Below are 288,358 nucleotides of genomic sequence, written 5' to 3'. Positions count from 1 at the left end.
GTTTCCAAGGACCTGGCAGATGTCTGCCAACCAGGCCCACTCTTCTGTAAAGAATTGAGGAGGCTGACTCCCACTGCGCCGCCCATGTTGGAGTTGGTATTCCACTATAGCTCTACGCTGCTCATAGAGCCTGGCCAACATGTGGAGCGTAGAGTTCCACCGTGTGGGCACGTCGCACAGCAGTCGGTGCACTGGCAGATGAAGCCGATGTTGCAGGGTGCGCAGGGTGGCAGCGTCCGTGTGGGACTTGCGGAAATGTGCGCAGAGCCGGCGCACCTTTCCGAGCAGGTCTGACAAGCGTGGGTAGCTTTTCAGAAAGCGCTGAACCACCAAATTAAAGACGTGGGCCAGGCATGGCACGTGCGTGAGGCTGCCGAGCTGCAGAGCCGCCACCAGGTTACGGCCGTTGTCACACATGACCATGCCCAGTTGGAGGCTCAGCGGCGCAAGACAGCGGTCGGTCTGCTCTGTCAGACCCTGCAGCAGTTCGTGGGCCATGTGCCTCTTCTCTCCTAAGCTGAGTAGTTTCAGCACGGCCTGCTGACGCTTGCCCACCGCTGTGCTGCCGTGCCGCATGACACCGACTGCTGGCGACGTGCTGCTGCTGACACATCTTGATTGCGAGACAGAGGTTGCGTAGGAGGTGGAGGGTGGTTTAGTGGAGGAAGCATACACCGCCGCAGATACCACCACCGAGCTGGGGCCTGCAATTCTGGGGGGTGGGTAGGAAGTGAGCGGTCCCAGGCTCTGACTCTGTCCCAGCCTCCACTAAATTCACCCAATGTGCCGTCAGGGAGATATAGTGGCCCTGCCCGCCTGTGCTTGTCCACGTGTCCGTTGTTAAGTGGACCTTGGCAGTAACCGCGTTGGTGAGGGCACGTACAATGTTGCGGGAGACGTGGTCGTGCAGGGCTGGGACGGCACATCGGGAAAAGTAGTGGCGACTGGGAACTGAGTAGCGCGGGGCCGCCGCCGCCATCATACCTTTGAAAGCCTCCGTTTCCACAACCCTATACGGCAGCATCTCCAAGCTGATAAATTTGGCTATGTGCACGTTTAACGCTTGAGCGTGCGGGTGCGTGGTGGCGTACTTGCGCTAGCGACGGCTGGACGGTGCGCTGAGAGACATTGGTGGATGGGGCCGAGGTCAGCGGAGTTGAGGGTGTGGGTGCAGGCCAGGAGACGGTAGTGCCTGTGTCCTGAGAGGGGGGTTGGATCTCAGTGGCAGGTTGGGGCAGAGGGGGAGAGGCAGCGGTGCAAACCGGAGGTGGTGAACGGCCTTCGTCCCACCTTGTGGGGTGCTTGGCCATCATATGTCTGCGCATGCTGGTGGTGGTGAGGCTGGTGGTGGTGGCTCCCCGGCTGATCTTGGCGCGACAAAGGTTGCACACCACTGTTCGTTGGTCGTCTGCACTCTCAGTGAAAAACTGCCAGACCTTTGAGCACCTCGGCCTCTGCAGGGTGGCATGGCGCGAGGGGGCGCTTTGGGAAACAGTTGGTGGATTATTCGGTCTGGCCCTGCCTCTACCCCTGGCCACCGCACTGCCTCTTCCAACCTGCCCTGCTGCTGCACTTGCCTCCCCCTCTGAAGACCTGTCCTCAGTAGGCGTAGCAAACCAGGTGGGGTCAGTCACCTCATCGTCCTGCTGCTCTTCCTCCGAATCCTCTGTGCGCTCCTCCCTCGGACTTACTCCAATTACTACTACCTGAGTGATAGACAACTGTGTTCCATCGTCATCGTCCTCCTCACCCACTGAAAGCTCTTGAGACAGTTGCCGGAAGTCCCCAGCCTCATCCCCCGAACCCCGGGAACTTTCCAAAGGTTGGGCATCGGTCACGACAAACTCCTCCAGTGGGAGAGGATTCGGAACCATTGCTGCCCATTCTGGGCAGGGGCCCGAGAACAGTTCCTGGGAGTCTGCCTGCTCCTCAGAATGTGTCATTGTAATGGAGTGAGGAGGCTGGGAGGAAGGAGGAGCAGCAGCCAGAGGATTCAGAGTTGCAGCAGTGGACGGCGCAGAATTCTGGGTGGTCGATAGATTGCTGGATGCACTTTCTGCCATCCACGACAGGACCTGCTCACACTGCTCATTTTCTAATAAAGGTCTACCGCGTGGACATATTAATTGTGAGATGAATGTGGGGACGCCAGAAACGTGCCTCTCTCCTAATCCTGCAGCAATCGGCTGCGATACACCTGGATCAGGAGCTCGAACAGTTGCGCTAGCGACGTCTGGACGCTGCGCTGAGAGACATTGCTGGATGGGGCCGAGGACAGCAGAGGTGAGGGTGTGGGTGCAGGCCGGTAGGCACTCGTGCCTGTGTCCTGAGAGGGGGGTTGGATCTCAGTGGCAGGTTGGGGCACAGGGGGAGAGGCAGTGGTGCAAACCGGAGGCGGTGAACGGCCTTCGTCCCACCTTGTGGGGTGCTTGGCCATCATATGCCTGCGCATGCTGGTGGTGGTGGCTCCCCAGCTGATCTTGGCGCGACAAAGGTTGCACACCACTGTTCGTCGGTCGTCAGGCGTCTCTGTGAAAAACTGCCACACCTTAGAGCACCTTGGCCTCTGCAGGGTGGCATGGCGTGAGGGGGCGCTTTGGGAAACAGTTGGTGGATTATTCGGTCTGGCCCTGCCTCTACCCCTGGCCACCGCACTGGCTCGGCCTGTGCCCACACCCTGACTTGGGCCTCCGTGTCTTCGCCCGCGTCCACGTCCTCTAGGCCTACCCCTACCCCTCAGCATGCTATATTACCAGTAGTGCAGAAACAGAACGCTGTAATTAAATGTGCCGCTTATTGGCCTGTGGTTGGAGGCTGACTTCGCTTACGGAACGCACAGCAGAGGCAGGAAAGAATTTTGCGCAAGCCTGCTGTAACACTTAGCTGGCTGCGTATGAATTAGGACAACTACCCCCAGCAGAGACGCAGTACAGTCAGGACGGTCACAGGCAGCCCAAATAGATTTTTTTTCCCAAATTTTTTTGGAAAAGCCCACTGCGTATATAGACTGGATATGTCTTTCACTGTCCCTGCCTCACCAGCACTACTGGCCGTGGACTATGTAAAATTACTGCAGACTGTTTCACTCTGGACAGGATGACAGCGGTGATGTAAGAGGCAACGCAGAGGCAGGAAAGAATTTTGCGCAAGCCTGCTGTAACACTTAGCTGGCTGCGTATGAATTAGGACAACTACCCCCAGCAGAGACGCAGTACAGTCAGGACGGTCACAGGCAGCCCAAATAAAAAAAATTTCCCAAATTTTTTTGGAAAAGCCCACTGCGTATATAGACTGGATATGTCTTTCACTGTCCCTGCCTCACCACCACTACTGGCCGTGGACTATGTAAAATTACTGCAGGACGCAATGCTCTGCACGGCCGATATACAAAAAAAAAAAAAAAATGTGCAACACTGCAAAAAGCAGCCTCAACAGTACTGCACACGGTCAGATGTGGCCCTAAGAAGGACCGTTGGGGTTCTTGAAGCCTAAAATCACTCCTAACGCTCTCCCTATAGCAGCTCCGACATCAGCAGCACTTTCCCTGATCTCTGTCAGAATGCATCTGTGGCGAGCCGCGGGAGGGGCCGATTTATATACTCGGGTGACACCTGATCTCCCCAGCCACTCACAGCAGGGGGGTGGTATAGGGCTTGAACATCGCAGGGGGAAGTTGTAATGCCTTCCCTGTCTTTCTATTGGCCAGAAAAGCGCGCTAACGTCTCAGAGATGAAAGTGAAAGTAACTCGAACATCGCGTGGTGCTCGCCTCTAGTAACGAGCATCTCGAACTTGCTAATACTCGAACGAGTATCAAGCTCGGACGAGTACGTTCGCTCATCTCTAATTATGATACATTAACCAGGGTTTGCTGGAATGTAGTCCGAGGTTACCAAGTTCTAAAGAATCTGTAGGTTCCGCTAAATCCCGGTATGTCCTTAGAAAACCAAAAAAACTCTTTGGGAATTTCAGTAACAACTGGTTTATTGGTTAGTAGACATATGAAGACAAAGGTGAAGATGGGGCTGTGGGAGTGCCATGCGTTTCGGAGCTACTATGGCTTCTTTTTCAAGCACAAATCTGATATTGACGGCTGATATTGAACAAGGTAGCAGGCATCCTCACTCCACCATTGCCAGGCCTGATTTACCAGCAGCCGTCAATATCAGACTTGAAAAAGGAGCCATATTAGCTCTGAAACACGTTGCACTTCAACAGCCCCATCTTCACCTTTGTCTGTGTCTTCATATTTCTACTTACCAATAAACCAATTGTTACTGAAACTTCCCAGGATTTTTTCTGGTTTTCTGAGGACCTACTAGGATTTAGAGGAGTCCTATGTGTCCATAGGGCTCCTCTATGAAGTAAGTTATCCTCATCGGTAGTTCTACTATCTTGCATTATCCAAATTGCTAGAGTGCGGGGTCCTTTTCCACTTTGTTTTCCTGTGTTCTCGACTGAGGTCATCTCTACCTGCGAGCTCCCCCCAGACGCTCTCCCTGAGGATTAGGGATTCTGTTTTTTGGATACATCTGACAAGAAGTCTCGGACTGACTGTGTGGACGCCTGTCACTGGACTGGTGTTCCACACCAGGTGAGTCCTTTCCTTTATATCTCCATACACTCACCTATTACTGCGTAGTCACCTTCTCTAGGGGTTCATCGTGATTGGAGCGCTGGTCTGCTGATCTTTTTGTTTGTAATATCAGAAAACTGTCCCTGGATGTTGTATAGGTTCTGGTAGTATTCATGAAAGATCTCTGTGACCATGTTCATCTGCCCCACAGCCGCGTTTAATATGGGGAATGTATGTATGAGATATGCAGGAATATAAGAGTCGAGCCAGTGAGTGACCACACTTGGAATATTCATAAGTAAAACATTTAGAGCATTCCTGGAAGCATAGGTACTTTTGATCCAATAAGGTCTTAAAGGGGTTGTCCCGCGGCAGCAAGTGGGTCTATACACTTCTGTATGGCCATATTAATGCACTTTGTAATGTACATTGTGCATTAATTATGAGCCATACAGAATTTATAAGAAGTTTTTCACTTACCTGCTCCGTTGCTAGCGTCCTCGTTTCCATGGAGCCCGCCTAATTTTCGGCGTCTAATGGCCAAATTAGACGCGCTTGCGCAGTCCGGGTCTTCTTCTTTTATCAATGGGGCCGCTCGTGCAGGATGCCGGCTCCGTGTAGCTCCGCCCCGTCACGTGGCGATTCCAGCCAATCAGGAGGCTGGAATCAGCAATGGACCGCACAGAAGCCCTGCGGTCCATCGAGGGAGAAGATCCCGGCGGCCATCTTCAGCAGGTAAGTAAGAAGTCACCGGAGCGCGGGGATTCAGGTAAGCGCTGTGCGGTGTTCTTTTTTAACCCCTGCATCGGGGTTGTCTCGCGCCGAACAGGGGGGGGGGGGTTGAAAAAAAAAAAAACCAGTTTCGGCGCGGGACAACCCCTTTAAGTTCCTCTCCAGTGAGGAGTCCCTTCAAAATTGATGGTGAACTGGGAAGACGATCATGAGGAATCTCACATGGATGTTACCCTGGGGGAGACATCTACCAGGGCTAGTGTTAAAATTATTAAATCTCAGGGAAGTTGTTGTTGACATACAGAAGTGAGGCGTTGATTGTACAAGCAAATTATCTTTATCTTAATCTTTCTTTTACAGCACTTGTCATCGATATCACCTTAAGACTTCATTAAAAATCTTTTTAACACTAAAATTGATCCTGAACTGGCCAGTTTGTAGGACACATCCAACACGCAGAGTTTGTCTAATGGAGAAGCCACCTTAAAAGTGTGCTCACTTTTTAGTTGGGAGCCATCTTTGATAAAAAATTCCTCTAACTACACACTTCAAGGCCTCCCACTGTACAGGTAGTGGGTGGCATCAGAAGAATGATCATAAATCTGATAAATCTGTAAAGAATGAGTTTCAAGAAGCTCTTGACGGTTTTTTGATTTAACAGACCAAGCAGAAGTTTTGAAATCTATATCTGTAATACAAGTTGTAAGTTGCTGGATATCAGTTTGCTGTGCAGCGATATCAGCTCTACAAGCAGACTCCGAAGAAGACACTTAAAGGGGTTGTCTCACGCCGAAACGGGTTTTTTTTTTCCATAGGCCCCCCGTTCGGCGCAGGACAACCCCAAGGGATGTGTTAAAAAAAATATATATATATTACTTACCCGAATCCCCGCTCTGCGACGTCTTCCTTCTTCTTACTTCTTCCTTCACCAAGATGGCCGCCGGGATCTTCACCCACGATGCACCGCGGGTCTTCTCCCATGGTGCACCGTGGGCTCTGTGCGGTCCATTGCCGATTCCAGCCTCCTGATTGGCTGGAATCGGCACACGTGACGGGGCGGAGCTACGATGACCAGCTCTCCGGCACAAGGGCCCCATTCACCAGGAAGAAGACCGCACAGCACAAGCATGTCTAAAAACGCCAGAAGAAAGCGAAATTAGACGGATCCATGGCGACGGGGACGCTAGCAATGGAGCAGGTAAGTGAATAACTTCTGTATGGCTCATATTTAATGCACGATGTACATTACAAAGTGCATTAATATGGCCATACAGAAGTGTATAACCCCACTTGCTGCCGCGAGACAACCCCTTTAAGCCTCCATATTTTCTCTAGTGGGGATGGCTGTAGATGTTGTTGGATGGTAAGAAGGGCCTCAGTGTCTATGGAACCCTGTGTGGACTACACTGCTGTGATGATATAGAAAGCTGCCAAACAGGGTGCAGGTTGGGGGCTTGAGAACTATATTGAAAGAGAGGGCTGACCTTCAAGTCCCTGTGCTGGTGGTCTGGAATCAGAGTATCATCAAGAGAACAGGTTGACTGAGATAGCCTAAGAAAAAAGTAAAGCAGACATCGAAGGAGCCGGAATGGCTGCTGCAGAGGATGTGATCACAGACTGAAATATAGCCTGAAGGTTCTCTGAGGTCACCAATTGTTGCTTGCCCTATTTACCTCCCATGTCAAGCTAGTTATGTGGGATTCTCAGAAGAATAGTGGTGAAAGTGGTTCAGGAATGGGAGAACAAGGTAGCACGCATCCTCACTCCACCATTGCCAGGCCCCTTCCACCAGGAATATGATTTAATCTCTATTTTTCAAATACACAGTATATTGTCATTTAAAGTTTACTGTGCTATGAACAGGGGCAAAGCAAGAAATTACACTACTTTTTCAATAACTTTGCTTTAGGGTGCCCATACTTGCTGTAGCTCTCCACTGCAAACATATTTGAATCTCTGCTCACTCCATATTGCATGGTCCCGTGTTAAAACTGGGCCAGAAATAGAGGTGTCAGCACCACTAGACCTGTACTGGATCAGTAAGGAGTTCCCTCCTTAGTTAACCAATCTAGTATACGACGATCTTTTTTCAAACGAGCGTGGATACTTTTTTCCTTCACCTTGCTAACTATGGATCACCAAATGGTACCATTCAGGAGTAGAACACTAACACAGAAACCATTGTTGACTCCCGAAAAATGTTAGAGGTTGGAATGCGACAATAGAAAAAGACACTTCTTTTTTCTTTTATGGCTCAGTCAGACGAGTGTTTTTTTTTGCAGGGAATCTTTATGCGCAGCACGGACCTTGCCGATGCACGCATGTCCTATCTTTTGCAGGTGCAAAGATTTTGCGTCTGTAAAAAAGAACATGTGAACACTGCAAAGGGAACCAATGGTTCCAATAAACATGATTTGTTTGTACGCTTATCTGACTTTGGCCTTAAAATGTGGAAAATTTGGTATCAATGTAATCATAATGACCCACAAAATTAATCCAACATATTATTTATATTACATGATGAACACTGTAAAATAAAACACATGCCAGAATGTTGTTAATCTTGTCACTAGAAGAAATAGAATAAAAAGTTATCAAAATGTTATATGTTTCCAAAAATAATATCAATGAAGACTGGAGTTCATACTGCAAAAAAAAACAACACTCACGGATATAAGGCTTTATTCACCAGGGTGTATGCGTTTTTACGTGCACCCGACGCTGTAAAAATGCATGAACGGGCGTTCAAATCTAACATTTGTGTGCCCATTCAGACGGCACAGGCCCAGCGCATATATGCCAAGGCCGCAATGCTGTTGGGCGTGGGGAGGCAGTTTAGCTCTGCTACTCTGTCTCCGCCTTCCCTCCCCTTGCCTGCTTACCTCCTCCCCTCCGGTTGTTTGCAATGGGAGGGGGCCAGACGGGGGCAGAGCTAAGCTCCCCTTCCTACCTTTTGTCCGCAGCCAGCAATGGGAGGGGGCGTAGCGGGGCTACTACACTCCCTCCCACCTCCCTTCTCCGGCCAATGTCATTGGCTCCCATAGTTAGTCTATGCAGCGGCCGACATATTCTGGCCAGAAAAGATAGTTCCAGGACTACGTGTGATCTGATGCATTGGAATCCAATGCATCAAATCATAACGTATATTGACCAGCCGTGAAAACGGCAGCCGATATACGCTTGTGTAAATAAGCCCTAAAACTGCTATTGCTCTGGGAACGCAACAACACAAAAGCAAATCTTTAAAAATAAAAGTGTTTTAGTGTACAAAAATAGTAAAACATAGAAAACGGTATGAACTTGGTATCTCTGGAATCCTGCTGACCCAGAGAATAATGTTATTATATTATTTATTCTGCATGCTGAATGCCCTAAGGGTGGGTTCACACAGGGCGGATTCTCGTCGGAAATCTCGCGGTTTGGCCGCAGCAAAAACCGCGAGATTTCCGCCGGGAGAACCGCTGCGGTTTAAGCCGCGGCGGCTTTGAAGCGGCTCGGCCGCATGCTTTTCCGTTGTGGCCGGCGCTCCCATAGAGGAGAGCACGGCCGCGACGTAAATAAACAAAAAAGGAAAGGTAAACAGACATGCTCAATCTTTTGAAACCGCGGCTGCGGCGGCTGCAGCTGCGGTTTCAACCGGATTTACCGCAGCGGATTAGCGGTCCCGTGTGGACGAGATTTCTGAGAAATCTCATCCACATGGCTGGCTAATCCCGAGATTAGCGTCCGTGGGCGGATATGCTGCGGCAAAATCGCGGCAAATCCGCCCTGTGTGAACCCAGCCTTATTTTCATAATTCCCCTAAAAACATATTTAAAGCTATACAATACATTATATGTACCCGAAATTTATGACATTAAAAAATACAACTTGTCTCTCAAAACACAAGCCCTCCTATGGCCATGTTGATAGGAGAATTAAAAAGGTATGGCTGCAGGAAGGTGACGATGAAAAAAAAATGAAAAATGAGTTGGTCATAAAGGTCCACCAGCCAAAGTGATTTTACCACGATTTTCAATGCAGTTGTAATTTTTATCGCAGCTGTATCAAACACCACGACAAATTAAGATAAAACCCATATAGGACTTTTCAGTCCTGTCTAATGATGGGGTGTGGATTGCACAATCTGAATACATTCTAACATGGAGGGTGCGGGCAGACGAGCGCATAAACGGCGCGTTTTTGCGACCAAACGTATATACATGACCATCTGAGGCAATGGTTTCGAATGTATTCGTTCACATGGGCGATTTTACGGCGCGTAAAAATGGCAATTCGAAAAAAAACGGAACATATGCGACCGAAATACGCGCCAACGCATATTCGATCGCCGAAAAGACCGTTTGCAAAGTAGGAACAAACGAAAATACGCTTTCTAGCTCTGGTCGTGATCGGTGAAAAACGATCGCTCGGGCGATTATACGTTGCGCTCGTGCAAACGTAAATACGCCTACGCTTGTCTGCCCGCACCCTCACACTGCATTAACTGAAGCGCCTTGATCATGATTTTCCACTTCTTTAAAATGTGTGGACGATGATAGACCATTAACCCCTTTAGTGGCACGCCCAGAAAATCTCTCTTCATGATTCTCGGTAACCTTCCTGCAGCTTCTCATCTGCTCATAGACCTCCGATTCCGCAAAAGACAAATGTCAACAAAAAAATGTAAAAGTTATGGCTCTTTCAATGTGGTGATGAAAAAAAGAAGGAAAATACCTTGGTCATTAAGGGGCAGAATAGGCCTGTCACTAAGGCCGGCTTCACACGCATGTAAGTGCAATTGCGCACGCCTTAGCACAAGGCTTTTGCGCTATGAACTAGGCCTTTGCGTGCGTACTGTACTTTTTCTATCTGCAAGGCATGTTCATTCGTGCATGACAAACAAACGCACCGATTGAAATGCCCAGTTAGTTCCAGCAGAATGGCTCTTTTTCCAGCAGAATTTTGCAGTGCTTCACCCATCTCCTTGCGCACACATTTGCACACCCTCAACTGACTTCTATGGGACCTTGGTGCGTCAAAATCCATAAAAATAGAGTATGTTGTTCTCTTTTTTACGCGGCTGAAATGCGCACAGACAATACGCAAATATGAACAAAACCATTGAAATCAATCAGTTCTATTCTTTGCATACTGGGCCCGCAAATACATCTGTGTGAAGCCAGCCTAAGGAGTTGATATTAGAGATCCCTTTTAGTATCAGCATTCTTAATACGTTGCTTGAGTTTGTAGGCTGTGCAGGTTCCTTCAGGTGTATTCCAGGTCTGGTCTTTTATATTTATGACATTCTTTCTCAAGGTTAAGAACAAAAATCAACTTCAAAGTAAAAGGGAAGATAGAAAGACCACGTCCATCCTAGCTGGAGCTCCATGGTTATCGACAGATGATAACATGAAAACTCTATGTTTGCACAACCTCTCAGTCCCTGTCCTACCTGTGACTTGTCCTACATGGCAAATATTTGCATTGGGTCAGAACAAAGTTTATTATTTTAGATTTTCAAAGAAGACAAGTTATAAACTGCACAGTGAAGCGGGTTCCTCCTTATTTGAACACCAACTGGAGGCCAGAATCCTTCTCTGGCTGCATAGCAGAAATTATGAAGCGTATTTTATATCTCCTGCTATTACTATTTTATGCTGAAATAAGAGGATTTGACCTATTCATAGAAGAGTTCCCTGATTCTGCTGTGAGTATTTGACATTACAAGTTATAATCCATTTGCTAGAATTTTATCAGCATAGATCTGCTCATGTAGCTTATCCGTATGAGCATCTTCTTCCAGACATACTTGTATGATTACCATTACCCCAAAATAAAACACAACCTATTTCTGGGTTTTTAACAATTTTATTCAGCTGGTTCAGAGTTTTTTTTTATTGTGGTCTTCTCCCTATGTACCAAATGATAAATGTATCCTTTCAAGAGCAAATTAATCACATCCATGTCTTTGTCTTTTCATAAGTATGTGTGTATATATATTCATGCCTCTTTGGATCTATTTCATTATGCCTGAGGATGAACCCTGAGAGGTATGAAAGGTCGCATTACCATCATGTATTTTTGTTAGTCATTAAAAGGTATCATATCTACAAGATTACTTGGTTTCTCTTGCTGGGAACAATCACAAATGATGAATGTAAAAGACTAATGCTGAATTGTATGGTTGAGGGGGGTTTATCCTGCTTTCCGTAGACCCTGAATAGTAAGCAACATTGTACTGTTGCTGAACATAACACAAATTATGTAGCGGCACAACTCCAAAAAAATTGTGGATCTATGCTTGCTCAAAGATTATAATGGCTCAGACATAGACAAGCAAAGTTATCAAGCCCGCTACTGACTAATTTTTCATCTGTGAAGTGAGGGGATCATGTGTTGAGTACTTCAATGGGACTTCACTTTGTTTCCTCTGCGTTGCTGCATTTTGTACATCTTTTTTACACTATATTATGATTTCCATGACTGTATAGAAGTTATATCTGAAAGCCTAAACCTTACCAAAGACAAGAGATAGCCGTCGGTTGAATAATCATCCAGTTGACAGCTATTACCACTAGCCTCCTATTAGCATGTGCATTAGTCTAGGCCCATGCTATTTCACTACATCAGTGGGGACAGATGATTGCCAAGCACCCCTAGTTCCACTTTTCATGCACATTTTCCATTTACCCTTCAAGCGGAAATATAGAGCTAGGTTTTGAGTGGGTTATGGTGCTTTCACACCCTCCCGAATATTCTGCAAAATGCTGCAGAATATTCCGCTGATAAAATCTGCACCAAAATTTGGATTTTTTTTTGGATCTGACACAAAAATTTATATGTAGAGGGTTATCCATGCTTGGATAGCAACTGGCCTATAAGACCTGGGGATCCTACGACCATCCTGACACAAAATCTGACACCATAAGTAGACAGAACATAGGTGTGATAACTGCTTACTATAAAATATAATCTTTAGTGATGGAATGCACCCATTACCCAATGAATGAAATACTTTTTGCAACGTGTTTAAGGAGAATGTCATCATAAAATTACCTTTTGTAGAAATCAAGTTTTTATGCTAAACATATTTTTAAAGAATTTTTGATGATTTTTTTTTTTTGTCGGTGCCAAAATTTATATTTTAGAAAAATTCTTGTGAGTTTGAATACTCTTGTCTAAATAAGACAAACGTATTTTGGGAGTGATACATGAAGGAGCCTCTGTGCTTCAGAAGCTTGCAATTATAATATTTCTACTTGTCCAGTAGTAAACTATTGATGGTCTATCCTTAGGATAGCACACCAATGGTAGAATGGCAGAGGTCTGCCCCGCAGGACCCCTGCTGACTGGCTGTTCACCGGACCAGTGGTCTCATATACTGAGCTGATTTCTGCAGGAAGCAGAAAGCTCCATTCCCACTGCAGTGGTCAGCCTTGGTATTACAAGCAAAGTTCACATTCACTTCAGTGCCTGTAGTAACTATCCTGTCTGCTTCCTGCAGAAATCAGCCCAGTGTACAGGCACGCTAGCCTGACAAAGAGCTGATTGGTGAGGGTCTGAGGTGACAGGCCCCAGCCGATCTACTATTCATGGGCTATCCTGCGGATAGACCATCAATTCTTTACGACTGGACAACCCCTTTAAAATCACATAGATTTACCTGGCTAACACGGTACCACACTATTTTTCCTGTACATTTAGAAAAATCCTCAAAATCCTGCAGTTTTACCACTAAAAACACCTGACCACTAAGCCTAATAATAGTCTGACACTTCTGTAGAGAAAACTTTTCAGCAGACATCTCATTATTATCACATGCAGGATCACAATGAGAGGTAACACCTTCATAGAAATAAATTAGGATTCACCATTCACAATAGGTGATCTTCACAGCTTATCTGCTCCCCTCCCTGCACAATTACCTCTGTATAGGTCACAGGGCCTGCCTAGAACACTCTCCCATAGAAGTTCATGAGTCAACTCCTTTCCATTGTGCAGGGGTGGATTGGCCATTAAACACTGCGGGAATATTCCCGGTGGGTCCATTGGGTCCTGGTACTGGAAAGGAGCTGAATTTATTTAAATTTATTTGATTAAATGCACTAAAATAAAAAAAAATTATACTCACCTCTGTCACTCCTCCAGCTCTTGGCCTCCGCAGTCCATGCCTACACAGGTTATTCGCCGAGTTCCACATAGAGCGATCATGTGACAAGCCACATCGATCATATGATCGCTCTACTCGGAACTCAGCAAGTAAACAGTGCGGGCTTGGACTGCGGAGGCCAGGAGCGGAAGGAGTGACAGACAAGCATAAATGTTTTTTTTTATTTTGATATATATTAAGGGATTTTTATAGAGTCAATGAGGGGCACCATTACTGAGTGGAAACCTCTCAGGGGCACTATTACTGAGTGGGGGCCTATATGAGACACTGTTACTGAGTGGGGGCCTATATGGGGCATTATTGATGAGTGGAGTTCCATAGGGGAAATATTATTGAGTAGGGGCCTATGAAGGGATTATTACTGAGTGGGGGTCTATGAGGGTCATTATTACTGTGTGAGGTACTTTTACTGTGTTTGGGGCACTAATAGTGGCACTTACTGTGTGGGGCCTACAGAGAGCACAAAAGTGGGGAATACTATTACTATGTGAGCCACCTCGGCTGTCATTATATGTGATCAAGGTCTGGTGGTTTTATTTGTCCCTTATACATTATTATTATTATTGGAAATGTTAGTCCTGGCATAGTGCAGGGGTGTCAAACTGATTTTTACCAAGGGCCACGCCAACCTTGTGGCTGACTTCAAAGGGCCAATTGTAATTACAGGACTGTATAGTAAGGGCTTGTTCACACAAGCATATTTGCACAGTGTATTATGCAGTGAATAGAACCTATTGATTTCAATGTGTTTGTGCACATGGACGTATATTTTCATGCGATGTACGATCATGTGAAAAAGTACTGGTCATTACTTATTTTGGTGCGTAAAACATACAGCAGTAGGCCATTTCTGTGAATGGGTGTATTTACTGCATATTTGTGCACCATTTCAATGTATTTTAGGGGAATATGTCATCATAAAATTACCTTTTGTAGAAATCAAGTTTTTATGCTAAACAAATTTTTAAAGAATTTTTGATTATTTATTTTTTAATGTTGGTGCCACAATTTATATTTTACACAGTCGTTTGTGTTCTTTTTTGTGTGCACAAATACGCAATGTAGTTTGGCACACAAAAACAAGCTGGAGCAGCTGAAAAAAGTGATTTTCAGTCGCGCAAATATACAGCGTAAACAAGCCCTAATAGTGACCCCATAGTGGCAGAAGTAGCAATAGTGGCTCCAGAAGTAATAGTGGCTCTCATAGTGACCCCAAATAGCGGCCCTAGTAGTAATAGTTTCGCCACTAGGGACCCCAGTAGTAATAGTGACCCCCATAGTGGGCCCAGTAGTAAGTGTCCTTTATATAGGTGGCCCCAATAGTTATAGTGACCCTCATAGTGGCCGTAATGGTAATAGTGACCACCATATTGGACCCAGTAGTAATAGTGATCCACATAGTGGGCCCAATAGTAAGCGTCTCTTATATAGATGTTCCCAGTAGTAATAGTGACCCCCCCCCCCATAGTTGCTACAGTGGTAAAAGTGGCCCCCATAGTGGCCTTAGTAGTAATAGTGTCCCTTTTATTGGCTAAAGGAGTAATAAGTGACCCTTTTAGTATTCTCAGTTGTAATAGCCACCACTCTACTGGCCTTGGGCTAGGCAGTATCCCTACATGCATTCCACTCACCAAGCCTGCAGACCCAGTCCGCCGGCAGCAGTCTGTGACCGCTGACCTCTCCCCTTGGCGTCTGTGCTGTGTACAGTTCTGCCCACACTAAGGCCCCCTGCACACTGGCGGAAATTCCGCGTTGGGATTTCCAGCTGAATTTCCGCCCATGCCCGCTGCATTAGACAACGCAATCCTAGGTAGAGATGAGCGAACGTACTCGGATAAGCACTACTCGTCCGAGTAATGTGCCTTATCTGAGTACCGCTGTACTCGTGCTGAAAGATTCGGGACGCGCTGCGGAGCGGGGAGCTGCAGGGGAGAGCGGGGAGGAACGGAGGGGAGATCTTTCTCTCCTTCTCTCCCGCCCGCTCTGCCCCGCTCCCCGCTGCGACTCACCTGTCAGCAGCGGAGCGCCCCGAATCTTTCAGCACGAGTACAGCGGTACTCGGATAAGGCACATTACTCGGATGAGTAGTGCTTATCCGAGTACGTTCGCTCATCTCTAATCCTAGGCAGACAGCCGTGATTTGTCCACGTGAAAACACACACAGAAAACAAATCGCGGCATGTTCTATTTCTGTGCGGGTTTCGCAGAGGCCTAACGCTGAGGGGGGAAGAGGTCTGCCACCGCCACCGAATCAAACTTGCAGGCCCTGTGTTTGACATGTGTAGCATAGTGGGTTTTATTTAGTGACAGTGGACATAATTATAAAGATCATGATAATCACAGCGATATTGCATATTTTTGTTTTTTGGGGGGGAAATTTTAAAAAATATGGTACCGGTAAGAGACGTAACTTGAAGCTCCCGGGCCCCAATGCAAAATCTGTAACAGGGCCCCCAACTATAATGCTTTATTCATAGTACTGGGCTCCCTATATGATGAAGAGAGGCCTTATGGGCCCCCTAAGGCTCCTGGGCCCGGGTGCAACCGCATCCTCTGCATCCTCTATAGTTACGCCCCCTGGCACCAGTTAGTTAGTAGAGTAAAAAGTTAAACAAAATAGTCTTGCAGATATCATACCTCTTAATGGCTAACATTCTTTTTTGTTAATGAAAAAAAGACTACTAGAAGACTACTTTATTTAACCTTTTTTTCTTCAATTTTATAAAATAAAGCAAAAGAATAATTTTTAAAGTGCATTTTTTAAAATAAACTTTATTAATGTTTATTCCGTTATTTATTTAGACCCATGAAGGATGTCACAATATGATCTTTGGTATACTTAGTATAGCAAATAATTATTTCCTGTGCATCTACAACTGCAAAGCAATTCATCAAGCGGTTCCTAAGGAATAGCCTAATGACAGCTGCACCTTCAATTACCAGCGCTGGCCACTGTAAAAGGGTGGAAGCTATCTACTTCTGCTCTGTACACTGTCTTGTGCTGCTGCCAGCAGACACCCAAACAGCTGACCAGCTGGGATCCCAAGCAGTGGACACCAGCTGATCAACTATTGATGACCTATCCTAAGGAAAGATCATCAATAGTATTTACTCAGAAAACCCCTTTAATATGTACCTCCAGTCCCAGAATGTTCTGTGGTTCATAGAAAATTTGCTGCAGCAAGCTATGCACGTGACATAGACTTCTCCCCTCCTACCACCTTTATGGCTGCAGCTGGCTGTTTTTTGTCCCCTGCCTACTTGAGTTCACCCCAGTTGCTGCAGATATGGGCCTATTTATAGCATGGGGCCACTTTGTATTTACTTTTGAAGGTCGCTTAGGGTTTTGAGTCCGCCCCTGTTGTTGTGAGAATGGCCTATGAGTTCTGCTGTGATGAAAATCTGTAAAAGCTGCTCTAAAGCATATCTCTGCAGCAAAGGAACATGGCATCTCCCATAGTTATGTATAGACAATAGACTAAAAAAGATCTACAATCAGAAAATAGAAAAAGTTTAGATAAATGGAAAAAGTTTCACTATCTGGTTTTAATGAGTTAAAATAATTTGTGATACATTCCCTTTAAATCATATATAGTGAGAATTCTATTGAATGTGCAGTAGATGTGTAGCCAGACGTGGTCATATGGAGGGCCATGTACACCAGAGCGCACGAGCTTTACGTCACATCTCTGATAGTAATTTTACCTTTCAGGATCTTGGTGACCTCGTTCCAGAGTTTGAAAGTAACCATGCTGAAAGATTTAAGGTATGGACATGTTTACCAAGAAACATTATTACATGAGAGAGATACATTATAAATCGTTTTGTTATATTTCCTGCTCTTATATGAGAAATACACAGTGAATACTCTCCAGCATCATTCATCTATATTCAGGCCATATGATGGATCAAGTTTGACCTAGAATGAAGTGTCACATAACCTTGTTTGCTTCATGTATTCCCAGAGCTAGAGACTTAGGTTGAAGCTCTTGGGCCCCAATGCAAAACCTGTAACGGGGCCCCCAACTATAATGCTTTATTCATAGTACTGGGCTCCCTATATGGAGAAGAGAGGCCTTATGGGCCCCCTAAGGCTCCTGGGCCTGGGTGCATCTCCATCGCCTATAGTTATGCCCCTGCCAAGAGCTGACGCACATGTACTACAAGGGAAGTGAGATGTTTTGTAACTTTAGTTGTTATATGACATGGCATGTGCTGATAGCTGGTGTCTGTTTATGTAGATAAAGCAACTCACATAAGGGCATGTGATGCCGGGCTTGTACTCATATCTCAGTATACTCAGTTCAGTGTAAGACCGTTTTCACATGGACAATAAAATTGCATGACTTCTGTGCTATAAAATTGCATGATTTTATTATGCGAGAAAATCGCAGATGGCAACGAACAAAACTGTGATTTTCTCATGGCAATATCGCGATTGCCAGTGTGGAGGAGCCCTAAGGGTCACTCATATGTACAGCCAAACTCATGGGCCTGGCCAGGGAGAAAGATGTAAGCAACTAATTTTCAGAAACTATAGATTATTTAGATTGACCATTAATAACCAAGTGACCAATAAGTCAATAACTGACTGCAAAAGATGATTTCGAAAGTGACTTCCATTTTTTAAAGAAATTGAGATAATAGTGGTTATGTACTTTTCATGATGCCTACTGTAGGATTAGCAACATATAGCCAAAATTACTCAAATACTTACATAGCATTTACTAAAAAGATCATGTTTTATTCCAAATGAATTAAAGTGATACCACACACCACCCTACATTGCTTCCCTCATCTCAATCCACCACCCCGCCCGCACCTCCACTCCGCTAACAAAATCAGACTAAGTCCCCCTTTCATTTAAACCTCTCATTCCCACCTCCAAGACTTCTCCAGAGCAGCACCAGTCCTCTGGAATGCGCTACCTAAAACTATCTGGGCAATCCTTGACTCACACAACTTCAGACGTGCTCTAAAAACACACCTCTTCAGGGAGGCATACCATATCCCCTAAACCAAACCCCCTCTGTACTCTACCTGATAACATGCTCTCTGTCCTACTGACTGCAATGCCTACTATTCGCAATCAATCACCCCCCTGCAGTTATACTGATTCGGACACTATTCGGTACAATTTGACTACTGTCTATGTGTATAGCATCCCGCACTCTCCACCTCGCCATATCGTGCACATCTCCAGCCCCTTTACCTCCTGTATCACCCCATTATTTGTAGTATGTAAGCTCGTTGGAGCAGGACTATCAACCCTACTGTTTCCTGCAGTTGATTACTACATGTATCCATGGTTTTGTTTGTTCCCTCCCCCCCCCCCCCCCTCCACACACACACACAAACACTTCTGTAAGCGCTGCGAAATATGTTAGTGCTATATAAATAAAGATTATTACCATCATGTGGAAAATGGCATTTTTTGGATTTAAGTTACTTTGGAAATCACCTCTTCTACTGACAATTGATCTTTGACAGTGAAATGACTTCCAAATTATTACAAATGAGTAAGACAAACATTTAAAAAAATGGAAATGAATGGTTCACAATTATTTTAGTACCATTAATATATTCATTATCCTTATGCAGTCATCTTTAGAAAATCACTGTCCATGGCTACCTATAGCCTCAGTCCTCCGATTACCAGCTACAATGCTGTCTGCCCAGTCATATCACTTAAGCAAAAACTTAAAGGGATTGTTCAAGTTATTAAAGAGTAACCTACCCGCTCCCTACTGCCCAGCTTGTCCCCCCCTCCTGGCTCCGGTCTTATTGCTGATGTCATTTTTAGAAACTACCATCAGTCTGAGCCTTCTCCAAACAAGGTGCTGCAGCCAATGACAGAGCTCAGCAATTATCACTGAGTGCTGTCATTGGCTGCAGTGGCAGGTTTACGGGACATCACATGATGACTGCAGCCTGTAAACAACAACAGAGCAAAGACCAGAGTCGGCGGCAGAGGACAACTGGGGGAGTAGCAAGTATTAGCTGATTTGTTATTTTACACCCTGGGGAACCCCTTGGGCTGCCCTTTCATAATTCGGACAATCCCTTTAACTGGGAGTATAAACAAAAGTTAGAATCTCATTATGCTACTAAACCATATAGAAAACTACTTTCTGCATTCGTACATTCTACAGAAATGGCAACTGGTGTTTTGACTGACAACCTGTTACATTATGTTCCATGGCATTGCACAATATTTTAAATCAAATAACATAAAGTACATTGCCAAAAAACAGAGCAAATAAATAATGGGAAATTTCCTCATCTGACCTCTGTTACTTACTGGATATAATGCCTGTTTTTCTAAAGACAGCCAGTGACATTGGAGAGCTAGGGCTGGATACATGCTTGTGTCATATTAGCTGTATAAGGCTGCTTTCACATCTGTGCTCGGAGTTCCGGTTTCCTATTCCGTTCGAGGAGCAGGAAAGGGGAATCCCCTGGATCGGTCTTATGATGACACCCAACAGCGCCGAACTGACTTCATTGACTATAATAGAGTCTGTTTGGTTTCCACTCAGCTGTTCGCAATTAACCGGAAAAAGAAGCGCTGCATGCAGTGCTTTTTCTTTTGGTATTTTGTGCCAGATCTACGACAGAACCTACGAACCTACAAGGCTCCAGCGCAGATGTGAAAGTGGCCTAAGTCTACTTACAGTTAGTGGCTGCACCGACCTTGAATAATAAACCAAGAAAAACTGAGCTTCCGAATACAGCTATACAGTATAATAAAATTAACCAGGACCTAAAAACAGAATAGCATATTCTTGGTATGCAAGTCAATCATTGGCATCAGGCCAACGTTTTTCACAAAGCAACATCTAATTATGACTTAAACAAATATCATATTAAAACCATTAGTAAATATTAAAATACAAATTAATATACCAGTATAAAATGCGCATACCATAGACAATGAGCCTTAAAAAAATGTGAATTACAAGAACCTTATATTTATAGGTTAAGGAAATTGTACTCTGCATGATGGGTGATACAGTCTACATTGCTGTAATAAAGTACTAAGTAGTCATCTCTGAAAATAAAATGGGTTCTCCAGTTATAAGCAATTGATGGTTTATCCTCAGGATAGGTCATCAATAATAGATCAGTAGTGGTCTGTCGCATGGGAGCCCTGCCAATCGGCAGTTCTCTGTGTTTGTGCACCCAATTGACTTCAGCAGGAGGCATATAGCTCTGCTCTTACATCAGTGGCCAGACTTTGTATTGCAGGCCATTCACTTTAATGGAATTATGGCCTGCAATACCAATCTAGGTCACTATAGTAAGAACGGAGCTGTCTTCTTCCTGTACAAATGAGCTCAGTAAACAAGCACATCGACCTAGAGAACAGCTGATTGGTGTAGATCCCAGGCAACAGACCCTAGTCTATCTACTATTGATGACCTATCCTGAGGATAAGCCATCAATAGTTTGCAACTGGACAACCCCTTTAACATTCTGAAGCTCTTTTGTTCTCTATGAAGACATATGTAAACTGTTAGCTATATAATATATATTTCCTATGTTCTTGTTTTATAGAGATCTACGGATACAGGTGACACGGTATGTGTTTCTGTTGAACCTACAAGGTCAGAGCTAGATTACTAAATGTTGACTGTCTCTTTAACTGCTAGGTCAATGACACAGGCTTTGTAAAGTAATGCAAACTAGAATGGCTAAGGAGGGTGTATTAGAAAATGAATGCTCTTTATTATAGGCATGAGAGCGTTGTATGCTGAGGCAGATTTTGATTGACTAGCTATGATCTTGTTCTCATGTGGAAGAAGTGTTCACTATGGTCACAATTCGTTCTCACAATTTGTGTGCAAGTAGATTGTGACAAAAGCCATTTATATATTTAATACCATAGTACTGTACATGTCATTGGAGCACACGCTTCCACTTTCCTGTCTGTCAGATTACAACTGAACAAGACTTCCTGTAAATTGGAAACTTTTTGTGTAACTAGAATGCATCCATTTATCATGTAATAGTGGAGAATGCTCGCATTGGCATTATAATTCATCATAACAACTTTTCCATTGAAAGTTATGTATCAAAAGTCCACATTTGTGTAACATGTGCCCACCACTCCTACCAGGTGCCCTCCCAGGATTCAATCTCTCTGTACAGCTATAAGGTGAAATCCTCAATCACTTCGCATTTTGTCAATACCATGATACAAAGCAAAGTGGAAAACAATGCTAAACACCCCCAGAGCCTCTCATTTGATATCCAGATACCCAAAGGAGCACTCATCAACAACTTCACCATGTAAGTGTCATTTCAGTCTGTTCTGCATCCTCAGGATACATCTAGAATGATGTACTGCATGAATGTCAATTGTTTTGTTTCCCTATTTGACAATTGTATCGGTTTACACGAATTTGTGACCCCCTATTCCTAAATTATATTATAATTATTTTATAAAATATCTTATTTTCTTGTAGGAATGTCAATGGCATCACATTTAGTGGTTCGATAAGAGAAAAGTCAGAGGCTAGAAACATGTACTCCCAAGCAAGAGCCAGGGGCAAATCAGCTGGACTATTGAGGTCTGAAGCGCATTAATATACAGTCTCATATATTACTGTCACTAACAAAATGATCTTATTTAGACAACAGTTTATTTTACAATACCTGGTCTAAGTTATCCTTATTGTACATGCTACGTGACCCCTGAGAAGGCACAAGAACAGAGTGTTGGCGGGTTTGACTGACTATTATCTTGCTTAAAGCAATAACTTAATAAATCTTGTTATTTGTATAGCACCAACTTATTCTGCAGCACTTTTAGGTAATTTTTTATTTATTTATTACCCCCCACCAAGCTGGGTACTTATTTTACCAACTGCAGAAGGCTGAGTCAACCTTGAGCTGGCTACCTGAACCATGCAGGGATTGAACTCACAACCTTCAGGTCATGAGCGAGAGCTTAGGACTGCATTTATGCTGCCTTAACACTCAGTGCTACACAAGACTCTAGGTTCTTAAGCACTTTAATTACAGATTTCGTCAGGGGGATCAGTTTAGAATGTTATACTACTTTGTTTCTACTTTTACTATGGGTGCTTTCACTAAACCATTGTAGACTGGCATCAAACTCTATAAGCATGCAGCTGAGGAAGGACAATTTCTATATTAACTGTTTCCTATATACGATAAATCACTTATTTTGCTGCACAGAACTAATTCCCTAGAGATGGAAAACTTCAAAGCTGATTTAAGTGTTCCAGGAGGAACTAAAGTTCAGTTTGAACTCCATTACCAAGAAGTCCTCCAGAGGAAACTGGGTACCTATGAACACATTCTCCATCTCCAGCCAGGCCGTTTGGCTAAACATTTTGAGGTGAGAAGTTGAGAATATCCAAGAAGAGAAAATCTCAAGCACTGAAATAGCTACATATGATTGTTGAGGTGTTTACTGTAATGTTAATCTTATGTTCCCAGGTGGACATCCATATCTTGGAGCCTGAAGGAATCAGTGTCCTCAATGTGGTTAACCCAGTTGCAAAACAATTTGCTAACCTCATCGTTGTTGATCAGGGAGACCAGAAGGTAAAAAGATGTGTGAAGACATAGTTTAAGGACTACAGGGTCTAAAAATCAGATTCCCCTGACTTGTCATAGGCCACATTCAAAGTTACAATAGAAGCCCAACGCTGAAAGAACCTCGCATATAATACACATGGTAGTGTGGGCCAAATGCCCACTGAAGGTTGTAACCAGCATATCTGCTGCCGATACTGAATCCAGTGACACTTGTATGGAAAATAATTAACTGCTGCCAGGCTTTTTATGCTGATTTGTAAAATATCCAAAGCAAAAACCATTCTGCTAAATGACAATACCCTTTAAATAGATGTGGAATAGATGGGGCATCACCACGTGTGTTCATTTACTATTACTATTTCAATAGCTTTTACCCTTCCAACCATTTTCTCTAGATGTATTGCCAAATAATTTCTTCAAATTTTTTTTTTACGTATACACCTCTCACAGAAGACATTACATGCAATATGCTGTAAGGAATAGATAACTGATAGGAATGTATATAGAAAATACAATTTAATTTTTCATTACTCTTCTGCATTTTGGTTTGTAATTTACCATTTATCTTTTCCTCAGGCTCATATCTCTTTCAAGCCAACTGTGGATCAGCAGCGTGAGTGCCCTACCTGTGCTACAACAGCAGTGGATGGAAAACTGAGTATCAAGTATGATGTCAAGAGGGAGAAGTCCAGTCAGCTCCAGGTAAGATAAAAAAATAATCAAATTTATATTGGCTGGATATATTATTTCACTGATATATGGACCCAACCACATAGAGCAGTAATAACTGCAAAACAGTAAGATTCATTACCTGTCTATCAGAAAGATGTTGTACATTATGGTGCATACATTGTTCATTAGTAGTCTTTTATTAAGCAGTCCTATATTTGCTGCACTGAAATGCAGCATTTGCCCTCAGACGTTTCTTTTCTATATCCTTAAAGGGGTTGTCCCGCGCCGAAACGGTTTTTTTTTTTTTTTCAAACCCCCTCCCCCCCCCCCCCCCCCCCCGTTCGGCGCGAGACAACCCCGATGCAGGGGTTAAAAAAGAACACCGGACAGCGCTTACCTGAATCCCCGTGCTCCGGTGACTTCTTACTTACCCGGTGAAGATGTCCGCCGGCATCTTCTCCCTCCGTGGACCGCAGGGCTTCTGTGCGGTCCATTGCCGATTCCAGCCTCCTGATTGGCTGGAATCGGCACGTGATGGGGCGGAGCTACACGGAGCTACACGGAGCCCCATTGAGAAGATAAGAAGACCCGGACTGCGCAAGCGCGTCTAATTTGGCCATTAGACGGCGAAAATTAGACGGCAACCATGGAGACGAGGATACTAGCAACGGAGCAGGTAAGTGAAAAACTTTTGATAACTTCTGTATGGCTCATAATTAATGCACAATGTACATTACAAAGTGCATTAATATGGCCATACAGAAGTGTATAACCCCACTTGCTGCCGCGGGACAACCCCTTTAACATTTACTGTAATGATTTTCAACTACAACTTTCAACGACATTGTCTTATATTATGAAGTTAGTTTTATAAAAGAACACTTATTATTACTATACTTATTTATTGTATACTAAGCATATAAATCATAGTTCAGACTTATCTGCAGGCAGCGACAGTTTGATTTTCCATGTGCCTATTTATGCTGGACAAGAGAACATTGAACGTGATGAAACTGTATGGGGAAAACAAAAAAGGAAAAAACTGTTGCTTAGGGAAAATGTATTGATAGCATGAAACCAGAGAAATACCACTATTCACAATGGAGGGGTAACTGATAAACCAGTAAAGGCCCCTCCAACAGGGGCCTAACTATACTGGGTGCAGAGGATATGGTCGCACCCGGGCCCAGGAGCTTTAGGGGGCGCATAAGGCCTCTTTTCTCCATATAGGGAGCTTAATACTATTAATAAAACATTATAATTAGGGGCCCTGCTACACATTTTGCATTGGGGCCCAGGAGCTTTAACTTACGCCTCTGCCCTCCAAGGTTGCGATGCGCAGAATACACTGTCCCTACAGACCCATTTACACAGGACGAGTGTCAGGCAAATAAATGCCCAACATTCGTCCCTGCATGTACTCGCTCCAGTTGTGTTAAACAGGAGCGAGTATTGCTGGATCGCTCACAGAGTGGCTGGCAGGGAGGCGGGGCAGCTGGAGGAGAGGTCTTTCCTTGCTCTCCTCCACCCCTCTCCATTCACTGTAAGCAGCGGTCGTTCAGTACTGAACGGCTGCTGTTTACACAGAACGATCGTCGTTCAGGATTTTAAGCAGTCATTCAGTTTCTGCATGCTTTTACATGGGATGATCATTGTTCAAAACCCAGCGGGAGCACAGGGTTTTGAATGATCAGTACGTTAATCGCCCTGTGTAAGTCAGCCTTTAGACAGTTCTTATAGTGAAAGCCCAAGGCTGAATCATCCTGGAGAACAGGTTTCAAGATAGATACATTTTAATTACACATAAACGAGGCCCTATTTTGGACTTCTGGTGACTGTGATAGGAGTATGGGAAGAGTTAGTAGAGGGACCCGCAAAGGTCCTTTTACACACAAAGATAATCTTTCCAATTGCCGAAAGATTTAGCGATATATTTGCATAAATTGTTAATGGCTTTAATGGTCATTAACACTTTATCATTTTCATTTGCATGTAAAAGGACCTGTAGGAGTTTTTTGCAGTGTAAACACTGCTAGTGTAAACATGCCATGGGGAGAACATCCTGCAGTCTATTGAAAGATGACCGAAATGGAGTAAAATCCATCATTCAAATGAAAAGTGCACAATGCCCGTGTTTAGATGTAACGATTGTCGCTCATTTTTGGCTGTTTGGATGAATTTTGAACAATAAGTATTGCGTGTAAAAGGGCCTTTGCACTCATTTCTGGTATATCCTGTGGATATGCCCAAATGCTTAAGATGGGAATACTTCTCTTGAACTGTACAGAAATGTCAACAGGAATTTCAGCTGTGGATTAAGCTACTTAACACACAAGGGACACAAAACGCCAGCAGCATCCTTTTGAACCTATAATGATGATGGTATTACAATGCCTCCATGAAAATAAATTGTATTTGGGCTCTGTTATCTAGGGCTGAGTTGCGTTCAGTTGGGGATCTGGTATTTTTGTTTATAAGAATAGTGTAATCTGCATTGATATTCATGCTTTTAAAAATGCAAGATGAAAGCTTGACAACCCCATTGTAAATCAGTGCGATTCATCAGGATTTTCTGAAATCCATTTGAAACGCAACGACATAAATTTTGGAAAACTATTTTATTTTAATTTACTCTTAACCCTTTGCAATCCAATTTTAGGTTCAGGGTTTCCTAGGGGGTTCTCTCTTTTGGCCATTATACAACGGTGCCATCTGCTGGCTATAGCCAGTACTGCAGTATGGGACATGCTGGAGAGGCCCCCCAACAACAGAGCAGCCAGTAATATACAGTAAGAATACCCTGCCGGACATCTTCCGACAGCGGAGCTTTGCAGCCTTCAATCAGAATGTCTTCAGACGTCAGACAGTGGATTGGAAAGGGTTAACATGGCATGACGATAAATATGAAATGAATATCTCTATATTCATGTAATAGAATTGTTTTGTGCATTTCAGGTGTTTAATGGATACTTCCTCCATTTCTTTGCTCCAGAAAATCAGCCCCCACTTCCGAAGAATATTTTATTTGTTATTGATGCGAGTGGTTCTATGTGGGGTATTAAAATGAGACAGGTAAGAATCAACATGACATCGTTGTATAGTTTATTATGCAAGTATGGGGAATGGAGCAGCTTATGATGGGTTCTCCTTTGCTTTCATTGTATGCATGTATGTTTTTGAAGCAAATGTGCCATTAGAATGATCTATCGTATAATCAGGTTCTTATGTTGAAGGGGTTATCCAACCTTGTAAAATTGATGGCCTATCCTCAGGATAGGCCATCAATATGTGCTTATAGTCTGTTTCACAAAGTGTATCACTCTGACATTTGTGGGTGGGGATTGGCCACGTGTCCTCTCCTTGCCATTCCTCCAGTCAACAAAGACGGTCATGTGATGTTTGCCAAAGGTGGCCAGCCCCCCCAACCATAAACGGCGATGTGATACACTCGATGCTGACGCTATTGACTACATTCTCTTCAGGAGACAGACTATAGTGGGGGTCCGCTGCCTGCAATCCCCGCTGATAAGCTAATTGAAGGGGCTAAGATGCTTGCATGAATGCTGTAGCCTAATCAACACTTACACCTGAGCATGATCATGCTTGTACTGCAGAATGCTGTATTACTAATAGCGGCCATCCTGAGTCCTATAAGCTTGTCCTATTTATTTCAGTGGGATAAGCCTGTAGTAGTCAGAACAGCTGCTATAATACGGTGTTCTGAGTACAGATGTAAACATTGAAGAGGCTGCAGCAATCACAAGAGTGCCATTGCCCCTTCAATCAGCTAATCGATGGGGTTCCATGATCAGATCTGATGGCCTATCCTGAGGGTAAGCCATCAATTTTTAAAGGGAAGCTGTCATCAACTCTAAGCGTCATAAACTAAGTTAGGGTGCTTATAGTTAAGTGGTGTGGAGTCCGAGGAGCCTCTTTTCATACTCACCTGGTCCTGCAGTGTCACCCAGCAGAGTGCGCACACCAGCTTGACTTTTTTCAGAAGGCTGTGTGTGTGCATTCCCTTTCATCTCTATGACAGTGTGCGTCTACAGCCTTCTGAAAAGAGTGCATATAGCTGTGTATGTGCTGACTTTGCCAGGGAACAACGAAGGAACAGGGGACTTGGTGAGTCTCCCCTGAATCCACATCACCTAAACTATTAGCACCATAACTGAGTGTATGATACTTTCAGTTGATGACAGGTTCCCTTTAAAGATTAGATAACCCCTTTAAGGCTCCTTTGCTCCAGTGATTGTTAAGGTTCTGTGAAATAAGACTCCAAACAATCAAATAATGATGGCATACTCTAGTGATATTGGATTATGTATTGATATTTTTTCATGGTGGGAAACTTCTTTAAAGGAGTTTCCAGACCTCTAAATTTATTGAAATCAGGGTGGTACAAAAACATTAAATAACACATATTCACCTCACCCCATCGTCCTCCATTACTCCCATTCAGATGATGCCTGGTCCTCCAGTGCTCTTCACCCTGAGCAGATTTCAAAGAATATACATGTTTTCCTGAGAACAAATGACAACCATACATTAATTATACAGAAATAATATACCAAAAAACAACTGAGTACATCACAACGGTTCACACAGCACTGACGTCAGATAACTGAGAAATTTCACACATCCCAAATCATCATTTTTCTTTCAGACAATTGAAGCAATGAAATCTATCTTAGATGATCTCCGTACTGATGATCAGTTTGGCATTGTTGACTTCAACCATAACATTCGATGCTGGAAAGATGAACTTGTTCATGCGACACCTATTGAAAAGGAAGGTGCCAAGAGATATGTACAGAATGTACAGCCTACTGGAGGTACACAATAACAACATTTCTTTCATAATACTCAATAAGGTTTATTGGTAGCAGGCAGATTCCAGTGAAATTGTTCTGGAATAATCTTAACAACAGCTACTTCAAAGTATAACCTTAAAATGGAAGGAGTATATACATTTTTATACAGGGAAGCTTGAAAGGGTTGCACCACAATTGCAAGTTATTACCTATCCACAACATAAGGGATATCTTGCTGATCGTTCGGTCTCACCGCTGAGACCCACACCGATCTAGAGAAAGGAGGTGCCATGTTTCCCATCTTTCGCACTGTGGAGTTACTGCACTCCGCACAATGAGGAAGAAACTGAATGGAGCACTGGTCGCTTCAATCACATTCAAGGGGACTGTGGAGATACCTGAGCGAGTCCTGTGGATAAGGCATAACTTGCAATTGTGGTACAACCATTTTAAAAGGGTTTTCTGGGGAAAAAATATCGATGACCTATCCTTAGAATAGATCATCAGTAGAGAATTGGCAGGGGACCACCACTCGGAGCACCTGCCAAGCAGCTGATGAGAGGCTGGTATGGATAGCTGGATGCTCATAAAGCCATCCGTAGGGCAGTGGCCCAGTTTGGTATAGCAGCTATCTTCCATTGAAGTGAATGCCAAATACTAACCCCCACTGATCAGCTATTGATGATCTATCCCCTTTAAAATTAACTGTAAATTAACTGTAAAATTAACTATCCCTTTTTGAAAATGGCAGTGTAAAAACCCATGCCCTTTCAATTTAAACCAAAATAATTTTAAGTATTGGCTTATATTCAAAAATGATGGACATATCAGATACGCTGGCTAGTTTCATTGTCTGTGATGGTGCCAAAAAGGGCAGCAGGAATCAGTCCAAATATATATTAATGAGGATGGGGCACCTGGGATAATCACCTGGTCTTGAAGATGCCTGCAACATCTCCCGGACCATCTGAGAGAGTTGGTAAGTATGTGATAATACAACAAGATCTAGCATAAAGTAACAGCAGACAGGTACATTGATATTCACTGTATATATGCAAATTGGACATGGTGATGCCTAATTTATATATTTCACTTTTGTTTTACTACTTTTAAAAAATTAAAAAATAACCTCTTTAATTTGACTTATTCTGAGACCCATAACATTTTCTTTTACATACCCTTTAAATAGATGTGAAATAGATGGGGCATCACCACATGTATTCACCTTCACATCACCACATGTATTCATTTACTATTACTATTTCAATAGCTTTTACTCTTCCAACAATAGATGGGCCTATGAGGACTTGTTTTTGGCAGAGCAATCTTAAGTTTCAATTACTACTCTTTAGGGCTTACACGCAACTTTTTGATCACTGTATATCCAAATTTATTTTGAAGGTGGGGGGACCAAAAAAATGCAATTCTGGCATTGTGTATTTTTGTTTTGTGACAGTCTTCACTGTTCGCTGGGATATATACAGCAATATTTCAATAGGTTGGATGTTTACAGATGTGACAATACCAATTATGTCTTGTTTTTTTATAGCCTTAATTTTTTACGTGAAAAATGAGAATGTTTTTTATTCTTTTTTTAATATTTAAAAATGTTTAATGAAACTTAGTTTTACATTTAAAGATCCATTTACACACAACGATTATTGCTCAAAAGCCATCTTTTGGCGCGATAATCGTTGTGTGTAACTGCAGTGACATCGTGCAGTTTTCGTTAAGCCGTCGCTCATCGTTGTCTTTCAGCATGCTGAAAGATACCGATGAGCCTTATTAGGGATTCACAGCGGGATACAGCAGATACTATTTTTTCAGCTGTATCCCGCTCCCTGATCACTGGCTGGGTATGAAGAACAGAGCGGTCCAGCTCTGTTCTCCATACCTCGCACGGAGCACTCAGCTGTATAACAGCCGGGCGCTCCATGCAGAAAACAGCTGAATGCAGAAGACAAGCGGGGACACCCCGCTTATCTTCTGCACCTTCCGCTCCGATCACTCGGCTGTATAACAGCCTGGTGCTCGGAGCGGGGAACAGCTGGATGCAGAACACAAGTGGGGGACACCCCGCTTGTCTTCTGCCTCCTACGCTTGCAGCGCAAGGTGATCCCTAGCTCCCATCCCGCCTCCTCCCCTTGCAGAGAGGGGCAGCATATACATGGACCAGGCGTGAAAACCCTACCGATATACGCTTGTCTGAATAAGCCCTTAGACAGATCCGCTCTAATGCTTTTTGTCTTTTCATTGTACTTCACTTTTAGAGAACTGGATTTAAAATATTGAGTTATCCCACATAATATGTTCTGTCTGACTGATAAAAGCAAGTTCATTCAATCACTTGTAACAAATCTGATTTAATCATATACAGGTACAAACATCAATGAAGCACTTCTCAGAGCAATCTTCATACTCAAAGAAGCTAATGACAGAAAAATGCTGGATCCAAACTCTGTTTCATTGATTGTACTCGTCTCAGATGGAGATCCCACTGTGGGTGAGTTCAACAACTGTGGCTAGTTATACTAAAGTCTCTGTGCAATATGACGGTACTAATATTGTGCTATTGTTGGAGTAACCTGTGATGTTTATTGAATTATGTTAATAATGATAATGTGTGGTTGATCTGAGGTTAAGCAAAAAAAAAAGTAGATAATAGATGCATAGGGCTCGTGTCTATCAGTGCTTCTTATTGCCTATTATATTGCATGCAATTAACTCCATTAAGGATACAATTACACAAGTGCCGTTAATACTCATGTAATAGTGTTAATTGCCAGGTCAGCCTGGCAATTGTATTGAAAATGCGAGCACTAATTCAGCCACTAGCACTCATATAATAGCATCCTAATGGTTCCCATGGCTCACAATCATTGGTAGATTGGCACACAAGAGAAGGAATTTAGGAAGGTTCTCCTTCACTTGTGTTCAATTATCACTTAGAAGGCAAGGGCCCATGTGCTTTTCTTATGGATGGGGATTTGATTTAATTTATTGTTCTTCCAGGTGAATTGAAACTGTCTAAAATTCTAAAGAATGTAAAGACAAATAACGGTGATGAGTTTTCGGTGAATTCCCTTGGCATTGGGTTTGATGTGGACTATGATTTCTTAGAAAGACTGTCCCAGGAGAACCATGGGTTGGCTCAGAGGATTTATGGAAACCAGGATACAGCTGCCCAAATGAAGGTTTTTACTTCTTAAGCGAATACTTACCTTTTCAGCCATGCTGCTATATTGATAACATTTGCAAGACTCTAAGCTGTTTAGTTTTAATAACATAAGAATGATTTATTTCAAGATAATGTAACTCTCCTCAAGGGAAAATTCCTCTGAGAATGGTTTCACATGCAGGTTTTTGTGGCAGTTTTTGTAGTGTGTTTTCATGCAATTTTTCAAGCAATAGCCAGAAGCGGATTCAAAAGTTATGGGAAATATAAAGGAAGGACTTATACTTTCCCTTCCTGCTGGATCCAATTGTGGCATTGGCTAAAAAAAACTGCATAAAAAAAATTATTGAAAAATGCAGCTCTAGGAAAAAAAAATGTGTGTGAAACCACTTTAAGGCCTCTTTCACACGGGCGTTGCGATTTTTGGCCGCCATCATTGCGGCCTAAAATCACATAATTGGGAGAAAGCTGCGACCAAGTAATGGCTAAATCTCTCATTTTCTCACCTGTTCACATGGCTGGTCTGCAGCGTATATACGTCGCAGCCTGGAATTCCGTGGGCCAGGTAGAGAGACCTTAGTGCTGTTAAAGTCTCTACCCCTAACCTTGCTGGCTGATAGTGGCAATAGAAGCTCTCATAGAAGCCTATGGGAGCTGCTGACAAGGGGAAAGGGAGAGACTTTAGTGGCGTTTGCCAAGCTAAAATCCTTTCCCCTCCCTCCTAGTCTATGGGAGCCACCGCCAAAGGGAGGCGGAGGGACTTTAGCAATGCGAGCCACTGCTAAATTCCCTCCCCCTTCCCTTTTCTGATGACTTCCATAGGAGTCTATGGGAACGGATAAAAGCAGCCAACCGGTATGCTCACCATATGTGCTATCTTTTTCGGCCGGCCAATTTTATGTACCGAAAAATCGCTCATCCGAACAGATGCATTGGAGTCCAATGCTTCAGATAGTCGCGATTTTCGGCCGGTGTTTTATTGCGGCAAAATAGCCGTGATAAAATGCTCGTGTGAAATAGGCATAAAGGTAACAGGCCAGTTTCACATGAGCGGATTAGGAACCTTTCATAAGGTTGGAATTTTCGGCATTTCACATCACAAGCTGCAATTCATTCTGAATCAAAATCCACACTGCTTTGTACGGACTTTGTTACAGAATTCCGCAGCAGCCCGACAGAAATATTCTACCTGTGTGAAAGGGCCCCTATAGCCGCATTCTTGTATCCATAATACAAGTCGTGTCCAGGCCCCAACTACAAGGTTTACTGACCTGAAGTTCACCATCAAAGCAATCTATGAGAGTGACAGTTTGGCTCAGTAAACCCTGCTGTTACCATGCAGGGCGGCGCTGATTCCCGCGGCCGGCGCGCGCCGCTTCGAGCTCGGCTTCGGCGTCCCGGAGCTGTGCTGTCAGGGATCTCCCGGCGGCGTGGAGCAGCCAGCGTGCTGCGGCGTGGGCGTGTCCGCCCGTAGGGTGCCGCCCGCTCTCATCCACCTCCCTTATGCAACAGTGGGAGAGTCGGCTCCTCCCACTCTCTGCCCGGGGGCGGAGGCTTTTAGTTAAAAGACTGGCAGTGACCTGAACTCACTGCCAGTTATTGGTTCTGCTAGCCTCTAGTCAGGTCTACTCTAGTCTGTCCTAGTTGCTTGTCAGTTTCCTTTCGTTTGCCTGTGAGCTTCACCTCCAGCCTTGATTCACCTAGTAGTTTTGTTGGTCTGTTACACCTGCCTCTTCTGTCGGCACTCTGTCCCCTGTTAGTAGTTCCATCCAGGTAGTCGCCAGGTCCCTAGCCAGCGCAGGGACTGCCGCCCAGTTGTCCGCCTGGGGTTAGCCAGGGCCGAGGCAAGTAGGCAGGGACAGTGGGGTGCAGGAGATCAGGGCACCCCAACTGGCGCTCGGGGGGCAGAGTGCCGTAACATAATAACTGGCCCTTTAAAACCGTTTTTGTCATGGAGGCGATCAGTTCCCTCGCGAACCAGCTGCAGGCCCTGGTGCCTGTGATCCAGGATTTATCCGCCCGCATGATGGCCCAGGAGCAGCGGGGGGTGTCGCAGGGGTTGGACGCCTCAACCAGCCCCGAACCCAAGTGCCCTCTTCCCGAGGTGTTTTCTGGGGAGAGGAACAAGTTTTTTGTTTTCCGACAGGCGTGTCGCCTGTTTTTTCGCATGCGTCCCCGTTCTTCCGGGTCGGAGGCTCAGAGGGTCGGGCTGATAATGTCCCTGCTGCGGGGCTCGGCACAGACATGGGCTTTCTCCATCCCCGAGGGTTCCTCCTGCCTGCAGTCCGTGGACTCCTTTTTTCAGGAACTCGGGGGTATCTTCGACGAACCGGACCGAGCGGGGTTGGCGGTTTCACGGTTGTTGGCGCTGCGGCAGGGGTTGTCGTGTGTGGAGGATTATTGCTCCAACTTCAGACGCTATGCGGGGGATACGACATGGAACGATAGCGCGCTGAAGGACGTTTTTCTGCAGAGCCTCTCGGACGCAGTTAAAGACCTGTTAATTTCCCATCCCGTTCCCGGGTCCTTAAGGGAGGCTATGGAGCTAGCGGTGAGAGCAGATAGGAGGCTCAGGTCTAGGAAGCAGGACAGGCAGACCCGTAGAGTCAGGGAGGTCAGTGGCCCTGGTCCCTCCTCCTCCTTACCAGTCTCTGCGCCCGAGCCGATGGAGGTGGACCCGCTGGACCCCAAAGAGCGACGCCGGATCCGTTTGTTGCATCGTCTCTGCCTCTACTGCGGGAAAGCTGGACATCGGGTGATAACCTGCCCACTGAGGTCTCAACGCCCGCAGCCGGAACCGGCGGAAAACTCCGAGTCCTAGGCGATTGCAGGGAGGATCGCCTAGGACTTCAGGTACTTCCTAAACTTTTGGTACCGTGTCATGTTAGATTCTGGGATTTTTCCCGATCAGGGCGGGCGTTTATTGATTCCGGAGCAGCCGCTAACTTGATAAGTCTGGGTTTTGTCCGTTCTCTGATGGCGGAATTTGTGGCGTTGAAGACGCCAATTCATTTTACCAGCATTGATGCCACCCCTCTCTCTACAGGCTTGGTACGATGGAGGACCCCAAGATTACAGTTCACGGTGGGGGTCCTCCACTCGGAAGAACTGTCTTTCTTGGTTATGGAAAAAATGTCGGTTGATGTGGTGCTTGGTATGCCCTGGTTGGCACTGCACAACCCCCAATTTGATTGGTCCACCCGGGAATTGACTCATTGGGGGTCATCGTGTCACAATCACCTGTCTACCATAGCTGTGTGCTCCGCAGATACGGTGCTCATTCCGGAGTATTTGTCAGACTTTCAGGATGTGTTCTCCAAACGACGGTCTAAGGCTCTGCCCCCTCATAGGGAGTGGGACTGTGGTATCGACCTGATTCCTGACGGTCCCATCCCTAAGGGAGCCATTTTCAATCTGTCCGGTCGTGAGCACGAAGCCCTCAAATCCTATGTCTCGGAAGCTCTGGCCAACCGACATATCCGGCCGTCCAGGTCCCCTGCCGGGGCAGGTCTCTTCTTTGTAGAGAAGAAGGACGGGACACTAAGGCCTTGTGTGGATTATCGGGCCTTGAATAAAATCACTGTGAAGAACCAGTGCTCCTTGCCCCTAATTCCTGACTTGTTGAATCAGGTGGTAGGGACTCACTGGTTCTCCAAACTGGACTTAAGGGGGGCTTACAATTTAATTCGCATCAGAGAGGGAGATGAATGGAAGACAGCGTTCAACACCCCGTTAGGACATTTTGAATGTCTGGTCATGCCTTTTGGACTCTGTAATGCCCCCGCTGTGTTTCAGGGTTTTATGAACGCGGTCTTCCACGACTTCCTGGGGGTATTTCTGGTCATTTATCTGGACGACATCCTGGTGTACTCACCTGACTGGGATTCACATGTGCGGCACCTGAGGTTAGTCCTGACCCGTTTGCGCGAGTATCAACTTTTTGTCAAATTAGAGAAATGTACATTTGGCTCTAAACAAGTATCCTTCCTTGGTTATGTAATTTCCCCCACAGAGATTCAGATGGAGTCTGATAAAGTAGCAGCAATCTCCCAATGGGTCAGACCCGACAACCTCAAGGCTCTCCAGCGGTTCTTAGGTTTTGCAAATTTCTACCGCAAATTCATTAGAAATTACTCAGTTATTGCTCAACCTCTGACCGACTTGACTAAGAAGGGGGCTGACTTGGGTAAGTGGTCGCCTGCAGCCCTTGAGGCCTTTAGCCGTCTAAAAAAGGCATTCACGACTGCCCCGGTGCTAATACAGCCGGACGCACTACTACCCTTTTTTATTGAGGTAGACGCGTCGGAAGTGGGGACAGGAGCAGTACTGTCGCAGGAAGTCAGTGGGAGGTCTGGCTATAGCCCATGTGCGTTCTTTTCGCGAAAGTTCAATTCAGCAGAGCGCAACTACGACGTGTGTAACCGTGAATTGTTGGCTATCAAATGGGCTCTGGAAGAGTGGCGACACCATCTTGAGGGTGCTAGACACCCAATTACCGTATATACTGATCACAAGAATCTGGTATATCTCGCCAATGCGAAAAGACTCACTGCTCGTCAAGCCAGGTGGGCGTTGTTCTTCGCCAGGTTCAACTTCGTCGTGACATATATCCCTGGAGAGAAGAACGTGAAGGCGGACGCCCTGTCACGGAGTTTCGGGGTACCAGACAGTGGGACCATGACTCCCGAGAATATCTTAGCCCCCGGCGTGGTGGTGGCAGTGTTAGAGTCTAACTTCGTCCCTCAACTACAGGATGCCCAGCAGGACGCTCCGTCAGGGGTGCCGGAGGGCAGATGGTTTGTGCCAGAGACCCTACGCCCTAGAGTCATGGATGAGTCCCACTCGTCGGCTCTCGCCGGGCATCCAGGGTTCCAGGGGACCCTGGAGCTTTGCTCCCGATACTTCTGGTGGCCAGGCATGTCTCAGGAGATCCGCAACTTTGTGAGGGGTTGCTCGGTCTGTGCTCGCAATAAGAGTCGGCGGCGTCCTCCGGAGGGTCCCCTGAGACCACTACCGGTTCCTTCCAGTCCCTGGTCTCACCTATCAGTAGATTTCATCACTGACCTACCAGAATCCCAGAAGTGCACCACTATCTTAGTGGTGGTCGACCGGTTCTCAAAGATGGCACATTTTGTGGCGTTAAAAAAGCTACCCTCGGCAAAAGAATTTGCCACGATTTTTGTAAAGGAAATAATTCGCCTACATGGGGTTCCCCAAAATATTGTATCTGATCGCGGGGTTCAGTTTGTGTCGCAGTTTTGGCGTGCCTTCTGCAGAAACCTGGGAACGTCGCTTTCCTTCTCGTCAGCGTTCCACCCGCAGACTAATGGTCAGACTGAGCGGAAGAACCAAGACTTAGTGCAATATTTACGGTTGTTTGCCAGCGAAAAGGCTTACCAGTGGGCAGAGTTCCTGCCGTTGGCAGAGTTTGCACTAAACAACCGCCTTTGTTCTTCTACCGGGGTGTCTCCATTTTTTAGTGTATACGGTCAGCATCCTCGCTTCCTTACAGCAATCCCTACTCCGTCGCTCTGTCCGGCAGCGGATGACGCCACAGATACGCTTCGGGGAGTATGGAAAGAGGTGCAGAGAAACTTGGAGGCAGCGGGGGCCCGTATGCAGTTGCGCAGTGGGAAGAGTCTGTCTGTGTCTGAACCTTACAGGGTGGGACAGAAGGTATACCTGTCTTCTAAAAATCTCAAATTGCGGGTCCCGTCCTTGAAGCTGGCGCCACGTTACGTGGGGCCGTTTGCCATCACACGTGTGGTGAACCCACTCGCCTACGAGCTGGGGTTGCCAGCCACATGGAGGGTTCACAGGGTATTCCATAAGTCGCTGCTGAAACCTTTTGTCCCTTCGGTGATACCCACCTCCGGTCCCCCTCCGCCCACCCTGGTCCGGGATGAAGTCGAATACGAGGTCCAGGAGATACTGGACTCTCGCCGGTGTCGAGGAATCCTACAATACTTGGTGGCCTGGAAGGGTTTTCCACCAGAAGATCATTCCTGGGTGGCCGCATGTGATGTTCATGCTCCCGTGTTGGTACGGCGGTTCCACCGTCGTTTTCCAGATAAGCCTGGTCGAGTTTCTGGGGGCCCGGAGGTCCCCCGTCAGAGGGGGGGTAATGTTACCATGCAGGGCGGCGCTGATTCCCGCGGCCGGCGCGCGCCGCTTCGAGCTCGGCTTCGGCGTCCCGGAGCTGTGCTGTCAGGGATCTCCCGGCGGCGTGGAGCAGCCAGCGTGCAGCAGCGTGGAGCAGCCAGCGTGCTGCGGCGTGGGCGTGTCCGCCCGTAGGGTGCCGCCCGCTCTCATCCACCTCCCTTATGCAACAGTGGGAGAGTCGGCTCCTCCCACTCTCCGCCCGGGGGCGGAGGCTTTTAGTTAAAAGACTGGCAGTGACCTGAACTCACTGCCAGTTATTGGTTCTGCTAGCCTCTAGTCAGGTCTACTCTAGTCTGTCCTAGTTGCTTGTCAGTTTCCTTTCGTTTGCCTGTGAGCTTCACCTCCAGCCTTGATTCACCTAGTAGTTTTGTTGGTCTGTTACACCTGCCTCTTCTGTCGGCACTCTGTCCCCTGTTAGTAGTTCCATCCAGGTAGTCGCCAGGTCCCTAGCCAGCGCAGGGACTGCCGCCCAGTTGTCCGCCTGGGGTTAGCCAGGGCCGAGGCAAGTAGGCAGGGACAGTGGGGTGCAGGAGATCAGGGCACCCCAACTGGCGCTCGGGGGGCAGAGTGCCGTAACACCTGCAGTTGGCAGGGACACAAGTTCGTATTCCGGCCACAGTCTTGTGTAAAAGTGACCTTACAGAAAATTGACGTTGTCTCAATAATAGTTGATTCTTTTTGTTTTGTAGGAATTTTATAAGAAGGTCTCTACACCTCTTCTCAAGGACATTGATTTTCAGTATCCATTAAATGGAATCTCTGATGTGACAAATAGGCATTTCCACCACTATTTTGGAGGGGATGAACTTGTTGTAGCTGGTAAAGTTGATCCTGAAAAGAAAACGCCAATGGAAAGCTTCATCACTGCAACATCTGCTGTAAGTCTTCCAAGAACTTTACATGATTTCCTAAAGAATACAGATTGATACATTGACAATAATGTGTCTGATACAGAAATATATGTGCACTAGAGTGTATCTTGTCCATAAATGATCCTTTTTAGGCTGCTGTTTCTGTGTATATATCTGTAGACATATTTCATAAGAACCATAAGTAGAATTACTTTGTATTGGATTGTGTAGATGACTACTATTGTCAATACAATTGAAAAAGGTACGGCGACCCATCCTGGACACACATTTGAAAAACGACAAATGTTTGGTATACATCTAAATAGAATACAAAATAAATCTTGTTATTTGTATTGCACCAACTTATTCCAAAGCGCTTTCAAGTAATTATTTTATTTATTACCCCCCCCCCACCAAGCTGGGTACTCATTTTACCGACCTTGGAAGGATGGAAGGCTGAGTCGACCTTCAGGTCATGAGCGAGAGCTTAGAACTGCATTCCTGCTGCCTTAGCATTCTGCGCCACACGAGAGTCTATAATATACATCTGGTCCATAGAAGTCTATGGAGACATCTAGCATAAAGTAGAGGTTGGGAGATTAAATCATGTATACAAATCAGCCTGCATTTATTAGCCTGTATGTATTATTGCATGTTGTATTCATGACTTCCTATAGTGTTTTTAGCATGAACAATGAAGAAATCCAATGAAAATTCTTATTATCGTAACGTTTTGAAATATTTTTCTATTCAGGATGAGGTTGGCCTCCTAATAGAAACAATTGCAGAAGTTGAAGCGCTGAATGAATTCTTTGCCCAGAGCAAGCACGCATTTCCTGATTTCGCCAAGCAATACTGGGCCCAGCTGACCATTAACCAGTTACTCGCTGAGAGGTAAGGGCAATCTAAATATCCCTTTCTTTATTAATGGATCATTTTCCTTTCATTATAATCCAGTCATTATAGAGATGGAAAAGCATATAACAGTGCTCAAGCCAAAATACAATCGCCAGTTCACACTTCCCATTAATTTGTAGCTACAAAGTACAATACAAAGTGAGTGGGATTACAACACACCCCATTCACTTACAGCTAAAAAAAAAAATCCTCAGTGCATTCTACACATCATGCCCTTTCTCTTATGAAAATAGCATGGATTTTCTCAGCAGATTTCATTCATTGCTCTGCAAAGCATGAAACCATGCCTAGTTCCACACCAGCATCGGGATGAAATCTGCCTATAACATATGCAGACTTTGTCATAGATGCAAATTTGCAGGTTGGTTAAACAGCGTATTATGGATGCCATATGTGTATTCAGCATGGGGCTACAGGCCTTGAAAACAGGTTTTTTTTTCATTGTTGTAATGGGTCTAAATTGAAAAAAAGAGTTCCCAAATACTAGAGTGCAGAACAATCCTGTGTAGTCTGATCCTGCAATTTCTAATCTGTTGAATGTATATACTACTCGTAAACAAGTAGTCGATGCATAGAAGGGTGTTTGACTGCAGGATCAGAGTTCACAGAGTGTTTGTAGTCTGTCACCATGGAGATGCATAACTGTGTATTGGAACTGTACACCCAAAATGGTAGGACGTTTTTAGATTTATTATAAAGTTACCTAGTTTTTCAGTTAGGATGCATTTGGATAATTAAAAATGATGGTTGTGAAGGTCAATATGGTGTTTGCGTAATACTGGTACTAAATGTGGCTGCATTACACAAGACTAAAATTTGCCTTCGGCCTCGTTCACATGGGAATTAAAACAGTCAGATCTTTGTTTGCTTTTTTTCAATATGGATTTGACAGTTCAATCTGCAACAGAACTCCAAAGATCAGCCTCGGAGTTCTACTGCACATCTTCATGCAGATCCACACGTGCTGCTAATGACGCAAATCCACATACGGCTACCAGATGCAAAAGTCTCGAGGCAACTGCACTAGGATTTGCATTGTCAATTCTTTTGTTCCACAAAGCCGATTTCATAATCTGCATTTGGAAAAATCTGCAATGTGTGAACTATGGCGCGAATTTCAAAAGAATGCTACAATGGTGTGGCTTTCACTGCAAATTTTTGCATGAAATCAATGCCAAAATCATGGCAAAATTTTAGAAGGCATTACCCTTTAAGATGCACTTACAAGAGGTTTTAGTGTCAGCACCGACATAGGCCTGACATTACATAACATGTAATGGATGAGAAATAAGGAATTAAACAATCAGAAAAAAATTGTCAGTTCTGCAACTAGGGGAGAAATTTACTAAGCCAGGAATTTCCGACATTGGGCTTAGTGTAATTTTCTCCAGCGCATGGGATGCTTAATACATGAAGAGGCATACCCCCTGTTCTTATACAAGAACAGGGGTATTCCTCTTCATGTATTAAGCATAGTATGTGCTGGGCAGGGGCGTAACTATAGAGGTTGCACCCGGGCCCAGGAGCCTTAGGGGGACCATAAGGCCCCTCTTCTCCATATAGGGAGCCCAGTACTATGAATAAAGCATTATAGTTGAGGGCCCTGTTACAGGTTTTGCATTGGGGCCCAGGAGCTTCAAGTTACGCCTCTGGTGCTGGGGATAATTATACTATGCCCGACCAGGCGTACATTTCTGGTATAATTTACACTAGTTTCTGGCATAAATTATACATAAATTTATTGGTCTGGGAGCCACACACCCTCCTGCAAAGCCCCACCCACTTTCCCTGAAAGTTAAGATGCCAATGCAGAAGGCTGAAAAGGTGCAAAGTTTTTCCACAAACAGACTCTTCATCAAATTTTGCTTCTTTTCCACTCCAGAAAATCGGCATAAAGCCTTTATAAATGTCCCCCTATGTGTAATAAGATAATTTTACCAATGGTGATTTCTTATACAGGAACTTGGCTACCACAGCTGAAGCGAAACGCGGCCTAACAAAGAAAATTTTGCAGTTGTCCATCGACCACCATGTTGTGACCCCTTTTACATCCATGCTGATAGAGAGTGAAGATGGAAAGGAGAAAATGTTGGCAGACTCTCCAAATTCACAGAAAGGACCTTGCTGTCAAAGTCAGTACAATGACTTTACTTGAAGTTACTTTACAACAGGATTACATTAGTTACATAGTAATAATAATAATAATAATAATCTTTATTTGTATAGCGCCAACTTATTCCGCAGCGCTTTCAGGCATGGATAAATGCAAAACAATACAACAATTACAATATAAGGTACATTGGGTTAGACACAAATGGGTTGAGGGTGGTACAGGAGGTGCAGGGGGTGGGGAACACAGGCAATAGGAAATATTATGTACAGATCATTTATCAGAAGGCAAACAGGGTGGAGCACCATAGTGAGGGGCAGGGGACTAGGTCAGGAGATTTGGTATGCTTCCCTGAAGAGGTGCGTTTTTAAGGCACGTCTGAAATTTCGTGCATCGGGAATTGTCCGGATGCCTTGGGGTAGAGCATTCCAGAGGATGGGTGCTGCTCTAGTGAAGTCCTGTAGGCGAGCATGAGAGGTTCGTATTACAGGGGTGTTTAGTCTGAGGGTGTTAGCCGATCGGAGTGAGCGCGCTGGGTGGTATACTGACAGTAGGGAGGCGATGTATGGTGGTGCAGCGCCATGCAGAGCTTTGTGAGTGAGGTAGAGGAGTTTAAATTTAGTTCTGCAGTGGATGGGCAGCCAATGCAGCGACTGGCATAATGCAGAGGCGTCTGAATAACGACTGGATAGAAAAATGAGTCTAGCTGCTGCATTTAGTATGGATTGGAGTGGAGCGAGTCTAGTGCGGGGAAGGCCAATGAGTAGCGAGTTGCAGTAGTCAAGCCAGGAGTGGATGAGCGCAACCACGAGCGTCTTTAGCGTGTCCGTGGTTAGGAACGGACGTATTTTAGCAATATTTCTGAGGTGCATGTGGCATGTTTGGGCCAGAGATTGGATATGGGGGGCAAAGGAGAGGTCAGAGTCCAGTGTGACGCCAAGGCATCGGGCATGCCGTCGGGGGGTTATGATGGTGCCAGACACTGGAATGGAGATGTTGAGGGGAGGTCGGTTAGAAGGTGGAAAGACAAGGAGGTCAGTTTTAGAGAGGTTTAGTTTGAGATAAAGGGAGGACATAGTGTTAGAGACAGCAGACAAACAGTCGGTGATATTTTGGAGGAATGGTCCAGAGATTTCACGAGAGGAGGTGTATAGTTGGGTGTCGTCAGCATAGAGATGGTATTGGAGGCCAAATCTGTGGATGGTTTGTCCAATTGGGGCAGTATAGATAGAGAAAAGAAGGGGACCAAGGACCGAGCCCTGGGGTACCCCGACAGCGAGAGGAAGTGGAGCAGAGATAGAACCAGCAAAGGAAACACTGAAAGAGCGGTCAGAGAGGTAGGAGGAGAACCAGGAGAGAGCAGTATCCTTTAGACCAATAGAGTGGAGCATAGTGAGAAGGAGATTATGGTCGACCGTGTCAAATGCAGCAGACAGGTCAAGGAGGATTAGTAGAGAGTAATATCCTCTCGACTTTGCAGTCATCAGGTCATTTGTTACTTTTGTAAGGGCAGTTTCGGTCGAGTGTAGAGAGCGGAAACCAGACTGGAGGGGGTCGAGGAGTGAGTTGTCAGAGAGAAAGCGAGTAAGCCGGGAGTAGACCAGGCGTTCCAGTAATTTGGAGATAAAGGGGAGGTTTGAGACGGGTCGGTAGTTAGCAGCATTAGTCGGGTCCAGGGTTGGTTTTTTAAGCAGAGGGGATATAATGGAGTGTTTGAATGAGGAGGGAAAAGTGCCAGAGGTTAGGGAGAGGTTGCAGATTGTGGTAAGGTGAGTAATGAGAGCTGGGGAAAGGGAGCGGAGGAGGTGAGAGGGGAGAGGGTCGCTGGCGCAGGTGGTAGGGCGGGCAGTGGAAAGGAGCCTGGAGACTTCTTCCTCTGTCGTTGGTTCTAACGTAGATAGTGAGTAGGTGCTGGGTGCAGTGCTGATGAAGCTGGGATCAGGGCTAACCACGCAGCTTTCAGAGATTTCTTTTCGAATGTGGTCAATTTTTTCTTTGAAATAGGCAGCTAGCTCTCCAGCAGTCAGGTCTGTCGCAGGGGCCTGTTCCTTGGGGCTGAGGAGGGAGTGAAAGGTCTCAAAGAGTTGTTTGGGGTTGTGGGATAGTGAGGAGACAAGGGAGGTGAAATAAACTTGTTTGGCATGGTGAAGGGCTAGGTTATACATTTTAAGCATGAATTTGAAGTGGAGGAAGTCTGCTGGCAGCTTTGACTTTCTCCACAGCCGCTCGGCGCACCTAGAGCACCGCCGGATGAAGCGTGTTTGGGACGTGAGCCAGGGTTGCCGTGGTCTGCGTTTGACAGCTCGCGTCACGGGCGGTGCCACTTCATCCAAGGCACGGCTGAGGGTGGTGTGGTAGTATTCGGCTGCCAGGTTAGGGCAGGGGAGGCGAGAGATGGGCGATAGGGAGGACTGAATAGCTTCGGCAAACTGTTTAGTGCGGACAGACTGGAGGTTCCTAGAGGTGCGATAGATAGGAGGGTCAGGAGAGATGCTAGGGTGCCTGATGGAGAAAGAGAGAAGGTTGTGATCCGAGAGTGGAAGTGGGGAGTTAGTAAAGTGAGAAGCAGAGCAGAGACGGAGGAAAACTAAATCGAGAGTGTTACCATCACAGTAACACACCATGTTAGGCTGAATGAAGACAATGTCCAGCTAGTTCAGCCTGTTTCAACATCCCCCCACCCCTTGTTGTTGGTCCAGAGGAAGGCAAAAAAAAAAATCCCAACCCAAAAAATTCCTTCCTGACTCCATAATGGAAATTAAAACAGTCAGATCTTCTCTTGCTTTTTTTTCAATATGGATTTGACATTTCAATCTGCAACAGATCTCCAAAGATCAGCCTCTAAGTTCTACTGCACATCTTCATGCAGATCCGCACATGGATTTAACTGCTGCTAATGACCCAAATCCACATACAGCTACCAGATGCAAAATGATAGACTTTCAGCCTATTTGTAACTGGTTGAAAGTGAAAACGAAACACTTTGATATATAATTGTGACTAAAACAACTGTATCATGTATATTTCTCAGTTTTGAATCTTAACTAATGGAGTATTTCCATTATACACCTTTATGGCATATCCCCCACCCATATCCCACATTGTGATGTGGCCTCTGATCGCTGCATCCAAGTGGAGGAGGAATGTAGAGGTGGCTGCGTACATGAGCAACTCTATCCATTCATTTAGATGGGATGATGGGATTTTGCAATTTCTTTTTTTGGGGGGGGGGGGGTGCTTGTTTTAGCAAAGTTCATGGTACAGTAAAAATGTCGCCATTTTTGACTACCATAGCTTTTTTATTTTTATGCTAGTCGGCTAGTGTGGCAGCTTGTTTTATGTGGGGCAACCTGTACTTTTTATTGGTAGTGTTTTGGGGGTATTTTTCAACATTTTGATAGCCTTTTAGTCAATTTTTTTCTTAAGGATGAGTTGAGCAAAAAAATGCAAATCTGGAATTTTCTGAATGCATTTACTGTACAGAATTAATACTGTATTATTTGAATAGATTGAACTTTTACAGATGCAAAGTAACCAATTTTTTTTATTTTTTGCTGCAATGACTGGGAAAAGGAAGAGGTTTCAACTTGTAAATTTACTATTAATTAAAAACTTTATCAATCTAGTTTTTGCTTTTTTAATCCCCAACTAGCTATTATCTGATCACTTGTACAATATGCTGCAATATTTGAGTATTGCAGCCTATCTTATATCCACAGGCATCTTATCGCTCCTTGCCACAGGCAGGGCTTAATAGTAGAAAATACATGGCAGGCCTGGGGTGGCTTCACAAGACTCCAGGCTGCCAAGGCAATGAAATGGCACCTGGTGATATTATAAGGACAGGCTATTCAGATGAGAGATCTCTCTGTCAGGCCATTTAAATGCCATTGTCAGTATTGCTATCTCCGATCCCAACAGCACGATGTATATAGGAAGGAACAAACATGTAGACCAGGGGTGTCAAACTCATTTTCACCGGGGTCCACATCAGGCTTATGGTGACCTTCAAAGGGCCGATTGTAAGGCCGCCTACAGACGGCCGGGTCGGATCCCGCTGCGAGAATTCTCGCAGCCCCTGCAGGGACCAGCGCGGCACTCACCTGCTCCCGCGGCTCCGGCTCTGTGATGTGCCAGCTGCCGGTGCATGCGCAGAGCGGAGCCAGCGGCCAGGGAGTGACATTTCTGTGGGGGGCTCTGCAAGCCCCGCACAAAAATAGAGCATGCCGCGATTTGTTTTCCGCGCGATATTTCGCATGGACAAATCACGTCAGTCTGCATAGGATTGCGTTTTCTAAGGCAATCCTATGGCAGCTTCCACGGGCGGAAATTCTGCAGGAAATCCCACCGCGGAATTTCCTCCCGTGTGCAGGGGACCTAAGACAGTACAGTAAGGGCCTGTTCACACAAGCGTATTTGTGTACATAATATGCAGTGAATAGAAGCCATTGATTTTAATGAGTTCCTTCACATGATGTATATTTTCACACAGCATGACCTATTTTGTTGCGTACCATGCACCCCAATAGGCCATTGAAGTGAATAAGCCGCGCAAATACGTGGTGAGTGCGCAGGAAACCTAAGTATTCACTGCATATTTGCACACCATTTCAGTGGGCCAATATGCGCTTTTTTGCGTGCCCAAATATACAGGCATAAGCGATTTTCGATTACGCAAATACGCAGCGTATTTGTGGGACCGAAATACAATTACACCCGTGTGAACGAGCCCTAATAGTGAACCTGATAGTGGCCCCAGTTTAAATAACGACCCCTAGAGTGGCCCAATTAGTAATATTAACCCCCTTAGTAGTAATACCCCCATAGCAACATGAACCCCCCCCTAAGTAACAATATTAACCCCCCTCAGTAATAATAAGCCCCCCTCAGTAATAAACCTCCCCTCAGTAATAAGCCCCCCTTTAGTAATAACAAGCCCCCCTCAGTAATAATAAGCCCCCCCCCTCAACCCATATACTTACCTCCTCCTTGCTGTCAGCACTGCTCCCCCTCTGCTCGCGCTGAGCCCGGATGCACACTGACATCAGTATGTAGCCAGGAACGCTTCCTCCCCGAGCCCTCTCCTGCGGAACTGATGAGCAGGGGACTCAGGGGAGGAGGATCCCGGCTGCACACTGATGTCAGTGTGTGCCGGGATCAACGGTAACAGCGCGATTACCAGCGGGGAGCTGCGGCACCCCAGCTGGTAATCGCTGCAGTGGTGAGCGGCGTCGGCACGCCGCAGGCCACATAACATGGAGCAGCAGGCCGGATACGGCCCAGGGGCCTTGTGTTTGACACATGTAATGTAGACAAAAGAGCATACTGCACGCTAACTACAACATTACACTTACACCTAGGGAAAGAGAAAGGGATGGCTGTAATATGGGTTGTTGCTCCTCTGGCATTGTAAGTGCATTGTCATGCTAAAATACAATAATGCCAAGCAGGCTACACTATTGAGATACAAATAGATGATGGAAATTATAATATAGAGAGATAAGAGTGTCAGTGTTTTTCTTTCAAATAATGAATTAAAACATGTTCAATAAAGAAAAACAAAAAATTATTGAGTACACTAAATGGTAATGTTTTATCACTTTCCTCCCATCAGCACTGGCTGTATCTACGAAAGGTACACCTCCACCTCCCCACCCAACAAAGGGAACAAACGATGAGCAGTGCGACATTACATCAGTTACTACTCCTACCGAAGAGGAGGTAAAAGGCTCTGGAATTGTGTCAATTATTCCTAAGGCCGCACAAGCCTCACGCTGCAAAAACACTCAAAATGGATCTCCAAACTGTGGTATGTATGCCTTACCTACATGCATACATGTATTATTATATTGGAAATTGTAGCCTTTGTAGTGAATTCCATCATATTTTAATCCACATCCGATATGGAATGATCACACCTAAAAAAAAGAAAAATGTGTCACAAGTATTTAAAGGCTATGGACACATTCACTAATCTTTTCTTTTAATTCATGTATTTTTGCATAAAAATAATTTTTGTAATTGCAAGCTTTTAAAAATGTTTAACCATTTATTTTCTGCACTTGTAGTGCATTCCAATTCATTGCAAATGCAAGGACTAAGATTCTTGCAAAATCAGTTTATTGGTGGACATTGAACCTAATGACAGGATGGGGGAAATATGCTGCATGCAGTTTACAGCAGGGATGAGATGTGTTACATGTAGTTTACAACAGGGAGATGTGTTACATGTAGTTTACAGCAGGGAAGAAATGTGTTATATGTAGTTTACAGCAGGGAGGAGATGTGTTACATGCATATTACAGTGGGGAGGGGATGTGTTACATGTAGTTTACAGCAGGGAGGAGATGTGTTATATGTAGTTTACAACAGGGAGGAGAGATATTACATGTAGTTTACAGCGGGGAGGAGATTTGTTACATGTAGTTTACAGCAGGGAGGAGATGTGTTACATGCAGTTTACAGCAGGAGGAGAGGTGTTACATGCAGTTTTCATCGGGGATGAGAGGTGTTACATGTAGTTTACAGCAGGAGGAGAGGTGTTACATGTAGTTTACAACAGGTAGGAGATGTGTTACATGTAGTTTACAGCTGGGAGGAGAGGTGTTACATGTAGCCTACAGCAGGGAAGATGTGGAAGGTGATGTGGGAAACATTATCTAATTAGTGGTGACTTAATTAGGGTCCTTTTTCATGGGATGACTGTCACTCACTTCAGTACCTGAGAGATGTCCAAGCAATAAATGCCACAGTGCTAGAAAGCAGCGCTTCACTGTGATGGATGAGCGCCAGCTCCCATCATAGGCTTTATTCCCACGAGCGCATATACGCTTTTTTTGCCCGGGCGAATATACGGTATCTATGTGAAGCATTGGTTTTACAATGCAGCTGTTCACACGGGTGAATATACGGTGCGTAAGTACGCTGGCAGCATGAAAAATAGAACATGTACGCGGCTGACGCAAATACACTCAGCCAAAACATAGTTCTGAAACTATGGGGTTTTTTTTGCCTTCCTCTGGATCAATATTGGGGTTATTAGGCTGAACTGGATGGGCATACGTCTTTTTTCGGCCTCAGGGTATTCACGCCGGCCGATATACGGCGTCTCTCTCTGCAGGGGGAGAAGGCTGGAAGAGGCGGGAGCAGTGATCTGAGCTCCCGCCCCCTCTCTGCCTACTCTCCACCCCCTCTGCACTATTTGCAATGAGAGGAAGTGGGATGGGGGCAGGGCTAAGTTTCAGGAATTAGCTCCGCCCCTGCCCCACCTCTCCTCATTGAAAATAGTGCAGGGGGGTGGAGAGGGGGCAGGAGCTCAGAGCACTGCTCCCGACTCTTCCAGCCTCCTCCCCCTGCAGAGAGAGATGCCGTATATCGGCCGGCATGAATACCCGGCCGATATACGGTCGTCTGAATGCACCCTCATGATGATACTTTGTAATTACTGTAGAAAGAAAATCATGATTAATTAAAATAATAATTATTATTATTATTCCCCACATCTCCATTGCCTTGCTGTAAACTGCAGGTAACACATCTCCTCCCACTGTGCCCAGTGCACTGTATAAGTAATGCACTGTATAAATGAGTAAAGCAAAAGGTATAAATTACATGTGTAACACATCAGCCCCCTCTAGTCATTAGGTTCAGAGTCCAGCAGTCAGCTTTCAATATTTTAAAATACACTCCAAGTGCAGAAAATAGATACATTTGTTTTAGTAACATTGAATTACAAAAATGATCTTTGTACAGAAATACATGGATAAGGAGATTGTCTCGTGAAGACAGCCGCTGTCCATATACACTATTGTTATGGACCAGAAAAGAGAAGCGCTGAGAGGAGGCATCTTATACTACTTTTGTTCTATAAGGATTATGTGGTCTACAATGTCAATGACTTTACTCCTTACAGAAGAGTGTATTGTATGTCAGTAACCTGCTCAGTTTAATATTTTACCATTACTTCTGTCTTATGGCAGTGCAATGCTGTTAATTTTAGTCTGGAACTAAAGAGAATTAGACTAAATGTTTTTTATGCTGTGCAACATGTACCTTTAGTTTTGCAATACAATACTTCACAGCATTAGGTACAATCTATCGTTAATGCTTTTGTATTTGCAGTTGATAATGATCCACATTTCATCATAAACTTGCCAAAGAGTCAAACAGATGTCTGCTTCAACATTGATGCACAGGCTGGAAGTATCCTGAACATGTTGTCAGATCCTGAACTAGGTAAGGGGATTGTAGACTAGCAATAAGATCCCTCAGCTTTACCCCATTCCTCTTAGGGCTTATTCACATGGGCATCAGCGTTTTTACGTTTGCCTGACGGCGATGTAAAAAACGTGTGAGCGGGCGCACAAATCTAACTTATGTGGGCCTGTTCAGACAGCCCTGGCCCGGTACATATACGCCGAGCCAGCAATGCCGTTGGGTGGGAGAGACAGTTTAGCTCTGCCAGCAATGGGAGGGGATGGGAGCTTAGCAACTAGTTCCGGCCCATCCCGCTCCTCCCATAGCAAACAGCCGGAAAGCGGTGGAGAGCAGGAGGGAAGGGGTGGGAGTTTAGTAGTTACGCTGCTAAATTCCCTCCCACCTCCCTTCTCCGGCAGCTACCATAGGCTCCTATAGGAGTCTATGCAGCTGCCGCTGGCATAAAAGCACCCGGCCAAAATGCACTATCTTGGCCGTCCAGGCGCTTTTACGTCGCGGAAATATGCCCATGTGCACTGATGCATTGTAAACCAATGCATCAGAGGGGCGGTGTATATCAGCCGGGCGTGAAAACGCGGCCAATACATGCTCTTGTGAATCCAACCTCAGTGTAATTGTGTGTTGGTAAATGCTTTTGTATGAAAAAAAAGTTATAGAGAGGACACTATTATTGACTAACCAGGAAAATATTTGCAACAGAAGCCCCTCCATGAGGCTGGATTACAAATGAATGACTAATAAAAGGAGCCTAATGAAGCCTTGGTGCTCACGAAGCCTGCAAGCATCAGTTTCCCTTTTAGGCAATAAAGTTATCACATCTAGATTTTATTTATATATATATATATATATATATATATATATACAGAAAGTCATCAATATAATGGTGCATGGTTGAGCAATGCTTATTTATCCACTCATAACTTTACTATGCAGGTTGAATATAACACAATTAAAATACACAAATGTGACGATGGATCTTTTCAGTGAATAATTGTTACTTAAAGCGGGTTGTGCTGAGATACAAAGGCGATCCCCTAGTGGTGACATATGTGTCTGCAGGCACTTTGAGACTCTCACTGTTTAGAAAGTTACACTCTATCCTGTGGCTAGGGGATAACTTTCCATCTTAGCACAACCCCCTTTAAGTATGAGCAGCAACCAACTGAAAAGATCAAACTTAAGCCCCATTTACACCCGCCGATGATCTGTAAAAAAAAGGCTAATCAGCTATCGTTTTAGCGATAATTGGTGCGTGCAAATGTGCGCCCATCGTGCGCTTTTCGGGCACTGCTAGCTGATCCTTCAATTCAGTCCAACCTAAAAATTGTCCTTCACTGTTATCAGAAGTTCTCTACAGGGAGTGCTGATAGCATTGTTTCACCATGGAGAACAAAGGATCTGAGCACAGAGAATAGCTCTCGGGCTATTAACTGCTTTAAGTGAAGGCTTCATTTGCATACTTAATTGGTACTTAAAGGGGTTCTGTCAGAAAAAAACATACTCACCTGTGCCCTTGGGTCCAATCACCAGGAGGCTGCTGCTCTTCTTCTTTCTCTCCGGCAGCTGTCCGAATGCAGGGCAGAAGCTGGCAAAGTGCGAGCTTCCGACCATGCTGGGTGGCAGTACTTGCCGCCCGGGTCAGTAGTCGGCGCATCACAAGTGACGTGTCGCCAACTGATTGGCCTGGCCGCATCTAACTTCTGCCGTCCTCGGAGAGTCAAGGGCGAGTGCGCATGCGTCCCCTTTCCTGGCACGCATGTGCACTCGCATCAACTCGCAGGAGCCGCTGGAGCTGACCCTGTACATGGCAGGTTAACAGCGGAGGGAGAACAACAATGGGATTAGGTGAGTTATTCTTTTTCTTCACTCTTTTCTTTTTACAGGTTTAACTCTACAGGGATGCAGGGCAGGATGCAGATGGGTATACATTTTTTTATTTTACAGACAGAACCCCTTTAAGTAGCTGAGTAGCTACTTAATACTTTATGTAAAATGATCGCTCAAAGCTGTCATTCAAACTGTCATTTGAGCGATCATCTGCTGGTGTAAATGGGCCTTTACAAGATATCACTGAAAAAGGCCATACTTAAAGTGGTTTTACACAGGCAGAAAATCTGCCCTGCTAATGAGAACTGATTGACAATCAGCATGTCCGCACTTGCTCCTTTTGTCTATACAGGCAGATTACCTGCAGTGTGGGGATGAATGGTTGTTCTTATCACTCGTGCCATTACAGCCATCATTGGTCACTTCCAATTATTTTCTTAAAGAGTTGTCCAGGTGTGGAACAATTTTTTAAACATGAGTACAATGTATAATAATAATTAAAATAATAAAATTAGTTGTTCTCACCCATTTGTTCCCCACCAATCCCACATTGCAGGTTCGGTGGTCCTCCCAGTCTTTGTTTTCTAAAGGCCTACCACCTGTCCGCTGCAGCCTCTGATTGGCGTAATTCTCCTGGCATCATGGCTCCCAGTAGCTGAGCTGTAATGTCTGGAGAATAGCATGCATCCACTGCGGACTTTGATTGGCTGAGGCTGTCAAGTGGTAGCCATTTGTAAACAAAGTCCAGGAGGACCACGGGAGCTGCAGTTTTGGATCACTGGGGAACAAACAGGTGAGTAAGGCTGCTTTTATTGTTTTATCACACTTGCACGCATGTTTAAATAAATCATTCCACACCTGAACAGCCCCTTTAATTACCATAGCAACATTCTGCATTCAAAAGCCCCGGTATAAGACCAAGGCTAAATTACTCCCTATGCGTCATATTTCTGGAACACTCTCAATGTAAAATAGTGAGAGTGGAAGGATGGGATGAAATGACTGATGGAAGTTACACCTGAGTTTTTGAGTTTTAACTGCAGTAAAGGATTATATTTCAACAGTAACAATAGTAGAAAAGTACTCAGAAAATGTCATACTGGAATTCACAGTGACTAGATTTGTTTTCTTTTACTATAGGTATTACAATTAATGGGAAAATTGTAACAGCGAAGAAAGCCAAAGACGGCAAGCTAAATACCTACTTTGGTACATTTGGCTTGTATTTCCAACAGCTGGCAATAAAGATTGAAATAAGCACTGAGAAAATTACATTGAAAGATTCATCTTACACTCGAGTAATGAAGTGGTCAGAGTCCAGCTCTTTGACATATAATGGGTGGGTGCAATCATTCCATGTGGACTGAAAACTCCAAATAATTCCTTTTGTGTTCTTGTAGCGCTGCCAGTGGTTAGGTTTTACAGAATCACTGCACAATAAAACGTCTACAAGCACACAACAGGTACATAGTGCAATCATACAGATCGCTCTTTAGAAAAATAAAAAAGGCTGTCGTTCCTAAATCCTGCAGGATGCCCAGACGAGGAGTAAGTTGAAAAGTAAAAATCCATAACAGATTTCACCGTAAATTGTCAGAGACATCACGTGTACTCCCTGTACTCCATCCCATGTATTACATTTGTGCTGCAGGTTTCACTCAGCTCACCAAAGCCCCGTTTAGACATAACGATTATCGCTTAAAATTCGCTCATAAGCCGTCTTTTAAGCAATAATCTTTGTGTTTAAATCTGCCCATCTTTCAGTTTTCTGCCGAAGGATGGTTTTCAGTTCTGCTTGGACAGCTTATCAGCTGATAAGCAGAACCGCATGCTGTGCTCTGCCAGCGGAGATCTGATAACTGCTGCTAACATTGTTACAGCTGTTCTCAATTCTCACCCTTGCAGGCAGAACAGCTGATTAGCGTGACCGCACACTGTGTCTGCTGTCCATGGTGCTGAATTCTCCAAGGGGAGCCTGTGGAAAACGATCGCTGAACTTTCAATCTTTTGAAAGATATCTGTGTGTGTAAATGGACCTTAACAGGTTAATCCATAGTGAAAAACATTAGCATAAATTGACATGCTGAAGTTTTAAATCCATCCCACGGGAGAATTTCCATGCACTTTCCACATGGATATTTTCCACATCACGTGGATGAGATATTTTAAAATACAGTTTACTGCTTCTATATGATGCTGTGGATTTTCTACTTACAAATCTAGATGGAAAACGTACGGCATATCTGCTACATGTGAAGATACCCTAAGAGAAAGCACTTTCTTTCCCATGGAGATCTACAAGGTCCAACTATCCTTTAGATAATGGGAAAGGAGCTCAAAAGAGTTGCAGGGCCCAGATAAAAAGACATGAAGCACAAATACAACATGGAAAAATAATTTCAAACAGCATTTCACCACTTCGAATTGACAAAATTCCTAAGTGAAGACATTGCATCATAAAAAATAAGTGAAGGCAACAATTGGAATCTGCTGTGGTATTCCAGCTCCTGCTCAATCAATACTCCAGAGATACAACAGTAGCATGGCCTTCATAAAACACTGATTTTTATGTGACTCAAATGCCATTTTCATTAGTTCATGGTACCCCCCTCCGAAATTTGGAAACGTAAAATTAAAATAAAATAGACAGAAATCTTGATGCTTTGAGATGTCTGTGTTTATTGAACGAATAAAGAACGAACAAAAACATCTCTTGGAAATAACTTCAAATTATAGACTCCTCAAAGCTTCTGCCCAGCCTTGCATACTCTTTCTGACGTGGTGGATCAACTTCTAGGTTTTTTGGTCAAGATATATTTCCATTCTTGGTGGAAATCCTCCCAGAGATGTTTCTGACTAGTAATTTGCTGTTTGAAACGTGGTGTTTCTAAAGGATATTGTATCTAATAGTCAATATTTGCCACCTGGCTTTAGTATTTAATGCCATATAATGTATATTGCAAATATGTTTCCATCAAAAGAACAGAACAGATAAACTGTACTTATTACTTCTTACTTCTAACTAGTTTGGTCATTTGTTGAATATTATGGATGACCATCATTTCTTGTTTTCCACTCATAATGGCTTTCTTGGTTTACAGGCTTGCTGTATCAGTGAAGAAGGAAAGCAATATCACAATCACTTTGGATAATAATTTGTCATTCCTAATTATTCTGCATCGTGTTTGGAAGAATCACCCTATCAATGTAGACTTCCTTGGGTTATACTTTCCTTCTAGTGACACATTCTCTGATACAACACATGGGCTGATAGGTAAATTATCATGGCATAAGTGTTAACCAACTGGTAAAGCATGTTTTGTCTCTGATGAGCATTAATGAAGTTAAAACAATATGTGATGAGAAATGGGTTTAGACAGTTAGAAGTAGGTTACAGGTAGGTAAAGTGGACTCCCATATAAAGTAGGCCAACAAGAAGTAACGTGGCATTATGTCATCTGAAATGGTCTTTGCCATCTCAGTTTCTCTTTTTGGTTTCCATGCAGACTGCATATATCATTACCTGTAATCTACCAACATTCTATGACAGAAATCTATTTATGGGTAGACAATACATATTAAGGACTCTTTCACATGAGCGTTGTTTTGACTCTGAGTAGGTGCATAAAAAAATTTTTTTTTTTTTAAATCGCATCTAAAAGAACCCATGGCTTCATATGGGTCCTTTCAGATGAACGATTTTTTGATGTTCCGAAAAAAAACTGTGTGTCAAAAGATAGGACAATAGGCATGTTTTTTTTACACCAAGATTTCTCTTTGTCAAAAGATAGGACATGTCCAATCGTTTGATGGTACAGTGCCAGCAGCTCCCATAGACTCCTAGGGGGAGCGGCATACTCGCTAATAGCATGTTCGTTCACCTGATTTAACACGCAGGTAGCTGTGCTGTTTTAGTGCGGCTTTAGCATGGCTATCTGAGTGTTAAAACGACACTTGTGTGAAAGAGCCCTAAATGTGTTTTTATGTCTTTATCTAGGCCAATTTATGAAGGAACCTGAAGTCAATGTCTATGATCTACGACCTGGAACTGATCCTGAGAAACCAATTGCTACAATGAATGTTAAAGGAAAACAGCTGACTGTAACAAGGTTTGTATGCAAAAAATGTATAATTAAGCCTGAAGTAAAGGCAAACACTAGCATAAATAGTATATATTATGATTCCAGACTGTAATTCTTTATAAGAAAGAACCCCATGCAAACACTATGTAACCCAGATAAATATCACTATCAGTCTATGAGAGCCCCATTCTCCTTTCCTTCTACATTGTGCTTAGAGCAGTTGTCATTTTTGTAGCCCTTTGACCATTGTATAGGGACAAAACTGTACATGGTAGACATAACATGACCTGCACAAACACAAGAAAATTGCTCTTTAATTTCCTAATCTGAGCGAGACATTTTAGGCATTAACCACTTGGTATTTAGACCTACATGGTATCACTCCACTCCAATTCTTTTAAAATAAAGCCCTGAGATCATTCGGCTGATATTAGCTGTAGTATTTTATGCCCTCGGGGCTCCTGAATGTTTCACTCCAGAGAGTACACCTTAGCTGGAATTTTGAGATGGATTATTGAAAGATCTTTCTATTGGTCACAAGACCAAATAATTCCTACAATTTTCCATGTGTGCACTTTAATTCAGTCAGACGACCGTTCTTTGAACGCATTTAGTTGCGTGAAAAAAAACGCATCCGTCAAAAATTTGTGTGACCAAAGCAGCCGTTGCATTGTAAAATTCGCACTGCTGTGCGTTGACACGATGGCAAAATTCACACATAAAGTGCGATGCCATCGCTATCCGCTGCTTCGGCTGTGACGACTGTAGCAAGGGATTCCTTGGATGTGAAACTCCTGGATGCTGTCACATCCAGGGGTTTCACATTATGGTCAATGGGGCCAGAGGGAACAGTGCCGACCTCATTAAGAACATATAGAGAAGATCACGATCCTCTTCATCTCTGAGGGGAGTCCCCTTATCACTGGACACTGTGACAGCACTGTCACAGTGTTCAGTGACAAGAGGACTCCCCGTGGGGATAAAGAATTCCCCTGCCACAGCTGTCACACAACAGCGCGATGTTCTCCCATTGCTTTCAATGGGGCCGGCGCTTCTGTAGCCCCATTGAAATCAATGGGATGATGGTAAGCCCTGCAGGGATTTTCAGAGAAGGGCTTTAAATATAAGCCCTTCTCTGAAAATCATCCTTAGCTGTAGAAAAAGAGGAAAAAAAAAAAGTTAACTCGTCTAGAATCGCTGACCGACTCTTCGCTCTGTCCCTGGCAGTGTACTTCTGGTGGCCGGGGATTGAAATTCCCCGCCTCCAGAAAGTGCTGCCACTGATTGGCTGAGTGCAGGGACCAATCACAGGCAGCGCTAAGCTGTCATTCATTCATTCAAAAAACGATCGTCTGACTGAGCCCTAAAGGCAACACTTCAGCAATTTTTTTTATATATGCCAGGCAATAAGTGATTACTTGTATTTTTTTTTTTTCAAATATCTGTTTTCATTTTTTCTGTAATTGTTCCATGTGAGCCACTTCCATTGCTCTCCTTGTGTAAACACTCAGCAGCCTGACTTCTCTGGTCTTGTGGACCAGCCTCCTGCAATAGGGAGGGGGGGTAAGACAATTAGATCAAACTTATCTGTTTACATCATGGATATGCTGTGGAATTTGGGCTGTGGATTTCACAGTGAAATACTGCAGCAATCTACAGTATGTTGTAATTGAATAGGTGTTTATATTGGAAAAAAATTATGCATTAAAAAGAGAGAGATGGCAGATATGTTGCAAAAATAGCACAATTTTCACTATGAAATTCATTCAGTGCAGCACACATTAATTATGGGGTGGATCTTCTTTACGATGTGTGCACATACTCTTAGGCCCAATGTCCATGGTCAGATTTGATTTGCGGAATCCGCATTGGAGATCTGCTAATCAATCCACCCATAGAGATACGGATTTAATTTGCGGAACCTTTGGTCCGGAAAACAAATCCTAGCATGATCTATTTTGCTGCGGATCCTGCACTGACAGCTTCCATTAAAGGTAACGAAAGCCATCAGATCCCCGGCACACCCATAGATGACACTGTGGACTTGCTGTGGATCTGCGGGAAAGCAGGAGATTTAAAAAATAAAATACTGCGCATATCCGACAGTGAGCCTTGAGGACCGTGCACAGTACAGCGAACCCGGAAGAGCAGGGATCCGCGAGGACGCTGCTGCCGAGGAATGCACGTAAGCAGGGCTTGCTGGCCGTGTGCAGTACTGGATTCCCTGCACGGAATCCGCGTGTACCATCGACATGAGTCCTAACTGTGACTGTTAGAGGACATGGCCTGAACTACCATTAAGCTAAACTTGGACACAAGAAAGTGTGCAAAAACACCAAAAAATACACAAAGATAAAGTTTATTAAATAGACAAGCTAAAAACACTTAAACATACCAGAAGCCAAAACACAAGGGGGTGTCATATAATGTCAACTTCTACCCTTCCAATGTGGTAGATAAAACATAAAACCAATAAATGGCAGAAAGGTTCACCTACAACCTAGAAAGCAGTTGGTAATATTTGAAAAGCCCCTAAACAGTAATGTGATCTATACAAATAGCTGAATCAAACATAATGCATCTATATGAGGGCATCTCCCCCAAAGTACTGGAGCTGCATGTCTACAGAGGGGCGTAGGGAAGCTCACGTATATCGCCACTTCCAGTGGCTTAGTCAGGACCGTCACTCAGTTAAATCAATCTTTGCTCTAAGTTATTTCAACATGATACTTACTGCTTTCTAGGTTGCAGGTTTATTGTTGCCTTTCTGCCATTTATTGGTTTTATGCTACTGCATGCCAACATTGTGTATTGGACTACATGAGAGGATCGGACACTCCGTTGCGTTTTGGCTTCTGGCAGGTTTTTAACTTGGCTGTTTAATAAAGTTTCCTCTCTGTGTGTATATTTTGGTTTGTTTGCACACTTTCTTTCTTGTGTCTACGTGTTTATACATCTCACATTCATCTCTATGCAATGCTGCGCGGAGAAGCAGTCAGGCTGCTGGCACGTGCCGACTTCATGGGAGCATAGCATTAGAACGGCACACCAAGCGAGTATGAAACACCTCCCTGTTCCCTCAGATCTGATCCCCACAATGTAGTTTATGAGGCTCAAAAGTGATGAATGTCTCTTTAAGATCTTAAATTAGTAATCTAAACTACATGAAAAAGGGCATCCTCAGAAGACGCACGAAGGAGGATGATCAGAATAACTTGTCCTAATCTAAGATTATTTGACTTATTTTTCCTATGCAGAGGTGTGCAGAAAGAGTACCACTACAACAGAACTGAAGGAACTAAAGTGACCTGCTGGTTCGTACACAACAGTGGAAAGGGCTTCATCGCTGGGCATTACAAAGACTACATAGTACCTCAGCTGTACAGCTTCTTAAAACGCCTCTGAAGAATCTTACGAATAAGAGATGTCAGAAATCGTGCTAATAAGTAATATGTGAAGAGTTTTCATTTATAGATACATTCTATTTTATGTGTTGAGAAACAAATATAAGTAGCAGGATATCAGTACTGAATGACAATGTTATACTCTCTGTTGTAAAAAGCATGTGATGGATGTAAAATATAGGATGTGTTATCCATCAGGTAGATGGTGGACTGTTCACTCGTTTTCTCCTGTGGCTAACAGTGGAAGCTCCATATGTCACGGCCAAGGTAAGAGACGATCAGTGGGTTTGCAAATATGTATTCAACTTGGCACTGAAGAGGAATTCAACCTACCAAGTAGCAAAATAAAATGTTAAATAATTAAAACAGTTTTGGAACTCTTCCATGTAACATAAGTGTTGTGGTATTCTTGACGCTTTTATATGCACGCAATTTCTTTAGTTGTTAAACATGCAATATAAAGATGAACTCATTAAAAGGGTTTTCCAGCTCTTAAAAATTGCTGAGGCATCCACAGGAGAGGCAAAGGAAGACCCAGCCACCAAATAACACGACGGCTGGATACTGTAAAGCTGATACTGGCATGGATATCAACCAACTGAAAGAAGTTGTAAACCGAAAAACATGAAGGGAGCTTGCCTTTAGGATCGCGAACAAGTAAAATGCTAACAACCACCACCACAGGAGAGGTCATCATTAACTAATCAACGTGGATCCGCTACCCAGGACCTCGATCGATCAGCTGCTCGCCAGGCAGCTCTTGCTGTGCTGGAAGCAAATAACTCCATACATTGTGCAGCGGCCAGGCATGGCCTTGCAGGCAGAGCTGAAATGGGAAGCGCCCGCAGGCCACCTTCACACATGCAAAAATCGTTGTAGGTATTCTACAATGGAATATCTGCAGAAATTCCACTCAAAAACAGTCACCAAATGGTGCGGTCTTGGGTGTGTTGAATTTCACTTGAATTTCAAGGGTTAAATTCGGCAGCATAAATAGACATGCTGTGGATTTAGAGCTCAGTTAAAAAAAAAAAACTAACAAAAAAAACAGATTTGTTGTGGAAAATTTTCACACACTGTGAAGGCAACTTCTGAAATATCCACCATGTGGCTTGCACTGTAAATGCTACAGAATGTCCGCAGCATTTACTGCCCATGTGGATGGGCCCAATGACCTTGGAGGTCCCTTCCAACTCTTTCATGATTCTTCAGGCATTGTATAGCTATGGGTGGTTTTACATCTGCGTTCGGGATTCCACTTTTCTGCTCCGTTCGGGGAGCAAGAAAGAGGAATCCCTGAGGCCTACCGGTTCCGTCCAGCACAGCAGTGGCCGGACCCTTTGACTATAATAGGGTCAGTCACTTTTCCTCCCAGCTGCCCGGCTTTTGGACAAAAGAAAAAGCACTGCATACAGCACTTTTTCTTCTGATACATATAGCCAGATCTGTGATGAAACCTCCGGCTGAAAGTGATATTTGTCCAACATCTGTTTGAAGACTTCCATGGAAGGAGAACTCACCACTTCCCATGGTAACCTGTTCCACTCATTGATCACCCTCACTGTCTCCTTCCTTAGAGTTTCATGCCATTGCTTCTAGTCTTTCCTTGTGCAAATGAGAATAGGGCTGATCCCTCTGCACTGTGACAGCCCTTCAGATATTTGTAGACAGCTATTAAGTCTCCTCTCAGCCTTCTTTTTTGCAAGCTAAACATTCCCAGATCCTTTAACCATTCTCCATAGGACATGATTTGCAGACCACTCACCATACCAGTAGCTCTTCTCTCAACCTGTTCCAGTTTATCGAGATATTTTTTTAAATAGAGGTGCCCAGAACTAGACACTGTATTCCAGATTAGGTCTGACTAAAGGGTAAAAAAAAAAACCTCCCCGGTTCGATCTGCCTTTTTTCTGGCAGCACTGTGAATTATGCTGGAGATACTCGCTCCTGTTTAACGACAAGGAACGAGCATCACTGGGATGAGTGTCAGAAGAGCAGAGGGGGATAATTACATCACGTGATCTAGACTATCTTAATACATCCCAGAATTGTGTTTGCCTTTTTTTGCTGCTGCATCACATTGTTCATTCATGTTCAGTCTATAATGTATTCTGTATGTGCTTTTTCAATTTTCTTGGATAAATGTAGGACTTCCCTGTTAAATGCCATTTTGCTAGTCTCCACCCACTGTTCATACTGGTCTAGATCTTTTTAAATCCTCTCTCTTCTCAAGTGTTAGCTATCCCTCTTAGGTCAGGCTCACAAGTGCATATTTGAATTGTGTATTACGCACGTGATGTACACGCTTATAATACACAGTACATCATGGCAATTCAAATACACTGATCTCTCTTAAACTAGCGTTTTTATCTACTCTGTGTAATACATAAGTTAAAAAAAACAAAACAAAAAAAACCAAAAACATTAGATTAGTCTGGCACTGTTTTAAAAACCTAAGTTTGGCCTTCTCAACGTCATTTTTTACCAATTCACCATTTGCATCCTAAAAACATCCTATAGCATTTTAACTTTTCTTTTGACTAGAGATGAGCGAACGTACTCGGATAGGCACTACTCGTCCGAGTAATGTGCCTTATCCGAGTACCGCTGTGTTCGTGCTCAAAGATTCGGGACGCGCTGCGGAGCGGGGAGCTGCAGGGGAGAGCGGGGAGGAACGGAGGGGAGATCTTTCTCTCCTTCTCTCCCGCCCGCTCTGCCCTGCTCCCCGCTGCGACTCACCTGTCAGCAGCGGAGCGCCCCGAATCTTTCAGCACGAGTACAGCGGTACTCGGATAAGGCACATTACTCGGACGAGTAGTGCCTATCCGAGTACGTTCGCTCATCTCTACTTTTGACATAACCCCCACCCCCTAAATCCTTTTTTATTGCTTTTGGCTACTCCTGCAAGCCTTAATTCATGATCAGCTTAAACTATTCTGGCTTTTGCCCTTCAGTTTGTGCAAACTGCATTATATTCATCTTTAGATATTCCCCCCAATTTCCATTTGCTGAACATATTTTTCTTCCTTTTTAGCATGAAAAAAAGGATTTAACATTTATAGTTTTTTAAAATTAGTATGTTTATGCTTAAATAAAGTATAGGAACAGGTTTCTCATTTTGTTTTGAATATTTTGATACATAATATGTATGGTTTTGCATTAGAGCATGCATACAGCTGTTTTGGTTGAAGTCGACTTTGGGTTAATTCTTTTTTTTTGTATATATCCTATCATCCCATTTGCCTTGGAAGCAGCTGCCTGACACTGGTTGCTCCTGTTAAGCTTACAGTTAACTAAAATCCCCAAGTCCTTTTCCATGTCAGTGTTACCCAGTGGGTTCCTATTTAGCATATAACTAACTATCTATCTTTCATGTTATAAAATTTAACGACAGATATGACCTTTCCCAAAGTGTCTCACAGGTGGAAGTTCCCATTCTCCCGCAACTGTAAAAATTATGACAGATTTCAGAGGATACGGCATAATAGTTTTGGATCTTGCAGCAGATTTCACCTACTCTATTTTGAGAGGTAAAATTTGCTGTAGATACAATGGACTTGCAGACTTTTAACCTCAAACTCTAAACTAAAGTTTGCCAAGTCCAGACAATGTAACAGAAAGAAAAAAAAAACTAAAGTTAACAAAAAATGAAATACATTAGACAAGCGTATATGTAAAAATAACTTTAATATCTGGATATAGCAACAAATATACTGCAACAAGAAGACATAGAAATTATTAAAGTAGGAAGATTCCAGCTCCAGCTAGCAGACCCTCTTCCCCAGCAAGTTCTCTATAAACATATATGATTCATGAAAACCCTGACACAGTAGAGTTTTGTATCTTTCTGGCAGATAATACATATCAATCATGCCACCTTGGAAAAATCCTCATATGGCAGGCTGTCCACCTTTCTGCCCTTCAGTGGGCCCTGTAGATAGAGAACATAGGAGATGAAACTAACTTTCACAACTCTAGGTCAAAGCCTTTAAACAAAATCAACAGCCTTCATCTAACAAGTTTTTACGTGTCTAAAGCCGGCTTCACATGGGCATAGTCACACATGCAATACGCAGAGAATCAACCACACTGATTTCAATGGGTTCATTCACATTTCCTTATTTTGCATGTTGATTCCTGGCATGCAAAAAAAATTAAAACATGCTTAGAACATATCTGTCTATTTGCACACTAAAGGTTCCAATAGAAGTCAATGGAGGTGTATAAATGTAAGGAGATGCGTTAAATAGTGCATAAATTTCGCTGGGAAAACAGCACATCAATTGTTTGGTTTTTTTGCCGCGCGCAGATGAACTTGAAAAAGTACAGCAGAATGCGCCAATACGTCAGCAAAAAAAGCCTTGCTCAGTGCACAAATAAGTAGCGCTGAGGCATGAGCAATTGTGCTTGCACTCGTGTGCAGCGGCCTTAACAGATATGTGATAGCACAATCTTTACACAGTGAAGGAAGCCCAATATTACTACTTAGTACTTTTAACCCTTTCCAATGCAATTTTGTATCCTGGTTTTCTTAGGGGGCTTACTCTTTTTCTGCCGTTATACAACAGCGCTATATGCTGGCTAAAGCCAGTACTGCATGAGCTGACACGTTGAATAGGCTCCGACAGCAGAGAGGCTGGCAATATATAGTAAGAGAACCCCGACGGATGTCTTCCAACATCAGAGCTGTACAGCCTTAAATCATAATGTCTTCAGAGGTCAGACAGTGGATTGGAAAGGGTTAAAAGAACTTGCCAGCAAGTTTATAGATACATTTACCAATACTGCAATCTTCGTGTTCACTTACAGAGTCGATGATTATTGTAGCAGAAAAGCTTTTTTCCTTTATACTCTCTAGGACGCCAACATTTCCTTTGTATCCCCCATTTAAAATTAGAACTTGTTTCCCTAGAAGAGAAGGACAAACAAAAACCCCATAACTATTAGATAAGGATTTTGAAAACCTCCAAAATAGAAGATAGCAGGCTGCAGTTCATGGATCAGTCTGGTGTAGCTGCTCAGCAGGGAGTTGCTATATTTCTATTCACCATCTCTATACATCAAATGTATGGAAAGATTTCCCTAAGTTATAATGTGCACCAAATACCACTACTGATCCAGATGCTGCCATATATGGTTTATGAAGAAGCCGACTAAGTTGGTGTACGCACGGGCAGCAAGTACGCAGGTTTACCTGGAGCAGGGATAACAGTTTCTAGATGGGTCTGATCCAACTTCAGTTTGTCTCCAGAGTCAACAAGCTTCACTACTGCTGTGTATCTATCAATCACCTCCTGAAGAGAAAGGATTGCATGAATTGGTGTGGGCATTTATCCCAGTAAACTGTGAACTACAATAGTGGACAAGTAGGAGAGAGCTAAAGCGTCCTTCACACACATATCAAACACTTACAGGGGTTTTACAGCATAAAAAAAAAAAAAAAAAGTTAGATAGCGGTATAAATTAGAAAAATAAATCTCGTGTCTCCAATTGCCGCCCGCGTCAAGCACCGCTGCTCTAATCTGGAAGTGACTGCAGCGCTCATGTCCCGTTCATCATTCACATGACGGCTCAGCCAATCACTGGACTTAATGGTCACATGATGTTAATGCACAGATGCCCGCTGAGGCCAGTGATTGGTTAAGCAGTCACACAAGCAATGAATAGCATATAAGAAGTGAAGTCACTTCTGGAATAGGACCTGTGGTGCTGGACAGGACAGGTCATCCAAAAGGACAGTATGACTTTTTTTTTTTCTATTTTACACTATTATCTGTCATTTATGTTGAAACCGCTCTTTAAACTTCCTTCAGACAGTCTTTTTGGTGGTATTTTGGGGATTAAAGAAAAAACAAAAGTTAAAAAAAAAAAAAATTCAATGGATGATGCTTGTGCTTTTTTGCTGGCTTCGTTTTTTTTTTTTCCCCCTCTTTCTTTCTTTTCTTCCTACAGGGAAGCCGATGCAAAAATGGCAGGGAAAATAAGTAAAACATACCACCAGACCCAAAACAAGCTGTGGTTTTGAAAGAAATCCCAGGAACCCATAAAACCCAGCAAAAAAGACAAAAAAAAAATCACTACAAAAACAAAAGGTTTGTAGGGCATTTCATATTTCACTACTGACCTACATCAAACGCCTAAACGCAGTTTTGCCACGAAAATAGCAACTGTGTCTAAAGTGACAAAACATGGCTTTTTAAATACAGATCAAGGGGGAGAAAGGGGGAAGAGAAGGTCACTGCCCCAGCCCTTACACATTGATTTACACCAGAAACTGAGGTAGGATTATAGAATGACTGGCTTCTCAAACGCTGCTCTCAATATATCCCCGCACGTTTGCAAACAGCCCTTAAGGGGTTTTCTGGCACATTAATACTGATGTCCTTTCCTTAAGCTACGTCATCAATATAAGATGACATGCTGATCAGCTATTTGGAGGAGCTGGGGCATAACCCTGTTCTCAATACCCTTTAATAGTGACTGATGCAACCATCAGTCACAGCCTTTCTGGAGCTCGGTCTCATTCAAGCACATGGGATTAAGCTGCAATACCAGGCAAAGCCACTATACAGTGTACAATGAAATGGATGCAGCACTCTGTGCAGCTCAATTCAATCAACGTTTGGTGGGGGCTACCGGGAATCAGACTCCCACCAATCTGATATGGATGACCCATACTAAAGGACAGACCATGAATATCATAGTCGCAGAAAACACCAATAAGATGCACATGTGCCACCGCACCGTGTAATGAGCAGCGCTTACCTTTACCACAGCTTTTTTCTTATAGTATTTTTCCCCCAACTTTTTTGTTACAATTTTCACAACAATGTCCTAAAAAAAAGGAAAATAAATATATATAAGTATTACAAAATATTGCCATGTGTTATGTGCGCGATACTCCCTGGTGACGTACATAATTTACAGACCACAGTGACATTCTTTGTTGGGAGCGTCAGTCGCATATTCTGTCATATTAGAGAAGAAAAGTGACGTATACAGCAGACACCATGACAGAACCCCAACAGACCCCATTATAAGTCAACGGGGCCATTGCACTGTGTTGGTGTCAATCCTGTGACTGAAGACATGTCTGAAAGTGTCACTCAGTAATGTGGCACAAAGCATGTCTGACAGCTTTCTTCTGGAAACTATTTTTAATAGTAAATAAGCTTCCTTCTTTTTTTCCTTTTCATAGAACTACACGCAACTATCAGTGACTTAGGCGGGCTCACACAGCCGTATACGTAAATGAAGTAGCAGCATACCTTGTGAGGTAAAAAAAAAACAAACACAACACCAACTCTATTTGTTTCATGCAGGAGAAACAGACAACGACTTGATAAAGACCTGGAAGGGTTGAAACGTTGTCTGTTTCTCCTGCATGGAACGAATAAAGAGTTGGTGTTTATTTTACCGCACCATGTATGCTGCCGCTTCATTTATGGATATTCAGGATTTCGTTTGAGCTTTGGGTTCATAGCTTATACAGTGGCTGTTGCATTCGTTCCACCTCCCATTGCTGGGTAAAACGTCTTTTGTGTGCTGCTGGATTACTTTGTTTTTCTCATCGTGGGGGGAAGAAGGGGGCACATGGGACCCCCCCGAACATCGGGCATTTAAGGGGTTAATAGCGCTGATCAGTCGCACAGCTGATTGCAGCTGTTACCGCTGGGTATCAGCTGTAATAAACAGCCAGCGCCTGTGCTGTTTAAAGAGGTGTCGCCCTGCGATCTCCCTTCATACATACCCCGACCCCGCAGGACATAACTGTACGTCCTATAGCAAGAAGGGGTTAAATACTCTAGTTACCACAAGTGTTTAAAGTCATGATGTATTGTGTAAGTCACTGGCAATGTAAAGCTTAAATCTGAATGACTAGATAGTGACTATTCTGCGTACCTGCTGCAACCAATGCTCTGTTCGCTCAGTTTTCTTCTTCTTCTCTTCCATCTATTCACATAGAAGAAATTTGTTATATGACCAAATCAGTTCCTATTCACCAAATAATAAATAAATTATATATATATATATATATATATATATATATATAGGATATTCATATATAAATGTTTGTCAGCTGAGGGAGCCAGCACAGTCAATGAAGTACTGGTCCACACTTACATTAGCTAACTTCAGCTTAACAGATAGATGTTTCATTATAATTAACCCTTTCCAATCCACTGTCTGACGTCTAAAGACATTCTGATTGAAAGCTGTACAGCTCCGATGTCGGAAGACGTCCAACAGGGTATTCTTACTGTATATTACTGGCCGCTCTGTTGTTGGGGGCCTCTCCAGCATATCACATACCGTAGAATTGGCTCTAGCCAGCAGATGGCGCCATTGTATAATGGCAGAGAGAGAAAACCCCCTAGGAAACCCAGAATTCAAAATTGGATTGCAAAGGGTTAAGAGGGAAGGATAGATCTGAGAAGTTATAAATAGGCAAGCCTCACCTCCATTATTTCATCAAGTGCAGATTTCTTCTTCTTCTCTTTGACTTGACTCGGAGTCGGATCTTTCCTTTTTACCGTCCCAGACACTGCAGCGGATTTCAGCACGTTGGATGCTACTGAGCTACTGCTGGAAGACAAAGACTGATGGAAGTCCACTATTATCCACATCCACAAAATCAAGTTTCATATGGAGGTCAGAAGAAAAATCTCACCTGGGCTTGGAAGAAGATGGTCCTGATGTACTGGCGCCTTTGCCCAAACTGAACACCACTTGGAAAGTATAAAAATAATATAGAACATTAAACATTGTCAAATATCAAAAGTGCAGATCACAAAGCGTCAGCTTAGGATACCGGAGCAGCGAGCCACTAGCCGAAAACATCAGAAGTGGAGTGGAGTTATGGAGCACTTGGTTTATGTGGTTATACCCAAATGTCTATAATAGGAAAACTCATTTAAGTGGTTATGCAGACTGATCTAGAATTTTTGGGAATTGCTTTGATCACATTATATTACATGAAAGTGTGGGGAAACGTACCTTTCGCTTCCTCATTTTCTCTGCTAAATTCTGTGTACAGAGGAGTCTCCTGGAAATGCAAACAAGTTAGTTTATAACATGACAAACCAAAGCGTTCATTCAATGACAAAAGGAGGAAAGCCGCCTCCTTAAAGACACTTCTTTATTAAAAATAAATAAAAATCTATAAAATTACAAAGGGTAGGTATCATGTAACACCATGTCTACGCACAGATGCATTTCGAAAGCGATCTTCTTTCATGATCACAGCTTCATCCAATGACCTCCACAGGTCTAGACTCTAATAGCCCTATCGCGGACTTCTCGCTCAGCGCTTCACTTTCTACAAGTCAGCGATCCAGAAATTGTTTGTATGCTGACAAAGTCAGCGATAGCAAATAGTGAACGAATAGTAAACAATGTTATTGCATTTACACTGCATGAATATCGCTCAATTTCGTTCATTTGAATGATAATCGTGCAGTGTAAATGAACCATAATGCAGACTACTTCAATCGTAAACAAAAGTTAGCACGGACTTAAAGGTGTTTCTCCATTGAAGTGACCCTCCCGTCCAGATACATACATGGCTACACTAGCTTCTCTGACTACCTGATACACACTGTGTGTTAGTATACATCATTATTCTAAGCCAGTACACACCTGCTGTGATTGACTAATGCTGCCCAAGGCAGCATTGGCCAGCCACACCAGCATGTAGTGCCTTATGGGTCATTTGCAAAGAACGATTATTTGCTCAAAATTCGTTTAAACACACACATTTGAGTGATAATCATGCAGGGTAAAGGCAAAACTGGTCAGCATAAAAACTACCGCTAGATCGCACCCACCCAGCGCTTTACTAGAAGTGATCCAGCGGTGAAGTCTGTCATTCTAAATGCTCTGCACGAGCGTAGACTGCCTTAGCGGTGACGTCAGCACACGTGCAGTCAGTTAGCCAGCGGTCGTCCCGTGACTACTCATACATACTAATGCACAAGCAGTTCGGCCATCTTTGTTTCTGGACAGGAGGGTTGCTTTAAGGAAATGTATCCCCTATCCACAGAGCAGAACAGGAGATAGCTGTCTGATTGCAGTAGATCCAACAACTAAGAACGCCAGCAAAGCTAAGACTTACACAACCGAATGCCAAACAAGAATAGAGTGGTGGTGGGCATGCTCGACTGCTCCTCCATTCACTTCTTTGGAACGGAGGGAGTTTGCAAACTCCATTTACATGAGGCACTCGGGTGCGCTGATTTCGGGATAGCAGGGGAAAACACCTTAAATAACATTTTAGTGTAGGGATTCCACATAGCTTAGAATGCTGAAAAGGATTCAACATCTAATGTTAGACAGAACTTACAAGACATTAAATGGCACCAATCACCCCAAGTTTTCCTGAGGGAGAGGCACTCTATAATCACTGTTCACCCCAGCCAAAAGATGAGGACCCTGAACAGAGATCCCCTCTATTGTCAAAGGAGTTACCCATTAGGTTTTCTAAAGTGGACAACCCTTTTATGACTGCGATCGCCTCCATAAATGTAAGCATATGAAAAAAATAGCTTTATTGGTAGAAGTATACCTCTTCTTTTTCATTCTTGCCCCTTTTGACTTGCTCTTCGATAAATTTAGCAGTCCTCTCTTCATCATCAAGATCTTGTTTTTTCTTTTTCTCTAGCTCTTGCTGTCTCTTGATGGTTTCTGGGTCCCGGTCTATGTATTGAATGTACCAGCCTTTGGGGGTTTCATCCACTTTACATACACCTATGGGGATAGAAGAAAAAAATATGTAGGTTAGTGAGATTCAGCAAAAACAATGCAATAAGTTCAAGATGCAGATATCAGATCAAACCAAAGTAGTGAAAGGTAATTTAGAAACAAAAAAACAAATATATACTATGTTAAAAAGGGTTATTCCCACCTCATCAAGTGATGGCATATTACTAAGATATGGCATTATTTAATGATCAGTGGGAGTCTGACTTCTGGGACCCCTACCTGTCATGAGAGTGAAGGGGAAACAGCACTGCAGAAGTCCTGTAGCCACTTTGCACCCAGTCACCCAACTGTACAGAGAACTACAGCAAACTGCACTGCCTTGCTCTGCCACTTGGCAGGGCAACGCAATGCAGGGGAACACAGTACAGAGGACGCAGCGCTCCCCTTTATGGCTACAAAGCAGCTGCTGACTAGAACATAAAATGGGGAGCCAACTTTGGACAATACTTTCTCACATGGACACCCACCTCCTGCAATCAGCTTACCAGGGGACCTTCCATGTGAGAAGAGCTTCTCCAGTTACTACTGGGCAAAAGAGCAGGCTAGCAGGAGAAATTAAGCATTACTACACACCGAGTGTTGAAATAAATAGCACAGACATGCCGTATTTTTGTATCTTCACGCCACCAGGAAGTCCTAGTGGAGCCAAGATTGATAGGCTGCACATCTGGTTGGCATGTAGGACCTGGAAGGCCACTAAGGATTCCCAGCTGCGGAGCACAAGCGTGGACTGCCGAAGTATTAGGAGTGTTGAGCAGCCATCATGGAACACAGAGGCAGCGGTCGCAACGCAGCTGCCAGCCGTAATGCAGCAGAGTGGTGGCGGCCGGCTGTCCTGATGGCGGACCACATGCACGGCCAGCGGCAAGATTGGGAGTGGTGAGCGCCCGTCAGGGAGCACAGAGGCTGCAGCGGCGGACGGCTGTCCACATGCGCGGCCAGATCACAGTGAGCAGCCGTAAGGGAGCACGGTGGCTGCCAGGACACATCACTGAGCTGGCGGCCGCCCGGGAGCCTGGGACGCCTGCTCCGCTGAGAGTGCTGCCTGCAGCGTGTATATGGATTACTGCTTGGGCTGCAGCCTTAGGCTGAGAGTTACTTGTCTTCTTAGCCTTACATTATTAGAGGTTAATGCTGCCATGTTACAGTGGTAACATGGCATTTACAGCTCACAATGTGAGGCCAAGAAGTAAGCCTCAGCCTAAGCCAGCAGCTCAGGCAGTAATTAATGCACAGTGTGCAGCTAGGACCTTCCAGTCTTGACCGTTTCGGGAGCTGGGGGGTGTGAGAGGGGCGTTCCTCCTGTCACATCCCTAGCTTACGGTGGCATCAAGATACAACAATACCCAGACATTCTGGTTCCTCCTAACAAAAAGTCGCTGGCTAATAGATAGAGGTCCTGAATAGGAAACTCCCTTCAACGATATCCATATGTACTAATAACCCACTCTACTGCATGCAGTACCGAGGCAACAGAACATGTCACATCCCGGTATCAAAGCCTTGTCGTTCGCAGTTGTTTAAGCTGACTTTTCAGTCAATTTATAAAACCCTGTTGACTTCTCATTCCGTGTAAATGTTCCCCGCTCAGTGCTTCCCACAAGATGAGGGTGAAGCGCTAAACGAGCAGCGGACGGAAAGCCCGCGAGCCGCCGGCAGGACTTTCAGTTTGAATACTCTGCACGAATGCTGACGACCCTAGCGAGGACATCAGCACTCGTGCAGTCACAGACTGTCGGACATGTAAAAGGGTCTTTAGAAGCATCAAAAACTAAGGAAAAAAATATAGCAATTACTTTCCCCAGACAAAAAGGTAAATCCTCTAACAAAAAAGTAAAATGCAATAAAGATAAATTTGCAAGGCTATACTATCATGAAGATAAGTCATTATGGAGAAGACTCAGAATGTACAACCATTCTATATGGCCAGCACCATAGAAAACATCCCCTGCAGCATCCAAGTGTATTATGTGAGGTTCTTATATATCTGCGGTGCAGCGATTAAAGAAATGCAATTTTGGAAAACAGTGGTGATTATAATACTGCTCAGACCTGAATGAGGGAAAAAAAGTGAATTACCTTCTCTGCCCAGCCACTTTGTAAAGTCTGTTAGTGTCTCCCATTGTGTGGCATTCATGTGGACGTGTTCTCGGTGACTGATGTACTCATTGTATACAATGTTATTGTGCACACGCTTTGTCCCTAGAAAGAAAAAGATAGTAAGCAAGTAGAAAGCGCGTACCTGGCCTAATAGAGATAACAGGAGGGTGGAGCAATCAACAAGTAATCACTAGTTACATTGTTACTATGAAAGATTTAACTAAAAAGTTGGCACAGTGGTGCTAGGCCACTGGGTTCCATCACACATCTGGCACTAAATACCAGAAGAAATAGCGCTGCATGCAGCACATCTTCTTTCAGTAAAATGCCGGACAGCCTAGCAGAAACCAAATGTACCCCAGTTATAGTCAATAGGGTCAGTTCGGCGCTGTTCAGTTCCAGTACGTGATGGATTCGTTCGGCCAGGGATTTCCTTTTCAGGCTCCCATAACGGAGGAGAATAGAAACCCGACGCAGATGTGATGGCAGCCTTAGGGTACATTTACACAGGCCAACAGTTACCTGAGTAATCGCTCAAAAGAATGATCACGGGTGACTGTCATCCCGCGTAAACAGAGGACCCGGCAGGGCAAAGGAACGAGAGTCACTTGGTTTTCAGTTTACCTAGAAACCAAGCGACTGTCGGCCCACATAAACAGGCAGTGGTTCACTTATAAATGGCTGCCCGTTTACTCTGAATGGAGGTGGGCGGCTGGAAGAGATCACCTGTGTGCTCCGCCTCCATTCAGTGAGCGGTAACAGTTGGGACGGCTTAAGCATCCAAAACTCATTGTGTAAAAATACCCTTAGGTTGGTCTCACACAACCGGGTTTGAATTGCGGAATTCGCAAATGCCTTGGACTATCCCCGGCCATCTGCAAACATTCAAACAATAGGACATTCGCATGTCGACACTTGCGGAAATAAAGTAGCAGCATGCTCCATTTTAGTGCGGATTCCACACGGACAGTTTCCGTTGAAGTCCATAATTGATATTGTGGATAGGTCGCAGGTACACGCTATATTGCCTAGCGACGGCACAGGAGAAAGATATATTTTAAAAAATGAATTAATCTATACTGCACATGGCCATCCGCAATACAGGATTTACCAGCTATGCATGGTCGCCGGACAGGGACAGGTCCGGAATCCACTCTGGACTCCTGCATGTGGAATGCATTTTTGAGACCAGCTTTAGAGTGCATTCACATGGGCGAGAGCAGGAGTCATGCCCAACATTCACGGGCACGATTCACATTGCTCAGCACACAGACACTATGTCCACGTGGTGCGCGGCGTGCAAGAGACTGCACATCTGCATGTTCTATTGGTGTGCGAGTCTAGCATAAAAATAAAATATGCTGCAATTTTTTTCCCCATCTCACAGAATCACTGCAAAAAAAAACAAAAAACACCCATGTAACTAGACCCATTGACACAAAAACGGTTTCCATTTTCATGCTAGTTTTGTTAGACACGCAACGCTCAAAAGTCATATGATTTGTATCGCCTGTGTGAATGCACCCTTAAGCTACCTACACACGGGCGAGCACAATATCACGGACCAATATCGCGCTCATGAACAAGGCGCTTTTCTGTCAAATCCCCTCCAATGACATCTGTGAGGTTGTGATCCTCTGGCGTGGCCGTCAGCCGGATCGGAGGTTCATCAAGTGTTTCCCATTGTTTTCGATGGGAAACCTTGTATCATACGCTGGAGACCAGATGAACTACGGGCAGATTAGACGCATGCGCTACGAGTATTTCCTGGTATATACACCAAACAATATAATTACATGTTAACAGAAACTGAGGAAGTGCATCAAACTCCGTTCCTTCTCACCAAAGCGTCTTCTTAGAAGTTCCAAAAATTCATTCCGGAATTCTCTGAAAAGCAAGAAAATAATAATTAGAACCCAGTAAGTTTAAAAGTGGAAAAATGCTGTCTTTTAGAGATTTCAGAAATGTACATCTACACGACTATAGTGACAAACATCACAACAGAAACCAGAAGTTACCAGGGGCTCCAAGTTAGGAGCTCCGGGCCTGGAATATCTCTAACTTATTGGTACCAAATAAGTATCCCCACCGATGGGCTAAACATAACCTGCTGGTACGACCCCGCGACCGCTTCTCTTGTCCACATCAAAGATGATTTTGCTTCCTTAGGCTATCTACACACGGCTGAGCGAATTTACGGCCTGACATTGCGCTGGTGAACATGTGATTTGCTCGAGTATGTGAGGCGTTTTTGCCTGAAAAATGCTTTGCATCTGTGAAGTTCCGATCTGATCTCATGAGGTTCACATGCAATAGAGGTTCAGAAGTGTTTCCCATTTATTTCAACCTTGCATCGCACTCGCATGCACATCGGACAGCATGTGAGAGTCATGTGATGCATTGAGGCTACGATGCATTCCGAGGAACGCGATAAGATAAAGCATGCGGTGCGGGAAAATATCGCTCATGTGTAAGACTCCATCCAAAAAAAAAGGGGGGGGGGTTCATATTCGTGAGATTTGTGCATCTCACAATGCAAAAGTCTACCGTGAGTTTTACAGCTGTGTGAAGGCGGCTTTGGGAGTCCTTCACACTAGCGAGAGCGATATCGGGACGCAATTCACAGCCTGATGTTGCACTCACAATTCTTCTGAAAACTCATGGATGCGAAGTGTTTTTACATGGAAACAGCCTCGCATCCCTGCGGGGGTTCATTTCATCCCCGCCACGGCTGTCACAACCGCATCAGGAGATCGCGATGTTCTCCCATTGAATTTAACGGGGCTGGCACTGCTGCCGCCAGCCCCATTGGAAACCCTTAGATGCAACAGCCTCGCATCCCTGCAGGGCTGAAGGAATCCCCCACCGCAGCTGGAGATCGTGATGTTGCCTCATTGAAAACAAAGGGCAATATCGCAAAAAGCAAGAACATGCTTCCATTTTTTTTCACGCAGCATTGCAGGAGCGAAAACATCGTAAATGAGAATGAAACCATTGGTTTTATAATCATGCATTTTCAGTCACTCTCGCAGCGCAAGAAAAACTGCCTGATTTTCTCAGCAGTGTGAGGGCGCCCTTTGGCTGGTATTGCACAGCAGAGTTTCTTCCCTGCAATACCCTGATTGCAGCCGGCAACCGGATGTCTCGGTTCAGGGATCACGAGGAGTCCAGGTGTCAATACTGGTTTCATACAGGCGACATCGCCACAAGAAAAAAATAAAAATAAAATCGCAGCAAAACTGCGTCTTTGTTCCCGAGATTTGAGTGCCAGCGATGCTTTTTCTCGCAAAAACATCCCTGATGCTTGCGATTTTCTCGTCCGATTTTGTATTGCGAAAGTCAATGGGATTTTCTAATGTTAAAGATGCATTGTACGAAAATCGTATGTTCATGCGTTGCGAGGCAACAAAAAGGAGGCTCCAGAGCAAATGTGAAATTTAAAAAAAAACCTGAAAAAAGGCAATTTGCTGAAAGATAGAGCATGCCACAATTTTCTTTCTCTCGCAAAATCGCATGAGTGAAAACATCACAAATGTGAAGGAAACCATTGAAAAGCATTGGTTTCATAATTCTGCATTTTTACTCACTTTCGCATCATGCGATTATAGCGTCTGTGTGAAACCAGCAACAGTTCATGTCTAAATGCTGCTGGTTAAAGGGGTTGTCTCGCGGCAGCAAGTGGGGTTATACACTTCTGTATGGCCATATTAATGCACTTTGTAATATACATCGTGCATTAAATATGAGCCATACATAAGTTATTCACTTACCTGCTCCGTTGCTAGCGTCCCCGTCTCCATGGCTCCGTCTAATTTCGCTGGCTTCTTGCTTTTTTAGACGCGCTTGCACTGTGCGGTCTTCTGCCTGGTGAATGGGGCCGCTCGTGCCGGAGAGCTGGTCACCGCATCGTCATTGTAGCTCCGCCCCGTCACGTGTGCCGATTCCAGCCAATCAGGAGGCTGGAATCAGCAATGGAACGCACAGAGCCCATGGTGCACCATGGGAGAAGACCCGCGGTGCACCATGGGAGAAAACCGCAGTGCATCCCTGGGAAAGGACCGGCGGCCATCTTAGGGAGAAGATTTTTTAAACTCTTTATTTCGTCGGATCGGTGAGTAGCAAGTGGTTTAAGAACCGCTTTAATTTGCTATTTTATGCCAGGGGGGTGACAGGGGGAATGGGGTAAGGTAAAATTTTGAGGTTTGCCGCGAGACAACCCCTTTAATTAATTTTCCCATGTTTTGGCAAATATTCAGTTACCCTGGAACTAGAATGGTAAAAAAAAACTTTAGGAAATCTGCTCCATGACCGGGGGTCCCGTGGAATAATTGTGGTATAGACATGCTGGTTTATTGACCCCCCCTGCATATAGTCTTTGTACGGAGCAGATATATAGCCTCAGTAAGTGGCACGTGTGTGGATGTTAATGGAAATCTTGTCTACAGTCCCTGAAATCTCAACCCCGGGACCACCTTTTCTTCTACTAGAAATATTAAACATCTGCCTGTGTAAACGGTGTAAAGGTGTTGCCTGCTAACCGGCCAACCCCTCTCCAATAGGACCCCTTGTATCAATATAATGAACTGAACTATACTTACCTGCCCTCCGGCATCTAGCATTGCAGCCCCTGTGTTTGTTGTGACAGATGAGGTCACATGAAATCCGGGGACCGGCACCCAATGAGAGGCTGCAGCATCACCACTCACATTCTGCCAGGAGTTCAGGAACATGACACTACAGTCTATCATTGGCTGCAGTGGTCACCTGATTTCCTGTGATATCATCTGACACAGCAAACACTGGGATCACAGCAGGACTGCAGTGCCAGATCCCAGAGAACGGGTAAGTATAGTTCAGTTTATTATATTAACACAGGGGCCCCTATTGAAATGAGGTTGGCCAGTAACCGGACACCCCTTTTAAATTTTTGGAAGAACATTGAATAACCATGTTGTCTTCTTCCTGACAGGCCTTCTTTAGCTGCCCTGCTAGGCTATATACAGATAGCAAACATGGTCTGTCAGCTCCTTAATCAGCTTGCAGCAGAACTGGTGGCATTAGGACCTTAGAGGTGCATCACACATGAACAGTCATTCATCTCCAAGGGCAACCCTTGCCCATATTGCTGATTAGACCCAACTTTCAGCCTCTGTCTAGGGGGATCGGCAATGTGAAACGGGGCTGAACAAAGTAGGCAACCACTTTAAGCTGCATCGGAGGATACACAGCGCTATTGTTGGCGCTTCATATGGCCAGATTACGAAAAATACACGGCAAGTGATTTACAAAGAGGACTTCTATAATTCCTCACTGGCCCCGATAGAAGGTAACAAGTATCTAGAAGTTCTACTCACTCAGAAAAGTAATCCATGAACTGCTGGGGGTTCTCGGACGCGAGCAGCAGCTGCCTCTGGTGGGACTCCGACATGCAGTGGCATTTGAAGCCATTCTTGAAGAAAGAAAAAATAACACGCCGATTGGTAAAACTGCGGCAGATACAGGTGCTTGTTAAAGGCGTTGTGCAACAACTGCAAGTTATCCTCTATGAATTGGATAGGGGATAACTTGCTGATCGGTGGGGGTCTCACCACTTAAACTCCCACTGATCTTGATCTCCTGTCACTGTGGGGGTCACTTCTGCCCCGCAGTGATATCACTGTGAATGGAGTCCTGGCCGAGCGTGTGTAGTCAGCACTCCATTCATCTCAATTGGGCTCATGGAAACAGCCAAGAGACTCCCGCTGAGCGATCCCTACAGTGAATGGAGTGTTAGAGTGCTTGCCCCACCAGCACTCCATTCTCCTCCTCACTGCAGGGGGACAGTGAAGACGACGCAGGGCGCTGGCAAATAGGGGATAACTTGCAACTGTGGTGCAACTTCTTTAAGGCATGCTTGCATAGAGACTCATGGGGTGGTACTGATAAATTTGCAATGCAGTGAAAACTGCGCCAACATGTGGCTGTGGTGGTTTTTAAAGAGAAGCGGTCATCAACTATAAGAACAACAAGCATAGGGCTCCTGCCCACGGATGGATATTTGCGCTGCAGCAAATTGCGCCGATAGAATTCTTCTTCCTGCACACTTGAGGGAGCCAGGCTTTCCGCAAGCGGAGGAAAAAGAATCGCTGCTGATACATCGTTTCACAGAAGCCGCGTGGACGGCTTCCGCTAAAGTAAATGGAAGCCATCCTATCTGCAGCCCTTCCGCAGTCACATTGCAGAAAGGTCGCAGATTTTTTTCTGAACTACTGCTTTTCCTGCATCAACGTCTAGCAGTAGTTCAAAAAAAAAAATCAGTACTGCGCATGTCCAGCCTCTCGCTGTGCGGACCATACACTCGCCAGTGTACAGGGGGCCCAAGTCAGGGTGCTTATAGTTTAGGTGACGAGGAGTTCGGGGAGCCTGTCTGCATACTTACCTGGCGGTAAGTATGAAAGATCAGTGGTGAAGCTCATCGTGCAGTTTAAACAGCGGCTGTTCCATAGCGAACGGCCGCTGTGCTATCTCAATGGAGGGGGGCGAGAGGAGAGAAGCCTCCTGCACTGCCCGGCCCCACTGCTGGTTGCTCTGTGTGCAGGAGCATGGGTGTGAGGAGACACACGGACGAGCGTTGGGCATCTTTTGCCCGACACTTGTCCTGTGTAAATGGGCCTTTAGACCTGGGATTCATACGCCAGGCTAATTAAGGCTTGTGCCAGCATGAGTGCAACAGATCTCCTAATGATCCTTGTGCACTGACTGAGTCTACATGAGAACGGTTAGCAGGCGTGACCGGCTGGTGATGTCATCACCTGCTCATTCCTGTTCGGTCACCCGCTGTGGACAGGCAGATTCATCGTTGACTCGTCCACTCCTTCGGTGTTTCACACTAGCGAACGTGAAAGACTGAACAATCCGTGTTTAAAGGGAACGACAAGCGAACGAGCCAATGATGGTTTTTATGCCAGCTTAAAACAGAACGACAAATGAGAAGCGCGCGATCCTCGCTTCTTGCTCCCATCCTCGCTTCTTGCTCCCATCCTCGCTTCTTGCTCCGTCGTTGGCTCGTGATTATACTGAATGATTTTCATTCACTTGACTTTTTGAATGCTAATTATTCAGTCTAAATACAGCATAAGAGATGTAGGCTTCTTAAAGGGGCAGTACCACGATAGCCGTACCGGCAAGCCACGGGACAGCTGACTAAAGTCTACTTGTTGGGAGCCTATTCCTGTACGGAGGTGGATGCAGGGCCGGGAGCCCGTGTGCGGCCATCACCACATGTAGCCCGACGTCCCTGTCGTGGGATCAGTTGTACCACCCATCCTGCGGGTAGGTGATCAGCCTCAGTACAACCCCTGTGGTACGCTGGTCACATCTGCAGGCACCTCCACGTACCAGAGCGCCAGCCTCACATGTGGCAGCTAAATATATGCCGCTTTCTGGTGTCAATTATAGAAAGTCTGATGGCCACACCCCTAATGCTAAGCCACACCCACTTCAAATGGAAGTGCCATAGTAAACCCGCAACAACAAAACAATTTTGGCAACTCCAACCAAATGATTTGTTTTTGAGATCAGAGCTCTGGCGCCAGAGGGGCCATATATCCCCGGCACGTACAACACACGGGCCATATACATCCAGCTGCCGGCACACAGGACACCGGGGAGGGTATGGTCTAATTGGCAGCACGGTGGGGGGCACAGAGCCCACCGCACCATGCTCTGCCACTGTGTGACGTTAGTTGTAAAGCACTGCGGCGGGCGGACGAGGACTAACGGAGTAGGGTGCCCCCCAGCGGCTGCGCTCACCTCGTCCCGGCACTGCTTCTGGCACATCTGGCAGTACCATCGCAGCTTCTGCAGCCCCTTGGACTTGATACGGTTAGCGATCGCCTTCGGTGTAAGGAAATCTGCCTTCCCCATACCGCTCCCGGGAACACCGAGCGTAGACTGCGATCAACACGTCAGCGCATGCGCCAGGGCTTCGTCACTTCCGTGGAGGCTCCAGCGGCCTTGTCCGCCATCTTTGTAATGGGCACTCGAAAGCCAAAACGTTAGTAGTATGTGGGCGGTGACCGCGGAAGGCTCGTCGTCTACTCTGTGTGAATGAGAGCAGTGGATAGCCGCTGTATATTGCCGGCTTGTGCAGCAGAATAGTGCGTGGCTTACATCAGTAGGGTGGGCGACCTGAGGGCGGGTGCCCTTCTGCAGTGGTGTGTTGGCACTAAGGACCAGCTCTGTCACCTTCTTCATGGTGACCGGTATTTGCCCCTTTAAGACAAGGCTGTATGTGTATTCACGGCCCGAAATATACTGCTACAAGCCATTAAAATATCAGAGCAAACGGATAAATTTTTGCGAAAAACTGACCCCTTGAAGGGAGGCTCTAGTACCCTGTTGTGCCTCCTCTAGGGCTGCCTGCGCACGGGCGGGTTGGACCCTGCATGCAGGATTCCCACAGCTGAGTTCGACCTCGTGCCCGTCCGGTGACCCCTGCTCACCTGTTTGGCGTCTTCTCTGCTGCTGATGTGCCATCCGGCGCACGTGTGCAGTACAGAGGACGCCGCACCATCGCTATGGCGATGACGCGGCTGCTGCGACCATTCTGTACTGATGATTGCAGAATGGCCGCAGAACAGACAGCTTCCATTGACGTCAATGAAAGCTGGCCGTGTATAGCCCGCACAAAATCGCAGCATGCTGCAATTTCTCCCCCGCGAGGGGAAATCTCAATTGATTTCTGCTTGTGAGCTGGAAATTGTGTTTTGCCATAGCATGCTACGGGCTGGATTTTCTGCAGAATCTGGAGGCGGAATCCTGCCCCAGATTTCGCAATGCAAATCTGCCTGTGTGCAGGAGGCCTAGCTTGGATACAAGATGTGATACAGGCGGGCATGGAGGCCCTAGTACCCTGTTGGGCTGCCTCTAGCTTGGATACAAGATGTGATACAGGCGGGCATGGAGGCCCTAGTACCCTGTTGTACTGCCTCCAGCTTGGATACAAGATGTGATACAGGCTGGCATGGAGGCTCTAGTACCCTGTTGTACCACCTCTAGCTTGGATACAAGATGTGATACGGGCGGGCATGGAGACTCTAGTACCCTGTTGTACCGCCTCTAGCTTGGATGCAAGATGTGATATGGGCGCGCATGGAGGCCTACAGGTTCTGTATGGTATCCTGCGGCATATCAGTCCACATTTGCTGTAACTGAGCCCCTAGATCGTGCAAAGTCATAGGCTGTTGATGTTGGCGTCCCAGATGGTCCCATACATGTTCTATTGGTGATAAATCTGGTGATCGGCAGCCACAGAAGAATAGTAATGTTGTGGAGACTTTCCTGTAACACCCTTGTGTGCGGCTAAGCGTTATCCTGCTGGGAAATGCCTCTTGGAAGCCGTCATGGGAGGAAAACGCGTGGCTGCAGGATGTCCTGAACATATCGCTGAGCTGTCATTGTCCCTCGTACCACTACTGGGGGTGACCAACTGTCGTATGTGATGTCCCTCTAGACCATCACACCAGCAGTGGGGGCAGTGTGCCGCTCCACAGTAAAGGCAGGATTGAGGTGCTCACCCCTAGGTATCCAGGCATGAACATGGTCATCATCAGTGCCCAAACTAAACCTAGATTCGTCACTAGAGACAACTCCCAAATAGGACAATTGCACCACAGACTTGAAATAGGATGAACACAACAAGTTGTTTTATTTCATTCGGTGATGGAGGTTCCACATATTGACTAAAATCTAGCAACATTTCGGACAACAGCGTTCATGATCAAGCTACAAATAAAACCTAATAAAAACATGTCGGTGAATTACATATAGTCACCAGCTGATATACCCGGTTTCCGCCAAGTTAATTTAGTACAGATGTTTATGTGTTGTTCGCAGGGACAATCTTATGAAGTCGTGGTTATGTCAGAGGAACCGAGAAATAAAATATGTTTACCATTTTGCATAGTTCTTTGCATTACCCAGGAAACCCCACGTGGAGGTAACCATGAGACTACGGTGAGAGCGCCAATGACGAGGCCTCATTATATCAGATCACTCAATTGTTCCTATTCTAATGTGGATTCACACTGAAACTGAATACTTTATCATGTGGTTTTATGCTGTACTCCAGAGTCATGGGTCTCATTTTCATACAGTGAAGCTCTAATCATGAAAGGGCAGGTGGCCATTCGTTGTGTGGCTTGTTTAGCTCATTTTTTATTCTTGCTTAGTTATCTTTTCTTTCCAGACTGCAGTTCCTCCTAGTCTTCCCCTCTGATTTGGATACTTCTCCTTCAGGGTTCAGCTCCCCCTTTCTGACTTTGTCTCTCCACTTTTCTGGATTTTGTTCTTCTTGTTTTTCTCCTTTTCCCTGACAGCTTTTCTTTTTTCTTTGTCCTTCTTTCTGGCTGCTTTTCTTCTTCCCCCTACTTGCTCCAGCTCTTTATTCTCTCCTCCTGTCTTGCTTTGGCTCCTCCTCTATTGCTCCTCCCTAGCTCCAGTTCCTCCTTTTGTTCCCCTTTCTAGCTCTGGCTTCTTTTTTTTCTGCACTTTTCTGCCTCCAGCTCCAGTATTCTCTTATTTCTTGCTGACTCCTCCTCTTTCTTTCTAGCTCCGGCTTCTGTTCTCTGGCTCCTTCTCCTCTCCTTTCTGGATTTAACAATTTTCAGAGTCCACATAACAATATAGTTTGGAAAGCGTACAGCATGAAGTAGTATTCTTCCTTAGGTTACGTGTACATATTCCACTGTCATTTCTTGCTGTCAGATCCGCTGAGTTGCACAATATCTTGCAATACATAGCCATAATCATTACATCGTAACAGTTAAATATCCTGAAAATGATAACAATACTAATACTGAGACACTGGCCATTTTATCTGTCACATGCAGTGTTGAAGCGCCCTACATGTTACACATAGAGGTAACAAGAGGAGGAAGACGTTAATCAATGTCAGTGGCCAATAAGACAGTGAGCGGAGAAGGGACATAATAGAAAGGACCAATAGAGTAACCGATAGGCAAAGGACAGAGATTAGTTTATCTGGTAGAGGAGCTCAGGTAGATTGGGCAGGAGACAGTGAGATGTGCTGACCAATATAGTAATGTATTAATTAATAGACAGAGGACAGACGTGTCCAAACTTCCATCGGTACCCACCTATTGAAGAGTAAAGCATAATATCATGGGAAATCCTATTTGTACTGGGCAGATTGTGGAAAGGAGGTGGGCAATGGGGAAAGCCCGTAGAGATCTGAAAAAATAAATCTAAAAATGTACATCATGTCTAGAGTGAAAACATATTGCTATCCCTGGACAATAGTGTGCTTATTTCTAATTAATAATTATAACTCATGCTGATGCCTTGTAGTTCACCTTGTAAGGGTGGTTTAACACCTGTGTCTGGGGTTCCACTTTCCGGCTCAATTCGGGAAGCAGGAAAAGGGAAATCCTTATGACGGAACAAAAAAAATCGCCAAATGGATCCAATTGACGATAATGGGGTCAGTTCACTTTTTCGCTCAGCTGCCGGCTTTCAGCTGGAAGAAAACCCTGCATGCCGCAAATTTTTTCCGGTATTTTGTGCCAGATCTGTGGTGGAACTCCCAACCGGAGGTTCCAATGCAGATGTGAAACCACTCTGAGCCTACGTAATTCAGCAGGGGTATGGATATACAAATGAGGACACCATATAGGGGGAGTAGGCTGCATCTTTTACAATGCTGAATTCGTTAAACCATTTTCCTTTGTAACAATATCAGTTACCTCCGATGCCTGGAGCGCATGCTTCAGTCCAGATCAAGGCATAAAGGCTCACATGCTGGAAGCAGGGTATAAAATGGTACACAAATGTGGCAATGCAGCTAAGCGTATAGGGGTGGTGTGGCCTATAGTATCCAAGTTGAAGCTACTGCACTGATACAGCCCAGCATGGGGAGGGGCGTGGCCTAGTGGACAGCCGTATCAATGTAGGAGCTGCCCCGCACATTATTATCAGGGCAAACTGACAATGCAGCACCATATAGGTTTAACAATGCAACAACCATATAGGTTTACCTGCTTTGTGATGGGCCGTTAAACATAAATCTGGGAAATCAAAGACAGCCATTGAAACAGTCGGTCCAAATTCGTGGTTTACAATAAAATCCTATATATGATGAAAAGAGAAGCGGCCTATATGGTATTGATGATTAACATGTTCAATAGTTAATGTTATGTCAATAAATCAATACAATAGCTATTGTTACTGATTATGGTTATACCGAGGGAAAGAGTCAGAGGATTGGGGCAGAATGTGGACGGGAGGGGGGAGGGGATGGGCGAAGAAGGAAAGATGGGAGGACGAGGGAATGGAGAGGAGGGGGGGCAAAAAATAGGAGGGGGGAGGGGGAAATTACCATCCCACCATCAGATAATAAAGTTGATCTCTATAAGAGTCCACCCACTCCAGAAAACAGCCCAACTACAGATCATAAATAGAATAAAGTAACAAATTATTAGAAAACTCCTGTGGTTGAAGCCAACAACAGAGAATACAGCGCACCCTAAGAAGTACACATACGTATCTTTAACAGAACAAGTACTCTGTTCAGGCCTCTAGGGTGTAATGAAGGCGCCTTGATTGACTTCACCGCCCCCTCCTTGAGTACTCCTGTCTGTTAGCCCTTCTTCTCAACAAGGGGACCTAGTAGATTATTTGTAACCGGGTAATACTGTGTCCCAGTTGTAAGAAGTGCTGGGATACCGTTAATTCAGTATTTTTATTTCGAATAGTGGACTTGTGTTTTGAAATGCGCTCTTTTATTTTTGGGGTAGTTTTTCCAATATAAGCAAGTCGACAAGGGTACTTGATTAAAGATACCACAAAGTCCATGTCACAGGTAAAGTGGCCTTTGATGTAATGTTTACGGACGGTTCTAGGGTGGGTAAAGAAATTCCCCTTCAGGCTGTGGTTGCACTGTGATCAATTGAGGCATGGCAAGGTTCTTCCTCTTGATATCTCTACGTGTATCATCTAAACCTTTCAACACTGTATGTGACAGATGGTATTGTATTGGGGTGAAAGGGGTTTTCCTGGTCTAAAAAAAGTTAAAAGGGCTTAAAATCAATTAAAGTTGAATATTCAGTTATTCCGGCCACTCCCTGTCCAGTTCTGCAGCCCCAGTGCTCGCCACATGGAACCTGGAAGAAGCGACAGGCAGTCACGTGGCGGTCACTGTGCACGTGATCGCTCAGCCCCTCACAGGCTTCAGTAGCCATAGATGAATCACCGCTGAAGAGTGCGAGTGGCTGAGTGGTCACGTTCACAATGACCGGCAGACACCAGGGCTGTAGCGCTGGACTCGAAGCAGCTGGGATAGATGAGTATTACATTTTTATTGATTTTAACCCTTTCCAATCCACTGTCTGACATCTAAAGACATTCTGATTGAAGGCTGTACAGGTCCAATGTCAGAAGACGTCTAGCAGGGTATTCTTACTGTATATTACTGGCCGCTCTGTTGTCAGGGGCCTCTTCAGCATGTCCTATACTGCAGTACTGGCTCTAGCCAGCAGATGGCGCCATTGTATAATAGCAGAAAGAGAAAGCCCCCTAGGAAACCCTGAATCCAAAATTGGATTGCAAAGGGTTAAGCCCTTTTAATTTTTTCTTTAAGTCCCAGAAAACCCCTTTAATGCTGACATCCCCCCGTTTGTAAAACACTATTTATGGTCTCCAATATCTCTACATTAAAGAGAACCTCTGAAGAGCACTCTAAACAGAGCTAAAGTGCTGTCTGGGAGGTGATGGGAAGCTGTATTTTTGATACTCACCCACTTCCTCTTTCCTGTGAAGAAGTCTGCAAACAGTCTGAAAATCTGACTCTTTTCAGACCGCCATGTGTGCGCTATCCCATAGACTTCTAGTCAAATTTTCAGACAGCGCACAGACTTCACCTGATTACAGTGCGAGACCCGGGTGAGTATAAAAACTCCATCCCCAGCTCCATGTGACTTCCATAAAGTTAGTTTATGGTGCTGTTTGGTGGTGGTGTTCCTTTAACAAGATCACAGAAGCGAAGGGGGTATCAGTCTCTGCCACTATGAAATGTACGGCACTGCATCTGGTAAGCAGGCTGTGGTGCTCACATGAGCCATGCAATGTCTTCATATTACTGATTGGCAGGGGTCCTAAGCTGCGGACCCCCATCGATCAGATATTGATAGCTTGTCCTAAGAATAGGTCCTTTATATTAGAGTCCCATTAAACTTTTTAAGGGGGGGGCAACCATTTATATTGTTAATTCTGTCAGTGGGAGGGGATCTCACAAAATCTAATATAAAAAAGCCTACAGCCTTTTTCTTGCACCACACTTGCATTGGATAACAGCGATCACGTGACCAGGTACTGCTCACCGCGGCCCTCGGTCACTGCTTCAGGCTCTCGGTGACCTTTGGTAGCCAGGAGCATGGAAATTTTAAAATTTCCCAGCCCCTCTACAGCTTCATGAGGGGAGCTGAAACTTTAGCTTTTTTTTACATGATCGCCGTTATGCACAGAGGCCAGAGAAATTTAAAATCCCCCTGCTCCCGAGTAGCAAAGGTAGCCGAGAGCAAGGAGAGGTCACTGGGCAGACCTATTAATGCCGGCATAGATTCTATCACCAGCCTATCTTGACAAACAGCTTCAAAAGTATGTTAAAGAATTACCCTCCTTTCTTAAAGACACAGGTCACCTATTAGAACTCATTGGGGGATCAAATGGCATCCCACCTACCTTTCGTGTTCATTGACGTTGAATCCTTATATTCCAGTATCCCCCACAATAAAGGAGTTCCAGCTATAGAATACCATAGATCTGTCCTAATGCCACCTCCACAGATCCAATTCATTACCGAATCTATATTATTCATACTTGAAATTAATTATTTTACCTTTAATAAAAAATATTATAAGCAGAGACAGGGGACTGCAGTGGAGGCCAAATTCACACCTACATATGCTAATCTATACCAAAGGAGCTTTTGAGGAGAATAGGTGCAGAGATAAAAGAATTATTTTTCATAAAAGGTTCATCGACGACATTATAATCATCTGGGATGGAAATAGGGGGGGAACTAATGGAATTTAGCAAAACTTTAAATCAAAAGGAACATAACCTTCGATTCACGCATAACATTGATGACAAGAAACTAGTCTTTTTGGACCTAGAATTAACACATGAGGGAGATAAGATCATCACTACGACCCATTTCAGGAAAGTGGATACAATAGTTACATTAATTTCTTCAGCTGTCATGCACAACATTGGAAACTCAATATTCCTTATGGACAATTCAAAAGAATAAGCCGTAATTGTACAAAAAAAGCAGACTTTGAGAAACGAGTTCTCATCCTAAAAAAGAGATTCTTGGAGAAAAAATATCTGGAAAAAATCATCAATGCAGCTTATGAGAAAATATTAAAAGAAGAAAAAGGAGCATCTAACAGAAGAAGAAAAAAGAAGGGAGAAAGAACTAATTACGGAAAAGGATAAATAAATGCAAACAAACTAGAAAAAACTCTGAAAAAAATAAAAAACCTGGATTAGCTTTTATCACTAAATTTAATAGTCAGACATCTGAGATTCGGAGAATCCTGCAGAAAAATTGGCCGGTCCTAAAAAGTGGCCCCCTCCTTTCAGAAGTCATTGAAGAAAATCCGAAATTAATATTTAGGAGAAATATGACAATACAAAATATCATAGCTCCCTCCAGACTGGAAGAAAGAAGAACAAAAAGAGAAAAACTTGAAGAAACCCACCAAGATAATGGAGAGAGTCATAGATAAATAGGACCAGCAGGCAGAAGACCCGAATCTACATTATTTTTATGTGTGTTACATAAATTGTAAATTATATTAATTCTCCCATTGAGAAACTATATGAGAATCGATGTAGTAAAAATCAGATGTCTATTTATAATGACGGCGTACATTCCGCTGTAGTAAGAGCTAGTTTAATGAATGAAAGGCAATGGAATGCATACTGCGTTCCACCTTGAAAAAACAGTGATGTATGTGGTCACCTGAGCGGGAAGTACTTCCTCCGATGACATGGGTGTGCCCCAACACTGGCGTCTACCACGAGTTGAGGAAATGTGAGTGTATCTTAATTTATCTGTATATATAGATGTATTTTATGTGTTACATGCTTGAGAAAGGCAAGTGTAGATTGCCGAAACGCGTTGCATAAATAAATTAACCCTTTTGAGATACGGGTTTTACGTCTGATCTCTCTGGATTCCGGAGCGCGGGATCTTTTTCTTCCATTGATTAGACATATCCCACCCCATAGTGGGTTGCATTCCCCAGGACGACTCTCCAGGGAGCTGGATTGTGAACCAGAGATATATGTTCAAGGAGATCGTGGATCTAGGTGCTGGTGGATACTCTATCCAGAGAAGTCCACCGGGCACCAGGTGAGTGCACACCTTTTCATTCACCACTTTGTTTTTTGGACCTGTCAAGGAGCTGATTTATTTGTTTCTAGCCATTGGATAACAGCGATCACGTGACCGGGGACCACATACCGTGGCCCCCGGTGACCTCTCCTTGCTCTCAGCTACCTTTGCTATTCGGGAGCAGGGAGATTTTAAATTTCCCAGGCACTCCCGGCCTCTGTGCATACGCCCGACCTTTTACTGGTGGCACGCATGCGCAGAAGCTGGCGGCAGGTCCTTGCAGGACCAGATCGCTGTGGGACATCACGAAGACCGAAGGTGAGTCGTTTCATGTCCCCACACGGATCCAATAACTTTTATGTGATCACCAATATCCATTGGATAACTATGATCGCATGACTAGAGGTCGCACATGACAGCTCCAGGCTATCAACTGTCCGGACCTGGAGAAACAAAGATGGCTACCCCAGCTTCTTGGACTGCCTGATGTAAACTGAGCACTAGTATGCATTATTAGTCTAAGGGTCCTTTTAGACGAGCTGCTTTATCGTTTGAAGAAGTGACATCATCGCTAGTGTGAAAGTAGTGAATTGTAAACTGTTCAAGTAATCACTTAATTTAGGCGATTACTTAATCGTTGGCTCGTGCAGCCTGCTTACACAGGCTCATTCACGAGAATTGTTCAGTCATTCATCTTCGCTGTATAAGCGACTGAACGAGCGCTGCTTAACCGGAACGATCAGTGAACGAGATTATTATGCCTGCAGAAAATGAATGACGAGCCAAAACCAAACGATTATCGGTCGGTCACGTTTAGGCCAAACAATCATCATCCACTTTTGCTCGTTTGCACAATTTTTGGAATGATAATTGGCCCATCTAAAAGCACCTTTAGCGATGACAACAAAAGTCGGCTTCACGTGGGGTAATCTGCTTTAATAACGTTACTTTTAAAACAGGAACATGATTTTAGCTATTACACCTGCTTTACCAGCGCTGGCCAGTAGGAGCAGCACGCAGTGTCTGACTATCAGCTAGTTAGAGAAGCACTTCTGCCCTATTCAGCCATTCCAGCAACCTGATTGGTTGTTTGGTGAATAACGCCAACCCAAACAACCAATCAGGTTGCTGGAATTGTGAATCAGCCAACCCAAACAACCAACCAGGTTGCTGGAATTGCTGAATAGGGCAGAAGTGTGGGAAAAAATTAATTTGCGACCCAGGACGGTTGCTTTAGCCGCAACCAATGGTGAATTCTAACACAGTTCCATTCGGGACTGCGTTGGAAATTCCACATGCAGCGCTGAATCCGTGTGGATCCGCAACTAACCGTGGGCAGAAGTTTAGCTCGGTGTGCGCAGGACCTTCTGGGAGGGATGAGCATACAGCTATCAGCTCCTATTCTACACGTGATCTGGATCACAGATAGGAAATGCCAACATCAGACATGGCGGCTCCAGCACAGATGACACTGCCTGATCTCGCGAGACCGCCGCCCGCTCTTCCCGGCTTAGTATTGGCGCATGCGCGTTCTGTGCTGTGTGACCTTGCCCGTAGTCACCATGTTGTCCCGTAGCAGCGTCCTTCTCTATCAACCGCAATGGTAAGACTACGAGCCGGGGCTCCATGCAGTGTCCCGGTGGGGCGGGGTGTGCCAGCGGTGTCCGGCAGAGGGGCTTTATTCCGTGCATTCCCGGTGTTGCTGAGAAGGCCGCAGCCGGTCCTTGTACTGCAGGAGGGCTGGCTGCACCCGGATATGTCCTGTGCTGTGTGGTTAGACCAGTATCACCCCATAGTGCCCGGGCTGGGTATTACCCGGTGCAGGGTGGCATGGAGAAGAATGTATGAAGATGGTGTCCTGTAGGGCATCTGGTGGCCTTGAGCCCTGGAATTCCTCTCCATAGGACGTATAGCGCTGTGCCCCCCATATATATCCCTGTATAGCTCTGTGCCCCCCATACATATCCCTGTATAGCTCTGTGCCCCCCATACATATCCCTGTATAGCTCTGTGCCCCCCATACATATCCCTGTATAGCTCTGTGCCCCCCATATATATCCCTGTATAGCTCTGTGCCCCCCATATATATCCCTGTATAGCTCTGTGGCCCCCCATACAGATCCCTGTATAGCTCTGTGGCCCCCCATACAGATCCCTGTATAGCTCTGTGGCCCCCCATACAGATCCCTGTATAGCTCTGTGGCCCCCCATACAGATCCCTGTATAGCTCTGTGGCCCCCCATACAGATCCCTGTATAGCTCTGTGGCCCCCCATACAGATCCCTGTATAGCTCTGTGGCCCCCATACAGATCCCTGTATAGCTCTGTGGCCCCCATACAGATCCCTGTATAGCTCTGTGGCCCCCATACAGATCCCTGTATAGCTCTGTGGCCCCCATACAGATCCCTGTATAGCTCTGTGGCCCCCCTCTGTATGCCAGTAGCCGTGTGCCCATTGTATAATATCTGCTTTGTGTTTTAGGGGTCAAGTCAGGAACATGGCAACCCTGAAAGACAGTGAGTATCTTGGGCAAACGTGGGGCATTTGAAGGATCGGCTATATTAGGGGTTAGATAGCACCGCTATATCACCTTCGGAGTGCTACTGTTCCATTGGTGGTTGTCACCTGTTTCCCCTAGCTGAAGTTGGCCTATAGGGGGCGATGGAGCAGAAGTGCTCCGAAGGTGAAAGCGCAGGGACCCCTTAAATGTTAGCCTGCTGCAGAGAGCAGAAGATGAAGGCCCACAGTTCCCAGGGGCAGAGCCCCCCTGCCCACGGTCAGAGACCCTGCAGACCTCTCCACCTCCGGGCTATCTGCACTGTGTGTGGTCTGCACAGCGCGATATGCTTTCCCACGGATCCATGGCCCATCCGGAGTGTCAGCTGCAGGTGTGCCGCGGATTGGACGGCTTCCATTGACTTGAACGGAAGCTGACCGCGTGAGAACCGCACAAACATGGAGCGTACTGCAATCTGTCTTCTGGACCAAAAGGTCCGCAAAACAAATCTGCATGCTTAAATCTGTTTCCGGATGCCCATGTTTCCCAATGGGAGGCTTGATCCTAAAGGGGTTGTCAAATAGTTTGTTTTAATTCCTGTTCCCCATGCATAATAGCTCCTATAATTGCCTCCCGGATCCCCGTGGCAGTCTGCTGGTATACCATGCGGCTGCTGCAGCCAATCACAGGCCTCAGTCCTCGATGGCTGAAGTCTGTCATCGGCCGCAGCAGCCTGTCAATACATTATAAGGGGGGGACCGACGCTGCGGGGATCCAGGGCAGAAGAGTGTACAATCCTCCTTTTTTCCTCCCCCTCCCGCAAGTTCCTGCTGTGTATTAAAATAATCCTAATTTCTGGTTTGACAACCCATTTCACTCCTTCAGATCTGTGTCAGTATAGGTTGTCCCAAAGTCACCTTCATGTGATAACGGGGTCTGCCCTTGGTGATCTGGTGATCTTGGGATCACCTTGACCTGCCATGACTGAGACTCTGAGAGAAGCCCCTGAAGAGTCCCTGCAGGACGTGCCCTGAGCTGGGAGAAGTATCTAATCGCTAGTTCTTGGAAATGTCTTGCCCTTGCATCTTCAGTTCATTCACACAAGGTGGATTTTGGTGCAGACCTGTACAAAAATACCATTTGGTGAGACTTTGACTCCAATCTGCAGCAGTTTTTACCCTTTCTTATTAACCCCTTAGTGACCGGGCTTTTTTGCTTTTTTTCCATTTTTGTTTTTTCCTACTCCCTTTTAAAAAATCGTAGCTCCTTTATTTCTCCATCGAAGTCGCTGTATGAGGGCTTGTTTTTTGCGGGATGAGTTGTATTTTTCAGTGGCACTATTTATTGTACCATATAATTTACTGAAAAACTTTTAAAAAATTCTTAGCGGAGAGAAATGGAAAAAAAAACGACATTCCACCATCTTTCGGTGCGTCCTGTTTCTACAGCGCACAAACTGCAACAAAAACGACCTGATATTTTTATTCTATGCGTCAGTACGATTACTACGATACCAAACTTATATAGTATTGTTTTTGCTGTAGTACTTGTATTTTTTTTTAAGATATTTAATTTTTTTCAATTATTTTCTGCGGTCATTTTGTGCGCGCAATAACTTTTTTTTATTTTTTCGTTGACGTAGTTGAGCAAGGGCTCATTTTTTGCGGGATGTCCTTTAGTTTCCGATAGTATCAATTTGGAATACGTACGACTTTTTGATCGCTTTTTATTGCGTTTTTTCTGGGAGACAGGGTAACTAAAAAAATGCATTTCTGGCGTTCTTTATTTTTTTTTTCGGACGACGTTCACCGTGCAGAAAAAATAATGCATTACTTTGATAGATCGGACTTTTACGGACGCGGCGATACCAAATATGTATTTTTATTTTATGATTTAGATTTTTTAATAATAGATATGGCAAAAGGGGGATGATTTAAACTTCTATAACTTTTTTTTTTTTTTTTTTACAATTTAAAAAACTTGATTGATCTTTTTTTTTTTTACTTTACTTTGAAGTCCCCCTGGGGGACTTTAACATGCGATGCTTTGATCGCTCCTGCAGTATGACGTAATGCTGTAGCATTACGTCATACTGCTTTTTGACAGGCAGTCTTTCAAGCCACCCTGTGTGGATGGCTTGATAGGCAGTCTGCTAAGGCAGCCCTGGGGCCATTCATTAGGCCCCCGGCTGCCATGACACCTGCACTGCTCCCCCGATCTCACCGCAGGGGGGCCGTGCAGGACCCCCAAACAGCGTTCGGGGGATTTAAATGCCGCTGTCAGAATTGACAGCGGCATTTAAAGGGTTAATAGCCGCGAACGGCCGAGCGCGGCTATTGCCCGCGGGTGTCAGCTGTAATAAACAGCTGACGCCCGCGCGGTATGGAGCGAGATAGCGGCGCTACCTCCCTCCATACACGTCCTGCAGCTGCAGGACGTAAAAACACTATGGCCCGGTCGTTAAGGGGTGACGTCTACTGAGGATTTACATTAAAATCTGCACCAAATTTTTTTTTTGCAGATCCGCTGCAAAATCCAGCAGGTGTGAACGCACCCTAAATGACGTTTCTGACATGTCCAGGATAACCTGTATGGGTCCATCTGTAGGTTCCTGGCATGAAGCCCCTGCCGCATTGGTGCTTGTCTGTACCGGCTATTCAGGGGCGCTGAGTGTAATGTAAAGGGCTGGGGGGGAAAAAGGCAGATTTATTAATACAGTTAGACTGGATAAAACCACCTTGGACAGATGTGCCAAATTTAGCATTGGCATGAATGGCCTTATAAGTCTCCTCACCCCTACTAGGTGGTGTTCCTGACCCACATCATAGGCCTCTCACTAGCCAAGCCAGAAACCTACTGTACACTGATGAGGGGCAAACACCCTGAACCAGCTGTCCGTGTATGAAGTCTGGCTTGGCTTTTAATTTCCAATCATTGTTACAAGGCTTGTATAAAGAGTCGTAAATTGACTTGTAGGAATGCTGCCTTCCAATAGGTGGCGCTGCAGAGGTATTGTTCAATCTCCCTTGTATGCAAACTTATCACAGTGGTGCACTGTATGATACGTGTTGGACAGGTATTTTCTTCCTTCAAACGGACGTTTACACAATTGCGCTATGAACAAGGTAGATTTGTGTGCGTATTGGCGCATTTTACTGTACTTGCGCATGCAGGTTCACATGGATGCTCCCCCACCCCCGCCATGATTTAGAAGGTTATTTAGCCTAATGAGGTCCAGATGTGTGTTTTGTTTATTCCACGGAGTTGCGTACATATTGAGCGCACATTTGCGCAACCTCCATAGACTTCTATGGGGATCTTTGTGCACAAAAATGTGTTCTTTTTCTCACGTGCAAAATAGGAAACTGAGAACAAACTCATTGAAACCAATGGGTTCTATTTTCTGTATTGTGTGTGCACAAATCTGTCTTGTCTGAAGAAGCCCTTTCTGTGTCGCTTCTTGTCTGGCCTACTGTATGCCACAATAATGGTAAATGCCAATGATAAGTGTGGCGCATTTTATGACTTAGCCATGCCCACTTTTGTGGCCACTTTTCCAAAACGGTCTAGTAAGGTATAAAAAGTATCTCAAACACATAAATGGCATGTACCCCAAATTTAAGGCAGAATTCTAGTGCCTTTGTACCTAATAAATCCCGGATATGGGGTGTGACATAAAGCCTATAGCGCCTTCTTTCTGGGACTCTAAGGGCTAATATCCAGTGTTTTTCTTTTCACTGTGTGTTGCACAGATGCGTGATACGCAGCGGATGTAGCAATGGAGTGTCATTCCCCCGTGCACACCAGCTTGTGGACACTGCGTCTACATACGGCAGAAAAAATAAATCGCAGCGCGCACTATTTCTCTGCATATGATACGGAGCCCTTTGGAACGCTGCCGCTATGCAGGCCTTGCGAGAGGGCAGCGCTTCGAAACGCATCTCCACTGAACAGAGCGGGAATTTGGAGGAGAAAAAAAATCACGCTGCGGTCAGATTACCGGACATGCGCAGTGCATACTTGGCCCATGTGCGGTCTCTGCCGGCAGAGCGAAAGGGCTGTGTATGTGGGAGACCCGCACGGTTTTTCGCATACACCCGTGGACATCAGCCCTAATTTGGCAGACCCCTGTTGCTATCTGTATCCCTTTCCTTTTTACTGTGACGAGAATGCGACTGGTATGTTCCTTAGTTTCACACTATAAATACATATGCAACATTTTTTAATTAAGGCTCCTTACTCATTGTAGGGATCTGTTCACACGCACATCGTGGCCTCCATTCCTAACAGAAGCCATGATTCCATGGCATCACATGGACCACGTTGATTGTTAATGTGCTCCGTTGGGATTTGGGCAGCAATAATTTTGATGTTGTGTTATTCCTGTTTGTTAAAGGGGTCTTTCAGGCCTTTACAGCTGATGACCTATCCTCTGGATAGGTGATCATGAGTTGATTGACAGGGATCAGCTGATCGGCCCATTGGCAGTGCAGCGGGGCAGGATGGGAGCGCTGCACTTTTATTACACTTCCCGCTCCTCATTATAACCCCTGACTGGGTGTCCTTGAACTGTGGCGGTGGCGGCCTTAGGTAGCGCTATTGACTTTGGCATTGCCAGTGATGTAACTAAACTGTTGTACTCCAGTTACCAGGAGACTGAAGTCCATCAAGAATATCCAGAAGATTACCAAATCCATGAAGATGGTGGCAGCGGCTAAGTACTCCAAAGCTGAGAGAGAGCTGAAGCCAGCTAGGGTATACGGGACCGGAGCTCTGGGTAAGTATATATTAGTTGCATGAATTGCTGTTCCTCTATGTAATGGTAGAACTGATGACTCCCAAAGTTAGAACCTGGGATTTCAGCATTGTGACATGTAAGTTTTTATATGCTGTAGACTAAAATATCTTTTTTTTTTTTTTTTTTTTTTGTGTCATTTAGCATTGTATGAAAAAGCTGACATTAAGGCTCCCGAAGACAAGAAGAAACATCTGATCATTGGCGTGTCCTCTGATCGAGGCCTGTGTGGTGCTATTCATACCTCCGTGGCAAAAGCCATTAAACTCGAAATTTCTACACTTGCAGCCGGTGGAAAGGAGGTTATGGTGATTGGAGTTGGGGACAAGCTGAGAGGCTTACTGCATAGGTTTGTGTGACTGTTGTAGGGCACTAGTGTACTGAGCAATGAAAAGGCACGTCTAGAAAACAGAACACCTCACCAACACGTAAAGCGGGCAGCGGTTTACATCTATTTGTTGTGCTGCGGTGTTCAACACTACTGAAAATGAAGCCATAAATCCATATCCAACGCTTGAGATAAATTAATGTAGCAGCCATAATGTGTAGTTCTAATATGGCACTATAAAACATGGCGGGCTAGTGTGAAGTTAAAGGGGCTCTCCGACAGCCTGTCGCAGACCCATCCTCCATGCTGGGTCGGTGACAGACTGCAGTCAGCCTGTTTACGGGACGGCACTCGCTGCTGCACCTTAGTGGTTGACCACACTGACTTCTTTCATTGCCAAAAATGGTAACTGTGACATATGCAGATGGAATGTGAAAATGTGGCCTTGGGCTACAACGGGGTCCAGAATTGAGGCCATGTGTCCTCCGATGCTACTGAGATCTAGTTGTGGCTCTTTGGTACAGTACAATGCAGGTGACAACCCCATGGAAGAACACCTGCTTGACTTCCAGATCTACGGCATACCATCCTGGCTTTGTCACAGATATTACACATTGTGGTGCAGTAAGGCAAATCTGTATTAAAATCCACAGGACAAGCTGCGGAAAGTACAAATGCAAATTTTGTCCTGCATTTTAACCCCTTAGTGACCGCCCTATAGTGTTTTTACGATATGTAGCTGCAGGACGTGTATGGATGGAGTTTCGCGCGGGTGTCGGCTGTTTCTTACAGCTGACATCCGGCAGCAACAACCCTGACAAGCCGCGCGGCCGATAGGGGCTATTAACCCTTTAAATGCCGCCGTGAGAATGGACAGCGGCATTTATATCCCCTGAATGCTGCCCCCTCCTCCCTCTGGGGTGGCTTGATAGACTGCCTGTCAGATCGCAGTATGATGTAAAGCTATAGTATTACAATCATACTGCAGGAGCGATCAAAGCATCGCATGTTGTGGTCCCCTAGGGGGCTAAAAGAAAATGTAAAAATAAGAACAATAAAGTATTAAAAGTTAAAACCCAAAAAACTTTTGTCTCATTTATAATAAAACAAAAATACGTATTTGGTATCTCTGCATCCGTAAAAGTCCGATCTATCAAAGTAACACATTATTTACCCCACTCGGTGAACGTCGTCCAAAATAAAAAACAAACGCCAGAAATGTTTTGGTTTTTATTTGGTCACCCTGCCTCCAAGAACAAATGTAATAAAAAGCAACTAAAAAGTCATATGTATTCAAAAATAGTACCAAGGGAAACTACAGGATGTCCCGCACAAAATGAGCCCTGGCATAACTATGTTGACGGAAAAATAAAGTAATACAGCAAAAATAAACTACATAAGCTTGGTATCGTAGTAATCGTACTGACCCATAGAATAAAGTTATCATGTCATTTTTGTTGCAGTTTGTGCGCCGTAGAAACAAGACGCATTTAAAGATGGCAGAATGTCACTTTTTTCCCCCCCATTTTTGTCCACTTAGAATTTAAGTACATCATATGGTACGTTAAATAGTACCATTGAAAAATACAACTCGCGCCGCAAAAAACAAGCCCTCATGCAGCGACATCGATGGATAAATAAAGGAGTTACGATTTATTTATTTTTTTAAGTGGGTAGGAAGAAACAAAAAAGCTCTGTCACTAAGAGGTTAATCTCGCCACAGCAGATAAAATTTGGCTCTGTGGGCACCTGGCCTCAGACAGTAATTCTCTTGATACTGACTTCACACAGTGTTTACCCACTTTTTTAGCGCTTTTTGTTTTTCCTGGCTTTTTTTTTTTGGTCCACAAATATACTATGGCCAAATGTTACAGGAAAATCGGGCTTTTGGCATTTTATCAAAAAACTGCACGCTCTTGGTATGTCGTGTTGTCTGGCATTTTCCCATAGGCTTCTGTAGAAAACTTCCAAAATACTTGGACAAAATAAAACACTGCCATTAAAAATGCAGAATAAGCCCTTAGTGCATCAGCTTAGTGGCCACAGGGAAGCCATTGCTATAGATATTCTCCGGCAGACACACAAGTGCTTATTGGGCAGGATAGTTGGCAAGGCAGCCGTGTGATACCCAGGGAGTATTATACGAGACTACAGCCTCTACACTAGACATGCTTGGCAAGGGTCCTGCTCAGTGTGACATCGGACTGTAAAATATGCTGGGACAGCCCCCATTGAAGCTCTGAGTGGGTCACTCTTAAGACCGATTTGACACAGGCATATGCACAATTGTTCATGCCTCAGCGCAGCGTATTTGCGCTATGAGCAATGCTTTTTTTGCACACATATTGGCATATCCTAGTATACTCCTTGCACCTGCAGGATGCAAAAAAGAGGTGAAATCAATGGGCTCTATTCTCAGTATTGCAAATCCGCCCTCAGTCTGAAGGGAGGGGCTCTAATAATATAGGGTTATTAAGGAATTGCTCTACCTGGTGAAACTATTAATATTTAAATAGCGGTTAAAAATGTTAAATTCATACTTTTCTCTTAACGGGAAAGTATCTACATTTTTAAAAAAAAAATTTAAAACCAGATAGTGAAACCTTATTCCACTCTTCTAATCCCGTTTTTGCTTTTTAATTTTTATTATTTTTTCTTTAATTCTATTGTCTGTACATGGCTATGGGGGCAGCCATCTTGCCTGAGCTGCAGTTATCAGCGCATGGAGATGCTTTACCGCAGAACTCATGGGCCATTCACACAATGGACAGGAGGGAACCAATTGACTTCTATAAGAAAGTATTCTAAGCATGCTCTGTAACCTGTGTAAAGGTCATTGTACAGAGAGGTGGATGAGGTGAGCTGTAACCATCATCTGTTGTGAATGATGAATCCTGTGTCACCTGTGAGGAGATGACTGCTGAAAAGTTTTCTCTTCAGAAAAAAAAAGAATCAGACTATTACTAGACTTAGTGGTCAGTGTGAAAACGGTAGGATTTTAATTATTTTTAAAAATGAATTTCTAAGAAAATCAAAGAAATCGGCGTACCTTGCTGTTTACATCAGGGCAAATAAACCTAGATAAAGCCTATCTTGCCTCAAAGAAAATTTTAAGATTTTTACAAAAATGTTCTGGATTGAGACATTAAAAATTTAAAAAAAAACTACTTTCAAAATTTTTTTTAACCTAAAAATCTGATTTGTAGAGTAGTTTGTTTTCTGATCACTCATTCCTTTTAACCCTTTCCAATCCATTTTGAAACTTGATTTTCCTAGGCGGCTTACTCTTTGTCTCCTGTTATATAACGGTGCTATCTGCTGGCTAAAGCCAGTACTGCATGAGGTGACACGTTGGATAGGCTCCGACAGCAGAGAGGCTGGCAATATACAGTAAGAGAACCCAGACGGGCGTCCAACATCGGAGCTGTACAGCCTTAAATCATAATGTCTTTAGAGGTCAGACAGTGGATTGGAAAGGGTTAAAGGATGCCTGCACTTTTGCTTCAGAGCACTTCTGCTCCGTTAGCCCTTTCCGGCTCCTTCCAGCAGCTGCAGACGGGCTGAAGGCTATGCTAAAGATTACATGCTGTACGTTAAATGGGCTCCATTAAAGTGTTGTAATGGCTGTTGTCTTTACTTGTTGTAGGACTCACGGTAGTCACCTCCTTCTGACCTTCAAGGAAGTTGGCAGGAAGCCTCCTACTTTTGGGGATGCATCTCTGATTGCTTCGGAGCTGCTGAACTCGGGCTATGAGTTTGACCTAGGCTCTGTGGTGTTCAATAGATTCAGGTACAGAGGCTATAGACTGAGATCTGCTGTGCTTCATGGGCTCATACTGATCGCTTGTGTTCTTGTAGGTCTGTGATCTCTTACAAGACTGACGAAAAGCCATTTTTTTCTATGGACACTGTTGCAAACTCTGGTAAGTCGTTTTTCTTCTTTTGTGTGGGGCTATGGGTACCAACTCAAATAATAAAACTTGAGGCATGCTGTTTACCAAACTGGTGGATGGCGTAAAATTCTAAAAGAAGCATTACACAGCTTTTAGGTCTGCCGTTGGTATTTGTTTACTGTGCTGCAATGATGTCGCATCTGTCAACATGATGAAGTTGTTGCAGCGCAATAAACAAAGACCAGCGGTGAGTATCAGAGCCACATTGCTGGACAGAGGGGGAGTTTAAAGGGGTTATCTGCCCTCCTTTCCACTGATAATCTATTCCTTGGATAGGTCATTAATAGTTGGATGGGGATCTGCTGCTTGGGAACCCCATCCATCAGCTGATTTTTCGGCCCCCTGTCTAGTGCAGTAAGGTGGATGCCGCCATCAGCGGTCAGTACAAGAAGTGCAGGCGCTGGCTTCATTGCTATTTCCTTCCCAGTCTGCTGATGACAAAGGGCTAGACAATCAGCTGATGAATGGGCGTCCTGAATTGTGGACCCCTGTCCATCAACTACTGATGCCGTGTCCAAAGGAAAGGTCATCAGTAGAAAAGAGGGCGGGCAGCACCTTTAACTGAAACGACATTTGGTGCTTCAATTTCCTAAGCTTTAGGACTCTTTCACATGGGCGACAGCGATATCGCTGCGAAAATGTGTTGCTACAAAGTCACGTGAAATATAAGCCCTCCCCCGAAAATAAACTTTTATCGGTATTAAAAAAATGAATGTCAATCATAATACATCACCTAACAGCCACTGTCCTCTCTGCCACACTTCTCCTGAAGCCTTGGCACTAGTCTTTAGTCTTCTGCCCGTGCTTCCTAGATTGGAGATTCAAAAACCACGCCCCCAGTAAGCGCTGTTTGGTGATGTAGTATTTTTCTTTTTTTTTTAATGCAGATAGGGCTTAGTTTAGGGGAAACAATGGGACTTGCTACTGTAAAAGTTACACTGCAAGAAAACCGCATTTTCAGGCGATGTGATGCAACAGAAAGAAAAGCTCCATAGGGAAACATGGGCTACAAAACATCGCAGATCACAGCAATATTTAGCATCCCGTGATTTTATTTATTTTTTTCTCTCTCGCAATGTAGCAGCTTACAAAACATTGCTAATGTGAAGCAACTCATTGAAAATCATAGGCTTCACATACATGCAATTTTTTATCACTGTCACATTGCAGGAAAATTGAGCGTTGTTTTTTTTTTTGTGTCCCCCATGTGAAACCAGCCTTAAGATAACCTTTTGTTACATATTCCCTCCTTCTGCACAAGAATAAACCAGAATAATTCTTGCTCCTGTTATGGCAGATTTGAGCTGACTGTTTTTATAGACAGTTGAATATGAATGACCACCATGTAATATTACTGCTGAAGGGTAAGTGCGTGGCTGGAGGCGGCTGAAATTGGTCACATTCTGAAAGAGTTTGTTTTTGACGGAGATGGCAATGTTTTTAACTTTCTATGATTATTTTCAGTTTATTTACTTATGTATTACACAGATGTGACTTTTTATATTTTATTTTTCTCTTTCCTCTAGAGAGCATCACTATCTATGATGACATTGATGCAGATGTGCTGAGAAATTACCAGGAGTTCACTCTAGCGAATATCATCTACTTGACATTGAAAGAGTCCACCACCAGTGAGCAGAGCGCCAGAATGACTGCTATGGACAACGCTAGCAAGAATGCTTGTAAGTCATCGGCTTTTTACATTATGGGAAGATAAACTGCAGAGCTGAAAAAAATTGGTGTGGTTTATGTCCCACTTATGAGTATGGATGGTGTGTGTTAGTGCCGAGGATGTAACCTGCTTTTACCACATTGTTTCCATGCACATTTTTCAGTTGCTTAAGAAATCACATAGGCGTATGCTGTCTGCGTATTATGCAGTGCGTAGCAAGTACACAACATGCACATTCACTGTGTATTTTATGCGCCCGTAGACTAGATTGACGCATATTACGCACGAAAATAAAACATGCTGCGCTTTTCACATGCTTAAAAAAAAAAAGCGCTGTGCATGGCCCAATATAAATCAGTGGACTTTTAGCACTGCGTATTGCATACGCAAAAAATACATGCGCAATACACAGCCTGAATACACTCTAGTGACTGGAGCCCTAAAGCAAGTTGTTTTTTTTTTCCATCTTTCTGTAGCTGAGATAATTGACAAATTGACATTGACTTTCAACCGTACCCGTCAAGCCGTCATCACCAAGGAACTTATTGAGATCATCTCCGGTGCTGCCGCTCTGTAAGTATATGATGCGAATTTCCAAAAGACCGATTCATTGCCTGACATTTAAAGGGGTTCTGTCATTAGAAAACACAAATTCTATACTCACCTATTCCTCCCCCGTCAGTCTTCTTGCCGTATCTTCTCCTGGCTTCTCCAGTCCCCCGAGTCACGTCACCGCAAGCCGGACGATTCTTCTTCCTGTGACGAAGCGTCCGTTTTCTGCAGTCTCCTTTTTGCAAGTCAGTGTAGGTTACGTCACTAGTGACGTAGAGTTGATAGTCTAGCAGGAAGTGCCGAGCTACTGCAGAGACTGTACATGCGCACTCTCTCTCTGCAATAGTATATGAACTCTCGCGCCGAGACAGAGTGCATGCGCAGTCTTGGCCATCGATCGGCATTCCTTCCTAGGCAGTAAACGTTACGTCACTTATGACGTAACATGAACTGACCTGCAGGAAGAAGAAAGAACTCTCCGTAACATAACAAGAAGAGGATTCGGATGGCTTGTGGTGAGGTGACTTGGGGGAATTGGAGAAGATAGGTGAGTAGAAGATGCGGTCAGAAGACTGACGGGGGAGGAATAGGTGAGTATTGTTTGTTTTTTCTAAATGACAAAACTGCTTTTGAAGAGGGGTGAGGGGGGAGTTTTTATAATATTTGGTACAAGGCTTAGATTTCCCACAATGATAGCTTGTGTTGCATGATGCGTTTTATTATTAGCGTGTAGTAGAGTGTACGTAGATTGTAGGCTTTTAGCATTTGTTTGCACCTTTTGTAGGTTTGTAGTGAGTGGCTGAATGAATGCTGTAGTCTGCATCTCACTAACCAGAACAGCTTACTTCCATCGTTTTTTGATTTTTGCATGGTGTGGCTTAACTTGCATGTTTTGTTTCTAACGCTCTTACCAGGCAGTGAAATGCATGCAGCATAAAACGTTTGTCAGGTAATGTTATCATAATATGGAGTAAATTCCAGTGGATTAATGAAAGGGGTTATCCAGGAAAGCAAAACTTTTTGAAAGCAGGGTCAGTGCTGTAAAAGACCACCTACCTATTGGTGGGGTTATCACTGGCTTTCTACATCCAGAAATGGGTAAGAGTGGAGGACTGGACACCAGCAGAATGGGAGCAGCAGGGGACTTGGGTGAGATATGTTGGCTTTTAGGTTTTTACAAAACCCAGTTCTGCTTTCAAAAATGTTTGCTTCTCCAGATAACCCCTTTAACACCAACATAAGAGTGGGGGTGGGATTGGGGGGGGGGGGGGGGGAATCATTCATTCTGTTCTTTATTACTTTAAAGGTAATCTGTCTCCTACTTTTAGCCCTACAAGCTAAACTTATGGGATAAAAGTGGGTCCCCCGCTGAGTCCGGGGTTGTAAATGTTATGCTTATTTTCCCTGTTCCCCGGGATGTCAGCTTTGGAAGTAATTTGAGTGCTGCTGTTAAGCAGTCCGGGTGTTTTAATTTTATAATGGGTGGATTACCTAGGGGCGTCACTCAATGCACTGAGCGGCGGCTCCCAGCGCGGACACTGGGAGAACAAAGGGAAAGGTAAGTATAACACTTAAATTCCTGGATTCAGCAGGTCACCTGCTTTTAGTCAATAAGTTTAGCTTATAGGGATAAATGTAGGTGACAGTCTCTCTAAAAAAAAAAGAAAAAAATAAGTCTCCAGAGAAAAACCTTTGCGATGGAAAGGTTTGAGTATGCGTTTCCTGTTTTCCTTTGGTTGCAATTCTTGCCCATTTGTTACAGTAGTGCATGTTTTGAGGAGACGTGTGTGTGTGTGTGTGTGTGTGTGTGTGTGTGTGTGTGTGTGTGTGTGTGTATTGCATCACCTGCTCCATTCCCGGTTTGATACTGAAAAAAGGCATAACATTTCTGTGAACTGTTGTAAAGGTTTGGTAAATTACACTTAAGTTTTTTTAATTAGTTTTTTTTTTTTTTTATCGCCACTTAAAAATGTTAACATTTTTTCATTACAATATATGGTACCATTAAGAAATAAAACGTTTTGAACTTGGGAACAAAAAACACAAAATGATGAATCTTGGGTCTTGAAGGGGTAAAATCATCACCCTCATGTACTGTATTGTGAATTGCCACACGTGAATTGCTGCTGAAAATCTATGGCAAAATCCATTGTCTTGGTGTGGATCTATAGCAGAATTCGCCTTTTCAATTGAAAAGGCAAAATGTGTTGTCGATGTGTTCCAAAGTCCGCTGTGTGTGAATGCGCCATTATAAGACGACATTCACATGGTAGTATTTTGCATCAGTATGTGTAAGCTAAGACCTAGTGGAAAGCTTTCCATTATAGCTTTCTCCTAACGGAGGTGTTCTGCCACGGGAATTCCCCTTTCCTCCTTTTCTTAACGCATGTGTGAAATCACCCTTAGGGCAGTTTTACACGAACAGATTCCTATTGCAGAATCTGCAGTTGGCGTCTACAGCAAATCGCATGCACTGAAAGGTATGTAAAATCGCTTTTTCCTCCACATTTATGGAAACGAATTGTGTATTCCACGAGCGGAAGAAAAATCGCAGCATGCTCTATTTTGCTGTGGACGACCTCCATTTATTGGAGGCCGTCTGACCCGCAGCCCCTCCGCAGTTGACATTGCGGATCGGCTGTGGGCACCCACGTCATCACCAAGCAATAGTGCAGGAAATACAAACATGAATAAGGAAAAAAAAAATCTGTACTGCAGATGACCGATGGGGGGTGTCTGCGGTCATTTGGAATACAGAGTTTGCAGGTACGCGGGATCGCAGGCTGATTCTGCTGTGGGTTCCAGCATGCGGGATCCAGCTCTCCCGTGTGCTGCCGGCCTTATTCTGCTGAAGAATATAATTCAGACTTAACTAAATCTTCCTTTTTCTCTTTCAGCTAATGTACCACCAGCTTGCCGCTTGTCCGGATCTCAAGGGATTGGTTTATTTGTGAAGAAAATCCATATTTGTAAATTATATTACAATAAACTGCTTACGTGGAATTATTGTATTGCCGTTCAGCAATTGTTTTATTTCATCCAGCGCTATCTTGCCATTTGTTATAGCATAAAACATTTGACATATATTCACACAGGCTGAAGTCATACATGCATTTTTGGTGTGCCTTTTTAAAGTTAAAGGGGTTGTCCCGCGAAAGCAAGTGGGGTTATACACTTCTGTATGGCCATATAAATGCACTTTGTAATATACATCGTGCATTAAATATTGGCCATACAGAAGTTATATACTTACCCCCCCCCCCCCCCCCCCCCCCCCGGTGTTGGCGTCCCCGTCTCCATGGCGCAGTCTGCCTTTCTGTCCCGTTAAATGGGGCCTCTCCGGCGTGCTCGCGCCACACAGGTCTTCTGCGCATGCGCAGACCAGCTCTCTGGTGCGAGCACGCCGGAGCGGCCCCATTCAATGGGAGAGAAGAGCAGACTGCGCAAGCGCGTCTAATCGAGGGAGAAGATGGCTTCGGTCGGCGCCATGGAAACGGGGATGCCAATACCGGAGGGGGTAAGTGTATAACTTCTGTATGGCTCATATTTAATGCACGATGTATATTACAAAGTGCATTAATATGGCCATACAGAAGTGCTGAACCCCACTTGCTTTCGCGGTACAACCCCTTTAAAGCCAGAAGTGGATTTAAAAGGAATGAGGAGATATGATGGAAGGACATCTATTGCATCATAAACTGTAGGTGTGATTCCAGCCTCAGGGTGGCTTCACTGTACACACAATATATTAAGATGGTAAGAGAATGTGTTGCCATGAACTGCTATAATGTGTGGATAACTGAGGGGGCTTATTCTAAGTGTCGTCATGTCTGAACTCCTTTTATACCGCCCCCTTCCTGGCAGTGAGAGAGTCCCCTGGCACATAATGCATCCCACAACTCTGAAGTACAGTAGGTCTCCCAGATGCCTTATTATACAGACACAAGCCCTTTCCTGGCATTGTGGAAGTTCAGACATAACTTGCATATTTGGAATCTGTGGCAGATGTACCGTATTTTCCGGCGTATAAGACGACCCCCAACTGTCGACTTATATGCTGGGAATACGGTGTAGAAAAAAATCAATACTCTCCTCCCGCGGCGCTGCTGCAGGCTGTCGCTCCCTCCTCCACGCCGACAGAGCATTGCTTTCTGGATGCTGAGCTTGAATGCCCCGCCTCCGAAAGCTCATGCTCTGATTGGCTAACTCAGCGCAGCGTTAGCCAATCACAGCCATTCAATGATATACGTTCTTCACACCAGTTTGTTGCATGCTGTGCAAACCAAAACTTATTAACGCTTGCAATCATTTCTGTTTTAGAAACGTGGGACGTGTTAAATTTGATAGGACAGGCCATAGAACTGGAGGTGTACACATCTTACAATCCTCGAGCTTCCAAATCTTTTTCTGGTTTACAGCCTTCTGTGTACAAATGGGTGAGGTAAAGAAGCACTGGACTTGGTGCACCAGGAGGCTTCTAGGGGAATTTCTCTTAAAATAGTGTGTGGATTAGATATAAGTGGGATGTCTGACTGAATTATTTAATTTACAGTTTGTAGGTCTTAAACCAACCAATACTGACCAGGCTTCCCTGGTTTAGCGACTGGGTACAATGGCATATTTACAGGAGATTTTAGAGGAAGTAGGAAGGATCCCCTGGTTCACAAAAGACAATCTTTTTCGTCTATCATTTTAGGACACAGCAAGACCTTGGGTATAGCTGATGCCACTAGGAGGCGACACTAAGAAATAAAAGTTCGTCCCTCAGCTATACCCATCCTTCAGGCACTGAACTAAATCCGTTTTAGCTTGGTGTCCTCAGGAGGCAGACATGTTTAGTGTAGGTCTTCCAGAGCAGACGTTGGATTGTGGAAATACGGGGAGGCAGGTCTCTCACAGAAAAGACTCACAGAAGAAAAGGTGGCATGATCATGCCCTTGTGCGATAAATTGCTGCCCGCCAGCTGCAGGGTTCCCCACCCTGGAGCGACTCCCATCCTCCGTAACAGCGAGTGCAGTGGGGAACACTGCTTGAGACAAAAACCATGCCGAAATGGGACATGGCCGATGACGGATCTCTCAACAGGATTTTCAGGGAAGGGGTGAGTATGCATCGGAGGCGAGTATAATCCTTTTCCCCCCTCTCCTCTCCCCTTGATAGAGAAAGGCTGGTGGGAAAGGGTGAAAGCCTCCCCTACTCCTCCCTTCCACTTTCAGATCGGGAGGCACTTAGCCTGCCAGACATGGGTCTCAGCTCCTTTCTTTGTGGGCATCGCTACCCTTGGGGTCCCCGTTCCGACAGCACTTTAAAAATTAAGCTGCTGCCCCCCCCCTTATAGTCTCCATGACAGTACAGCTGAGCTAGGAGAGGAACACAGAGGGTTAAAGCGCCCCCTCCTTTCCCACCTTCCTTAGTGTTTTTCCTGGAATCCCAGGAAGTGCTTGGGCCTGGAGCTCCTCGCAGAAAAGAGGCATACTTGCGCCAGGACCGGAGTCAGCAGGCGCTATTCTCCTGGGACCTTCACCCAGGACGCTGCAGGCGCGGTTCACCTGGGCTAGATTAACCCCACCGCGGTCCAGGTGGGCTATAAGTGGGGTCTGCTGGCCGCCTCTTTTTGCTGCCGGAATGGTTCCTGTGGGCCTGCGCAGGACAGGTGCCATCCGCATATGATAAATCCCTGTGTAAATTTTGTATCGTTAAAATTATTGAAGAATCGGGATTTATGGACTATATTAAAACCTTGATTAGGGAAGAAGTCCGCTCGTCCTTACCGTCGCAAGAGGCGTGTCCAGCTGCGGCCTCTTCTCAGAGAAGGCAGAGGAGACAAAGCAGTCCTTGTGGGTTCTCTGATTCCGAAAGAAGTTATTTAAATTCAAATTCAGAAGAAAAAGCAGATCCCGCAGAATCTTCTGACGAGGACGACTATAAAATTTTTTGTTTAACCCTGAGGATATTGCGGAGTTAATTAAGGCTATCAGAGCTACATTAAACATGGAGGAGTCTAGAAAGAGATGCACAATACAGGACAAAGTCTTTGGAGGCTTAGGGGAGAGGCACAAGCATACCTTTCCTGTTCATGTTAGCATGCAAAAAATGGAAAGAAGCAGGCCAGATAAAGGCTCATTTTCTTCCAGGGGTAGCAAGAAGTGCTACCGCTTTGCAGAAGAGGTCTGTGCAGACTGGAAAGAAATCCCATGGCTAAAGTGGCCAAACGTATGACTCTGTCCTTTGAGTACGCCACCCAGTTGAGAGACCCGATGGTCAGAAAGGCAGAGAGTCTCCTAAAAAAAGACCTGGGAGGCAGCCTCTAATATATTGAGGCCAGGAGTAGCAGCCACTTGTGTTGCTAGAACACTAAACGTGTGGCTGAACCAGTTAGGGGTGCTCAAAAACATCAATGTTCTTTCCTTCCCTCAACAAAGGCACAGGAATTACGCTGTCTAATCAGGAAACTTCTGAAAAACAAAGCCTACAATACTAGGCCAGCAGTGAAGCTATTGGGGAAACTCATGTTATGCATCCCTGCAGTGGCTTGGGCACAGTCTCGGGCAAGAGTTTTACAAGCAAAAATCTTAGCGTCATGGGATAGGAAACAATCGTCCCTGGACAGAAGGATGCATATAACCAATGCAGTAAGAGTCTCTCTGACCTGGTGGCTCTCAACCCAGAATCTTTCACGAGGCGTTCACTGGTCACAGGACCCAGTGTTATGCATGACAGCGGATGCCAGCGAAACAGGCTGGGGAGCGCATGTAGAAGAACTGTATCTTCAGGGGACCTGGTCTCAGAGGATAAGGCAACAGTCTTTAAATGTGAAGAGAGCTTTTAGCAATCCTGAAGTCCCTTTAGAAAATAGAGGGGGTAGTCCGAGGCAGACCTCTAAAGATCCTATCAGACAACACGATGGCAGCAGCCCACATCCGACGTCGGGGAGGGACAAGATGTGGGGCCCTACAAGAGCATAGCAGAAAAAATCTTCCTGTGGGCAGAGAGAAAGAATTTTCTAAATAGATCTGTCTACAAATCTCAGGACATAGTCATCCCCTCGTTTTGTAGTAACCCTAAAAATGAACAAGAAAAAAGAGTTCCACGGCCTAGATGTTAGAAGGGCGGTACTCCAATATATTAACGCTACAAGCCAGTGGAGACAAGACAATAATCTTTTTTGGCCCAAACAAAGGTAAGAAGGCAGCTAAAAACTCCATAGCTAGTTGAATTAAACTAGCTATCCCAGAAGCCTACGCTGCAATAGATAAGGCAGCTCAGAAAAGTTTTAGAGCTTACTCGAGAGCTCACTCCACATCCTGGGCGGAGAGAGTATCTGCATGAGTAGAACAGATTTGTTGAGCAGCAGTTTGGAAGAAATTACATACCTTTACCAAACACTATAGATTAGATGTCTATTCGGACGAGGATCTGACTTTCTGCCATAGTCCTACCCTAGCAAAATTTAGTTGGTACGTCTCAGATGTGCTGTCGTGGAAAAGGTAGATTATACTTACTGATAACCAGGTTTTTAGGGAGTCTCCACAATAGCACCTGTACAGTCCCCCCTCCTGAAAAAAGGGAAATCTATTTTATTTCTGTTTTGATACAGATTCAGGTAGTTAATTTAGTTGAGGTTCCTACCCCTGGATGTTTCATTATAAATCACTGAGGAAGGTGGGAAAGGAGGGGTGCTTTTAATCCTCTCTGTGTGTTTTTGTCCTATCAGGAGGAGACAATCTCAGGTGTGCCGCAGGCAGAGGGAGGAAGCGCTGCATGTCCGCAGCCGCTTTATGTCTCGCGGACCTCGCTTTTGTCGGCGGCATCACCCGGGCTGTCCTCCCACGGGAGGTGGAGGGACAAAATTTAGGTCCTGACTTTTGGTCTATACTAGGCTGCGCCTCCTGAAAGGCTGGGAATGTGAGCGTGGGAACTCTGGAAGGGGGGCCATTCTAATGGAGGCCTCCACTCACCAACTACTCTTTGGTACCAGGCTTTCGGCCACTCCTTTCCCCGTCCCCTTTCTGTTTCATCACCTGCTCCTGACTCCTCTCGGCTGTGTGATCAGAGCTGGTGCTGCACAGAAGCGCTGCATTGGGATACAGAAACTCCAGCTGAGATCTGCCTGTTGTCCTGGTTTGGGTAAGCTCTGCCTGAGGCATGCTTCCCTTGCGCTGTAACTCTCCTGCAGCTCCCTTGCGGCAATACGACCAAGAGACACTGTGCACAGTATTATGCTAACGCCGTGTCTGACCCCAGACTGGGAGATTGCGGACAGGTCACAGCCAGAGCCACGTTTTACGCCTATGCTCGCTGTAACGTAAAATTTTGCATACGGTCAGTCTGGGCCCTGCAGTGCGGACTGCATTAGCAGGCGCTGGTAGATCCCACTACGGCTTCCCCCTCCCGCCGAACAAGCGGACGAACTGGAATGGGTGCGATCCCTTCGGGCCGGGTGAGGCTCACATGAGATGGACCGTCCCACGAACTCAGGACCAGGTGTCCATGTACACTATAACTAGCTGGGATTGCACGCGTACACTTTACCCTACTGACAAAAACAGTAATAGCTGTAGAGCCTGGAAGGCACTGGCATCAAGGCGCCCTTTACTCCCTTCCAGAGGAGTAGTAATCGGGTACAGTGAGACTCCAGATCACCCATGACTCGCTGATGGCTACAGGTATCCACAACATTATCTTCTCCCAAAGGAGGAGTAATTGTAAGCCGCACGACTCTGTCAGCATCGCATAGATCCAGTTAATCGTGACATCTGTACACTTCTTCATTACCTCCTTTTACAGGAGGAGTAATGGTAGGACTGCGAGTTGCCGTATTCTACATGATTGCTCGCTGATGGCTTCGGTCATCCTCAACATTACCTCCTTCCATAGGAGGAGTAATGGTGAGCTATGTGACTCTCTATAGGTTTAGTCAATTATGACAGCCATCCTCGTCCTCATTATTCCCTTTGTATAGGAGTAATGGTAGGGCGTCAGGCTAGTATTCTGCATTACTGCTGTTTCATGCATACTCTTTCAAGCACGAGTAATAGTGCGACTCTCTACTTCTGGCTTGCACGGAGTCAGGCTATCGTGTCAACCATCATCCATCTCATTACCTCCTCCTAGAGGAGTAATGGGAGGACTGTATTATGCATATTGCTCAAAGATGACTTTTGTCATTCTCCACTTTATCCTTCTTCTCCCATGTAGGAGTGATAGTAGATGCCTACTGTCTGTTTCAGTATCGCACTCTCTAAATGCTGGCTAGTGGCAGCCACCATATTACCCCCCTCGATGTAAGAGTAAGCTGGAAGACTGCTAACTCTCATTATGGATATCGCACAAGTCCAGTAACTCATGCTCTCTCCGCTCTCATACAGGAACTAATGGAGAGACTGTGCTTCAGGTCTCCTATCACATCTACTCTTTCCACTACAGTCTATCACTATATTCTCCCTCTCGTGGGAGGAGAACTTTTAGCAACATGTGACTTTTCGTGTCTCATGCAGAGGTCCAGCACGTAGCCAGTCTTCTTTGGTATGATGCTCTCTCATTGCCCCCATCTGAGGGAGGCATAATGGTAGGCTGAGGGGTAGGTGGGGGGCCTCAATCCCCTCGAACCATGGCTCTGAAAGTCATCCGCCTTAGGTGCCCCTGGAATGGGGGGACAGATGGGATTTTTCTATAATCATATCTCTCGTTGCCCCCGTCTAGTTGGGCACTGTTTGCTGACCCTGGCTGAGGCATTTTCCTCTTTCCTTGAAGGCCTTATGGCAGTGTTCTGCAATACTGTTTCTCTTCTATTTGCTACAGCAAATCTTAGGTCCCTCATTATTTATTCTCTGGGGCAGAATACAGAGATCCCTTTGGGGCTCTAACGACATATTTGATAATCAGCCATCATCGTTGAAGCTGGAGACGCTTTATAGTTACTCTGTCTTCATGCAGCACATCATAGAGCGGTACCCTGCGTTGGTATGAAAGCTCGCTATTATTACATCATGTATTTTTGTTAGCCATTAAAAGGTATCATGTCTACAAGATTACGTCGTTTCTCTTGCTGAGAACAATCACATTTTCCTTCCTAGAGCAGCATTTTTAACCATGCTCTGGAATGGCGTCCGCGGGTAATTATACTTCCATTCTGGGAACTCCGTCTTGTGGCAGTCTGCGTAACTTGAATTTAAATTCCCAGGACTTCAAGTTGTCACTGTCTCCCATAAACCAGGGTTTATGACTAGGTTAGTTCTGTATTTGGATACTAAACAGTATTGGTACTGATCTTATATTGCATATCTCTCTGAGCTAGATTCTAAGGATTCTAGGTCATGTAGTATCTGTTGTCCTATGGAACAAAGCGGCGTTCTATCGTCAGCCAGGCCTCTTATACTGGTATTGTTATCCCGCAGGCTCCTCCCAGTTGGTATTGGCCTAGTAAAGTCTGAACCCATTTTCTATGCAGTGTACCGAGCACCTTGGTGGTCTGCTCCAGTTTAGCTTCTTAAACTAGCCCCTCCATTACACAGTGTATATAATCCATTTCTACCGGTAATGTCTACAGCTAGTTCTATGTGGGAGTACGTATATCAGGTGCTTCCTGTGTTACTTTCCTTTATAAGTACGGGATCAGATGTTTATCCATACAATATTAACACTTGCAGCATAGTGAGTAACTAACCTCTCATTCCCCATTACAAGTTATACCAAAAATTCGGTAAGTTATACCAAAAATTCTATTTTCCCCCAGTCGTCTCCACGACAGCACCAATTGAGATTGCCTCCTCCTGATAGGACAGGAACACACTGAGAGGTAAAAAGCTCCCCCCCTTCCCCACTTTCCTCAGTGTCTTCCTGTCCTGCCAGGAGGCAGGATCTCTGAGAGGAGCTGGTGGAGAAGCCAGCCAGGATTACTTACAGGCGGATCGGAGGGCAGTGGGTCAGCCTGTCCTCCCTTCCAAGCCAGACGACTCCCGGGACACCACATGGGGTGGTAACCCCCGGGCCAGGTTCCTCCCGCGGCGGCCCTTGGGGGGTACAAAGCGGGAGCCTCAGTCCCCCTCGTCCTCCCTGCAGAAGTTAGAGCGTGGTGTTCCAGGAAGCCCTTCGACGGCGGGGGGCGGGGCGATGACATCATCGCGTCTGCATCAGGAGTGCAGGGGGCGGGGCTTAGCACAGGAACGCGAACATTTTTAAAAAATAGGAACCTGAGAGAAGCCAGAACAAACCACTACAGGTCGCAGGGTGTCTGCAGCACCGGTATAGTAATGAGTGCTCCAGCCCCAGAGACAGCTGAAACCTCAGCCTCAGCGGCCGTAAGTAGCCAGTGCGGCAAAAAATACAATGCAAATATCCAGTGTATTGTGTATGGAAAATTGCATATTTACCCGCAAAAATGCTTTTTTTATCCCCCTGACAAATAAGACATTCTCTTCCCCCCCCCCCCCCCCCCCAGAACAATACTCAGAAAATGCGGGATAAAACTGCCAGCTACGTACCAGAGGCCTCTATGCAAGGCATGCGTAGCTAGGCTAGTTAAAGAGGAATCGGGAGGACGTTAGGAAGCTGGTGAAAGAAGAGGTTAGATCAGCCCTAACGTCACAGCTGGCGCCGCCAGCGAAACGCCAGAAAAGGGCGTATGTTCCTGACAAGCCTTCCGACTCCGAGAGTTCTATCGGGTCGGAGCAAGAGGAACAGGCGGCCGAGGAGTCCTCAGATTAGGAGGACTACAAAAAATACTTATTCCATCAGGACGACTTAATGGAATTGATTAAGTCAGTCAGGGCTACACTAAAAATGGAAGAGCCCAGAGAACCACGTACCCTACAAGATGAGATATTTGGGGGACTAGGGGAGAGGCGCAAGCATACCTTCCCTGTCCACAAGAATATCACCAAAATCCAAAAAGAGTGGAGGAAACCAGACGCAGGCTCCTTCTCCACTAGAGGGGTAAAAAGAAGGTACCCATTCGAGGAGGAAGTTTGCGCAAGCTGGGAGGAGGTACCTAATGTAGACGTCCCAGTGGCCAAAGTAGCCAGGAAAACGACCCTGCCCTTTGAGGACGCCGCACAGTTAAAAGATCCCATGGATCGCAAAGCTGAGGGCCTTCTAAAGAAATCATGGGAGGCAGCGGCAAACATACTTAGGCCAGGGATCGCAGCCACTTGTGTGGCGCGAACTCTGGGGGTAGGGCTAGAACAGCTACAGCTACACCTAACCAATAAGATGCCGAGGGAACAGATCCTAAATTCCCTTCTGATCCTGCGTATGGCAACAAATTTCCTAGCAGACGCCGTGGCCGAAACTGTCAAACTCTCGGCGACAGCTGCAGCCCGGTCTAACTCAGCCAGAAGAGTGTTATGGTTGAAATCGTGGTCAGGTGACCTAGCCTCAAAAAATAAGCTATGCGCCCTCCCGTTCTACGGCCAGTTTTTGTTCGGACCAGACCTTGACAAGATTCTAGAGAAGGCGGCCGACAAAAAGAAGGGATTCCCGGAAGAAAAGCCACAGAGAGGGAAGACCTTCTTCCGGGCCCCAAGGCAACAGCCTGAGGCCTACCGAGGCAAGGGCAAGACAGGCCGCTGGAGTTGCCCCAAGGGGGGCAGAGGAAGGAACATCCTCTTTAACCCCCACCAGGGGGAGCCAAAGCAGAGACCCTGACGCCATCCCCGTAGGGGCAAGGCTGGGGGGGGGCTTTGTGGATCAAGGGGCCGCGATTTCCGAAGGCCCATGGATCCCAAAGATCTTACAGCAGGGATACCGGATAGAGCTGGTGTCCCTCCCCAGAAGAAAATTCATTATCACGGGAGGCTCCAAACAACAGTTACACCTACTAAGGCAAAGCGTTGGGGACCTGCAACAACTAAATGCAATATCCCCCGTACCGCAAAACGAGGAAACCCAGGGCCATTATTCCAGGCTCTTCCTAGTAAGGAAACCCTGTGGGAAACAGCGGATGATAGTGAACCTAAAACCTCTGAACACCTGCATCAGATACAGAAAACTCAAGATGGAGTCCATCTCCTCAACGATAAAGTTGATTCCCAAAGGAGCCTACATGGCATCCATCGATTTTAAAGGATGCTTATTTCCACGTACCGATCCACGAGGGGTCCCGGAAATACCTAAGGTTCGCAGTGGATATAGGCAAAGGAATAGAGCACCATCAATTCAGATGCCTGCCCTTCGGGATCTCCTCAGCACCCAGAATCTTCACCAAAATTATGGCAGAGTTAGCCGCCTACCTGAGGAAGAAGTCAGTCCTAATAGTACCCTACCTGGACGATATTTTAATAATAGCAGAGTCCAGAGAACTCCTAACGAAACACCTGAGGATAGTGCTAGAACTTCTCCAATCCTTAGGATGGATCATAAACTGGGAAAAATCCAGCCTAGATCCCGACAAACAGAAAACGTTTCTGGGTATAACGTTCGACTCAGAATCGTAATGCTCCTGCCTACCCGAGGAGAAAATACAAAAAATCCAACGGCTAGTCAAAACCTTTTTACGGAGACGATTATGCACAATTCGGGAAGCCATGTCTCTCCTGGGAAGCTTGACGTCATGCATTCCAGGAGTGGCATGGGGCCAGGCTCACACCAGAGCCCTGCAAGCCTCAGTCCTATCCACGTGGGACAAAAGTCAGTCCTCTCTAGGGACAAGAATGTACATTCCAAGCGCGGTGAAAACATGCCTGCGTTGGTGGACATCCCCAGAGAACCTGCGGAGAGTGGTTCATTGGCTACAAAACCCAGCCACTCACATCACAACGGATGCAAGCGCCTGGGGATGGGGATCGCATGTGGGGAACCAGTTCTTTCAGGGCCCATGGCCTCAAAGGACAAAAGAACAGTCCTCAAATTACAGGGAACTACAGGCCATATGGCAGATCCTACAGCAGTTAGGGAACTCGCTACGGGACCAGCATATAAAGATACTGTCAGACAATATCACCGCGGTCGCCCATATACGACACCAAGGGGGCACAAGATCTCCCGCTCTGCAAAACATCGCACCGAAAATTTTCCACTGGGCAGAGGGCCGGATCCTCTCGATCACGGCAACCCATTTGAAGGGGACGCTAAACCAAAAAGCGGGCTTTCTCAGTAGGAGGCAAATAGACCCAGGAGAATGGTCTCTCTCCCTGAAAGCATTCAGAATCCTGATCAACCAGTGGGGGACCCCACAATTGGACCTGTTCGCAACCAGGGAAAATGCCAAAGTAAGCAATTTCTTCTCCCTCCGGCCAGGAGATCGTCCGACAGCAGTAGACGCCCTAGGCCAAGACTGGGGAGAGGGGCTGGTGTACGCCTTTCCTCCTATACTGTTGATCCCCAGAGTCTTACAACATTTCAGAACCCAGGTATGCACACTAATCCTGGTGACCCCCTTCTGGCCCAAAAGAAGCTGGTTCGGTCTTGTAGCAACATTGAGCGTCCAGGACCCAGTCATCTTTCCTACCTGGACAGATCATCTATCGCAGGGGCCACTGAGCTATCCAAGCCTAGACAAGCTCCACTTAACAGCATGGCTCTTGAGGAATCCTCACTAAAAGAGAAGGGATTCTCAGAGAGAGTAGTAGAAACGTTAATGTCCAGCAGAAAAAAGACTACCCACCTTATCTACCAGAAAGTTTGGAGAAGGTTTTCCTCATGGAGACAGGGAATGGATCGCGGGGATTCTATCCCGGACATCCCTCTGATCTTAGAGTTCTTGCAGGAGGGCCTAGAGATGGGCCTCTCTCCAAGCACCCTGAAGGTCCAGGTCGCAGCCCTTAGCGCCATATGTGACACAAAGTTCGCAGACAACAGATGGGTCAACAGGTTCCTAGCAGCAGCAACTAGATTACGGCCTAGGCCCATAAATCTTTTTCCAGACTGGAACCTTAATTGGGCCCTAAGGGCCATGACAATGGTACCATTCGAGCTGATCGAAGCACTACCCATAAAAATGCTTACTATCAAGACCATTTTCTTAGTAGCCATCACCTCCGTAAGACGGGTTAGCGAGCTGCAGGCCTTGTCCATTCGCCACCCGTTCCTGAAAATCTCGGACACCAAATTAGTATTTAAAACGGACCCGGCGTTTATGCCAAAAGTAGTATCACATTTTCATAGGTCCCAAGACATAATAATCCCCTCATTTTTTAGTAAACCTAAAAACGAGGAAGAAAAAACCCTAAGCTGCCTGGACGTTAGGAGAGCAGTCCTAGGCTACATAGAGGCGACAAGCCACTGGAGGTGGGACGACAACCTGTTCGTCCAGTTCAGTGGCCCAAATAAAGGGAACAAAGCAGCGAAAAGCTCCATAGCCAGGTGGATCCGCCTAGCCATCATAGAGTCCTATAAGGCCCTCGGGAAGGAAATCCCTTTAGCTCTTAAAGCCCATTCTACAAGGGCAGTAGCATCCTCATGGGCCGAACATAGCTAAGCTTCGGTCGAGCAGATATGCAAAGCCGCAGTCTGGAAAAAAACCCACATGTTTGTTAAACACTATAGGGTAAAAGTGCAGCAGGATGAGGACATGGCCTTCGGCCGCAAAGTCCTCTCGGCAGCAATCCCACCCTAGGGAACCTTTAGTTGGTACGTCTCAATTGGTGCTGTTGTGGAGACGACTGGGGGAAAAAATGGATTATACCTACCTGATAATCAGGTTTCCAGGAGTCTCCACGACAGCACTCGTACCTTCCCCCCCTAAATTGATAGAAAAGAAACTATATAATATAATATAATATTTAAAAAAAAACACATATATAATATAATTTTATTTAAAAAAATAAAAACCCTGGTTAAGGGAAAAAATTTAAGTTGAGCTCCTACCCCGGCAATTCGTTAGAATCCACTGAGGAAAGTGGGGAAGGGGGGGGGGAGCTTTTAACCTCTCAGTGTGTTCCTGTCCTATCAGGAGGAGGCAATCTCAATTGGTGCTGTCGTGGAGACTCCTGGAAACCTGATTATCAGGTAGGTATAATCCATTTTTTTTCTCTCACATTATTCATTTGTTTCTGACTAAGAATACTGAAAAACCCTGGGTAGCTTAGCTCCAGGTTTAAGTTTGATAACCACTGGGGCTACGTTCTTGATCAGGCCTATTGGATCACCGTTCTTAGCCCAGACATCCTATGGGACATGTTCAAATTCTGTAGCAATGTCCTGGCCAAGAGGCCTATTGACTGCCATGAGGGGAATCGGACTCTCCAAAGTATTACGATCTTCTGATTCCACAGTCACAATAGGGCCTTCCTCTTTATACTGCATGTCAGCTTTTAATGTCATCAGTGTATCTTTTCCCAGCAAATTGCAAGGAACAACATCACTGATAAATGAAAGAAGTGGTTCAATTTGACCTATAGTTACAGGGGTTTATTCAGTTTCCTTTACTGTAATTGGTTTACCCTCTAATCCTACAACATCAATTAATCTAGTAGTTTTTAAATTTGAGGTTTATGATCTCTTGAGAACATTCACTTCAATAGCAGCGCTAGGAACAGGAGATAACTTGCAATCATGGCACTACATTTTTAACCCTGTCGAGATGCCGTGGTATGACCTGAAGACATGCAAAGCATCTCAGAAATATTGATGAAATAAAATACATTTCCAGGGAAGAATTGTTCAAGATTCCTTCTCAACAATGGAGAAATTTTATTTACAGCTACAGTAAAATAGCTGGTGAAGGTGGTTGCTGCTAAAAGGGAATCTGCAGGTTATTTAATTTTTTTAAATGTAAAGATAAGGGTATTTAAGACTACAAGATTTGTTTTTTAAATATGCTGAACACATTCCAGGTGCCTTTAATAGAAATTGCTCTTGAAAGGCTGCCCTTACCCTATTCATCTATGCAGCTGAGGACCATTGCTAAGGAAAATCTGTCATAGCTGAATACAGCAACTGAAAAGGGGGAACAGCTCCTTCAGTGTGCCTATAATCTGCAATGCTATTCCAGGAACATTTCTGTACATATTAGTTTTGTAGTACTGCTGACTTTCACGGCTGTCTTAACTTTAGGCTTTATTCACACGGGCGATTTTTGCCATGAAAAAAAGCCAGGCAAAATTCGCAACCATCTGAAGCATAGGTTTCCAATGTATTTGTTCAGATGGGCAATTTTTGGGGGAGTTAAACACGGTGCCCATTCCAGCCGGCCACATTTATGCTGACTGGAAAAGATAGGTCTGGATCTATCTTTGGCTGGAATACGGTGGCTGGTCCCATAGACTCCTATGGGAGCTGCTGGAAAAGGGAGGTGGCTCTGCTAAACTCCCTCCCCTTTCCCTTTCTCTTTCTGCACCTTACTGGCTGCTGGCAAAGGGAGGGGGCAAGATAGGGTAGGAGATTAACACACTAGCTCCCGCCTCCTCCCTTTGCCAGCAGCCCTGCGAGAGAGAGAGAGGGAGTTTAGCACAGCTAAACTGTTTCCACGTGCCAGACGGTATTTCGGGCTGCAGTGTATATACTAGGCTACCAAAACGAGAGATGCAGCCACGATTGGTCGCAGCTGCTTCTTGTTCATGAGATTTTCGCCTACGATGTGGCCGAAAAATCGCAGCGCCTGTGTGAAGAAGTCCTTATTTTCTTGTGCTCTCTAATTTTTTTCTGTTACAAGCCGACAGTGGGGATGCTGCAGAGAAGCTATTCAGCTTCTCTTCATAGCATGCCTGCTGCTTGAGTACCTGGTGCACTGTATCAATATCTTAGTGCATTGAGTATAATACTGAAATACATATTTATAGATACTCAATGCAGCCCGAGTCTGAGACAGTGCACTGGTACTAAGGGAACAGGTGCGATATAAAGAGAAGCGGAAAACAGTTACTTGATGAATTCAGTGTGACTGTTCCTGGTCTTATACACAAGGGGAGATGACTGCACATATACTTACAGTTAAGTCAGATGTAAAATCCAGCAAATATACAAATATATATAGATGTGTGTCAGGGAAAGTGCTGCAGAGTACAGGCACACTGGGGAGCAGCCGTCCTCTGTTGTCAGAGGCTGTAATCAGCTCTGAAGATGAAGACAGATTTTCCTTAGTAACAGTCTTCAGCTGCTTAGATGAATAGAATAGGGGCCGCTGGTGAAGGTTTATTATTAAAAGTGCCCAGAATCTGTTAACCTTTAACTATATTATATTCTTTGGTACTTGCCATTTCCTCTGGCCATTCAATGTTATTGGCTAGGAAAAGGTTAATTAAATTGAAAAAAGACAAAATCACATGTATTTTACATTAATAAAATTAAATGACAGTTACACTTTCAAGAAAATGTAAAGAACTTTTGGTGTTTTTTTTTTTTTACATTTTCAATGCCTCATTCTGTATTTAAAATAATATCCTGATAGCTTTCAGTTTTCCCACTGACCAGTAAGGGACCTTTCACACGTGTGGAATATTTGTGCAAGGTGCAGCTAAGGGTATGTGCACACAGTAGAATTCACTGTAGAAAAATTCCATGTGAATTATGCATTGCCTTCTTTAAGGCCACTCACCCCTTACAGGTAGATTCTGGGGCTTCCCGGTAGTGAACAACAAGGTTGTAGGACCAAACGTAATAAACCTGTTTATTTTCTCTATGAGAAAATATGATTTTGTTACACTTTCGGCGTCCTCCTCAGAAGATGAAGAAGAGGCTGGGTATTCCAGTATCTGGAACTCTCTTTCTGATAAAGATACAGACCTAGTTCTTCTGGTCTGACCTCTGGATCTTTTGGGTTGCTGAGAGATCGATTCCTTCAACTCCCTCATGGAAACCTGGACAAACCCTTTGAATCAAATTACGACATCCTGAGGCCGTCACAGATATAGAGTTAAAAAGAATACATTTTATTAGTAATTAATTTAAAAAGTCAAAGCCTACCAACAAAAAAACAGTCACATAGAACATATAGTGACAGGACAAACAGTTAACATAAAAAGGGAGGATCTTATGGGGGGTAAGGGAGGGGGGAGTATATCTACAGTTCCCGTGTAGCCCTCCAGAGGTCCTCAGGAGTCACTTATATAAGATGGTTCACTATCAAGGTAAGTATTTAGTACTTGAGCTGTTATGATTCGCATCCCCTTGAGATGGCGATTGTTTTTTAGTGCGAACCAGACAGCCCTTTTATTTATAAGGACTCGTATGATTTTTAGTATGGTATTCAAATCAGTGTCGTTTGGTGTATTGTTTACACTGTATCATTTCGTGCATTGTTTACACTGTATTCATATTATTTTTGACTCTCATTTGTTTTTGCTCTACGCGTTTCCCTATCGGGATAGCCGATAGTTCGTCAGGAGCTGGGCAACAATACGCCCCTAGAGAAGTAGGAGAGAGTTTTCTATCAGAAATGATCACCAAAACGATGGCTAAAATGTGCCTGTCACTTTTCAATAAAGAGATTCCTAGATTCCTCAAAATTGCCTCATTTATAAATTGCGCTTGGATTCTATCTGTAGAGTGAATCCTACGTATGCTTGAAACCTATAAGGTCCAGAAAGCTATTCAACTGGATCCTATTGCAACTGAATGCCGTATTCGCATTAGATAGTGTAACTCTAAGATAGAGTAAAGTAACTGTGCATCGTGTATTATACACGGCGACGATGCATGTGCAAAATAGCCAGAATTTTGTCCACCTCCAATCGTGTCTCAAGATCCTTGGTGATTTTCGTAGGGTTAACACCAAGAGACCTTGGCTCTTGGAAAAATGACTGTCAGGTTAAACACCTATTAGCCCAGCACAGTGATAGCATGCAGGATATACAGCCCCACTTCAGGCTAAGACCTACTAGTAACTGCCATAATGGCAAAAAGCATTTTAAACTGGCTATAAGGCTTGCATTCAGTAAGGCAGAATTAGCTGTAATAGCTTATAGAGCGAGACAGAAGGTATAGAGCAGGGCAAGAGGAGTGCCAGGAGTGATCTCCAGCAGCACATGCAGCTCTGATGGTGAGCTGTAGGCATCTGAAGTCCATGTGTGTAGGTCTGGGTTATATATCTATAACTCCTCCCAGTGGGTCGTCCTGTCAATTAGCTAGCCAATCCTAGGGGACAGGGTGTGTGTCTATCATTAGTATACACAGGTCTCTTTTAAGCTGGATGGTTACCTTAGTTTATTCCTTCCTAGGTATATACACGTTCTTCTAGGAATGGATCGGGCTATAGATTTCGCCTCCGATCGTCCTAGGAGTACGCACAGGGTGCCGTTCTAGCGACCATCGGGACGGGACTTCCGCGTTCCACAGTGGAACGCAAGCGTGTGACGTCATAACGTCGCGTCCTTCACGTCGCAGCCGGATCAGATGTTACTAGATTCCGGCTTGGGGCGTGACCGTATGACGCTGTGGGTGGAGTCATCGCATCCCGCCCACTCTTTGTTCAAAACTGAATGGCCGTATTTTGGAAGCGCTGTCGTTATGCATAGGGATACAACTATAGAGGGATGTGCTCCAGGGGTGTGTCCTCAAATGTCATATGTTGTGTATGAATATATGACTCACTCATGTTCCACATCACCTGCAGTCTTGTATACAAAGTAATGTATCGCATCGTGCTCCGGAATCTGAGCTGTATTTAGAAGGATGACTTTATTCAAAAATACTTTCGTTGCATATACGAGCACACTATTGAAGAGGCGTGCCTGGGGGCTTATCCTCCAATCATACATAATGTATGTAGATGTAGTCGTTACGCGTAAGGGCACATTATTGGAGGGGCATGCCCGGGGGCTCATCCTCCAGTCATGCATAATATATATAGATGTAGTCCGTCTATTACTACAATACCTATGGTTGTTTTGTTCATGCAAAAGACCTCTTCCTCGTCCAGAGTGGAAGTGTACTACGCATAAGGGCACATTATTGGAGGGCACATCGTTACGCGTACGGGCACATTATTGGAGGGCACATCGTTAAGCGTAAGGGCACATTATTGGAGGAGCATGCCTGGGGGCTCATCCTCCAGTCATGCATAATATATATAGATGTAGTCCGTCTATTATTGCAATACCTATGGTTGTTTTGTTCATGCATAAGACAAGCACCTCTTCCTCGTCCAGAGTGGAAGTGCATTTTATTAATACACAGAGAGGGAGAGAGGTTTGGAGCTTATGAGGCACTTATTGCCCTGATTTATAGGGTATGTCAGCCGAGTAGATAGGATATGTGAAGGCTGATCGTGCATATATACTATCATTCTGTAAATCAGGCCGATTTCGTTATCGCCTCAATTGGCGTCTTTGGAATCGTCTGCTTATTAGCTTTTTAGACCAGGAGGCGGGGAGATTGTATAGTTGAGACTAACCCCAATGGAAGGAAAAAGATGATCCGTATATATTTAGAAAGAAACCACACCTAAAAATAGAGGTGATTGGTTTCTTTAATGATAAGAGATTAATGTCCTACACATAGAAAGAAAATAATTCATTGGTATTTGTTGCTGATGTTGAGATGTAAAGATGCATTAATGATGCAGGTAGATCGTTGAAGAGGGCTCGAGTGAGATCTCTACCATCATGCACATCAGAATGATGACGGTTGCATTTAAATGTGGTAGGGATGGTCCCGATATATCCGATAGATACAAATCAGGATCAAGATTTCATAGTGATTAAAAAAAGAACCGTTTAGTATCACGTCAGTGAAAGTAGCGTCTTGTCCCTAATTCAGGTAGTTTTTGCTCAAATGGGACAGCTTCGCTTGTACATGTATAGAATTTAAAGAAAACAATTAAAATTTAAAGTGGCATTGAGGCCTTTAGGAGTCAGAGTGTCCAGACGAAAAATCCAAGATGCCTCCTTTTGTAGGAGTCTTTTGTCGATATGGCCTCTTCTTATATTCGTGCGTATCATTTCGATCCCTTGGAATCTTATGGCATTTTCATCTCCTCCATGGACTGTCTTAATATGATCTGCTAAGGGGGTTGATTCTCCCCGACAGATATTCCCTATATGGCCTAATATGCGTCTACGAAAATTGTTGCAGCGTCTTGCCGATATAGTTCATCGGGCAGGTACAGGAGGCCATATAGATGATGTTTTTGGACCGACAGTTGATGAAGCATCTGTTGGTATAGGATTTTTTCGTACTGGCACTAACAAATGTATTGCTCTTCAGAGTGAAAGGGCATGCTGCGCAATCATGGGGGCCATAACCAACTGGATTTGTATTTTCATCTTCGAGGGCTTGTAGCATGTCTAGACCAATGAGATCAGAGACTTCCAAGCCCATTTCTTTGGCTCTTTCCCGGTTTTTAATGGCAAAATATTTATGCCAGCGAAGTTTGCGTGTGGACATCTCCCTCTTCACACGCAAACTTCGCTGGCATAAATATTTTGCATCGAGAAGGCATATACTTATGCCAAAGAACAACCAAGGAACACCCTCTTGGTTCCTCGTCAACGTGAGACATCTAATATCTCTCGAATTATCGGGACCTACGATACAGGCAACAAGCACGTAAGAAATATCCTGGGGCACTATTGGGACATTCTCACCAAAGACCCCGATCTGATTGATGTAATTCCACCACGACCAGCAATCACCTTCAGACGGGGCCATAATTTACGAGATCATTTGGTGAAAAGCCATTTGGCACCCCCGGTATCACAATCCAATTGGTTGGGTAGCAGTAAACCCATGGGAACTTTTAAATGCCATGATTGCGCAGCATGCCCTTTCACTCTGAAGAGCAATACATTTGTTAGTGCCAGTACGAAAAAATCCTATACCAACAGATGCTTCATCAACTGTCGGTCCAAAAACATCATCTATATGGCCTCCTGTACCTGCCCGATGAACTATATCGGCAAGACGCTGCAACAATTTTCGTAGACGCATATTAGGCCATATAGGGAATATCTGTCGGGGAGAATCAACCCCCTTAGCAGATCATATTAAGACAGTCCATGGAGGAGATGAAAATGCCATAAGATTCCAAGGGATCGAAATGATACGCACGAATATAAGAAGAGGCCATATCGACAAAAGACTCCTACAAAAGGAGGCATCTTGGATTTTTCGTCTGGACACTCTGACTCCTAAAGGCCTCAATGCCACTTTAAATTTTAATTGTTTTCTTTAAATTCTATACATGTACAAGCGAAGCTGTCCCATTTGAGCAAAAACTACCTGAATTAGGGACAAGACGCTACTTTCACTGACGTGATACTAAACGGTTCTTTTTTTAATCACTATGAAATCTTGATCCTGATTTGTATCTATCGGATATATCGGGACCATCCCTACCACATTTAAATGCAACCGTCATCATTCTGATGTGCATGATGGTAGAGATCTCACTCGAGCCCTCTTCAACGATCTACCTGCATCATTAATGCATCTTTACATCTCAACATCAGCAACAAATACCAATGAATTATTTTCTTTCTATGTGTAGGACATTAATCTCTTATCATTAAAGAAACCAATCACCTCTATTTTTAGGTGTGGTTTCTTTCTAAATATATACGGATCATCTTTTTCCTTCCATTGGGGTTAGTCTCAACTATACAATCTCCCCGCCTCCTGGTCTAAAAAGCTAATAAGCAGACGATTCCAAAGACGCCAATTGAGGCGATAACGAAATCGGCCTGATTTACAGAATGATAGTATATATGCACGATCAGCCTTCACATATCCTATCTACTCGGCTGACATACCCTATAAATCAGGGCAATAAGTGCCTCATAAGCTCCAAACCTCTCTCCCTCTCTGTGTATTAATAAAATGCACTTCCACTCTGGACGAGGAAGAGGTGCTTGTCTTATGCATGAACAAAACAACCATAGGTATTGCAATAATAGACGGACTACATCTATATATATTATGCATGACTGGAGGATGAGCCCCCAGGCATGCTCCTCCAATAATGTGCCCTTACGCTTAACGATGTGCCCTCCAATAATGTGCCCGTACGCGTAACGATGTGCCCTCCAATAATGTGCCCTTATGCGTAGTACACTTCCACTCTGGACGAGGAAGAGGTCTTTTGCATGAACAAAACAACCATAGGTATTGTAGTAATAGACGGACTACATCTATATATATTATGCATGACTGGAGGATGAGCCCCCGGGCATGCCCCTCCAATAATGTGCCCTTACGCGTAACGACTACATCTACATACATTATGTATGATTGGAGGATAAGCCCCCAGGCACGCCTCTTCAATAGTGTGCTCGTATATGCAACGAAAGTATTTTTGAATAAAGTCATCCTTCTAAATACAGCTCAGATTCCGGAGCACGATGCGATACATTACTTTGTATACAAGACTGCAGGTGATGTGGAACATGAGTGAGTCATATATTCATACACAACATATGACATTTGAGGACACACCCCTGGAGCACATCCCTCTATAGTTGTATCCCTATGCATAACGACAGCGCTTCCAAAATACGGCCATTCAGTTTTGAACAAAGAGTGGGCGGGACGCGATGACTCCACCCACAGCGTCATACGGTCACGCCCCAAGCCGGAATCTAGTAACATCTGATCCGGCTGCGACGTGAAGGACGCGACGTTATGACGTCACACGCTTGCGTTCCACTGTGGAACGCGGAAGTCCCGTCCCGATGGTCGCTAGAACGGCACCCTGTGCGTACTCCTAGGACGATCGGAGGCGAAATCTATAGCCCGATCCATTCCTAGAAGAACGTGTATATACCTAGGAAGGAATAAACTAAGGTAACCATCCAGCTTAAAAGAGACCTGTGTATACTAATGATAGACACACACCCTGTCCCCTAGGATTGGCTAGCTAATTGACAGGACGACCCACTGGGAGGAGTTATAGATATATAACCCAGACCTACACACATGGACTTCAGATGCCTACAGCTCACCATCAGAGCTGCAGGTGCTGCTGGAGATCACTCCTGGCACTCCTCTTGCCCTGCTCTATACCTTCTGTCTCGCTCTATAAGCTATTACAGCTAATTCTGCCTTACTGAATGCAAGCCTTATAGCCAGTTTAAAATGCTTTTTGCCATTATGGCAGTTACTAGTAGGTCTTAGCCTGAAGTGGGGCTGTATATCCTGCATGCTATCACTGTGCTGGGCTAATAGGTGTTTAACCTGACAGTCATTTTTCCAAGAGCCAAGGTCTCTTGGTGTTAACCCTACGAAAATCACCAAGGATCTTGAGACACGATTGGAGGTGGACAAAATTCTGGCTATTTTGCACATGCATCGTCGCCGTGTATAATACACGATGCACAGTTACTTTACTCTATCTTAGAGTTACACTATCTAATGCGAATACGGCATTCAGTTGCAATAGGATCCAGTTGAATAGCTTTCTGGACCTTATAGGTTTCAAGCATACGTAGGATTCACTCTACAGATAGAATCCAAGCGCAATTTATAAATGAGGCAATTTTGAGGAATCTAGGAATCTCTTTATTGAAAAGTGACAGGCACATTTTAGCCATCGTTTTGGTGATCATTTCTGATAGAAAACTCTCTCCTACTTCTCTAGGGGCGTATTGTTGCCCAGCTCCTGACGAACTATCGGCTATCCCGATAGGGAAACGCGTAGAGCAAAAACAAATGAGAGTCAAAAATAATATGAATACAGTGTAAACAATGCACGAAATGATACAGTGTAAACAATACACCAAACGACACTGATTTGAATACCATACTAAAAATCATACGAGTCCTTATAAATAAAAGGGCTGTCTGGTTCGCACTAAAAAACAATCGCCATCTCAAGGGGATGCGAATCATAACAGCTCAAGTACTAAATACTTACCTTGATAGTGAACCATCTTATATAAGTGACTCCTGAGGACCTCTGGAGGGCTACACGGGAACTGTAGATATACTCCCCCCTCCCTTACCCCCCATAAGATCCTCCCTTTTTATGTTAACTGTTTGTCCTGTCACTATATGTTCTATGTGACTGTTTTTTTGTTGGTAGGCTTTGACTTTTTAAATTAATTACTAATAAAATTTATTCTTTTTAACTCTATATCTGTGACGGCCTCAACCTATAAAAAATATAGATACTTCATACCACTGTGATTTGTGAAATTACGACATCCTGTATTATAGGTTCATGTAATGGATTTTGGGGGCAACAACTTCAGCAACAATTAAATTCAGAGTCATCGAAAAGCGCACGGTTGCAATCTCCGCACACAAGACGTCTCCTTTTTGATGAAAAGGCATTAACGCCTTAAGTACAAGGGTGTTTTGGTCTCAAAAGACCAGACACTTTTTAGGGATTTTATCCATGTGGTGGTTTTACTGCCTTTTTGTTTTCTTCAGCTACCCAAATTTTTTCACTGACTTAATTTTTTTCATGTTTTTTTGTTTTATTGGGTGTTAAAAAAAAAAAAAAAGATTTTTTAAAACTTATAGTTTTAAAATAAGTATATTTGCACTAAATTAAGTATGGGAATGGGTTCCTCATTTTGTTTCAGATGATTTAATATATAATTTGTATAGATTTGGATTACAGGGCATATACAGTGACGGTTTTCGCAGGCGTTAGCGGTGGGTCATTTTCCTTATTATGCATATTTTTTTTATTTTATTCTGTAATTTTTAAAAACTTTTTTTTGTAACCCTTATTTTTAACATCTATTTTCCCCATGATGTCATGTAAGACCTCTGGAGGTCATTCACATTGTATTATTTATGTATTTTTTTTAATTTCATACTTTTTCATTGTAGCTGGGGTATCAATAGGAGCATCATCCATAGGAGCCCCAGTTACAGGGGAAAACATCCCCCTGTAGTGATAGTAGTCATTGGCAGAGCTGATCAGGGTCTGCTAGGACCCTGCAACTATGCTGTGACAGAAGGCACCCTGATGGTCATGTGATAGCTGGATGGCTTAATAGAAGTAATACTTCCACTTTCACTCAATAGCACATTAAGTGTTATGTAGCCTGGAAAAGAGAAGATAGAAGTGGTTAAAAACTGCTTCTTCCTTCTCTGGGTCCTCAGCTGTGTCTGACAGCCGAAGAGCGGGGGCTTTAATCCTGCACCGTATTTTTGCTATCGGCCAGGATTAAAATCCAGGAACAAGTGCCCTATATTTTTTGCACTTGGTCTTTAAGGGGTTAAGGCCATTTCAGGTCTTTTTCACTAGATCCTGCACTGGACATTGTGAAATGGATAATAAGTCAAATTACTTACTGAAGGAGATCAGAGAACTAAAATAAGGAACACACAGTACATTACTTGCATTTGAGACATTACTAGGCTTTAAAATACGTAAATTCAGACTCCTGGGCTGCTCAGAGAGAAAGTGGGAATGAGAGGCAGCACTGAATAGTACGCTCACTGGAATTACTTAGGATAAACATTTGGATTGGAGAGTAGGTGAGAGTTGGTAGGCAATGTTTACCAAGTCCTCTTAAATAACTGTCTTATTTACAGCACATAAACCCTGACTAATGCAGTAAGACCACCGGAAGAGAGGAACAATGCTCCCACTGCTGAGGGGGAACACAGAGAGTCAGCTGGCTGTAAACAAAAACAGGTTAGTTCAAACAAATGTTTACACTGTGAAAAAGAAACTTGTATACCCAGCATCCTCCAATGGACTGACATCTATCTGTCCGTGCCCACAGGACATAAACACACTGACCAGGTTAGGGGAAGCCAGGTTTATATAGAGCATACAGGAGGCGGAATCTCAATCAATTTAAGGCACATTTAGACACAACGATTATCACTCAAAAATCACTGAAAAGCCATCTTTTGAGCGATAATCGTTGCGTGTAACTGCACTGACATTGTGCAGTTTTCGTTAAGCAGTCGCTAATCATTCTCTTTCAGCGTGCTGAAAGACAACAATCAGCCTTATCAGGGATTCACAGCGGGATACAGCTGAAGACAGGCGGAGTATGAAGAACACAGTGGTCCAGCAGCGCTCCAAGCAGAGAACAGCTGGATGCAGCTGAAGACAGGCGGAGTATGAAGAACACAGTGGTCCAGCAGCGCTCCAAGCAGAGAGCAGCTGGATGCAGCTGGAACGTTTGAGCGATCACATTGCGCTTAAAAGCACAGAACGATTATCGCTCAAAAGACATCTTTTGAGCGATAACGTTGTGTCTCAATGGGCCTTTAGTCAGGTTTACTAATTATACTTATTGATTATTCCATCAACAATTATTAACAATTACCCCATATTGTGCTGCTGGTAGGACGTAAGGGAATTAAAATATTTACCAACAACATTCCAATGATGTTTGTTGTAAAGGATGGCACGGAATATTTAGCCCGGATCCACACTCTTAGGAAAGCTGTCTAAAAGAAAATCTACATTGACCATAGCAACCAATCACAGTGCAGCTTTCATCTTACTTCAGCAGTATAAGGCTGGATTCACACGAACGTATATCGGCTCGGTTTTCACGCCGAGCCAATATACGTCATCCTCATCTGAAGGGGGGGGGGGGAGGATGGAAGAGCCAAGAGCAGGAACTGAGCTCCCGCCCTCTCCCTGCCTCCTCTCCGCTCCTCTGCACTATTTGCAATGGGGAGAGGCAGGACAGGGGTGGGGCTAATTCTTGGAACTTAGCCCCGCCCCGTCCCGCCTCCTTTCATTGCAAATAGTGCAGAGGGGCGGAGAGGGGGTGGAGAGAAGGCAGAGAGGGGGCGGGAGCTCAGTTCCTGCTCCTGACTCTTCCATCCCCCCCCCTGCAGATGAGGATGACGTATATCGGCTCGGCATGAAAACCCGAGCCGATATACGTTCGTGTGAATGCAGCCTTAGACATGAAAGCTGCACCGTGATTGGTTGTTATGGGCAACAAAAACAGATTTACTTTTAGACAACTTCCCTAAGAGTGTGGTTCCAAATTGCTGTTCCGTGGCCATAAACCATAGTGCATTATACATAATCAAACAATATATAAGTTTTTCTGTATTTAGAAAGGCATATGTTTAAACGCATTTTTTTTGTGGAATAGAAAAGCATAGCCCACTATGCGTTTCTGTCCCCCCCCCCCCCCCCCCCAAAAAAAAAGGATGGTAAGATATACTTTTTTGAAACATTAAAGTCAATGGAAAACATATGGAGACATGACTATATGTTCCCATACTTTCAACACATACATTTTTGTAATCATGGGAAAAAAAATGTTGAACTACAAAACCTTTTAAAGAAAAACACGTTTATATAAAAAAACAGATCAAAACATATACTGCACATACAAATTTATGCTTAAAATGCATGTGTTTTTACATGTTTTTTCTATTTGTGTTTCTTGCATAGATGAAATGTACATTAAAGTGTACCAGTGTGGACGAGTCCTAAGAGATATATATATATATACTAGAAGTGAATAGAGTAGCTGCTGCTAACTGCATGGCCACCCGCATAGCCATGCATGGTCAATCGGGTCTGTTTAGCTCCATCCGCTTCTGTCAGAAGATGAATCCGTTCAGCCAGTGGAAACCCCAAGTGCTAATGTGAACGAGCCTTAACACATTCCTCTGAAAACCGGGGGTTCATTTACTTTCTTTCCTTGTACTGTAGATGTTGACTCAACGATCCCAATAAATGACATGACTGGTACAACTGTCGGAGGAGGAGCGGCAAGTCTTTCCCATTGATTTCAATGGGAAACCTCACATCGCACTCGCATGCACATCACGCGGCATGTTTGACTGTCCCAATGAAAACAATGGGCGATGCGTTCCGAGGGACGTGAAAATACAGGACATGCCACTATCTTTTACCTTGCAGCAAAAAAAAAAAAAAAAAATCTCTCATCTGTATGACTCAAAATAATGCCCTTCATGTCCGCATGAGTTTGGTGCATCTTGCAATGCGCAAAACTTCCACAAGATTCATGCTCGTGTGAATGTGGCCTAAGAATGCTTTCACACCTGCATTGGGGGTCCTGGTTTGCGGCTCTGTTCAGGGGAATCCCCTCGGCTGCATTGCTCCATCTCAGGACGGACCCCGTTAAGTATAATGGGGTCTATTTGTTGTCCGCTCAGCTGGACGGCTTTTGGATGTCAGATAAAGCACTGCGTGAGCCGGACCGGCGACCAAACCTCTGAACGGAGGCGCAGATGTGAAACCGGCCTTATTTACTCCAGAGGGGTCTCCACACTCTGTGAGGTAATAATGGCGGCACGCTGCCCGAGAGCGGAAGCATTTGGGGTTGGACATGTCCTCGCCTACTGCTGGTCCAGGAACTACAGCTTCCAGCAAGCAGCCGTCAGGTCATGATGGAGATTGTGGTTCCCCAAACGCTGGCCGGCTCACGTGGTAATATGCTGCGTGTATAATGGTGTCAGCCGTGTATGGCAATTTTTTTTTTTTTACTGGACATGACTGCGTATCCCACGCATGCGGATGCACGGGCTGCCTGGTTTCCTTTCTTTTTACTTCCCGCTCTGTCGCTTAGCGTCATTGTGTATAAACGCCGCAGAAACGCAATGTAACTGTGTATGTGCAGCGGTTATTACATGCCCATAGAGAACAATAGGGCTCTCGCGCGTAATACGCGGTAAAATAGAACATGCTGCGTTTTTACTTGCGTACTATACACAATGAAGAACCGCTAGTGTGAGGGTAAGGGCTCATTCCCTCCAGCGGGATTTCATCGCACATTCCGAGGTGAATGGAGTCGGTGACAGTGATTTTTATTAATCCATTCACATTAGCGTATATTCATTGAGTGTAATACTTGCGTAAAAAAAAAAAAAGAGCGCAGCATTTTGCATTTCACCGTGTATTACGCTTGTACCGCCCTATTGTTCTCTATGGGTAGCGTTATCCACGCTGTCCTTGCATAATATATTCCGTATGTGTGGTGTTGCACACGCAACGCTGCTATGAGACAAAGCATGGACTTTAAAAAGAAACGTCACACTGCAAACGTCCATGTCAGTGAGATACGTTGTTATGCGCAGTGCACAATCGCTACCATATGCGGCAATAACCGGCGCACTGCCGTCTCCCATGGCGATAGAGCTCTGCATGATCCATGCTGTGTTTTACACATACAGTACATTCATAGGAATCAGCCCTGACAGCGGCCATCAATGTTTTTGAATAGCTGTGATGTACTGCGTATTATACTGTGTACATTGCACGTGGAAAACACAATTCTAACACAATACTCCCAGTCCGCTGCAGCGCTTTCCAAGTGGTTGTGCTATTACTGCCCAGGACCTGAGGGACATGTATGTGAGCCGATAAAGGGGCTCCCATACTTTGTGCTGCACCGTAGTCTCCCAGCGTCTGGCATTGTGCCCTGAAGCAAAATGGCGGGCATCAGCTCCTTTGCCGGGTTATAACTCCTCCTCTTTCCTAGGTGCAATGGCTGATGCCAGAACAACAGATTCGTAGCCGGAAGTTGCTGATCGATCAGCTCTGGGATGGATTGGCGAGGAGTGCTGCCTGTGCTAAGCAGCGACAAGAGGGAAGGCCAAGATGGCGACGAGAGTGAGAGCGCGGAAGGGGCCGTGCGGTTAACGGAGAGAAGAGCGGAGAGACTGCGGCGCCTGAGCGGGTGATGGGCGTCGGATAGTCGGGATGTGTGAGAGCTACTCGCGCTCGCTGCTGCGGGTGTCGGTGGCGCAGATCTGCCAAGCGCTGGGATGGGACTCCGTGCAAGTGACCGCCTGCGACCTGCTGACTGATGTCCTGCACAGGTACCTGCAGCAGCTGTGCCGGGGAGCCCGCCGCTACTCCGAGCTATGTGAGTACTGACCGCCGGGAGACAGCTGCTGGAGTCTCCGCACTAGTGGCGGCTGCTGGTTGCTACGGGCAACGCCGCCGCCTGTCGCACTGTAGGACCACAGACTGTAAGCAGAGGGCACATACTTGTGTGTTTTCCTTAAAGTGGGCTTCCAGTGTTACACAAGTGATCTGTTATCTGGATAGATCACCGCTGGCTGGAGAGGGATCCAATGCTGGGGATCCCCACTGATCACCCCACTACTGTCAGGAATGGGATGCACCAGTGTCGCTCCTGGTGTAATTGGTGGGCTTCTTGCACGTCTTGTTCCTCTTGTGGTCAGGATCGTCCGGGCGAGTGGTGCCCAGTGGGCGTTGTGCCTGTTCGGCTGTCTTGGTTGCTTGCAGCTCCTCTCATCCGCTGAGGATGGGTACATGGAGGCTTATAGACTACGGACCAATCAGAACTGTCTGCAAGAAAAACTTTTTGCCCGTAGGAACCAATCACAGGGCAGCTTTTGTTTCACCAGAGTAGTTTCAGAAATGAAAGCAGCGCTCTGATTGGTTGCTACGGGCAACAAAGACATTTTTTTTTCCTTTTTCACAGTTTTGGTAAATGAGGTCCTGCTTGTCAGTTTCCTGCTGCTGAGAGGAGCCGGCAAGGCAGACAGCTAAAGGGGCACAGCGCTGGGTGAGCGCGGCTAACACTGCTGGCATCCTGTGCTAACGGGAGGAAAGTTTTGAAAAAGGTCCAGTTACTTTTTAAGGGAATTTCATGCACAGCTATTCCCTACTAGACTAAAGGTTCCTGTACAGAGGGGTCCGTGGACCACCGTCTGTCCCTGCTGTGCTTCATGGGCCGCCCACACCGGATGCTATTCTGCAGGATCCCCCGGGAATCTTGCCATGTAAATGCCTGCAGCAACTGGAAGCCAAAGGATGTGCCGCTCAGAAGTGCAGCTGTTCACACCCAAGCAATGCCTGCTTACTGCAAGTGTGTGTGTGTGGGGGGGGGGGGGGGGGGGCATTCAAGTGAATGGAGGCCGAGTGGCCAGGATAGTTCTGCCGCCTTCATTTACCGCAAAGAGGAGCTCCTCAAACATTGAGCGCCCCCCGTTTACATGGCCCGATAGTCGCTTGGACTCTAGCTCCGCTAAAAACCGGAGGCTCGCTGTGAGCAAGCAATACTAGCTTCTGTGCAGCAGCATGTGAGCGAGTATGTGCAGGGACGAGGGTCGGGCATCGTTTGCCCAACATGCGTCCCGTCTAAATGGGCCTTTACCCAGATGTAGGACCTTGCATTTCTCCTTGTTAAATACCATTCTGCTTTTCAAGCCCATCCAGATGTTTTTGAATCCTCTCTTCCCTAGTGTTAGCTATCCATCCAGGTTTTGTGTTGTTGACATTTGATCAGTCTCCTCTCAATTCCCTCCTCCAGATCATTTATAAAAATGTTGAACACCACTGGGCCCAGGACAGAGCCTTGTGGTCCCCACTTGACACATTCTTCCACTTGGATGTGCAGCCATGTATGACCACTCTTTGAGTACGATCACTCAACCAGTTGTCAATCCACCTAGCAGTTGCCTTGTCAATCCCATATGTGGTAATTTTTTTAAAATAAGTATGGTATGAGATACTTTGTCAAATGCTTTACTAAGGTCAAGATATACTATATCCACCGCATTTCCCTGATCAACCCAATCGGTGATTCTGTCATAGAAGGAAATTAGATTAGTCTGGCATGACTTGTTTGTTACAAACCCATGCTGGCTCTGGTTAATTACTCCATTTTCATCCAAGTACTTGCATACATGCTGTTTAATAATTTGTTCAAAGGTCTTTCCCGGTATAGAAGTCAGGCTCACAGGCCTGTAGTTTCCTGGATCCACCTTCTTCCCTTTTTTGAAGATGGGGACAAAATTTGGCCGCCTTTAGGCTGCCTGTGGGCGTTGCAAAATCCCGCGGCGGGTCTCCCAACCTTCTTGGACATTTCTGTCCTGAAGTAAATCCAGCCATTGGATCCTACCTAGCCTCTTTCAGAGTTCATTAAAATGTATATACAGTGGTGCTTTGGGTTAAGAGTTTAATTCATTCCGTGACAGAGCTCTTAACCCAAAACACTCGTAAGTCAAATCAATTTTCCCCTATTGAAATGATTGGAAAAACCATTAATCCGGTCCAGATCGCAAGCTCTCCTATTGATTTCTGTGAGGATGCTGCTGAAAGCAATAGACTGCTAGCATCCCCCTGCAGTGATTTTTGGGGAAGGTCTTTAAATATAAGCCCTTCCCTGAAAAATCATCCCTAGCTGTAGTAAATAATAAAAATATTTACTCACCTGTCCACTGCTGCCAGAACTCAGGCATGTGTAGCTGCCGCTTGTTGTCCCTGCACTGCTCTGAAGCTTTTCAGCAGCGGGAATTTCAAATCAATGAATTCGTTAAATTCAATGAATGGCAGAGCGCTGCCTATGATTGGCTGAGTGGTGTCACCAATCACAGGTAGCGCTCAGCTGTCATTCAATGAATGGCTGAGCGCTGCCTGTGATTGACTGAGCGCTCAGCTAATCAGACGATTTTAAATCCCGGGCTGCTGAAAAGCTTCAGAGCAGTGCAGGGAGAACAAGTGACAGCTAGATGCGTCTGAGCCACGGCAGTGGCGGACAGGTGAGTGCATATATATATTTTTTTTTTTTCTGCAGCTTGGGATGATTTTCAGGGAAGAGCTTATATTTAAAGGGCTTCCCTGAAAATCACTCCAGGGGTTGCCTGCATCCCTATTGAAAGCAATGCGGAAGCAGGCTTATAACCCGAGTTTTTGCTATTAAATCAGAGCAAAAATTTGGGAAAGAGCCTGCTCGCAAGCTGAGGCGCTCGCAACCGGAGGTACCACTGTATATTGTATATGACTTTTAATAAATTTTAAAAAATTGTTTCCAGTGGGTGTCTTCTGATACCCACAACTTTTTTTTTTCTTTTGTAATCTTTCTAGATTCACTTGATGCAGCTGTGTGAAGGCATGTTGTGTTTTTCTTATTTTAATGGGGCAAACTGTGGCCTTTACTTCTACTGTTTTTAGATGTATATGACTTAGAAAAAAAAAAAGCTTTTTTTTTTGGGGGGGGGGGGGGGATTAGGGGGTGACAGGTTGACAAAAACCACTTTTATTTTCACCCTAGTCTTAATGCTGTTCACGTAATGCGACTGTACCTATTATTTAATTGATTTTTAATGTCTAATTTTTAAAGAATTGTGTAACAGGAGCGTGGGAATCTGAATGACAAGACTGTCCCATGTAAAAGGTCCATTACATAACGTTGTCCTGACCACCGACTGGGGGGCTTGTTCTTCCAAAACAAAACCCGTCCAGATGTAAACTTCTTATGGGCCATTTACACGGGATGATTATCGCTCGCAATTCGTTTGAGCGATAATCGTACAGTGTAAATGAAAAAGAAAAGCTCACGATTTGTTCGCAAGTCGTTATTACTGACTTTCAGTCGGCATAAAAATTATCGCTGGATCGCGGCCTTCTCGTTCTGTGTAAACATAGAAGGTGAAGCGCTGGGCGAGAAGCCGGCGATCTAGTGGTCTCTCGGTGTGAACGCTCTGCTCGAGTGCTGATTATGTAAGCAGTGACGTCAGCGCTTGTACAGTCGTTTACCCAACCATTGGCCCGTGTAAAAGGGCCATTGCACAGACTTATCTCAGTTTTTGAGTCCTCACAGCAGACGGCACATTTCCTCTGGCCTTGTAAAACACACCCAGTGGAACTTCTCATTAATTAACCCTTTCCAATCCACTGTCTGACATCTAAAGACATTCTGATTGAAAGCTGTACAGCTCCGATGTCGGAAGACGTCCAGCAGGGTATTCTTACTGTTTATTACTGGCCGCTCTGTTGTCGGAGGCCTCTCCAGCATGTCCTATACCGCAGTACTGGCTCTAGCCAGCAGATGGCACAATTGTATAATGGCGGAAAGAGAAAGCCCCCTAGGAACCCTGAATCCAAAATTGGATTGCAAAGGGTTAAGGTCACTCTAACACATGCGTTCCGATAAACGCTGCTGGAAACTGCAGCGTTTTACCATGATGTTGAGCAGCGTTTTTGAACGCATGGTACAGCATTTTGACATCGCTTTTTAACGCACCCTATCCTGATGGGTGATGGGGGTCCGTTACAAATCGCGGAAAAATAGAACAGACAGCTCTCTAAAATTGCGGTGTTAGAAACAAGGCATTGGAGCACAGGTCTGCGAGGCCCCATTGGGAGTGTTGTAACACAATTAGTGCAGCGCACGGGACTCCGTGGTAAAGTGTCCGGTCGAGAGCGGCCTTAGAAGTTGAGCTGCATTGGGGCTCATTCATACAAGCATATTTGTGCAGCTTATTACACGCGCAGTACGCACGATCTTATTCTCTTATGGCTCCAACCGTTAGCCAGTGGACGGCCAAGGTTAATGAAATCCGTAAATTTGAAGAATTGACAAGCTGGGTGTCCAAAACACACAATCAATTTAGATTTCTTTGGCAGCCGTGGTACACTGGATCTTGATTCATGGAAGTTTGCTAAGTTGTTCGATTTGCTAAGTGCGACTTGAATGGTTTAACCTTATATATGCGGCTTCTTATATGCTCGTATTCAATGGATATTGTTTGAGACATAAACTGGCGCTTGGATGTGTCAACTTTTATGATCTGTGGAATTTGCTTAAAGGGCTACTCCCTCACCCTTCCTTACCCTTTCCTCCGAACCTCCTCCTCTCCTTGTACCATAACCGTGCCGCCCGCCCTCCTTCCTGTCAAACCGTTTGATTGGAAAGGTATATGCAGTCTTGCCTTATACTAAGGGTGCATTTACACTGCAATGATGATCGCTCAAAACATGGCCTTTGAGCGATCATTTTGCCTAAACTACTACTTCGTACTAATGCCTATTGGTACCAAGTAGTAGCATGTGAGCTGCCAGGAGCTGTCATCAGGGAACATACCTCCAGCTGTTTCCTGATTACTTTCTCTTTGATCTGCCAGTGGGGCTATCAGCTGTTCTCAGCACTTCCCTCTGACAGATCAAAGTCCTGCTTGTCAGCTGTTCTGCTGAACGGCTGTTTCAAGCAGAATTAAAAACCGTCGTTTGGCAGAAAACTGAAAGATGGGCACAATTAAGGCCCATTTACACGGAGCGATGATTGCTCAAGGATCGCTCAAACGGCAGTTTGAGTGACAGCTTTGAGCGATCATTTTGGATAAACTAATAAGTAGCTACCCAGCTACTTAATAGCAATTTAGTGTACAAATGAAGCCTTAGCTGAATGCAGTTAATAGCTGGAGGGCTATTATCTGCGCTCAGTTCCTTTGTTCTCCAGCGGGAAACAATGCTATCAGCACTACCGTGGAGAACTGCTGATAAAAGTGAAGGACGATTTTTAGGTTGGCCTGAATTTAACGATCAGCTAGCAGTGCACACTTTTTAGCGATTTTAAGCGATTATCGCTCTGTGTAAATGGGCCTTTTTGACAAAATCATTATAATAAAGATGGCTTTTGAGTGGTAATCATATCTAAATGGGCCTTAACTGTAACAGTATCTGAATATCTTTCCATGATATCTGTTTTACTTTCAATAGAAAAAAGAACACTAGCGTATGTTTTTCATGCCATGTTGGATGGCGTCATAAATACATGGCATGTCCTATTTTGGTGTGTATTACGCACCACTATAGGCCATTGAGGAATATATTCTAGAAACATGAAATTTCACTTTGTGTTAATGCAACAATAGATTTGCAATAAAATAGTGTTTGGTAGTTGTATTTCAAAATGAAATACTCAAAGGCCTAACAGTGCTCTCCTGAGAGGGAAATAAGGGCGCAGAACGTGTAATATAGGGGTTTGCTGATCAACGGTTATGACCAATGTGTTGAACAAAGTAGTCTTACCTCTATATTACAGCCTCACATGGGGGGATGATTATCTGTTCAGTCGCATCCGACCGTCGGTCACTCTATGGATCAATGTTCTCCACACATTCCTGTATTTCACCGCTTCTTTCAGTTCGGCGATTGACATATTTGTGGTGACCTTGATTGTATCTAGCCATCTTGTTCTTTGTCGTCCTGATCTTCTCTTTCCATTAGTTTTGCCAAGCATCAATACTGCTTCCAGTGAGTTCGCAGGCATCACGTGTCCAAAAAAAGAGAGCTGCTGTTTGATGATTTTGCCCTCTAGTGATATTTTCTTTTAGACGCGATCTAACACTACCTTGTTCGTTATCATGGCGGTCCAAGATATCCGTAGCATTCTCCTCCAGCATCATAGTTCAAACGCATCAATTTTCCTTCTGTTTTTGCATGGGGTATAATGCACAAAACAGACAAGTAAAAGAAATGAAGAAAAAAAACCTAACTTGTGAGCGTGAGCAAGTCAAAAATGCTCACAAGGTTGATACCAGCAAATGTGAAAGCTTTCACAAGTCAGCTGGTACAAGAGTCAACAAGATCACTGGCCATGCCAGTTTATCACTGGGGCTACTGATAGCAGCCAAACTATGGCACCAGTAGAAGGAAAGCAAGACAAAAAGGGAGGCGACCGAGTCCTGACAGCACAGACACTCCTTACACGATGCTGTGCATCAGAGCTGTGGCGGTAATGCAGGATTACTGCTAGCACGCTGTATTCAGGGGAGCCAGATTGATTGAAAGAGCTCTGGTTTGTCCAGGAGTACAGCAGTTCATTGGTCATATACCAAGACATACACTTTTTTTTGTATAAATTCTTTATTTATGATTTATGGGGTAGGTACAGAACGGAAAAGAGGGGGACGGAAGTAGGGGAGTACAATTTCCAAAATGAGGAAAGAAAAAAGTTCACATAGCATTGTGTACAACTTAAACTGAATAGAAATGACCAGGAAAGAAAGAAGGGGGAACCCAAAAAAGGGAACAATTGTCTAGGAATTTGTATTTTGGCTGCATCCGTGAGGAATGGGATCAGGCGAAGGGGCTATGTTGAGTAGAAAAAGTTTGGGTGTAAGAATAGTTTTGCACCCAAGAATTAGATTTATTATCCTTTTTGTATTCTGCCCCAGAAGGGTTGTCGGGATGGGCATGTGAACCAGTGTGTAGAAATGTACCTTCTGCTTTAAGACCTCACTAACAAATTGGGAAGTTTTTCAGGTCAATTGTATGGAAAAGTTCTGGAGTTTTGTACCATCTGAAGATCATTATATAGTTTAGCTCTTGATATTTTATCAAGATTGAGTTTGAATGTGAGTTACGCAGGATACTATGGACCTCCTCCTGTGAGAAGAAAGCATCCAGGTCCTTCTCCCAACGGGAGATGTATGAGGGATATTCTTTTTTGTGTATGAGTGATTTAGTATATTTTGGAGGTTAACTTTTCCTGAGGCGTTGGTGGAACAGCAGATCATGGTTGGTGCTAAGAAAGTCTGTTTGAAAAAGAAGGATTGAATCTTTTGAGTGGTAATCCTTGTTAAATTGTGACAATCCTAATATGCTTTTAAGGTCTTGTATTGGGATACACGAAGCGTTTTGGAAAGGTTTTGAGGATGGAATGTTAGGGGGTTTAGAATGTTGGAGTAGGTAGTTTTTAAGACACTTCAATGTATTTGAAATTAGATTTAAGAAGGGTGTGAATCCACTTGCATAAAGTATCATTCAAAATTTTTCGTTTATGCCAGACTTTGAAAGAGGTTAACATACTGGCATTGGAGATATCTTTTTGCGAGGGCTCATTGTGTGGAATTGACTAAGTTACTGAGTGGAATTTGGTCCCTAGTGGGTGGAGCTCCAGTTCGGTCAAAAGCTTGTTGTTGAATGTCTTACCTTGACCTATGCGAGCTAGATGGATTCAAAGTTGGGTAGTCCAATCCCCCAGGGATTTCCTGTGTTTGATTAACATTATGTATTTTAGTGTGTCCTTGTTTTGCCAGATAAATCTAGATAGATATTAGGCGTTTTCGTTTTGTGAAGAATTGTTATGGAATGTATATGTGAAGAACGTAAAGCAGGTAAAGGACTTTCGGTAAAATTATCATTTTTATTAAGTTTTTCTGTTTAAGCCAGGAAGTCTGGAGAATCTTCATTTTGTCAAGTAGAGGTGTAAAATTCAATTTTGTAAAGGTCTGATAGTACAAGGGAGGTTTTGTCCCTAGATATGTAATGTGGTAGCAGGTGTTTTTAAACGGGAATATTTTCGATAGTAGGGACCCCGCTGGGACCCCGCTGATTCCTTTGTGTTTAAGTTAAGAAGCTCCTTATTTTGAATAATTTATTTTCAAATTTGAGATTTGGCCGAAGAGGTCGAATTCTCTCAAGAGGAGCTTAAGAGATTGGAGGGGGTTAGAACTAAACAGGGCATCATCTGTAAAGGACGCTGTCTTGTGCTCAACCGACCCAAATTTTAGACCAACAATTTGTTGGTTTTATCTGATTATTTCCAGAAAGACTTGCATCAAGAGAATGAACAGAAGGGGTAGAGAGGGCAGCCCTGTCTTGATCCGTTTTTATTATTAAAGGCTTGGGAGAGATGTCTGTTGATTTTGGCCGAGGGATTTTTTATATAGGGCTATGCTTTTATCAATGAAATTTGTCAGGGAAACTGAATTTTTGTGGAAAAGCCAGTTGACCCGGTTAAGTCTTTTGTGTATCACTTGTAAGGAGAGCTAGGGGCATTTTGGTATAATTGACCTGATATATCAGATTGAGGAGTCTGGTAGTGGTAGTATTGTCTTTAGCTTCCCTATGGGGGGTAAATCTCACCTGTTCCATATTAATAAGGTTTCGGAGAAGGGACATAATTCTAATTGCAAGAATTTTGACATATAGTTTAATTTGTGAGATTGATCTATAGCTGCTCCCTTACTTGGAAATTAGGGAGATGTGAGCGGTAAGATCGTCTTTTTGGAAATTATTTGCAGCATTTATATAGTTGAAGTATTTGTGGAGTCAAAGAGGATTAGGCTGGTGCGGATTATGTAGAGTGGTCCTGAAGCTCTAATCCTGCATGTCCGCTTTCTTGGTTTGTTGGGCGATGCCCCTAGATCTACACCTTTTCAACTTCCACAAAATTAAGGGCCTATTTTTTCCAGGAATATGCAAATATTTGCTTTGCCACCAGGAACACAAGAAATAAAAACAGCAAGAGTAGGGTGGGATTAGCTGGGATAGGCTTATAAAGAAGGGCTATCTGTTTATTGATTGACAGGCAGCAGTTTTTATAGAGGCACATGCTTCAATTGCAATGATTCAAATTTATTATAATTTATTACAATTGGTCGATAAAACATAAACACAAGAGGAATATGCAAGATAAGGAATTTAACATCTAAAATGCCAAACGCAGCGCAGGCGCAATAGAATCATACATGATTCGTTTCTCAGAACACACAAGTACAGTAATGCTAAACAATAAGTTGTTTAAAGAGAATATTTTGAAACATTTGTGAACAGAGCGAAACATGTCATCTCGACCTGCTGGCTAAATGCTACATACCAATCTCCTTCAGCCCTGGCCTTGGTTACTCACTCCAGGCTTTTTGAGTAACTATTTAATATCTATAAATCCTCAAGAAAAAGGACAAATGAATATAATGAAAAGAGGCATACAAAATGGCCATGTATAGGATAGAACACGGAGTCATATTCATTTCACTAACAATTCCCCCTTTTGCGGCTGCTTCAACATGCTATATAGCCCCTCCCCCATACCGTCAGCGACATGACCTCTTCCCTCATCCAAAAACTTGAAGGGAATGTGTTGCCTTACCTAACCAGGAAGATGGAGGTTCCTAGGAGCCATCCATGGTTCTCGGAGTACACCCATGTAGGGTGGTTCCAGCTCATCCCTATGTCCTCTATTCTAACCTTGGGTCTGAGAGTAGAGGATTCATGTCTGCTGCATACTGTAATAAATGATGAAGCATGACGCAACCATTTAATCGAGTCTGAGTTGGATTTCACCTAAACATAATCATACTTTTCCTTTTTAAAAAACCTAAACTACAAATCTGTGTATTAACGGACCCGTGAACCAATTTTTGTATAAATACTAGATTAGGTATGCACTGAAAGCAACAGCTAAGGAATATACACTATACTACAAAGTACGCAGAAAAATAAGCGAAAACCTAAAAATATTAATATAAGCACAAGTTTTTTGAAAAGTTAGTGTCCATTTAAAAAAGGAATCCCAGTTGTACTTGACATTTTTTTGCTTGGAGCTCTTCCAGGAAGTGTTCCATGGCCTTTTGGAGCTAGGTTGGGAAAAGCTGGTCTGTCCCTGAAAGACCAGCAAGGATGCATTACAGACTACAGAGACTAATTGGTTCTTCTATTGGGACTTGATAAGCAGGATCACAGAGGGGCCTATCTGGCATACACTTAGGGCCCGCTTACATGGGACGAGCTGCCAGGCAAACAATGCCCAACAGCGTGTCCCAGTGAAGGTTTGCTCCAGTGCTGTATCGCTGGCATCGCTCACAGCCACCAGCTCCCTGCTGGCCGCAGTGCCCATTGGATTCAATGCATTTCAAGCCACTCAACTGGGATATTGGGCAGCAATTCTTAAAACAGGGCTGTGGCTGTGCAGTTGATTTGGGCAGCCCCATAGATGCAATCTGCACATTATGGGCATGCTTTTCAGAGTCATCCAGTTTATTTAGAGCATGAATCTCATTCTATAGCAATTCCAGGTCTTTGCTATGAGAATCAACTGCAGGACAGCAGTATTGGGTACCAAGTTCTGTTTTTTCCTTGCCTAGGTCTTCGGGGAGCTTGGATAATACATTATAAAGAATGTTTGGTATTGTACCAGTAAAGAGGCCTCTAGACTAGGTGGGGTGATTGAGTGTGCATCGTTGGATCCAGAGAAGCTGCTGCAGACTAAAGTGAAGTCCAGGCCCGAGGGTCAAGAAAAATCATCTAGTACGGAAGGATTTGATGCCATCTTGCTAGTGAACTTTAAAATATAGTTACCTTTTCTGCCAGATTTGCGATTGGAGGTTTAGGCATAGCAAAGGGGGAACTCCAGATATATACAGATTACAACTTTGATAATAAAATAAAGCAAGTCCGACCTGTTGGCGCCCAGAGGATATAGCGGGATTTCTTAGTGCATTATGGCCGCCTGCAGACGGCCAGGTCGGATCCCGCTGCGAGAATTCTCGCAGCGGGATCTGATCGGTGCCCATGCAGTGACCAGTGCGGCTCACCTGCTCCTGCGTCTCCCAGCTCTGCTATGTGCCGGCTGGCGCATGCGCAGAGAGGAGCCGGCGCGTCACTAGGGACGTTTCTGTGCGGGCCTCTGCGAGCCCTGCACAGAAATAGAACATGCCGCATTTTTGTTTCTCGCACGTGTTTTCACACGGACAAATCATGGCTCTGGGCATAGGACTGTATTATCTAATGCAATCCTATGGCAGCGGGCACGGGCGGAAATTCTGCGGGAAATCCCACCGAGATTCCACCCGTCTGCAGGAGGCCTTATAGGGGAGGAGTCAGGAGCATGCTTTTGGTCAGAGCATTCCTTTCGTATAGAGCAGGAGTTGCTTGGCAGATTGCTATTTAGGTTTGTAGGGAAAGAATCAATATAAGGTTGATTTCACACGACCAGTTTTGAATTGTGGATTTTGCTATCGCAGTCTGTGTGAAAGATCGGTGGGCATTGAAAGGCATGTATTTCCGAATTTTCCTTCACACTCACGAGTACAAATTGCGTATTCCGTGAGCAGATGAAAATTCGCAGCAACATGATTCAGCTAACACTACAGAAGATAGAGGATTCAAAAAGTTCTGGACAAGCTTGATCAGTGGGTGGAGACGAACAGAGTGGTATTTAACAAGGAGAAATAGCAGTCCTACATCTGGGCATGAAAATTAAAAAAACATACAAAATGGGAGGTATTGGGCTAAGCAGCAGCACATGTGAAAAAGACTTGGGTATACGAATTGATCACAGACTGAAGATGAGTCAACAATGTGATGCAGCAGCAAAAAGGCAAACGCCATTCTGAGATCTATTAAGAGAAGCATAGAGTCTAGATCACGTGAGGCAATTTTACCCCTCTACTCTTCCTTAGTCAGACCTCATCTGGAATACGGTGTTCAGTTCTGGGCACCCCAATTTAAAAAAGATATAGACAAACTAGAGCAAGTTCAGAGAAGAGTTACCAAGATGGTGAGCGGTCTGCAAATCATGTCCTATGAAAAACGGTTAAAGGATCTGGGAATCCTCAGCTTGCAAAAAAGGAGAGGAGACTTAACAGCTGTCTACAAATATCTGAAGGGCTGTCATACTGTAGAGGGATCAGCCCTATTCTCATTTGTACAAGGAAAAACTAGAAGCAATGGGATGAAACAAAGGGAGGAGACACATATTAGATATTAGAAAAAAAACCTTCTGACGGTGAGGGTGATCAATGAGTGGAACAGGTTACAACGGGAGGTGGTGAGTTCTCCTTCAATGGAAGTCTTCAAACAAAGGCTGGACAAATATCTGTCTGGGATGATTTAGTGATCCTGCACTGAGCAGGGGGTTGGACCCGATGACCCTGGAGGTCCCTTCCAACTCTACCATTCTATGGTTCTATGTATGACTGTACCTGCAGCTGATGGGACCTCCCACTGCACCTCTAAGATCAGAATGTGCAGAGGTTTAAATGAACAGAATACAAGTTAAGGTGCCTTCACATGGGCAAGAGTGATATTGGTCCGAGAAACCTGGACCGATATCATTCTTGTAAAATTGTGATATTCTCTTTGAGTGTGTTGCGATTTGCAGGAAAATTGCGTTGCTGAACATTTGACTTTCATACACGTAAAAAAGAAAAGTCACCTGTATTTTCAATAGGAAAAACTTAATTTCATGTGCGTATGAGTGCAATGTAAAACGAAAAAAGGTTTGGTACAGTGCTAGCCAGTAGAGCAAAGTGTGATTGTTCTCAGTGAGAGAAACCAAGTAATCTTGTAGATATGATACCTTTTAATGGATAACAAAAATGCATGACGTTGCAGCAAGCTTTCGGGGATATCTCGCCCCCTCTATTGCATTCAATAGCTTGACGAAGGGGGCAATATATCCCTGAAAGCTCACTGAGTGCACTGTGACTTATTTTTTTTTCTCACCTATTGCAAACAAATGGGTGAGATTTCTGCGTACTTGCAGAAAAATAGAAAATACTGAACAGCAGTCAAAGAACCAATCACAGCCGTCACGTTGTGAAGGTGGGATTTATGAATTGGCCAATCAATGCTGCGGCTCAGCCAATTCATAGATCCCGCCTCCACAATGCGGCGACTGTGATTGGTTCCGCGACCGCTGCTAAGCCAATCACAGCCAATGTATTGGTTCACAGAGTGCTGCATTGATTGGCTGAGCAGAGCTTGAGATCCAATCAGAGCGATCGCTTCCTAGGGGCAGGATTTATGAATCCCATAACCAGGAAGTGATCATCTGTGGGTGAATGAGGACTGCAGGATGCACGGCAAAGCTGCCGGAGGACCCAGATCGAGCATGCTAGGCAAGTAAAATAAGACTTAGTGCCTCTTTTGGGGCAAAAATTAATATAAGACAGGGTCTTCTTTTCTGGGAAACACGGTAGCTCAGAGTTGCACAACTCCAGTCTTCAAGGCACCCCAACAGGTCATGTTTTCAAGATTTCCTCATCACAGGTGATGTAATTATTGTCGGTGCCACAGGTGTTCTTACTATAGGGTATACTGAAAACATGACCTGTTGGGGGTCCCTGAGGACTGGAGTGTGCACCCCTGAGCTAGATGGTTGCAAGAACAGCCTTTTGATTAATCCACTAGGGGGAGACAAAGTCCATAGTAGCAATTGGGAGTTTGCAGTACAAAAAAAACAAAACACTTGACTGTAGACGGTCTATAAGGAGTCCCTGGTTCTAAGTGTCATACTGTTGATTACAATAATCTGTTCCTTATTTTTAAATGTGCATTGTGTACTAGATTGCTTCTAACCATCGGGACACGTACATTACGGGCTCATGCCCACAGCCGGGTCGGATTCCAGCTGCGAAATCTCACAGCAGAATCTCACAGCAGAATCGGACCCTGTGCCCCGGCGGTCACACCCACGCACCTGTCAGTTGTCTTCTCTATCTGTTGTGCGGGTGTGCCGCCGCACATGCGCAGTGTAGGGAGCCGCGCCGCGATGATGCTGATCCGCTGCGACTCGCAGCGGCACAGACTGCTTTCATTGATGGCAATTGAAGCCATTCGTGTGTGCCTCGTACTAGAATAGGACGTGCTGTGATTTTCCCGCTGCTGTAGGAAATAGCTGGCGCCTGTGATGTATGGAGGGAGATTGCGCCGCAGTCTCCCTTTATACATGTCCTGCCACTGCAGGATGTAAAAAGACGATAGGCCGGTCACTAAGGGGTTAAAGACAGACTGCTCAGTATATTACAGAGGATAAGTGCCCGAGTACTGCAATAATCAACGATAATCATCCTGTGTAAATGGGCTGCCGGAGTGCTAACGAGCTGCTGATGACATCACCAGCGCTTCCGTCAGGCAAACGAGTTCTGAGCCCGTGTAAAAGGACCATAAGACTACACTGGTGGTGCCAGTCAGCCTAATGGGAATGAGCAGGGTGCCATTGGGCCCTAGGATCGGTTTATTATCACAGGCTGCAGCACCAGTAGTCATTCTTGGGGAACCCCTGCAGTTACTCATAATATGAACCCTAAAGCGCACCAATCGTTTATAATCTTCTGACATGTTCTGGTGATTTGTGGGGGTCCGGGTGCTGATGACTAAGCTAATCAGTTGCTGGATCAAAGGGGCAAAACAGCTGAGCAGAGTGCTGTTCCCCTTCAGATATAAATGGGTTTGTTTCGGCTCTCCTTATCAAAAGTGAAGGGGCTCATGGAAAGGCTGTCATTCAGTTTTTAGTTTTATATTCCCAATTATTGGCCATTTATCAGCAGCCTTTGCTCTAAGTATGCCACAACCCTGCAGAGGACTGTGTCCGGGCATAAATGGTATGGGCATTGATCACTGCCCTTGTGTTCTGTGATCGATATTACTCTTGGCATAAATGGCAAGGGTCTTTGATGTCTTTGATCACCACCGTCCGAGTTGGCTTCAGCTGCGTATCACAACAGCTGTCCAGTTCTTGGTCACACAGATATAGTGGCACTGCCCACACAATGGCATGATGAGCATGCTTGGCATGTTGTAGCTACTACCGGTCACTCATGACATGCTTACTTGTCGTCATGCCTTGAATGGGTTAACTCAAGCTTTCATTTTCCCCCACACTAGTGATACTGCATCTCTGCTTCCTGGCGTTTTGAATAATTGCTTGCCAACTCTAATTAGTGCTTCTATTAAATCATTGATTTTGGCTTTTGCCTTCTAGATGGCCGGTCCGACCCACTTCTGGATGACGTAGGACAAGCTTTTAAGCTAATGGGGGTGAATCTCCATGAACTGGAAGACTATATTCATAATATTGAACCCGTCACCTTCCCAAATCAGATCCCGTCCTTTCCTGTTAGCAAGAATAATGTGCTGCAGTTTCCTCCTCCTGGAAGCAAAGATCTTGAAGACCGGAAGGAATACATACCAGACTACTTGCCACTTATTGTGTCTTCACAAGAAGGTATTTTTTTGCTTCCTTACTGTAACGTCTTACAATATTCCTATTGCTATATTACAGACCCGCACATTATACTGACGTACAACTGCTCTTAACATGATTGTTTAATGCGCCATAGATGTCATATGAGATCTGGGACCACCGCTGATTGAAAGGCCCCCATAGCTTGAACGGCTACGGCACTGCTCTGTGATTTGTCACTGGAAATACAAACAATCTTCTTAGAGTGCCCAGCCTTTTTTCTTCCTTTTTCTATCTAAATGTGCGGAATAGGCAATTCTAATCGTTTTTGCTATAGTTTTTATCAGCCTATTCTGTACATTTGTTGTTTAAAAAAAAAAAAAAAAACACCCTTGCTGTGTTGCTAGGTGAATAATTAGTCTCCACCTAGCTGTAGAACAGTAGAGGGCGCTGCTTCCAGATGTCTGCACCTGTTCTCTATAGAACACTACTGTACTGTTGTGTATAATCATGTATGAAGAGTCTCTATTAGACAGTCTCACTGCTCTTACAGTAAAGAACCCCCTTTTATGTTGGTGTAGAAACTTTCTTTCCTCTAAATGTAGAGGGTGCCCCTTGTTACAATCCTGGGTATAAATAGATAAGAGAGATCTCTGTATTGTGCCATGATATATTTATACATAGTTATTAGGCCCCCCGTCAGCTGTCTTTTTGTTTCTAAACTAAATAACCCCAATTCTGGGTATTGTAGTCCGCCCATTCCATGTATTACTTTAGTTGCCCGCCCTTGTACCTGCTCAAGCTCTGATATGTTCTCATTGAGTACCAGTGCCCAAAACCGCACAATATTCCATGTGTGGTCTAACCAGTGATTTGTAAAGAGGAAGAACCATGTTCTCATCATGCGCCCCTAGACCTCTTTTAATGCAAGGGCTCATGAGGAAAAGAGCTGGCATTAGAAGTGATCAGTTTCCATCCCCTGCCAGCTAATAGTGATTTTAGGGGTGAGATGGTTACAGGTGCCCTTTAACCCCTTGAGTGGCACGCCCGGAAAAGTTCCGTGACGAGCTCCACTGCTCATAGCAACATAGCCCGGAAGATTTCCGGGCTATGTATCACTATGGGCGCTGCAGAGCACAATGCCACAAGCTGTGACAGTGTGCTCTGCCTGCACAGTCCCACAGAGAACAAAGCAAGGGCTTTGAAAAAACAGCAGAAGATATTGCCGGCATGTCGGCAATGTCCTGCTTTGTTTACAGGTTGCCATAGAGACCATCGGCTTGTCAGAAGCAAGCCGATGGTCTCTGTGGCAGGGAAAGCTTGCTGCTTGGCTGTCAGAGGACAGCTAGGTACTAGCTCTTACAGCAGAGATCAGAGAAAACCTCCGATCTCTGCTGTGTTAACCCTTTACATGCTGCAGTCTATGTGACTGCAGCATGTAAAGGGCTGTCACTGCAGCATGTAAAGGGCTGTCACCATCGGACCCCTGGAATGTGATCAGGGGTCCTGATGGGTCCCTGTGGAAGTCCCCAAAAGGGACAAAAAAAAAATAAAAATTTTTTAAAAAATTAAAAAAAAAAAAGTTAAAAAATTATTAAAAAAATAAAAAAACACTTGTCTCCCTTTACTTTGTAAAAAATCAAAAATACAATCACACATGTGGTATCCATGTGCGTCGTAATGACCCAGAGAAGGAAGTTAATACATTATTTAACCCCTTAATGACATGGCCCCTTTTTTCTTTTTTCCCCATTTCTTTTTTTCCTCCCCCCTGTTTAAAAAATCACAACTTGTCCCGCAAAAAACAAGCCCTTATATGGCCATGTCAATGGAAAAATGAAAAAGTTATGGCTCTTGAGATGCAACTGCAAAACTAGTTGAAATTCAATGATTAGACCATTTTAAAAAACCTGCCCTGGTGGGCATGACAGGGTGGTAGGAAACCTGCCACTCAAGGGGTTAAAGCATACCTGAATTTTAAAAATCTTTCAAAAACAGCCCTTCATTGGCTGCTTTGCTGTTTTTTGCATTAAGTTTAAAAGCTCTATCAATTAGGTTTTCCATGTAGATTTGACTTTTTTTTTTTTTTTATTATTATTGCTGCCCAGCTTTTTGCTATCCAGTTGCACATGGGGAGGGATGGGTTGTCCTAAGCCTGCCAGTACTACACTGCCCAGAGCTTCCTATCCCACACTTCCCATGCTGCCTTGTATAGCCCTGCAAAGAATCATCTGAATGACTGCACTCTGTTACATATAGTAACTAGCAGTGTTCCCATGTTCATGTTACTATAACAGCTAAATATCTGATAATAGGCAGCGGATTGCAAAGCTGCTGGAAGGGAGACCCCTAGTGGCAGCCACTTTAAACTTGGTTTTCAGTGGTAAAACAACAAAAGAATGCAAGTACAGTAAAACCTCTACTAACGTTGGTAACCCATCTGAAAACAATCGGCTTTACTCAAGGTAATTATTTCCATAGGAATCAATGTAAATCCAATTAATGTATTCTGGACATTCCAAAAATCACACCAAACCACATTTAATGGAGAATAAATATGGTCTTTAATATCAAAAACAATAACAATAATGACAATAAAAGACCACTGTAGAGAATAAATGAACATTTAACATGTTATTGAACATGTTACTGTGTGTTATCTGTGGTGTTACAGAGGACTGCAGGTCACATCTGTTGTACTACAGTACATCGTCTGTCCTCAGTGTGATCACTGTGTTCTCTGTGCTGTTACATAGGACTGCAGGTCACATCTGCTGTACTACGGTACATCATCTGTCCTCCGTGTTATCACTGTGTTCTCTGTGCTGTTACATAGGAATGCATAGGTCCTACGTTTTTAAAGAAAATTTGAATCTGCATTGTCCAACTCTAAGACCAATAAGATTTTTATTTTTCCAGAAACTGAGCTATAGGAGGTCTTGTCTTTTGCAGGGAGAGTTGCAGTTTCTGTTAGTACCATTTTGAGGTACATAAGACTTTTGGATTGCTTTTTATTATGATTTTTTGGGGAGGTGAACAAAAGAAAAATGGCAATTCTGTCATTACCTTTTAAAATGATTTTTTTGCCGTTCACCATGCGAGCTAAATAACTATTTTCATTGTCTGGGTCATTACGAACACAGTAATACCTGTTTTGTGTTTGTTTTTTTTTTCTTCTGGTATGTTATACATTATACATTTATTATGCAGGAAAAAATAGGCTTTAAAAGAAAAAATTGGTTGTTTTTTTTTTCTTTTAAATGAAACTTTAGTGACTGTTTTTAGCACAATTTTGGGGGGTTTTGAACTGGACTTGAAGATTTGGATCTTACTAAGCTTATGACAGCAGACTCTTTGACCCTGAAATGGGGTCTAATAGGCTGAGTTACATGGCAGACATGGAGACCTTTATCAGACTTCTAGCTGCCATGGGAGTCCATTAGTACCCTACAATTAGAACCCTGATCCCCACTCTTAACCCCTTACATTCCGCAAGCCATGTACATTAAAGGGTTGACAGAGGGAGCACACGCTCCGTGCCGTCATCAGCCCTCCATGGAGGGCCAATGGGTTGCCATTGTAACTATATGTCATACACCAATGTATAGGCCTACCATGGCCTGTGATCTTTTATGCAAATGATAATGCATTGCAGTACAGAAGTGCTGCAATGCATTATCATGCTGATCTGAGCTTTTATAGTTCAAGGCCTCTGCAGGGACATAAAAAGTGTTTAAAAACATAAAAGTAATGTAAAAAACTGAGCCAAGATGCTTATTTTGTTCATTATGTACCCCCAAAATGGTACCAATAAAAACTACGACTAGTCACTCACAGAACTCCGTCCATGGAAAAATATAAGTTAATGGACTTGGAATGCAACGATAATTTTATAATACACTATATATATTTTATAATACACTATATATATTTTATAATACACTATATATATTTTATAATACACTATATATATTTTATAATACACTATATATACATGTATTTTATAATACACTATATGTACCCATAAAAATGGTACCAATAAAAGCAACAGTTTGCCATGCAAAAAACAAGCCCCCAAATAGCTATGTTGACTAAAAAAATTCAAAACTAATGGCTTTTTAATATCTTCTGTACATGGGTATTACTTCCTTGTATATCATGCTGTGATCACAATCTCCTCTCCTATTCACAGTTGGATTGTGTCTCTGCACTGTGCAGTATAGTGTCTTTTTCTTCACATTATAAACGTAATCTGATTGTTCTGTTTTCTGTCACATTTCTTTTGTACCGTAGTAGTAGTATTGTATTATCTACATAGAATTTCCACAGGAGCGCCCTCTAGTGTTACTACAACCACATGACTCAATTTTTCTTATGTAAGCTTTGTGTTTGGCAACTTATTCTTGGATAATTTATTTGTTCTTTTTGTCTTTTGTATTTATTTTGAATTTGGCCTTTTTTCTGGCTAATTTTTCACACCTCATTTCACTGTATTAATATTAATGACTACTTAAAGGGACCTGTTTGTTTTCGTATGTATATGTGTTGTTGTAGCTGCACCCCTGCCGCCCCCCCCCCCCCCCAGTCACATGATTGCCGGCGATCATATGAAGCTCAATAAAAAGTAAATAAGTTAAAGATTCAGCTGAAAGTACTCATCCCCATCCTCCGCAATGTCCCGTGGCTGTTGTGGCCTCCTGCTCTCAACGGCGGCTTTTGTGCGTGCGCGCCAGACATCATACGTCGGGCGCGTAATCAGAAGGACGCGTGGCCGGGAAAATATAAAATCTCTCTGGCTCCCATGTGTAGCTGAGAGCAGAGAGATATCACCAGGAGCCGCTGTATGCGGTGCCTGGTCACATGATCACTGCTATCCAATGAATAACAGCGATCATGTAAAGTTAAAAAAAAAAGTTTGTTTCATCTCTCCTCATGGATTATATCTGAGGGTAGATGCAATTATGTACCTAAGGCCCCTAGATTTCCCTGCAGACCTCACCACGGCTTGTGTGCACACTCCTGACGCCAAAATGGTGAACGCATGTCCAAAAGCCGAGGAATGCCAGGATAATTTTTAAATCTCCCTGCTCCTGGCTACCAAACATAGCCAAGAGTCTGAGGATTCCACAGGGGGCCGCAGTATGCGGTCCCTGATCATATGATCACTGTTTTCCAATAGCAAACGGTGATCGCGTAAAAGTAAAAAAAAAAATCTAAACCGTGAGGGGAGGTGAAATTGCTTACCTTAGGCCTCCAGTGATGTCCCCCCAACAGGATCTTTATCTGCCGACCTTGCCCCAACTTCGGCGCATGCACCCATCTGCAAAATGGCAGACACAAGCGCAGAAGATGGGGAGGGCCCGGGAAATTTAAAGTCTCCTTGCTCCTGGCTACTAAAGGTAGCCAAGAGCCTGGAGCAGTGACCGTGGGCTGCAGTGAGCGGTCCCCGGTCATGTGATCGCCGTTATCCGATGGATAATGGCGATTACATAAAAGTTAAAACACAGTTGAAGTTTAATGCTCCTTTCGGTTTGAGCCCTGTTGTGCATCAAGACATAATATTAGAGCCACAGTGGGTATGTTTCTGAACATGGAACAAACGGGGATCCATTTTGGGGTGCAAGTCTTCATGTGTATGCTGTACAAAAAAAAATGTTTTTAAAATGACACATTTGCCAAAAAAATGAAAATCGTGTTTTTTTTCCTTCTGCTTTGCTTATATTCAAAAACTGTGGCATCAAGATACGCAGTGCACCCTTAGATGAATTCATTAAGGGATCTAATTTTTAAAATGGGGTCATTTGTGGGGGTTCTCTATCGTTTTGGCCGCTTAAGGGCTCTACAAGTGGGTAATGGGGCCTAAATCACCTTCAAGCAAAATGACTGTTCTGAAAGCCACCGGCTGCTTCTTTCAGTTTGGGGCCTGTTGTTTATAGAGACATAAGATTAGGGCCACAATGGGTATGTCTCTGAGCACAGGACAAATGGGGGTAGCCATTTTGGGTGCAAATCCTCATTTTCGGGTGCACTGCAGAAAAAAAGTGCCCCTTTGTAAATGACATATTTGCAAAAATATGAAGTTTTATTTTTTTCTCCTCTAAATTGCATTAATTCCTGAAAAGAAACTCTGGGGTCAAAAGACTCCTGACCCCCCTCAGTGAACATATTAAGATGTGTATTTTTTACAATGGGGCCATTTGTGGGGTATCTATCATTCTGACACCTATCAGCCTTTGTAATCTTGGCCTCGTGTAGGAAAACAAAATGTTCCTCAAAATGTTAATCAATGTTAAATTTGCACATCTTCTAAATTGTTAAAAAAAAAACTGAAGTTTTTCAAATGTGCATCCAGAATAAGGTAAACAGATGGAAATATATATCTTAGCAAAAATTTGTACAGCATGTTTGCACATATTTGAGGTTTTGCAGTTGGAATTTGAAATAAATTACAATTCCCCCCCCCCCCCCCCAGTTTTGGCACTTTTAATAAATATACACAAATTCTATTGCCCTATTTTTACCACCTAAATGAAGTACAACATGTGGCAAAAAAACAATATCAGAATTACTGGGACATGCAAAACTTTTACGGTGTTATTCTATGTTAAAGTACACACGTCAGATTTCAAAAATTTGGCCTGGTCATTAAGGCGCAAACAGGCTTGGTCACTAAGGGGTTAAGATTCCCGAACACAAATGACCAGGTTTGTGGCTTGTTGCAGGAAACCTTTAGGCTGGGCTCTCACAGGGCGGTTTTGCCGCAGCAGATCCGCCCGCGGCCGCTAATCTCGGGATTAGTCAGCCATGTGGACGAGATTTCTCAGAAACCACGTCCACACGGGACGGCTAATCTGCAGTAAATCCGGTTGAAACCGCGGCTGTGGCAGCCGCGGTTTCAAAGGAAGCAGCATGTCTGTTTACTTTCGTTTTTGTGTTTATTTACGTCGCGGCCACGCTTTCCTCTGTGGGAGCGCCGGCCGCAACGGAAAAGCATGCGGCCGGGCCGCTTCAAAGCCGCCGCGGCGGTTCTCCCGGCGGAACTCTCGCGGTTTTTGCTGCGGCCAAACCGTGAGATTTCCGACGGGAATCCGCCCTGTGTGAACCCTGCCTTATTGTAGAGTACATTGGTCTGCGGCTGGCATCAGTAAACTGCTCACACAGCTAGGGCAAGTATCAAATGAAACTATGGGAAGACTTTTGTTCTAGAGCGGAATAGTTTTTTCTTTGTGAAGATTCCAAGTGGTCTCTTCCCCTGCCGCCTCTGCACCAGTGGGTGTTCTTGTCAGGAGGGGTTTCTCTTTCCAACCTAATTAGGATCCTGCTACAAGTTGCTGTTTTTCTGACATGAAGTGGCCATTTGTTTGAGTATATGCAGAGTTCTACACAAACAGATCCTTTTCAAACTACTTTTTTTTACTTGCAGCGCTCCTAATGCTTTTCTTCTGACTTCATTGCCAATTGCTCCTGACAGAAGCACTTGGGAATAGTCCCTGAATATAATGGCTTCTGACCAGTGCACACCATGCTGCTAAACTCAGGAAGGGAGAGAAATTCACATCTCATTTCCTGAAGATTCCTCGATGTGCGAGTAGCTGCTATGGGAAGTGTGGTTAGACCTGCTAGGTCAGTGCATCACTCCTTTCCAGCAGACCACTAAGGCTCATGGATCAAAGCCCTAGACTCCTTCCTTTTCATGTTTCCAATTGAAAATGAAAGTTTTTGTTTTCTGGTCTTTTAATGTTTTAATGACATTTGTCTCTGTTCTGTATTCGGAGCAGGGAAATGGAATTAAAGGTTTGGCGTTTTCCTCATTGATTTCAGTAGCTTTAAAAAGGAAAATAAAGCTTCTAGTTCCCTTCCGCTATGTTAGGTCTCCTATTTTGTATTTTTAGATTCCAAACATATTTATTGTGTTTTAAATTAAGAAATGGCAACACCCTGCTTCAGTGACCCCATGCAAGGGCATATAGGCACTTTAGGGAAGTACAAAGTACCCTAGGTTAGTATAACAAACAGAACACGAGTATAAACAAAGAATGCTAGAAACAACCTAACATATTGTACGAGGTAGAGGTTAATGGTCTGTAAGTGTAAGGCCTCATGTCCACGGACGCACATGGTTTCCCTGTGCAGAATCTCGCAACGGATTCCACCCGGTCCGCAGACATTAGGCCAAAAAATACAGTATACTCACCTGTCCAAGTGCTGCGGGGCTCTCCTCTGTGCAGTTCGGATCTTCTTTCTTCTGCACAGCGGATGCGCTCGGGACGGGGGAAAATGACATCCACAGGTATTTAATTACCTGCAGATGCCCAATGATTTCCTATGAGCGCGGATCGCACGCACGGGAGACCCGCTCGGATTTGCAAAAGCAATTTGTGCCATGGACGTGAGGCCTAAGGCCTCACGTCCACGACACTCAGACTTTTCATGTGGATTTCTGCAGCGGATGCACTGCGAGTAATCATTAAATTGTGCTTTTGTTTTTGTTTTTAAATGGCTTGCAGGAGATCGTAGAGTGCGGTTTTTTTTTTGTTTTTTTTTTTTGTTTTCTTTTTTTTTCTTTTTTTCCGGATGTACACACACACACCTACCTCCTTGGATTTAACCTCTTAGTGACAGAGCTTTTTTGCTTTTTTTCCATTTTCGTTTTTTCCTCTTCCCTTTTAAAAAATCGTAGCTCCTTTTATTTACATTGCTGTATGAGGGCCTGTTTTTTGGACGAGTTGTATTTTTCAATGGTACTATTTATTGTACCATATAATGTACTGAAAAACTTTTAAAAATTCTAAGTGGAGAGAAATGGAAAAAAAAAGACATTCCACCATCTTATGGTTCGTCCTGTTTCTACGGCGTACAAACTGCAACAACGGTGACATGATAACTTTATGCTATGGGTCAGTACGATTACTACGATACCAAACTTATAGTGTATTTTTTTTTTCTGTACTACTTGTATTTTTTTAAAAGATATTTAATTTTTAAAAATTATTTTCTGTGTCCATTTTCTGCACACAGTAACTTTTTTTTTAATTTTTCTGTCGACCGTTATGTGAGGGCTCATTTTGTGCGGTACGTCCTGTCGTTTCTGTTGGTACCATTTTCGCATACAATTGACTTTTTGATCGCTTTTTATTACATTTTTTCTCAGATAGGGTGACCAAAAAGTGCATTTCGGGCGTTCTTTGTTTTTTGTTTTGGACCACGTTCACCGTGCGGGGTAAATAATACATTACTTTTGATAGATCGGACTTTTACGGACGCAGCAATACCAAGCACGTATTTTTGGTTTATTTAGATTTTTTTTTTATTGCAAATATGGCAAAAGGGGGGTTTATTAAACTTGTATTACTTTTTTAAAATTTTTATAATTACTAAAACTTTATTGATCTTATTTCTACACTTTCTTTTAGTCCTCCTAGAGGACTACAACCAGCGATGCTTTGATTGCTCCTGCAGTATGACGTAATGCATTACGTCATACTGCTTTTTGACAGGCAGTCTATCAAGCCACCCCACAGGGATGGCTTGATAGGCAGTCTGCTAAGGCAGCCCTGAGGCCTTTCAGAAGGCCCCCGGCTGCCATGACACCTGCATGACTCCCTCCGATCTCACCGTGGGGGGGGGGGGGGGGGCGGCGAACGGGACCCCTGAACATCGTTTAGGGGATTTAAATGCCACTGTCGGAATTGACAGCGGCATTTAAAGGGTTAATAGCCGAGATCCGCTGATTGCGGCTATTGTCTGCAGGTGTCAGGTATAATAAACAGCTGACACCCGTGCTGTATGGAGAGAGAGATAGCGGCGCTATCTCCCTCCATACACGTCCTGCAACAGCAAGATGTAAAAACACTATAGGGCCATCACTAAGGGGTTAACCTTCAAATCCGCAGTGAATCCCCAAATGTACTTACTTTCTAATCCCCCGGGATAAACAGCCACGGGCGGAATGTCCCTGCAGAAAGTCTGCATGGAAATTCTGCAGCAATTATGCCCTGTGTCAGCAGAGCCTAAAGCCCGGTTTAGACGCGATTTTTTTTTTTTTTTTTTGAGTGATAACCATTGTGTGCTTTTTTTTACAACACAAGGTGATCGCTCAAAGGTTGAGCAATCACCTTGCGTTCTGAGTGGAAAATGCAGAAAACAGGCGGGGCCACTTTTCTACTGCATCCAGGTGTTCCCTGCTGGGAGCACCCTGCGGGGGATGAAGAACACAGCTAGCCAGCTGTGTTCTTCACACCCTGCCTGTCTTCAGGGAGCAGGATACAATAGTATCAACTGTATCCCGCTGTGAATCCCTAAATAGGGTTAATGTTGGTCAGCAATCAGCGACGGCTTAATGAAAACTGCACGATGTCAGTGCCGTTAAACACAACGATTATTGCTCAAAAGATGGCTCAGTGATTTTGATTTTTACCTTTTGTTTTGTTTTTTGTTTTTTTTTTTTAGCCAAAATCGTTGTGTCTAAAAGGGCCTTCGGGGTGCAGGTCCCGCTCGTCTCTCGTATCATTGTTCCCAAGGAATTTTTGAAACCCACTCTTTTTAGAGTTTTTTTCTGCAGCGTGTGGATAGGACTTCTTGAAATCTCATTTTTTAGGTTGTTTTCCACATGTAAATCTATGTCAGAGGATATCCAGCGTATACACCATGTGGGACCACAGAAAGCTCCACTCATAGGATCATCAGTTTCTTTGATTGAAGTAAAGCATGTCTGTACGACATGATCTAATTACAGAGCAGTTTCTTGCAGATCGTGCCGGTTTGTTTCTCCAACTGCGGTACAAATTCCTTGAGGCTCCAGGTCTCTAATAAAGTAACAACTGCAGTGAACTAAACTTTTGTGCTTGCAAAGGGCTTTTTATCACTAGTGTTCTACTCTCATAAGAGTCATTACACCAAATGGAGAAATCCAAACTCTTAATATATACGGTATGTTAGACTGAAAGAGGGCAATGTCCATCTAGTTCAGCCTGTTTCCACCCCCCCTTGTTGATCCAGAGGAAGGGAAATGAGTCAAATGCCAATTTACCTCATTTTGGAGGGAAAATTCCTTCTTGACTCCATGATGGCAGTCAGAATAATCCCTGGATCAATGTCTAAAAGTTCCTACCTGACTCCAAGACCCGGATCAACAACCCGCTGGTCACCTAATGTCTATATCCTGTATTATCATAGCGCTCTAGAAAGACATCTAGTCCCCTCTTAAACTCCTCTATGGATTTTCTACAGTCTCACTGCTCTTACAGTAAAGAACCCTTTTCTGTGTTGGCGATGAAACCTGCTTTCTTCTAGACGTAGCGGATGTCCTCTCGTTACTGTCGCAGTCCTGGATATAAACAGATCATGGGAGAGATCCTTGTATTGTCCCCTAATGTATTTATACATAGTTATTTGGTCGACCCTTAACCGTCTCTTTTCTAGGGTAAATAATCCCAATTTGGATAGCCTCTCTGGGTATTCCAGTCCCTTCATTCCGTTTATTAGTTTAGTTGCCCTTCTTTGAACCCCCTCCAGCACTGTGACATCTTTCCTGAGCACCGGTGACCAGAACTGTGCGCAGTATTCCATATGGGGCCTGACAAGTGCTTTATATAGTGGGAGGATAATGTTCTCGTCTCGTGCCACCACTGGCCTCCGCTCCGGTCTCTGTTTTGCCCCAGCAGTAATGTGGGGAGTCTACCCACATGACCGCTGCAGCCAGTAGGAGGCCAGCAGGGACATCATAAGTAACATCCTGTAAATTTGCTTTAGGGCTTTTACGTTGTTGAGTCACATGACTGGTTATGGGGACATCAGTCTGGATGTCACCTGTCAGATGCCACAGCGCCAGACTGCCAAAAACGGTCTGACGCTGTGGTGAGTATTTATTTTTTTTCTTTAACTTTTTTAAGCATGGGGAGCCCAAAACTATATAAAATAAGTACTCAGAAAACCCTTTTAAGAAACGCTGGAAAACGTCTGGCGATAATTAGAATTCAGTGTTTTTACTTTGGCGTGCATGGCTGGGTGAAAGCTGCTGATGCCTCCCATTATTTACTGAAGTGAATTAAGGGAAACCACGAATAGACATTTTTATGTCTACTGTACTTGATCCTTTGTTCCCAACCTGCGCAGACATTGGGCTGTATTTTCAGGAGCGAATGCGATATAGATTTGAGAAAATTAGGCGTAAATTACGCTTGTAAGGCCGGATTCGTACAACTGTATTTGCACGCCCAATAAGCCACAAATGGGACCAATTGATTTTAATGGGGTCGTGCACAAGAGTGTATTTTGCGTGCACAATTTGGTCACACAAAAGAAATTTACGCAGCATGTTCTATTTTCCTGCACATGTGCGCAGGGAAGGAACCTTTAGAAGTCCTTAAACTAATTAACCGTATCAATGGCTGAGAGCAGCTTTGTTTGTTGTTTGAATACACAAAGTACAGTAAAAAAATGCAGTTGTGAGTGCAAATACATGCAATGCACAAAAAATATGGCGCAAATGTGTGGGCAAATACGCCTACATTGGTGTGAATCCAGCCTAAAACAGATTTATTTTTTTTTTCTCTTAAATTGCAATGCATTTTGGGCAATAAAAACGTATAGCTATCTATACATGCAGTGTTTACACGCGGTGTGGGGGAAAAAATCGCATGTGATTCCAATAGTTAAAATGGACTGAAACACGTCGTACTCTCTTGCAAATCACATGCGAGTGTGATGCAGCCTTTTTTGCCTCCCATAGGATGTAACAGGTGATGTTCACCACCCTGCCTCCAGCGGGGTCTCCCAAAAATAGGGTATAGTGCGAGATCAAAAAAATCGCATCATATGTGTAAGTGAAAAGTCGCTTGTGGAAATTTAACCCATTGAAATTTGGTTCTGTTCATGTGTAAATTCTGTATGTTGTTCAGCATGCACAACTTGCACATGAGAATTGCCCATGTAGATACAACCCTTAATAAATCGCGTAAAGGCCATTTTACACACAACGATTATTGCTCAAAATTCGTCCAAACGGCTGAAAATTAGCGATAATCGTTACATGTGAACGCAGGCAGCATATACTTTTCGTTTTGAATGATAGATTTTAGTTCACATAAAATCCACCGTTCAGCCGCTGAAAGACTGAGCAAATAGATTGCATTTGAATGTATTTCCCTCTTCTTTCAAAAGATTGCAGGATGTTCTCCCTGCGGCATGTTTACACTAGCTGGGAGAGATGGAATGTGAAAGCCCCTGTTTAAACACACACTGAGCTCTGCAAACAGCTCCTAGAGGCCCTTTTACATGCAAATGAAGATGATAAAGTGTTAATGGCCAGTAACACTTTATGCAAATAGATTGCTAAATCTTTCAATTGTTTGAAAGTTTATCTTTGCTTGTAAAAGGGCTTTTCCTTCATCTTGTCAGCTGTAAGAGGGTGTTCTTATTTGTCCTTCTTAACACCGTTCTCTTGGAAATGGAAACAGGTTTGTTCTTGGAGAAACCTGCAGCATTTGGATGCATTCACACGTTTGCGGTCAGGTACATTTAAAACTGTATCCGAAAACCAACATGCATGATTTGACTGTCGTGGTTCTCACAAGTGAAATGTAAGCTGTATCCTGTGACAGCTGCAGCAAAAACTGTAGTAAAAATACATGCAGTTTTTCCTAGTTTTGTTGCAGTTTTAACTGCACCTCGCATTTAATTCAATGCGTCGCTTGGTGTTGGGCATCAAATCCTCTATATGTGGCTTCCTGGCTATTGAGGGCAAATACTGCTGCCCTCATTGCTGAAACTTGGCAGTAGGGTCCGAACTGTATGACTATATAACATAAAGGAAGTGATCACACAGGATCCCCTATTCACAATAGGTGATGGTCACAGCTCACCACCTCCCCTCCCTGCACACTGACCTCTGCACAGGTCACTTACCATGTCTAGAATACTCTCCCATAGAAATCAATGGGGTAGCTTTTAACCATTGTGTCTATGGTCAATGTGGCTGCTGTAAAATATGCCTAGTATCTGCATGTACCTGTATTTTCTTCTTCTCTGTAATGTGGATGCTCCGCACGGCTCGCTGCCGGACATATGCACTGCAGATTTTATTTTATTTTTTTTAAACTCCTGCTTTTCCCGAGGAATAGGCTGGCCGTCTGCAATGTCAATTGCAGGCAGGCTCAGGTCTGATGGCTTCCATCCAATTCAAATCAGCCTGTGTGCATTCACCCTTAAGGCTGCATGTCCACGGGCGATGATCCACCAATGATAAAACGCCGGCGGATCATGCTTTGTGGAGCTTTCCATAGTGTTGCTGTGGAAAGTGCAGCGCCGGCGTCCACAAGCGAAGAATCATAGTGATTCTCTGTTCGCGGGTCCAAATCGTGGCATGCCGCCATTCTCCATGGTGGGCGCGGACATGACAGTGCTCCCCTCTCTTCCCCCGCCAGCAGAATGTCACTAGTGATATTCCGCCTCGGCTGTGGACAGGGGGCCTAGGTGTCAATGATCAACCAATGAAGGGGCAAATGCTTGCTTGTTGAACAATTGGCTTGTTTATAAATATGTGGGGTATGTACAGCCAATCGGTGACTGCTTTATGGGGATGAACTACTCCGTTATCCCCAAAAGTCTGAACTTGCGTATTTGATGGCCTGGTAGGTGAGTGTAGATCCCATTGCTTGTTGAGCGGAAGGATCCTTATTCTTCCTAAAACATTTTAACCTTTCTAAAACGTGTGAATAATTTCTGCCAAACATTTATAGAAACTTCATGTCGCAGATCTAAATTTTGGCTTTTTCCAGATAAATAGTTTGTCCATTTCAGCATTGCTTTAGTTTTACTTGGCCCTACTAATTTTGAATAAGTGTAATGTAGTTGTATTTCCACTAGGTGGCATTGTTGTCATGCATAAACACCTCCTGAAACCTAGGGAGTGCTGGTTTAAATTAACATTTAAGGAATCTGAAAGATTGAAAGCACTGGGGGATTAATGACATGCTTTCAGTATGTATAGATGAAATGTATACATACACCAGGAATGGCAATTCAGACAAATATTAATGGAACAGTTAGGCAGATTATTCCTTAGTGTTGTATCGTTGAGTAAATGTTTTCTCTTTCTAAAGCAATTACTGGCGTTAAATTAAATGTGGGATCGTAATGTAAAGAGTTCTGTTACATATTCATCGGCAGTACAAGTTTGTCTCTGCCGTCTGTGATACACAACATCGCCCAGCTATATACTGATACTAGACATTTCAGCCACTGGATTTTTTTTATTTTTTTTTTTCCTTTTGCGCTCAAACTTTGCAGAACTTTGTGATCTGCAAAGTTACTTATGTGCTAAACAATAGATTGAACTACATGAGCCTGGAATATTAGACTGGTGTGTTTTTGTATTTTTGGGGGGGATTATTGTGGCTATTTTTTGTGGAGCCTGTTAAACCTCCTCGAACAATTTAGAGTATTTTGCGATTCATATAATTGATTCCGTGATAGCAAACATGGCTGTGGCGTGCTACACTGTACATGACCCAGCCGCGTACCTTCTTCTACTGCAGTGCAGGGATTGGTGATGGGTCTTATTTTTTCAGGTACGGAGTGTCTTATGCAGTGCACTTCTTAATACTTTACCGTGTTAAGCTCAAATATCTTAAATGCCTATAAAAATGGGATTTTCTTCCGATTTGAAGGGATTACATTTCATTGTGGTGTTTTTACAGATGTTTTCCTTTTTTGCATGTTTCAGCTACTTATCAAGTCCTTTCTTCCTTTTGGAAAGCCCATTTCAGATGAATAATACAAAAATATTTTTGACACTGTTTGCTTCCAGCCTTTGGGGGCTAAAGATGAAATTGTTCTATTTCTGAATGTTAGAGTATGATGCTCAAGATTTATAACATGTACGTAAATGGCAACCGACAACCTGCAGTTTTTAGTTCCCGTTCAATAAGGGTCATGTCAGATCAAAATAATGTTATTTTAATGGCAAAAGGTTTCAACAGAACACATTTATAAATCCTAAGAATAGTGAGCTGTATATAGGAATATATATCATATCAAGCCCGCAAGGCATACCACGTCACTCCTCGCCCAAACTCCGGCACATGACCTCTCAGACTTTCTTTCGTCCTGGATAGTAAAATACAAATGCAATTAATATGATTAGGTGTTCTAGAGATTATCATTGCTACAATGTTTGTATTTTATGTCACTCATGTTATGATAACATGGAGCCATAGTTCTGGTTTGATGAAGGCAGTGGTCCATGGTGGCTGGGATTGCTAGCTTTAGGATCTTAATAAGTCTTATAATAGTTTATTGGTGGGTAATGTGGACCTTGCTCAAGATCTGTAGTGTTTTGATTTCTGATTTTTGGTTTTTAGATTAATATTTTTAATGATTTTATTAGTTTGTGTTCTGCCTTGATGCAATAAAAAAATGGCTTCCCTGTGTTTTCCCAGAACTGTTGATTTGCCCTGTCCATCTAGTTTTCATGTTACATTGTGAAATCGCTTTCCTCCACTACGCCTTATCTGAGGCCACTGATCACAACCGTGGGGCTGATTTATTGCTGTCTTTAATTTCCGACAGCCTAAAACTAGAGCAGGCCGGCAGGAGTTGCTCCAGATTTGTCAGTGGCGCACGCTTTGTGATAAATTTGGTGCATCCTGATAGAGCTGTAGGACATTTTTCTCTTCTTTACACCTTTTCTTGGTTTGCTTCCTGTGTTTTGAAATAAAATTGTGGTGTGCATGGGTCTACTGTATAGGCACTTCTCAAATCTGCATGGTGAGAAGCAAGCCATGTCTAAAATGCATGCTAAACCTGCTGGATGTGTGCTGCACTTTGCTTAGGAAGGCTGGCTGTCCACAAGCGATAGTTCATAGTGTGATCTGCGCCGATAAATCGCACGCGGCTCACGCTTGAAACCCTTTCCATATGATAACTATGGAAAGCGCAGCCCGATGTGAACACTACCGGGAAATCCATTGCGATTTTTTTTCTGCTCGCGTCTAAAAATCGTGGCATGCCTCGATTTTTCGCGATGAATCTATCATAATAAGTTCATCGCGCTGACTTTAAATGATCTCCCGTGGCGGAAATTTGCTCGCGAAAATCCACCCCTCCCGTGGACAGACAGCCTAAATCTGCTCCAAAGTGTTTTTTTGTTTTTTTTTGCTATCTAAAATGACGGAAGGAAAAGTTTCGGAATAAAGTAGTCACATAAGTGTGTTTTGGCATGTAGCAAATTTTGCTCTGCGGGTCTGTGTCAAAATCAGCAGTAGATTTTTACTCTTTTAACCCCTTGAGTGGCAGGTTTCCTACCACCCTGTCGTGCCCACCAGGGTAGGTTTTTTAAAATGGTCTAATCATTGAATTTCAACTAATTTTGCAGTTGCGTCTCAAGAGCCATAACTTTTTCATTTTTCCATTGACATGGCCATATAAGGGCTTGTTTTTTGCGGGACAAGTTGTGATTTTTTAAACAGGGGGGAGGAAAAAAAAAATGGGGAAAAAAGAAAAAAAGAGGCCATGTCATTAAGGGGTTAAATAATGCATTAACTTCCTTCTCTGAGTCATTACTACGCATGGATACCACATGTGTGATTGTATTTTTGATTTTTTACCAAGTAAAGGGAGGCAAGTGTTTTTATTATTTTTTTTTTTCATAATTTTTTTACTTTTTTTTTTTTGTCCCTTTAGGACTTCCACAGGGACCCATCAGGACCCCCTGATCACATTCCGGGGGTCCAATGGTGACAGCCCTTTACATGCTGCAGTCACATAGACTGCAGCATGTAAAGGGTTAACACAGCAGAGATCGGAGGTTTTCTCTGATCTCTGCTATAAGAGCTGGTACCTAGCTGTCCTCTGACAGCCAAGCACTAGCTCTCCCTGCCACAGAGACCATCAGCTTGCTTCTGAGAAGCCGATGGTCTCTATGGCAACCTATAAACAAAGCAGGACTCTGAAGCAGGAGATTGCCGGCAGATCGGCAATATCTTCTGCTGGTTTTTCAAAGCCCTTGCTTTGTTCTCTGTCGGACTGTGCAGGCAGCGCACACTGTCACAGCTTGTGGCATTGTGCTCTGCAGCTCCCATAGTGATACATAGCCCGGAAATCTTCCGGGCTATATCACTATCAGCAGTGGAGCTCGTACCGGAAAATTTCCGGGCGGGCCACTCAAGGGGTTAATTGATTCCATTTCAGTTGATATTGGTGCAGATTTTCTGCTGCCAAAAATCTGCCAAAAATCCGCTATGTGTGAATGCACCCTGTAAATCTTTGTCCTCCAGCTATACCTTTTTTTTAAATATTTTTCTTTTCTTCTAAAGCATTTGTTTAAAGAGATGTGGTGGAATAAAATTTGAGAATGTATAAATCATGTTTTTTCAGTAGTTTCAAGCTGCAGGCCTTAAACCTGAGGCAGCACTACAGGAATTATTCTGATGACCACATGGTTCCTTCTGCTTTTTGTCAAGGGTAATATTGTCATGGACTTTTTTTTCTTCATGGCTGTGAGTAACCAAATGCATGGATTTTGACTTCCTCCCTGTTGTGGATAGTAGCCGTTATGTTGTATGATCGCTGTATTCTGTGATTTGCATCCATACAGTCTCTCCAGTTCTACACAGGGTCAGATAGAAATCGGAATAGGAAATGTCATCAAAGCCTGCCTGTAATGCGGCCACAGGCTGCTAACTGCTGGCAGTCCTCTCGGCATAGAGAAGTAAGATACTAAACTGCTGGGATGGCTGTAATGTACACAAAAGGTCGTCTTATACTTTTTTCTCCTTCTATTTCTCGTGCCGCTGACCATACCTGTTGAGAGGACTGCTCGGTAATGGATGAACCAAAAGTCTCCACACTTATTTGCAGCACAGTCATGCATAAATTGTGTGGCATGTGTCCTATTGAACATCGGGGCCACATGGCGCTTTGACCTGGACCCCGTGAGAAGTATCACACTTGTCCGTTCTCCTTTTGTAGACCTGCAAAACACAAAATACACTTCGCTCAGTAGTTCCTATGACCATTTGGGAGGGCTTGTGCTCCTGCTGTTCTGCTGGCACAGTATATACTCACTGGCCATTATGGGGTGATAACCATAAACCTGCCAATACTTATTGCTTCATCTCATTTCCAATATCATTCACATGCTGCTGCAGCCAGTCGCTGGTTTCAGAAGTAACCACTGAGACCAGTGATTGGCTGCAGCGGTCACGTGAGACATCTTAGCTGCAGGAACTTCTGGGCCCAGATCGATGGGACATTTAAAAGTAGAGTACTGTGGTGTGGGGTTTTTTAATTCTTTTTGGTTTCCTTTTTTTGCCCTTTTTGCTTAAGATTTTTTCTCTTTTATCTGCTGTCTGGCAAATCGTAGAAATCTTTGACAATCCACTAAATGTCTGTAATGGAAAGTCCACCATAGTATATTTTTGTTCTTCTGCACATTCGTTCAGTTTACTTAAATGGGTTACTCTGGCTATTTCTTTTGGGATCCTCAGAATATGTTCTCAATAGTTGATTGGCTTGGGTTTGCTGCTGGGTATCCTGGCCGATCAGCTGTTTGGGCGCCCACTGTCATCACCAAAACATAGGGTATGGCACAGAAGTAGACAGTACCAACCCCAGTGTAGTGGCACGCACTGCTAATTGCTAATTGAAAATCACCGAAAGCTGTGTCTGCAGTTATCCGTGCCGACCACCACACAGAAGTCGGCGCCATCTACTTCTGCTCAGTACCTTTTTGCTTATGTGCAGATGGTGGGTACCCAAACAGCTGATTGGCTAGGACCACAGCCAATCAAGTATTGACAATGTATCCTGAGTGTTCGTCGTCATTGTACTTTCAGGTGACTTTTCAGAGTAAGCTGTTGTATATACATGAGGGATTATACTTGTATGTGGCATTTTTACTAGTTTTTTTCCTTTCTGCAGGTCCCATCTCTAATTTTCAATAATACCTGAGCTGGTAGGGAAGAGACTAGCTGCTATGATGCCTCCGTGCACAAGGAGCACAATCTGCTGTTTTCTTCATACAACTAATTGTTGCACGCACACACACCCCATAACACACATGTAGAAGCGATAGCAGCATGGAGGGCATTATATAGCAGTATAGATGTGTGATTTCATTGGCTGTGGGATAGTAAACGCTCATTATTGGCTGCAACAGCGTTTGTGAGTCTCCCTCCTCTACTCTCCGTAGACTTGTATGGGGAGCATGAAACCACACCTCTTCCAGTTTCTGTATTATCTCTCTTACTAGAGATGGATTTCACATGACAACAGGCAGTGGAGAGTAAATTTAAAAGAAAGGAGACCCCTAGTGGTCAGTGCTTTTAGAGGGATTTTTCATTACTACGGTAAAATGGTGATAACTGGTAAAGGCACAAATCACATTGGCTATCATGGTAACAATTTTTTTCCCCCAAGTGCAGTAACCATATAAATCCATCATTAGTCAGTACTGCTATTTTTATGGACATTCATTTTGTCTAGAAGTCCTTCTCCATCTTGCCATTTCAGATCTGCCACGTTTTCTGTAGGATCATCCTGATATTTGTGGTATAAATTGAGGTATATTAATTCAATGCACAGCAATCCTTTATTAACCATAAGGCCGGCTTCACACGGGCGTATTTGTGCCTACAACATGAAGAAAATAGAATCCATTGGTTCCAATAGGTTCGTTCACATGCACATTTTTTATTTTTTTTTCTGCACATTTCGGTTGCTGCAAAACACCCAGCATGCTATATTTTCCTGCGCAGTTCCGTACCAAAAGTCCCTATAGAAGTCATTAGGACTGCGCATGGAATACGCCAGGAGATGCGTTAAATATATAATTGCATAGGACAAAGGGCACATCTTGAACTCCTTAGACTAAGTAGCCATTTCAATGGCTGCGGGCATCAGTGCTTTTATGTCTTGTGCACGCAAAAAGTACAGTACCGCACACAAAAGAAGCAACATTCATTCCACAGGTGCTCATGTGCGCACAAATACGCATACGCTCGTGTGAAGCCGGCCTATGGCTCTGTCCACATCTGCCTTGTGGGCTCTGTTAGGAACAGAGCAACAATCAACTGACCCCATTGACTTATAATGGGGTCCATTGGATTCCGTCATGGTGTCCGTAGTTTTGGTGCGCCTGCTGCTCTGTTCATCATCCTATGCAACAATATCTGCGATGGACGCTTACACAGATGTGAACACAGAATAAAACTGGAAAGATAAGGATGATTAAAGAGGGCTCTGAAAAGACTGGTTCCACTCGTATTATGTGTTGGTGCAGTGCCTTGCCTCAGCATATGTACTAAGGGTTTGATGTGAGCGGACTCTTTCCTCTGACCGCTCGAGTCTCTGCTTCGCACATCCCAACGTAACTTCTGTTTCTCTCCAAAAGAATTCAAACTCCGAGGGAGTCTAAGTGTTTCCTGATCTTCCCACGGAAAGGGAAGTATTTGCTCAGTCCCCTGTCTGCTCCATGATGGAAGGAAGCAGGATGTTAATAAGAAGTGAGGCAGGAGATCGGCTCACCAGAGGCTTTGGGTATAAAGTAATCCCTACTAGATCGTCGCCACACTGTGTATATATAGCACCAGCTCTACATTATATATATACAACCACAATAAAAAATACTCGCATTTAGGGCCTCGGTAACTTTGGCTTATGTTCCACTTAAAGGGGATTTGTCGCCTGTGGTCGTCTTCTTTTTTTTAACTTGGTGGTTTAATAGACTTCATATTGAAATGTACTTGTTTGAAAAATGTTCGTCTCCTCTTGAACTCTGCTGCATTTTAGTGTACATATATTTGCACTGGGTATCGTGTCATTTGACCTTTACTGGTTGCCCTCTTTTTATACAAGTAATGTGAGCTATGGAGGAAATTGACTAAGCCCGGCATTTCCAATGCTGGGCTTTTAATTTGCACGGTGCACCTAATACATGAAGAGGCACGGGCCTCCTAATATGTTAGGCACACCTTACCATCTCCATGTGCCTACACAGACATGATGGCTGGGTTCAACCTAGCATAAATTCCTAGTTTCTAGTGTACATAAATCCGTCGGTACAGGGCGGCTACGCCACCTCCCAGCAAGTGCCATCCACTTTTTATTTTATTTTTCAAACGTGGCAAGGCGGACGCAAAAGGCCTAGTTTTTGCAAATTATTTTTTGGCTGAAACTTGTGACTTTTTTACGCCTTCTGAAGAGCCAAGTAACCAGCGTACCTAAAATCGGTCATTGATACCAGACTTTTTTGGCTACCTTTTTAGATCGCCATAGAGCCCTAATGAAGATCAAAGTTCAGGTGAACATAACCATGCCGCTCCTGTAATATAGAATTTTCCTAGCTGGCATATTGGCTAATGTGAAGGCCAAATCTGACCATAGATATGGCACAAGTTTTAAAGAGCTGAGCCATAACAGTCTGTATTCCTCTTTTACCACTTAAGGCCGCCTGCACATGGGTGGGTCGGATTCCGCTTGCAGAATCCGGCCCTGGGAGCAGCGGCGTCTACACGTGCCTGCTTTCTTTTCTCCTCCTCTGTACTGCGGATGGTCCACACGGCTCGCCGTCTGACATCCACAGTTCAGATTTCTTTTTAAACTCCTGTTTTTCTGGAATATGCAGCCTTTCCGCAATGTCAAAAGGTCCGCGGATCAGACTAGTACCATTGACTTCGATGGAATGCGCATGCTGCGATTTTTCTATTTTTTTTATTTTTTTTTTCCCCCTCCGTGAGCAGAAACCGCAATTAGTTCTCGCTCGTGCGCAGGAAGAATCACTTTTCCATAGCATGCTTTGGATGGCTTTTGCTGTAAAAACCAGAGGCGGGCGCCCGCTCCAGATTCCGCAACGCAAATTCGCCTGTTTGCAGGCGGCTCAACTTGTTCACTAATATGGGGAGTAAAACGGCATCAAATAAGAAGTTGGTGTTGTAACTGAAGCGCAGCACCGAGGCTCTGGGGTGCAGGGTTTCGCCCATGTAGAGTTATTTGGTAAGTGTTAAGGTCACTCGCTTGTTTTGTGTTTTTAGTTTTGTCTTACAAAGTTATGGACTGTTATGAAATTGATGCAACTGTAGGTAATGTGATTACCGTTAAGGCTCGCCTGAAACTAAACAGGCGTGAAAGGGGCAGCCCTTTAATGTTGGGTTTTCAGCAGATCTTCTCACTTTTGGACAGCGTTGAGGTAGTAACCCCTTGTGGGGGAGCTGTATAATAGGGAGCAGTTGCCTTCGGCACTGGAGGTGAAGTATAGAAATGACGGGAAGAAACCTTGCGTACACTTCAGCTAATACATTAATGAGTCTCTGTAGGGAGTCGGAGGATTGCAGGTAGGGTAAAGTTTCTGCTGCCGAGATTTATTTAAGTGGGAATTGTCCGTGAAATGCATTAACAAGCCTGGCAGGGTTTTTCCTTGGGCCACCAACAGTCTTTTCATAAGTGCCTCAGTGGAGGGAACTTGTGCATGTCGGCTGCCCTACTTGTGAGCACAAGTCACGTCATCTAGTTACTGTGAAGTTGGAAGGTGTACACTATGGCTGTGTTCTGCTACCGGACATCTCTGGACAATGCACTTGCCATTTACATCTTTCTACTAATGAAGCGTCGTATTCTAAAAATACATTTATTACAGTGGTGTTTTTTATTTATTTTGTTTTTTGTTTTTTATGTGGGGTCTTTTGATTACTACTTTTTTTTTTTTTTTGTTATATTTTTAGGTGTACAGTAGGTGCTGATAACTGGTTTATATTATGAGCATATACAGTTGCTCTCTGAATACATTTATGATGTGCCTCCTCTCCCAGAAATGCACCGCAGTTAGTAAGCCACATGTAACATTAGTCTATATTTTATCATTTTTATTTCTTTTTTTGTATTAAGTTTATGTTTTTGATTAGAAGGTCATAAAGTAATGCTGAAATATTGTGCTTTGTTCTGCTCTATGTGGATCTCCCCTTGAATATGTCCTGTGTGCATATTCTTCCATATGAAATCCTTTGAGACCCTCTTGTGGTACATGACACCGCTATCGTTGGCAATAAAAATGAGCTACTGTGCTTACAGCCTTCACATGGCCTGCCCATACAAGTTCTTTCAGTGTGGCTGGGGATTAGGTATCTGACAGACCCTTTGTAGTCTTGCGTACCTTGTGGTGAGATAAATCGGAATGGACAAGAAAATCCAATATGTCTCATCTTGACGATCATTGTGGATTTTATTGCATTCCTTATTGACAAGCGTCCTGGACTAGCTGGCCCTGGGGCTGTAGCCCACTCAGACCATAGTCCTGGGGTGGATCATGGTGGAAGGTTTGGCTTGATGTCGTCCTTTCTGGAGTATACATAAAAAGACGAGTAAAGTCATGCCAAAATTACAATAGTTGTACAACTATCTAAACCGTTTAGCAGTAGACAACCAAATGGTGAGCTCTTCGTGCCTCTGGATGTGTTAGTACAGCCACCCCGGCATGCTTTATCACCGCTTGGCCTGCTGTTGGATCTTCTATTGAATTCTCCCTAGAGATCTTTGAGCTCTGAGGGTGAAACCATTTCATTTATTGCTTGATCCCTCAGGATTGTCAATAATCAGAATAATGAAGAAAAACTGCTTGCATATTCCTAACCTGGTTTACATGCATTGTTTGTGTTGTAGACAGCGCATTATACTGTTACGTAAGAACACTCCAGCTAAATGTCACTTCAGACTGGTGTTTCATTCTGACTCTTTATGCAAGTAGCACATTTTTAGGAATTCTGCTATTTAGCGACTGAAATTTAAAGGTGTATTTCCTTATCTCAGACATATACGGGTATCTCTGTGGATACTTTCCAAAAATTCAATGGTCTTCTATGGAGAAAGGTCAAAACATATTAACAATGATTCAACATTACATTCATTTAGGTAGTCAGAGGGTTATGATGTTGAGCAGAAATACCCAGAATTACATACCAGGGCTCACTGCTTACAGAGAAAAATAAAGGAAAATTCAAGGTTCTGTTCCTTTATTAGATAAACCCCTAATAAAATAAAATAGAATTGGCCTGAATAGACCTGTAACAAGGTGACATTTAGGGTGAGACTAATATGCTTATGCTCACCTAGCCCGCGGCATCGGAGTCCCTCACGCTGGTCTCCGGCTTTGCGGCAGGCTGCAGTCGTTAGTGTTGAAACAGTACACTCTATCTGGTGACGGTGGTTGTGAATACCCCGCATCCAGCAAGCAAGTGCTGTGATTGGATCACGAGTGCCGTTGATGAACCAATCACAGCCATTCAGTGATGTCATTCACTGGCTGTGAATTATCATAAATTGGCAATTCCTCGCCTAGTTCTCCTTCCCACCTCTGCATGTAGGGGAGTTTGTCCTTGGGTGCTATAATTGCCAATTATTTCAGAGCCCCTGGGATCTGTGTTTTAGAAAGGCTTTCAAAGATGGTTAATTCAGCCAGAGTAGGGAAAGTTGTCACTGTATGATTTAAGGTGCATGTACACGCAGTTGATCACTCAAAATTCGTCAGAAACTGACAGTTTTGAGCGATAATGCTGCATAGGTACTAATGGGCTAATCAGCCCTTTAGTACTTCATTTGCATGTGTCTAGAGAACAGCAGGTGGTCTGTTCTCTAAATACATTGTTATTGTCCTCCAGCAGGACAGCAGCTGTTAACAGCTGTTTAAAAAATATTATTAGTGCTGCCCGCGAAGAGCGCCCAGTCCCTCTTATCAGGGACGAGTATTTTATGCAGACCGGACGTCAGCAATGGACGAAAAGTGCATGGTAAGTGCATGTTGGGCAACATTTACACACAACGATTATAACTAGCCATAAAAGATAGCTTTTGAATGAATTTTGAGCGATAATCGTTGCGTGTAAAAGGGCCTCTAGAGTCTTAGGAATCCCACTCTGATAACATTCTGGTCGTATTCAGATCCAAATGCAAAATAATTCCCCTTTTCACTGTCTACAAGCTTGTTGACTGTTTCCAGTAGCAACCAATACAGGCTACATTATCCATGCAATGTATTTGCAAAGGCAAGCACGAATCCCCTCCCTTTCCTCAAGATGTTGGTGGTGGTCTTTAGGTGATCACATAAAAGCAGGTCAAAAGAACAAGGAGTTCCTTAGATATCTGAGGGATGTTGAAACATGGTAGCTTTTCATTTGCTTCATCGTTTGGTGTACATCATTTGGATTAAAACCTAATGTAGCCGTTGACGTTGCTGAGGGTTTTTATCTGAGGGGTTTCAGATTGCACGCTCTCTATTTACACGGGTTCTTCCCCCCCCCATAGTCCTGAGCAGCCCACATGGTGTATTGTTTAGTATAGATATATAATAAGTAAATTATGCCGGCTGTACTTCTGATTTTCCCCTTTTTAGAGGAAGTGCTCCACTCTGAGTTTGAGGTGCTGCTAGGAGTAGCAACAAATATTCCAAAAGTAAGAGGGGCCATAATTGAACTTCATGCTTAAATAAGCCCTAGTATTGTCTTCTCCCCTATTTGAGTCCTTATATCTGCATATATTCTTTGTCGTCCTCCCCTTTGTAGAGTTATAAATGTGAAGACCCCCAAACCTTTGTTCCTGGCGTAGTGGTTCGCACGGTTGATTTGCAGCACTGCTGTCCTGGGTTTACATCTGAGAGGCAACATCTGGAACTTGTATGTTCTTACTGCTCTTGTTTTTATGGGTAGTCCTGCACTTCAAAAATAATGGGGACTTTATTAAAACTGGCATTTTTACAGCAATCTTAAAGGGAAGCTGTCAGCAACTATAAGCACCATAAAATAAGTTACGGTGCTTATAGTTTAAGTGACAGGGTGTCCAGAGCACTGGGTTTCATACTCGCCTGGTCCCTCGTTTCTGTGGTGTCTGTTGGCGCATGCCACAGCTTGGCTCTTTCTGCGTTCGCACCTTCAATAGAGATGGATAGGAGATGCGTGCCGAAAGATTCAAGCTGCTGGCCTGGTGACTTTGCAGGAACGGGGGAGCGGGTGAGTATGTCACAGCTCTCCAGATTCCCTACTAGAGTACTTAGCTGACCGCTTACCTTTTGATTTATTCTTTATTGGAATACAATAACACAAATTTATTAGGAGGTGCATGCCTTTGAATAAATTCAACAGATCCTGGACTTTTCTTGTGTCATAAATTGAAATTTGTATCTGTTAGGGGCAGATGTGAAAGCCCCCAAACATCACAGATCTACATCTGCGAGGGGGTTCTACTCTGCTGCTCCGTTTGTGGACAAGGAAAAGGGAATCCCCATGGCCAACTAGTTCCATCTTGGAATGAAACTGAACAGCGTTGGGCGGACCCTATTTACTATAATGGGGTCTGCCCGCCTTTCATCCGGCTCTTGTACAGAAGGAAAAGCACTGCACGCAGCGCTATTTCTTCCAGTATTTTTTTTAGCCGAATCTGCGCCTGAACCTTCACCCTGATTTACACAAGTTTCTGGCAAAAATAAGTATCTGTCTATCCTACTAAACTTTTGTGACGAGAGGTGTGAAAAGCTGCAAATTATTATGCAACTTTGGTGTGCAACATAATTAGCAGGGGGGGGGGGTTGGGGGGGGGGCAGTTCTACACACAAAGTAGCATAAAGCCTTTAATAAATTTTCCCTTGTCCTATGAGCCCATCCCCAGCCTGCTCGGACTAGTAAGCGGTTACTCGAGAAGAGCGATGCGATGCTCGAGTAACTGCTTTATCCGAGGGTGCTCGCTCCTCTCTAATTGAGACCCATTGAAGGCAGTACTGGGTTTAGTCATGATCATCTCTGAATGGCGTAAGTAATGAGAAATAAATAGAATAAAGACTTTGCCTTTGTTGAAAATTGTGATAAATGGATATTTAGAGTATGGGTCTATAGTTGGCTGAATGCATATTAGGGATCCATACTAAATGAATCCATAACACGGTTGTTTGCAGGAAGCCTGACGGATGCAAGAACTTTGTGATGGCAACTATGAAAGGTTTTTCATACTTCCCAGGTTTTCACTGATCATTGTTGGACAGAATTACAATCTACACTGCTTCCTCTTGCCTTAAAGCGACCTTCCAGACCTGCACACACCAAGATGGCTGGCACAGCTTCTCTGACTCCCTGGTGTGCACTGTGCTCTGGTAGTGCATCGATGGTCTAAGACAGTTCAGGCTCCTCTGATTGGCCAGTGTTCTTCACGTAAGGAATCGGTGTAGTGTCTTAGACTACGGATGTACTACCAATATACACTATGCACAAGATAGAGAAATGGGGCCGCCTTCTTGGTTTGTTTCATGGTCACTTTAAAGGGGTTTTAACCACAAAAACAAGTCTCTCCTATCATTGGTGGAAGTTTGACCACTGGGACCCTCATGATCATGAGAACGGAGCACCAGAGCATCTATGCACCAAAAGGAAGTGTAGTTGCTTCTGGCTCCTTTGTTATTAATCTGGAGCATTTCAGTGTAATTATATTGTTTGTGAGGGGAAGAGGATTGAATGTAATTATACTTCAGGGGGACGTGGTTCACTTCACAACCCTCCAGTAATAGTGCTAATTGCTAGGCTGCACCTAGGAGAATGAATGTGCTAACGGTAGCCACTAGCGCATAAGTAAGAACACCCTTACTGTGAGCACCCTTATTATAACATTTATATGATTTTTTTTATGTCATGTCAACTAAAAATTTTATTTGGCTTTGAAGTTTTTGAACTTTGGATCCATTGGCTCCCAGGTAACTTTTTTTTAGTCTGGGGCACTGACTTTAACACTTAGGAGTAGATCTCTAAAAACTGCCTTAGGCCAGCTGCACACGGGCATATTTGCATTACGGAATCCGGAGTGGGCGTCTGCTTCCAGATTCTACAGTAAATACCGCCCATAACAGGCTATTGAAAAAAAATGCTTTTTTCCTGCACAGAAGCAGAAATGAATTGGGATTTTTATTTCTTTTTTTTATTTTATTTTTTCCCCACTCGTGAAGGAAAAATCGCAGCATGTTCTATTTTTACGCAGATTCCGCTGAAGCCAATAGAAGCCATCCGACCTGTGGTCATTCCACATTTGACATTGTGGAAAAGTCACAAATGACGCGGGAAAAGCAGGGGTTTAAAAAAAATAAATAAATAAATAAAAAATCTGTACTGCTCATGTCGTACAGCTCGCCGTGCGGACTATCCCCAGTGCAGAAAAGACAGATACGCGCAGATGCCGTCTGCGGACTCCGACTTGTTGTGTGCAGCCGCCCTTGATTTAAAAACTTTTTATTGCCCATAGCAACCAATCACGGCGTAGCTTTCATTTTTCAAGAACAATGAGGAATAGAAGCTGAGCTGTGATTGGCGGCTATGGACAAAGAGTTTGTTTTGTCTTTTTAGTTTCATAAATCTCCCCTATGGTCTCTGCCACAAAAGAGGGGCGCACAGGGTGAACTGTTTTTGCATAGGAGGGGAAATGACAGTAAGTGGTACAAGAAAAAATATAAATATTAGTTTTTTTTAAGATTTCAATTATCTGTTCAAAACTGATCAGATCATGTAGAAGCTGTTCAGTCAGAACTTGATTTGGGGGAAAAATGCAGAAAGTGAGCTGTGCTTAGTTGTATAACCACCTGAAAGGCTTGACAACTGGCTTTGAAGGTATGAGTTAGGTGTTTTGTTTAGCTGTTTTTTTTTTCTCTTTTGCCGAGCTGCTTCGAAAATTATTATATGCAAGGCTCGCTGGGCAACATGAAGTTAGGCTGCTCAGTCTTAAACAGAAATGTGCGCTCCTTGTGTAATTCTCCCCTTCCCCTGGGTGGCCTGACCTCTGTTGTGCAGGTCAGTAACCTGTAGAGCTTCTGTCTGCAGACGGCCGCACCACCGCCACTGTTAGCCCAGAGGTATAGTGTTTACTGCACCAAAGGCTGGCCCACTTAGGAAGACTTGCTGTATACATACATAAGCACTTGGCTATGTAACACTCGCCTTGTACTAACTTGTTTTTACTTCTTAATGGTTTAGCCCTATTTTCACCTTGAAAACCTATCAGTAGTTACATGGATTCTCCCAACTTCTGAATGTTCTTCACACTTCAAATGAGCAGCAAAAGTTACAAATCCAGTAGTTTGCTCCCTCTGAGGAATGTGTATTGATATTTTGTATTACTGGAATAAATCGGTGTGTAGTTTGGGATTGTTTATCCTCCTTGCTCAGACATCATGTCTTGACTCGGTATCCCTCTGGCCTCTACTCTTAAGCATCTAGTCGCCCTATGTCGGGAGTCTTCCTTGAATGCACCCAATTACCCTCAGGGGTTTATGCATTGATCTCTCTTTAAACTTCTTTATAAAAACAAAGAAATTAATTATCCCATTAGAATAAAGGGCATGCATCTGTTGGCAAACATTCAATTAACTTTTTAGTGTTTGCCACTTAATGTTGTGTTTGACCAGCCAACCATGGAAAACGATTCTCCTTTGAAACCTGGGCTGCAGATGCACATAGCCGCTGCAGTATTCCCTCCACAGTCTGCTTCTCTGGATCATCAACTTTATTCCCATGGCCTTGCATCTATCGGCAGTTTGTAAAAGGGAAGGGAGTGTCGGGCTTCGAAAGTGATTTCATAGATTAACCCTTACCCATAGTTGACTGACTTGTTTGTAAAATTATAGAATACGCTATTATCGGTCCTGTTTCATCTTTTTATGGACTTGATATTTTGAGGTATTTCATCAAGAATTCAAGACGGTAGAAAATTTAAGAGGTGATCATCTTCTTCACCACCAAATGATAATAGCGGTGGGAATGCTCTACTTCATCAACGTTCTCTCTCTAAATGCATGTCACAATAATTGGGCCTCAGTGGAAGGTAATTTCATTTTTCAGGTGGGAAGTTGCATTAAAGGGGACTGGATGAGGAAAGAAAATCAGGGCATGGTAGAAGAAAATAAAAACCATTACTCACCAGTTGCATGGTCAATGCCACTCTGGTCCAAAAGCCGTTGTAGCAGCCATGTGCTGTTCATTACGCACATGACCATGACCGCTTGCCCAATCGTTGGCTGAAGCGGTGATACTGTCGGGAATGGTACTTGGCTGATAAAGCTAATGATGGGCATTTAAGCGGGGAGTACTGCTTGTTTTTCCTCTTAATTTTTTTGGACTATTTTATTTTTCTCTTTTTCATTTTGTATATCTGCCTGTTACATGGTAGTGCAACATTTATCATTCCACCGGCTTTTAAAAGCCCTTTACTAGAATGCTAACCTTACTGTCATTTCTGTTACACTAGGCCTTACCGGCACTTGTACTTTTTTCGAACTGTTTTTTTTCTTGTTGGTTCTTTAACTGATTTTGAGCAGGTAAAAGCAGAAGAAATGAGGACGATCTAGAGGGCACAAGAGTGATTACTTAGGTAGGAATTCTGGTGGAAAACAGAGAAAATAATCAGTGCCCAGCGCAGAATGCAAAGGTTGGTCTGCTGAATACAAATAAAGCATTGAGCATGCAGTTCTGCCTCAGAGAGCTGGCACGGTTAGTAATGCTGTGATAAATGCACTGATAATTTCCAGCCCAGGAGTGCTATTGCAGACGTTTGAAGAAGGCTAAAAAGTGTCCGGTTAGTAGGAATTGCACTGCTTGGATGGGTTCATCAGAATTGACAATAACCCGTTCTCTGCCAGATAAGAGTGGCAATGCCAAAATTCTAACATAGGTTTATGAATCAAATTGACTTTTCTTTGCTTCCAGAATGTATGGCACCGGCTTCCCGACATATTGTGGAGCAGATTTACTAAACCGTTTAATAATTAGACAGTGCAAACTTGGACTAGACAGTCTTAAAGAGTGCCAGATTTATCACACGGACTGTGCTGGATGATACATTTGGCGGACCTTCAGACTCATTTGATTCCAACTATTAGTAGGCTTAGTTTCCGCCTAATTTAGTGCCAAAACTTTGGCATAAATTTTTTGCAATATGGTGCATTTTGAGCATTCCCACCCTTTTTTTTATTTTTATTTATTTATTTATTTTTTTACAAAATTATGCCACTTACAAAAAAGGGTCTGAGAGGGCAAAACATGTAAGAGTGTTTTCTGGCACAATTTGCATGAGAATGCAAACCCATTTTCACTAGTAAATCTACCCCATTGTGTGGTCATAGAAGTTTTTATTAATAAGGACCTTTTTTGAATTGGAGTTAACGAAGTAGTCAGCTGTATTACAGCATTCAGAGCTGCCCATCAATAGACATGTTACATTTATTTTTCGTCAGATTGCTGACACAAAACTATTTTGCACAATAGGGATATTTACACTCGTTTGTATCCACTGCTTTTGTGTATGATGTGGTAAATTCTGTAAGCCAGCCAGGGCTGTGGAGCCAGTAGGTCAAGCGTCCGCCTGTGGCTGCTGTAGTGAAATGGTTCCCTAGTGGGGTTATTGGGGAGGATTTGCCACGGAATTTACAGTAGCAGCAAAGTGGATGAGATTTTGAGGATCTTGTCCACAGGCTGCGGAAATAACCGGCACAAAACCTGTGCAGAAATTGAAATGAGGTGCGGAGTTCACCTCTGCCCAATGAGGATGCCACACAAGAATACGCCATAAAACCCATAGTAAATGGTGCGAGGTTGGGGGCAGGCAATCCATGGCTGATCTGCTGCGGACATTCCCTTGCAAATCAGCCCCCCGTGTGGCCCAGTCTAAGGCCCTCTTACACAGGACGGTTCTCACTGGGTCGTGGGAATCTGAACGCTAATCAGATTGTGCTGACATTTATACAGAACGAACAAGCGATAACTTGTTCGTGGTTCGACTCGTGCAGGTTTAGTAATCAGATGACGGTCGGCCTGTAGAGACTGGAGCCAGGACTGCCTGTTCACTGTGAATGGAGGCAGGCGCACGGAGCGATCTCCGACCCATTCACTTGACAGATCATCGCTCCTGTGGAAGAGCTGGGATGGCCGTCAGACGCTTCTGCACCCAACAGTCGGCCCATGTGAAAGGGCCCGTTAATAGATTTTTATCTTGTGAAAGCCAGCTACATGGTACTTTTTTGAGTTCCAAACCTACGAAAAAAATATTCAACGTTATGTATGTGATATATATATATTATATCTTATAAAACATAAAATCTGTTTGCATCGTATACAGATCCACAGTTCTGGTCCGATCTGTGGGAAATTTTGCATGAGCGTTCTTGAGCACCTGGCGACGAATACTAGCAGAATAAAAGATCGAAAACTCACCGACTTCCTCTGTAATTTTTGTTGCAACCAATCACAGCTCAGCTTTCAGGTAATATGAAAGCTGCGCTGTGATTGGTTGCTATTTCTCATTCGGCTAAGGTAAAATGAAAGCTGCGCTGTGATCGGTTGCTATGGGCAACACTGATTTTCTTTCGGCCAGCTTCCATAACAGTGCGGCGCTCAGCTCACTTTTTTGGCCCACTTTGTATATTCCAGGCCTGCTAGTCCTAAAATCGCCATACAACGCAGGGTATATCTCTTCGTACGTTCTATATCAGAGTGGTGTATACACACACAGAGATAAGACGTGTGTAATAAATATAGGCTGGCAGCACTCAGGCTTCCGTAACCGCCATAAGGTTAGGCCGAGCTCTTGGGCTACCGTACATCCTGACGAATAAGCCTTGAGCCTGGCACGGTGTTACACGGGCCTCCATGTGTTGCCTTGTTCTCCGTCTGACAGGATTTGCACAGAGCAGTCTCTGAGGCAGGCTATTATAATGTCTATTAATTCGGCAAGTTTAACAAGTTTCCATTTTTCAGTTCTGGCATTTGTGCACATAACCCCTGAGTCACTGGGAACAGGAGGTTGCTGGAGGCGATAACTGCTTCCTAATAATAGCAGAAAAATGTCTTGGCTCCTATGTTTTTTTATAGCTTGTAATATTTGAAAGCTTCATCATCATTTCGCTACATCATCCTATAAGAATTTATTCTCCAATAACTTTTCCTCTTGATTAGCAGGGGTCATTTCAAACATAGTATTAACAAAAGAGAGGTGGGATTTATTATATTGGTGTACGCGGTAGCAGGTTGCCATGGGCAATGCTATAATTTGGATTTTATAAACCAAGAAGACCTTTCCACCTCTCTTTACTAGGTTCAGAATGTTGTTTGTAAAGTTATCAAAGGAATTTAGTAATAAAGTAAATGCTAGTTTTGCTGATCTTGCAGCGCTCAGATAAGCAACCTCCTATAATATTTTATTTTTTACAAGAAAACTGCTTTTCGGACTATTCTTTAATGTAGGAATTCTCATTTGTTTAATATGCGCCTGTCTATTCTGGCCGTCAAGCCTTCTTTATGGTGCCGTGATTAAATTGATTACAAGTTCATAAATGCGCTCATTATTTTTTGCACTGCGTTTCGGATGCCGGGATTCGTGTCCCCTAGTGGAGCAGATGTGGAACTGCGGCCACTATGACTTTTTTCTGGCCTTGGATTTTTATTATAGAGAGTCAAAACTGTAATTGGATGGCTGCCCGTTGGACCCCAAGCACTTTATCTGATAAAGGTTAGTAGGTTCCAGTAATAATTATTTAGGCTTATTGGCTTTCCAGCTCCTGAAATTCGACCTGGTGTGCCAAATGTGAGTGGTGTGTATGGTGGATGCGCGATGCTAGCACGGGGAGCTTCCTGCCACCGGCCATTTAACTGCATGTATTAACCAAGACGAAGAGGAATGTAGCTGTTAGCAAGCGGAACATAAACAGCCGGTAATATACACCAAGGACTTCTGCGCAACCTCCAAGTCAGATGGAGCCGTGATATGCCGTAGTGTTATCCTATGAAGGGCATTAGAGCCCTAGTAAGCACACGGTGTGCCGCCACATGGTGCTCAGTATGACCCCGTATTATAGAGAGAGCTTCCACTAAGAACAATGCCTCGCTGAATGCCATATGCAAGTGATTAGTAGAAAATCTGTGGTAGCCTGGGCTCACACAGCCGTAAGCGTAAAAGGCTGCGGAGCCGGCTGTGACCCGTATACTGCTGTGTATGGCAGCGAAATTGTAGTGCGCATGACCGCGTACTCACACACATTGTCATAGGGAACAATGGGCGCTATCTCGTGTATATACATGGAAAATAGAACATGCTGCATTTTTTTGTGCCATTCCGACACACTAAAGTGATCAGAACTGAGTAAGACAATGTAACTGGTTGAGAGCGAGTTACCACGTATCACACTAGTGTACAGATCGCTCGTAATACGCAGGAAACGTACGGTCGTGTGAGCCCGGCTGTATGCAGAGGTAAATTAAAAGCCCCATAGTTTTGTGGGTGCCAACTCTTAACTGGGTGATGGCAGCTTTAGGCCGGGCCCACACGAGCGTAGGATTCGCAGGCAATCCATTACATTGCCTTACGCAGTTCTGCTCACACTAACGTGTAGGAATTGCGTAATACGCAAGCGCAAAAAGGCCACAGATTCTATTTTTGGCTGCTTTTGTGCAAAAGAGCCTATTCTCTATGGGTGTGTAATCAATGTGACGCACATGAAATTACATTGCGTATGGGTGGCGTGTATATACGCCGTTGCGAAGAGACTGTGCAGGAAATCTACACAAAAAAGCCTGCAGACTGCGCATGACGGCGTGTGTAAGATACGCCGTCATGCACAGTACAATCCCGCTGCCATATGTGGCGATGGGCTGGATCACAGATCATTGGTAAAACGCTGCATGACCCACGCAGCACTTTACACTTACGGCCGTGTGTACCCGGCCTTCAAAGGGCAATTCGCAAGATTGATTGATTTTTATCACTTATCCACAGCATAGGTGATACAAGTTCTGATCGCTGAGGGACCAGCTGCTGAGACCCTCACAAATCCCAATAACAGGCCCATGTCTCTTTCCCACCGCAGTGAGGAGCAGATCGAATGGAGCAGCGGTCTGGCATGTGGGGTACCGCTCCATCAGTCTTCAGTGGGACTTACAGGACTCCATACAATCTTCACGTCACTGCATGGGGTGCAGTGAGCTTGCAGAGAAGAAAAAGGGACATTGCACCTCCGTCCTACAGATTGGTGGGGGTCTTGGCGAGGAGATCCCCCACCAATCAGGCTTTTATCACCTTCTCTTATAGATACCTCTTTTAATACGATTTATGACCTGGGAGATATACATGGCCATATGACTACACTCAGAACGCTTGCTGACACTTGGAGGTACAGGCTGGCCCTATAGAAGTCTGTGGGTTCGCTGCACCTTATCTACTATTTGGAGGTTGTACCGAGCCGGAATAGAGTGCTGTGCATGAGGCCTCGAGGAGCAATAAGGAACCTACAAATACATATGACATACTTGGCAAAACCTATAAGTCATTATGTTATAACTAGAGTGAAATTATAAATATGCAAATTCTTACCTGGTCTCCTTTTCTGGGGTGCATAAATCATATTCTCTTTAGAAAAGCCGTTATCCACCTAATGCTGGGTCAAAAATGAGTGAAAGCAAAACCCTATGTATTCTTCCCAGGTTGCAAGAGAAAGTCTGTGTCTGTACATGCAGATAAGAAACCTGCAGGGACAATAAGCCAATTAAACTATCTTTATTGATTGATTGCCAGGGATCCTCTCCGGAGCATCCATCTTCCAGATGTGCTTAGATGTGTCACCTTCACCCCACTAACCAGCGACAGCCTACAACAGCTTGGCCCCATCTTTCTTCATAGAGCGATACTCTGTCCTGCACAGATGAACCAAAATATTCATCAAAAATTAGCAGATATCTTAATGCAAGCTTTAAACTTTACTACAATTGTAACAACAAAAAGATAATTGACACTATGCAATTAGAAACCTTTAAAGATACAAATTGTGACCTGTAGTAGCAGTACGATGCTGGTCATACTGTTACAGCATCCCAAATACACTTGGTACAATGCTTATAATAGTATACAGAACCCTACAAATATAGAAGAGAAATACAATCTACATATATTCACAATCCGTGTCAGTCCAGCAGGGACACAATGTGTGCCAGGAGGATGCCTCCACAACCAGGGATCAATGAAGTGGCATCAAATGGGCTAGGAGGCCTAAAATATAAAGAGCCGATATAAAACCGTACGTATCATGAGACCTCACACGTATCACCGCATGAAGCTTATCAGTCGTGTTACTATGTCCTTAACCCTTTAGCGTACATTTACGTCCTATGCGGTCGTGTTTTGTATGGAGGGGGGGGGGGGGGGGGAGGCAGAAGCCGATCCTGTCCATAAAATGCAGGTGCCAACTGTTTTCTTAGAGCTGCAACCTGCTGGCAATAGCCAGGATCAGTGTGAGCGCTGATCACAGCTGTTAACCCTTTATGGTCAGTGCATACAGTGGTATTTAAATCCTGTTGACAGTTACTTGTCAAATTGTGCTTATGGCTTGATGGAATGCCTGTCAGATCACCATAATACTATGTCATTTCTTTATAGTGCATGAGTGATCAAATTATCGCAAGTTCAAGTCCTATCCTATGTGGAGACTAATCACTTTACATTTTTGTTTAAGCCGTCGGACATGCGCAGTATAAATTTTTTTAGTTTTTTTTTTTTTGGTACGGCTTTCATTTACTTTGCAGTTCATGTAGAATCCGTTCAGAAATAAAGCATGCCGCAAATTTTTTTTCCCTCCGCGGGCAGAAAAGGGCAACTGATTACTGCTCGAGTAGAGGGAAAAGCGTTTTTCCATAGCATGCTATGGGCTGTATTGGCTGCGGAATCCATAGGCGGAGGCCTTCCCCCTGCATTGCAGAATCTGCCTGTGTGCAGCGGGCCTCAGCGGAGTACTTTATGCGCATGTTTATAGAAAGCAGTTACATTTTTTGTCTCTATTGCCCTACAGCGGTGGTGGTGGAGCTGTAAACTACATTATCTGATGTGAGCACTAGCATACAGTCATTGTCTCAGCAGCTTGATCTACCTTAGTAATGCAGAAGATGCAATATAAACACACTTCCCAACCGTTCGCTGCTTGAGAACAAAATAAAGCTAATCCTTGCAGGTGCCGGGCATAAGGGATCTCTGCAGTAAAGTGGGCCGGCTGGAGGGCTTTTCATTTGGAGGGTCATGTGGATGCTAGATAAAGTTTCAAGGGAGAAGATGCCGTTTCATCATCCTTGGAAGATGCTTATCTCTGAAGGTTGCATATGTGTAGAGTCATGGGGCGGTTCAGATGGCAGATATTGACCTGATTATGATTGTAGTTGCATTCGCTGCATGAAACCCAAGCCTTGTGTTCAGGAACTACTGACTACTGTAAAATTTGTTTTTCCTCTGATTACCTTAATAAGCTTCTGTTCCACTACAGCAGCTACAACATATAAAAGCGGGCTTTCCCCGTTTCTGTAAAGTATCTAGACGCCATTTTGCATTTATGCCAAATCTGGTTTTTGAATGGATCCGAGCGAATCCTGATGGACTTCAGTGACTTATTGGTGTCTTTCATAGCGTGATTGTGGTATTTAGAGCTGCCAGAATAGATATGCCGACTGTGCTGTTTGGTGCTATTCTTGTTGTCAATAATACCTCACAAGTGTGAATGGAGCTTAACACATGATAATTTTACTTTTAACCTCAAAATGACACAGCCTTGCCTGGTATAGAATGATGCAGTAGTGTGTTTTTTAAATTTTTTTTTGTTTCTCGAAGTTTCAAAAGTCGTATAACTTTCTTTTTCTGTTTATGTAGCCATATAAGGGTTTCTTCTTCTGCAATATAAAAAAAAAGAGAAAAAAAAGTTGTCTTAAATAAATAAACATTTTACATACATATATTGTATAACTTTATTATTTTTTTTGGGAAGGGATATAATTGCAAAACACAGCAGTTCTACCATTCTTTTCTTGGGTTTTGTTTTTATTGCCTTCCCCGTGCGGTATAAATATTAAGTATAAACTTTTTTGTTCTGCTAGTCATTATAATTATGAAGATGCCCAAATTATTTTTGTACTTCTGCTCAATAAAAACGATAGCCGGGCTATTAAACATATTAATCTGCCATTTTACTGAAGCACAATTCTGATCTACATCAGAATAAGGAAATCCGTTTTCGCCCATCTCTGGGAGCAGGGCTGATATCTGGGCCTGAAGAAACTGCTGTATGTGGAATCTGGAAACAGTGTATGCTGAGCAGCTGAGAGATGGTGCAGGAATTAAGCACAGCACTGATTGGCTGAGCCTTAGCCAATCAGTGTTAGACTTGTATGCCGCATGGTTTCCCAACTCATCAGCATACAGCGACTAAGCAGCACCGCAGAGGAGAGAAGTAAGAGAAGGTACATGGAAGGTTGTGATGACTGGGAGGAGAGAAGACGGTACATGAGGCTGTAATGACTGAGGGAAGGGGGGACAGTACATCTGCAAGAAAGATGGTTCTTCTTTTAGACCGTTTTCAAAATAGAAAAGAAAATTGAGCCAAGAATGCGAAAAATCTGAGATTTTCATATTAGGTAATATCACATAGATAGATTAGATTAGATAGATCTGTTTTACTGCCTTCTATGTCTTCATTCATAGATCTGTGTGGTGGCTTGTTTTTTGTGGAGTAGTTTTCATTGATAACATTCTGGAGTACAAATTTATCACTTTCTACTTCGTTCTTTTGGGAGGTAGATTAAAAAAAAAAGACAAAATGGCTGTTTTGTGTTTAATTTTTTTCATTTTTAATGATGCTCACCCTGTGTAATAAATTATGCATTCATTTAATGGGACCCGTATTCATGGGTGTAACAGTAACGATTGGAGAAAAAAAAATACAACCAAACCCCAACTCTGGGACTTAAACGCATTGATCCTTTTGATTTCTCATGCAATACTCTGCAATAGTAATGTATTGCCATATGTTTTGTCTGTTACTATAAATCTAACAAGACAGTCTATTGGGCCCTCCTTCAGCAGGGTCCAATAGGTATGTAACCATGGCAAGCTCAGAGGCTGTTGTTGGGCCGTTGGCTGCCATGGCAATCCATTGTCACCCCACAATTACATGACTGGAGGCTGACAGAGGGAGCCCCCTCACCATGTGCAACCACTCAGCATAACAATGGCGTGTAAGGGATTAAAAGGCTGCAGTTATTTCCAACCCTGGCTGTTAGCAGGATGTCAGCTGTCTAATATAGGTGGTGCCCACAAGTGAAGGTACAGGGGCAACTCTACGTAGTTCCACTGACAGTGTTACGGGGTGAGGAGGCCTTAAACAGGAAATCTAAAAACTGTAGAAAGATGAAACCTTTCTCATTGAAAAAAGGGAAAGGGAAGGTAGATATCCAGTATCTGCTGAGCACCATCCCCTGGCAAGCAAGACTGTAGGTGTACATCATCTAGTAATATACGAGCCGGGGCCGCAGAAGAGGTTACAGAGCCTTCCAGGCTCAGAGCATTGCTATGCAGCGTGAACTCCTCTGCACCGGAAATATTTCAGAAAGAAACAAAATCTCCATCAGTCTTAGCAGGAAACGTCCTAGCGCTACTAAACTGTCGAGTAAAAAAAAATACATATTAAATATCACATTGTTTCCTTTGGTATCACAGCCGATCTAGAACTGCGGACTGATTTTCAGTTACAGATGGTGAGCTGTAGCGAATACGTTCTCTTCTAATCTTCTGTGTAGGTTTTAGTTTTTTCTTTGTTTTCCTGTGCTCACATTCTGAGGTTGGATAAATCAGGATTACAAAGCAAAACCTGCATGAAAGCAACTTAAAAGCAGAAGGATGTGTACAAGCCTGAGAGACCGTCAGATGGGAGTTCTCCACATTTGTAGATCTCTCGTCAGATGTTTGCGCTGCTTTACTTCTTTGTGCTTCACCCTCATAGCTGGCCTTTCCTTCCATTCATCACCCCCCTCTTCCTGTGACACTCCTTTCTTCCCTCGGTTACATGGGGGTACATGCAGGCCCTTTTCCTCTCGGAGGAATACATGTCTGCGCTGCCGCCACCCCCTACGCCCCTCATCTTCAGAGTCCAGTCCTAGAGACTAAACAATCTCCCACATCCTCCGCGTCAGACCGAGTAAAAGGCTTGTACATAACACTATGTATAGGGATGGAGTCTCCCTCACTGTAAGCTGTTTATCCTGGCCCTTCCATCCGTCAGGAGCACTTATGTTTATTTACTAAATAGAGCTTTCTAAAGTTTTTCTTTAGTTTGTAAACAATTACTTTTATCTGTGCAGGAATGGGAACCTTTTCAATAATGGTATAAGTAGGAGCTCTAATTTGTGTTTACAGTTCTGTATTGGCTGTCAGGATGTTACATGTACGTATGGAAGTCATTTATGCAAGATGCCTAGAGAAATCCCATTACTAATATATACTGTGATTAGCAGGTTTTTTTTTATCATGATGTCCTCTTTGTGAGGGAGTATAATATTAGTGACATTCTCACCCCGAAAGCCCAAATGTTTACCCTAAAGGGTATACCCAGTATCCCCCCTAAGGGAAATTGAAATATCAGTCCCTACAGTGAATGGGTTCTTTGTATGGTGCTTGTTCACATCTGTATGTTGCTTTCCATTTTTAACTGATTCCTACAAAGAAAAAATAATTGTATATGTTATATAATTTATTTATTTCTATTCACGTAGTAAAATGGAATTAAAACTAAAAAATAAATAAAAACTATGGTTTCCATTTAGTTCAGTTTTTTTTTTTTAATAGACCCGGTATACTAATGGGTCAAAAAACAAATAATTTCTATCCATTTCACTTTTGTTCTTTTTACATCTGCTTTTCAGTATTTTCCCGCTTTTCCATTCTGTGCATGATCATTTAAAAAGGGATTCACTAAATAGAAAACAACAAACCAAACGGAAACCTTTCCATTCCCTTCCATAACGCATTGCCATAACATAAAGATCAGAAAATCCCACTGAATTGGGAAAGAAGTAAAGCTGGACTGTAAGGTCGGTCTCGCATTAGCCTTGACTTGCATCTCTTATTTGAACTGCAGATTCCGTGATCGCTGGGCGATCCGTGGTAAAACATGGGCATTGAAAGCCATTTTTGAATTTTCTTTCACACTCGCGGATATGAACTGCATATTGTGCGAGCAGAAGCAAAATCGCAACATGCTATATTTTAGTATCTGCGTCATCGCTAAGTGACGGCAAGGAAAATACAAACACAAACATTCCCCCCCCCCCCCCTCCCCCAAAATAAAATAAAAATAAACACCCCTGTATTGTGCATGACCAATGGTGAGCGTCCACCGTCATACATATTACAGTAAAGTGCTGTACGCAGGGTCACCAGCCGGGCTCACAGCTGGAATCTGCTACGGACCTCCCACATGCAGAATCCGACCCGCTCGTGTGACCCCGGCCTAAGTTCTGGTCCTCCTCTGGTGGAACAGCAAAATAGAAGGCAAAAATGCTGCCGTGAACAAGCCCTTACACCGGTTAGGTATAGTAAAACATTGCTAGTCTCCAAACAATCGGAATGAAAGCCAGCAAGAAGAAAAAGATGAACAACAGAGCAATAGTTCATGATGAGCCACCTTGGCCTTATGTCTTGTAAATAGTAATCGTAGGGACATTTATGTTTTATATGGGCGTTTCTTCCTGGTGCATGCCTCTTGTGATGGCTGTGCGATAGTGCTCCTCTGCCCATGGGGGAGGAGTGTGTTGGGTTTTTCCACACTGGCATTGAGGTTGGCCTCTTGCCGTGTCCATTGCATGCCCATAAGGCCTCTCTTCTCCATATAGGGAGCCCAGTACTATGAATAAAGCATTATAGTTGGGGGCCCTGTTACAGATTTTGCATTAGAGCCCCCAAGCTTCAAGTTACGCCTCTGGCCAACTGTAGCTTTATGATAGGATGTTGTAGAATAGCCTCTGTAGGTGCGACCGATGTAAGGTGTCCTTATTGGCTGGCACAGAGAACTGAGGCCGAGTACGTTCGGGGTACTGTCTTGTGTAATGTCCTTTCACAGCTACTGTACGAAATGTGTCAGATATCCCCCCCTCGGATGAGACTTTCCTGCCCCTCTTGTGATCTACTTCTGACCTGACTAGTCCGAGTTACACCGGGCCTTAAGGGGCTTGGGTTGACAAGAATAAAATGTTTATAAATATATCAAGGATTGCTGTAATCTGACTTTTCATGTTTGGCTAATCAGTCCTTCTATCCCATGTAGAGACGTGTTTGGCTATATTTTACTTATCAGCGGAGATTTTATTGCATTGGGGAGTGCGCCGTTGCCTTCAAACTCTCATTGTGTTGTGTTTTTTTTTTCTCCTCCTTCTTCTTCAAGTATGTAATATTACCCTAAGCTCCTCTCTTATCAGTCCAGTGATATTACTGATAAATGATTGAACCGTTAGCTGTGTCACCCACAAAGCATCTATCTGATTGAATTGATTTCTTGTGTGGTTCGAGTAATGAAATGGAAAACAGCCCGGCTTTCAACTCTCCCCAGTGGGCTAATTCATTTCCTACAAGAGCAAAGCTTGGCGACATTAAGCGCATGTGTATTTATATTCATCCGAAAGGACTGCTTAACCCCTTCAACACCCATGACAGCATGTCACAATGCCACATTGACCTGTTCACATCATTAAATTGTAATAATAGCTGAAAAGTTTTTATATGGGTCTTCGTTGAGGGCCATAACCCGTTGAGTATGGCCGCGTAATTTCATGATTGCCATCTGTACTTTTCCAAACCTGGTGGCTTGTATTTGGCCACCATCGTGGTGAATTGAACTTGGGCGAAGCGATAAACTTTCCCCTCCCCTTTTGGTTTATCAGGCGGAAATTCTTAAGTAGACCATGCCACTTTAATATTAATCTGAAATATGAGCAGATGAGCGATAAGTGCGGACGCCGCCGCACGTCCTGCTCGTATATTTCAGTATCGCTCATATCTTACATTCTTATGATGCAATTGTGCGTTGTGTACTTTCTTCATTTAGGACAAAAGGGTGAAAGTTTAAATCTGTAATTTTTCCTCTAATAAAAACAAGATCTGGTGAAGCAACCTTGTAGAAAACCCATTTTATTGTGATTCCTATCTGCTTTCATCTTGAAGTAGAAAGTCATTTTCTCAGCCCTCCCTCTGATGTTTACTTAATAATTTTTTTTTTAATATGAAAAATGCGGTGAATGGACGGGTGAGCGCGATCCTGGGTAATTTCCTAATGGTATATTGAGATGGTTTTCACTCCCCTGATGTGGATTTGGTGGGGTGTATTGGGTATAACTTTTCTTTACATCTAATAAGTAGACATCTAAAACAGAAATGGTGGATGGATACTCTACAAAGTGGGTCTAGTAGAAGACCGCCGGATGCCTAAGTCCTTGCAATAGCTTGTTGTGGAAGTCAAATCAGCAAGTCAAGGCAGTGTTACAAATTGTCCTATCCCACCAGTTTGTGTATACAGCTCTGATGCAGACCTATGTGTCTCCATGATTGTATAGTCCGTTTGTTTCCTTCTGTTTCTTACTAATTTACAGACTGTAGTAGTGGGGGGAAAGGAAACCATAATTAAAATTGTGCCCACTTCTGCGCCAAGGCTGTGTTCACACAACATTTTCTGTGTGCGCGAATAATATATATTAAATGCATTTCAATTTAATTTTGCAGTATGCTAAAGTGTGGTTGTGTCCGCCAAAACACGTACACTACACTTTTGTTTACGTGTTTTTTTTACGGGTTTTCTAAAGACTGATATATTGTACAGTCTGCTGCACAATAGAAAATGCTTTAATCCCTCTAGAAAATGTATTTCCTTTTGAAAAACCGAGGAAGATCAACAAAACAAACAACTTTATTTTTCCATGATTCTCCTCTTTAAAAAAAATTAATAAAATACATGTTTTTATGAAAGTATGCACATGTACACCTTTTTTAATGGATGTTTTTTATTTAATGAAAATGTATACTACAAATGCAGTATACCTTTGCAAACCCTTTTACTTAGGGTTGTGTGAACCCAGCCTTAAACATATATGTGTAAAACCCTGCCTGAGCCACGCAGGGGTTCCCCGCTGTGGAGCTGGTTGTGAGCCAGCCTATCGCCGCCTATAGCAACGATATTGTACTGCGCATGGCAGTGTATCTCACGCATGCGGTTATACGCATGCTTCCTATTTTTTGGTTTGTTTGTTTTTTTTATTCCCACTCTGTCCCTATACAACAGTGTCTATCAACGCCACCTACACACAATGTAACTGCATACGGGCTGTGTTGAATTTGCGCCCCTAGAGAACAAAGGGTGCTCTCATGTGTAATATGTGGCAAAATAGAACTTGCTGCGTTCTTTTTTGCGCTCATGTATTACGCAATGCTTACAGAGTAAGACAATGTATTTGCGAGTTACCTAGTGAAGAAAGACGCACCTGACAGCTCTAGCAGTGACTTATCTTGTGGGGGTGGGTCGGGGGATAAAATTCAATGTGCCTGATGCTAGAACCCTCCTCCCCAACACCATCTGGTAGGGGAGGCCCATATACACATACGCCAGTTGTCCTGTCCGGTTGAAATCTGGTGTTTTGGACCACTAAAGTCTAATACATATGGCAGCTTTTACTCTACATACACATGCCAACAACTTTATATGCTGCAAATCCCATTGTAGAACGTGTCACGGTAGTCTTTTCGTCATGCGATACTGGAAGGATGGCTATGGTGTTTAGTTGGCCGGTCCATGTGGCGGTCTTCGGTGATGGCCACGATGTGCTAGCCCTAGTTCGTTCTTGTTTACTGTATAATGACACCGCTATGTTGTACAGTTTTGGCCTTTTTCCTGTGTGTCGGCCTGACCCTTTATATGAACCCTACGTGAATGTAAACACTTTCTGGGGATATTTTGATGCAGACCCAGCAAATCTGGATAGTATTAGTGCGGCAGTGTTTGAGGGAAGCTGGATTCCCTAGATAATTGTCAGAAGCCGTCTCCAACCCCAGAGCTTTCATTTTATTGAAGGTTTTTTTCTAGGGTTCACTGCTAAGGTTTTACTTATCTCTTTCTGAGATAGAACTAGTAAAACACTTAATTAGTTTGAGCTAAATGGGAAAATGCGTGAATGTAACCTTATTTTTCCATCCCTGGAAATCACATTTTAATTTTATTATTGATTTTCTTCACTGAGAAAATACTGATCAACTTCAAGTCTCATTAAACATGATGTCTTTCTATAGTTTTATTGGAGTTTGTTAAGGACGACTGCAACTCGAATGCCACAGTACTTGTTTTTTATGTATGTTTTTATTATGCATGTTATATAAACCCCCCTGATATAACCTGTTGTAATTGCATTGTATGTAGCCTTTCATAAACTAGACATTGTGTGAGCTCCAAAGTTTGCCTGCTATAGACAATGGGATCTAGGTAGTGTGCAAGTATGTCTTCATATAGGCACAGCCCTTCTCAACGAGGGTAGCGGTATAGTTGTAGGTTACGTCTCCTTGGGCAACGGGAACCACTTCCACATGCTTGGCCAGGGTTTTACAAGTGTAAATACACAACTGTATGACTTCTAAGGCCGGCAAGACGTGACCGGATTTGGATTGCGGAATCCGCGATCGTCACCCACGTGGATAATCCGCAGCATTCCGCATCAGTTAACAAAAATAGAACATTTGCGTGTCCCCCTCACACAAGTGGACAGCGATTGTGATTTCCACTCGCAGAAAAAACTATTGCAGCATGTTCTAGTTTTGAAGTCAATGGAAGCCGTCTGATCTGTGGTCCTCCCACAATTGACATTGCGGAAAGGTTGCAGATTTTGCGTCATCGCCTAGAGACGGCGCAGGGAAAAAACAAACCTTTCCAAAAAAAATCTGGGCTGCGCATGTCTGACAGTGGCTCGCCGCAGCCATCTGTGGGACAGATAACGAAGACAAGAAGCAATTACACGCGGACGCCGGCTGCGGTCATGGCCAGATTCTACTGTGGGCTCCTGCATACGGAATCCGAGCCATTCGTGTGCAGCCGGCCTAACACGTGACTCCAAACCACCCACTAGTACCTTTTTCTGTTGTAGCTCTTAACACCAAAAATGAAAGAACGCACGTTTTGTCAAACTGTTGCAGGGAGCTTTGGACGATAGATATTGCCCAATAGGGTTATAACTTTTTTTTACTACCTCTTATTCCTGTATTCTAATTTGATGCACTTTTGCCTTATTAAAATAATTCTTTTTTTTTTTTTGTTTTTTTTGTTTTTTTTTCAGAGATGGTTACCCCAAAAATATCATAGATTCTATATACATCCATATATCCAATGATCTTTTCAGATGAGTTTTTCTGAAAAAATATTGAAAGAATTCTTTGTTTTCAGGCAAAAGTGCATCACATTAGGATACAGGAATATGAACCCCTGCTCCCCCCCCCCCTTCCCCCATCGTTCCTGTTGGGGTGTGATGGCAAGCATCATGCCTCCATATCTGCAGCTTTGTCTTTGCCTCTTGGTTGCTTTCTAAAGTGACGCAACCTAAGGGTGATAAACTCGTACGATGCAAGAGTGGAAACGCAGAATTATGGAACCAATGCTTTTCAAAGGTTTCTTTCCCATGTGCGAGGTTTTCACTCATGCAATGTGATCTATAGTTTTTATTGGGAAACATTTAGTATACCTTGAGTTTTACTTATTTAAGCCCTTGAGTGGCACGCCCGGAAATTTTCCGGGACGAGCTCCACTGCTCATAGCAACATACCCCGGAAGATTTCCGGGCTATGTATCACTATGGGAGCTGCAGAGCACAATGTCACAAGCTGTGACAGTGTGCTCTGCCTGCACAGACCCACATAGAGCAGTGCAGGACTTTGAAAAACCAGCAGAAGATATTGCCGATGTGCCGGCAATCTCCTGCTTTATTTACAGGTTGCCATAGAGACCATTGGCTTGTCAGAAGCAAGCCGATGGTCTCTGTGGCAGGGAGAGCTTGCTGCTTGGCTGTCAGAGGACAGCTAGGTACTAGCTCTTACAGCAGAGATCAGAGAAAACCTCTGATCTCTGCTGTGTTAACCCTTTACATGCTGCAGTCCATGTGACTGCAGCATGTAAAGGGCTGTCACTGCAGCATGTAAAGGGCTGTCACCATCGGACCCCCGGAATGTGATAAAAAAAAAAAAAGTTAAAAAATTATAAAAAAAATAAAAACACTTGACTCCCTTTACTTTGTAAAAAAATCAAAAATACAATCACACATGTGGTATCCATGCGTCGTAATGACCTAGAGAAGGAAGTTAATACATTATTTAACCCCTTAATGACATGGCCCCTTTTTTCTTTTTTCCCCATTTCTTTTTTTCCTCCCCCGTTTAAAAAAATCACAACTTGTCCCGCAAAAAACAAGCTCTTATATGGCCATGTCAATGGAAAAATGAAAAAGTTATGGCTCTTGAGACGCAACTGCAAAATTAGTTGAAATTCAATGATTAGACCATTTTAAAAAACCTGCCCTGGTGGGCACGACAGGGTGGTAGGAAACCCGCCACTCAAGGGGTTAAAGGGAAGGTGTCATCAGAAAATTGCATATTATAAAAATCACATTTGTGTTTTTGCACGTTAAGAAAATCACCAAAAATTATTAAAGAAGGTTTAATCACAATCTAATTATAATAAAAAATTGTAAAATGCTGCATTTTTTTCCCCTGAGCACAGACCCCTTAGTATAAGGTGCTCCCAGCCGCGACAGCAAGCAGATAGTCATAAAGAGAAGTACTACTGCATCTCCAGTGATAACCTCGTACCGGATGTGTTGTATGGTAGTGGTATGGGTAGGTTCACAGGGGGTTGTACAAGACGTGGTCTTGTTCAAGTCGTTACCTTAATTCATTAGTTTGGAGTTTAAGTAATAGAGGATTATGTGCAGTTTGGCATATTGCTGACATAAGTAGGCTACTGAAACTCTGCTTAACTCAATGCACTTTTCCCCTTCTGCCATATGCATGCCAGAGTAATCCATTAACTTGTCTAGATTACAGCCTTGATAAGGCACTTCTATCAAGTTCGGTTTTGTATGAGTGCTCTGGAATCTATGAGGCCAGTTTTCTGCAGGCTGGCAATGCTAAGTAGCTCTATATGTGCGGCGTCCTGACTGCCCATTACAGTGGAAGAAAAACCAGCTCCACCATTCAAGATCTCTGCGGTGTGTGAACACGGCAAAGGCCGGTTAAAATGGTCTTTAGCTGTTTTCAAACTTTTAACCCATTAAGGACCAAGTTCCATAAATATATGGCACTTGGTCCTGGGCTTTAATCCTGGTCAATAGTAAAAATACGGCGCAGGGACCCAGAGGAGACGTGTTTTTAAACCGCTTCTGCTTTCTCTTTACGGGCTACAAAGCGCTCAACAAGCACTACGTAGAGAATGCAGGAAGTGGTAGTAACTGGATGCTCCAGTTGCAGTAGAAAAGTGTGAAATATACAGTGCGAATGTCCCCCAGAGATCTTTTATGATGTCATAGGGGACATAGATGTTAGAAAAAAAGAATATATGTAAAAGTATATGAAAAAAAGAAAGCAACCCAGCGCTGAAGCCAACCTAAACCGTCGCTATATCCACCCTTTACTCAAAGATTATACAGATTGTATATCAAAACATCCGAAACAAAATGGCAAACCCATTCCTGTACATTTATTTTAACATAAATATATAAAAATAAAGAACCCTTTTTGTGTTTTGTTTTTTTTCAATTTGGACACATTACCCAATATAACGCAAAAAAAATTAAATGAAAAAGAATACACCTCTGTGACAAGAAGAAAAAAACGCTGCGAAAATAATTTTGGTTGGCCAAGAACAGAAATAGGGCCATAAAACCACCACATGGGTAGAATCGCTAAAAAGGCCCTGGTCTTTTTAGGATTGAAACACTCAGGTCTTCAAGGGGTTAAAAGGAATCTGTCCATGTTTGAGCGCCTATATAACCTACATTATAGCTGTATTTGATACTCCCCGGGTCCTCTTGCCAGTGCGGTGTCCCCATTACCATGCACACACAAGCATGACTCTCTTTTGCAGATGGCTTAGTGCTTGCAGTCTCCCATTCTTCTCTATGGCACATCGTTCGCTCCTCGCCATCTGAAAAGAGTCACAGGGACACAGCTCTGGAAACGGGGTGCCCTGTGAAGATCAAACACAGCTCCCAGTTTCCTTACCTTTGAGCCCCATAACGTAGTTTATGGAGATCAAATGTGATGACCTTTTCCCCTTGTAAAGACCTTTTAAATTGTATGAAAAGTACTAGATACAGTGGTGCCTATATCTAGAACCATAAACCTAGTCACATCTTTTACCCCGTCAGAAGAGTTTGTCTTACATGACCAAATACTAATTAGGGCTCGTTCACATTGGCGTCTGAGGTTTCCTTCAAAACCTCCATTGCTGATTTTCACTAAGAAACAGGAACAAATGGCACAACATGCAGTGCTATTTTATCCAGTCACATACAGCAAACCAGCATGAATCAGACTGGACAGTATAGTCAACGGGGTTTGTTCAGTCATGTGACAATTCCGATTGGCCAGGGGTTGTAATTATCGTGCTTCCCGAACAGAGCAGGAAAATGGAAACCCCTAGTGCGCTCGTGGCATTCACTATATAGTGCTTATTGAGCAATATATATGTAATGGAAGCTATAAACTGCTCCTGTCCTCTTTTTGGGGACCTGGTCTCTGACAGCTGGGCACCTGACCTGCTCCTACTAAAGTGTTGGAGCCATAAACAGCCATGCCAAAAGACTTGAGGACCTATGCCACCTGCCATCACAACAGTGGGGTCTTCTGGGCGCTGACTAACCTTTTATAACGTAATGTACATAATCACAAGAAGGCCTTCTGTAATAGGGTCACTGTACCGGGTCTAACTACTTCCTTCACTTTTTATCTGTCACATGACCCTCCACCTAAAAAATATCTGCACTTCCTCTGACATCTTGGTCACATTTGCTACTTGATGCATGATGGGAGCGAAGGCACTGTGCTATATGGCTTATGTGCATTTCAGGGTGTGCCAGTTGCTCCGGTCTGTCTGCTTTTTCTATTTAGTTGCAGGACCTGTGAGATGTGGGCGGAGCTATATCACTTGGGGTCCTTTTTTGGGTTTCTGTCATAGCTGCACTCCTCGCCAGTTTTTGTTTTTCTGCCCAGTAATTTGTGCCATATCTGTGGCAGAGGCATCAATGGATCCTAGATATGAATATGGCCTTCCAGTACAGCATTTTGGCTGCATAAAGTGCTGATGTTTTTTGCATTTTTTTTCTTTCCAAGCGAACATTTCAGTGGACCTCCAAAAATACAAAAAGCAATATGTGTGCTGGAGCAAAAGAAAAAAGCCAGATTTCATATTTCTTTTTCATGTTAAACTTTAAAGGGCCACGCTGGAGAAAACACATTTTTTTCAATCCTTGCCCCCCTCCCCTGATTGCCTGTCACACTCTGGAGATCTCGTCTTTGTATCCACTTCCTTGCACTACAGCCCACTCTGATACTTATCAGGCACCATCTTGTGGCTTGGATTTTTCTTTTTTTTTAACTTTCAAACAATCCCATGATGCATCAGCCCAGCATTTTTACCTTTAGGGGGAGGGGCAGTTAATTTATTACCTTCTATAGCCACCGAAATAAACTACAGACCAGAAGTATACAGACAGAAGGATGAGCTGTGGTCTCCTCTATTATAACTGTGTGATTATCAGTGCCTGTATCCTCCTAGTTTTTAAACTGTATTCTCATAGTGAAATCAGGGGTGGAACCTATGCAGAAATGTTGGAAAAATGGGGCATTGGCTTGCAAGTGTCTTGTTGTAGCAGAAAGATTGCTCACAGGTAGTACAATCTGGCATAGGTTAGTAGCTGCGCCATATCCTTTTAAACTACGTTTTCAGTGCAGCATGTGGCACATTTATGAACACACAGCTTACATGTGTACCCTACGACTATGGCCCTCTGCACATGGGCGGACATTCTGCGGCGGCATTTCCAGCAGAATTTCCGCCCGTGCCCACTGCCATAGGATTGCATTAGATAACGCAATCCTATGCACACAGCCGCGATTTGTCCGCATGAAAACACGTGCGGAAAACAAACCGCCACATGTTCTATTTTTGTGCGGGTCTCGCACAGGCACGCACAGAAACTTTAGTAGTGACAGGCCGGCTCTGCTCTGCGCATGCGCTGGCTGTCTGGTAGCCAGCACACAGCGCAGAGAGGAGACGCTGGGAGCGGGCGAGCCACAGGTCTCTGCAGGGACATGGATCCGGATCCTGCTGCAAGAGTTCTCGCAGCGGGATCCAACCCGGCTCTCTGCAGGCGGCCTATGTCTGAAGCTAATGCAGTGAACAAAAAGCTGGATTTGTTGCAGTACTAGTACAATGTGTTGATATTCTGGTTCTCTGTATGGGGGTATTTCACTACCTTCCTCAGTGTGGATCAATGTACATGAGGTGCAGGAACGTTTCCTTCCAGACATCTGTGTTAACACCTATTCCTAGTTGTGATTTCTGCTCTTTTAGGACAAGTGGGCAGGATGCTTTGTTTAGACTCCAGATTGAGCTTGGCTTATCAAGAACTAGTAAAGGCCCATTTACACAAAAGGATAATCGCTGAAAAATCACTCAAATGACAGTTAGTTATGCAAAGATGAGCACTCAAAACTGTCACTCAAAGTAGCTAATTAGCTACTTAAGAGTTAATGCAGGCGGAGCACAACACTGCTGCAATAGCTCAGAGAACAAATCGGGTATTTTGTATCTGCAAACAGCTGCATTGTTCTCTGCGCTTTCAGCGGGTGTCCCGCCAAGAACTGCCAGCAGGATAGCAGCTGAAAAAATACTATCGGCAGCGCCCACTGAGAAAATCGGTGTGCGGCCCTGATAACGGTCATCGTCGATTTTCTAGGTTGCAGTGGTTATTTCTCAAAAGATAAATTTTAAGCAAAGTTTGAGCGATAATCGTTGTCTAAATGGACTGCTTTCTGCTGAGTAGAGGATGCGATGTGTCCAAGTGCAGCATTATCCGAGTGTCCAGCTTCCATGCATTACAAGCAGAGGGCGTCTGAAGGTTGTTTCACTAGGAGAGCTGTATTTCTCGCCATAGCCAGGTATGTTATTTACGATGTTCACCTGGCGCCAGTCCTTGACAATGCCAGAAAGTGACAAATAAACAGAGCCAGGAAAATGTTTTTTCAATGGATAATTTGTACGGCTTTTAATCCTCATGATTAAGTAAGGAAAGTTGTGAGCAGAGGTCCAATCAGTTATTGGCTCGGCACAGCTCTAGCAAACCTATCTTTAAACCTATACATTATATCTATCTTATGAATTCTAATCCTTTTAAAGGGAACCTGTCCGTCCTCTAAGCTGCCCAGGATGAAGATAGACTGCTGAAATCAGCGTGTTAGTCACTATACATTGCTATCACTTATAGCACACGTCGTACACGAGGCCCAAGGGCCGAATCTGGCCCGCCACCTCACTTTATGTGGCCCGCCTGCCATGCAACAAACTAACAAGCATTCAACTCACCCAGCCTGCGGCTCTGGTCCGGCGCCGGCAGTACTAAGTCTGTAACCGCTGATCTTTCCCCTCGTGGGATCGTCGTTGTGTACCGTCCTGTATGCAGCGCAGAGGCTGTGGGGGTGGTCAGCAATCATAGACTCGGCAATGGTTGCTGCTGGATCAGAGCTGTGGGTTGAGGGAGTGGAATGCCCGTAGGGATGCCGTCCAAAGGTCAGTAGAGGGGCTACTATCACTACTGGGACTACTATGGGATCACTTATTACTACTGGGGCCAATGTTGGAGACACTATTACTACCGTGGCTTCAATGGGGGGGGGGGGCACTATTGCTATACGGTCTTAAACTAACATTGGCCCTTTGAAGACAACCATAAGGCCCTCAGTAATAATGAATTTGACACCTGAATTATACCAATCGCGTTTAGTGTGTTTTTTGCAAATCTTACCATTTGAAACTCTATAGGGCTGGACTAGAATGAAGCTCCTTCATATTCACCTATTCCACCCCCCCCCCCCCCCCCTCCTTCCAGATGGTGATTGGCACTCGTACCTGACAGATTACCCTTAAGGCCTCATTCCCATATTGTAATCATCCATTTTATTTTTTCTGTCTGGCATGGAAGTGAAACCCCGCATGAAACTGGTGCCTGGCCTGATCTCTGTTTTCTGTGGGATGGTTTCTGGCATCCACTGTATAGTTTGTTGAGCCGGATAAAAAAAAATAGTTGACCACATTGTGTTTCAGCCAACAGATGCAACACTATTACCCAAAAATGGCATCTGTTTTGTCCAGCTCGGGCTTAAAAATGGCTGCACATAATCAATGTATGTGAACCCAGCCTAAAATGTATAAATTACTTCTATGACCTTCTTCTATTTTTCCCTTATTCTTAATAAATGTAATTGAAAAGCCTGTTTTGTTGTTCTTTGCTGTTTACACGGCAGATAGTTGCTTGGTTTTTAGCTAAGAATGAAGTGACGCAGCCAACAGCTGAGCACCTCCTCACTCAGTGGCTTGTTGGCAGTCGGTTGTATGTAAGACAATTGTCGCCTCAATTTGCTATTTCCAGTGAGAATTCGGACAATAATCGACCGATGTAAAGCTACCTTAATTAAACTTACCGCGCCAACTGTTGTGGTGTTCATGTCTTTTACCGAGTGCGTGAGTATCCACTGTGCTGAACCCTTGGCCCTAACCTGTAGATCCCCTTTAGCATAAATCATCCTCACCAAATGTTACTTATAATCGTAAATAAGATTTTTTCACAACATCAAGAAGGAAGTTTGGGCCATTCCTTCCTGCAAATGTGTTTCAATTGATCAGCAACTTTTCGGGTCATGCCACAGCATCTTCATAGGGTTGAGGCGAATATCCCAAACGTGTGCTGTCGGTGTATTTCATGGACAGCACACAAACCCATTATAGCTAGAGATGAGCATGTATACTCGCTATGGCACCGTACTTGAGTGAGTAGTGCCTTAGCCGAGTATCTCCCCACTCGTCTCTAAAGATTCGGGTCCGGCGGTGAGGAACGGAGGGGAGATCTCTCCCCCCCCCCCCCCCCCCCCGCAACTCACCTGTCACCCGCGCCGGCCCCCCCCGAATCTTTAGAGCCGAGCGGGGAGATACTTGGCCAAGGCACTACTCGCTCGAGTAATGTGTCTTAGCGAGTATACTCGCTCATCTCTAATTATAGCCAATTGGACTGTAAACGCAAGCACTCCATGTGGGGCAAGCAAATCCCAGCATGTCCTACTTTGGTCCATAGCATGGACCAGAATTTTGCATGCACTGTCCACTGCCCATGGGTATTGGGCAGCACACAGACGTGTGTGTGAGCTGTTCGATGCAAGTTGCGTTCAAAAATGTAAGGTGCAACTCTTACGCCTGTGTGAATGAGCTACTAAGGTCAGGGCTCTGACTTGGCTATTCCAAAACACAAATCTTTTTAAACTATGTAGTTGATTTACTTGTGTGCTTTGGTTCATGTCTTGTTGCATCGTTCAACATCTCTTCAGTTGAGGTCATGGACTACTGCCCTTACATTCTCCTGTAAGATGTTTTGATACACCCAAGAATTCATTGTTCCCTCAGTGATTGGAAGGCATCTAGGCCCTTAGGCAGCAAAATAGTCCCAAACGGCAATGTTCCCTCCACCATGCTTTCACAGTTCAGCTGAGGTTTTGGTGTTGCCGTGTATTGTTTAGCTTCATGTGTCTCTAGAACGCATCTCCTGAAAGTTGCTCGCTTCAAGAAAGGTTGTTTAGCGTTACCCATGCGATAATGCAAACAGATTTGTCAGTAAGCAGGCTTTGTGTGCCTTTAGTTAATGGGCAAAGCACCTGTGAAACCCACACTTTCAACCCCATCTTCCTAAAGTAATAAACCTTCACCAATAGCTAAATCGACAACAGGCGTTTCAATTTTCTCATTTCACTGCAAATGTTTACTCAGTGGGGTGATTTACTATTGGAAGTTTGACAACTTTCTCGCGCAAATTGCATCAGAAGGCTGTCAAATATGCTTTGTGCCACAATAACTGTGTGTTAAATGCTTTTGGGCACTTTCTTTGGACTGTCCAACAAAGAAGCATTCCTTTGTATTGTAAGAAGGTGTAGCCTAAATTGTGCCAAACATTTGGTGCAATTTGTCAAAAACTAACCCAACTGAAAAGTGGTTTAAACCCAGACTAGACAGATTTATCATTCACCAGAACTACTGTGATAAATCTAGCACATTTTAAGACTCTATTAGTGAATAAGCCCCAATTTGCTCACTAAGGCTACTCACACTGGCATCTGAAAACACTGTAAAACCCCTCATTTTTACGACTCATTCACCATCGGTTTTTAACGCACATCTTCATTGCAATGGCTGATGACGTGTTTTGAATTGTGCTGAAATGCACTAAAATTGAGCAGGCAGCGTTTGAAAATCGCTGCGTTAGAAACACCCCATTCAGACACTCGTCTGAGAAGCCCTATTGAAATTAATGAAGGCGTTTTGAAACTCCACGCTGAACACTGTAAAACGCTGCCTATGAGAGGGGTCCAGAAGACATGAGCGGCACAACTGTTTAGGGGGGGTTTAGTTAATGTGTCTGATATATAAAATGTGTCCGCTTCTGCTCCAATTTAGGGAGAATTCCAAAAGGGTTCGCTTAGTATTTCTTAGAACTATATACCATCCAGTGGCCTAATGTAGAGGGAAGCATAGTCTGCTGTGGTTTCCAATACAGTATTAGGCCACTCTCACACAGGTGTTTTTTTTCTTTTTTACAGCGTTTAGTGTGTTTTTTTTATCGGCCGCCAAAAACACTGTACCGAGCCTCCATTCATTTCACTGGGGCTTCTCAGATGAGTTTTTTTTTAGCACAGAGCTTATAATGTGCGCTAAAACAAACATATGTTCTGTTTTCAGGTGTAGCAGTGTGTGTTTTTGACGCCCTGCATCACCCATTAAAATGAATGGGGTGCGTTAACAATCCTCACTATGCCATCGGGAAGGAGGGGTGGGGGGAGGGAATGGTGACGTCATCGGCTGCTTTGCCTACATAGTTACTGCACTAAATATGTAGGAAGAACTCAGCATTTTTAAAAAGGCTTGTGTGAGAGTGTCCTTAAAAGAAAAAAATATATATTTAATAAGCCTGTGTCCTTTTGGCTTTTGTGGAGGAATAATTAGATATTTCTAATTACATTTTTCTTAAATAATTAAACAAATAATGAGCTATGTGTCGGCAGTAGAAGATGGAACATGACTGGAGAGGAAAGGGGTCATTTTGTACAATGGCTACAATGATTATAAAATTCTTCATCCACGAGAGCCAAGAGGACAGACTTGTGGTTTCTATACGCAGCGGCCCATGTCTGCTCCCTCCACATGCGCTGGGAAGCTTCACGTCACGTTCACCAAATGTAGTCCTCTGAACACAGTGTGAACATAGCCCTATTGAAAAACAGGGCCAAATTTAAAAAAGTGCCAGCAAAATGGCTTTTAATGTCATATTGAGAACCAAATCGTCAAATTACCGCAACCTCACAAAATGACCCCTTTCCTCTCCGGTCGTGTTCCGTCTCCTGCTGCCGACATAGCTCATTACCTGGCTTTTCTAATAGTAAACTGAGAGCACGATACAATGTCCTAAGCCGGCCATAGACATGTGAGACCCTACCAGCAGTCTTGTTTTATGGGGCTGCGAGACCCTCTTTTGAATGAGGACAGAGCGGTTATTTCGTCCTACCTAAGCCTGGTTTGTGCTTGAGCCAGTCAGAATTCTCATGGGGGCCGGTGTATAGATCTAATACCCTATCAGTTAGAAGCCGTTTTTGGAGCAGAGGAACAAAATTAAAGCAGAAATAAAAGTTTTTGTTCCCTCCACCCCTCCCTGATTCTAAGGGGTTAAAAAACCAAGGCTTTCAGTTTGTTTCCGTTTATGGATATTCTTTTTACTAGAACAAATAGCGCTGCATTAGTTCCGGTTAAAAAAGGAACCTTAAGAGAACAGAAACCATCTGAAAGCATTCTGTTTGGGGGTTTTTGTGTTTTTTAAATCCCATTGAATCAATAGGGGAAAAAAATGAAACCTTTTATTTCTGTTTTAATTCAATTTCTTTGCTCAAAAAATGGAACCTAAATGATAACTGCCAGCGCTAACTGGGGTCTGAATTCACCCTTTAAGAACAACTCTTGCTGAAAGAACCACTAAATCTGACTATGAACTGGTTATCCGACTGCGGACGGGTCTCCTAAGGGATTTGCTGTTGATGGCATATTTTGGTTTTCGTTAACCCTTTCTGCGCTCCGCCAGGCAGCGTTATTCCATCACTGTTCTCATTTAAGTTTATGATTTATAAAACAACTGATGTTTCCGAGACAAAATAATACAACAGAAAGAAAAGTCACATACCAGACTCTTGCCGTGGAGCCAGTCTGTCCGGCCTAAACATGCAGGTATTTTCACAACCTCATGTAATTATCCCAGTCTTTGTCACTTTTTTTTACTCTTTTAACAACATTTGCAAAGTATTTGAAGTGTTATGAGAACAATGATTAAATTACCTTTTTGTTTAATCCTTCCTCCAGTGTTCACTGATAAAGCGTAACCTAGCTGCTCGTTTTTATATGTTTTCATATAACATCTGGTACTAAGGCACATTCACATAGAAGAATGGAATTGCGCTAATTGTTTTAGTGTAAATCTAATGTGCTGCTTTTTTATTTCTTTTTTTACTTTTATTTTTTTTTCTTCGTTTTTGATTCACCAGCAAACTTCGTGCGCACAACATGCGATGCCAATAGCCTATTGATTTCTATTGGGCCACTCTCACTTGAATTTTTTTCGTGCACGTATTACTCGCGCAAAAAAAAATCTCAGCATGCCATATCTTTTGTGCCCAGATGGTGTATAAGGATTGGTGTCACACAACAATTACGCGTTTTATTATGTGCTCACACAAGTCCCGCAGGTAAATGGTTGTGTGTGAGCCCGAACCTAAAGGTGCTTATAATATACATCAGATAGACTGGTTGGTTGGTTGAATGAACAATCACCTGGATAATGCCTAATTTAGACACAACGATAATCATTGTTCGCATTTACACGGTAAGATGATCGCTCAAAATTCGCTCAAGCGGCAGTTTGAGTGACAATTTTGAGCGTTCACTTAACATAAGTGTGTAAATGAAGCCTCATACTGTATGCAGAAGACAAGCGGGGACCGCTATCATCTGCATACAGCTGTTGTCTTCTCGGAGCGCTCCAAGAGGGGTATGCAGAACACAGGCAACCTTGCGGTGATTTTCGGGGAAGGGCTTTAAATATGTATTTTTTACACTTGAATGGGATGATTTTCAGGGAAGGGCTTATATTTAAAGCCCTTCCCGAAAATCACTGCAGGGCCGCTCCGTGCAGGGTATACAGAACACAGCTGGACCGCTGTCGTCTTCGTACTCTGGCTGTGTTCACAGAGCGGGATACCAGCTGAAACAATAGTATCAGCTGTATCCCGCTGAGAACTCAGGGGGCGGTCCTGATAAGACTGGCGCTGAAAAAGAACGATCAGCCACTCGTTAACGAAAACTGCACCATGTTCGTGCAGTTAGACCGAATGATTCTCACTCAAGACTGCTTTGAGCGATTTTTGAGCAAGATTCTTTGGGTCTTAAGAGCTGCTAACATACAATGACTTTCACTTTGCTCATTTGATTAGACCTGTGTAATGTTAGGGCTCATGCCCACAGGCATATGCATAAAACTCTGGGGGTCTCTCAGCAGAGTTTTACCCAATTTGCAAACACACTCTGCCGGCAGAGACCGCGGATGGCCCTGCGCATGCCTGACTGATTGTAGCTTGGATAGGGTTGTAGTTCCTTAGAAAGCCAGGACTACACATTGCTTTGGTCCCATTGCAGTTGCTTACTATTATATAGCGGATATACTTCCTGTAAATTGAAAAAGTTGCCATTCTCCCCATCGCCAAGAATGTTGTGGAATTTGTATGTATATGTGTTTTATCACAACTTGCTGATGAGATGCATCCTATGATCCCCTGTAGCAATCCTCGGAGTCGCACATAGCAAGTCAGTGACCAGAAAATGCTATAAAAAGTAGAAGCTAAATTTTATATAATCTCCTAAAAACAACTTTTTTTTTTTTTTCTACCTTTTTTTTAAGGTTTTTTTTCCTTTCTCTCTCTCTCTCTCTCTCTCTCCAACATTTCCTTTGGTGGAAAGGTCATAAGAAGTTTACACAAACTTTTACCAAATCATAGCTGGTAAGCTTAATTGTTAGCGGTATGTTGTAACATGATCACTGGTTTACATTTATTTAAACACTATGTCCAATACCCTGACAATCCTAATTAAGCCAGCTTTAATTATAACCTGTTGTTACACCGTGCGGTGCCTACCTCACTGACACACATCGACTTGACCTCACCGAGTGCTCAATTAACCCTTTCATTTTCTTAGGGTTTGGAAGGCATATTAGTCATATGGAAACACATGGCATATTTTACAGTTTTCTCTAGGATATGTTTCAACTTCAAAGCATATGGTTACCTTTTTTGAACATATTTTTTTTTCCTACTATGTTTTTGTATAAAATTATATGCAGAAATGAGGAGTGACGTATTGCGCTGGTGGCACATGAACGGATTTGCATTGCAGAATCTGCAGTTGGCATCCACACCGAGGATCCACAGCCAATACAGTTTAGAATTCTGCTATGCTAAATCACTTTTCCTACACACTCGCAGATTTGAATTGTGGAGGAAAAAAATCGCAACATGTTCTACTTTCGTGCGGATTCCGCATGGACGTCTTCCAGTGAAGTCAATGGAAGCTGTCCGACCCCTGTCCCATCCGCAATTGATGTCGCGGGAAAAACAAAGATTTAAAAATAAACTATAGTGCACATGACCGATGGGAAGCCACCGCAGACATCCACAATACAGATAACCAACGGTATATGTGGTCTCCGACCGGGGACAGAGCCGGATTCCACTGTGGGCTCCCAGATGCGGAATCCAGTGAGTTTATGTGCCACCGGCCTTACTGTAAGCTAGGCGGGAGAAGTCAGAGTAGAGCTGCCAATTTAAGGATATGTAGTATAACAGTTATTTTGTAATAAGGGAGGTTTTCACTGTCTCACACTGCCCTGTGCTTAGGACAACATAAATCTGTAGGTTCTGTTCACAGTCATGCATTCAGTATTTACCGTACCATAACTGATGATTCGTATCCCATTGATGTAGGTTAGATCTTCAAACTGTTTAAGTAAAAAAGAAAGTAGTTGTGTTAGAGAAATCAAGATGCTTATCAGACACAATCTTCATTTTTAGATGTATCTCTGCTTTCTCTCCCTGCATGCTATGCTAGAAATCCCATAATGCATTGTGTAACAGGCCCACCTAGAGCAATTACCATCTCTATCTGCTGGGAGGGCAGTGTGATTAATATTGCCCTCTATATTCTCCTATATAATCTAAAGACCATACAGTCAGGGTGAATGAACTGTGATCTCCTTTATTATAACTGTGTGACAGGAGCTGTCTAATCATTATCTGGAACTGCAATATGAGTTTTTGTGACTATTCCCTACTGACTAGTTACATAATGAATGAAAAACATATTTTACCAGAGTAGCCCTTTAAGGATAAAAAATAACTGAAATCTTGCAGTTTTTACACTGATCTCTAAGCCAAATAATAGTCTTAGGCCTCCCTCACACATGAACATAGCAAACGGCAGCACTTTGCCGCGTTTCACTTTAGTTTTCGACCACCGGCTTTTAGCACTCCTCATCATTAATGAAAAGCGCTAAATGCTCAAAAATAGAACAGACACCGCTCAAAAATCGTGGTGCTGAAAAGTGCTGTGTGAGCGGCTCCCAGTGAAAACAATGGGAGCGTTATACCACGGTTAGCGTGGTGCTCAAAGCACTGTGCTAATTGTTTTAAGAAGTGCCTGTGTGAGGGTGGCCATACCATGCTTGGAACGTTTCCCCATAGAAGTCAATGGGTCCACCTGCCCATTATGTCAGTGCTACATATCTCTAAATGCTGCTAGCTGCAGCTCAAGCAAGATGACGGCGCCCATAGTTTTGTATCGAAAATAGAATAAAAAAATGGAAAGAGATTAGAAAAATGCAATATGTTTCACGATTCGATTTTAATTAGTTAAAAAAGATACATAGGTGATACATTCTTTCATTGCTGTGATTTTACTATGACTGCTAGGTGATGCAGTTGTGTCCGGTGCTGACAAAGGGCTGTGGTTTTTCGGGTGTATTACCTGGGTAGAGTACAGCAGGTGGTATTTCAGCACTTCTGGCTGTTGGGTGGCTCTGCCAGCGGTTTACCTTAACTTTAGGTAAAGTGCTAACATGATAGAATTTGTAGGATACATTTTTTTTCATACCTTGTGATTTCTGTGCTGTTAAAAATCAATTCCTTGGTGTTTTCTAAGTACGTTCTGCTTGTCTAATAAGCTTTTGAAAACAATTAGTGCATCTTTCAAACAAAGTAAATTTGATGAAATAATTACACTAGTAATGGTCAGTAATGGAATACGAAGGGTTATCGCAAAGCTAATCCTTAAGTAATGGAATTGGTGTATCTCTGATTTTTCTCCTTGCCATTCCCAGTGTGCAGAGGAACGAGACAAACGGTTATGGGAAATAAGGGGGAGCCACTGGAGGCCAGCGAAGAAAACGAGACCTTATCTGAAGCAATTAATCAAGAAACTCATATTGTGGGACAATTATTCAAAGCTAATTCTAAAATAGCTTTAGAGCCCCAGGTCCTGAGATATTTTTCCAGAATTTTGTCAAGGTCACTGAGAGCAGTGGGGCAAGTTCTGCATTAGAATGAAGGCATCTGTTGAACTAGTTAATAGCCTTATAATCGTGTTTACTGCAAACAAAAGTGACGAAAAGGAGCCTGCAAATATTTGTGTAACAATAGCTATGTGTATGTACGCATTTCTGACGGAATCCAAAAACTCTTTTATAGATGTATTTGTTAAACACAAAATGCTTAAAAAAAGAAATCTAAATCTTAGGCCGCCTGCAGACAAGCGGGTTGGATCCGGCGGCAAGGATTCTCGCCACGGGACCCGACCCAAGCGCCTGCAGGGAGCAGCGCGTACTTACCTGCGCCCGGCGGCCCCGGCTCTTTCATGTGCCGGGCGGCCGGCGCATGCGCAGACCGGAGCCGGCGGCCGGGTGAGTGACGTTTCTGTGAGGGGCTCTGCAAGCCCCACACAGAAGTAGGACATGCAGCGGTTTGTTTGCCGCGCGAGATTTCGCGGGCCAAACCGCGGCCGTCTGCATAGGAGTGCGTATTGTAATGCACTCCTATGCAGACTTATAGTGGCAGAAATCCCACGGGATTTCCGCCCGTGTGCAGGCGGCCTTAGTTGCGACTTGCATGCATTCTTACCTAAAAACAGCATAATCTATATTAAATGTGACAAGCCCCACGCATGATGAACACACCTAAAATACCTATTAAAGCTGGGTGAAAAGTCATTAGGGTGCTGTAGTGGCAACAGTACTAGTTTACCATCCAGAAACCGCAATCTGTTGAATTCTCTTTCACCATTGCCTAGTTGTAAGAGAGGACTACAAGATGACTTACACCAATCAGCCATAATATTAAAACCACGGACCGGTAAAAAGAATAACCATTAGTTATCTTGTTGCAATGGCACCTCTCAAGGGGTGGGATGTATTAGGCAGTGAGTCTAGTGTCAGTTCTTGGAACAGAGGGGTTGGAAAACTAGGCAAGCATAGGGATCTGAGTGACTTAAAAGGCCCATTTACACGCAAAAAATCTTTCAAATGATTGAAAGTTTTAGCAATCTTTTTACATAAAGTGTTAATGGACACTGATGTCCGTTAACACTTTATCATTTTCATTTGCATGTAAATGGGCCTTCGGGAGCTGTTTGCAAAGCCCCAGTGTGTGATACACGCTGGGCTCTGCACACAGCTGCATTGTTCTCATCGGGGCTGCCGGCAGAATACAATGTAATCTCCGGCTCCCATGGAGAACACAGCATGCGGTCTGTTGAGAGATACTTTATCTCTCGGCGGCTGAATCATGGGTTTTCAGTTCACCTTAAAATCATCGCTCAGACGAAAAGTGCCCAATGGCAGCTTTTACATGTAACTTATCGCTCATTTTCTGTTTGAATGAATTTTGAGCAATAATCGTTGCGTGTAAATGGGCCTTTAGTCTTCTGGCCATCACAATTCAAATGATCGGTGTCAGTGCATCTCCAGGGTACCAAGACTTGCAAGGTATTTCCATTGTATGAAGGAGATAGTGCCTACCAGAAGTATTTCAAGGGTGGACAACTGGTAAACCAGTAACAGAGTTTTGGGCACCCAGTGTGTGTGTGGAAAGCAAACGACTACCAATTTGATCAGATATCAAAAGGGTAATGCAGATTGTGAAAGGTTTCAGAGCAGACAGTGGATTAAAGATTGGTCAGAGTGCCAGTATTTACTCCTGTGTACCGCCTTCAGTGGGCATGTGAGCATCCGCTACAGTGTTATACTGTGAGCCAGGTTCTGCTGGGAAACCTTGGGTCCTGGCATTACTGTGGATGTTGCTTCGAGAGTTACCAGCTCCCTAAACATTGCACAGACTAAGTACACCCCTTCATGGGTACTGTATTCCCGAGTGGCAGGATAATGCGCCCTGCCACACTGCAAAAATTGTTCAAGAATGGTTTGAGGAACATGAGGCGTTTCTGTGGTTAGCCTGGCCTTCAAATTCTTCAGATGTCAATTAAATTAAGCCTCTTTTGGATGCACTGACAAAAAGAGAGTTTGCTTCATGGATGCCATACCTCACAACTTACTGGCTTACAGGATTGATGAGATCTGCTGGTAACGTCTTGGTGGCAGATACCACTGGACACCTTTTGAGTCCTTGTGGAATCCATTTGTTATTTCCAGATTTGTATCCCTGTTAAATTATAATCTTAGAAATTCAAAAGCCAAAAATATGTCGGCCAGTTAGACAGAAGGTCCTGTTTACACTAGCTTCATCACAGTGTTGGATCCCCTTGACTATGACGAGGTCCATTGGGATGCCATCAGGCCTCCAGCTATCATTTTTGGAATAGAAAATTCCAGCAATTACTTGAAACCTTCAACAGTGTGTGTGTTAAAGAACCTTCATTTTATTAAAAAAAGAAGCCATTTGAAATGTAGTATATGTAACCCCTCTGTGCAAGCTTCACTCACTGCCTCACTTTATATAGCCTGATTGACATCAGTACTCCACCCATCTAGTAGACTGATTCCTAAAGGCCAATTACATGGGCCGATTATCTGGCGAAATTCATTCAAATGAACGTTTGAGTTGTCCCATGTAGCTGATGCATTAGTCTATGAAAACTATTGCCTGTAGGTACTTATAGTCATTTTTTCAACAAGGAATGTGAAAATCGTACTGAAATAAGACACTAGATTTATGTTTTTGAAGCATTTTCTTGCTGTAGGAGGATCTCTAAACTATCCACCTTTTATAGCATGGGGATCAGGCGATCACCATGTGGCCACTGGCTCTTTAGTGACTCTCCAATCTGCTCATGGAGAGGGCGGTCCTGAGCGGGGAACTGCCCCTCTCTTAGATTGGGTATATGAAAAGGGGTTGTCATTGAAGTTCAAAGTGCAGAAAATATATTTTGGGTTCAGTTCACACTAGCATTTGTTTCCGGTTGGCAGTTCCATAGTGGGAGCCGCTAAACTGAAAGAAAGGTGTAATTAAAAACAGATGCCAGTTACCGCCTGTTTTCCATTGACAGCAAAAATAAACAAATTGTAACTTTTTTTTTTTTTTTTTACTGGAATCAAAAGTGCAGCAGTCTATCAATTTTCTTTCGCCGTTCCATTTTTAAAACTTGAGCAAAAACACAAACGGATTAAAAATGAAGGTCGTCTGTTTCAATGCATGCCTATAGGTGTAAAAACTGAAGCCTTTTCTTTCTGTATGGCTGCTGCCACTACAGAACAGTTAGGTGGAAACATGAAAACCACAGTGTGAACTTGGCCTTTAAGGCGTTCTTTTCATTAAAGGGGTCTTCCACAAAAATACTATTGATGACCTATCCTTATGACCTAAATGCAGTTTCATTATATCTTATATATTTATTTTCTATATTGGCCTCTTCCAGCACGTTGTATGTTACTGTCACTGGTAATAACATAGATGTGGTGATTTATGCGTCCAATTTATTGTATGTGACAGGTAAAGGGAATAGGTTGAGGTGTCCTTATCATAAACTAACATCATAAATAACAAAAGCCTAGCGGTTTTAATACGTTGGTGGTGTCAGCAGCATGTCCCTGTAAACAGCCTGGTCTAGTATGTAGTCATAGAAACTCTTGAGCCGTCCTGTTATCAGGGCACTCTGCAGTTATGTGATACAACATTATTACCATATATATTAGCCCATTTATAATATCAGGTGTCAGTGCTGGCTTGTTGTATACACAGCTAGACCATGCAAACATTTAAATGCATCAGTAAATATGTGCAGGTACCCAGAAGACTAAATTGTTACAATAGATGCATTGATTATTTTGCTGTGGATAAAGTCAAATAAAATCTATATCCAAAATTCGTAACGACAAATGCATTTCAAGAGCAATCACTGTAGCCAAATAAGGCCCTGTTCACATCACATCGGCATGAGCGCTGGAAAAGGCTTGTGACATACATACTAATAAGATCCACGGAGCTCTGACAGAGGCTCAAAGTGATCTTTTGGCATCCATCGGGCCTGTATGCATTGGTGTACTTAATAGCAAAAAAAACCCTATGGAATTACATGGTAAACTTGACTATCCCATAGAGAAGTTTACAGTAAAATACATATACTGCTCAGTATACATTTTTTTTCACAATGGGATCCTATGGGTGACCTATACATTGGGATACATCACAACTTTCCGACACAAGTAGATGCAGGAATCTTTACCTGGCATGTATGTGAACTAGAGGTCAATAGCATGAGGTGAACAGGAGTAAACTATCTTTGTTGCCCTGCTTGTCACCACTAGTTTAAAAATGTTTTGCTTTTTCAAATGGGGTAAATCATAGACTCCACTCTGAAAATGTGTGCATTGTCCGTGTCCTTTTGTGATTTAACTCGAGTTTCCTTTTTTCTTTTTTACAGAAGAAGAGGAGGAGCAAGTACCCACAGATGTTGGGACTTCAGCAGAAGCTATGCAGGTTTCTCTTGAGGAAGGAGAGATGGAAGATGATGAAACTATTAATGATGAGAACTATTTAAGTAAAAGACCACTGGATAGTCCAGAAGTTCTGGAAATGCCTTTTGCGAAACGGCAAAGATTGGCCAATAGTAAAGGAGATATTCTGGATGGAGCATTGGAACCACGAGAGCCACTTAGTTCAATAAATGCTCAAAAGGTTTCCCCTATGCTTTCACCCAGTCACATACAGGACAATTCTGACTCAACTATTTCTTCTTCAGAGCCAATTATGCTTTCTCCAGTTAAACCTCAGACTCCCTCTTCCAAACCATTAGAATCTAAAGCATTTACCTCCAAAACAAAATCAAAAAGTTCACCAGGACAAAAAACGAAATCTCCCAAATCTACACCATTGACTGCAGTTCTAGGGAGTCCAATGCGGTCACCTAAAAGTTCTTTAAAGGATAAGAAGTCTCCTGGACGTGCCAAAAGTCCTAAAAGCCCCAAGAGCCCAAAAGCATCTGCGCCTAGTACCCAGCCAACTGTTAAGTCAGAAACTCCTAGTCGTACACCACTAGCTGCATTAAGCGAAAAGATTGGAAGAGAGAATATACAAGTAAAACAAAATCAAGCATCACAAGACTCTGAAAAACTAAACACTGAAAATCCATGCAAAAAACAATCAGTTGCTGATAATACAATTGAAGATTCAATTGATGCGGTTATTGCTCGAGCTTGTGCTGAACAAGAACCTGATCCATTTGAGTTTTCCTCGGGTTCTGAATCTGAGGGTGATGTCTTTACTAGTCCAAAAAGACTTACAATAGCAGAACCTGCTACTCCTAAGGTTACAGCTGCAAACAGTCTTATTAAATCTTGTAGCACGCCACTACCTGCTTCAGGAGGCACCTCCAGTTCTGATATTTCATGGACAATGGATGACTCTATAAATGAAGTGATTCGAAAAGTCAACCAAGAAACTCCACCAAATCCGGCTGTGAGTCAGCCATGCTTTTCTTCTCCCTCTGCATCTCCCCCTACTCCAGAACCACTTGTCAAAACATTTGAAGAAAAGTCTAAACTATCATCGCCAGTAGAGTTGAAGAAAAAGGCAAAGAAGGAACCGAAAACAAAGATGAAGAAAAAGGACAAAGAAAAACAGAAGGACAAGGATAAAACCAAAGAAAAAAACAAGGACAAAAACAAGGAAAAAGACAAAGATGGAGTCAAAGATTCAAAACTTCAGTGGAAGGACACAATCAAGGACGATGATGGAGAAATACATAGACTTAAGTCAAAAGATTTAAATGACTCTGAACCAAAACCAAAGCAGAAAGAGAACAGCGGGAAGAAAGAAAAAGAAAAGCATAAAGATAAGAAGAAAGACAAAGAAAAGAGTAAGAAGGATAAAGAAAAGAAAGAGAAAGGAAAAGAGAAAAACAAAGAAGAAAAGTTGAAAAGTTCGCAATCCGCTCCGGTTGTATTGCCACCTAAAGACATGTCCCTGCCAATTATAAATACTCCCAATTCAGTTAGACTGCCATCTTTGATGCCTTCCATGTCTCCACTGGTTCCAGAAAAAGTAACTGAAGATCGAGAGAAAACTAAAGAGAAAGACAAGAAAAAGGAGAAGAAAGAGAAGAAGAAAAAGAAAGACAAAGAGAAGGTAAAGGAGAAGGAAAAAGAGAAAAAGGAAAAGGACAAGAAAGACAAAGACAAGGAAAAACACAAGCATGAAAAAGTAAGGTTTTACCAATGTTCCCTCTCTTACATTGACCACACCTTTGTGTTCGTGTCTCCGACCAGACAAAGTAGCTACTTACACATCACTGTTTGGAGGATTGTCGTAATACTGCCATGCCCTAAATGGGCAACTTTTATTGTTCTTTGTATGGGTGACTTGGCCTTTTTAAGATCTAGATTAAGGTGAACAAGACAAATGGAGAAACTCTGTAATAACAGATTAAATTGACAGAGATGGTCAGTAGCCATCAGAATATCACTGTAAAGCTTCCCAGCACAAAGAATGCCCATAATAAGTTAAATTGTACAACGAATAGCTGATAAGTGTTTCCTAAATCCACCTGACTCCTGCAAGTTGGGACTTTGGTTCCCCTTTAAATTTCTAGCATTTTCCCTGGCTTTTTCTGCTCTGCTGGGGTTTTAGGAGCTACATGGAGTTAAAGCTTTATCAGTTGGTGCCCTGAGGTATGTGGCAAAGTAGCTAAATCCTTAAAGATTAGCAAAAAATTCAGCACATGGCAGTAAAGGGTTTATAAGACTACCATTATTAGTTCAGGTGAAAGGAGAGTTGCTTATACATTAAACTGGACAAATCCACTAACAATGTATTTTAAGGCACTTACAAAGGGATGTTGTATTGCAATACTTTGCTTTTATGGCGATTTGGGGAGCTTAAAAGTGAAAACACTCCCGGCCTCAGTTTTCTGTGCTTTCCCTGAAGGCCAGTTGTCCTTTTTAACTCCTAATGTTCAGATTTCACTTCTAGTTTAAAAAGAAAATCACACTGACATGGAAGTGCAGTTTGTGATAAATTAAAATTATAGTGAAGCCAAGCAATGATTGAATCTTAATGAAAATTGAGATAACATTAACACAGCAGCAGCGCTAATGAAAATGTAAATTAGATTTTTGTTTTGTCTAAATGATTACATTGTCTTCCTTTTTAATATCCCATCCACTACCAGAGGGCCAGACTATGCCCTGCTGAGCGAATCGTACAAGCTGTGAAGTGTGCTCCGCCAATGTTCTCCTTGGTACTGCAGTAACCAGTGATATTGGCTCTCCCCAGTATAGTGTACCAGGCAGTCCAAGGCTGCCAATCAACATGTTTTGATCGCTGTAGATCTTACTAAAGGCCCTTTTGCACAGGCCGATTATCGTTAGTAGTTGTTTAAAACCCCGCACTCTCTCAGGGTTTTGATTGATAGTCGTCCCGTGTAAATGGGGCCCTTACTTGAAAAACAGATCAGTGGTCGTCCCGTGTAAATGCACGCAGAGACTGAACGACTGAGCAAAGTCGTTCGGGTTTCAGCATGCTTGAAAACCGAATGACTAGCCGATCAGTACTGAGAACGCTCCGGGTTATGACCGATCCGGTGATACTTGCTCCTGTGTAACAGCACAGGGGCAAGTGTCGGGCACTTTTTGCCCCACGGCTCATCCCATGTAAAAGGCCTTTAAGCTGAAAGGAACCGGTCAATGGTTTTAAATGTACTAGACATTACACAGGCAGACTAGTGAATAACAAGCCTTTACAATTACATGTTTGTAACTGTCCCATTTTTAAGTATACATGAAAAAAAAGATTTTTAAAAGCCACTCGTGCCACGTGTATATACCGCGGTCCAGTCCAGTGGGTAGGCCCAGACTCTGTCATCTTGCCGCAGGTTCACCCATGACTTCACTTTGAAAGGAGGGAAAGGGACAACTTATTCCACAGCACTTTCAGGTAATTTATTATCCCTCTCCCCAGCAAGCTCATTTTACCAACCTCCGAAGAATGGAAGGCTGAGTCAACCTTGAGCTGGCTACCTGAACTAAGCGGGGATTGAACCTGCAACCTTCAGGTCAAGAGCGAAAGCTTTAGGACTGCATACTGCCCTAACACTCTGCGCCACACAAGGCTTCGAACTTCACGCGTGTGCTGGAAGCTCAGCAGACCGACGCATGTGCAGAAAATGTAACCCTGTTTTAGGCAGATTAGTAGTTGCCATCTGCACATATATTTGTAAAGGCCGGTTTTTCACTAGTCTGCCCCTGTAATGTTTAGTATGTTTAAAACTGTGAGCTTAGTAAGATCTACAGCAATCAAAACATGTTGACTGGCAGCATTAGACGGCCTGGTACACCACCAGACATGTATACTAGGGAGAGCCAACACCACTGGTTACTGCAGTGCCAAGGAGAACATTGGCGGAGCACACTTCACAGCTTGAAAGATTCGCTCAGCAGGGCATAGTGTGGCCCTCTGGTATGGCCCTTTTTAAAGCCATAGCAATTAGAGGATATGGCTATTGGCTATAGCAGAGAGTCACTACGGCGACCATGTGTCACATATTTATCCATTTGGGGGTCATGTAACAAGTGATTTTTTTTTTTTTAAACCTAATGGTGCCAATTATTGGTAAGATGCAAGGTCTTATGTGGTTATTGGGTGTCCCATTTTCTAAGATCATTGATTTTAAGATGAATGGAAAATACAGTTAAAGTGGCAGTAGGGTGCACCAAACTATATTGGAGAAATGAGAAGCTTATAGATTTGCTATTATAGTTGATGTTGTAGCATTCACAAGATGAATTAAAGTTGATTTTAAGAAGTTTTGTATTCATAACTTCATGTCTTCTACACAAAATCTTTTGTTTTAGCAGGCCAAAGTGGAGTTGTCTCTTCCTGCTCCATCACCAGTGATTCCCCGTCTGACATTGAGGGTTGGCGCTGGCCAGGATACAATGTAAGTAATAGAAACAGACCCAATAGCACTTCTTATGCTGTCCACACCTACTTTATTTCAGCTTTTGGTAAAGTTTCTGTTCGGCTTCATTATCTTAAGCAGAAAAGAAATTGCCAGAAGTGCCAGATACACAATTCATAGTAATGAGGTCCATCTGGATTCCGGATGCTGCCTAGGATTTAAAGGGTATTCCGGTGATGGGACAGCTCTTCCCAGTTTTTGCCATCCATTGTGGTGTAGTGAGGAATGGAGCCACCAGCAGCAGCTCCATTCCCCTTAATGGTGCAGGCACATGGCGAAGCACTTTTCTCGGCTATCTTACCTGCCCTATTAAAATGAATAAACCGGTGCAGCTCCATTCATTTCACTGTGGAAGACAAATAACCGAGTGCTGTACTCCACTACCTGTCTGCTCCATTTATTTCATTGGATGGATGAAAGCTGAAAAAAAGGTCCCATCGCCAGGATACCCCTTTAATGCCAGAACTGTGCAAGAGGCTCTGAACGAAGCCTGCACCGATGTGAGTGTGGCCATATCTATATTTTTATAATGGTTGCCTTAACTAGTCCATCCCAAGTTAAAATATTAATTTGATGGTAAACATTGTATTGTAATTTGAGGCTGTATTTTGGAACACTAGTAATGGGTCATAAATCCCCAGAATGTCAGCCTGAAGTACGATGAAAGGGAAACTGAGCAAAAATAAGTAATGGAAATAAAGTCTGGGAAGAGCTGTTGGAATAGCAAAAATCGCAGCATCTTCACACAACGTACGGTGAAAATAAGATGGAGTCACCAACATCATACCAATGAAATGAATGCGCTGATTGGTTGGCCCTTCCATTGGTATCTCTGTGGCATTGTAAACTGAATGGAAAAGCTGGTTCAAATTACAAATATTGTAACCCAAGGCCATTATTGCCTGAGGGACAACTGTATTTCCATTTAATAGACCATTAAGCGAAGTTCATCATATGTTTTCTTCCTACACGAATGCAAAGAAAACCTTCTGCTGTCTTCATCCAGTGCAGAATGTTGTGTAAGCTCTCTTCTCGCAGGATTTCCGCTTTTAATAAGCGGCAAGCGCCACATGTGTAACCACTTCAAATAGTGTGGAATTCCCAAGTGGCCCCCCTTTACAGATGTATCTGTTTCACGAGGCCCTCCTGGTGCCATATACCTTTTGGTTCACAAAAGTCTCCAGATTTATGATTTTCTCTAAAACAAGTTGATGAAGCCAACTATCTGATTCCAGCATACACTTTGTGCCATTTAGAGTAGCAGCATTTGCCGACGTACCAATTCTAAGGCTGCCAAATAAGTATTTCAGGGAAATTTACTGGATTCAATTCTAATGCAATTAGACCTCATTTGGTTCCCTAAATAAATAAAAGGTCAGTCTGCAAATTAAGCTTATCTCTGGGCACAGCTTCCATAAATTGTGTTTTAATGTTTTTTAACAGATCTTATCCATAATGGGTTAGGTGGTGTTAGTTCATTTGGACTTAAAATATTTAAGACTGCTTCTTAATGTATTATTTGAACAGTGCATTACAGCATTTTCTCTGCTGTGTTATCAAGTCACTGATCACTAATTGACTTAATGCCACTAGGTGCTTAAGATATGGCATCTACTTGGACACTGATGGACTTCTTGCAGTTCAGCATTCACAGCACTAGTCTGCTTTCCCCACAGATTTGCTGCTTATACTTTTCAGTTTGGCCATGTTCCTATGCCTTGGGTTAATGACTGCAGAGTACCGATTTATCCTATTCCCATAAGGGCCCATTCACACGGTCCTATGCAGATTTTGGTTTATGAATATGCAGCGTATTCACAGGCTGAAACCCTACGTATTCTATGCGTATTTGACATTAGTTGGCTTTTTTGAGGGGGGGGGGCGTACGTGCAATCACTGCATATTTACCTGTATAAATAAATGCAAGCAGGGTCCATTGATTATATGCACAAATATGTTTGTATCATGAGTATTCACTGTGTATTCCCATTGACGTCAATTGGCTATTTCGGTCTAGAACACAAACCAAAATAGACTCCTAGAGCGGTAGAGTTGGAAGGGACCTCCATGGTCATCGGGTCCAACCCCCTGATCAATGCAGGATCATGAGATCATCCCAGACATGTGTTTGTCCAGCCTTTGTTTGAAGACTTTCATTGAAGGAGAACTGTAGGATGAAAATAAAATAAGACATGTAGAGGTTTTTTTGTCTGTTTTTTTTTGCATGACCAAAACAACTAAAAAATGTGCACATGTGAATTAAGCTATTGAAATCAATGGGTTCTATTCACTCAGTATAATGTGCCGAATATGCCCTTGTGCATGAAGCCCAAGTCATCCCCCTTGCTAGCTCAATCAGTAACGCTTTGGTTTTGCACAGGACAACACTGGTTTTAGAGTGCAGCCCCCCAATAAAATGTTTCATCAGTGTAACATGTTTAGTATGAATTCATTTCTTCTCTGTTTTTGTAGCCATTACTGCTCTTTATGGGGCTTTCACCTTTGGCAATGCACTTCCTGCTTCACCGGGGAGAGCAATCCCCCTGTCCATTTTGCATTCCTTCTTTCCTTGCCGTACAAATTTAAAGTGACACACACGAAGGAGACTCTTTGGGTTACCAGGATCGCTCTGTCTGACACTACGTCTTGTCACTTGCAAATTTTCATGAATGTTGCAAGTGGTTTAATTCTTTGGAGGGTACTACAGATGCAACAAATTTTAACATGACTTTTAACTCATTCTAACTTGCTGTATCCCAGTTTATTTACCTTTAAATGACTTTACAATGTGTTGTGATAAGATAACAATAGCTTTTTAATAGCTTAAGATAACTTTTTATGACAAGTTATCACGGACTAGCTATGATCTTCTACATCTGTAAATGTAGGCTGTTGGGGAGCTAAGAGTTTTTTTTACTTTTGTATTTACCCTAGACCTTTGCTCAGTGACTGTGATTTTAACATGCATTGCGGGTGTCACCGTGAAACCTATATAAGTACACCAGTTTCTTTTAAAGAATACCTGCATTTTCACCTTCTAAGCACTTCTGCTCAGTCAGATGTCTTCGGCTCTTTCCCGCAGCTAAAGATGACCCCTCTGTAGCTTGGAAAGAGCTGAAAAGGGCAGACTGAGCAGAAGTCCCCCCTATATATCAGTGGGTTAGGATGACTAAAGTCTAGTAATGGTGGGACCTGATGACTCTCCTGTGTGGGGCAACTCAACTTTCCCTGACAGATGATGTTGGAGGAAAGAAGGGTTGGGGATCCTTTTTTTTTTTTTTCTTTTTTTCCTGGGAGGTAAGCTGCCACCAGAGCTTTTCTGGCTTTGGCTTACCCCCTTTACATACATGAACAATCAGCTGAGCCTTTCATGTGTATGGGGGAGCTGGTGGAAACGGCTGTCGGATGAATGATCATTCGTCTGACACTTGTTGAAGATGTATGGGCAGCTTTAGAGCCCTATATGTGACTGTATGTTATATTATTTGGAATAGGAATGGCAGCGATGAAATGACAGAGGGGGCTCACTTGAAAAAATGTACAGGTTCGGGGGGCTGTTTCTTTTTATCCTTTATTTTATATAGAGGAGGATAAAACTTTCTAGGGGGGGGGGGGGTGTATGGGGTTTATAACCAGATTTATTCTCTTGAAGTTGGTACTTCATGATGGGTTGACATACTTCTTTCACAATGCACTTTGCACATCCAAGAGCTCGTCCTCGTTCTTCACACTAGCCTTGTTCTTCAAATGGCAGCCTCCGCAATCTTTGCATCCAGAAGAAAAGTTTAAGGATCATTACATTGCCCCCTATGGACATGGCCATATTACCCTTGCCCTTCACCTTGGCTCTTTCAGTGTGTTGAGCAAAGATGGGTGGCTTTTTTATTGACTTGTCAAGCTGTTGGGTTGCATTCCAGCCCAAGCATTTCATGACCTAGTCCATTTAATCCACTGTTATGTGGTGGGGAAACAGGTAAAGGAATCCTGCAGAAAATCCCTCCTTCTGCACGTTTTTATGAATAAGGCCAGTGTGTGCAGCATTTAGGGCAGTGTGACCAAATCCTCCCGAAAACGTAATGCTAGCAGCATGGGGCTATTGTGGGACACAGCTGTGGGCGGTGTTGGTTACTCCGCTAGAGATTGCTCATTCAACAGAAGCCCATGAAGGAGAACCAGGAGTGGAATTAATTCAGGAGGAAGAAATGATACTGCGGGAGAAGAATGTGGAAGAGTAAACCACTGTATGGGGAAAGTTAAACAATGGCTTGCTGGCAGTGACTGTCTGTGTTTATTGCTGCGCTAATAGGCCTCCAAATTATTTTACAATGTGGAATTTAGTGGTTTATTACTTAGAAATGAAAACTGTTAACAGCTGGATAGCTGCATTAAGGACCGCCGAGTGACTATATAAAGTCAAGACGGTAGCTATGTACAGTGCATACACAGCAGTGCTATTTAACCCATTGGATCAGGGGCTCTGGCTATAAATCTGAGGCTTTAAGAAGCGAGGAGACGCACGATAAAATGAAAAAGAAATTCTACAAAAGTTCTTATTTCTGCTTTGAATCTTCTGATAAATTTAGTTCGGTGAGAAACGGTCTGCTGCAGGTAGCAATAAGCTGAAGGCATTTTTGTCTTCATTGGATACAAACCCACAGAAGTTATTAATGTAGCCTTCTCCAAAAAGCAAGAGCCACAGGAATTTAAATCTAATTACTGCAAATAAACAGACTGTCTAATAACGGCCACTGTGTATCCTTCCCCGAGATGACAGATCGTAGTCATGTGGTTCTCCCGCAGCCATATTTCATGTGTAAGTGCTGCGGGGAGGAAGGGAAGCGTTAGGTGCGCAGCACATCTGTCTTGTCTTCTTGCAGCCTATAATCAGCAGCAGCATTATTACCATTTATTATACAGGTTAGTAGAAAAGAAATAGACACTTTCAGCATCAACCAAAGGATTACCGATGCATTACAGTATAAGACAGTAGATGTCTTTTAAGTTTTTATGACTAAAGTGCCATTTAGACACAACGGTTCTCGCTCAAAATTCGCTCAGAAGCCATCTTTTGAGCGATAATCTTTGTGTGTAAACGCGTGGCCATCGTGCTCACTCCCGCTAACTCCCGCAACTCACCGCTCTCCCCCGCCGGCACCCGAATCTTTTGAGACGAGTGGGCAGGTACTCGCAAAAGGCAATACTCACTAGACTAGTTTGCCTTAGCGAGTACGCTCGCTCATCTCTAGTTTTGGTTATACAGAATGTTGAAAGCGTTTATTTCTTTTGTAGTTACGCTGTATATTGGTTGATTTACCTGTAATGCTGCACGATGACTTTTCTAGGTAGATATTTTTTGCACATTTCTATAGGAGGAATTAGTCGTTTTCAAGTTAGTCGTCAATTCTAACAGTGGCAATTGCAGTGTGCCTATCAAAGGTTCTACTAATTATTTAAAAAAATAAGTTATCAAAAAAAAACCCCTATTGCCATATTTATAATAGAACTAAATAATAAAACAAAACAAAAAATACATGTTTGGTATCGCTGCATCAGTAAAAGTCCGTTCTATCAAAGTAACGCATTATTCACTGCGTACAGTGAACATCGTCGGAGAAAAAAAAATAGTGCGACAATTGTGCTTTTTTTTGGTCACTCAAGAAAAAATTAAATAAAAAGTGGTCAAAAAGTCATATCAATCTCAAAGTGGTACCAACAGAAACTACACGACATCCCACAAAAATGAGCTGTCACACAACTATGTCTAAGGAAAAATTTAAGTTATAGCGGCAAAAAAATAATTTAAAATTATCTTTTGAAAAAACAATAGTAGTACAGCAAAAAAAAAAACCTATATAAATTTGGTATTGTAGTAATCGTACTGACCCATAGAATAAAGTTGTCGTGTCATTTTTGTTGCAGTTTGTGCGCTGTAGAAACAAGACGCACCGATAGATGTCAGGATTTTGGGGTTTTTCCATTTCACCCCACTTAAAATTTTTTAAAGGGTTTTCAGTATATTATGTGGTATATTAAATAGTACAATTGAAAGATCCAACTCGTTCTGCAAAAATCAAGCCCTCTGACATCTACGTAGATGGATAAATAAAAGCGTTATGATTTTTAAATGGGGGGGGGGGGGGGATGAAAATGTCTTGAGGCGGGGAAGGGCCTAGTCTTTAAGGGGTTAAAGTCTGGCCACATATTTTCGACCAGTGTGTTAGGAATCTAGAAGTAGATTTCTGATGATCTGGGAGAACCTGGAGGTCTATACACTTGGAGTCGTGCTGCATGAAGCCTTCTTGTGTAAACTGTACTTGACACTATTAAGGAAGAGAGCAGGAAGCAGTTTAACTGCTGAGGTTACACTGTTTAGGAATTTGTTTTGCTGCCCGCCAGTTCTTCAATTGAGGAAGGAAGTATTGAATTAGCAAATATTTGTAGTGTCTTTAATGTAAGAAGCTGAAAGACCTAGACACCCCTTCATCTTGTAGATACCTTATCGGCACTAAAGTGGGCCTGTATTAATGTTCAGTGGAGTAGTTCCCACATGGTCTACGTGAAGACTTCAGCATTTCTTCATCTGTGCTGCAGATTTTCAATGCCTCCCAAGTATGTTCAATATCAATTTGATTTCAAAGAGAGACTTTTCTTATTAGCAAGACACTAAATGGTTAATCTTTAATTGTTTCGTTCTTTGGTCGAAAAGGAAGGAGTCTTCACCAACATACGTGTATTCACTGGTTTGCAATCTTCTCCGGTTGTCCATTCCGTCTACCTAGTGTTCATGCAAAAAATAAAAAAACAATTTCTGAGACGAGGGAACACTTTCATGTAAGATGCCACCTTTTCTCCACAGCCGCACATTTCTCAGGAAATTCTGCAATAAGTGAACTGTGTTTCGAAGTTTGGTGTTGTCTGACACCACATAGCTCTGGCCTAATGTGGTCTTCCAGCCTAAAACATTTATCGCCTGCCTACTCAATAGATGATAAATGCTGGATTGGTGGGCATCTGATTGATGGGATCCCTGAGTGCCAGCTCCCCCTAGATGCAAGACCCACCATAGTGTGGTAATCAAGCATTTACCCTAGGGTTTGACTAAAACAGTGGAGTGCAGTGCTTGGGAGGTCCCAGTGGTCAGATCCCCCACCGATACAGCATTTATCCTACAAGGGGATAAATGCTTTGGGATGGAATACCCCTTTAAGCCTTGTGCTATACACAAACCTGCAGCACCATGATCTGTTGTTTGACTCATTTTGGTTTTCTTACCCTTGCTCTCCTCACAGAGTTATCAGTAAAGTGGTATCTGCTCCAGATGCAAAAGCTGCTCCTCCACCATCCTTGCCTAAATCTCCTCCACCTGCCCCGTCTCCAGCTCCCGCACCAGTTATTGTCGTCCCACCTCCAGTGCAGGCACCTCCTGCACCAGCGGCCACATCACCAGCTCCAAATCCAGCTCCCCCGGCCCCTGCATCAAACACTGGCAACTCTAAAACACCATATAGAAGTGTTGTTACAGAGACGGTCAGTACATATGTGGTAAGTGCATTGAGGTTTTTTTCTTATTTTCAGGATATTTAGATGTTAATGGTATTGTCTTAGTTTACCTTCCTTTCCGAATTGTATACATTTTTGCGTCCAGTCATTTTCCTGTCCTTCATTTAATCTTCTGTTCCTCGTATCACGCTAGTCTCCTGCTCAATAATTCTCAGACCTGAGGAATAACATTCTTAAGGGTCAACGTTAATGTCTATTTACTTAAGGCCCATTTACACGCAACGATTGTTGTTTGAACGAACAAACAATAACTTTTTTTCATTAGGAGTAAGAGATCATAGGAGTATTAAAGATAGACCTATAAGTAGGCAGTCTGTTGGGGGGATGGAGGGGGGGGGGGATAGTAACATGCTGGTCTGTGTTAAGTATTTTATTTCACTACATCACTTCAGTTCTGTAGTAAGTGGTTTGGTACATTGGAATATCATACCAATAACAGGGGTTACCATTACAGGGGTATTCCCACCTTTAGGCATTGATAGTATATGCCATAAACCTCTGATAGATGGCGCCCCACCACTGGTGACCCAGGGGTCACCTGACCATTGTCCAGCCTAGTGAGGTTCCACACATGTAGATCAGCTGTTTTCGTAACTCCAATAGAAGTGAACGGTAATCGAGGAATTCTCCAGAAAATGAATGCGAGTGATATTAACAACGGTAGAATGCATGTATGTAATTTTCAGCACTTCTTTGTGATGACTTGTCCATTGCTGCAGCCCAGCCCTATAGTAAGAGCTGTCCTAGCATTCCTCTTTAGTTACAGCACCGGAAATCATAATTAGAACTAGCAGAATGAGTGTTCACTGAATGGACTTGCTTAATTATCCAACTTGAATGGGGCTAGTTTTCTAGGTTTTTGTTTCTCAAGATTTTTAATTCCGAGTGACAGGGATGTCATAAAGTAAATGGAAAGTTACTGAGTAACAACATGTTATACCCCTGATCTTATCAGCAAGCTGAAATGGAGAGTTTGGCTAATAAGTAAAGATGCAATAAAACCTCAAGTATTTACACACTTGTGTGTATGTAATTGCTTGGACTGTTGTCTAGGCCTGACGCTCGGGTCATCTCTGCTCTAGGAGTATGGTAGGTTGCTTTAACCCCTTCCTGACTGGGGGCATACAAGTACACCTTTGACCAGTGTGGGTATATGGAGAGGGTTCAACAGCCGAGCCCAGTTCATACCCAGCGACTGTCAGCTGTTTCAAACAGTTAACAGACACAGGTAAATGGCTGGGATCAGCGCTAGCTGCGTTACTGAAGGATTGCAGTATATTGTACAGGCGACTAAATGATTGCAGGTTCAGGTGGGAGTAAAAAGAAAATGAGTAAAAATGAGTTTGCTAAAAAAATCTTTCAGAATTAAAAAAAATTGAAAGTTCAACACCCCTCTCCCCCTTTAATTACTATTAGATTTTTTTAGAAGTTAACCTGTCACCAGGTTCATGCTGCTCGAAACACAGGCAGAGTGAACCAGGGACAGGCTGCAGCTCTCAACTCAAAAAGGTGAGCGGTAGAGGGCATTTCCCTACTACGTTATCAAGACAGCTAAACTCCCTGCTTGTTTTTAGGGAGAGAACTGTCAGCATTGATGACGAAGACAGGAAAAACCTGCCTTTGTGACTCGAGCTCAGCTCCAAGTTAAACTTTTACATTTTTTTTCTTTTTTTTTCAGGAAAAACGTACATTGACCAGATGGGTATACCTGTCCCAAGTTCATACTGCTCTGGTGACAGGTTCCCATTAAAACACTAACTCACTGCGGAGAACCTACCAAAAATATTAAAAAATAACTTTTATTTGTAGAGTTAAAATGCTGTATGGAACCCACTACCTCAACACAATAATGTGATAAAGAGAGAACCTGCTAATTTTGAAACAGGTTTATGTGAATATAGACTGAAGGGATACGGTTTCCACCCTTTTGTGTTTACACTTATAATACTTTGTAATATAAGACCTCCGATGCCGGTGTGTTGGACCACCACTCGGTTCCCAATCAATATACCTTACTGATATAGATGTATAGTCTATTATTCTAGCCTAGTTTTTATTATGAAAGTCCTTTAGGGAATTGGCAGATATGTTATAACCAGTATCTCATGTAATTGATGTGGTTTATGATTTCACAGTAAACTGGGTAGTATGTCCCCAGTACTTTATTATAATGAGAACTGAGGGTGATTCTAGGTTTGCATGCGATTATGTCCCAATGCTATAGATGTTTTATCGCATTCAGAGCACACTCCTCCCTTGGAAAGTTGTATTACTTAGATGATAATTTCTGTATTCTCACTTGTTGCTGGAAGACTATCTATAAGGCTGAGTTCCCATGGGGCGGATTCCCAATGGAAATCCCGCGGTTTGGCCGCAGCAAAAAAACGCGAGATTTCCGCTGGGAGAACTGCTGCTTCAAAACCCACGGCAGTTTTAAAGCGGCGCAGCCGCTCGCTCTTCCACTGCGGCCGACGCTCCCATAGAGGAGAGCGCAGACGCAGTGGGCGGAAAAAATGAACATGCTGCGGTCTGCAAATTCGCGCCGCAGTGGCGGCTTCTGCCGGCTTAGCCGCAGCGGATTTGCCGTCCCGTGTGGACGAGATTTCTGAGAAATCTCGTCCACGTGGCTGGCTAATCCCGGGATTAGCTGCCGTATGCGGATTTGCCGCGGCGATACTATTGTTTCAGCTGTATCCCGCTCCCTGACGACAGGCTGGGTATGAAGAACAGAGCGGTCCAGCTATGTTCTCCATACCCGCTCTGAGCACTTGGCTGTATAACAGCCGGGTGCTGCGAGTGGGGAACATCTGGATGCAGAAGACAAGCGGGGACACCCGGTTTGAGCGATCACCTAGCGCTGTTAAAGAACACGACGATTATCGCTCGAAAATCGCTCAAAAGAGTTTTTGAGCGATAATTGTTGTGGCTAAATCAGCCTTAATGGTTGGCTCTGAAAGTCTCTGACCAGATCTGTCAGTCTCTAATGAAAATCCACACAGAGGGGACGTGTGTTTTGGGTGACTGTGTAAAGCATGTTTGGTCTGGCATCATGGCCATTCTGCTGTGTAACTAAATGCAAGTGTGCTGTTTAGCCAAAGACTGTCCTGATGAATCAGCAATAGTTACATAGCGCTGAGGAAACGTCCATAGGACAAGAAAATCATTATAAGTCAAGCCACTAGCAGTAACAGCTGCTCATAACAGAACTAAAAACCACAGCTAGTCAGACTCTGAGCCAACCATTAGGCTAACCATGAGTTACACTGGCAGTTAGTCCAGCAGTCAGATGGTCTCAGTGAAATTAGGCAAATAGTCTTCCAGCAACCAGTGAGATTACAGAAATTGTCATCCAAGTAATACAACTATGCCAGGGAGAAGTGTGCTCTGAATGCCAATAAAAAACTGCAAGTCACCCTGCAAAAAAACAAACCTTCTCTTAGCCCAATCAATGACAGAGTAAAAAGTTTAAGGTCTCCGAATATGACAAAAAAGCTATTTTGATTTTAAAGAATTGAATTTCTTAAGTAATAAAGCATAAACTGTGTGTTTTGGTATCGCTGTAATCGTACTGATCCACAAAAGTTAACAAGTCCCTTTTACCAAACTGTTAAAAAATGAAACCTAAAGATCAATGGCACATTTAGCTTTTTTCCTTCCCATTTGCAGATCCGCGATGAATGGGGTAATCAGATATGGATCTGTCCAGGTTGTAATAAACTTGATGACGGCAGTCCAATGGTCGGATGTGATGGATGCGATGAGTGGTATCATTGGTAAGCTAATTCTTAAAGCAAATTATTTAAAGGCTATGGGCACGTTTTGTAAGGCATTTGTTTACTTGAATGCGTGTATATTGGGCTGGAAATCAGTTTTTCAATAGGATTTAATTAAGAATTTAGCACAGTTTGGTTTTGCAGCTTCTATATATTGTCTAGCATACGTTTCAGATATATCAGTATGCTGAACGGACTGCTTAGGGCCCCTTTACACTGAGCGATGATTATTAAGATTCTTGTTGGATAACAGGAATCTGAATGATGATCATCCAGTGTAAATGCCTGCCCAGTCTGAATGATGAACGATAATTAGAGATGAGCGAACGTACTCGGTAAGGGCGATTTTGCAATCGAGCACCACGATTTTCGAGTACTTCACTACTCGGGTGAAAAGTACTCGGGGGCGCTGTGGGTGAGCGGGGGGTTGCAGAGGGGAGTGGGGGGAGAGGGGGAGAGAGAGAGCTCCCACCTGTTCCCTGCTGCTACCCCCCACTCCCCTCTGCAACCCCCCGCCCCACAGCGCCCCCCGAGTACTTTTCACCCGAGTAGTGAAGTACTCGAAAATCGCGGTGCTCGATTGCGAAATCGCCCTTACCGAGTACGTTCGCTCATCTCTAACGATAATCCATAATTTGGATCATGCAGGCAAAAAAAAATATCAAACGTTAATTGGCCTGTGTGAACAGGCAGTCCTTAATTTATCTATATCCTGCTCAGCCTCCATTCATTGTGTGACGATTTCTCTCTTGTAAAAGCAGAAGAGCCATCGTCGCTGAGATGGCTATTGGGTGCTTATGCCCAAAAGTCAACTTGTGTAAAAGTGCCCTTTTAAGCCCCATGACTAACAGATCTGAAGGGAAAGTCAGTCTGCAGCTCCTCTATACAGTGATATATAGAGCTGCAGAAGTCAAACTGTGCAAAGTACTTAATGAAACCCTATTGTGAAAATAATTCTCAGGCCAAAATACATATTGCTAAAAAGATGGCCCCAAAGGTGTTCACAGCTATAATGCATTTTACCTTATAAATCTTGGCATGACATTATTTTTGTTGGGGAGAAACTACCCAGACATTAAAGGTGTTGCCCAAATGACAATATGTGGGGTAGATTCATTCACTAGGAAGATAATATGAATGAACTGTGCAGAGAGATTCTTCAGTAATGGCACTCTACTGACGTACCTGGCATTTAAGCACCATTTTCCAGGTTCTTCTGTAGCTGTCCTCTGCTCTGACTTTAGTGAATATCTCTTTATGTACCGCACACTTTAATTTAGTTAACTTTTTTTTCTCCCGAGCAGTACACTGTGAATCAGGAATTGTTCTCCATATGTGCAAATCTCTCAAGTAAAGAGCTTGTTCAGAATAAAGATACCTGAAAATCTCTTGGTCAGACTTCCCATTAATAAACACAATGCTTATTCTACACCTTTAAATATACTGATAATGGTCTGGAAGCTAAGAAGCTTTGTTTATCTGCGCTGTGCAAAAACGAAGTAATACTGATTGACAGGAAACTTAAACTTGCAGAGATTGACCAGAGATCAGCTGCATCTTATTTTAGCAGTGTGGTTAGTACAGTGTAGCACACCACTAAGCTTCTAGGAATCGTTTAATTGTGTTTTTGTAACTGTATCTACAATGCAGACGTATGTTTGAATGTAGATACAGTATTTTTAGTGTAGATGTAGTCGCAAAATTAAACAATTCTTCTAAGCTTATTAATGTACGGTATTTAGGAGGTAAGGCAGCACAGTATGCTCTATGAAATGCACCGCTGATCTCTAGTCAATCTCTGCAAGTTGGTTTCCTGTCAATTTTTTGTGGAAGAGTTTTTTTAAAATATTTTTCAGAGATGTTACATATATGTGTGAAACCAAGTTATGTATGGTTTGTTTTTACTTCTTATTAATTTGCCTATACAAAGCTTTGCTTGAAAGGTTGTTCAACCTAAGGGCTCAAGCAGACGACCAGGTCGGATCTCACTGCGAGAATTCTCACAACGGGATGCGAGCCGTGACCCGCGGCTCACCTCCTGCGGCGTCTCCTCTTCCACTCTATGTGCCGCCACATGCGGCATCTCCTCTTCCGCCCTGCTGCCCAGCCTCACATGCACAGAGCAGAGCCGGCGCGTCAGTGGTGACGTTTCTGTGCAGGCCTCTGTGAGGCTCGCACAGAAGTAGGACATGCCGCGATTTATTTAACGCACAAGTTTTTACGTGGTCAAATCGCAGCCGTCTGCATAGGATTGCATAAACTAATGCAATCCTATGGCAGTGTGCACAGGCGGAAATTCTGTGGGAAATCCCGCTGCGGAATTTCCGCCCGTGTGCATTCACCCTAATTGTGATCATCCTATATCCCTAGAGTCGTAAAACAGGGTTTCTTGTGTAAAATCGTAAATCTTTGGTGCTTGATACCAATCAAGTAATAATACAAGAATCCATTTAGTTAGAGAGCAAGGACTACCTCACTACACAGCCATAAGCTTCAGTGCTTTTTAATTGCACCTCTTACCTATTTGGTGCTGGGGGCTTTTGGATTTTTTGCATCTCCAGCAGCCAGGGCAATTTTTACTTTTGCCATGTACAGAAAAATATATTACAAAAAAAAAAGCGAAATCTTCATTTCCATATATTTTCTGAAAGTAGACACCTTGCACATTGTAAAAACACCACTCAGTATGTTATATACATAGGCACCTTCATGCAATATTGCATGTATTTGATCCCTTGCTGATTTTGTAAGTTTACCCACTGTCAGACATGAACAGTCTATAATTTTAGAGTAGGTTAATTTTAGCAGTGAGAGATAGAATATCAAAAAAAAAATCCAGAAAATCACATTATCTAAATTAGATTCCTTCTGATATGTGCGCAAACCTCATCAACTACAAAAACATCTGACTGCTGTGCTTAGCAACAAGGGTTTTGCCACCAAGTATTAAGTCTTGTTTTCCAGAGGCATCAAATACTTATTTCTCTGTGCAAAATGCAAATAAATATATATAATTTAGACCATGTGATTTTTATTTTATTTTTTTGGGGGGGGGGGGGGGGGGGATATTCTCTCACTCATAACATTAACCTACCCTAAAAATTATAGACTGTCCATGTCTTTGACTGTGTGCAAACTTACAAAATAAGCAAGGGATCAAATACTTATTTCCTTCACTGTATCTGCTTGTACATCTTCATAAAATCAGCAAAACTGAAAAGGTGAGATCTGGTTTTAATATAGAAATCTTAAAGTATCGACCCGTAAAATATAGGAAATGCACAACTTGAAAAGCAAATGCACCAGTAAACTTTATAATTTCTCAAAAGTACACAACCTGCTGATTGCAGTTTACTTGAAGGATTGTTGACAGCCATATCCACTTTCATGTAACTGTTACAAACAGAAATATATGTATTTTTTTAAATGCATTAACATATATATTTACACCAAAACTCTCAGCAAACTTGCTGTATGTCGGGCTATATTGCAGATAGAGCTTTGATTTTGGTCTTGTTTCAAGGTTATATCTGCATTACATCCTGAGATACGTCCTTGCTTTAAGTGGCTGCATCTTATTCGTCCTTGGCTACTTTGCAGGAATATAGAAGTTAAGAGAAAAGATTATTGGTATAATCTCAAATATATCTAGGTCCCTGAGGGTTACACAACTGTCGTCATGATTTCAGTCTCTTTCCATGATTTTACAGTGTTCCTGTGTGTCTGGACCTTATATTGTCTGAAGGGAAAAGGTCTTCCATAGCATGTTTTAATTTGTCTAAGTTACCTCATAACTAGTGAGATGTTCATTTATTCCTCAAAATGATTATCCGCATTTCCTACATGATGGGTACATTTAAGTTCATTACTAGTACTGCAGCTCAATTATCTTCTTTAGAGTGTCTGCAGCCTTTTTATTGTGTGTATTTTCATTTTTGTATCTCATTTTTTCAATGTTTGCTTTTTTTAGGCCTTGTGTTGGATTAACAGCAGAGCCAGAAGCAGACAAGTGGTATTGTACAAAGTGTGACGGCAAGAAGAAAGATAAAAAGCACAAAAAAAGGAAGCACAAAGCTCACTGAGACTTCCAGGGACTATATCTTGGCTTAAAATTTCTGTGCTTCGTCTAATGGAGGAGCTTACGGCTTTGTCATGCTTACCTTTTGTGGGTTGTACTGTAAAGCAAGCAAGTAGTAAGCCTTAGAATAAAATCTAGAACATCTATGTGACGCTCCACCACCAGACATGGAAAGACAATGTGCTGCAGACTCTCCAGTTTCCACGCCAGTGCTCTTTTTCCTGTATGATAGATGTACTTCGTGTTCACAAGTTGAACTTGTAGCCTCTTTGATAAATCTGTAAAATGTAGTGAATGATTTTAAAAAGACTGAGGGGACTGTACCAATTTCGCTTTCGACATATTTGCTGTACCGGATGAAAATTGTATGAAAAGCGGTTCTATTCCTGTAGCAATATGTGTCAAGTTCATATTTTGTTATAAAAATATATGAATCATCTTTTTCCATTTTGTGTTGTTGTGCTAATATAAATAAATGAGTCTTGCTTTGTGAAATATATATATATATTTTTAAAGAAAAATGTTTCTATTCTATCCACCACTTTCCTAGCCATTCTTTCATTTATATTTGTAATATATTTTAGATTTGTTTTTGGTTTTATTTTTTTTTTACTTTTTTTGGAAACCATATGTCTAACCACCAGTGTACACATACTTGGCATTTATTGGTTTCATAGTCCCTTAGGCTTCTGCACTGAATTGGGTGCAGATCCCCAGTAGAGCAGGAATATATTTCTCTGTAAATCCAAACTATGCGCTTTTGTGTCGGCTTATTTTACATCGCAGCTTAAACAGCATTGCTTATTTGTTGTCTTTCATCTGAAAGTATGTTTTGTATATATTAAAGGTGTGTCTGAAATCTACCGTCTGCGGTAACCTTTATGCTTTAATTGGTCTGTTGTAACAGTTGAAAAACTTCTCACTGGCAGCGTCTAGTTCCCACTAATGTTTATAATGTAGGTGACATTAAAAACCTAGAATCCCCTCAAATCATGTGATTCAGAGTTAAATTCACACAAGGTCCACTCCTTGCAGAGACTTCTGCTACTGAACATCTGTTACATTCATCTGAATGAGGTTGCTTCACATTCCTGCAACGAATCTGCTACTTTTTATGAAAGTTGTACTTTGTAGTAGAAGCTACTAGGGTGAATGACACTGTTGGACTGTGTTCACATCTAGATCTGAGCCTTCAACACAGATTTAAGAAGAAAAAAAATCCACAAATCGTGGTCTGCTACTTTGTTTAGGGCATGATGACTACCTGGTTGACCCCTAATACAGAGCTGAGTTATGGAAATTACAGGTCAAATGTAAATGACGCCTAAGTTAGCTTTATATATGTCAAAAATTCAAGACGAAAATCAATGAAGTGCATAATTTAAAATGTTTTGTATGTATTTTAATTCATGCCTTTTTATGTTTTTAGTTTTTTTTTTCTTCTTTCCAGTGTTGGGGTCAATAATGAAAAAGGGGGGGCGGGGGAAGGGAAATATTGCAGTTTTCACCATTGGTTCATGCTGCCCAGACCTGCTCATACTTTTAGTCTTGTGAACTTAGATTATTTCTACCACAAATCTGCATAATGTATATCAGTCTTCCAGAATAATTGTAATTTCAGATGCTGGATGGAAGAAATGTTGCTATATTAAGAGACCTGCATGTTAAAATTACTTTGGAAGTTCTGTATGAGGACTCATTAAAAGGAGAGTGGAGTTTGGTGCATTTTATGTTTTTAGAAATTTCCTTGCATTTCATTAAAAGATAACTCTCCTTTTTATAATAAAGTGATGTGTTGGGTTGTTTTTATGAATGTTAAACCTCTTAACGAACGCCCATACGCCTTTTTGATGGTGGCCATTAAGGGGTTTTATTCTGATGCGCTTTTGATGGAGGCTGCATCGGAAACTTGGCATTGGCCTCCTGTGCTAGGGAGCTGGGATGCTCTGCTATTGGATGACAGCCTGGCACCTGCTCTAACATCAGGGACAGAAGAAACCATGCATCGCCATTGTTTAACCCTTCTACCTACCTTAGTCTGTCCAGAGTATGTAAAATGCTGACAGAAGGAGCGGGCTCCCTATCTTGCCCAGCGATGTGATTGCGAGGTCCAGATGGGTTGCTTTAGCACCCGAAGGCCCTATCCTGCCAGCTACTGTAGCCTATAAAGCTCAGCCTAGGCTTTCTAATACTCTCTGTATTAAAAGAATGATAAAATATGGTGATATTCAAGTACCCCCCCACCTCCCAAAAGAAAAATAATAATAAAGGCAAATCCCACCTTTTCGGCTCTATTTAACCCAATAAGGACCAAGCACTGTAAATTTATGGCGCTTAGTCCTTGGCTTTTAACCCAGACGATGGTAAAAAATATGACGGGGGGTTTAAAGCCTCTGCTTCTGCAATAAATCAGAAGCCTGTCGCTTTGTCAGCTGTTAGTCACAGCCGATAATGCGGAAGAGGAGGCAGGGAGGGTTTTTTAACCCTTTCTGCCTTCTTCTTTCTATAGTACACAGCACTCAATGAGTGCTATGTGCTAAGAAGTGAAAGTGGAAGTATAAATTCCACTACACGAGCCGGCAATCACGTGACCACCGGGATCCCCTGGCGCAGTGGAGCTACAGGACCGTGGCAGACCCTGATCAGCTCTGCCAGTGACTATTGTCACTACAGGGATGTTTTCTCCTGTAACTGGGGCTCCTATGGATGCCCCAACTACAGTGGGAAAGTGTAAAAAAAAATGTGAATGTCCCCAGAGGTTTAGTATGACATCATTCGAGATATAGATGGTAAAAAAAAAAAAGTAATTGCATAAATAAGTAAAACAAAATTACAGAATAAAATAAGTATATACCGTATATACCGGCGTATAAGACGACTTTTGAACCCCGAAAAATCTGCTCTGCAGTCGGGGGTCGTCTTATGCGCCGGTAATACAAAAAAAAAAAAGTGTAAAAAAAAAAATTTTTATTACTCACCTCCCCCGGCGTCCTGTCGCGCTCCGGCAGGATGTCGCTCGCTCCGGCAGGCTGTCGCTCGCTCCTCGTCCCCGCCGCAGCATAGCTTTCTGAATGCGGGGCTTGAAATCCCCGCTTCCAGAAAGCTAATACACACGCCGGCAGCCATGACAGCATTGAATGGCTGTGATTGGCTAAAGCACACGTGGCTTCAGCCAATCACACTATTCAATGACATCATTGAATGGCTGTGATTGGCTGAAGGCGCACGTGTTAGCAATCACACCCATTCAATGATGTCATTGAATAGTGTGATTGGCTGAAGCCACGTGTGCTTTAGCCAATCACAGCCATTCAATGATGTCATGGCTGCCGGCGTGTGTATTAGCTTTCTGGAAGCGGGGATTTCAAGCCCCGCATTCAGAAAGCTATGCTGCGGCGGGGACGAGGAGCGAGCGACAGCGCCGGAGCGAGCGACATCCTGCCGGAGCGCGACAGGACGCCGGGGGAGGTGAGTAATAACATTTTTTTTTTTTTCTCCACTGAATACCGGCGTATAAGGTGACAGTTGGGGGGTCGTCTTATACGCCCCGTCGCCTTATACGCCGGTATATACGGTACATAAAGAAAATAACCCAAAGCTGACGCCAACCGAAACCATCGCTGTATGCGCCCTGTAATCCAAAACCATACATATTATATATCAAAATGTTCGAAACAAAATAAGGAACCCATTCCCATACTTTATTTTAGCGTCAATATACTAATTAAAAAAAACACTATGTTCAAACATTTTTTTAGCTTTTTACCCTCAATAAAACTAAAAAACGGGGAAAAGTCAGTGGAAAAAAAAATAGCCTTCTGTCACGGGGGGAAAAAAACGCAGCAAAAATAATTTTGGTAGCTGAAGGAAAAAATATAGGGCAGTAAAACCACCACATGGGTAAAATCCCTAAAAAGTATCTGGTCCTTAAGGTACAAAACAGCCTGGTCCTTAAGGGGTTACATCTAAAAAATGTGGTATCGCTACGTTTGTAATAACCCAAAGAAAAAGTTAGTACTGGCCTGTAGAATTAATTTAACCATTTATACTGCTCATTGAACGCCGTTATGGACAAAAAAAAAATGTGCTAGACTTGCACATCTTGTTAATCTTGCCTCTAAATGTTATATGTTCGAAAAAAATATGGATAAATGAAGACTGATAGAGCTCTGTTGATGAAAAAATAAAAATGTTAGGGCTCTTAGAATGCGGCAACACAAAAGGAAATCTTTAAGAGAAAAAAAAGTGTACAAAAATAGCAAAACTTTAAAAAAAAACTATAGAAACTTGCCAGAATTGGATTGACCAGAAAAATGAAATTCCAAAAACCTGAAGCATTTTTTTTCTACTTTTTTCACCAATCCCCCTAAAAAAGTTATACAATACATTATATGTACCCCAAAATTGTCATTAAAAAATACAGCTTGTCCTACAAAAAACACACCCTCATATGGCTCTCAATGGAAAAATTAAAAAGCTATGGCTCCAGTAATGTGACAATGAAAAAAAATAAATTAAAAATTAGTTGGCCATTAAGATGCAAACAGACTTCTTCACTAAGGGGTTAAAATCCAGTATACATTTAATGATTGCGAGTTTTAAGTAAAAGCCCTGTTACACTCATCGGACAAAAATGAGCAATAATTGTTACATGTAAACAGGGGCATCGTGCACTTTGTCAACGATGGATTTTATTTCACATTCCCACTTGAATGTATTTCGCTCATCTTTCAAAAGACTTGCTTTACACTAGCTGCAAGGAGAACAATGTAATCTGCCAGCAGACATGAGGCGAACAATGGAATGCAGGAAACTGTGTGTGTTTAACACTCCCTGGGCTCTGCAAACAGCTCCTAGAGTTCCTTTTACATGCAAATGAAAATGAACGCAAAATCTTTTAGTCGTTTGCGTGTAAAAGGGCCTTTATAGAAAGTGGACTCATTAAATGTGATGTGGTTGTTTACTGAAAATGATGTTCTACAAGTGGACACAATCTGTGATCATTCCTATTCAGTTGTTGCAACAAAAACAGCAAAACTGAAAGGATTTGACTTTTGAATTCTGCTTCCTCAGCCATCTATTCAGTTTTGGGTTTTTTTTTGTTGGGCTTTTCTTTCTCCAGAAAGTTTTTAGCTTGGGCTCTACTGCAAAGGTCCATCGGGGGGTAGAAGGTTGTAAGGAACCTTTCACTTAATTCAAAAGATCTGAACATGACAGGGTGTTGATGTAAAGACTATTTTATTTTTTCCCATGCACTCCTTTTGTCTTAAAAATGTGGTTCAAATCTCCCGTGTGACAATGGCCATGAGGTGAGAATCCTTTGCACTGTTGTTACAGTGATGTAAAAGACTATCTTCATACATACAGAAATGTAAAATTTATTGGGGATGTGAAAGTTGGTCTTGGCACAGTTTTTCTAGTAGAATGAGGTCTCCTAAATGTGTGGCCACATTGGATGCACACCCCTATTATACAGTCCAACTGGATTTGTCATCATAACATAGGATGGCTCTATACAAGCAAAGTGCATTTTTGCACTTAAGTTAAAGGTCATGAAGATACACCCATGGTTTAGTATTGCCCATAAGTGCTGTTGATAGCTCCCTACTTGTCGTAGCTGTGAGGGACCACCTCTTCTGCTTGCTTCATGAGAATTGAGTGATTCCTTGCCAGTTCCTCTTGCTGGTGCTTCTCTAACTATAAAGTTTCTAGAGCTTTATTTACTGCATGAAGTCAACAGAGGCTGAAACATAGATTCATATTTCTGTAGCCATTGTCTTGTATGAGAAAAATACAGCACCATGATAGAAAGTTTGCCCATCAGCCAAATGCAGGAATGGGAGTTGCTCATCTCTAGTCTCAGATAATGCTGTGAGGATGGACTTGACCCTCTCACAAAGAACCAAACTACACTTGAGTCCTTTTAACTAAAAAGTCCTCAGCCTTTTCTACCTTTTTTGAGTCACATTAAAATTTGAACGATGGTTGGGGATACATTTAAGTAAAAATATTAGAGCTTTTGAAGCCAGGGCCATGCAGCGACTTTGGGCACAACACATGTCATGTGCCCAAAGATTGTATTATTGCCTGCTAGATCCCATACCTACACGAGTGCAGTATTGAGGCTCTCAAGGTACCGTAACCCAATCCAAACCTAATGGACTTCTTTTAATTATTGGGTTATAATAGTGCAGCAACTTCCAAGTCACTTATGTTAGTATGCGGTGTAGCAGCGCCCTAATGTGATATCTGGCTGCCCCCAAGTACACTATGTAACCGTAGCTTAATTGTCTAGAAATAAGAAATTGCAAATGTTTGCTGATGAATGTTGCGTTGTGAAATTTAATAACATGCCATCTGAATTGGCATTGGTTGCTGGTTAGGATATGTCAACTGCCAGTACATCTGGTCATAACTCTGAACTCCCATGGCGGGCCACACGTGTGGCTCCGACGCCACTGGTTAGGGTTCACGGGGCTATTAAAATGCCAAGACCCAAACCAAAGTTCAGTGAATATACAATCCTGTAGGTGAATATCACTATGTTGGGGGGAGCCTTGCTATTAAATGGGGGTAATCAAGACTTTCTGTAAGCAGCTGAACTAAAGTCTTTTAAATCCTGCAGAAAAAGCTGTTCTAGTTTATTAAGGGATGTGGCTTCATTTTGCTTGACTTTCATTACAAACAGAAGAGTGGGGAAGTTTTTGTTCCAGCAAGCCATTTCCAGTCTTAAGCCCTGCCGCTTTCCCCGCACTGTAATCTTTTTATGACTCTAACATTCATTATAGACGGGGAAAATATCAGCCAAAAAGTCTCATTTTGACAATTACATGCTATCAAGAGACTTTTGACATTCTTCTAGTCACCTGTATTTTACTGTTACTCTGACATTTCCCCTCATAATTTGAGGGGAAAAGTTGTATTTTCTAATGGCAATATTTTTGGGTACATTTACCGTAATGTTTTTAATAACTTTAATTCATTTTTTGGTTGGTGATTGTGGGAAAAAAAATTCTCTCATTTCGTTTTTTTTGTATTGCATTTTTAAAGCGTTCAGTGTGCAAAATAAATAATGTGATAACATTCTTCTTTGGGTCAGCACGATTCCAGGGACACCAAGTTTATGAAGGTTTTTATTTTTTGTGTGTGTGTTGCTATTTTTGTACACACATACTTTTTTTTTTTTTTTAAAGATTTAGCTTTTGTGTTGCTGCATTCCAAGAGACAGAACATTTTTATTTTTCCATTGACTGAGCTCTAGGGGGCTTGTTTTTTTGTAGGATGAATTCTTGTATTCACTGTTCAGTATAAATATGTTAAATTAAATCTGAATGCTGGTATGATTACAGCAATACCAAATATGTTTCTTGGGGGGAGGGAGGGGGTTGCTACTTTTTACACTTAAAAAAAAAAAAAGGATCGCTTTATTCAAAGACATTCAAACACTTTTCTTTGGCAACTGTTATGTGAGGTTTTTGGGTTTTGTTTCTAGACCGGTTGTACTTGATAATGGTACCATTTGTTGATCCATGCAACGTTTGATCACTCTTATGTTTTTGTAAAGCTAGATGGACAGAATTAGCCATTTTCGCCATGTTTTTTGTTTTTCATGGCGTGCACTGTGCGGGTTAAATGTACTCTTTTCTCTGGTTCCGACATCATGTCTTTTTTTTTTTTAAGTAGTAAAAGGGGAAAAGTGGGGGTTTTAACTTTTTTTTTTTTGTTTTTACATTTTTTTTTTATCCTTTTTTAAAGAAAAATGTTCACACTGGGGGACATGTTGATCAGCATCTTTCATCACTCTTGTATTACACTACTATACTTCAGTACAGAAATTCATTAGAAAGTCTATGAAGTCAGACAGAGGCTGAGCGTCATAGGTCATCGTAGCTGGCAGACCCAGAAGCTTATTGTGGGGATCTGATGAGTGAGTGAGGGAGCCCCTTTCTGCGTGACTGTTACATATTAAAGGCAGACAATTGACCACGGCATGTAAAGAGTTAAATAGCATGAATCTAAGTTCTCTTCGGCCCCTGCTATTAGACCATGTGCCAGGCTGTCATCCGACAGCCGAGCACCTGCTTCCCTGGCATGGGTGACCTGCACTAAGCTTTTTAATGTAGCGTCGTCTTGACGACACAGCAGAACAAAGCCCCATGATGGCCTCCGTCAAAGGACATGTGTGGTTGTAAAGGGGTTTATTATACATGGTTGCCAATGTTTGTGGTGGTATCGGCTGCAAATATAGCTAGATGGTCCATTGGCCTTCCAGTTAAGGGTGCTTCCACATGGGTGAGTTTCATGCGTGAGTTCTCTCTGATTGTGATAGGGACGAAATTGACACATGAAAACATTTATTTGAATCTTTTTATTCATATGAACCGCTTTTCTTTTGGACCGAATGTCTGAGATAGAAAATCTGCTGCATGTCCTGTTTTTGGACAGTTGCTTGAGTCACCAATTATTTCTTATGGCAGGCGAAAAAAAAGACATCGCAATCGCCTGTAAATGCAAGTTTCATACAAGTATGGTGCAATTTTTCTATCTTTACTGTAGACAAAATGTGATGTTTAACGCACATGAAATACGCATATGAAAATCACAATGCAGTAACCAACAGGTTTTTCTTGCAAAACCCGTCGCACTCGCAGGGCAAAATTGCAGGCGTAAGTGATTGTGGTCCGAGTTTCATAGACTGATATATTCGCCATTGTGATAGCACCTTAAGTTGGCCATATACTTGAGATTTTTATCTGTAGATCTGTATTCGGCATATTTTAGTAAGGTCTGTTATTAATCTTGCGTGTATAACCACTGCAGACATCAGATTCAGTGAATCTTGACAAATTTAGTTGGATCTTCTATTGGCTTGTAGATGAATGCGTTGTGTATGGCCAACTTTACACTTGGGCTGGCCATATTTTTTGGATAGCTACCAACTGAATGCTCATTGGGCACTCCTTTACCTATCCATCCTTATCCAACCAAATGTTTGTCATCTCAAAAGGAAGTGAAAAATAAGCCTCTGGCAGCAGGTTCTCATGTGAGAACGAAGAATCAGGCTCATTAAAAACCCAACATGTCTGATCACTCTCTCTGCTTTTGTAACAACCCTATACATATGATTGGTCAGCCTGTCCCATTGAAATTGGTGGGCTTAACCAATGTTCATCTAAAAATCTTAAAGGACAAACTAAATAACTGCCTTGAGGAAAGTATATGGAACATTTTTTTTTTTTTTTACTGGAAAGAATCAAACTGTGACCATTAGGACATGCAGATGTCTGTGTAACTAAAGCTAAAAGGACATCACTGTGTACACACTATGATTTTATGTGCAATCCAACATATTCCAACCACAACTAGCAGAAATTCCTGCATGTAAATTACCTATGCCACTTGTTAAACCTGATTTTTACTACCTTACAATAACAAACACAACTGTGTCTTGGGCACATTTTTTAACCTTAACCCTTTGTAATCCAATTTTAGATTCAGGGTTTCCTAGGGGGTTTTCTCTTTCTGCCATTATACAATAGCGCCATCTGTTGGCTAGAGACAGTACTGTGGTATGTGACATGCTGGAGAGGCCCCCGACAACAGAGCGGCCAGTAATCTACAGTAAGAATACCCTGCCGGACGTCTTCAGACATCGGAGCTGTACAGCCTTCAATCAGCATGTCTTTAGACGTCAGACAGTGAATTCGAAAGGGTTAATACACTGTAATACAATTTTAGAAACCTGACTGATCCCTGCCTCTCACACGGGGAATACTCTCTGCAGTGAGGTATCACAGTCCAGAATAGTCAACTGACCCTACACCTCTCCTGATAGCCGACTGATCAGTGTAATAAGGGAGTCATTTGTGCTCTATTTAGAAATCTTGGTATTAAAATGAAACACTGGAATCATTCACAAGCATTGTAGCAAGTGTGTTGCAAGTTGAATTCTTACAGATTCATAGCCTATCGCTAATCCTTATTACAATAGAATAGTCTGATTATATTAGTTCTACTAATGCTACATGGTCGTTGCATGGAATTCTAGCATTAATATTAGTTAAGAGTAGAGCAGTAATACTGTGTCTCCTCTTGGTTCCATTGACTGCTTGAGTTTTATTTTGTCTTGTCTGGCTCCTCCAGAGATAACACATAGTGCATTACTGTATAAACTAAAACCACCTTTGTGCACCGCTCAATAGGACGATTAAACAAAAGACTCACTCACCAAATAGAGGTATAAAATGAACAGTGACATAGAAACCTCAACCGTCCAAATGATAATGACAGCAGATCAGCGACGGCAAGCTGCTTTGCTATTCAATCCGAACAGTTTTTATGGCTCCACCCTTCAGATGACTGTAGATTTCCATCCAAAAATGGTGGTGTCTCTTTAACTATACAATATGCTTGATAAGAACTTTGGTCTTCATTACATTTTGTGGAAGCAGATATTTTAGCCTTTGTCAGCTTTTCACTTCAGCGAATACTAAAAAAGAAATAGATGAATTGTACTTGATGTCCAAAGAGAATTGCAATGACACACTTTAAGAATTTTTTGATAGATGGGTTAATGTAAAACAATTGTGAGCTGGACCATAAACTACTTTATGATGGTTCTGAAACCCGCTATTTAGTTGGGATATTCCTCATTGCTGTATCAAGAATGTTCATTTTATCCATGGAAATTAGTATGCAGAAATAATATGCTATATACAGTAGTTCATGGGGCTAAAAGGATCTTTATCTTAGGTCTGCTGGACGTATATTGTAGATTATGTGCTGTGGGTTTAGGGCAATACTTGTGGCTAACATGTTGATAACTTTGCAACTGCATACAGACAGTAACATTTTTTGATAGCTCTTACCAAGACTACCATTTAATGTTTGGGGGGGGGGGGTTAATGAATAGAGATGAGCGAACGTGCTCGGCCACGCCCCTTTTTCCCCCGAATACCGCGATTTTCGAGTACTTCCGTACTCGGGCGAAAAAATTCGGGGGGTGCCGTGGGGGAGTGGGGCGTTGCAGCGGGGAGTGGGGGGGAAAGGGAGAGAGAGAGGGCTCCCCCCTGTTCCCCGCTGCTACCCCCCACTCACCCACGGCGCCCCCTGGCGACCCCGAGTATTTTTCACTCGAGTACTGAAGTACTCGAAAATGGCGGTACTCGATCGAGTAATTACTCGAAACGAGTACGTTCGCTCATCTCTATTAATGAACCTAAACTGAAAAAAGTATTGCTGAACTTTGAGGCTTGGCAAATAAAGCAATTTAAGAACTATGGAGAAGCCAGACATAGTGCTCAACCTGAGCTAGTGCAAAGAATAAAACTTGTTGACAGATGCAATGGATCAAGCCTGTTTTTCTGTTGCTAAGAACACTAAGACAGTGACAATTTTACTATAATTGATAGAAATTAAAGTGATACATGTAATGTGGACAGCACCGCCCCCACAAAAAAAAACACATCACTAGGCCAATTAATTAAATCCCTCATTTAATAAAATTTATACAAAAATAAAGCGCGAAGTATCAGGAAAAAAATTTTAATTCTTTTTGTAATTTTACAAAACTGTTACACCTCCGCACTTTCTGTAACGGCTCCATTTTTTTGAAACAAACGGTAATAAAACACGTACATATTTAATAATCTACATTATAGTGAACAGGCATCTACAGGTAGGCAATGGTGGGATTGATAAATCGATTTATTGTAAAAACGATGGAACATAACCTAATGCCAGTTATTTTTCTCTTGTCGCAATGTAAAAAACTAAAAATTGATTTTTTTTCCCTTTTATGTATTTAAAAAAATGTTCAAGTGGTTTTATATGCTGCCATAATGCATAAGGATATGAGTAACTATAATCCCTTTCAAGCATCACTGTGATAAACATTTCTAGGAAAAGAACCTACAACAATTCTTCAACAATACATACGGGTATTTCACAAGCAAACAACCTACACAGATATTTTTGTTACTTTTTAAAAGGGTATTTTTCTATCAGCATTATAATCCAAAAAGTTATAAGTACATACTAGGCCAAATACAAGTATAAAGATACTAGAAAAGTTAGTCCGTCAGGTAGATAGAATTTATTTGTTATGAATTCCCTATCGGTTAAAGTCACTTAAGCCTCTCGAAGAAGCTGCAGATGCAGCAAAATGTGTGTAGGGATGTGTGTATTGACCCGTCCAGGTCTTTGTCATGTCTAATGATATGCCTTATGGATTAATGCTGTATCAATTTGACTATCATCATTTTTACTTGTATTGGTTTACGCGTTTCACTAGCTCTTTATGCTTATTAGAGATGAGCGAGCACCCAAATGCTCGAGTCCAAGTTATTCGAGTCGAGCCTTTCGTAAAATTCAAGAGCTCTACTCGAGTAACGAACCTCTCCCTCCCTCTCTCGCTCTCCCGCTCTCCCTCTCTCTCAAAAATTTGCCAATGACGCGAACTGTGGGGAGGAGCAAAAACTGGGGCAAGTACGCTAATACTCGAACGAGCATCAAGCTCGGCAGAGTATGTTCACTCAACTCTAATGCTTATGTTTACTTAATAATTATTCCGATATACTCTTAGATATTTTTGATGGACATTTGTCTTGGTGGTTTTCTGTCCATCTACCTAGGGCACTAATCTTTCTAGTATCTTTACACAGAGGGGCTGTTTTAGCTCAATGTCTCGTTCTTGGATTTGATCTAGAATATATTTATCACTTTTCTTGGTTAGGTTGATAAACATTTCTATGGCTAAGGGCACATACATTGGTTGTGTCTGGCCATTTTTATGCCAAAGCCGGACACAACTGATAATATTTTTACTGACATCAGTCTGGTGGCCGCAGCTTGAAATAGCCGGACCTAACATTGCATGCAATATTTTTCTGTCTGGTGCAAAGATCATCAGAAGCTATGCACTAGATGTCATGGAGAGTTTGGGATCAGTTTAACGTGAATTTCATTGACATGGGGAACAAAATGAATGGCTGGATATATGGAGTCTCAGCCTATGCAACTGGTTCCAGTTGTTGAAATCATGATCTGAAATCTTCTGCCATCCTATAAAAAAAAACATTACATTTTTCAATGTAGTTGCCTTGTGGTCTTAACACAAAACCTTGTGGCAGACGTTAGAAAACACTTAGGTTTAGATGTAAGCCCACAAAATCAAATAATGTGTACAGGTTAATGCTTGTCATATACCTGCTTCACAATTGAGGAGCAAACAGTTCAGTCGCATAATCGCATGCCTTATTGCGGTGTGAAGCCACCTTATCCAGCTTTTATTTATCTCTTATTTGCAACCATCAGTCAGGAAAAACGTAACAAAGACGCTATTGAGTTTATCTATAGGCAGCTAAACAAACGTATCCTGCTTGTCTGTTATCGTCTTGTTAACAAAACGCTATCAGGATGTTCAAAACATCAGCATTTACTGCACAAGGGCTGTAGTCTTTATCTGAGATGATATATGGGAAGTCCCTCAATTAGTTAGTACAAAGGGCTGTGAATCTCTGCTATATATTCAGGCAATGCCTTCACCCTATGTTTTATTCCTAGACTTTTATTCTCTGTTTCATTTTCTATACATACTAAGCCATGAATGTAATCACATTATGAGTGAAGAATATGTTTCTGTGGAGTTCACCTTTCATGTAACAGTAGCCAAATCAACCAATTTGGTAGGGTTATGTGCATGGGGTTATCTTGACTCTCTACCAACAGCAGAGGGCAGAGGGCACGTTGGACTTTCCGCTGCTTCCTGATTTATATTCCTTTTGTTCTTCTGGCAGGGCTGACAGAGAATGCAATCAGCAGTACCCGGGCAGAACATAGCATGCGGTCCATCTTATCAGCTGTTCTGCTGAATGATGGTTTTCAAGCAGAACTGAAAACCATCGTTTGGCAGAAAACTGACAGATGGGCACATTTACACCCAACGATTATCGCTCAAAAGATGGTATTTGAGCGATAATCGTTGTCTAAATGGGCCTTTACTTCTCTCTCACTAATAAAAATGCCTGGCTGACTGCAGTTATCCTTGACAAAATCATCTGTTTGCTAGGGGTCTCAGAAATGGGGTCTTATCTTGAAATGGGTTATCTCTGAAGAGTCAACCCCTTTAATAGCATGGTAGTAATGCTGCAAAGGGATTTCAAATGAGGCATGAACCCATCTCTTGTGTTATAATTTCCCACATGATTTCCATATCTTTTATATATTTGTCAATGTCTGTTTGTTTGAGCAACACATACAAACTGTACGACCAATTGACATGAAATTTTGTACTCTGTAATCTCGACCTGAAAAAAGATGTTATAGGCTAAAAAAATTCAGAAATTTTGTTGTCTTGGCAAATTTATTTGCATTTCTTTTTGCCTTTGCTTGAATTTTAATGCAGCAACCCCCAAATTAGTTTTCCCCAATGGATTCTACATACTCGAGTTAGTATTCCTGGTTATTTCCAACAAGTAATTCCCACTAGAAGAATCATACTGAGTGGTGAAAATTTGTGTTTCCGGACTGCTTTTTAGCCCAAGTCTAACCCTGGTGGAGCCACCAATCATTTGCCCATTTTGCTTTTCCTAATTCCGCCTTGGATATCCGTGTGAATAGCAGTTTGCAAAAATGATCTGTGCGCAGATAGGAATACATGGAGCAAATTTATGAACACCGGCCCTCATTTATCAAAGCTGTCTAATAGGAAATCAACAAACAGTAAAAAACTGTTTTTGGTGCCCATAGCAACCAATCAGAGCAGCTTTCATTTTACCTCAGCACTAAGAGGATTGAATACTGTTGCCCATAGCAACCAATCACAGTGCAGCTTTTATTTTTACCTCAGCAGAATAACAAGTAAAAGCTAAGCTATGATTGGTTGCTATTGGCAACAAAAAATGCCAAATTTTACTCAAACCGGACCAGAACTGGGGATTTGTACACAACACAAACAAACAGATTTTGTGTTTTAGATATAAGATGTCAAGCAAGTGAAGGACCTGTTTGAGCAGAAGGACAACAGCCGCATTTAAAGTAGCAGCCCCTCGAATCTCTGCAGCGCCGAAGCAAACGAACGCCCAGCTCGAGAATCAGCACACTCGACAAGCCTCCGCTCGACTAGCTGAGACGCAGGAGCAAACTTACATCCGACTCGAGAATCAACGCTAGCGACAAGCGACCGCTCGAATTGTGGAAACTAACTAAGTGAAGAATGTCTGATATTCTTCAGACCGAGAGAGACACTCAATTTTGAGAAGAACAGCTTGGAAATTCTTGGAGGGAGAAGCTTTTAGATACAATGCAAACAAGTTATATAATAAAAATGTTAAATGCAAGGACCATTGAATTTGTTAATACACTAACATAGCATTAATCAACATAGGTGTCCTTCAACTCATTTATACATACATTCTGATATATTTTCTTACTTAAAATGTCATGTTTTTTATTGCAGTTGTTCTGTATCTGGTACCCCGGCTAGTATTTATATATTCATCAAGAGACTATTAAAGGATAGGTAGGTTGCACAAATACTCCAAACCATCCAAACATGTACCATAAGGCTGCATTCAGACGAACGTATATCGGCTCGGTTTTCACGCCGAGCCGATATACGTTGTCCTCGTGTGCAGGAGGGGGAGGATGGAAGAGCCAGGAGCAGGAACTGAGCTCCCGCCCCCTCTCTGCCTGCCCCTCTGCACTATTTACAATGGGGAGAGGTGGGGTGGGGGTGGGGCTAAGTTCTGCAAATTAGCCCCGCCCCTGTCCCGCCTCTCCCCATTGCAAATAGTGCAGAGGGGGCGGGAGCTCAGTTCCTGCTCCTGGCTCTTCCATCCTCCCCCCCCCCTGCACACGAGGACAACGTATATCGGCTCGGCGTGAAAACCGAGCCGATATACGTTCGTCTGAATGCAGCCTTAGGCCGTGATAACCAAGGTTCTTCAAAATCAAGGATCTAGTAGATGGCAAGTGCTTCACTCTGGTTAGGATTCTAATTTCCTGAGGACTTTTCTCTTGAAGTTGAAGATTGCTTTTGCTTGCATCAGAAGCAATGCAGCTGGTCAGTTATTTCCTGTTGCTTATATAATACTAGCATATTTTGCAGGGCTGTGCAGAGATGGGTAATTGCATTACTGCAGCTTGCCGAGATACAACACTAGCTACCTTTATCACCAGTGTTATATGTTCTTGATCTCTATGTAAATCCTGTCTTAAATAAAGAAATCTTGAATAGCTAAAATACTTACCTGGGGACCCAAAATCTATGGGTCCCTTTTCCCTCATGGAGCCTCATGGTTCCTACTCCCTGTTGGAGGAGGAAAGTGAGAATTGATATGCTATTCTTGTTGCTGCTTGAGAAGAGCTACAATGTGCAGCTTGCTGACCACTTTTAAAAAAGAACCACTAGCTGTTACATCTTGTTTTCAATCAAACACAAGAAATGGAAATTTTGAGAGAGAACCCACAGAGAGACACAGATCTTAGAGTCAGGGTACCAAATTTGTGATCAGGGCTGATTAAGACTGGTACAGGCCTTTCCCCAGAGTCTCAGAATGTGTGGCTAACTAAAGGTGCCCATGAACTATAGGTAGTAATCGCTGAACATCTAACTTGTGAAGGGCAGCTCAACAATTCAAAATGTCTACTGATGGGGAAACGAGGATTGGCCATGTTGTATTTTAATATGATCCAGTCCCCTTGCTTTTCCCTAGAGTTAAACAGAGCTGAATGCATCTACATGATACTTATGCCTTTTTCCTTACGGTAATGAGCATGCATGGGTAGCTACGGCATTCCTAGTACTTAGTGGAGCTTGAAAAGGGCCCTCGATCCATATATATATATATATATATATATATATATATATACATATATACACACACACACATATATATATATATATATATATATATTTATATATATATATATATATATATATATATATATATATATACATATATTAGTTTAACTACATAATTACTTCCTCTCATATATGATTAAACTTTCATTTTGAAGGTACACATTTTTTTTTATTTTGGAAGTAAAAGCTTTTCAAACTTCTATGTATTGTTACTGGATCTAGAATCTAGAAGCACTTAAAGGAATAAGGAGGTGTAGGCCACTGGGCAATTGTCTCTTATGTCCTCCCTTATAATCTCAACTCAAAAACAGTGGGCTAAAGATACCACAATGGTATTTACCGAAGAAATGGAAAAATACGATAGCCAAATATCACTCTGGGCATATATATAGATGACATCCTGGTGGTTTGAAATGATCTCTCCTTTGATTGTTTCATGGCAACTTTCAATGGTAATAACTAGAGATGAGCGAGAGTACTCGGAAAAGCACTACTTGCTCGAGTAATTTGCTTTATCCGAGTATCGCTGTGCTCGTCCCTGAAGATTCGGGTGCCGCTGCGGCTGACAGGTGAGTCGCAGCGGGGAGCAGGGGAGAGCGGGCGGGAGAGAGGGAGAGAAAGATCTCCCCTCCGTTCCTCCCCGCTCTCCCCTGCAGCTCCCCGCTCCGTGCCGGCACCCGAATCTTCAGGGACGAGCACAGCGATACTCGGATAAAGCAAATTCCTCGAGCGAGTAGTGCTTTTCCGAGTACGCTCGCTCATCTCTAGTAATAACATCAATATGAAAGTCACCTACAAATATAATGTTATCTGTCCAATTTCTGGATCTGAACATGTGGTTAGACATGGAGGGCAAAATATAAGCTAAAATTTATTATGAAGAAACATTGACTAATAACTTATTACATTGGAATAGCTGGCACCCATCAGCACATGAAAGAGACATACTAACAGCGAGAAGAAACATTTATATATATGTAGGGTCACACATTCAGACTCAAAGATTTAGCCAACGCGGCTATCCATCTTTGTGTTTACGGAAAGCATATAATAAGGCCAAAAAATGGAACAAAATATTTTATCGTTTCCAAAAACTTCAAAAACACATATAAAAGGCCACAACCATCATATGCATTGGTACATATGATGGGTATAAGAATCGAATTTACTAAATATTAAACAAATACTTGCCAATGCTGTAATGCTCAATTACTATGTGAAGGGGGAAGCTATACCTCCCACTCACTGAGCAACTGAACTTGTAGACACTTGACTACTTTCATGTCCATAATAGGAACTTATTGGTGACCTGGGTCAGTATAAGCTAAATAGGTAGGGACTGCTGGCATCCCACTTGATCCACAACTTACTTTAGAGCTTTCACCAATAGGCCTGATTAATTATATGCAACCTGGCACTTTGTAGGAAGGGCAGTTTTGGCTCCTTATACCTGTCCTTATTGATCTGTGGATACATGCAGGCAAAGGTTTGTCGCACCCCTTCCAAACTGTCAACAGTGGTTGATATGGAATTTTAGGATTTACATAGTGTTCTTCGCATATAATGATAAAAGTTATATTTTAAGGACCCACTTTAGGGTTCATTGGCTCTGGCATATGGTATCATACTCCCTTATAATCTGGCCATAGTTATGATGGCTACATGATCCCATTGATTCAACCAATGAGTACATTTTCTGTGTTTTTCCCACATTTTCTTTATCTCAGACAACCCTGAGCAGCTGCATGTTACAAAAATATGATTTATCTATCAGTGTTCAGTAAACAAAAGTATACATAAATTAATCCAAGTTTTCATATAATAAACACTGTAACACATACAACGTAACATTAGTTTATTAATAAGAGAGTCTTAATTTTCACCTTTAGTCCACATTTTTGCTACCTACCATTCAAAAACAATACACGGTCTACACTATGGCCAATGTTCTCAGCATAAAGGATGATCTGTGACATTAAAAACTGCCCTTTTTCTTTTAATTTCAGTAAATTTACTGGAGCTTGGTCGATATGAGATAGTGTTGGTCCCATTAAGAGCCAGGTTATCTCTGTGATCCGATCTAATATATTACATCTGAAAAAACTCACTGTGCAGGGTTGAAGGGAATTCATGAGGCGCTGAAACTGTACTGTTTGGATATGTTGCACGCTGCAGACAGTGTTATCTTTTATAATTGAGTTTAACTTCTTTAAAGGGTTTTTGTACTTTAATATAAACATTTCTCAAGTAACTGAGCACAATATAACACTCACATGTGGTAAGACAAACGGTTAACTCCTTAATTACTGGACAGATGTGTTTCATACTAGCCATTTGGCTTCCGTCACAAACACTTTTTTGGAACATTTTCTTTCGGCTTGTAAAAATTCCATGACTTTCATGCATTTTAAAAGCTTTTTTGGGTGGCTTTTTTCCTCTGATATTTCTGTCATACATTTTTTTTCTAGAAAGTATCCTTTGGAAAAATATCTTATAAAACACTATATCTAGAGCATACGGTGTTTTGAAATAAAAAACTATACTAAAAGTGATAAATACACGCCACAAAAACAAACCAAGTTATGTCAAAATTTTGGAAGAACTTGTGTGTTTTTTGGCATAAAGAATCATAGAATGGTAGAGTTGGAAGGGGCCTCCAGGGTCATCTGGTCCAACCCCCTGCTCAGTGCAGGATTCACTAAATCATCCCAGACAAATATTCATCCAGTCTTTGTTTGAAGACTTCCATTGAAGGAGAACTCACCACCTCCTGTGGTAACCTGTTCCACTCATTGATCACCCTCACTGCCTAATATCTAATCCGTGTCTCCTCCCTTTCAGTTTCATCCCATTGCTTCTAGTCTTTCCTAAAACAAATGAGAATAGAGCTGATCCCTCTGCACTGTGACAGCCCTTCAGATATTTGTAGACAGCTCTTAAATCTCCTTTCAGCTTTCTTTTTTGCAACCTTAACATTTCCAGATCCTTTAACCATTCTTCATAGGACATGATTTGCAGACCACTTACCAACTTGGTAACTCTTCTCTGAACTTGCTCCAGTTTGCCTATGCCTTTTATGAAGTGGGGTGCCCAGAACTGGACACAGTATACCGGATGAGGTATTATGGACATAAAGAGATGTGATTAACATTGTGCGACATTTTATGTATTGGCAACTTTTTTGCATTTTAAATTGGCATCAAAAATTCCCTGAGGATAAATTCCCCCCAATGTTTGTAGTACAAGTCATATTTTCTATTCCCATATTACTAACATCTGGCTACAGTGTATTTTTGAAAAAAAAAAGCATGCAAAAAGAGCAGGAAAAATAATGCAAAAAGCATTGTGTGTGAAACCATCCTTAAGGCGGTCTCAGACATGCGAGTCTGAATTGCGGAATCCGCGATCGTCTCCTGTGCGGACAACCCACAGTGTCTGCACGAATTCAAACAAATAGAGTATTTGCATGGCCACTCACATGAGCGGACAGCAAATGCGATTTCCACTCGCGGAAAAGAAATCGTAGCATGCTCTTTTTTCGTGCGGATTCCGCGCAGACGGCTTCCATTGAAGGATTCAAGAAATATCATCCAAATGCTGTGGAAGAAAGCAGCAGTGTAAATTGACTTCTGTGAATTTAAATTCACACCATGTTAATTTACACTATAGATTGTACACGGATTTGTTGCAGATTTTCCTCATTGAGTTCAAATTGTTGGGGATTTTGCAGCAGATTACTCACGGATTCACAGCAAAATCTGCGGGTAGGGTCACATGTAAAATAATAAAAAAGAAAAGACAGTAAATTTTATAAAAAATTTACTCAACTTTTCCATTTTCTCCCCACTCTTGTACCGAGGACGGCCTGCTCTTCCACTGATCTTTGCATCATGGCATTCCACAATAGTGTGTTATATAAACATGTGACTGCTGTAGCCGATCGCAGGATGTGGTGGTCATATGGTGATGTCCTCACTGGAGACCAGAAAAGACCAGGCAAGCCTGTTTATGGAGAGAAGATGGAGAAGGCAAGTATCCTTTTTTTTAAAGCAATCTGCACTTTAATCCTAAAAGAAGGCTTGTTGAATATAAAAAGAGAGGCACAAATCTATCATGTCCTAATGGAAAATTTAAAATCAGACCCCCACCTACCAGTTGCCACTTCTAATACTTGTCCCTCCTTCAGGCGCCAGGGCCAGGGTTCAACTGCTATTCTACCTCTGATCTGCTATAGCTATACACTTAGTTTAACTCTCATGTGATACCAGTTTCAAAGTGCAGGGCTGCAATGAACAAGGCTGGGGTCAAATAAACCCCATGGCACCACTTAGATCATGCTTTTTAAATGTTGTTTATATACCTGGATATGGATTTTGCTCATTTAGTATAGGAGGGCTTGTTGTGTAGAAACAAGGTACACAAAGTGAAGTACAAGTTCTAGTTTAGTCATTAATTCAAACCCAGTTTATTTTCCATGAATGTATGCTGTTGCTGGGGATGGAGCCGTGGTAAAAGAAGTCAGTAATGGGAATTAGATGGGACACTAAGCAACCGTGCATTTTATCATAGCATGAAATCAGAACCTTCCAAAGGTAACAGTATATTTCACAGATCCTTGTTTTAGAGCTGAAAAAAATAAATAAATTACCAATTAAAACAGCACAAGCTTCAAATATGACTGAACTCGCTTGGGGAAGTTTAAATGTTACCTTAGGCTCCTTGATGAGAAACATGGAAAATGTTAATGAGTTGAAGGTGTGAAATTAGAAATAGTAGCATCAGTACCTTTTCAAATGGAGCGATTGGGTTCCTGTGAAGTTAGCGAGGTCATACATAGGCCATTGGGAGTGGGGTTACCAAATGCCAAGAGTGCCGTATTACCATTAATATGCGATCACTCTACTAGATCTCTGTCTTCTTCTGTAGGAATCCTGGTAAACCCCACATCTGATGCATGGGTCGTGTCTTTGAGAATCTGCTATCTGTTTATCAAAGTTAGTTCATCATGTATCAGTCGTCATGTATCCTATTCATGAACTCGCCAATTCCAAATATTAAAGGGAACCTGTAACAACCTTTATGCTGTCCTCGGTGTGACCGTAGATTCCAGTGGTCTGTCACCTATAGGATAATATACTGTGTTTTTTTCATAACGTACACGTTTATACAGGGGCCCACAGCCAAAGAAGAGTCACACTGGCTGCTAAACCCTCCAGATGGAGACACAATGTTTCATTAAAAAAACATATATCTCTGAATAGAGGGCGCCAGTCCTCACTTCATGCTGCCCAAACCAACGGACTAGTGACAGGTTGCCTTTAAGGATACTGCTCTCTTGGTTTTCCTCCTACCTTCCTGACTGCTCATTCAGTGTATCATTTTCCGGTTCTACTTCTTGTCCTCTTCCCCTTGTTGGGTTTACTCAGAGTTCATTCCTAGGTCCTCTCCTCTTATATCTCTACGCAGCACTTATTGGACAAACTATCAGCAGATTTGGCTATCATTACCATGTATACACTGATGACACCCAACTATACACCTCTTCCCATGACATCACCCCTGCACTACCACAAATCACCAGTGATTGTCTGCCCACTGTCTCTTTCTGTCTGAAACTGAATCTCTCAAGAACTGAACTTCATGTCTTCACTATAAAATAAACAGCAGAATTGCGTTTTTTGGCCACCCCGTCTCTTTAAAAAAAATGTAATAAGAAATGCTCAAAAAGTTGTCCACACCCCAAGGTGGTACCAATAAAAACTACAACTCACCCCCCAAAAAAACAAGCCATCATGCAGACTAATTGAAAAAAAAAGTTATGGGTGTCAGAATATGGAGACAAAGAGTAATTTTTTTAACAAATATTTTTAGGTTTTTAAGTAGTACAATATAAAAAAAACTAATATATATTTGAAATTGACACAACCACACTGCAGAATAAAGTGAAGGTGTTATTTTTACAGCATTGTGAAAGCAGTAAAACTTTCCCCTACCCCCAAAATTTGTAATAATTTTCCAGTACACCATTTTGTACATAAAATGGTGGCAATAAAAATACAATTTGTCTCATACAGCTATGTGTGAAAATAAAGAATGTATGGCTCTTGGAATGCAGATATGAAAATGAAAAGCCCCAAGAAATGAAACCATAATGGATCAGAAACAAACGTAAAGCATTCGGATTTTCTGTTATTTTTTTAATTCATTGAAGTCAATAGGAAAAAAACAGAAACGTTAATTTCCGTTTTAAATTTGTGGCTGTGCGCCAAAAACAGAACAGAGAGACTGAAGGTCCTAACGCAGATGTGAAACTGATAGTTCAGTTTGTAGTGGTAAGGTGTGGGGGAGATCCTTCACTTAAAAATAGTAAAAACTGTAGCAATTTCTGCACGTACCAGGACTGTGGCACATAACGCTTTGCCTAATCAATCTATATTTTACACGTGTTTCCTGATTGTCACAGGGTCACTGCAAAAATGGGAGTGGCCTTTTGACAGCATGGTTTATGTAAAAAGATAGGGTCCCTTCATACTGGCAAAAAAAATCGTGAGATTTTTGCGTGATGTGAGAGCGAGTGAAAATGCAGAATTATGAAACCCATGCTTTTTAATGGTTTCATCCCCATTTGCGTTGTTTACTATCATGCATTGTAGCGAGATTTAAAAATTTCTGCATGGCCTATCTTTCTGCGTCTTACCTCCTTTTTATCACATCACAACGCACGAACTTGCGAATTTCCTGCAATGCGTTTTTAACATTTGAAACTCCTATTTACTTTTCCATGATAAAATCACACAATTGTACCATGGGCTGATGCAATGCATGAACAAAACTGCGATTTTGTCGCGATTTTCTTGTGGCAATATCACGATCACCAATTTTAAGGAACCCTAACAACTACAACACCGCTGGGTGTGCTGGGGGACTCTGACAGTGGGCAAAGATCATAGTGTGGTAATGGAGGCCTGATTGCAATTAGGACCTCTACAGCTACACTACTGACAGTGACAAAGTTTTACCTACATGCACTCATATAGTGGTACATATTCACATAAAGACACGGAATGGTACACATGTATATACACACCCTATTTTACAAACTCAGGCACATACTTTTAGATGTACATATACACAGACGCACACTTTAGACATATACATACACAGACGCACACTTTAGACATATATATATATACACAGATGCTCACTTTAGACATATATATACACAAACGCACACTTTAGACATATACATACACAGACGCACACTTTAGACATATATATATATACACAGATGCTCACTTTAGACATATATATACACAGACGCACACTTTAGACATATACATACACAGGCGCACACTTTAGACATATATATATATATATATACACAGATGCTCACTTTAGACATATATATACACAGACGCACACTTTAGACATATACATACACAGACGCACACTTTAGACATATACATACACAGATGCACACTTTAGACATATATATATACACAGATGCTCACTTTAGACATATACATACACAGGCGCACACTTTAGACATATACATACACAAACGCACACTTTAGACATATATATATACAGACGCACACTTTAGACATATACATACACAGACGCACACTTTAGACATATACATACACAGATGCACACTTTAGACATATATATATACACAGATGCTCACTTTAGACATATACATACACAGGCGCACACTTTAGACATATACATACACAAACGCACACTTTAGACATATATATATACAGACGCACACTTTAGACATATACATACACAAACGCACACTTTAGACATATATATATACAGACGCACACTTTAGACATATACAGTATATATACACAGATGCTCACTTTAGACATATACATACACAGACGCACACTTTAGACATATATATGCACACGCAAGGACACTTTAGCATTTTTATACACAATGCAAACAAATATGTTTATACACCAGACAGAACAATCTGTATACTTACCTGCATCCAATGTGGTCCCAATGGTAGGTATATTGGCTGCTCTCAGTAGCTTCAGTAATAACAGTCCTTTTTGGGGCCCATCCTGCATACCTGAGCCCCTGATGTCTCCCCAGATTTGCTAGCTATGAACAGAGGGCAGGCCAGTGAAAGAGGAGGTCAGCGCTGACCGGGCTCTCATCCTGCAGCTGCTCCTTGCCTCTTCCTCCGTATCGCTCTCCTTGCATCAGAAATAACTTTTTCTGCAGGTTTCTTCCCTCCTCCGTGCGCCATTGTCAGCGTTTATCAGCACTCATCTATTTTTTGTCTGTTCTGCTGAAACAGAACAAGACGATTGAAGTTTGCATACTGACAACAGTACGGAGGGTGAGGGAACTTGCAGACTAAATGATTTATAGCACACACTGTGTTATTGTGGTGAGGGGGGCCTGGGGCCCCCCTGGCTTAGCGGCCAGGTCGCAAGCGCACTCCCTGTGACTCCTATAGCTATGCCACTGTATTAACAGACTTCTGGCCTCTTAGTAAACTTACCATATATTTGCCTGGCTGTCAGAAAAGAAAACCAACGTCAGCGCTGGCATAGATTTGTGCTATAATTTATGGTATTTTCTGAAAAAATGGTGACTATGCTATAGAAATTAAAATGTTGCAAACTTGTCTGCAAAACAACATATTTCAAAATGTGTTGGTTTTTTTACATCAGAAAATGGGTGCAAGTAATCATAATAATAATAATAATAAATCTTTATTTCTATAGCGCCAACTTATTCAGCAGCGCTTGATTACTTCGTGTTTATATTTTTGCCTATTTACAGGGTTTCTTTTTGCTGTTTACCTTTGGTACAGATGCACATGTTGTTACACGGCATCAGATCTCCCTCTTGCAGAGCTTACAGTTGTATCAGTTGGATAGGTTCTCAGCTAGGATCTAATTCCGTGAAAGCAGGCTGAGACTGTATAATTCATGACAAACTATACTAGCAAAATAGAAAAAACCTTTTTATATTTAGAGTAATTAAACTTTATCTACTTAAAAACCCTTCTAGGCAAATGAACATTTTAAACATTAGCAATTTAATTCTTTTTAGGTCCCATAATTCATGTAGTGTTTAGAAGGAGACACTTTGCACTGCACTTTGAGACAACTTGTGCTTATGTGATAGTATGTGATAGTAACTAACAAAAATGTGAAGCAATTTATTTACCTAATAATGTCATTTTTGTGCTGAAAAATCCCTCTGAAGTGCAGGTCACTAGGGGTCTCCCTTGCTTCGAGTTTGCTGTTTACTGCTTTTGTTTTTGTTATCGTTGTTACTAGAGCGGGAACACAAGAACTGAAGGAGGATGTTGACTGTCCATAGAAAAGGGGAGAGCCGAGGGGTGGAGGAGGGAGTGATACACACAAACATGCCTACAGCTAAATAGTTAGTAATTTACAAGTACTGAAATCACATCTACACTGCTCAGTACTGCTATGATGTGCCTCCACGATTATGCTATGCCTGTGTGTGCTGCAGAGATAGAGAATATATTCTGCTCTTGTGAGACCAGCTCAGAGATAAAAAAAAAAAAATCAGATATACAGCCTGCAGTGGTGATAAATATGGGAAGGAAGTTGGAAATAGGGTTGTTCCTCATGTACAGACATGGCTGCTTTTTCTGAAAATTCAGCTGAAAGATCAGGTACGCTTTAAGAATTTGTCCTGAAATTTCCAAGATTTTGATAACAAAGCTTTATACCATGTATATTGAATTGGAAAAAAGGATAAAATTCAGTGAAACACAGCATATCATTACAAAGCGGTATTTAGACACATAACTGCACACTTTAACATATAGCATGACATCGGCTGCAGTGTATTATGTATGTAATATGTTTCACATATCTATTTAAATGAATAATTGCACAAATATTATAAGGTTTTGGTTGTCTGAGTTCTGTGCTGTGCATTTTTACAAACCTCTTGCGAAAAAACAAAGGCTCCCTTCATTTTTAACTTACATTTTTTAAGTTGCCTTGAAATCTTGCCCATGCATTTCCATTAATCCTATTAGCTCCTAGTGTATCTTTCTGGAAACTGCTGATGTAAAACGTTAGAAAGAATTTCAATATGTATTTCAATAGGAGAAAAAAAAACAGAAGATATATGAATGTGTCAGTGTGGAAATGATCAAACACAGAAACGGTGTATTAACTTCAGACTCAGATTAATACAAAGTTCCTGCATTCTTTATCTACCTGCAATACCAAGGTTTCAAGCATGAATTTGTAATGCGTTTTGGTAATGCAGATACAGAAAATATTTTTTGAAATTGAATCCAGAGTGATTAGTCACTGACTATCTGCATTCTGGCTGCTAAATTGTTGACTACAGGTAGCAAAATGATGGCCTATACAAAGAGATTTGTTTGGATTTACGTGTACAGAAGTAGTCTCGATGTTAGTACGAATATGTGGCATCGATTTATTGTATCTTGAAAGTTCTTCACCAGATACGTGTTCTGCTTTTTCACAAACAGCGCCACTGTTGCTTACAGGCTGTGTCTAGTATTGTAGCCCAGCCCAATACAAGTGAACTATCTAGCAAATGTACAGTACATGAGGGTCAATTAAAAGGCAGGATATTTCCAATTATATTAATGATTTTCAATGGAAAAAATATTCATGATGTGGAATTGTGGGTATTACCTGCTTATTAGAAGCCCCAAATAATACACTCATGACATTTCCCACCTTCCAAAAAAGGCACCATACAACATTATTGTCATTTTACCAACATACTGTAATTAAATATTATATACATTGCTACAAAAAGCAAAACATACTATAATACCTATCTGACCATTATACAATACCAAAGTAATACTGTCACACCATTACCACTACTACTCTATAGTGACTGATTAATATGGCTTTTTCTGCATATAGGAAGAACAATACTACCAATGTCACTAGACATATAATACTGCCAAATCATTACTACTACATAGTAACTGAATTTTATTTTCATACTGTTACTATATAAAAACAACACTGTGCAAAGACTAATATCACCACTATACAGTGACTATATAATAGATACTAGCTCTACACAGGCAATCTGCAGACTGTATAAGTGATTACAGTACCATTGTATCCAGTGATCATAGGTGACGTCCATTCTGACTGCAGTTGTGCACTTTTTTGGTCTTTTCTATCCAGCCCAGAGCACTATGATGGCTTCTTCCAGCCACGACTTGTTTCTGCAAGTTTGCAGCACAAGACATTTTTGTCTCCACACTTTTCCAAAAACTTTTACCAAGCTACACAAACCCTTCATCCTACTGCTACCCCTAATTCTGTCTGTTACTGACTTATTTGTCCCTATTACTGTACCAGCTGGATGGTACAGTGTCCCCAAATAGTGTCCTAACTATAAGTATACCCAAATTATGTCACAGACATTATGCAGTAAGTGGCCACATAGTAATGACACCTACAGTAGACCTCCCTTAAAAGTAATAATTCTTCAGTATTTCTTTGCATTTTTTCCCCATAGAGAAGCCTATGGGAAAACATTCGAAAAAACGTCAGACCCAGAGTATGCTGCTATTTAGAACCAGTGTCAAGGACCTAAAAAACCCAGTAAGGGCGGCTTCACACAGGTGAGATTCTTGTGCAAGATTTGTGCGTTGCGAGACGCACAAATCTTGCACAATTATGTACCCCATTCTTTCGAATGGGGTCATACACATGAGCAAAAAAATTGCGGCACGTCCTATCTTTGGGTGTGCCCTCGTTTCGAATCTCCCATTGCTTTCAATGGGGCTGGCGGCAGCATTGCACTACTTGCTAGGTGCACGCGGTCCAATGCAATGCGAGATATCCCCATTGAAAACAATGGGAGACACTCTGTGACTGCTACTTCCCTGAAGTGTAGTTTTACTTCAAAAAATGGCAGTGTCAAAAATTATAGTTTTTATTGCAAAAAATGGCAGTCAAAAATTACAGTTTTTATTGCAAAAAATGGCAGTGTCAAAAATTCCCAAAACACAGTTTTTTTGTGTTTATTTATTTATTTTAAACAAAAGAGTAAGTATAACGTCAGTCTTGTATTTCTCCTTTCTGCCGAATCTACTGGAAAAACTGCATAAAGAACTACCACTACAACCTGTGTGACGCCACCTTTTGGCTACGTTCATGTGATGTTAGTTTTACCCTCATTTTAACATGTGAAATCTTCACTGACAGCCCACAGCAGAAATTGAAATGCTAAAGATTTAAAATCCCCAGTATTTCCGCTATGCAAATTAAGATTATTATTATACGAATGCACTAGAGATGAGCGAACGTGCTTGTTTAGATTAATTACTTGAACAAGTTTGGTTTTTTCGAGTAACTGCCTAATCGAGCGAAAAGATTTAGGGGGCGCCAGGGGTGAGCGGAGGGGAGAGAGAGAGCTCCCCCCTGTTCCCCCCTGCCACCCCCCGCTCCACCTCGCCGCCACCTGCCCCCCGACGCCCCCTGATTCCTTTCACCTGAGTAGGCAATTACTGGAAAAAGTAATTGCTCTAAAGGAGCATGTTCGCTCATCTCTAGAACGCACCCTAAAGTTATGTTCACATGGTAGAATTCACAACAATATTTTCAGCTTAAATTCCGTCTAAAAAAAAAAAAGTCATTATCTGTGGTTTTCAGCTTCAGTTTTGGTACGATCCACACGTGGAATTTACCCTGTCAGTGGGCAAAATCTGCGTGTGGCTTTACAGCATGGAAATTAAAAAGAAGTGGCATATCACTGCAGCAGATTTCTCCATTTAATTTTGAATTCAGTCATGCGGAAATAATGCGGATTTTAGTGCAGTTTTTCCGTAGTGCATTTTCTGTTACGTGCGAATGTGCCCTTAAAGAGCTTTTCCAGTAAAAATGATTTGACTGGAGAATTTGTTTTAGGTGTGGCGTACAAGTGTACTTGTGGATTCTGTAAAAAATGGAGGCTCTGATGTCATTGTAAATATTGGCAAAATGTGTGCAAGAAAAATGAAAGAAGGGATGGAATTTAATCTTGTTTACATTGCCAAAGAATGCATCTAAAGAAAGGGACTGAAAAAAAATGTGCCCCCTATTGTAATATTGTGATATGTACACCATCTCGTATATGCAGCGACCGAATGACTGAAAGAGAGTTGTTCAGTCGTTCAGTTTCTACATGCAGAAAACTGAACAACACGCTGTTCAGTGTATACAGCAGTCGTTCACTTTTGAATGAGTGCCTGCTTTACTGTGAATGGAGACGGGCGGAGGGAGAATGCTCCACAGCCCACCTCTATGCCGGCAGCACTGTGAACGATGCCAGCAATACTCACTCCTGTTATCGTTAGTAGATAAGCCACCCTGGACCCCTTCTGATCACCTGTTTGCCATGCTGGTATGTTTATGCACTAAGCTAGCTAAGATAGCTCTCTTCCCACTGCAGTGGCCAGGTTTGGTATTGCAGGCAAGGTTTGAAGTGAATGGGAGCTGAGCCTGTAATATCAAGTCAGGTTATTGCATTGAGAACGGAGCTGTCTGTATGCTGCAGAAATCAGTTCAGTGCATAAGCACACCAACCCAGTAAACAGCTGATTGGCAGAGGTCTCGGGTGGCAGACCCCCACTTGTCTACTATTGATGAACTTTCCAACAAGCCATCAAAAGTTTATAACTGGACAATCCTTTAATGTCATAGGTCATATACCATGGCAAGACTAAAGGCCCTTTTACATATAACGAGTGTCAGGCAAAATATGCCCGACACTCGTCCCTGTGATGCTCGCTCTGCAGAGGATCAAGTATCACTGGATCACTGACAGCACAGCCAGCAGGGAGACGCGACAGCTGTAGGAGAGTTCTCTACCCGCTCTTCTCCACCCTTCTCCATTCACTGTAGGCAGCAGCTGCTCAGTACTGAACGGCTGCCGTTTATTCTGAACGATTTACGTTCATCTTTTAAGCAGCTTAAAAGATGAACGACTGGATGATTCTTGTCCAGTCATTCAGTTTCAGCATGCTTTTACACGAGACAATTGTTGTTTAAATACCCCAAGAAAGAACGATAAATGTGTGTAAAAGGGACTTAAGAAAAGCATCAAGACATAAGGTAGTTATACTGCATCAACAAGGTCTCTCCCAGGCAAAGATTTCAAAGCAGACTGGAATTTCAAGATGTGTCGCTCAAGATGTTTTGAAGATGCACACAGATTTTGGCTACGTTGAGAACCATAGACACAGTGGTCAGTCAACTAAGTTAGTGTAGCAGATGAGTCAAAATTTGAAAAATTTGTCTGTAACAGAAAGCAGTTTGTTCTCTGAAGAACTGAAGAGCGGCACATTAATGAGTGTCTGCAGGCAACAGTGAAACCTGGTGAAGGCTCCTTGCAAATTTGCTGAATTTCAGCAAATAGTGTCTTGAATGCTGAGAAATACAGGCAGATACTTATTGATTATGGAATACCATCAGGAAGGTGTCTGATTGGCTCCAAATTTATTCAGCAGCATAAAAATGACCCCAAACATACAGCCAATCTTAATAACCCCTTAGTGACCACCCATGTGTGTTTTCACATCCTGGGTGTCTGAGCTTTATTCTATGGGGTCGTGAAACACATTGGCCCTGTAGAATAAAGACTCGAAGTCGGGGAGTGTGAGAGCTCCCGGCTATCGGCTAAAGAATAATGTGGGGATTCTTTTTAGGGAGTCAATTGTTTTCTTTTTTTTTCTGCATAAGTGTGCAATGGGGCCTGGAATTTATTCAGTAGTGCCATAAAAGCTAATGGGTGTTCCCTCCATTATAGGCCTAGCTATGTGTCCTGTAAGCAGAAGGCTACAATGGGGGTATTGCTGAACATAGAAAAACTAGTGCTATAAAACACTGAAAAACTAGTGCTATAAAATTTCTGTGTGTCTCCCCAGTTTTCGCTGCTTGAAACAAAGAAAATTGTAGTGAAAGTGACATATTTGTGAAAAAATTAAATTCTATTTATTTTTCACCTGCTTTATAATCATTTTTGCAAAAGACTGTGGGGTCAGAATACTCAGTACATACCTAAATAAATGAACTAAGGGGTCTAGATTTCAAAATGGTGTCAGTTGTAGGGGGCGTTCTATCATTTTGGCATCTTGATGGCTCTACAAGTAAGCAATGGGCCCTGGAGTTAATGCAGTTGTGCCCTGCAAGCCAAAGGGTGATCTCTCCATTACAGGCCTAGCCATGTGTCCAGTAAGCAGATTGGGGCTACAATGGGTATGTCTCTGAACACAGGAGAAACAGGGCTATCCATTTTGGGGTGTAAGTCTTCATTTAAAAAAAAACAGTTTTTAAAATCACACAATTGCCCAAAAAAATCTAAATCATATTTTTTTTCTTTCTGCTTTGCTTAGATTCATTTAAAACCGAGGGGTCAAAATACGCAGTACACCCCTAGATTAATTCATTAAGGGTTCTAGCTTTCGAAATGCGGTTATTTGTGGGGGTTCTTTATCGTTTTGTCAGCTCAGGGGCTTTACAAGTGTGCAATAGGGCCTAAAACACCTTCAAGCTAAATTTCGGGTTCTGAAAGCCACCAGCTGTTTCTTTAGTTTTGGGCCCTGTTGTGCATACAGACATAAGATTAGGGCAATAATGGTCATGTTTCTGTACACAGAAGAAACAAGGGTATCCATTTTGGGGTGCAAATCCTTATTTTCATGTGCACTATTGAAATAGAAAACTGTCTTTAAAATGACATATTTGCAAATATATGAAATTTTATTTTTTCTCCTCTAAATTGCATTAAGTCTTGAAAAAAGAGTGGGGTCAAAATACTCATGACACTCCTCAGTGAATGCAATAAGGGGTGTAGTTTTTAAAATGTGGTCAATTGTTGGGGTATCTATCATTCTGACATCTATGAGCCTTTGCAATCTTGGCTTGGTGTAGGAAAACAAAATGTTGCTCAAAATGTTAACCCTTTCCAGTCCAATGTCGGGCCTGCCCCGACATCATAATTTCCCTCCACATCTCCGATGTCGGGGCAGGCCCGACACTGCAGTGCAGGAGTGGATCTGCACCCAATCGTCAGACACATCGGGTGCAGATGCACTCCTGCACTGGTCCTCATCGAGGACCCCCGAGGAGAAGGCAATAAGGGTTTTTAACCGTTTCTGCCTTCTCCTTTACACATTACATAGCGCTCAATTAGCGCTATGCAATGCATAGATTCCGGCTGGCGATCATGTGACCGCCGGTGTTACCTGACCCCCGGCGGTCACATGAACACCGAGCCGGGAGCCTGCACCGTGGGGGGACCTGCTTACCTGACCGGCGTCTTCCGCATTCTCCTTCTGTCTCCCGGCCCGGCGATCATGTGACCGCCAGGTGCCACCTGACCCCAGCGGTCACATGATCGCCAAGCCGGGAGGCAGAAGGAGAATGCAGGAGACGCCAGACAGGTAAGCAGGTCCCTCCCTGCACCCTCCTGAACTCTGTCAGTTCAGGAGGGTGCAGAGAAAATGTATTTTTTCTCACCCATTCTCCCCAGCTCCAATTTATTTGGAGCTGGGGAGAATGGGTGAGAAAAAATAAATGAATTGGAAAGGGTTAATAATAATGTTAAATTAGTACATCTCCTAAATGGTTAAAAAAAGTTTTTCAAATGTGCATCCAGAATAAAGTAAACAAAGAGATAAATATATATAATCAGAAATGTATACACTATGTTTGCACATATTTGACATATTGCAGTTTAAATAATTTTTTTTTTTTCCAATTTTGGCACTTTTAATTAATATATATATAAATTCTATCGGTTTATTTTACAACCTAAATGAATTACAATATGTGGTGAAAAAACAATGTCAAAATTACTTGGATATGCAAAATCATTATGGAGTTATTCAATGTTAAAGTGACAACTGTCTGATTTCCAAAATATGTTTTGGTCATTAAGGTGCAAACAGGCTTTGTCACTAAGGGGTTAAGGACTATCTTCAGTGTAAGGAAGAACAAGGAATCCTGGAAGTGATGACATGGCCCCCACAGAGCACTTATCTCAAAACTGTCTGGGATTACATGAAGAGATAGCAGGATTTAGGAAAGCCTACATCCACAGAAGATCTGCGGTTAGTTCCCCAAGATGTTTGGAACAAACTCCCTACCGAGTTCCTCAAAAAACTGTACAAGAGTACCTAGAAGAATTGATGCAGTTTTGAAGGCAAATGGTGCTCATGTCAAATATTAACTCATTTAGATCTCTCCTTTGTTCATCCCCTGTGCACTTTGCGAAATAACAAAAATAAAATATTAACACTCCTACTTTTGAAAGCATTCCTAATCTACAGCATTTTTTCCATAGCTGCTATAAATTTTTTCACGGTAATATAAATATATATATATATTTATTTTTTAATAGAGTAACCGGTTTCCCCACATTCAACAAAGAATCACAGTTTTAATGACTTTAGCAGTCCTAGAATTATTAATCCCCTTCATGACAAGTATATTTAGTACTTAGTAGAGTACTTACCATCTTGTTGTTATGACCTGCTGCAAACGTGACACATAGCCAGACACCAGCTTCTACAGTGTTCTTAAGTACTTTAGTTCAATAATTTTCATGGATTTGCATGCTGCAATCCCACCAATGATTTTCTATGGAGTTCAAGTCAGATGACTGTAATGGCCACTCCAAAATCTCAGTTTGCTCTTGACTGCTGAGAGGTGTGGACATATTCTGGTGTGATCTGTGTTGGTTGCCTCCCACTTCTGGCACCTTGGCTGTCCCTCTTGTGTCCCTGAAATGCCTGTCACGTGTGGAGGGGACACAGTGGGTTGTGGACAAGTCTGCCGATTCTACCACCCATCCTAATGGTCTCGCAGTCCAGAGAGACTGCAAATCTTAGAGTGGCTGAAGTGGAACTGAAGTCTGCTGCTGTTGTTGTGGGTCTTCAGCCTTAGTCAGCTGGAGAAGTTGTGGACTTGCCCTCTGGGGGTAATTTCAAACATATTGTGAAAACAGGTCCTTGTCCAGCAAGTAATGGAAGGGGTATGAATGCATGAATGAATGTGACTATTAGCACCCCTGCTGCTCCTGCTTCTGTAGGGGCTCCCAAAACTCTGGGTGTACCCAATCCTCCAGGAAATTTATCACCTCCTGTACATGCAGATATGGGTTTGGGAAAAAGTCAGAGGATGGGCCAGGATCCAGTGTCATTGCTGGAGGGAGGGGGTAAGCGTTCTTTTTGTTTTAGGGCTCTGGGGATGGTGTTTTGCAACAGCGCCTCCTGGAGGCTTTAAAGAGAGGGGAGGGCTCAATGAATGTTGAGGGTAGAGTTGTGTATTTGACTCTCTGGGTAGAGAGACACAGACTTGGTGCCTTCTGAGAGCAAAGGGGGAAGATAGTATGGTCCCTGCCGAGAACTGAGTAGGAGTTTGTAGGAACGTGGCTTGTCTTCAGTGGAGAGGCGATGATGTGTGCCCCTCAACGGGCAAGGTGGTGGAGCTTCTGTTGAAGATGGGTTTCAGAGTGGATTACATTTATGCCCTGATCCATCTCTACAGAATTTCTGAGTTCGACATCAGCTTGGTTAGCCAAGAGGACCTTGAGCTCTCTTGGGGAAGCTATGAGCTGGTGAAGGATGAGTCCGGAAGGAGATGTTTTGCTGTGCAAGTGGCAACCTGCCAGCATTAAGTCATACATGGCTAGATTTGAGGCCTTTAATTTTTTTGGCCACGTTGAAGCAAAAATTTTGTTTTTGCAAGAGACCAGGAGGTCTGGACCATCCTACAAGCCTCTTGTGGCCAAGCCATATAGCGGTGTGGCTGTCCTTTTTACTGCAGCAGTTGAATGTTGATGGTTTATTGAGTTATAAATAGGTAGGTGCCTGATCCTGGATGTCCTTATAAAGGGACAAGAGCTTTGGCTAGTTAACATCTGCTGTCCCCAAACCAAGCGGAACCGCAAAGATCTCTTCATGGGGATCAAGCCGTATCTTTTTAGCAGCTGTCAGGTGATCTTTGGGGGTGACTTTAACACAGTCATAAGGATTGATAACAGGGGAGGCTCCCTAGATAGGCTGGCTTACGATAGCATCACCCTTAATAGCATAGCCAGTGAAGCTTGCCTGGTGAATGCCCACATCCTACACACCTCAGGCCACTTGGGGTTCATCTATTATAAAGGTAGATGTAGGTTTAGGATAGAAAGATGTTTTTTTAAGGAGGAAGCCATCTCTTCACTTGTGTCTGTTGTTGAGCTGGAATTCTCTGACCACTGTCTGATTTTGTTTTCTATGAATGTTGCACAGACTCCCCTGGATGGGGAGAGACTTATGGAGGCTAAATTCATCATTCCTGGAGGAAGCAGAGATAAAACAGTTCTTTGAGGATTTTCTGAAAAAGCCAGGTACCATTACTGGTTCTTTGAAGCAGTAAGCCAGAGTGGTGAGAAAGTTTCAAGATCAAGGCAGCAGAGTTTTTTTGACAGATTTCTAACCTCATTAGCCTGAGCAGGTACTGTCTGTATCAGGGCCTAAGAAGGAAACTCTAACATCTCGACCTTTAAGGACATTTTAAGTCCCCTCTTGACTGAGGTATTCAATGAGTATCTTTCCTCGGGCACTCCACTGAAGTCAATAAGGAGGTCAGCCTTGATCATCCTGTCAAAGGGTAGAGATTTGAGCCATATTGAGAACTGGCATTCGATAGTGCTTCTCATTAGCAACAGAAAGGTTTCTGGCAAAAGTGCTGTTAAATCAGCTGGTGAAGTTTGCACCTCTCAGGGACCCAGCATTACTCAGTTCCAGGCCACAGCACCTTTAGTGCTGTTCTTAGTGTCCGAGAGGTAGTGGAGCAGAGTAGGGCTTGTCACTGGGAGGGGTACTTGCTGTCCCTGGATCATGTCAATGCATTTGATTAAGTTAACCATGAGTACCTCTGGTCTGTTGTTCTGAGGTATGGCCTGCATGTGGAGATTGTCAATTGGCTCAGGACATTGTATGCAGGAGCTGAGATTTTTCTCCTGGTGAACAGTTGGGTCGGCAGCCCTTTTGAGGTTGGGTCTGATGTCCGTCAGGTCTGTCCTCTGTGCCCCTTGTTGTATGTGTTTGCCATTGATGAGGTAAATAGAAACATCTTGGGTGACGTGGTGAAGGTGTTCTCTCTGGATTATGTGAGTTTGGGAACAAATAAGGCTTCTCTCCTATATAGCTGGGTTTTTTTTTCATTAGAGAAAGTTTTCTTTTATTGCTAGGGTCATTTTAGGGACAGAGTAGAGAAAGTGAGGAACAGTTTTGTTTCTGAGGGTCAGCTTTAGGGACAGATAAGTCTAGGGATAGGATGCTTTAATTATTGGTGCCCACCTTAGTATATCCAGTCCATGTGAAGGGCTGTATGTTACCAGAGGCGTAACTTGAAGCTTCAGGGCCCCAATACAAAACCTGTAACAGGGCCCCTAACTATACTGCTTTATTCATAGTACTGGGCTCCCTATATGGAGAAGAGAGGCCTTATGGGCCCCCTAAGGCTCATGGGCCAGGGTGCAACTGCATCCCTTATAGTTACACTAGTGTGTGTTACACTTGTAGCTTTTTGTTCTAGGTCAAGAGATGACGAAGTATGACAGCAGGCTACTGAACTTAGGCTTTGAGGTATTATGTCTAAGGTATAGAGTTATGGTGTTATAGTGTTTTTGAAAAAGATTGCAAGGGTTGTTGTATTATAGGCATGTATATAGTATTATTGGTGTATGTATTTAGTGTTAGGGGTTATAGATACGTTGGGTAGGGTTTAGTTATGAGGAGGGGATTTTTATTTGTCTTAACCATAGCTTGACACATCCCGGACAAGGAAAAACTAGGCAAGGACTGTTGGTGCGGAGGTGGCCCTCAGGCTTTCATGGGTAGAGTGTGTATATGGTGCAGTATGGCCTGTCGGGAATAGAGACATTTACCATGGACTTGGAATGCAGGCGTGCACTGTATGGGTTTAGTATGGGGTGGAGTGTGGTGGCTTGGGTTTAATAATAGGTAGAGATGAGCGAGTATACTCGCTGAAGGCAATTGCTCGAGCGAGCATTGCCTTTAGCGAGTATCTCCCCCGCTCGAGACTGCAGGTTCGGGTGCTGGCAGCGGCCATGGAGCTGCGGGGGAGAGCGGGGCAGAACGGAGGGGAGATCTCTCTCTCCCTCTCTCCCCCCGCTCCCTCCTGCTGACAGCCGCTACTCACCGCTCCCCCGCGCCGGCACCCGAACCTGCAGTCTTGAGCGGGGGAGATACTCGCTAAAGGCAATGCTCGCTCGAGCAATTGCCTTTAGCGAGTATACTCGCTCATCTCTAATAATAGGAAAAACATAGGATAACAATTATGATTTAATTTTATTTTTAGGTTTGCGTGTTTTATATAAAAAAAAATCTAAAAGCAAGTTAAAAACTCAAAAAAACTGAAAATGAAAAAAGTAATAAAGTATTAGTTAAAGTAATGTTTATCTTGTAACTTTCAGTTAAACAATTTAGGTTTATTATTGTTTATTTTATTTATATACATTTGGAACAAATATAGGTCTCAATTTGGGTCAAACTGGATTTCTAGATTATGATTGTTGTATAAGGGTATAAGTTATTGCCCAATTTTCATATATTTATGTTTTCCTACTTATAAGGATTGGGGTTGTATGTGCTGTGATTAGAGGTGTAACTTGAAGCTCCTGGGCCCCAATGCGAAATCTGTAACAGGGCCCCTACTATAATGCTTTATTTATAGAACTGGGCTTCTTATATGGAGAAAAAAAGAGGACTATGAGCCCTCTGGGGCTTCTGGGCCTGGGTACAACCGCATCCTCTGCATCCCCTACAGTTACGCCCCTGGGTGTGATGATGGTTGTAGGTGGTGCGGTGATGGATTTGAGTCAGTGAGTATAGTACAGTATATGAGTATGTATTAGTCTGGACCTGATGGACCTTTGGTTTTGATTTTGACCGGAAGGAAGGTGAGTTTAGTTGGCTGTTTCAATTTAGTTAGTGTTTAAAATAAGTAATAATTTGTTGTATGGATTTTGCATCATATGCTATGTTTCTGTTCTTGTTATTGATATATTATTTAATTTTATGCTAAAAAGATCTCCAAAATATTTCAGGACTTTTTCTGAAACCAAGTCTTGATGGACGTTGGGTTTTGCTTGGGGTCATTGTCGTTTTGAAAGGTCCAATGACGCCAAAGTTTAATCTTCTTCACAGAAGACATGATATTTTCTCCTAGGATTTCCTGACACTTGATTGAATCCATCTTGCCCTCCACTACTATAGAAAGCAAAGCAGCCAGAGAGTATCCCCATGTCACTGCAATGCTTCACTGAAGGTAGGATGTTCTTTTCATCATGTCAGGGTAATTCTAAGTACAGCACCAATCAGGCCCACCCCACTTGCCCCGCTGCCGGCGGAGAGAAGAAAACACCACACGGAGGTCTGGTATAGTTTCTCACACGGGGACATGGCTGCGCTTCGCCCTTTATTACAGATTACATGAGATCTTATACCCTTTGTCTCATCACCAGCAATGGGTGATGGGCTCATAACCATATATGGGAAGTCCGGATTTCCGGCCTGAGACAGTGAAAATTATGTACATAGTTGAACAGTTGTTATCTTAATACTGGCGCCTCCGGGAAAACAGCCAAGTACGCGTCCTTCGTCCGATTCTTCTTTGCTGTGTTTTAAGATACATTTTGTTCAAGATACATTTTGTCTTCGCCTTGCAAGGCCTTTGGAATATCTGATGTAAGGCGACAGATTAAGTTTTTTCTCATTTGGAATTGAATAGAACTTGCATATAGGTATAAAGCATAAAAAACATATGGCAATATATACATATATCCTCACAAACCCCCCTAAAAAACTTAATATGGAGATCAAGTACCAGACCTTGCACTCTTCCTCGGTCGCCTCTCCCTTGCATCAGGGTTTCTCCACTTGCCCGTAAGTCCCTACTCCTAAAAGGAGGGGATCCCTACCTCACCTCAGAAGGAGGCCATGGATTCCCTGGGCTTTTTTCCGGGCATCCACACCCTCTATCTGTACGAGTTAACACCCCGCAGGGTGTGCCCTCGCCGGAACCTAAGTTCTTCTGCACTATCCCTAGGCAAATGGGAAGTCCACTGACAGTCCATCTTATGAGACCGGGACGGCGCAGTACTAGTCCATCTCTCCATTCTTCTGGTAACGTATCTGGTTGGCATTATCGGAACTGGCTCTTCATCTTTTTCAAACAAGGGAAATTTTGGTCACATTATCCAGTCCCTTACTCATACTCTTTTTCATCAAAGGGATAATACACATACAGAAAATTACATACCCCACCTCTTTCTGCTAAAATCATATCCAGGGCCACTCTAGGGCCATGGATGCAGTGGGCCCTAACTGGTCAGCTAAACCTTGTAAAGCATCTCTGGTGTAGTTTACAAACCTCTGCTGATTGGAATAGATATAATTCATCCAATCTACATTATTATTAACAGTGACAATAGCAAATAAGGACTCAAAACCTGCTTTAACCTGATCTCTAGAATTAAATTAATCTGGCACCCCCCTTGGCACTCCTATTACATCTATGTATACATGTGGATCAAAGTTACCACCTGGAGTGTCAACGTCTCTCTTAGCACAATGCGGTGTTGGATTCTCATCCTCAGTGTACTCTTCATATTGCACATTTGATTGTATTAATTTGTTCTGAAACAGGGGGCTAGTGTACAGTAGTCAAAGGTGTGTTAGAGGAATTGTACCACATTATAGCATGTAAAGGATATGCAGGATCATTAGTTTTTTCAGTGCGAAGTGTGGATCCAAGTGGGCTTTCCTTCAAGCTTGACTGCAGTTGGGGTGGTAAGCAACATCTGGTAGGGACCTTTAAACCGGGTCTCTCTCTCAAACTTTTTCACATAGACCCTGTCACCTGGTTTTAGATTGTGACACTCATCTGTAGGACCTGGGAGAAAAGCAGAGACTACAGAATGCATTATTGACAATTCCTTGGAGAGGCCTATGACAAAATTAACAAGAAAATCATTTCCCAAATTCAGCTACTGTGGCATGTACCCTCCTAAGAAAAAGAAAAACTAATGGGAGACACTCAATTCAAGATTTGCCCATTTTCTTCATTGTCTTTTGTATCTACTTTCCCCCTACTCCGCGGATGGTAGGGTGTGTGAAAAGCCTGGAATATACCCAAAACAGACATGATGTGTTGCATTATTATACCTGTGAAGTTTGTACCTTTGTTTGACTCAATCACTTCCGGTACCCCGTATCTGCAGATTACCTCATTCATGAGCTTCTGTGCGGTTACCTGCTTATTTACTTTGGTAACAGGGTAGGTCTTTCCAACCTGAAAAGAAATAAACAACAACAAGCACATATTCATGCTTCCCAACAGGTGGGAGCTGAGTGTAGCCAATTTGCAATCCCTGAAATGGGCAGAGTGGCCCCGGCAAGTGTTATGTGGCAAATTTACTTCTGCCCTGTTGCTTACGGCAAAGATCATGCAAAATTGGACAAATGATGCAGCAGCTACAGAAAACCAAGGAGCCACCCGTCCTTGTTCAAGCGTTGACATCATTGCTGCTTTGAGAGGTGCGTCTTTCTGTGCGTCAGCTGGGCCATCATGGGGCACAGGGACCGTGGTAGGCAAGTGCTGTTGACTGTTCGCCATATGCCGTCCCATTTTAGTCCATTTGTCTTTTTCTTCCTTGCTGGCTTGTAACTGTAAAGTCCTTAGTATATCAAAGTTCAAAGTTTTTATCAAAGTCCCAATTTTTATCAAAGTCCAAATTTTTATCAAAGTCCAAGTTTTTATCAAAGTCCAAGTGTAGTCAAAGTCCAAAGTTATTGTCAAATTCTTCTTTTCTTCTTTTCTTCCATGGCTTCAGGGCCGCTGCCTTTACTGTGTGGTCTGTGATGGCATTACCTCTTGCTTCTCCGGTGTAGGAATTGGTGTGAGCTTTCCACTTTGTCAGGTAGAAGTAGGGTCTCCATGAGACTGCACCGCTGCATCATTCTTAATTGGTTGTCCTGCTGAGGTAAAAAACTGTCTGGCCTTCCATGTTGGGCCGTAATCATGAGCTATGCCAAATGCATACCGGGAGTCAGTGTAAATGTTTGCCGTCTTACCTTCCTCCACTCTACACGCCTCAGCGAGGGCTTTTAGTTCCGCTTTTTGTACTGCGACATGCGGAGGCATTCTGCTTTTTGGACATCTTGTTGTGTAACCACTGTATATCCAGTGTGGAGTCGTCAATCACCCTGGTACCATCTATAAAAAACAACTGAAAATATGCATTGTTAACAAGGGCTTTCAGTAACTTTTTAAAACTTAAATTTTCTTGTTGCATCAATGCTAGACAATCAGGCTGATATTCTATTTCAAAAAGATCAAAATCTTGTTGCAAAAAATTTAAAAATTTAAAAATGGCTTGCAAAAAATTTAAAAATGGCTGACTTGCAATACCTAGATCACCTATGCCTTCTCCTCCCCCCCTTTGAACCCGGGTACTCAATTGGAAGAAATAGTAGCCAGGTTTAAGTTAGTACAACATTGTAAAAAGATTTGATGGATGCAGATAAGGCCTGTAAAATGTTAGCACCAATAACAGAGACATGCGTTACATCAGGGCACAATAATCTACAAACACCTATTAATATTTGAAATGTGATATTCCTTTAAGCAAATTCATTATTAGTCTGTTCCTGCCTGCAATGTCTTATCAAATTTGAGACAGGAGAAAGAACAAAACAAAAACTTTTACTAGCTGCTCAAGATCCTCACCCCCTCCCTTGTCGAGAAGAGGGATGAAACATTACGTACTATTACATCATCTAGCTCCACCCCTTCGATATTGGCTCCTTGCGTCTTTCTTCACAGCTCATTTCAGCTTAACAGTCTACACGTCCACATCTCAACCAAGCAAAGTCCCATGCATGGGGAGGACTTTTATCCCCAGTCATTACCTGCATCACACATTCCACACAGCCCGAACACGGGTCACTAACTCTCATCCATCCATGCTCTCAAGTTTGCTCCGTCACCCCCTATTGAAGGTGTACCAGTACATGCAGATGCATAGACAAAAAAAAGTTTGACAAACAAACATACATCAGTTGAAAAACATTGAGGTGAGTGCTATAATGTTACAAAGTACATGATTCTATTGAGATGAGATTGTGAATGAGCGCTATTTTTGAGAAATTATGTGAAAAAAATTTGCTGAGTGACTGAGACATTCTATCTTTCTTATTTACTGAAGCTATTATATGCTGTATTAAACACTGAAGTATTTTAGAATGCGTGGGTATTTTTCAGCCCCCCTTGTCTTTCTTTCTCTGTATTTGACCCTGAACAAAAAGTGAAGTCTGAAAGCCCCCACCTTTTCAAAACATCTCTTATCTCTCTACGAATATCAAACACAGACTGAATTGTTTTAGCTTAACTATTGCCTGCATTTGAACTCATAATTAACACATATCCTGGGACCTTGCAACATTCATTTTCAACCCCTGTATAAGTAAGAATATACCTTAGAAATTGCTATATTTCCTGCCTACTAAGACAGTATAATTAATTAAATTCATTTCAAGCCTTCATTCCTTTACAGCAAGCTAAGATATTATCCAGGGTTATTATTGCATTTTCTCTCGCTTCGTTATCTCTTGACCTTGAAAACTAAACACAAGCTCGCAGCTACATGTCAACAAAACCTTCTCTTCTAAAAGCAAGCTCAGTTAACTATTTGCACATACAGTATATACATATATACACACATATATATATCTATTATCTATCTTGTATTATACACCTTTTCTTCTTTCTCTCTGCCAACAAATCACATGCATTGTAACTTTCCTCTCGACTTTGCTTGTTCCTCTTATTTCTCTCCCCTACCTAACTGCCAATATAACCTTCAATAGACACTCTCCTGACGCCCTCTTGATCACTTACTGTACTTTTCAACATTTCACTTACGGATACTTTCTTAAACAAATAATGTGTACATACTTAACTTTCTCTGACTGTCTCTCTCTCCTCCTCCTCCAGCACTTTCTAGCAAACCTTGACCTTTCAAGGCGCCTCTTGGTCCTAAAGACCTCATCCCAGACACCATGCTGTAATCTACCGTGTGGGTCGATGTCACACATTTTCATTAGAGTTTTCTTACAGTTTACAAAGTCATCCGCACGGCGGCGGCCCATAAGGGGCTCTGTCTTCTTTAATAAGATCTTACGCATATTAGAACAACAACAACAATAATAATAACACACTCCATAGAGTGCATCCTTCTGACCCGAATTGTCAGCCCCTTATATATGGCAAAACAACCGAAGGCATCTTCTTCTATGGAACCAGTCCCAAAGAGTGCATCCCTCTCCTCAGCTAAACCATCAACAACTAAACTAAACTAAAACCGAGGGTCTCTTCTTCTATGGGACCTGTCCCACAGAGTGCTTCCCTCTCCTTAGCTAAACCATTAACAACTAAAACAACCGAGGGTTCCTTCTTCTGTGAGACCAAATGAAAAGTAAGAGAAAAAAAAATCCTGCAGATACAACAAACAATCAAACAATCTCCACTATCGTTAAAACACTACGGACTTCAAAGTACAAATAAACTACAGACTAGTTTCTGGGTGACCGATTGGTGCGCATATCACGGTCAGTGGTCCATGACGGCAAACCCGAAGCCCACACGAGTTACCGTGTAGAACTCTTAACCCAACCCGTCCGGTCACAAACCACAGATAGTCAGTCCCGCTGCAAGACTCTCAGCGTAAAACACAACATAAATATATGCTGGTCTTACCTGGAGTTCTGTGAGTTGATCAGGCTCGGTTTGCAGCAGGACGGCTTCTCCGTGGCGTGGATCCAGGTGGAATGCGTTGTAAGCTCCGGTGTTTTACCGCCCCACGTTCGGGCGCCAAATTGTCAGGGTAATTCTAAGTACAGCACCAATCAGGCCCACCCCACTTGCCCCGCTGCCGGCAGAGAGAAGAAAACACCACACGGAGGTCTGGTATAGTTTCTCACACGGGGACATGGCTGCGCTTCGCCCTTTATTACAGATTACATGAGATCTTATACCCTTTGTCTCATCACCAGCAATGGGTGATGGGCTCATAACCATATATGGGAAGTCCGGATTTCTGGCCTGAGACAGTGAAAATTATGTACATAGTTGAACAGTTGTTATCTTAATACTGGCGCCTCCGGGAAAACAGCCAAGTACGCGTACTTCGTCCGATTCTTCTTTGCTGTGTTTTAAGATACATTTTGTTCAAAATACATTTTGTCTTCGCCTTGCAAGGCCTTTGGAATATCTGATGTAAGGCGACAGATTAAGTTTTTTCTCATTTGGAATTGAATAGAACTTGCATATAGGTATAAAGCATAAAAAACATATGGCAATATATACATATATCCTCACAATCATATGCTTAATTTTTCATCCTCCAGATATATCATTGATCCACAGGCCTGAAAAGTTCAAGTTTTGTTTCCGGGCTTCACAGAACAGGGTCCTAAAAATTCTCTGGCTTATTCATATGGTTTTGAGCATATGGGACCTAACTTTGCTTGTGTCTTTAGGTCAGTAGAGGTGCATGTTTTGGAGTATGGGCATGAAGACCTTCAGTGCTTAGTATGTGCCTTACTGTGCTTGCCGCCAACAAAAAAATGTTGCTGCAGATCTTTTGGAGTCACATGAGGGTTTTTGACTACTGCATAAGACATGAGTGGGCAATATAGCCAGTGTTTCTTTAACTTTGAACTTGTGAATTATGCTTTCAACTGTGTATCTCGGAACATTCAGTGCTTTTACTATCTTTTTAATTCTTTTTCCTTATTTGTGCAAGGCAATGATCTCTTCGCTAAACTTTTTGGACTTCTCTGTTGACTTAATCATATTTCTAACATGCAATCAAATATCACAGTCAGCACAGACCTAGCCTGTCCAGGTACTTGATATGTTTTATCTAAAGCACACCTGATGCAAGTAATGAATCCCTTGATTAATTGCATCAGGTGTACTTGAGACAGCACCTGATTTCCAAATGTGTGCTCTTATGAGGGGTTCGATTCATGGAGTTGAATAATTCTGATACTACAGTAGTAATTAAAAGTGGCATTTTGTGTTGAATTTGGAGAAACCACCTGTTATATTAGTTGTATTGAGTTAATTAAATTGTTCTTGTTTGATTGGTCTTTTGCTAACCACTAAAAGTTTTAAAATGTGGAAAATAAGCCAAATTTGCCACAGAGTTGAGGGTTGATTAATTTTGACTGAAACTGTATATATATTGCTTTACCTGTTACATTACTATATTTGTTGCTGTCTAATTTTTAGTAAAGACTCAGATGATTGTAACCACTGCTTCAGCGATTTCATTACAGAATGATGAATGTTCAGCAGCCTTTCTGAACTTAATTTATTATGAACATGATTGATCATGGCCTACTGCTTCCTTCCCAGTGTTTAAATCCTAATTGCAGCTTAACCAATAATTTTAATAATTTCTTATAAGATTACAACTTCTCTGTTCTATGAGAATGATTCACAAATATTTATTGATTGTATTCATATTTCCTGTGTCTTTATCAACTGGCGTGCTTAGTCAAGAAGTATGTTTGGACAACCAGTGTTTGGAGGTAAGTTACATACTTAATAATCTTCTATGATTTTTGTAAAAAAAAGACATTTGTGACTGCATTTCCCATATAAGTTTTTTCTATGCTTTCTACTGTACAAAATATATAGGTAGTAATTCCAAACTCTGAATGTAACACTGTAGAATCATAACCTCAAGCTCCTGAGGTTAATAGTTGATGAAGCTCTCTTACATTGGCTGAGACAGAGACGGATATATGATCTGCCCCGGTCTTGGACTGTATTTGTGTGACTACCAAAAAGAATCATGTGTTTGGGAATTCTCACATCTGTGAGACTTGTTAGAATTTTACTAGGGTCACCTCCAGAGCTGTTTTTCCAAGGTTATTTCGAAGAAAGCACTTCTTTCACTATAATGATCCTGTTGAGAAATTAGGTGAACCTTCAGAGAGTTGAAAGAAGAACTCCATTCTCATATCAAATACACATACTTCACACCATCAGGCAAGACATATTAAAATGGGCCTATTTATTATGTAATACAACTATTACAAATATGCTTTTCCAAATGGTATTGATTGCTCCAAGGTGACTTGAGTTTTTCCTGAAGTGGCAAGATGTGATCTTGTAAGAGAAAGAGAAGAATCTGTATCTTTTCACAGATAGCTATCATTTGTGGGAAGCAAATGGTTTTAGGACAGGACATATAGTCTATGTGATCCTGACAAGGATAAAATGAGCTGTATAAGGAGCCAATAGAACTGCAGTGGTTAGAAAGTGAAACTGAAAAACTGAAAAATTACAGTTATGACAACTACTCTGCAAATATTAGAAAATCTAAGAAATAGTTAGTAATGAATAGTCATTTTCTAAATACAAGGGCCACAGTCATGTTACTTTATAAATTGTCTGAGATTCAAAAAAAGGGTTGTTTTCCAGAAACAGCATGACTTTTGTCAATGGGCTGTTTTCATATTGCTTGGTCTGATTTACTGTGAGGAAATGGAACCTGCATCATGCCGCCTAGACATTCCCTACATGAGGCTCTCCCTTAAAGCTCAGCAGAAAATGAAGCATACTTATAGTTAGACTAACGATATACTTTGAAGACACTACCGAGTCCTGTGGCTGAAACTAGAATGAAGGTGCATCAACCAACCATATCAAGAGTTTCTTATACAATGTGCCTGCTTTGAGAAGATGGCAAGATAGAAGCCATTACTAAAAGAAAACCATATCAAAATACAACTAGAGTTTTCCAGAAATCATTTGTGTGACCCAGCTTAAATGCGAGATAACATTTTGCGATCCGAAGAGATTGAAATCGATCTTTCTGGCCAAAACTAAAACCACTTTGTCAGGCATGGACCTAACACTGGCTATCCTATATGTCATCAAGCACCATATCCCAAGAGTGAAGTATAGGGAGGGCAGCATTGTGGAAATGTTGTGCTTTATGGCCCCCCAATTTCTCTTAACCCCTTAACGCAGAGACGTAACTTGAAGCTCCTGCGCCCAAATGCAAAGCCTGTAACAGGGCCCCCAACTAAAATGCTTTCTTTATAGTATTTGGCTCCCTATATGGAGAGGAGAGGCCTTATGGGTCCCCTAAACCTCCTGGGCCCGGGTGCAACCACATCCCCTGCATCCCATATAGTTACGCCAGGGACCACAGTACACAGCTGTTAAAATACTGGGATAAAGATATTGTGTTCTTTATGCTGGACTACTCTCTTTCTAAGTTGTACTACTCACCTTCTTTGTGTAAATGCTTTACCCTGTTATGGCCTGGGCAACTTGCTAAAATTGAACGTTTTAATGGATGGTGCAAACACAAGGATATATTGCTAGATAACCTGCTTCAGTCTCCTAAAAAACCTAAAACTTAGAGGAAAGTTCACCTATCAGCAATGTCGTGAACCCAGGCGCAAGTCCATAGCAACATTGGAATAGTTGAGCAAGATATAAGTGAATGTAAATGTTTTAGAATGGACAAGTCCAGATCCCAATCCAACTGAGAACCTGTGGTATTATTTAAAAATCGCAATCCACAAGCTTCACTAAACCAACCTGAACAACATGCAAATCAGATGGAAGAATGGGTGAAATCTCTACAAAACAATAGGCAAAGCTGAAAAATTATGAACAGACAAAGCTATTATTGGCATTATCATTGTGGCTCTGCCAAATACAAGTTTGAAGATTGAACATTAATTTTTCTTTTTTTTCAATGTAATTTAGAAAAATTTGCCATTATATAGGAAAGTGTGGATGCAAAAATGTACTTTAAAACTATACTGGTTTGTATTAAAAAATAAATAAAAATGCTGCATGGAACAATGTGTGTCAGGCTACCATAAAAGACAATATTTAGCATCAGTGTTTGTAAACCAAAAACAAGAATGAATCCAAAGAACAAAAGGGGTACAAATCTTTCTATTATGTTTTCTTTCTGAAGGTTCGATTTTTGGTTTTGGCTTACGAATACTGATACAGAATACTAATAAGAATACTGCTGTGTGAAAATGATTAAGTGTAATTTGGGATCTAGGCAAGCCCGTTGATTTTTTTAAGAGATTGAATGCTTCCGCGAGACATTAGATGAATAACAAGAACATAACTTACTGGGATGTATATAGTTAAGGGAATATGTTTGACTGAAATCTACAGCAGAGCCGAGTAAGAAACATAATATCTTGACTTCCTTCATTGCAGCTTATCTGTACAGTTACAGGTGTCTATATTGCTTTGCATCTGAAATGTGACTTTTCCCATTTTGTGGACACTTTTGGTGACTTAACCAATGCAGTTAATGTAGAAACATATTTAAGGCTTGTATTGTTATCATTCCAAGCAATGTAATTTTATGTTTAGTGAGGCATGCTCAAGTCAGAATAGGCAGGAAATGTGTTTTCATATGAAACATACTAAAGAATGGAATTTTTCTACTAAGAACTCAGGTTGGTGAGGTTCGCTGTAAAGAACATTTAGAAAAAATTCAGATCTCTTCTAACGAGAGGTTTCTTCACTCTCCTATATGTAATATATATGCATAACTTGGGGAAAAACAGGTTGGAGAATACTTCCTTAGGCCAGATTCACATGAACCTATTACAGCTGTATTCTTGTGTCTGTAAAACGGATGTGCCGACCATGGGGTTTAGTGACCCGAACTGTCACCATCATAGAATGCTATGTAAACCCCATGGTTGGGTCTAGACACATACCTGTATTACGGATGCAGAAATGTAGCCATAATATGTTCATGTGAAACTGGCCTTGAACTGATCCTTAATTAATTTCAAAGCCAATCCTGAACAAAATCTCAGACAAAATAGCACAGCATGCTGCTCTATTTTGTGCAGGAAAATTTTGGGTGGCATGCCAGAAGCTCGGTGGATCCCATTCAAGTCAGTGGGGTTTGTCTCTGCATGTGCTATATCAGGTGTTTCCAGTATTTTTGTTCTTCAGCTTATATAATGGAGCCGAACAATGGATATTATACCAGAGAGTAAAAGGAGGTGTGAATGGGGTTTTAAACCTGTTTTGTTCACTAAAATTGGTAAATTGTGCTTTCTTCTACAGTATGCAGAGCACTGGCATTTCTAAAGTTCATTTCTGTGTTCAAAATGGCTAAAATGAATGTTCTTGAGAAACACAAATGTTTTGTGGCTTGAAGACTGCTTCCTGCATCACGCTACCAACAAAACTTACCACTCCGCCGCTGCCGTGTCCCTCACGGGGATAAAGAACATATCTGCCACATGCGGCAGATGTTTCCTTCATCCCCGCTAGTAAAAAGAATTCCCTGCTGCTACATCTGCCATAAATGTGACAGATGCAGCAGAGGAATTTTTCAATTCCCCACCACAGCTGTCACACATGACAGTTGCAGTAGAGGATCCTGCTACCGGCAACCGGCTTGTTTAAAGCCCTTTCCTGAAAAACAATAATTTTAGTGTAAAAAAACCCAAATAAACAAAAAAAACGTACCTGTCTGCCGCTGCCATGTCCCGGCGGGGATGAAGAACACATCTGCCGCATGCAGCAGATGTTTCCTTCATCCCGGCGAGGAAAAAGAATTCCCTACTGCACCTGCCACATCTGTGACAGATGCAGCAAAGGAATATTTCATCCCTGCGGGGAATAAAGAATTCCCTACCACAGCTGTCACAGATGACAGCTGCAGTAGAGGATCCTGTTGACGGCACCCGGTAATTGTTTTTCGGGGAAGGGCTTTAAACATAAGCCCTTCCCTGAAAAACAAGAAAAAAATGGTGAATAAAATAAAAAAAAAGAATGCTCACCTTTCTTCAGCTGCCTGGGCTCAGCCGCGTCCAGCCAGCTCATCTCCCTGCACTGCTCTCAGTAGTATTCAGCAGGCGAGGATTTAAAATCCCCGCCTGCTGAATGGGCTGCCTCTAATTGGCTGAGCACTGTGACCAATCAGAGGCAGCTCTCAGCTATTGAATGACAGCTGAGAGCTGCTTCTGATTAGTCCCTGCACTCAGCCAATCAGAGGCAGTACTCACCCATTCATGAATTTTAAATCCCCGCCTGCTGAGTACTACTGAGAGTAGTGCAGGGAGAAGAGCCGGCTGGACGCGGCTGAGCCCTGGCAGCTGAAGAAAGGTGAGTATTCTTTTTTTTATTTTATTCACCATTTCTTCTTGTTTTTCAGGGAAGGGCTTATGTTTAAAGCCCTTCCCCAAAAAACAATTACCGGGTGCCGTCAGCAGGATCCTCTACTGCAGCTGTCATCTGTGACAGCTGTGGTAGGGAATTCTTTATTTCCCGCAGGTGCAGCAGGGAATTCTTTTTCCTCGTGGGGATGAAGGAAACAACTGCCGCATGCAGCAGATGCGTTCTTCATCCCCACAGGGACATGGCAGCGGCGGACAGATAAGTTTTTTTTTTTAGACTAAAATTATTGTTTTTCAGGGAAGGGCTTATGTTTAAAGCTGTTCCCTGAAAACCAATGACGGGGTGCCAGCAGCAGAATCCTCTACGGCAGATGTCATGTATGACAGCTGCGATAGGGAATTGAAGACTTCCCCTGCTGCATCTGTCATAGATGTGGCAGGTGCAGCGGCAGGGAATTCTTTTTACTAATGGGGATGAAGGAAACATCTGCCGCATGCAGCAGATGTGTTCTTCATCCCCACGGGGGACACGGCAGCGGCGGAGGGGTAAGTTTATTTATTTATTTTACACTAAAATTAT

The 288,358-nt window shown here is 43.1% G+C and overlaps 4 protein-coding genes across 8 annotated transcripts; 3 read left to right on the top strand and 1 right to left on the bottom strand.

Moving 5' to 3' along the window:
* The first annotated feature begins 10,857 nt into the window (after positions 1 to 10,857).
* On the top strand, positions 10,858 to 59,613 carry ITIH2 (inter-alpha-trypsin inhibitor heavy chain 2). Its single transcript, XM_066592097.1, has 21 exons — positions 10,858 to 10,996; positions 17,172 to 17,225; positions 21,017 to 21,040; positions 21,579 to 21,751; positions 21,928 to 22,032; positions 22,664 to 22,826; positions 22,928 to 23,035; positions 23,606 to 23,731; positions 26,657 to 26,773; positions 28,368 to 28,536; positions 30,893 to 31,018; positions 31,528 to 31,709; positions 38,542 to 38,730; positions 39,458 to 39,597; positions 41,581 to 41,753; positions 47,346 to 47,540; positions 49,853 to 49,966; positions 52,916 to 53,114; positions 54,877 to 55,049; positions 55,773 to 55,884; positions 59,115 to 59,613. Exons 1-21 carry the CDS (start codon positions 10,907 to 10,909, stop codon positions 59,260 to 59,262), a joined length of 2,880 nt encoding a protein of 959 aa, XP_066448194.1. The 5' UTR covers positions 10,858 to 10,906; the 3' UTR covers positions 59,263 to 59,613.
* A 3,316-nt stretch (positions 59,614 to 62,929) lies between these two features.
* KIN (Kin17 DNA and RNA binding protein) lies at positions 62,930 to 80,064 on the bottom strand. 2 transcript variants are annotated; one of them, XM_066592094.1, is made up of 13 exons: positions 79,914 to 80,064; positions 77,477 to 77,571; positions 73,966 to 74,009; positions 72,102 to 72,224; positions 69,826 to 70,007; positions 68,259 to 68,307; positions 67,933 to 67,990; positions 67,721 to 67,847; positions 67,164 to 67,214; positions 66,027 to 66,095; positions 64,456 to 64,555; positions 64,069 to 64,169; positions 62,930 to 63,192 (listed from the first exon to the last, which is right to left on the bottom strand). In XM_066592094.1, the coding sequence occupies exons 1-13, from the start codon at positions 80,025 to 80,027 to the stop codon at positions 63,130 to 63,132; spliced, it is 1,176 nt and encodes a 391-aa protein (XP_066448191.1). In that variant the 5' UTR covers positions 80,028 to 80,064; the 3' UTR covers positions 62,930 to 63,129. The 2 variants fall into 2 exon arrangements, with proteins under 2 accessions (XP_066448191.1, XP_066448192.1); XM_066592095.1 differs by having other exon boundaries at positions 67,721 to 67,844.
* Positions 80,065 to 90,007: 9,943 nt separating this feature from the next.
* ATP5F1C (ATP synthase F1 subunit gamma) lies at positions 90,008 to 105,322 on the top strand. 2 transcript variants are annotated; one of them, XM_066592092.1, is made up of 9 exons: positions 90,008 to 90,124; positions 91,004 to 91,038; positions 95,665 to 95,796; positions 95,959 to 96,163; positions 99,789 to 99,932; positions 100,001 to 100,065; positions 101,622 to 101,777; positions 102,244 to 102,340; positions 105,217 to 105,322. In XM_066592092.1, the coding sequence occupies exons 1-9, from the start codon at positions 90,045 to 90,047 to the stop codon at positions 105,218 to 105,220; spliced, it is 918 nt and encodes a 305-aa protein (XP_066448189.1). In that variant the 5' UTR covers positions 90,008 to 90,044; the 3' UTR covers positions 105,221 to 105,322. The 2 variants fall into 2 exon arrangements, with proteins under 2 accessions (XP_066448189.1, XP_066448190.1); XM_066592093.1 differs by lacking the exon at positions 105,217 to 105,322 and having other exon boundaries at positions 102,244 to 102,344.
* A 28,316-nt stretch (positions 105,323 to 133,638) lies between these two features.
* TAF3 (TATA-box binding protein associated factor 3) lies at positions 133,639 to 237,505 on the top strand. 3 transcript variants are annotated; one of them, XM_066592091.1, is made up of 7 exons: positions 133,639 to 133,918; positions 149,347 to 149,589; positions 216,698 to 218,475; positions 221,124 to 221,209; positions 228,520 to 228,772; positions 232,457 to 232,563; positions 236,534 to 237,505. In XM_066592091.1, the coding sequence occupies exons 1-7, from the start codon at positions 133,906 to 133,908 to the stop codon at positions 236,643 to 236,645; spliced, it is 2,592 nt and encodes an 863-aa protein (XP_066448188.1). In that variant the 5' UTR covers positions 133,639 to 133,905; the 3' UTR covers positions 236,646 to 237,505. The 3 variants fall into 3 exon arrangements, with proteins under 3 accessions (XP_066448188.1, XP_066448187.1, XP_066448186.1); XM_066592090.1 differs by having other exon boundaries at positions 133,639 to 133,965; positions 221,127 to 221,209; XM_066592089.1 differs by having other exon boundaries at positions 133,639 to 133,965.
* Positions 237,506 to 288,358: the final 50,853 nt, after the last annotated feature.

This window comes from Eleutherodactylus coqui, chromosome 2 (genome assembly GCF_035609145.1).
Source record: "Eleutherodactylus coqui strain aEleCoq1 chromosome 2, aEleCoq1.hap1, whole genome shotgun sequence".
In the NCBI taxonomy this organism is placed as follows: domain Eukaryota; kingdom Metazoa; phylum Chordata; class Amphibia; order Anura; family Eleutherodactylidae; genus Eleutherodactylus; species Eleutherodactylus coqui.
This window is presented reverse-complemented; position numbering and strand designations above follow the sequence as displayed.

Excerpts from the sequence above, each read along its gene's own strand:
- KIN (XM_066592094.1), bottom strand. The coding sequence starts at position 80,027 with ATGGGGAAGGCAGATTTCCTTACACCGAAGGCGATCGCTAACCGTATC. Across the intron at positions 72,225-73,965 it reads ACTTCTAAGAAGACGCTTTG|GGACAAAGCGTGTGCACAAT; the intron begins GTGAGAAGGAAC and ends TTTTCTTTCTAG. Across the intron at positions 67,215-67,720 it reads CACTTGATGAAATAATGGAG|ATGGAAGAGAAGAAGAAGAA; the intron begins GTGAGGCTTGCC and ends CTATGTGAATAG.
- ATP5F1C (XM_066592092.1), top strand. The coding sequence starts at position 90,045 with ATGCGCGTTCTGTGCTGTGTGACCTTGCCCGTAGTCACCATGTTGTCC. Across the intron at positions 90,125-91,003 it reads CTTCTCTATCAACCGCAATG|GGGTCAAGTCAGGAACATGG; the intron begins GTAAGACTACGA and ends TTTGTGTTTTAG. Across the intron at positions 101,778-102,243 it reads CAACGCTAGCAAGAATGCTT|CTGAGATAATTGACAAATTG; the intron begins GTAAGTCATCGG and ends ATCTTTCTGTAG.
- TAF3 (XM_066592089.1), top strand. The coding sequence starts at position 133,800 with ATGTGTGAGAGCTACTCGCGCTCGCTGCTGCGGGTGTCGGTGGCGCAG. Across the intron at positions 133,966-149,346 it reads CCGCCGCTACTCCGAGCTAT|ATGGCCGGTCCGACCCACTT; the intron begins GTGAGTACTGAC and ends TTTGCCTTCTAG. Across the intron at positions 221,210-228,519 it reads GGCGCTGGCCAGGATACAAT|AGTTATCAGTAAAGTGGTAT; the intron begins GTAAGTAATAGA and ends CTCTCCTCACAG.
- ITIH2 (XM_066592097.1), top strand. The coding sequence starts at position 10,907 with ATGAAGCGTATTTTATATCTCCTGCTATTACTATTTTATGCTGAAATA. Across the intron at positions 10,997-17,171 it reads AAGAGTTCCCTGATTCTGCT|GATCTTGGTGACCTCGTTCC; the intron begins GTGAGTATTTGA and ends TTTACCTTTCAG. Across the intron at positions 22,033-22,663 it reads AAATCAGCTGGACTATTGAG|AACTAATTCCCTAGAGATGG; the intron begins GTCTGAAGCGCA and ends TTTGCTGCACAG.